The sequence below is a fragment of the Girardinichthys multiradiatus genome, chromosome X (assembly GCF_021462225.1).
Source record: "Girardinichthys multiradiatus isolate DD_20200921_A chromosome X, DD_fGirMul_XY1, whole genome shotgun sequence".
Taxonomy (NCBI): domain Eukaryota; kingdom Metazoa; phylum Chordata; class Actinopteri; order Cyprinodontiformes; family Goodeidae; genus Girardinichthys; species Girardinichthys multiradiatus.
This window is the reverse complement of record NC_061817.1, coordinates 37135338-37370171: the sequence shown is the minus strand read 5'-3', so window position 1 is coordinate 37370171 and position 234834 is coordinate 37135338. Positions and strand designations below refer to the sequence as shown.

At 40.2% G+C, this 234834-nt stretch overlaps 2 protein-coding genes and 1 long non-coding RNA gene across 15 annotated transcripts in view; 1 reads left to right on the top strand and 2 right to left on the bottom strand.

The window, feature by feature from the left end:
- Positions 1 to 25559: 25559 nt before the first annotated feature.
- LOC124862796 lies at positions 25560 to 165444 on the bottom strand. 13 transcript variants are annotated; one of them, XR_007037006.1, is made up of 7 exons: positions 165312 to 165444; positions 157638 to 157754; positions 157315 to 157478; positions 156206 to 156268; positions 155776 to 155833; positions 26206 to 26242; positions 25560 to 26117 (listed from the first exon to the last, which is right to left on the bottom strand). It is a non-coding gene; the product is annotated as an uncharacterized LOC124862796 (long non-coding RNA). The 13 variants fall into 13 exon arrangements; XR_007037014.1 differs by lacking the exons at positions 25560 to 26117; positions 26206 to 26242 and adding exons at positions 41893 to 42039; positions 44380 to 44485; XR_007037011.1 differs by lacking the exons at positions 25560 to 26117; positions 26206 to 26242 and adding exons at positions 57641 to 58759; positions 74412 to 74559.
- LOC124862795 (glutamate receptor ionotropic, NMDA 2C-like) lies at positions 51996 to 154900 on the top strand. Its single transcript, XM_047356923.1, has 13 exons — positions 51996 to 52793; positions 80804 to 81257; positions 97632 to 98233; positions 103606 to 103720; positions 118602 to 118813; positions 141385 to 141553; positions 145098 to 145251; positions 145647 to 145772; positions 147464 to 147693; positions 149175 to 149335; positions 149423 to 149610; positions 150744 to 150976; positions 152624 to 154900. The coding sequence occupies exons 2-13, from the start codon at positions 80820 to 80822 to the stop codon at positions 154244 to 154246; spliced, it is 4251 nt and encodes a 1416-aa protein (XP_047212879.1). The 5' UTR covers positions 51996 to 52793; positions 80804 to 80819; the 3' UTR covers positions 154247 to 154900.
- Positions 165445 to 214426: 48982 nt separating the features above from the next.
- The window catches only part of LOC124863464 (transmembrane protein 104-like), a 70443-nt gene continuing 50035 nt past the window's right edge, over positions 214427 to 234834 (bottom strand). Inside the window, exons 9-10 of the mRNA XM_047357842.1 lie at positions 229670 to 229763; positions 214427 to 217339 (exon numbers count right to left, since the gene is read on the bottom strand). Coding sequence (XP_047213798.1) covers positions 216576 to 217339; positions 229670 to 229763 — 858 coding nt within the window. The 3' untranslated portion in view covers positions 214427 to 216575. The remainder of the gene's footprint in view (positions 217340 to 229669; positions 229764 to 234834) is intronic.

The following is a 234834-nucleotide window of genomic DNA, read 5'->3' as shown; positions in this document are numbered from 1 at the left end:
ATAACTGTTCTGCTGCTCTCGTCAATGATAGATCAATGACCGTCTTCTCTGTGCCTCTTGTCATGCAGCTATGGCAGAGTCTATGCAACAGCAGACCCCTACCACCACACGATTGGCCCTGCTGCCACATACAGTGTGGGGACCATGGTAAGTCTCTGAGAGTGCCGTCTCTTCCTGTCTGCGCCCTGACTCTAACATCATGACAATAGCTAGCACATGCTGTAAAATAAAGACCAGAGGCTACAGCGGTCACTGGTTTTTATTCACCTATTTTTTCATTAATTGATTTAGTTTTTGTCATGCTCTCTGGCACACCCTAGTGGAACTGAGCACTACTGTGAAGCCCCCGGCATGTGGAAGTTGGCTCAGATATTTAGTGCAATAAACGTATGTTATGCCACACAAGCTCACCTCATGCATCTTTGATTTGACACGAGTTCCTCCTGTAATGATCACTGCTTTGTTTTGCTTTCATTTGACAAACTCTGCATTTTCAAGCTTTTTTATTTTTATTTTACCTCATTCAACTCACCGTCGAGTGAGTTGGCTCATCTTTTTGTTTTCATTCAGCCAAACCTACCTAAAGGGATGAAGTTCAATTGTTAATGTCTGTTTTTAGCTAGCTTTTGCAGCTACTGTAACATCAAAGATGAAAATAAAAAAAAATAAAAGCTCACCTTTTTTTTGAAACTGACAGTTTCTTTTTGGTTTGTTTTATGGCGAGGAGGGGATGGGACCGGGCTCGCAGACCAAACCCAGAGATTAAGGGCCATCAGACGCATGCAGCAGCGTGCCGTGGGACATAAACAAGAGAGCAAGATAGAAGGGGGTGGGGAGTTGCCTCGCCCTCCTCTTCTGCCCAGTAGCCTGATTGGAGGCGTGCTCTCTCCTTGAGAAATAACTCAAATTTCCGGCATGCATGCGAATTTTCAACAGCATAAAAAGATATATATATATATATATAAAGCTTTAAGTTCCCCGGTGCAGCTGCTAGCTAAAAGCTTTCATTAATTAAGACATTTTTCTCCCTCTTCATTTACTTAAAAAAAAAAATGTGCTTGAATGTTTTTTTTATTCTTTCTTCTTTTCCAAATTTCCTTCCTTTTTTCCTCTCGATTGAAAGTAGACGATGGGATCTGGCCACTAAAATTATCGGAGCTGATGTCTGGTGTGTGTTGGGAGCTTGGGAAGCTTAACACAGACCCAAGAGAGCATGTGTGTCCGTGTGTGTGGTGTAAATAGGAGAGCTGCTCTGCACAGAGGCCAACATCTAATGCAATCCTGAGTTAAAGAGGAGAGACCCGTTTGGTTCCTAATTCTTTAATCATATTTGATTAATGTTCCTCCAGCAGAGTTTTTGCATTTAAAAGCTATACAATAATGACTTCCTCTGAGGTTGGAAACTCTTTTCTCATTTCCAGCTTGCAGACGCATCTAATATGGATAAAAGTTTTGCACAAGCAAGAGAACTCCCTGAAATTAGGCAAAATTAGCCTTTGAAGACACACACTAGCCTTTGGAGTTTGTCTGAATTCCTAATTGCAACAGAACCACATAGAGATGAGAGGAGGGACTGTGTGCGTGCGTGCATGTGCAGGTGTGCATGCACAGGCCCACTTGCATGCTTTATGTGTGTCTGCCCTAGATATCCTGAGCATGGTGCTAAATCTAAGGGCTAATATCCTGTAGTGGTTTGCCCCTCCAGAAAGGTGCAGGCACCTCTGCCAGACATGAAAAGGAGCTGTGATTAAAGCTCTCTGAACTTATTCTGCATTCGGGTGAATGTCTAATTTAAAGCCCTGCAAGGAGTGATTTTTCCAGCAGAAAAATACTTATTTATTTTATTCTAATTAGAGTAACTATTAAGTCCGGGATTAGTGTTTCTATGATTTTCATTTAGGAAAGTGCTCTTTTCTTTCTTGCTCCTACAGTTAATAAATTACATCGGCTCCTGGTGACCCTGTTCCTAACACACACTCAGAGTATCCAGCCAGGCAATCAATTCAGCAAAAACAATTATCGGCTTAAATATATCAACTATCAATCTGCCTCCTGACCATTCCTTTCCGGAAAGTTGTTCCAACATGGAAAGTCAATAAGTTTCAAGGAAGGAAATTTGCAGAGAAAGAGAATCCAACTAAAGCTGTCACCTGAATACTGATTGGTACTTTTTCATCTTTGATGTTGCAGGCTAGCCTGTACAGAGGAGGGTACAGTCGCTTCACTCCCTACTAAAAGAAGAAAAAAAGCGAGAAAAGACAGAGAGACATTGCCCCAAACAAAAAACTATCTTTAGAAGAAAAAAAAAAAAGTCAAACACGTAACAAGCGAACAGCCGGTCCTTGGTGGAGAGCTAAATCAAACAAAAAGCTTCCAGGTCCACATGCTGAGCCCCTCCCCTGACACCCTCTCAAGCAGATATTTCTACAACAACCTCTTTGATGTCATCATTGGTCTGCTCTTGTTTTGTATTCATTTTGTGCTTCTGGTTTTCTTTTGGAAACTTTTATGCACATGTGCATTATCTTGATTGCAGTATATGGGTGCTGTGTCACCATAACCAATGTGAGCCTACTGCAGCAAGCATGGTGCATGCTCAGAGGTGTGTATGCAGCTGCTGTCATCTGACTAAGAATATACTGGGTTGTTTCTTTGTCACACTCACCCAAAACATGCACGAATCAGGGCAACACATGCTGTTAAAACCCTTTATCAACAGACATAAAGCTAAGTGAACGCATGCCTGGTAATTCTTAGTTCAAAGACAGCACTGCTCTGACTGCTTTGTTTTTCCTTTTTTAACATTTAGTGTCCTACTGTTGTGCACTTGCAGTGGAGGCCTTACAAGCTGTACAATGTGGTATGACAGCATGCAGAGTTCAGGGTCATGAAGGTCAGATTTCTGTTTTTGGACTCGCAGCGCTCACATGGTGGCTCTGTCTTCTGCAAATCACCGTATATCCAACTGTTCTGCAGCAGTGCATGTGTTTTTAGGGGGATGTAACGCTGGCAGGTTGGTTTCAGGGACAATATGGTTACAGCCAAAGGTAAATATGAAGGATGAGCATTTGCTTTGCCCACCAGCAGCCGCTATTCACATCTTGTCTCATGCTCAGTGGTATTTTTAATATTTTTTTTAGATGCACTTTAAGCAGCCTAAAACAGCTTTAAGGGCTGCTTCTCTTTTTACTTGACCTTGTTTGGTAAATGTCTCCAAGCTCAGGCGATAACCATCAGAAAACAGCTCTTACACGTCATAAACCTCCACCAGATCCTTGCCATCTTGTCAAAGCTTCCTTGATGTCAAGTAAACTGAACTTTAAGATCAAGATAGATGGAGTTCTCTTGAATGTTTTAAAGACACAGAAACCGTAGAAACAAGCTTGTGAGGAATGGTTCTGCCTGCACTTGGTTTTGTGTTGACGTGTTGTAGTGGAAGGCACCAAGGTGTGGAGGAGCAGAATCTAAGTTTTATTAAATAAAAACCATGGAAAATCAGTAGAGACTGTAGCCTGTAAATAAGATTTATTACATGACTGTTGTAATGGATTACTGTAGAGAAATTAGATTAGTGGATCGACACAAGTTGCTTTAAAAACTTTGCTTCGTGTTGTAATTGCATATTGAGCTTCTCTGGCTTTTGATTTTCATTAGAATGAAACTGGCTGTTGGAAGACGTCACCTTTGACTCTGGAAACTCAAGATAAGACTTCTCTACTATTTCTTCACACTTCACTGACTAAATGAGTAAACTGGTTAATGGCATTAGCATTACAGGGTGCAGGGGTTTGATTGTCTGCAGCGTACCTTCCCTTAAATCAGCGTCTGAGAGCAAAATAGTTGCATGGGGAGTGAATTTGCAGCAGACTTGGCCACATGTCCTCACCAATACACATTGGAAGTTAATTTGAACATGGACATTAACATCAAGTCACACACACAAGGTAAAGACACGGCACGGACGAGGGAGAACCCTTCTACAAGTCACTGGTATCTTTTCTTTAAGCATTGCACAAAATGTTTTACCTCAGGATAAGCTAACCAAACTTTACAAACTAGGATCCAGAGCTGCTCACCCCTCAGCATTCAGGACAGTTCTGTTGTTACGCAACCAGCACGTTCGACCTCTTTGCAACACAAGAGGAGCTGAGATATTATTTTCTGTTAGAGACCCCAGGAGAGAATGATAAAATAAGACTGTGCTGAACTACAACTTCTGTATTATATAGATAGACATATACTGTATAACACATTTTACACTGTATACACAAACACATGAGTACAGGAAGATATTATCCAAAAGCACCCAGGCGTTGGGAGACGTAGATGTGTGTAGAGAGCCGAAGTGCTCGCCTCTTAGTCGACATCCAGTCATTGCATTGGCTTCTATTTGTGCTACGTGAGTTGGATTTAAAGAACATCTGTGTAGCTACTGTTAGCTGATTTCAGTGCAGCTATGGAAAAAATCTAAGCTATTCCCAATAATATTTACTTTACATGTACTCACAGAAGTGTTTGTGGTCTCAAAAAATGTCTGTTGCACTTTGTTTTTTATTTGTTTCAATACTTTGAGATGTAACATATTTATGAATCTCTCATATACAGCTAGTCATGTTTAGTCAAAATGTTAAAATGACAGAGTAATGTTGTATATCAGAAAAAAAGAAAGTTAGCTCATTATCTAATGAGTCAAAGAAAATCTTTATGTGGATATAAAAAAAAACATTGTTCTTCCTTTTCTATGCTAGTATGAATGCCCCCCATCATTCAGGGGTTTTATAAGAAGCAAAACAAATTTTGAGAGTTATTTTTAACATTTGCAAACAGGAGAGTTTCTCAGACAAACTCTGCAGCAGAGTACATGACTGGGTGACCACTATTAGTAAGCTAGACTGGAATGAAACCGACTTCTTTGTTTTTCTGATCTGAATGTGTGTGCCTACGATGTGCTATATACATACATAGATATAAAAATATATATAAATATGCATCAGAATGTTTGACTGTGATGGAAGCTGGAAAGAAGGAAATGCAAACAAACTGTTTTCTGCAGGAAGGGAACATGACTTCACTCAGAGTCCCCGTAATAACATCACTGCATCGCTGCCACTGAGCTCAAACAAAACCCCCATCGACTGTTTCATAATGCACAACTAAGAGTCACATTTGAGTTTCCGGATTCAGACGCAAATGTCAAAATTTCTCTAGTGATTCGCCATTTTTTTGATGCTTAAATATAAATGCGGGTTTTAGAATAAAATGGCCCCCACTGCTCTGATTATGTCATTTTAGGGATAAATGTTGGCCAGATAGTTCCAGACCGGGAAAACAAACCTTATCTGTGAAATAAACCATATACAGGTCCTTCTCAAAATATTAGCATATTGTGATAAAGTTCATTATTTTCCATAATGTAATGATGAAAATTTAACATTCATATATTTTAGATTCATTGCACACTAACTGAAATATTTCAGGTATTTTATTGTCTTAATACGGATGATTTTGGCATACAGCTCATGAAAACCCAAAATCCCTATCTCACAAAATTAGCATATTTCATCCGACCAATAAAAGAAAGTGTTTTTAATACAAAAACGTCAACCTTCAAATAATCATGTACAGTTATGCATCAATACTTGGTCGGGAATCCTTTGGCAGAAATGACTGCTTCAATGCGGCGTGGCATGGAGGCAATCAGCCTGTGGCACTGCTGAGGTCTTATGGAGGCCCAGGATGCTGTCGATAGCGCGCCTTTAGCTCATCCAGAGTGTTGGGTCTTGAGTCTCTCAACGTTCTCTTCAACAATATCCCACAATTCTCTATGGGGTTCAGGTCAGGAGAGTTGGCAGGCCAATTGAGCACAGTGATACCTGGTCAGTAAACCATTTACCAGTGGTTTTGGCACTGTGAGGCAGGTGCCAGGTCGTGCTGAAAATGAAATCTTCATCTCCATAAAGCTTTTCAGCGATGGAAGCATGAAGTGCTCCAAAATCTCCTGATAGCTAGCTGCATTGACCCTGCCCTTGATAAACACAGTGGACCAACACCAGCAGCTGACACGGCACCCCAGACCATCACTTGACTGTGGGTACTTGACACTGGACTTCTGGCATTTTGGCATTTCCTTCTCCCCAGTCTTCCTCCAGACTCTGGCACCTTGATTTCCGAATGACATGCAGAATTTGCTTTCATCTGAAAAAGTACTTTGGACCACTGAGGCACAGTCCAGTGCTGCTTCTCTGTAGCCCAGGTCAGGCGCTTCTGTTTCTGGTTCAAAAGTGGCTTGACCTGGGGAATGCGGCACCTGTAGCCCATTTCCTGCACACGCCTGAGCACGGTGGTTCTGGATGTTTCTACTCCAGACTCAGTCCACTGCTTCCGCAGGTCCCCAAGGTCTGGAATCGGCCCTTCTCCACAATCTTCCTCAGGGTCCGGTACCTATTCTCGTTGTGCAGCGTTTTCTGCCACACTTTTTCCTTCCCACAGACTTCCCACTGAGGTGCCTTGATACAGCACTCTGGGAACAGCCTATTCGTTCAGAAATGTCTTTCTGTGTCTTACCCCTCTTGCTTGAGGGTGTCAATAGTGCCTTCTGGACAGCAGTCAGGTCGGCAGTCTTACCCATGATTGGGGTTTGAGTGATGAACCAGGCTGGGAGTTTTAAAGGCCTCAGGAATCTTTTGCAGGTGTTTAGAGTTAACTCGTTGATTCAGATGATTAGGTTCATAGCTCGTTTAGAGACCCTTTTAATGATATGCTAATTTTGTGAGATAGGAATTTTGGGTTTTCATGAGCTGTATGCCAAAATAATCCGTATTAAGACAATAAAAGACCTGAAATATTTCAGTTAGTGTGCAATGAATCTAAAATATATGAATGTTAAATTTTCATCATGACATTATGGAAAATAATGAACTTTATCACAATATGCTAATATTTTGAGAAGGACCTGTAGGTTACAGTTTCCTTATTGTTTTTTTCTTCTTCTTATAAATAACAAAATACTTCATCTTTATTCCTTCAATGAAAAAGCTTCTGCTGATCAGAAACCCTAAAAACTTTATGTCTGTTTAGGAAATATTAAAAGTTGCAAAATATTTTTTATTTATTCATTTGTAGTTTATTTCTTATCAAATGAGTTTTTTTTCCATACAGAATAAAAACATAATTTCCATTGTTAACATGGGGGGAGGATTAAGTTCTCTTAGTCTTGAGTAAATCTGTATTTGAAGAGTATCTGGACTTTCTCAGCAGCTTCAGAGCAAAGAGCTTCCACTGTAAGATGTCTCCATTAGAAATATTTCCTAGCGCTGATTTGTTGCTTTCTAAACATCTTTTTTTATACAACCCAATTCGACTACGTTGAAGCTAAATGTAGCTTGTGTTTCTCAGCTTGGTGCCTTAATAAATTTGATCTAGATTTATTTTCTATAAATGAAACAGAGTTAAACAGTTTTAACTTTGAAACATTCTGTTCATGTGGAACCGCTCAGATGTAGTTTTACTTAAGTAATTATCAGGTTTTTTAAACTAACTGTTTCAATAAGTAGTCTATACTCACCAGACCAGGGATGAGGATCTCCCTTATTTGCAAAGAGCTGGTATGTCTAGAATGGCCACAAGAGGGTGCGAACCGTGACATCCCAAGTGGGCGGGTCAATGCTGGATAGTAACAAGTATGGCAGCAAATTATTCTTTTCTGTATTAACTTTGATGTTCGGCTGCTCTGTTTTTGCATTAAAAGGAACATCTGTAAACACAGAAGAAACCCTTGCGGGTCATCAAGCCCCGCCATCTTGCTACTACGTTTTCCATCCGTGTTGATAACGCCCACTGCTAATGACGTATGCTTGGTTCCCTAAGAAAGAAATCTTCAGTTCAAAGGCACCTGAACCAAACCGGATTAAGAACGGGAGTTCTGTTGGGGGGCGTGGGGGGTACTTTCTACATAAATTCTTTCTACCTCCAATAGGTGCCCACAAGTACCATTTTAGACATCCCAGCTCTTTGTATTTCAAATCATCACCATACGTATAGCTTGTCTGAAATTGGACCTTCTAGACACAGAACGTTTTTTAGCGAAGAATAATGTCGGTAGTAATTGTTTCACAACAAGCTAGTCTTCTCTATTGATATATGAACATCAACCACCGGTTTCATGCAAACTTTAAGAAAGATTATGGTAGAACACTTAAATCCATCTGAGCTCATTCATCTAATTACCAGAGCACCTGTCAGACTGATACAAAGACTAAGAAAGGGAGTGTGTGTAGAGTGTACGGAGAGACTGAATACATTTTAAACCTAATTTAATATCAAAGCAAACTCTAATCTCCAACATGGAGGTAGAATTTATCACAGGACTGGCTGTAAATCATTGAAGTTGTCTATCAAGCATTCATGAGCTAATTTGAATGACTACTTTTTATACATCAGAAGTACAAATTTAGTATTAAGTATTAATTTTCACTCAAATATTAAAAGAATGTAAAATCAGAATAAGGATTGAGGTTACTCCTTCTGCAGTGACTCATTCACATTTTAATTCTGGACACAAATCTGTGTTCAAACGCTCAGATACGGTGACTGCGCCATACTGAAGAGCGCACGTTGAATTTTATGGAAACTGTTGGATTTGTTGCTTTGATAATTTAAAAGGAGCGTAATTAGTTTGGAGATGTTTTATTTTGTAAATAGATTATGGCTTTAATAGTTTCTCCAAATGATTTGTGATTCATACTGCCGAAATGGACTTTTTAATCCATTATGGTCATCAGAGTGTGGTGATACACTAATTTGCTTTTGGTAATTACACTGAATGTTAAAGCATTAGCATTTGCGATGCAATTAAGAGGAAATGGAGATCTGTTTGTGAATGTAAGTTATCCCGACAAACATCTTGCCACAAGCAAAACTGGTGACTTGAATTTTTTCCTTGATGTGATGTTATTTCTGGGACGAGCCTGAGTGTTGTTGTCAGGAACTGCTCCTAACAGTCTGCACGGGTTTGTCAACAGTTTACAGAAATACTTCAAATTAGCTGTTACAGTGTCAGCTTATCAAGGCTTAAATGTTATAGTTATAATATTAATTAGCATTCTGTAGTGTATAGATCTAATGCATTTTATCATGCTTACAGTAAGTCAAATGTGAATTTTTAGTACAAAGACTAACGTTTAGGTTTGTTTGCTTTTGTTGTATTTCATAACCAGCTTAATATGCAACCAGTCTTCTATTTGATCCACTTGTTTACACGTATTAATAGTAGTACTGAGCTATGTTTACATATGAGAAGAAAATACTCTTTATGCATCATTTATATTTACGAGTATTCACTAAGCCCTGATAAGCTGGCAGGTGAGTTTATTAATCCACCTAAAATATTTGTACAAAAGAAAACCAAGCAAAAAAGTTGCAGCACCTGTAAATACATTTAAATGTATATACACACACAAACTATATCATGATTCTCTGAGTAACTGTTTTATATGTATTCCTATATGAAGTGGGGTTATATGTGTATTTTCAATTTAGCTCAACTTGTTCTTGAACTCTATGTAATTTCTATAATGAGAATATATTGTCTGAAAGGTGTAAAGTAATTTTCTTTGGAATTCATTTCATAAGTAAAAGGTTTACTATTATGACATTTTTAGTTACTTGAGATCTTTCTGTTGTCAGTATGTGACATATAAGTAACCACTGATTGTTTTCTGGGTGTCAGAATAAAGCAGTTATAAGAACATTATGTCTGCATTCACACATGGATGTTTGGTATCTATTGTTGCAAGAAAACCTGATTTGGTTTAGTATTTTTCTGTTATTTGTTTTAGTTTTTTTCTCAGAAAAAAGGGAAATATTAATGCCTGGATGTGTCTGACGATGCAGATAGTGATAAATCATCAAACAGTTTAGCATTTACACTTATGGAGATGTTTCATGACTAAACTGTCATTATGAACAGCATCAGTAAAAAGATTTAAAATTCACAATGAATTAAAGTTAACACGAAGTAATCTGACTTTACAACATTCATATTAAATTTTTTTATCCACATTTAATGGAGGCAGTTTTTGGTGCTTTATTCAAAAAACAGAGGAAATAAGCTTTTTTTAATCACCAAGTTTAGTTCTTCACAGAATTACATCATATTAGATGCAAACCCAGCACCAACAGCATCTGAATAATATGCAACAAACTCAACTGAGTGGAAAAAAAGCTTGTCATCCTCCAGCAAATCAACAACAATCCTCTGATCACCAGAGAAATAAACAGGATGCTGGAAATGTCCCAGCCCTGACTGCACGACTCCAGATAGGCGGACATTTTCCTCTAATTGAAAAATAAAGTCTTCCCGATTAGAGGAAATCCTCACAGAAACATAATAATACTCCAATATGACTAGCAGTAGAACATCAGAGCCTGGAGATCCTACTACAACCGTAGCTTGTGTTTTCTTTGACATTTACCACCATCTCCTCTCAGTCCAAAAGTTTTTTCAGCACATATCTGACGTGTCCTGGTGGCGGAGTAAAAATGGAAACATAGTCCACATGAACAGTTTCTATGGTTACGAGTGGGCTGTTTGCCATAGTATGTTTTGTACGGACCCACGTTAACAACCCATGATTTACATTTCTGTAATATATTCAGTTTACTGTTTTGGGATGTGGCTAGAGGAGTTGGAAGTCGCTCAGCTATTTGGGTTAGGGTTAAAGGTCAAGTCAGCTCAACCAAACGTGGATCAGAGCCACAATTAATAACAATAATAAAATCAGTTCAAATCAAGAGATTTAAGCATTTAATGACATTTTTCCCCGGCATTCATTAAAAAAACAAAGCGCTAGGTTGGGATGAAATGGCAACAAGTGATGAGGGAATCGACCAAGAACCTTTACCGTGCCGTACACACATCCTGGGGAAGATGTTTCAATTTCTATGGGTTGGTCATTTTAGTGAATAAACCAAAAAAAGAGACATGCAGATGTAAAGGTTTACGTATTAAAAATGTATAGCTTTACATTGTGAGGTTTTAGCATACAGGAATGAATGGAAGTCTGGGCTAAAACAGGTAGGAAATGTACACCAGGAGGCTCTAAACATCTTCAAGATAGATTAGAATATGTTGGTGCCCAGAGTTTGGTCTGGCACCAAAATGAGCAGAACACGTACAAGAAAGCAAATGGGCCTGCTTGAACTAGGCCACTACATCATTTCTCTACAGCTTAGGTTTTCGAGCCATTAGCAGGTGAGCCAAATTCAAACGCATCCAAGAGTTTGTTTTAAAAAAAAAAACCTCAGTCTGGACAGGACCATAATCCTATTGTTGAATGAATTCTCTATTCCTAACCCTCCACCATAATCAGGCTTATTAATTACAATAAAAATTATACTTAAAACACAAATTTAAGAAAATGTAACAAACTTCAATAAACTTTGCAGTGTAAGGCCTTTATGCTTCAATAATATTAAACAAGTGTGATAGCTACCGAACAACTCGGTAATCATAAATATTTACCACTTTAATGGTGTAATTGACTATAAATTACATAAATATAACATCAAACAAATAAAAACCACTGAGGTTACGTGGCTGCAGAAACAGATCTGGACGGCTCAGACCTACCAGGTTTTAGCAGACTTCATAAAGAAGCACAGACTCTAACACCTGAACTAACCCTCTCCTGAATCCTTCAAGTCTGCGAGTGATTAATATATTTGTGTCTGCAGCCCTTCCAGGACTAGGCTGCCTGTCAGCGAGGACTATATGTAGCTCCAGCGCTATTGTGCTCCCTCCCTGCTGAGTTGTAAGACTGCGTGTGGATATTTTTGTATGGCAGATCCCAAGTGAGCACACAGTAAATCTAAGGTATAGAACGGAGAAAGGTGGAGAAAAGCTCAGGTCAGTTCTCCTCTATGAGAAGAGATGGATGGCTGGATGGAGTGGCAGATGGATGATGACTGAGCACGCCACTTCTCTGACTGTTTTTCTCCAGGCTGGAAGTTGAACTACAAAGCCATTTCGAAATCTTCTTTCATTTGCCTATTTTTTTATCAGAAGCTCCAAAGAGCTGCTGAAGATCACTGCAAATTAGAGAGCATCTGTCATGACAAGGGTCCTGGGACGCTCGCTTGGCCCCCAAACCCTCGCACCACGCCCTCTCTCCTCCTCTTCCATCCAGCCCCATTACGCTGAGACTTTTCACTGTGCTCTGCCAAAGGGCCGATCTCCACATGTATGATTACAGCTCGCTCTGATCTTTATTCTGGCGAGAGCAGGAGCAGTGTTGTTTTGGCAGGCAGAAGGCCTCTGCTCAGGCTTCTTTTATGCTACATTACAAGAGTGGGATGAAAACTGAATGAAGCTGTTGTCTCTTAGCTTTCAAACTTTTTGCATCAGAGCTCCTCACCGGTGTTACGATTCTGTGCTCAAGCCTCATCTTGAACATCCCTCCTTGTAAAATTGTACATTATATAAATGGGAGAAGAAGCAGGGATGGAGGACTTCACAGAAGACGTGTTGTTTGTTGCATGCTTTGCTCCATATGTCTTTTCCGTGACAATCTCCACAACCATGAATGCTTAGTCCAAAAGTCTTTCCACAGAACCTCTCAATATACACATCTATCAAAATAAAACATCATATCCTGCATATTTACCAGTTTTCCTACTTCTCTCCCCTGTTTCTAGTAAATACAAAACGAAGATCTGTACTCAGTATTGATGGACATCACAGATGAAAACAACGAAGAGAGGAGAACTAGCTTTAAGAAAATAACACAAGAAGAAGAAGACGAGAAGGAGTCCCTCTACTGAGGCTGGCGAGGGAAGACGGGAGGCGTACAAAGTGGCGCCGCAGCAGTGGTGTCAAACCAGCCACAAACTTGACAGATGGAGTGAGCCAGTTTCCACCAGGGACCACATTTTTGCCGGGTAGAAAAAGACAGAGAGAGAAGGAAGTGTCCCGTTATTATAAAACATTTTATTTTTCTATCCTTTTGTGATTTACAATGGTAAAAAAAAACAAAAGTGGGACAAAGCAGTATATGTACAAATCTGTTTTTATGTTTTTTGGTAAGGGAGATGAACAGTTGGCCCTTGATGCTGATTCTGTGGTATGCAGGAAGGAGGAGGGAGGATGTCCTCCCCCAACCCCCGCCTCCTCTCTCTATGGCACACTGCTCTGTCACCGAGGTCGTGTAAAAAAAATAACTAAATAAAAACCAGAAAAGAAAGAAAAAAAAGGTGGCAGGGAGAGCTCGGCATCCAGGCAGATGCACTTTCTACGCTGTACTTCCTGTGGTCGGAGTTTCACAGCTCCGCCTTTTTCCTTCCAACCTCCTTCCTTTCTTCCTTCCTTCCTTCCTTTTTGGGCCAATGAAGATGACGCCACCGTTTCCTCCTTGTTGTGGCATCATCGGCCCGCAGCGCCTACTGTTAGCAGCGTCCCCCGTGGATACTGTCGTGATGTCACTTCCTTTTTGGCAGCACCATTGGGAATCCCCGCCCTCCCCAACGGGCAGCATCACTGGTTTACAGCTTTGGGGAGTGGGGGGGTGAGCCACGGCGGGACGGTGAGACGGTATACAGCCGAGCCTCCCCGTCTGCCCCTCTCCACGCCCCAGCAGAGGTCACTGACTTAAGGAACTACTTAGAGAAAAATGGCGCTGAAGCCACTGACTTTATTCACCTGCCAGACTCCGAGCCCAAGCCTTTGTGTCGCTCTGCACCGACGGACGAACTATCAGACCAACACGAAAACTAGGTGCGTACAACTACCAAGGATGCACGTTTTCATCCGACGAGAATAACTCATCAACATTCATGTAACAAATTGAATTATAATCGAGTAATCCCATTGTACTACATCAGCAGGTGCATAACCAAAACACAAGCCTGAGGCATATAGATAAAACATTATAGAAATACAGTAGTGCCCATCTAACGGTATCAAGGAATGAGGGCTGAATATGTGATTTCTTTTGTCAATGTATTCTGAGAATTTTGTTTTTTTTTCAGCACTGAAAACTTTTGAACAGTAAAAATGTTTTATTTTGTGGAAGCAGAACCTTAATTCTTTGTATCAGAGTCACTGTAAACGTGTTTAATCAAGAATGTTGGTTCAGTTTTTGAATGTATTTAATGTCTAGGGTGTCCAATAAGTATGTATTCTTTTTTCTGTATATAAATATATATACATATCTATTATATGGGCTGTGGTGATGTCAGGGAATAGAGGGGGCGGCAGGAAAGCCTCCGGCCCCCCGAGCATAGATATCAGAACCCCTTCCAACTAAATATGTCCCTGATATTTACTGTAACATGTGATCATGTGTTATATGATTGAAAGTGTGACAGTGCTAGTGTGAACTGATCTCTCCTGAATCCCACTTCTACCACAAACACACGCACTGTGTAGATTCTCACAGATGAACACATGCTGGATTTCAGACACAGCCCTGAACATTGTTGCCCCATTCAGAGCAAAGCATCATATTCCACTTTCTAACTGATCCTTCAGAGACAAAGGTTTACATCTGCAGTAACTCTGACCCTTCACTGGCACTGCAAAGACTTCCTAATTAGCGTAAGGTGTTGTGGGTGTCGGATAAAAAGTTTATGAATATTGATTTCTCTTTCTTACTTGAACCAAAGTATGATTTGAACACACAGGCTCAGTGCTCTTTGATCAGGAGACAGCGGGACTCTGAGATGATGGCGGAGCCGGATGCATATTGACGTGACCCAGATTTCATTCACTCATCGCTGCAGAGGAAGAGCTCACTCTTCAGCTGATTTAACGAGCTGTGCTGAAGAAGCCTGGCTCACAGCTTCCTGTGGCGGCCTCGGTTTACGAACCACTAGTCTCATGCTGACCCTGGTGGGCAGGCGGGCGGTTGGTTTTACTGCATATTGGATATAACCTGCTGGCCCTGAGGAGAAACTTTTTACTCTTTTTAATCAGAGGTGTGAGCAGGTTTGGGTGAAGCACAACTTAGTTTGAAAGTTCAGGGTACACTACTTGGTTAGTGGTGGTTTGTGAAGAGGGAATGAATAGATTAAACTCCTGACTTCCTGTACAAAACTACACAGTGTACTGTTAATATTCTGTACAGTAAATCTCAACTCACACTTCTTGATTAACTTCATCTTCTTTCAGGTTAAAAATAACAAAATATAGACTTGTTCTGAATCAGGGCTCCTACCCACGCGACCTCTGCTCATCTGTAGACAGCTTCCCCATATATTACAGAGAATCTATATCATGGCAACTAACTGTTGTGAAGTCTAATTGGGGTAAAGTCGGTCATTTGCTCTCCCATATAGCTTTCATCTGCAGATTTAGCATCTTCATACCTGTTGGTTTGTTTCTGAGAGTCAACTGATTGTTCTGGCCTACTTACAGCTCCACAGACTGGAGGAGGGCCAGAAAACTCAGGAGCGGGTTGGAGTTTTAGTTTGCTGAGAACTTCCAGGGAGCCAGAGATAAAGAGCCACAGTTTGTTTCCTCCTCCTCCTCCTCCTTTGGTTTTGTCACATAGTTGAAACTTGTCCACTGAATTATCTATGCATTCTGCAACAAAAACACTTGATGTCATGTGTGATGGGCACATTTTCTGAAAGAACACTGTTGTGTACTTATTCTAGTTAGCTACTAGCAGATCAAATCTGACGGGATGAAGCTGGTATTATTACGTGTTTTAGTTTTGTCAACAAATCGAAGAAAAAGTGAAAAAATTGTGTGTTTGTCTCAGTACTCTGACTTAGTTACACTGTTTTTACAAACTAAAAAAAAGCAAAAAAAAATGTGTAGTCTTTAGCGAATGTTACTCAAATAGTAAATAAGCTCAAGTGCATTTCTTGGGGACTATTTTCAGCAGCGGATGAATTCACAAAAGGTGCTGTTGTGAGTATTTGTGGCAGCAGATGTGATAAAGGAACATTTCACCACCTGCAGCAGTGTTGATGTATTTTCTTTAGGGAACGATGGAGCTCTGTGTATCTGTTTGGGTTCAACCTTTTTAAAACAGTTTTTCTTTATTCATTTTGTTTGAATTTAAAGGACGTAGCATTACTTTGGAAGAGTGATGCAAAAAAAAAAAAAAAGCATGTCAGATATGAAGCTGCCTCTGCTTTAGTTTATGCAAACCAAAAAAAGGTTAACTAATTTTAAAGGTTTGAGGTCTGAGAATAGCAACATTTGCAGTAAATTGTGCAAAATAAATGCCACAACCTTCATTTGTTTCTCGTATTAACTGTTGTAGATGTAGGATTAGGAAATAGGGGCTGTGTGCAATGTTGCCATTCTAAGTATTCTCCTGATGTTTACCTACAGCTCATTTTGATCCACAGTTTACAGGTAAAGCAAAGAAAAAACACTGAACCAATGACACTTATGTCACTTCTTCTACAGTACTTGTTTCAAACGTATATGCAGCTTTGCAGCTAACTTTAAAGTGCAGGTTTTGTAAAAAATGAAAATAATAAAATAAAAAGCAAAAACAACTGAAGAGACGTGGTCATGCAGAGTCCCATCCTGCTTACAGGCTAGCTCCTGTACTACAGCTCTTAATGCATGAAGGTATTTTGTTATATTTTTTCCATTTACTCACTACAGCTCCCATGAACCGTCGCTGACAGTCTGTAGCTGCCACAGCCTCATGTGAGCTGTAGTTGAAAACCAAGAAAACAAATGTATAAAAGATGAATTTTATTGCCTTAGAATTTTTATCCAGTTGATATGAGAAATACTAAATAGATTTTAAATGTTTTAATGGAAGTAGTTAGATGTTAGTAGTCTTGACAGCTGTACGTGCAGCATTGGTGGGGTATACATTGAGAAAATCCTGTTTTTAACTTTTAGGGCCGTTTTGTTTCCACTGTGGTTGTTTGTCTCTGCTCGCTGGCAAAGACTCTGAACCCAAACTGCAGTCCTGCCTTTGAGAAAAAGAAAAGGCTGATCTAAAACTCCAGCCTGCGCCGTAGCGGTGGGATGGAGCGGGGGGTGGGGTTACAGCAACCCTCCCTTCCTTCCTTCAGATGCCTTTAAGTTTGAAAAACTGGTCCTGATCTTCCTGAGCACAACTGCTTGAGCTGTGACACTCGCAGGATGCCCCTCGCTTCCATCACACCCCACACAGCACCCTCCCATCCCCAGCCTTCAAGTATGTGAGTCGACCGGCCCCTTTTGTATTCCTGGTGTTCTGTACATAATAACCTTCACCCAACTGATCTCTTACTTCCTTCAGCTGTTCTTTCAGGGGGGAAATGAAGAAAAAAATACATTAAAAAGAAAAAAAAAGACCATCCTCTGACTCCCGAAATCTTGTATTTTGTTCTAATGATGACAAAATTTATTTATAAGGGATTTTTTTAAATCTATCTCTTTCTCCTTTTTGTAAATGTTCCAGTTAAATAATGTTTAATAATGTTAAAAAATTAAATGGATATATTGAAAGGTTAAAAAATGTCTCTAGAAGTCCCTGCCCACTCCTCTGGCTCTGTACTCTGAACTTTGTGTTTTTGTTTTTTCTCTTTCTGTATGCTTCTCTTTACGTGCTTCAGATGAAGAGTTCTATTTATTATGACATTAACGTTATTATAATTATGACTAATTATTAATATTATCATCCTCATCATCCTCATTATTATCATTAATAAACTTGTCTACTTCAGCCGCAGTGTCTCTGGGTTGTTTGTGGTGAGTGATTGCTGTGTGCTCGGGGTGGACTGGGACTCGGGGTAACGCTATGAGTCCCACCGCACAGCTGACCCTAGGCGCCGCATGAGACAAGGCAGGTGGAAATGGGCGGGGCCTGTTCCTACACTCATTTGTCTTATACCAAACCATTGTGGGGCTACAAGATGGAAAACAGCGGTCGGTTGCAGAGGCCGGCATTTACCTAACCAACTCTCCCACTGAAACCTGTGAGCGGAGAAATACAGACGCCGGTCTTTGAAGGTTCAGACACAGAAGCAAAGAAGAAAAACAACAAGCAAATGTAAATATTATAGAAGATCAGTCCCTGTCCATCATGGTTGGCTTTTATAATCCTCTGAGCCTCTGCAAACAACAAGAAATGAGACATTTTCTATCCCAGTATTGGAGATCCAGGGATATTTGTGATTCTCCAACACCACATCAACATTTACACAATGAGACCTCTGAAAGCTTCATTCCAGCAGGCATGTTATGTGTGTCTATTTTAAATGTCAGATTTTCTTCTAAAGGCCAGAAGTTGCATCTTTGCCAGCAACAGTAACTGCTAGTACTAAATGAGTACTTTTGTCAACAACCGATCCAAAATCAAACACATTCAGTAATCCATTTCTTTAGGGCTGAATCAGGGCTTCTGAGCACAACCAATTTGGTTGAACATGCAAGTTTTTCCTTTGAACATTGTGGTCAGAGCCAATCAAAAGGCAGAAAATTCACTCATTTGCCATCAACCCTCACAGATTCACGTTTAAAACAACCATCCTATAGAAACTCAGTGGGCAGCAGAAACTCTCTGGAGGAAGGTTAAGTGAATAACTGATATTTTTTATCTTTTTACCCCACTCTACTCATGTAGGACTCATGAAATCTGTTTGTATAGTATTGAATTCCTCTCTACTGGCAGCTATGGGCGAATTCTGTGAAGTTCCACATTTGGTTGTGGATTTCATTGTATTTCTTAAATTTTAAAATCCCCTCAGTGTTTTCCGCATTGTGAATCATTCGGTCCAACATTTCTCTGTTGAGCCCCAGCTTTAGGGAAGACAGTTTTGGGGAAACAATTTGCTCCTCTCTACAGGTCCTTTTCAAAAAATTAGCATATTGTGATAAAGTTAATTATTTTCCATAATGTCATGATGAAAATTTAACATTCATATATTTTAGATTCATTGCACACTAACTGAAATATTTCAGGTCTTTTATTGTCTTAATACAGATGATTTTGGCATACAGCTCATGAAACCTAAAATTCTATCTCACAAAATTAGCATATCATTAAAAGGGTCTCTAAACGAGCTATGAACCTAATCATCTGAATCAACGAGTTAACTCTAAACACCTGCAAAAGATTCCTGAGGCCTTTAAAACTCCCAGCCTGGTTCATCACTCAAAACCCCAATCATGGGTAAGACTGCCGACCTGACTGCTGTCCAGAAGGCCACTATGACACCCTCAAGCAAGAGGGTAAGACACAGAAAGACATTTCTGAACGAATAGGCTGTTCCCAGAGTGCTGTATCAAGGCACCTCAGTGGGAAGTCTGTGGGAAGGAAAAAGTGTGGCAGAAAACGCTGCACAACGAGAAGAGGTGACCGGACCCTGAGGAAGATTGTGGAGAAGGGCCGATTCCAGACCTTGGGGGACCTGCGGAAGCAGTGGACTGAGTCTGGAGTAGAAACATCCAGAGCCACCGTGCACAGGCGTGTGCAGGAAATGGGCTACAGGTGCCGCATTCCCCAGGTCAAGCCACTTTTGAACCAGAAACAGCAGCAGAAGCGCCTGACCTGGGCTACAGAGAAGCAGCACTGGACTGTTGCTCAGTGGTCCAAAGTACTTTTTTCAGATGAAAGCAAATTCTGCATGTCATTCGGAAATCAAGGTGCCAGAGTCTGGAGGAAGACTGGGGAGAAGGAAATGCCAAAATGCCAGAAGTCCAGTGTCAAGTACCCACAGTCAGTGATGGTCTGGGGTGCCGTGTCAGCTGCTGGTGTTGGTCCACTGTGTTTTATCAAGGGCAGGGTCAATGCAGCTAGCTATCAGGAGATTTTGGAGCACTTCATGCTTCCATCTGCTGAAAAGCTTTATGGAGATGAAGATTTCATTTTTCAGCACCACCTGGCATCTGCTCACAGTGCCAAAACCACTGGTAAATGGTTTACTGACCATGGTATCACTGTGCTCAATTGGCCTGCCAACTCTCCTGATCTGAACCCCATAGAGAATCTGTGGGATATTGTGAAGAGAACGTTGAGAGACTCAAGACCCAACACTCTGGATGAGCTAAAGGCCGCTATCGAAGCATCCTGGGCCTCCATAAGACCTCAGCAGTGCCACAGGCTGATTGCCTCCATGCCACACCGCATTGAAGCAGTCATTTCTGCAAAAGGATTCCCGACCAAGTATTGAGTGCATAACTGTACATGATTATTTGAAGGTTGACGTTTTTTGTATTAAAAACACTTTTCTTTTATTGGTCGGATGAAATATGCTAATTTTGTGAGATAGGAATTTTGGGTTTTCATGAGCTGTATGCCAAAATCATCCGTATTAAGACAATAAAATACCTGAAATATTTCAGTTAGTGTGCAATGAATCTAAAATATATGAATGTTAAATTTTCATCATGACATTATAGAAAATAATGAACTTTATCACAATATGCTAATATTTTGAGAAGGACCTGTAGACCTTTTCTGGTTTTGCATTTTTGCCATCACAGAAATGTTTTAGATCAATCAAATCTAACCACATTAGATACAAAAAGCAGTATTTAAAATGATTATTTCATTGATTAGGAGAAAGAAGCTATCCAAACCAACATGGCCCTTGTGTGAAAAAGCTCCTGTAAACCTAATAACTGTTCGAGCCGCTCTCTGCAGCTACGGCTGCCGTCAAGCGTTTGTGATCACTGTGAAGCATAATTCTCAGCTCCTGGAAACAAACTGTTCTGATCTCTGATCTCCCAGCAGCCGTTACTTCTGTATATGCTGCCAGATGGCAAACACTGAGAACAGGTTGTGGTTCGGGCAGACTATGGGAATTTCCAGGTTTGTCTTAATAATTGGTTTGTTTTTGCTACACCTGAATAACCCAAAGAAATTCTCAAAATCAGACAAATGACAGGCCCACCTTTAATGTCTCCTCCAGTTGATTAATAAATTACAAAAGGACAAATGAGCTACTGCTTCAACCAGCTTATTCAGCCTATTGCTGCACAGGTTTAATGTAACAGAAAATTTTAAAACTCTGATCAAGAAGCAAAAGAATTAAGAGACAAAAACCAACATTTAGGCAAATTAAAGTAAATTTGATCTGCCTAAAATATTGGCATCAACACAGTATCGTTTACATTCAAGGTAACACTTGACATCTCAAACCATGCTGCAATCGACTCCAAATACCAACAAGCTAGAGAAGAAACAATGATGAGTATCATCATAAAACATCCTAATGTAAGTAATACATCTTTGCCAATTATGTCAATAAGCGTGACACTTTATGTTACGATTTAAACCACTCTAAACATATCCTAGAAAACAATCTGATATACACTGTGCCATTTTGGGCTGTCACAGACAAAGGACGAGGATTGTAAGAAAATTGTGGAGAAATCTTTGGTCATATGTCGCACCGAGAGAATTAAGGACAGCTGTTGTTGGTGTGTTGCGACCAAAGATACCCTGTGATAAATATATGACAGTGTCACAGCTGCTACGACCTACGTCTACTAATCCACCAATAGAGTTGCAGCATAAAACCGGTGTTGTGTGAAATTCGGTTCCCCTGTAATAATGTGTTCCACCTGGTCACACAGCCTCACACCATGGGGGCGCTACATGTTTTTCACCATCTAGTTCTTTAGGTTTAGGAGTCCTGTGAGGTTAGTGGATTGCAGACTGGTGAGGAGAATCCATTTGTGTAAAGGGCAAGGATATGGTGGTCACAGAGGGGGAACAGATTATTTCAGGGGAACCGAATTTCACACAACACCGACATCCCAATTTGGCCTCTTTCCTCCAACCACGACCGTGTCCACATCGTCCTTGTCCTTTTCTTTATATTTATTTCGAGGATCATAAATGCCGTGCCAATAAGGGCTGTGTTCTTCATTGTGTGTTTGTTGAGGTTGTCTCTGGTGGCACAGATGTTTGCGTACGCTGATGACGTTGCCGATTGCCGCAGTAAACGATTGATCATTTAACGGTCATCGTACAATGTGCACACATCAAACTTGACGTTGTACCGAAGTTTATTAGATCCACATCATGTAGTGCGACATGGAATAAAATGACAGTGTAAGAAGGCCTTTAGTCTGGGGGGAAGAAGGCTCTGTTATGGTTTATATTTTGTTTGTACAAATCTCTGGCAAACATTTCTGCCACAGAGTTTCAGAACTGGATCACCAACTATTCATTGACATGGCAACAGATACAATGCAATATATTTTAATAGATGGTGCTTATGTTTTAACACATGTTCTTTATAGATTGGTGCTTTACAGATCTACAGAATTCAAGTCTTTAAACAAGTTCAATCCATATTAAAGGACTTTATAAGTTGGGGTAACACTATTAAAACCTAAAATTCGTTCATTTTAACATTAGGATATCTAAACCTTGTGTTTACTTAAAAATCTTGCTTGATTTAATGTAGGTTTATTCTAGTTTAAATGTCACAGGATGTTCTTTTTCCTTCACAAGTTATAATCTGTAACTGCAATGTATTCTACCTCCCACATGGTGGCATAATTCATCAGTCGTATTTTCCACTCGGCAGCTTCAGCTGTCTCTGTTGTTTGTGTTAAGTCGGGTGTTTGATCTTTCCTCAGAGCCTCGGTGTCTCCCTGCAGCCTCTCTCAGACACCTGATCCGCCTCATCACTAAAATATTATCTCCCTGTTTTATTCATACATGCAACGCTTGATTAAGGTCAAATGGGGATCTAAAATATGATAAAAGCATCTGTTGTGCTCAAATAGAATCTGTCACCCCAACTACAGCAATTGACCATAATCACACAATTATGAAGTGATGAGACACTTTGGCTTTATGGGGAGGGTGCTTTGCTAAAATGGCCCACGTAAAATCCCATCTGTACAAATGGGCCTTGGATTTGAGCCAAAGCAGGGGCTAAAAGAGCCAATATATCAAGTCACGGCACATCTAACAGAGGGGAACATAGAGCGGCTGACAAAACCAAGAGTCTGTTGGTGTCAAAGAAAAACACGGCAGAGATATTTGTAAGTGCCATCAGTTCTGTAGAGGGATCTTTTGAGCATCTTTGATGCATTTAGATTCATGAGCCAAATGATGGCTGTGCCCTGGTAACAGCTTAGTCCACTAAATCACTTGTATTACTCTCAGGTAACAAGTTATGTCTGTGCATATAAACACACATACACAAGTACATCGGGTTCAAAAATATCTTTCCATGAATTCAATGTCATACGAATATCAGACGTCGAAATAAAAGCAGCTAATCCAGAAAGCCAAAACAACCTATTAGCTCTAGTCACAAGGCATAACAGGAAATAATAAAAATGATGTATTTACCGGGTTAAGAAATTATTTAAAAAGTTTAGAAAAACCAATAACCGATTCCATCCCATCGTCATGTATTAAATGCAAGAAGCTTGAAGGAAAAGGCTGTCTGTGAAAACTAAGTACATCCTTGCTGCTCCAGTAAGATTAACCAGGTGCAGCTATTTAAAGGTAGTTTACAAACTGATCATCATCAATGTGACCCCCAACAATCTGATTAATCCCTGCAGTCATTTAAATTTACAAAGTCTCTGCTGCCCCAGTAACCCGGTCCCGGAGAAAGCGGACGACGACGAGTACGAGTCTCTGTTCATTTTTAATAAGAAAAAATAAATATTGGAAATTGTTGGAGTATTTTAATCTCACCCTCCTTCACGTCTGAGTTAGAGGTGAGCTACAGGCTGGTTTGGAAAGAAAAGTGGCTTCATCTCAGCGTGATCTTTTCAGTCACGGAGCAGGAAGCTATAATTAATGGTTCATTTTCTTTTAAGTATTATAGCAGTGCAGCATCTCTCACTCATAACTTATAAAAATATACTGAACAAATAAAGTAGAAAGCTTTGCCTGACATTGCACTATTCAAGCTGGAGGCTACTGGTGATTTCTAAGTATCCTGCCATGAACTTTAACATGGTGACTGACTGAAGCTCCTTCCACAAAACACTTCAAGGCGGGATTAAGGCGTCCTTTTGCCCTCTCCATGGATTTTTAAAAGGAGTGATCAGTGGGGGGGGGGGTAGAAGTCAGCTGTTTTAAACACAGATCGGCCATAACATGCCGTCAATGCTCATATGCATTTTATTACTTGTGTTAATGGTATTTTAAGGTTCATGTTTGACTTTAAAGAAAAGTTGTAAGCTTTCCCGTGTTAGCTCCAACGCCTGATGCTAGCGCCAGTGAAGTCAGAGGTTTACACACGACTCATCGCCATCTTATGAGTCCACAGACGTTCCTCGTCGCCATTTTAGTAGTCCATTACCCAATGTGGTGGCTAGTTAATACATTAAGCATCAACTGTCTGGAAAGGTTATTGGTTTCCAATCTAGAAAATAATATTTCCTTAAATGTTATTTTACTAAATAAAGACAGCTAATTAAACAACATTGAGAATGAATTACACAAAAGGTCATTTTTATTCAGAAAATCATTCTTTAAAATGTTATTTTATTAAAGTAATGTTTTAACTGCTCTTCTGATTTTGCAATTGTGATTAGTTGTTTGAAGGTTTACCAATTATTGTTATTAGGTAGTTCTAAGACTAATTTAACCTAATTTCCAGGTTCCTCAAGATAATCCTTGGTTCTCAAACATAAATAACATTAAATGGTAATATTGCATCATTTCATTGGTCATGGTTTTAACCATTTTTATCGATTCCCTTGTTCCTTTATGTGTAAATATAGTTATAATTAGTTTTCTTATTCCTTCAGTTTGCTTGGTTCTAGTATAGTAAAGAGTTTGTTTATTGAAATATGTTTAACTTTGAGTTGAATTATACTTGTTAATTATATTCAAAAATATATAAATTTTAAGAAATTGTATGAATTTATTCCATGTGCGCGCAGAGTTTTGCTGTTCAGTAATGCCAGAGCACGGTTCACCCTTTTCTCTATTGTCCTTATACCACCACCATATTGGGCGGGTATTCACAGGACAACACTTAACGGACCAAATTATTATTTAATTAAATATAAAATAATATAATCATAATAATAATTACAACAGGTGTCTTAGTGTTAGCTTGTAGCTTTAGCACAGCTAGCATATAGCATCCATCAGCATTTCGTTTTGTCCCTGTGTGTCTGTGCCATAGAGAAAGTACCTCCAGAACAACACTCTGTGTTTGTCCTGGAGGCTGAAGAGTTTAGCATATGTTTGTTTTGTGGTTGTTCTCACCAAGTTAGCCGAGTTTTAACTTCCAACAGCAGCTTAGGGAGTCGAGGGACTGAGTGTCTCTGTTGTTGCAGCACCGCTGCTGGAAGAAATGCCACAATTTGGGCAAATCTGAATGGGTCAGTTTATATTGCTTTGACACAAATGATTATATTTGAGTAATTGATTTTTCTAGTATTAATTTTGATAACCCTAATTTCTATAAACCTAGACTTGAGTCAGTGTACTTTCTTTTAATGGACTGTTTATTAAATTGTATGAAGGAACAAATATATGTCTAAACCTGCCTATGAGAACATTTTCTTTGTTTCTGCTCTTTTATCAAACTAAACAAGACTCAACAAAAGGTTACAGTATTAAAATTCAACTTCACCATCCATTTAACTCTCAGTTACTGCACAATTGTTATGATCAATATCAAGAATTTATTATTGACATCGCTACCGTATTTCTGGTTTTATTGTTTTCTGTCACTGACACTCCCATATAAGGAATCTCCCGTTTAAAATCATAAAAAATGACAACCCTAAATCAGAGAATGATTGGTGCTGTCTGTTAAAAAACAAATATAAAATTGCTCGATTTTTCTGTCTATCATCTGAACGGGCTTATAACCAGAGCTCCATTTTCTAGTCCTCAACAGACTCTTTCCCATCAAACAATAACAAGTCCAGCGGGGCAGAATACAAACAACATTATGGTTCTAATAAATCAGGCACCAAACATTTATCAGCACTCTCTGTGTGTCTGGATGTTTGAGAGCTACCAAGCCTCGGCCTGTTCAGCCACTGAGTTTTTCAGATGATAGGGGAGCAGCAGGTTTCTTGTCTGGAGTTTTAGACAGAGCATCCATCAGCTCAGCACTCCACCATCTGCTGCAAACACTGCGGCACTCGGCCTGACTAGAAGCCATCTGCAGCCAGTTTCACCAACATCTCTGTGAGAAGTTATTGTTCTGACTAGCTGTAGAAAAGATTGAGCAAAACAAGGTCCAGATTAAACATCTACAATCACACAAACTGACAGGCTGAAAGGAAAGATTTCTACTCACTGAACATGATGTTAGGAACTTCTGTTAGATGTGAATCCTGCAAAGATATAGTTGTGTAACAAAACTAACTGTAGTTACATTGTTTAACCACATGGTGGAGACAAACCACTAAAAATGACAGGTCTGGCTATCTAGGGAGAGCATAGTGTGTCCAACACAAACATACAGAAAAAATACACCCTCTGTCACTCCAGGGTATAACATATAAATGCTCTGGCCTCTATCAAGTTTTAAAATTATTTACCTCATGTGTACAAAACCACACTGCACAGACACCTGTATTTATTAAAGAAAGATGAAGCCAAAATGAAAAAAACGAAAGCCTTAGACACAAAATACAGAAAACCCTAGAAATAAAAGGGGTTGTAGGTCATTTTATCATAACTGTAGCACTATTCCAACTACAGGAATTTTTTTTTTTTATCAATTAAAAATAATTTGTGGAAGTTCATGGATCTTCTAACCTAAATGTGTTCAGTGAGGGACGGCCAGATGTCACCAAAATTATAACATATTTCAAGAAAAATGGTTGATATTCCTAATGATGTAAAAAAGGACAAATACTAAAAAGAAAGAAAGAATGAATCAGTGAGAAAGTCCTGCTGGTAGCTGAAGGAACATTTTAAGAATTCAGCCAGTCATTGATATTTAACTTTACACCATGATAACAAAGATAACTGCAAACAGAAGGTCAAGGTAAAATCAAAGTACACCCCGTTTAACTTCTAGGCTTTTGCATGGGTGTACATACTTTTCATAAAGAAATTCTGTTTGGTTTAATCTGTTAAAAAAAAAATAAGTGTGGAATTTGTGTTGTGTGTTTGTTTACATTTGAGGTAAGATTTAAAAAGGATGACATTAGAAATGAATAAATACATTGTAAATATATGTATTTATATACAGTACTATGCAAAAGCTTTAGTCAGGTGTGAGAAAATACTGTAAATAAAGATTGCTTTCAGAAATATAAATGATGATTGTTTACTTTTATCAATTTACAAAAATGCTAATAAGTAAGTGAACCCAAACATACAGCCAAAATCATGAAGAACTATCTTCAGTGTAAAGAAGAACAAGACATACTGGAAGTGATGGTCTGGGCCCCCAGAGAGCCCTAATCTCAACATCATGGAGCGTGTCTGGGATGACATGATGAGACAGAAGGATGTGAGAAAGCCTCCATCCACAGAAGATCTGTGGTTAGTTCTCCAAGATGTTTGGAACAACCTACCAGCCCTTTAAACACTACAGCGTACCCGACTGTTGTTACTGACCCATCTGCTGATGGCTACTTCCAGCAGGATGATGCACCATGTCCCAAAGGTCAGATCATCTCAAACTGTTCTTTGAACATGCAGTCCAGTTGCATCCAAAGCTACCACATTTCAATCCAACAGGGGACCTTTGGGATGAACAGAAGATGCACCTCAAGGATATAAGCTTGAGATGACAAAATAACAAGAAAAAACTAATTATGGAGCCAACAGGATTTCCATTCTGGATCAGGTTACGTATTTTCTGGAAACACCACCACTGAGCCATGGAAATCAGTGCTTTACTTGCATCAATCCTTATAGTTTGGTGCAAACATTATTAAAGGCATAACCAACAATGAATATTTTAAATAAACCGTGTTTGGACACAGCTCTTTTCCCAAAGGTTTCTGTGTATAGGAAAATCTTCTCAAATCAAAATTATTGACAAATATAGTCAGTTTTATTTTTATTTATAAAACTGACAACAATGTTTACTGTCAGGAAAATATTCATTGATCACGTAATGTGTAAATGACTGGAATATGTTTAATAGAAGCCCACAAAAATCAGACTGAGTTAGAAAGTTTTTATCTTGTTTATAACACTCAGACGTTTCTCTCTCCTCAGTGATATGGCGCTTTTCTTTATCCCCTTCATCAGGAACTAAAACTGAGAAGAACGTTTCCACCGTCGCCTCCAGCCTCCAAGTTACTTCAACCCCCTCCGAAAATAATTCAAACTGTTTTGGCTCAAACATTTCGAATCCCTGAGGATATCTGGCAGCTTTGTAAAGTTTTAAAACGGCTCTAAAATAAGTCCAAAAGAAAAGAAGGAAAAACCTTAAAGCCGGACCAGTTATTTAAAAGAAGGAAAAGAAAAACATGACTATGGATACGTCTAAACTAGGATGTTTTCGGATAAACTCTGGGAGAAGAGAGGAATGAAGGAAAGATTCAAATTAAATATGTATCTGGTCCTCTGGTTCTACGGCGTTTGGCACACATATTTATACCAATTAAACTTTTTCACATTTTGTACATCGCAACCACAACTTTAAATGTATTTTATTCAGACTTATGTGATGGACTCAAAGTAGTGTAAATGATGCATTTTGTTTTTACAAAAAAAAAAAAAAAAAAGATTTTCAATCTGATTTCCCTTCATAAAATCCAGAGCAACCAATTATCTGAAAAGTCCTTGAATTAGTAAACAGAGTCCATACATCTGTCATTTAATATAATTTTATATATATTAGAAGGTCTCAGAGGTTTGTTAGAGAACATTAAAGCATCATGAAGACCAAGGACCACAGTAGACAGGTCAGGTCAACGTAGTGGAGAAGTTTAAAGCAGGGTTAGGTTCTAAAAGAACATCCCGGGCTTTGAATGAGTGTTGTCCCATAATGCAACATGATGATGGCAGCATCATACTGTGGTGGTGCTTTTCTTCTGCAGGGACAGAGGAGCTAAACAGAGTGGATGAGAAGAAGGATGGAGCTAAATCCAGGACAATCTTGAAAGAAAAGCTGTTAAGAGGCTGCAAAAGACTTGAGACTGAGGTGGAGGTTCACCTTCCAGCAAAACAACAAAGGTACAGCTAGAGACACAATGGTTTAGATCAAAGCCTATTCATCTACTAAAATGGCCTAGCCAAAGTGCAGATCTAAATCCAGCTGTTTCCCATCTCTACATGTGTTCAGCTGGTAGAGACAAGGCCCAAAGGAGCTGCAGCAAAACATGGCTCAACTATGTAGAGGCTCAGGAGGCCTGAATACACATGCATGCCACTGTCAGATTTTTATTTGTAAAAAGTTAAACACTATATTCCAAGTCATAAAATTAAAATAAAATGCATTGATGTCTGTAGTAGTGATGAGATGTGAAGTTGAAGGAGTATCTTCGCACAGCAGTGTATCTGTCTTCATTTACAATCCAAAAGAAACTCCTGTCCAAATATGACAAGAGAACACGACAGCTTTTTCACCCAAAAACATCCGACTGTTGTTACCTGAGCTACACTGCTCCGTCTGGCCCACATGTGATCCACAGTGACGCCACCACACTGACCTAATAACGTTACTGTCTCTCTGTGTCTGCCTGGTGCCAAGGCGCTCAGGATTTAGAACAACTACTGGTGTCCATCTGCACACCGGATTTAAACTGTGGCTTCGCTGCGACCCGTCTGTCATGTGAGGCCTCTGGAGATGGAGGGAGGCGAGAGCGTTGTGCCAGGAAACACTCCCTCCCTAACACTCTCTGGAACCATGTAAAATTATGTTGCTGCTCTTTACGGAGAAACCTTTACCACAGAGAATAATCTTTTACTTTCGGGGTTTGGTTGAGACGAAGATGCTTAGGTCAACATCCGAGCTGTTTGTACTTCTGGCTTCAGTCTATTTGAGGGAAATATTTATATGTAATTGTAAAGTTGGTTTTATAAACAGTACTAAAAATGAGGATGTACATGAGAGAATCTGGGTTGAGTACAGTTCTGCTGGTTTGCTTTAAGGCAGCTTACTGTGAGTCTGCTCCAGCCAAATCCATTTTTATTCACCCTGTGGATTATACGATGAGTTGGCAGAGCTGCTCGTGGAACTAAAGCCAAATAAACACACGTAGGTGAAGGCAGAGCGTCAAAAGGAGAGGAAGACTCTTTACATGTTATACATGAAATTCCTCTTTTTTTTAATTATTATTTTACATGAGAGGATTTGAAGGCAAAACAAAACGATTGGTTGTTCTCTGGCCGGCCTTCAGAGGGCGCTGTAACACTGGTTATGAGAGTAGCTGCGTGCTGAGGATGTGCTTCTCTGCCCCTGCATGTGTGTGAAATCTCAGGGTTGGTGCTAACTAGTGAAGCTGGCCTGCAGACAATCCAAAATCAGTGATTCAAAGAGAAGAGAAGGAAAAAAGCTTCAAATTCACCAAGCCTTTGCTTCCATGTGCATTTATGAATATTAACAGGAGCTACTGAACCCATCTTTCAATGGCCGTACATGGCTCCAAAAAGACTCAAACACAGAGACTGTGTGGCAACATGTTTTGGGTGGGAGGTTTTCAGGCTGCAACGCAACAAACCTCCCAAGCATTGTTAAACGCAACCCTGAGTGAATGCAGATTGTCTCAACCCAGAGCTGGACCGTCAGGTGGACGCGGACTGTTGAAGAAAAATCACGTGGTCTAGACTTTCTGTATGGTTCAGTAATATTTTATGATCAATTTTTGAAGCCTAATGGTTAGAAATGATTTTCATTTTTTTTTTGTGCCTAAAATTATTTGTGCCTTATATTTTTATTGGTTTAATTTTTGCAGACTTTTCAAATGCAGCCTAATTGAAGGCTTCACAGTGTTTAATTGTGAATGATTGAAATAAGAAAACAACACATATTTTCTTTCACATCAAACCACTATTAGTTACCTGCAGTATTACATTAGGCTGCTGGTTTTCATTCAGTATTACTGGCTTGATCCTGGCTCAGTGGCAAAATGTTTAGTAATTTCTCAGTAAATTGATCTCAATATTTTTCTGATTGTTCTACTTTTGATCACACAAACATTTGCTTGGAAAATGTTTAGGTTTGTTTACACTGTGTAACACTTTTTATGGATAGAAGTATTTATCAAATTAATATTTTAGGATTATTTTGGGGAATTTTTGGTGTTTTCTCAAATCCAGACAAGGTTTATTAAATCTTAAGCAGTATTTTTATTAGATGGAAAATCCTCCAGTTCAGGTTTGATCAGTCCAAGTATTTAGAAGGTGATCTAGAAATGATAAAATGCGATCCGGATTCCATAATAACTGAGAACAAGTCCTCTATTTTAGGACCGATAAGAAGCAGCAAAGCACATCCAAACTTCAGTATTTTAAACCAGTTGTGGTGGACGATATATAATCGTTCACATCTTGTCTGTAGCTAAAATGCTGCCACACAAATGATGCCGAGTCGACTCTGTCAACGCAAAAGGACAACTCAAGAGAAGGAGTCCAAACACAAAGATGGAAAAGGGCTAATTTTAGTCCTTATATCACTGCAGAGGCTCCTTGTTTGTAAAAGGATAGAATCTCAAACACTATTAATGCTCTACTAGTAATGGTCTCGGATCTAATCACATCTCAGAGTCGCTGGTCAGGTATGAATTATGCAAAGACCAAAGATTATTTATGACAGAAAACAAATGATTCTCTGAAACAAAACAAAAAAAAGACTAAAAAAACTATTATTTTTCTGTTCCGTTTAATTTCACATTTTGTTAAATGACAGGTGAAACTTCTTTGCATGTTTATACTGGTTTTTTGACTTTTTCTCTTTGGTGATGAGGTTCAAATATTTGAGGTTGGATGGCCTCCTTTCCACCACCCTAATGTTTTGCTCCCTCCACAACTTTACTATTAGATTAAAGTCAGAACTCTGGCTGAACCGCTCCAAAACAAAGAACAAGCATGTTGGTAAAAATAAAGTATTACTTTAAATATAAATCTGGCAGGGGTATGAATAATTCTGGGCTTAACTGCATCTGCTGACTTCAGGAAAATTTGAGGGTAAAGTTGTTTCAGGATGTTTCTACTCCTGTTGAACCAGAGTTACATTGATAAAGAAAGGCAGTATAATGTAAAAATACGTCTAGCTTATCAAATACCTGATTGAAAACTTAAAGCTTACATCCCAGGTCTTCAGTGTTTACATCCAAGGCATATTGCTGAATAGCCAAGTTAGAAAATTTACTCCTCGCTTTTATGAGCAGAAATAATTCAGCACTTAAAATGTTTCAGTGGAGTTCCAGTTAATCATGTGTGGACCAAAACTTAGAGAAAAAGCTGCTTTTAGAAACTAAGCACTTTTCTTTTAAAACCGTAAAAATTAATGACCCCTGTGAATTTTCCCATCAAGTTGCTCTGTGTGCATCTCTCTGCTACAACTGGGCCGTCTGTGAACAGCTGAGGTCAGAGAAGTGGAGACAACGAGACAAAGAAGTGGTAGGAGTCTCTCTATGAAAGTCACTTTCAGAAGTAAAAAGAAAAAAAGCTCAGATCTGACCTACAAATCCAGATTTAATCAATTAAAGAACCATAAAACTCCAGGATCTGCAAAAGTAAAGTTAACCTTGCAAAACAGGGCTGCATGTCTTGCTGGGGGTGCAGCATACTGCAGGCAACAGGAGCTTGGTCAATGACTACTGATACCGGTCACAACATAAATATACCTGGGATCGCAAATCCCTAATTTCAAGATCAAACCGCTAATATACAGGTCCTTCTCAAAATATTAGCATATTGTGATAAAGTTCATTATTTTCCATAACGTCATAATGAAAATTTAACATTCATATATTTTAGATTCATTGCACACTAACTGAAATATTTCAGGTCTTTTATTGTCTTAATACGGATGATTTTGGCATACAGCTCATGAAAACCCAACATTCCTATCTCACAAAATTAGCATATCATTAAAAGGGTCTCTAAACGAGCTATGAACCTAATCATCTGAATCAACGAGTTAACTCTAAACACCTGCAAAAGATTCCTGAGGCCTTTAAAACTCCCAGCCTGGTTCATCACTCAAAACCCCAATCATGGGTAAGACTGCCGACCTGACTGCTGTCCAGAAGGCCACTATTGACACCCTCAAGCAAGAGGGTAAGACACAGAAAGACATTTCTGAACGAATAGGCTGTTCCCAGAGTGCTGTATCAAGGCACCTCAGTGGGAAGTCTGTGGGAAGGAAAAAGTGTGGCAGAAAACGCTGCACAACGAGAAGAGGTGACCAGACCCTGAGGAAGATTGTGGAGAAGGGCCGATTCCAGACCTTGGGGGACCTGCCGAAGCAGTGGACTGAGTCTGGAGTAGAAACATCCAGAGCCACCGTGCACAGGCGTGTGCAGGAAATGGGCTACAGGTGCCGCATTCCCCAGACCTGGTCTACAGAGAAGCAGCACTGGACTGTTGCTCAGTGGTCCAAAGTACTTTTTTTGGATGAAAGCAAATTCTGCATGTCATTCGGAAATCAAGGTGCCAGAGTCTGGAGGAAGACTGGGGAGAAGGAAATGCCAAAATGCCAGAAGTCCAGTGTCAAGTACCCACAGTCAGTGATGGTCTGGGGTGCCGTGTCAGCTGCTGGTGTTGGTCCACTGTGTTTTATCAAGGGCAGGGTCAATGCAGCTAGCTATCAGGAGATTTTGGAGCACTTCATGCTTCCATTTGCTGAAAAGCTTTATGGAGATGAAGATTTCATTTTTCAACATGACCTGGCACCTGCTCACAGTGCCAAAACCACTGGTAAATGGTTTACTGACCATGGTATCACTGTGCTCAATTGGCCTGCCAACTCTCCTGACCTGAACCCCATAGAGAATCTGTGGGATATTGTGAAGAGAACGTTGAGAGACTCAAGACCCAACACTCTGGATGAGCTAAAGGCCGCTATCGAAGCATCCTGGGCCTCCATAAGACCTCAGCAGTGCCACAGGCTGATTGCCTCCATGCCACGCCGCATTGAAGCAGTCATTTCTGCAAAAGGATTCCCGACCAAGTATTGAGTGCATAACTGTACATGATTATTTGAAGGTTGACGTTTTTTGTATTAAAAACACTTTTCTTTTATTGGTCGGATGAAATATGCTAATTTTGTGAGATAGGAATTTTGGGTTTTCATGAGCTGTATGCCACAATCATCCGTATTAAGACAATAAAAGACCTGAAATATTTCAGTTAGTGTGCAATGAATCTAAAATATATGAATGTTAAATTTTCATCATGACATTATGGAAAATAATGAACTTTATCACAATATGCTAATTTTTTGAGAAGGACCTGTAAAGTGGGAAAAATAAGTACTGAACACATTCTTACCAGAGGTCCATCAAAGTTCATGAATTATGTTCTGTGTCATGGAATGAAATGACACTGGGAAAAAGTGTTGAACATGTTTATTGAAATATGTTTCATACTTTGTACAAAAAGCCTTTGTTGGTGATGACAACTTAAGGAAGGCTGACATATTGTGTCAAGTGTGATTTTGGCCCATTTGTCCACACAAACCATCTTCAAATCCTGAAAGTTCCGTGAGCCCTTTCTATGAATTCATTTTTTTCCATAGATTTTTAGAAAATAATGTTATTATTATTATTATTATTTATTTTGTATGGACCACAAGATGTGGTCCATACAAAAGACCAAAAGACTGAGACTACAAAAACACAGCAAATGAAAAAGCTTTTCTAAAAAGGCTCAAACGCCAATGAGTCCATAAAATAGAAAAGTATCACAGTGAGTTCAGTCCAGGGTTGGTCAGTGTGGCAATGATGCAGTTTACAGATTCAGACAGCCTACACTTGTACAGAAGAACTGAACAAGAACAAGAAATCTCCTTTATTACCATTCAGTGGAAGATTTCAGGAGTTTTAGCAGCAAAGTAACAGACAAATAAATGGAGGCATGCAGACTCACGTGAAATTAAAATAAAATTTTAAAAAATGAAATGTGAAATAGGAGACTGCAGTAAGCGCAAATTTACAACATAAGAAAATAAATGCTGTACAGTTATTAAAAATAGCAAACTTAGATTCAAAGAAATATGCAACTGAGTGGGAGAAATAAAAAAATGTACAAACTGGATATGCAGAAAAGAACAGACTAGAAACAGGGGCCAGAACGGGCGACATCAAATCCTACCTGAAACTGCTGGCTAAGGATCAGCGTAAATACAGTAAGATTGTTAATTACGCTGGCGGTAATGACACCCGGTTACGTCAATCGGACGTCACCAAAGTTAGTGTTGCTTCGGTGTGTAAGTTTGCCAAAACAATGTCGGACTCCGTAATTTTCTCTGGTCCCCTCCCTGATCTGACCAGTGATGACATGTTATTCTCTGGACCTTGTGATGACATATGGCATTGAGTGTAAAGTAAAATATTTTCTCATAACCCTGTCCTGTCTGACCATTTCTTAATAACCTTTGAGTTTAATTTAACTGAGTACTCCACACCTGAAAGAAAATTTCATTATAGTAGATCATTATCAGGCGATGCTGTAACAACCTTTAAAGAATCTGTTCCACTTTTAATTTCCTCATTAACACTGAAAAGCACAGTGGAGGGCAATAATTGTGTTTCTGCCCCTTCACAAATTGATTCTTTTGTTCATAGTGTTACTTCATCATTGCGTGATGCATTAGACAATGAAGCCCCCTTGAAAAAGAAGGTAATTATTCATAGGAGGCTAGCTCCCTGGTTTAATTCAGAGCTGCATACTTTAAAGCACAATGTTAGAAAATTGGAGAGAAAATGGCGCTCTACACACCTAGAGGATTCCTACTTAATCTGGAAAAATAGCCTAATGTTGTATAAAAAGACACTTCGCCAAGCTAGAACAGCTTATTTCTCATCATTAATAGAAGAGAACAAGAATAATCCTAGGTTTCTCTTTAGTACAGTTGCTAAACTTACACAGAGTCATACAAGGGTTGGACAATGAAATGATATTCTTATGGCCTCAGATAATGGACTTGTGTCTGTTCTGGTTCTGTTAGATCTCAGTGCTGCATTTGATCCAGTCGACCATAATATTCTCTTTAAAAAGCTGGAATATGCTGTAGGGATCAGGGGAACAGCACTAGGCTGGTTTAAATCTTATTTGTCTGACAGATTCCAGTTTGTTCATGTAAATGATAAATCATCTTTAAACTCCAGGGTTAATTGTGGAGTACCACAGGGTTCAGTACTTGGGCCAATTCTCTTTACTATATATATGCTTCCAATAGGTCAAATTATCAGGCAGCATAGAATAAATTTTCACTGTTACGCTGATGATACTCAGCTTTAATTATCCATAAATCCTGATGAACCCAACCAGTTAGATAGACTACAAGCATGTCTTGAAGATATAAAAACTTAGATGACTTTAAATTTTCTGCTTCTAAATTCAGACAAGACAGAAGTTGTCGTCTTTGGACCGGAGTCTTTAAAAAATAAACTGCTTCGTCAATCACTTAACCTGGATAGCATTAAATTGACCTCTGATAATAAAGTAAAAAACCTTGGTGTTATTTTTGACCAGGACATGTCATTTAAATCCCATATTAAACAGGTTTCTAGGATTTCCTTCTTTCATCTCCAGAACATTGCCAAAATTAAAAATATCCTATCTAGGAGTGACGCTGAAAAACTAGTCCAGGCATTTGTTACTTCAAGGCTGGACTATTGTAATTCTTTACTATCAGGATGTCCACAAAATGCAGTTAAAAGCCTTCAGCTGATTCAAAATGCTGCAACAAGAGTTCTAATGAAAATTAAAAAGAGAGATCATATTTCTCCTATTTTAGCTTCCCTTCATTGGCTCCCTGTTAAATCCAGAATATAATTTAAAATTCTCCTCCTCACATATAAAGTCCTTAATGATCTAGCTCCATCATACATCAGAGATCTGATTGGTCCATATGTTCCTAACAGAGCACTTTGTTCTCAGACTGCAGGTTTACTGGTGGTTCCTAGAGTCTCTAGAAGTAGAATGGGAGGCAGATCCTTTAGTTATCAGGCTCCTCTCCTGTGGAACCAGCTCCCAGTTTTAGTCCATGAGGCAGACACCCTGTCTACTTTTAAGGCTAGGCTTAAAACTTTCCTTTTTGATAAAGCTTATAGTTAGAGTGGCTTAGGTTATCCTGAGTTATCTGTGTAGTTATGCTGCTATAGGCTTAGACTGCTGGAGGACATAATGACCACTTTCACCCTCATTGCTACATTCTCATACTACTCTCCAATTTTGCATTATTTGCTGTTATTTCAGCTTTTAACTTTGTTTTCTTTCTTTTCTCTTCCTAGAAGCTACAGCTGGCCTGGCTCTGTGTCTACCTGTGACACCTTTCTGGAGAGGGGAATCGTCCAAGCTTCTGCTGGCAACAACTTAATACTCACCCTCTACCGATGACCCACATGGCCCTGTCTTTTAGTGTTTAACCCTTTCTCTCTCCTAGACATGGCTACTGACTGAGCTTCTACTGTGACTAACTCTATGTTCTCTCTTTCAGACTCTAACCTTGAAAACTGGCTCAGAGTTGATCTGTTCTTTCTTTCTAGATGAAACGACTAAAGGAGCTACATCCATTAACATTTACTTTTCCTTCCCATAGAAAGTACTCCTGGATCAGTGCTTCCTTGTTCTCTTTGTGTCTCTGCTCTGTTCTCTAAAACCCCCAGTCGGTCGTGGCAGATGGCCGCTCACACTGAGCCTGGTTCTGGTTCTGCTGGAGGTTTCTTCCTGTTAAAAGGGAGTTTTTCCTCTCCACTGTCGCTACATGCATGCTCAGTATGAGGGATTGCTGCAAAGTCAACGCCAGTGACTGTCCACTGTCTCTACATGCTCATCTGGGAGGAGGGAATGCTGCAAGTCACTGACTGGATGCAATCTGCTGGGTTTCCTTGGACAGAAAATTATTTTATCCAATTGAATAAATAACTGAATCTGACTGAACTGTTCAATGGTTACGATTAATTGGAATGTATGAACCTGACTGTTGTGAAGTGCCTTGAGACGACATGTGTTGTGAATTGGCGCTATACAAATAAACTGAATTGAATTGAAACAAGAAGTGGAAAAACTGCAAATAACCGCAGGGATGTAAACACTTATTGAATTTGTTGGAAGCAGTGGCCAGTCAAGCAGCTCTCTATGTTATTCTAACTTAAACCTACTTTGGCTGCTTTTGGGATCATTGTCTTGCTGAAAGATCCACCCTCATTTAATCATCATTATTATGATCACTATTATTAATCAGAATAATTATCATTATTCTGACGGCAGCAGATTTTCATGAAGAATGTCTCAGTACATGCGTCCATTCATCCCTCCTACAATTATGAGTTCTCCCAGTGGCATTTGCTGAAAATGATGTTCCCTCCACCAAACTTTCCTGTTGGTATGTGTGTTTGAGGTAATATGCAGTAGGACAGCACTCCATGGTTATTGCAACATTACTTTAAGTTACAGGCATATTGCAAAGAACTGTCTGGTTAAATGTTTATCAACTATTTAAGTACCATCCATCCTCTATGGTTGTAATATATGAGGTGACACTGCTTTAATACAGCATGGCAATATTTTAAATGTGATGGTAAGGTGGTAGTGTCATTAATTCTCAATGGTGTTTAATTAGCTGCCTTTATTTATTAAAATAATAGTCAAAGAAATATTATTAGTTATCAAGTTTAGTAAAAATAATAAAATAAGTAAAACTAACAGCCTTTTTGGGTAAATGATCTTTAGTAGGCAAGCACGTGTTCTTAGCTGTTAGCGGTTGGCGCTAACAAAAGAAGCTTATAGCTTACCATCAGAATCAAACACATACCTTTAAAATACCATTAATAAAAGGGTTAAAATGCATAAGCGTGGATGGCGCGTTATGGCCGATCTTCTGTGTTTAAATAAAGTTTGTCTTAACTTAAAAAAAAACACAAACACAGAACATAAACTGAGCACTTGTGCTGAGCAGATAATCTGCTAGCACTAAGATAGCTGAGTTTTCAACATAAACAAAACCAAACATCATAAAATGAAAAATGTTCAGATTATTTCATTCTAAACTATTTCTCTCTGTCCAAAACACAACCTCTTACGTGAACCGTCCTGAGGAAAAGTTGTTCGAGCGACGAAGAAGCATCCACAGTGAACAAAGGGTTAACTTGCAGCTAACCTCATTCCTACTTAACTTAGTGCACATGATCGCATGTCACTCTTAGATCCAGTCTGAAGAGTTAAGTCGGTTTGTCCCTCCATCCAGTTCCTCTGGGGAGCAGTGGAAGAGGTCAGTTTGTTGCAAAAGCGGGGTTTTTATTCGGACAGTGACGTCACGGGAAGTCTGCTGTTATTCCGTTTCTGGCTGTGCTGGAAGTACAGAAAAGTTATTACTGGCCTTCTTTTGTAACCCATGGCTGTGGTCCCAACACAAGTTATGCTGACCTGCATGTTCTACACAGTTTCTGATAGGATGAAGTCACTGTGCAACATACTTGCCATTTTAAATTCCCAAAGCCTCATTTTGTCTTAATTTTAGGTCTATTTTGCACCTTTTTTGTGACACGTGGAAAATGTATTGAGGCCTAAGCAGTAAAAGAGAGCACCTCATTCATCAGGCAACAGGTCTCAGTTTGGCACGAGTTCTCAGAGAGCACAGCTGCTTAATGACTGAACAGGTTGGGTCCAGGCTTTCAGGCTGGAGCTGAACTGCTGCAGGCTGCTGGATCGAGACATACACCTGCCTCAGGACACCCAGCGGACACTCAGAGATTGAGATGATAGTGTCTGGTTAAAACAGATCTAATTACAGCACAGAGCTCAGCTTCAAGAACAAATTATTTCAGTTTTATTTTGTATGAATTCAACATCAACGTAGTTCCTAAGACGCATGAAGTTGCAAACCAATGGTTTAAGCAATGTGTTATCATTCTTACTACATATACATGCATGAACACATAAAATTATAAAATCAATCTTTGTTACAATAAAGATTGTACCTATGTATGGAAAAATATCAAACAATATATATAATTTTTTTTTTAAAACAGTGGTTGGTTTCCCCTCTTGGTGCGGTCCGTTTGTTTAGATGTGAACACAGCAATCGCTCTAAGGTGCTGACCAAAACAACTGTACCGAGACTGCTTGGAGGAGCTGGTCTCAGTACGTCTCCAAACGAACTCTGAGTGTATCCTTTATGGTGTGAACGTGATCCGACACAGGTGAACCTGTTAGATGGAGTCACGTGTCCTTCTGCAGCCAGGTATGCATTGCATTGTGGGATGCAAACAATGCAATGCATAGAACAATAGAAGCGTGACTGTTTTGTAAAGCATAAAGCTTAAAGCAACTTTCAAGTCCTCATCTCAATATCATTCGATATACTTTCACAGAATTCTGCATGAAATAGTACCTAGAAAGACACTAATGAAATTCTTAGAACACAGCATCTGCTTCCTGTATTTACATCTGCAGCTGTTATTCCTCTGACCTTCATCTCATTACAGCGTTTGGGCTCGTCGGATGCTACAGGTAGCCTTTCAGACCTCAGCAGATTTGTCTCCAGTATTCATGATGTTTACATTAACCTTGATGTTGTTTCAGCTGAGTAATTCAGATCAGTGCAGACTAAGCTACATACCTTATCACTGTTGAAAGATGCGTATGCTGACAAAGTTCTGGTTTGGTCCACCGTTTTTGTCACCACTGTAGCTGCATGAGAAACCTTAATGTTCCCAAATAGCAGAGTCCAGTGAAAGCTGGGAGTCCTCTTCTTTTGTTTTGGTGTTACTTTTAAAGTTGCCCTACAGAGCATTGCACTGAGCACTTAGTTCCTAACAAACATTCTGCATGTGAGGAAGCTGCCTCTCAAGTCACTTGTGTCCTGATGCTATAAAATAGATGTTAGTCTAACTACTTCAGGCAAAAGCCTTTTGCAGCCCTGTTGAATAGAAGGTTCTGCAGACCTCATGCCTCCAGCCAAAAGCTAAGATATCAGTAACTGCAAGGCTACTTGTGACATTTCTGTCAGAAACATCCCAAAAATGCAACTACGACTACAACGTAGTATCTGGATCAACTTTAACTGAATCTGTAACAAAGAAGATTTCTCCACATCTTTACATGAAGACAGGCACTAAGAAGCCCAGTTTGGAATAGAGAAGACTGGATTCAGACTGCAAGCTGAAACAACACTGGTTGATACTTTGAGACAACTGAGATATATTCAGCCACCCCACTGGGATAAACTACAGCCCAGTTTAGCCTTTTAACTGGCTGTTTTTTCATGGCCCAGACACAGAAGCTCTCCTGAAAATAGCTCAGAGCAATCTGAGATACACAAGAGGAAAGGGAGATGATAAAGGCCACAGGAACGACCAAGATGACGATAGATTAGCCGTCTGTGAGGATATTTTTTTGAGTCAAATGCATGTTTCTGCCATATTGTGCAATGAAGCAGGAAGGCCAGGCCACAGAGCGAGGGAGCATATGTCAGCCTTTCTCTCTGCTGTCACCCTTGCATGTGGTTCTTCCTGCCGCCTCAGCCCACCTGCCTAGTCAAAGCCTTTCAGTTAGATCATAGTATCTCATAATGAGTGTAGATCAGGGACTCCCAGTGGCCAGTTACTAAGATTTAACATTTTAGTAAATTTAAAAGACAAATTTGAGACTGAAAATGTTTGGTTATACATCTATGCAGATCTTTCAGCCCTTTTTCTTTTTTCTTCTTTTGGAAAAAAGATGCTACCCAAATTTAGTCAAAACTAAACCGTTGACAGTCCAGCTTGAAGACAACTTTTTAAACTACATTTAGACATCAATAGACATCTTTATGGATATGGATTTTTCACCCACACTTAACTGTTTTCTTAAAACAAAGCAACATCAACTTTCAGGTCTTTTTAATAAGTTATGCATGTTATTTGAAGCAGATGACCAGAGGTGTATTTCCTTCTCTGTAACGGCACTATTATAATAAATATCTAGGGGGCACCTCCGTCTTTGTGTCATAATTACTTTGCTGTTGTGCTGGACCAGTTGATGGTGGTGATGGTGCCAGTTTTGCTGGTCTCTGCGGGATATATAACCGTGTTCAGTAAATTAGAAAATCCCATCTGATGAGGCTCATTTGTCAGATTAAAATTACGTTTTGAAAAAAACCTTTAAGCAGTAATCAAACACACTTTTCATTAAGCCAACATTTCTGTATTAAAAATGTTTTTAATGCTCTGATGTAATAATCAAATTTTCATCGTGTTTTAATTAAGCAGAAAATCACAATGAACAGAAATAAAGGTTTACAACATCAGTCTGAGTGGATTTTCATCTATAAAATGTTTCATTTAGTGAACTGAGCTACTGAAATAGATTAACATTTCAATATTAATCTAATTTATTGAGTATGACTGTATGGTTGGTATAGTGCTTCCATGAGATATTTGCTAGGGTATTATTCAGACCCTATTCAGGGTTCTCATACACAGCCACATTTAATACAAGCAAACACCACAAATAGTTTTGCTCTGAGCTCATTAACAGTTTACAGCAAATCATGATGTAAACAAAGGCCCTCCATGATGTCTGTAAAGGCAACACTGAATGTACACCAAGATTGTTTTCTTCTATCCTTAGAAACGGCTGCAAAACATGACGCTGTGAATAATCACGTCTATTTCAATGCGTTACTAACTTGACTTTACATTAAGGCTCAACTGTTCCTAAACACTAAAAGAAGCCAACAGCTTTAACCCAGAATAAGACTCTGAAGTTAGGTTCAAGATGGAGATTGTTAGGTTTTCATCAACTATTTCCTAAATAAGTAGTCAGGTCAGCAATTTGTGGACTCTGATCCAATCAGAAAGTGCAGCTGACCTACATTTGGTGAGCATTAAAAGGCAATCTGTTGAATTTGACATTCAGCTTAGTTTTAGATTAGTTTAACTAAATACTGTTTTAAATCTTAATATGTGGGATAACTAAAACAGTTAAAAATAATTGAAAGTGGTATTTTTAATGCTACTGTATCGAACACTACCTTCCCCTATTTTTATACCTAACAGTTGTCTGCTTGCAGTTTTATGTATGGCATCTTATTGCAGAGTCTCTTAAAAACAAAGATCTTTATTTAGCCCAAACGTCCCAAACAGAACTAAAAGTGAAACCTTCATTTGACTCTGGACTTCAACACAAACTGATAAAAACAGGATTACTGGAGTTTTTTTCCATACAAAAACTGCAGGACTTTGTGGTTCTAATTAATCGTGTATTGACCAAATTTATTGTGTATTTAATCAAATATTAGCATCATCTTTGAGTATTTAATTGTGTATTAGCATAGGATGATGTTGCTTCTTGAGGAGATTAAGGACTGGATGAACAGCAAGTTTCTTCACCTCAACAGCAGTAAGACTGAGGCACTACTTGTTGGCACAACTCACCAGATCACCAACTCTTCAATATCCCAGCTCTCCTTTGACAGCCAGGTCATTACTCTCTCCCCCTCAATAACTAACCTAGGTGTCAGGTTTGACCAACAACTCACCTTTGACAACCACATAAAGAATGTATCAAAGACCTCGTTCCACCTCCTTCACAACATCTCCAAGTTCCGCCCACTTCTTTCCCGCTCTGACGCAGAAAAACGTATCAATACGTTTGATTCCTCCAGACTGGATTACAGCAATGGACTTTTTATGGGGATCTCTTCTTAAAACATTCAAAACTTGCAGTATATTCAGAACAATCCCTCAAGAGTCCTCATGCAAGTACGCAAGTACGAGCATATCACACTCATCCTTTACTCCCGCTACTGGCTCCAAGTCTCATTTTGCATCCAACTTAAACTTCTCTGGTAGAGCCTTCCTCCAGCGCTGAGAGAAGTGCAGAGTCTGGACTTACGACACTCTTAATTAGGAAAGCTTTTAACTGCTAAATACTTATTGCACTCTAGTGTTGTTTTGTTCTTGTGTTTTAATTGTAGCACTCTGAGATTCTTTGGAATGAAAAGTGCATTATAAATAATTTTTTTAATTATTATAATTACCTAAACAGTTATTCAGATTTATATAATAAGCCCTTCCATTTGAATGTAATACTTAATGTCAGCTGTCAGATGGGTCTCAGCTGAGTGTAATCGGACAGCAAGGTGTGGTCTTAGATTGATTTGTTTGGATCCAGATTGGATCTGGACTTTAAGAATAGCTGTTACAACAGGTTCAAAATATAGATATATTGTTATATTGAGAGTTTATGGATGTCAGAGTTGGAATGACTTATTATCTAAAATTCATTCATTCATTTATTATGTAAAATTTAAATCTTATTTCTAGACTTTATGAACACGTTTTAGATGCATCTCTCTACTGTTCTTTAAAAGATACATTGGGGCAATTAAATACTTGATTATATTTACCTTATTGACTACTATAAAGCTAACTTTATAAGCAGTTGATCACAAGAGGTGGAATCGTTATTGCATGGCGATTGATGAGGTCATGAAGCACCGCCTCCGGCGCCGGCTGCAGAGAAACAAATATGGTCTCAATGTCACATCTTTCAGTGCAGCCCTGACATGCTCATAAAATCCCCACAAGTCCTCCAGCCTGAGAGAAAGGATTTATTTTTCAAGGGATTCATCCATATGGAAAAAATAAAATGTTGACAAGAGCACCTCAATACAGTTAGAAGAGAGGAAGGTAAAGAGAGAAAAATACTGTTTACAAGCTGCCTGGTTCATACCTGCAAATGTGGCTTGAAAACTGCACCAATTTATTCTCTGGTCTAAACTAAAGTGAACAAGAAGGCAGAATGAAAAGGTAGAAATGTGAGATGGTAGAAAAACAGATATGGTTTTTCTTTCCTGACCTTATATGGAGGCTTGAATGCCTTCAGGTTAAAAATTTGTCATGAGTCAATAGAAAAGCAGACAAGCTGTTAAAGTCAGGTGTGTCCTCAATAGCAGCCCGACCTTTTTAAAGATATCTGGGTTACAAACATCAGCACTGAGGTGCAAATAAACAGTGAGGTGAATGTTTTCCGAATGTTGGTAACAGTGGTAACAGTCAACCAAAAACTGATTACTCCCTTTAGGTAAATGCTTGCAGTAGAGCTACCCAAAAAGATGGTAGGTAAAGGTTTATAGCACTCCTGGCTGCAAATGGAAACTACATAGGAAGTCCAAAGTAGTGGACAGTACAGGTCCTTCTCAAAATATTAGCATATTGTGATAAAGTTAATTATTTTCTATAATGTAATGATGAAAATTTAACATTCATATATTTTAGATTCATTGCACACTAACTGAAATATTTCAGGTCTTTTATCGTCTTAATACGGATGATTTTGGCATACAACTCATGAAAACCCAAAATTCCTATCTCACAAAATTAGCATATTTCATCCGACCAATAAAAGAAAAGTGTTTTTAATACAAAAAACGTCAACCTTCAAACAATCATGTACAGTTATGCACTCAATACTTGGTCGGGAATCCTGTTGCAGAAATGACTGCTTCAATGCGGCGTGGCATGGAGGCAATCAGCCTGTGGCACTGCTGAGGTCTTATGGAGGCCCAGGATGCTTCGATAGCGGCCTTTAGCTCATCCAGAGTGTTGGGTTTTGAGTCTCTCAACGTTCTCTTCACAATATCCCACAGATTCTCTATGGGGTTCAGGTCAGGAGAGTTGGCAGGCCAATTGAGCACAGTGATACCATGGTCAGTAAACCATTTACCAGTGGTTTTGGCACTGTGAGCAGGTGCCAGGTCGTGCTGAAAAATGAAATCTTCATCTCCATAAAGCTTTTCAGCAGATGGAAGCATGAAGTGCTCCAAAATCTCCTGATAGCTAGCTGCATTGACCCTGCCCTTGATAAAACACAGTGGACCAACACCAGCAGCTGACACGGCACCCCAGACCATCACTGACTGTGGGTACTTGACACTGGACTTCTGGCATTTTGGCATTTCCTTCTCCCCAGTCTTCCTCCAGACTCTGGCACCTTGATTTCCGAATGACATGCAGAATTTGCTTTCATCCAAAAAAAGTACTTTGGACCACTGAGCAACAGTCCAGTGCTGCTTCTCTGTAGCCCAGGTCAGGCGCTTCTGCCGCTGTTTCTGGTTCAAAAGTGGCTTGACCTGGGGAATGCGGCACCTGTAGCCCATTTCCTGCACACGCCTGTGCACGGTGGTTCTGGATGTTTCTACTCCAGACTCAGTCCACTGCTTCCGCAGGTCCCCCAAGGTCTGGAATCGGCCCTTCTCCACAATCTTCCTCAGGGTCCGGTCACCTCTTCTCGTTGTGCAGCGTCTTCTGCCACACTTTTTCCTTCCCACAGACTTCCCACTGAGGTGCCTTGATACAGCACTCTGGGAACAGCCTATTCGTTCAGAAATGTCTTTCTGTGTCTTACCCTCTTGCTTGAGGGTGTCAGTAGTGGCCTTCTGGACAGCAGTCAGGTCGGCAGTCTTACCCATGATTGGGGTTTTGAGTGATGAACCAGGCTGGGAGTTTTAAAGGCCTCAGGAATCTTTTGCAGGTGTTTAGAGTTAACTCGTTGATTCAGATGATTAGGTTCATAGCTCGTTTAGAGACCCTTTTAATGATATGCTAATTTTGTGAGATAGGAATTTTGGGTTTTCATGAGCTGTATGCCAAAATCATCCGTATTAAAACAATAAAAGCCTGAAATATTTCTGTTAGTGTGCAATGAATCTAAAATATATGAATGTTAAATTTTCATCATGACATTATGGAAAATAATGAACTTTATCACAATATGCTAATATTTTGAGAAGGACCTGTATTTTGAGAAACCAAGAACAGTGAGCTGAGGATGACCAGTCTTTGAGTACTTAAGTAGCATGAGTCAAATCTACATAACACCTGCTTTCAACAAGGGGTGAAAACTCTGAGAAATGATGAAACCAAACAAGTGTTTTCTCACACACGTCGACATAGGGCAAAGAAAGTTGAGATGAAGTGTGTGGTTAAGCAACATTTTTAGCAAGAAACTCATGAAACCATCTCAACTTTAAAGACTCCTTTCAACGAAACCCAGATCTTTGGTCTTTGTTTTGAGGAAATGCTAATAAATGGTTAGAACTAGCATGTCCAAATATCCAGTGGAACAGTCAGAGGGCTTTAGCCACTAATATAAGGCATGACTGACAGGACATTAAGTCCTATGGAGACGCGTTCTTATAAACGCAACCCTAAATTCTGTTTCCAATATGGCAGACACAAAATACCTCGGCTATGGAGAGACGCTAGCCTGACTTTAAACTGATTGAGTGCCTCAAAAAAATTGACAGAGGAAAACAGACAAAGTTTTAGATTGCCATGGGACGTGTTGCACTTAGGTGAGCTAAAGGTGTAGATTCAGGTTATTCTTTTATTCAGCTCCAATTACCCTTCAGAGACCTTAGTACCTTGTTGTAATAACCTGTAAGCGGCTGCCACAGCCATTCTGACATCGTAACGATGGACAAAGGTCACAGTTAGCTTTTTATGGAAAGAAAATGTTGTGGAAAATGTTAAAATCAAGAAAAAGTATAAATGACTGAATTGTACTTCTCTTATTTGCCAGCATAACAGCAGCAAAGGATCTCACAGTGGAAACACTTTCACCTTGTACTTTTGGAAAATTAACTTTGCCTTGTAAACATTGGGTGACGGTCATTGCTCCCATTGGAAATGACAGAGCACAGACTGGGAAATGGAGGAAAACAATTGTGGAAGTCCAGCAAGCAGCTCCTCCGTTCTGCATATTTGTGTCGTTTACAGCTGTAATATCAATGTGAGGGTCAAGAGCAGCTTATTTAACACAGATTTTGCAACGTTCTATATATAATTTTAGAACCCCGTCAGAGAATATGTGCTACAAGTGAAGGAGACTGCGTGCTCTGCACCAAGCTAAAACACGCAGACAACAGCATTGCTAAGCAGAGAGCGGTCCTGGTAAGATTTCAGTATAGAGTTCACTGCTATGGTGGCTTTTTAAGTACAAAGAGACGTATGTTTTCTGTAGTTGAGTCGGATCGAAGCGAACCGCACCAGAGTTCGTTTGGAAGCAGACCATAACCACCTTAAAAAGTGGGTCTCGGTCTGGTTGTTTGGTCTGCACTTGAGTTCGCTTAAGTGTATTCACACCTGCACAAAGGGTCAGGACTAATGGCTAAGATGCAGTTCTCCAGTCGCTCTAGGAATATACCATGATCAACAGTGTTGAATGCTGCACTGAGGTACAATAATACCTCAATGCTACCAGCACTGTGGTTCTTCCACAGTCTGCATTTATGTGGATGTCCCCGAAACACTGAAAACATGTTTCTGTTAAAACATATCAGGATTATGCTCAGTAATAAATTCATTGATTAAATAAATCATGATAAAGATCCAATGCTTAATGGCGTCACACTTTAAGTGAGTTAGTGGCTGGTAAGATTTCTGTGTTAAGTTATGCATAACAAGGAACAGATTTTAAGTTTAATTTCTGTCTATTGTTTCTAATCGTATTGTTTGTCATGTACGTATTACGTTAGGTATTAGCACAAAAATATTACAATATTCTACCATCGGGTGCCCAAGATTTTCCTGGACATAATCACTGCTGGTAGTCTTATCATATGCGCCCTTTACATATCACACATATGTTTCTGGAACATCCTGACCACAAACAGGCTCGTCATGAGCTGGACATTGATGGGCGTTTTGTGGAGAAAATGTGGGATTTTGGCAGAGTAAGTTGTATTCCAATCTTGACAAGGTTTTTTATGTTGTCAGTAAAATCCAGGAGAGGGGAGTCTGGGCTTAATGGAGATAAGGAAGAGGTGGGTGGGGTTTGGGGGGAAGAAGGTTTTGGGTCCTTTGTTGGGGCTATGGGGGGGTTCCACTTGTCCTGCTGCAGTCTGGAAATATTTCATTTGTTATTGTGATGAAGAAGTCTGTCATTCATTTCTCCATGGTTCATCCTTATCTCAGCAGGCAGCAGTTGTCCTATCAGTTGTTTTGTTCTCTCTTGTCTCCTGTTTGTGACCGAGGCAGTTGATGTCTGATTCAAAGAATAGAAAATAAAGAGTTGTACTCCAGACCTATTAAGACAAAATCTATCTTTCTTTAAAAGATGCCTTCTTTCTGTGAAAATATTAAAGTTGTTGATACAATTCACAGATGTTGCAGCAGATACTTTCTTTAGCCATTTGTTGAGCATCAGCAGTCTACCGAATCTCTCATGTCAACCCTGAACTGACAGTAGAGGTCTGCTGAGAAACACCTTGATATTGAGATCTTGATCTTTGTTCAGCAACTGAATAAAATCCTCTTTCAGAATTTCTGATTTTTGCATCACAACATCAAGTGCTCCTGTGTAAATGATGAGGTTTTTCACATTTGGATGCTCTTCCATGTTCTTCAGTCCTTTTTTGAGAAATCAAACAATGAAATCGCGCCATGCTATTGACACAACAAAGTACTTTGGTGCTTTTCTTGCTGCAAAAGTGCTTCATCTTATTCCATCACTCACTATTAGGGTTTTTTGCCTGGTGGCTGGCACTTTCTGAAGTCGTTTAGGAGGAAACTGTTTATAATGCAATCTGTTCTCTTACCTCTTGCTGGTAAAAGATACGCTTTTCTTCGGGGGGTCAGAGTCTTGCAGAAGTGGAGCAAACCTGTTTTCCTGTGGAATTCCTGTGTTTTCAGTGTGTTTGCTCCTATCATTTGTTTTGAAAACAGTCTGTTTTCTGTTTTTTGCTGGGGTTGAAGAGACATTTCTGTTTCGGTGACCAATCTGTTTCATCTAGGTGCAGGGTTCTTCCTGTTAGCAGCTTTCCCAGATCTGAAGGATCTTCTAGCTGCTGATCCTCACGTTGCCACCAGCGTTGTAGAGCACCTGTAGGCTACTGTTTCATCAGGTCAGTGGGGCCGACTGCTCGACTCCACATTGGGCTGCTGCTTCATGAATCCGTACCCGCTGATCCACCCGTTGAGTCGTTTGGCCGAGAGAGTTCCAGTGAGGACTCTTGGTCAGTTTACTCTCATTTACTGCAATATTCTGTTTCTTGGTGGTGCTAGTTGTCTGTCTTATAATTGTTATGAATCATCGGCAGTGTCGTTTCATTACCATGCCCAGCATTTACATCCACATTCAGTTCAAGCTGAAAAATATTCATTTTCATCACTGTTATGAGAAGTTTGTCTGTAGAAAAGGGATGCATCTTTTTCAGATTAGCTTGAGCTGAAAGGTGCAGCTGCTCCTAGCATCATCTGGTCCTTCTCTTAAAAGCAATTAAAACGAAACATCCTTGAAATCCTTGAGTATCACTGATTTAAAGTAGTGTGGTCCAACTTTTCTGTATGTTTTGGCTGAGAGATAAGAAGTTTGGAGTAAAAGAATGCAAGGAAACAAAAAGCAAGGGGAGAAAGTGTTTGGTAAAGCAGACGTGGAAGCATAATGTGGCAAAAATCTGCTAAAATATAACAAATGTGAAAAATATTTTCGTTGCAAGCTCCAATTACAGCAATTATCTTGTTTAACCTGAATTACAATGACTGAAAGCACCAAAAACCATAACAGTCCCTCTTACAGGGTTAGACAAGATAGATATTCAGATATCTGAAGTAATATTTAATATATTATATTGATCAAACTGATTTTCTGCTTAATGAACAATCATTTAAGATTAGAATATTATATCAGACCCTTAAAAAACATTTTTAATATAGAAATGTGGGTTTAAAGAAAAATATGTTTAATACCTGCTTCAAGATTGTTGTTTTCAAACTTTTAATCTGACAAATGAGCCACATTTGAACAGATTCTCTCTCACTAACTTTTAATTTATTCAAAAAGGCTTTCCTTCATTTAATATTGGCAGAACAATTGCAACAAGAAAGGTTAGGATTTCAGATCTGACAACATCAATGTGCCAGTGTGCCTCTTTTCTTATTCCCGAGAGGACCTTCACGTGGTTTTACAAAGCCAAGACCTTACACTTAATATGGATCTTTGTAAAAGGTCATTCGAAGCCAGACTTTTAATCCAAGTTTAATGTTGGGCCTCAGTAAGTCCCTTGTTGCCAAAGTAAAGCAAACAGGCATTGCCAAGTTCCAAAATCCGTCATAAAGCCCAGATCCTGAAAGATTTGGTTCTCCAGTGAAACTACGGCGTGTCTTCAGACACACCGAGAAGGACAATCATTATGCTGCACTCTGGTGGATAAAATATGACACAGCTACACTGAGTTTTAATTATTTTCTTTATTTACTTGGTGAAAATACACTAAGAAGCTAGTATATGCTTGCTTACTGTACTTCACAGACAACAGAATGAAAAAACCCAGACTTTATAAAGGGTACAAGGACAGAAAGCATAAAAAAATCGATGATGATCCCAGGGATTTTTTGAAGGACAAACCTGTTGAGACAGACACAACAAGGCAGAAGAGGAAGAAATGTTGCATAAAAAAGGAGAAGTGATGCATGATCACACTGTAATGGTTGACAAGGAAGCAACTACAGAAAACATACGTCTCTTTGTACTTAAAATGCTGAGAGTTGTAGGGTGGCCGGTGCACCAACAGTAGAGAGAGGAAAATAAACGGGATGGGTGGAGGGAGGGAAAGAGAGGAGGCAGGGAGAGTTGAGGATAAATCCTTACTACATAATGATTAGAGCTCACAAGCCCTTCCTGTGACATGGAATGAAGGAGTCAGGATTACAGATGGCTAGTAAAGTCAGAGCAGGAGCTCTGCTGATAGTGGGAGGAGGGATCCAGGTGGCAAAATGAGACGAAAGACAAAAAAACACAACTGAACAACAAATGCAGCTTAAAGAAGACGAGACCAAGTTGTGTTTTGAAGGAGTTTAAGAAGAGCATCCTATAATTTCCCAACTCCAGCAGCTGACTCGCATCTGGACCCCTGCTCCGACCATCTGTCACTGGCCGCTGACAGTCTCATCCCGGACAGCTGGATCATTTCTCAGACTCTTAATTTGATGGAGTGGCTGGTTTCACCAGAGGACAGGAAACCCTGGAGGCTGGGAAACACAAGCCAGGGTCACCCTGCAGAATCCATGAAAGATGGAGCACCAAGTGTGGAGGATTGTCTCACCCAAAGACGAAGTACATCTGCGTCTTTTTGAACTGGGCAGCGATAAACGAAACTATGGGTCAGCATCATGAGGATTCTTCTCAAACTTAATGTGGCTGATGTATTACAGCAGTCTGAAGTCTCAAGAGTGAAAAGACATCTCCCCAGATGTAACTAACTGCTGAGGACATTAGAAAACTACTCCTTTAATCTTAAAAATTAACAAAATTCGCCTCAGAGCATTCTGGGACAACTAACCCGAAAACATTCCTCTTAGGTGGCTGTCTCAACTTTATCCTGGAACAATTACCAGCCAAAAAGCAACCGGGGACAACCACAATTTGATAATTCTCCTTACTCCTTCCTTTTCGTCCTCCACTGACACCTGCTCACCTCCATCACTTCTTCCTTTCTCTTTCTCTTCCTGCTCCTCTTCTTCCCTCCTCCCCTTTAACCAGCGAGTGATAATGTGACCTTCTGCCAAAGTGCTGGAAACCATGCCACCGTCGCAGCAGGCTCGACTGTTGCTCTTACTAAAATAGACTCAAACAAGTGCAGGGGGAGGAGGAGGAAGGAGGGAGTGAGAGGAAGAGAAGAGGGGGGGATCCAGACGGGAGGAAAAAGAACGAAGAACAAGGATAGGAGGGGAAAAAAGAAAAACTGGGAAAGGACAGCTGAAGCCGAGGACACGGGATGAGTGGTGATGAGCCAGAGCTGGATGTGAATTGCCGCCGCAGGTAAAGATCACCTTCATCAAACACTTTGTGCTGCTTACATGTGTCACTATCACCTCATTGAGATGTGAGTTGTTGGAGATTGTAGAACGTATGATCAAATGTCTTACTGTCCAAACTGAGAGCTGGATAGAAATGCTTCTGCTGCTCTCCTAACTGTGTGCGTTAGTTTTGTCCCCCTTCCTGAGAATGATCAGAGCGCAGAGAATCTCATCATACATCAGGACCATCAGCCAGAATGTTGTCTTTGGCTTTTACACAAGTTGGAAATGTGTTTGCTGACTGTAACTGTTGCTTTAAGCCCCTCCACTCTGGGAAGATTAAGCATAGTGGTTTGAGGCATCTCTGTAAACAGTTTATTTTACATCTGACCGCTGGACATGAGATGCTGCTGCAGGGCAAATATAACTGCCAATAAGGCACGACTCTTCAGGATGGCAGATAAATCGGGGATTTGTTCTCACAGCCAAAACAACTGGGAAACAGAAAGATTTTCGAAACATAGAACTAAAAACAATTGAAAGAAAAAGAAAATTAAAATGAAAGATTTTTGCAAAATTAGATAAATGATTCTGTTTATGTTAATGTACTAAGAGACAGCAAGCAGTGGTGATAGTAATGCCACAGGAACCTCAGAATATTTTCCATGTACCAGCGATGAGAAGCTGGTACAATCCAGCTGTAACAAACACTGAATAGTCCACAACTGAGGGCATCATGTTCTATTATTACTTCCATTAATGACATTAAGGTCACAGGTCAGCAAAGGTTAGAAGTTCATATGTTTGAGTTGTTGAAAGAAAGGAAAGGTATGCAGCAGAATGAGGAATCACTGGTGAAGTCCTGTAGATCTGATCTGGCTCTTTAAGATCTGGGTGCCCCTCTTCCTCATCTTGGGTCACCACAGTGTTTGAAAATGTAAACCAGCAGTTTAAATGTGAAGATGTGAAGCAAGTTATTTACCTGAACCTCTGAAGAAAAATATACAGGTTCCATTTCCCAGGGTTGACCATAGATACATTTCATCTTTGGCTTGCTGCTATATTTTACAAATGGTGGCAATGTTCTCTTTTACCTCTAAGGTATTTATCCACATTATTTCAACTCCACAATCATATATATTGTTTTGTTTTCCATTGTTAATGATATTTCCAACCCCTATAGAAGTAACTCAACTACTGTCCACATTTAGTAATGGAGAAGAATTTATTCCACAGGTGGAAACATGTTTTCCCTCCAATCATTCAAAGGAACAATAAAGGAGAATGAGAGAGAGACATGCAACACCCGTTAGGCTGCTGAAAAATGGCTCTTCATTATGTTATGCCAACCATATCCTGGTTTCAATAATTGGGTGTATGCATGCGAGTGTAATTCAAACACTCATATATATATATGTGTGTGTGTGTGTGTGTAAGAGAGCAAAGAAACTCATGCGATAGAACACAATAAAATCTTACAGACACACCGAACCGGTCACTGCAAAGAGCCACACATCAACAAGCATGATGGAGGAATCTGCCGCTGGATGTCAGACAGAAGCAGAAACTGATCAATAACAGCTGATAGATTCTGTGATTAAATTGTTTTTGATTTTTTTTTTAAACAGCTGATTCTGTACGATCTTGTGCTCACTCCTCTGACACAAAAACTCGTTGTACTTTAACAAAAATAAGAATCCAGATTGATTTAATACACACAAAAGACGTGAGGACAGAACAAACTGTCCTCATTGTAAAAGCTGCATGTTTTACTCACAAAGCAATTAACTCTCTTATTTAATGTGCACATCAGCAACCAGTTATCAGGTTCAACAGATGGCTTTGTTAACAGAAAATGCAGAAAAACCCATCATAAAGCTCTGAAGCTGCTCCATTCTGTCAGTCACTCCTTCCATGAGTCTGTCCACATGTTCTGGTAGTTTTTTATCATGGCGCTGTCAGTCTGCTTGTGCTGACATGTTTTGTTGATCATTTTCAGATCATTAAATGTTTCCATTTGTTGCTAAGACAGGAGGAACTAAAACAAATGTCCTGCAGTTTTATCCATCTTAGTTCTTCATCAGCCACCTTCTGATGTTTCACAGGAAACACTGGATGAACCAGTTTGGATGATCTACTGATAACTGATTGAGCTGCAGTCTACAGCCAACTTATCATAGATCAGATCATACCTGCTCACAGGAGCAACCGGCAGCTTTAAGAGCTGACCGATCAGCTGGCACAAAAACCCAAACACAATAAGTCTGAGGTGCAGTGTTGGTTAATTATCTGCATGACTGTGATTTCATTCCGCTGTCGGTTAAAATGTTTCCTGGTTACCAACTCTGGCTGATCAGTTCCCAACATCAGTAACTTGAAGACTGTCTTCTTGCATAGTTTAACAAAAACTCGATAACATGTTAATGTGCTTCTGTTTGCTTCAGTGTTTTAAATGGAGGAAATACTGCACATGTTGCTAATTCAAATGTTTAATTTAACTCATTGCTGACCTAAAACTAAGGACATTAACGACTTCAATAGAGGCCTAAAGCAACGGCTGGACAGAGCTCTTCACATGGAAAAATGTAATGAATGAATGAAAATTAGCATGTCTGCTATAACACCTAAAAATGTATCAGTCAGTCATTTTCTACCGCTTATTCCATAGTGGGTCGTGGGGGAGCTGGTGCATATCTCCAGCAGTCTATGGGCGGGAGGTGGGGTACACCCTGGACAGATCGCCAGTCCATCGCAGGGCAACACACAAACAACCATGCACACACTCATTCATACACCTAAGGGCAATTTAGAGAGACCAATTAACCTAACAGGCATGTCTTTGGACTGTGGGAGGAAGCCAGAGTACCCGGTGAGAACCCACGCATGCACGGGGAGAACATGCAAACTCCATGCAGAAAGACCCCTGGCTGGGAATCGAACCCAGGACCTTCTTGCTGCAAGGCAACAGTGCTACCAACTGCACCACCGTGCAGCCCTTAAAATGTATCTGGTTTATGCTAATGCATTTGTATTGTCAACATTAAATAAATAACTGTTGCTAAAATATCCAACCAGAAGGAGGATTATAATAACCAGAGATTAACCAAAGTGTCACAACACTTTAGTTGGTACATCTCCTATCCAACATGTTCTTTGGTTAGTCGGGTACTTTACACCAAGCCAGTCACAGGTATGTCACATTTAGCATGTCAACAAGGCTGCCATATTAGGAAGGTCAAAATGTCAGAACTATCATAAAACTACACAGGAAAAACAAACTTTTCAGCACAGAATACAGAAGCTACACAGACATTCCTACAGGCAGGGTTAGAACTTCTCAAGATTCAAAGGTAAGAAGGAAAAAGTTACATTTCATAAAACATTATATCTGAATAGACCAACAGTCAGGAAAATGACTGACCATATGTGCATGATTATGGATTTTTGTTCCTGATGGGATTTTTTAACAGATACCTTAGTGCTGCATTAGGGTTATGACCGTAACTGTCTTTAGATGGTTAATTGAACATTCTAAGAAATATTTGTCTCCTGCTGAAATGGTATTCTCATTTCATGTGAATACCAGCAATCATGAATTTTATTACACCAAAAATATCAACTAGTCACACAATCTTATTGTTTCTGTGTACCTTTATTAATGGTTCTTTCTAAAACTCAACTGTACAACATCACCATTTTAGCTTATTATTGACTATTGGACCTATTATTACCTTCATTGACATCATTTCTTTCTTTACATATCTTGATATTTTTATCTTATTATTTATTCCTAAAATTTCTATAAAGAACGAGGGGAAAGTAAATCATCTGTTTAAAACATTTCCAGACATGAATAAAAACAGATCTATGCTCAGTTTTCTGTTAAAAATAGACTGTAATTTAGGTGGTTAAATGAGGTTTTCACTGCTACACAATCAAGTTCCTTACACCATAAAGATAATTCGTTTTTGAACAAAATATATATATTTTTTTTAGCAAAATAGAAAAGCTTAAGCTATACGATTTAATCAGATTAAAGCTGTAACTTCAACATTCAGTATCATTGAGCATCGTGGCCGACATATTCCTGAGACATTCAACGCAGCATCTGGTCCTGGGCTCTATTTTCCAGTTGGAAATTGGATGTGGGAATGTCATCACAGCAGATCTGTAAACGTAGTTGCTAGTCAGAAAACCAGGTAGACCTGCTAACTACTATTAGCAATACAATCATGAGTTTCTGCCTATTTCATGCATTAAATGCCAAAGAACATTATCACTAATATATTTTTTTATATATATATATAAATATTTTTATCACTGGTTTAATGAGACACAAACGGTCAGAATTACAAATAAACTGTTCATTTCTGTAACCTTCAGGACTTTATATATGTGGCAGCCATCTTGAATCTGAACTTTGAGCAACTAGAGGAACTTGAAATTCAGTTCACAATAACATTTTTTATTTTTGTATCCAATTTAAGACTGTTTAAAAACTACAACAGTGTTAAAAAAATATTTCCTAACCTTTTTGCTATGAGCGGTTTTCATCAGAGTTATATTAGGAGCAGAGCTGCTGAAAAACAGGGCTTACCACCTTAAAACAAAGACAAAACATTAATGGATTTGATATTTTAAACCGTTTTTAGGATAACATTTTCAAATCCAGCATGTTCTAAGGCACAGAGAGGCTGAAAGGTCAAAAGAATAAAACAGGGCAATGTTTTCTGTAACACCTTCCGGCATTTTGGTCAGCTCCATGTCAATTTGCACTTTTGTCAATTTCATGAAAAATTCTTTGGAGGAGGAAGAAATTTACATTAAAAAAAAAAATTCATGGTAGAAAAACAAAAAAACCTACAAAAGTACAACTTGTTGAAGGAGTGAAATGACAAACACCCACCTAAGCTTCACTTTCTGTGAAGACAGCCAGAACAAACATGCAATATGCTCAGACAAATCAGTTTCATTTTAAATATCTCATTACAGCTCATTTAATTTCTCTGACTTGATTTTAAAACACCTCTAAAGTAGTCAGCTTTGAGTTGTTTTCAATTTGTAAGGACTTCACAGTGAAGATGGTTTGGGTTAGTGGGACCTGGGGTTTCTTGGAGCGAGTTCACTGATCAGGAAAACATGAGCCAACGATTACATGTCAGAGCCAGTCAAATTGAAAATCATCTGTCACCAACCAATTCATCGATACATTTCTATATTTATCATCTGAAAGAGAAAACTTTCCAATGGTTCATCTTTGTAATGTCTTTTTAGAAACTGTATGCTTGGTTGACTTGTTGACTCTGTAGTTCATCACTGCCAACGGCCCTGCAACCAGCTATCCACCACTTTAATTACTGGAATGAATTATCTTTTTAATGGTATTGTAATTCATGAGGCTGCACCAGTAATATGCCTGGTGTCTTCATACCTCACACCATCTTCCCTGTCTGGAAACTAAGAAGAATTGGATAGGACCGACAGGGCATGTGTGGAAAAAGAATATCTGACAAAGTAGCCAAAAAGAATAATTCAAGCATAAACAAACGAGCACATGAGCCTGCACAGATATCTGCTTCTTAAGCTGATTGACAGCCAGCAGCCAGCATCCAGGACAGTAAACCTGTTACTGCAGGTGAGGGATGGCTGCAGGATATCAGGGCGATCCTCCCAAGGTCATAATAGAGGAGTTGTAAATCCCACTCCAAATCAGGTGCATCATCACATGATCTATCTGTGTCCAAACTGTAGAGATCCAGAGGTATGCTCCAGCACTGATCTGTCATATTATTGCTGTTACAGTGGTACTGAGAGCACTTTTCCACTTTGCAAGCTGTGTGATAAGACCTTAAATATGTGGCAGACAAATTGTAGCAGGCTGTGTTGCTCTTCCCTAAGTTTACGGCTGCTCTCACGGGCACAACAGAGACTCCAGGTCCATTTATATTCATGGCGCAGCACCGCTTGCACCCGTCTACCGTCCTGTCCCTGTTGAGAAGGAAAATTGACATGTTGTAGGCTGAGAAAAGAAGGATGGGGGTGGGGCGGGCATTGCATCCCTTTACTTGTCATCCCTCTACCTCTCACAGATCCAACCTGAGTGAACATGTGTGGTCCATGTGTGCACATGCGATTTGTAACACAGAAAATTGATTAGTCTTGTCGCTTTCTGCTCCCTCTTGCATGTGTGCTGCTTCATTTGTCACATTTAGCCCTGAGCTATGATACGGTGAGGAAGAATGATGACAATGATAACCTTAGAGGCAAAGTGAGGGGGGCTCACAGGACGCCGTCATTAAATGTTCAAACAGAACGAGGCGTTCGACTTTGCAGGATGCATCTGAAGAAATCAGGCCAACAAAAAGTGACACAAAATGTTCTGGTGTCTCAGCTGGCAGAGGTGACTTGTGATCGTGACGTACATTGGGCTTTATTTGGCTTTCTTTGTTACACACTTCTTCAGTATCGCCACATGCACCATTGTCACTCCAGAATTACACCCAAGATGACTATCAAAGCCTGAAAGATGGTTTTAAACTTTTAGCACAGGTCTGGGTCTAGAACCTCATCTAAACAATCCCCCAGAAGATGAAGAACTGTTTCAACTTTTCTACATGCTGTTCATTTCAACAAAATCAATACATAATTTCCACAGAAAGCTATAGGCTTAAAATGATTAAGATGAGCCGCTCTGATTGATGATATTAAAGAGTTTAGCAGGAATTAAACAGATAGTGGTAGTGTTATATTTTCTATTTATAGATTCTGTAAACCTAAATCCTAATTCTGGTAGAAATGATCAAAAATTTGAACTAACAAATATTTTCTTGTTGCTTTCCAAGATAAACTTTATTAAAAGGGCTTTATGTCAGTTTAAAGATGGCATTAATGAATATGTCCAAAAAAACATGACCCCTGTTAGAAACTGTAGCTTTAAACAATGACAAACTATAAATTGTTTTCTTCTGAAAAACAAGATGACAGGCAGGGAAACTGATGTTACATGTGGACATGTGGAGTATTATCATGTAAAACTAAGGGTGCACCGATTGAAGTTTTCTGGCCGATCACCAATCTTTGAAAATCCTCATCTGACCGATTTTGGCCAATAACTGACAGTGTCAGGTGTTACAAGGTCACAATACACCTTCAAAGTTACAATCTTTTTTATTAAAAAACATTGAACAATATCCGTGAAACAATACAAACTTGTTTTAACTGCACGAGGCAGTGGTCTCATATTAAAATAAAACATTTAGAGCATTGCAGTTGCATTAGTCTTTCATTTTTCATATAAAAAAAGCCAAACTTGCATAATATGTTAGACAGGTAAATAAGATCGGTGGATAAGATCAGTTTCACATGTAAGTATCGGCCTATCAAGATCTCTCAAAATTAAGGAAATCTGGGCCAATCGATTGGTGCACCCTTATGTAAAACCCTAAACATTTTCTTATGATCTGCTGTTTATGGAAGTAACATAAGCATAAAAACTGTTTTCTATTGTTTATTATTGTTGAACTGAGGAACATATAGCTGGAGTGAATCTCGTGGGTTTTATTTCTGTAATTTCTATGTTACTTTAGAGTATACTATTTAATATAGGAAAATATCACTAAATATATGTGGACAGCCCAAACAATAACACAGTGAGGGGAAACAATTTTACAGAATCCAAATCACTTCCAGTAAACTGGTGACCCAACCAGTCTGGGAAGTTACCAGAGTTCATTCTTTCTCACAGGAGGTGGAATTATTTAGTGATAGATGGTGAAGGGTTACAATGTGTTAGCAATCTGCCAGAGTACAGAGATGGTGTCATCAACTGTAAAAACACATTCTGTCTGTTACAGTTCTATACTCTTTCATGATTGCATCAGTTTTATTTCTCTCCTTTTTGTATGTGTATTTATTTTGATCTCCATTAGATGTAACAAGTACAGCTACTCTTCCTGGAGTCAAACAAGCAGTGTGTTCACAAAACAGTTTCTTCACCAGCTTTCACAATTCTACAGAAATTGACATAATTTTAACAGAAAAAGAAATAATAAAAGAAAACGCTGCACAACGAGAAGAGGTGACCGGACCCTGAGGAAGATTGTGGAGAAGGGCCGATTCCAGACCTTGGGGGACCTGCGGAAGCAGTGGACTGAGTCTGGAGTAGAAACATTCAGAGCCACCGTGCACAGGCGTGTGCAGGAAATGGGCTACAGGTGCCGCATTCCCCAGGTCAAGCCACTTTTGAACCAGAAACAGTGGCAGAAGCGCCTGACCTGGGCTACAGAGAAGCAGCACTGGACTGTTGCTCAGTGGTCCAAAGTACTTTTTTCGGATGAAAGCAAATTCTGCATGTCATTCGGAAATCAAGGTGCCAGAGTCTGGAGGAAGACTGGGGAGAAGGAAATGCCAAAATGCCAGAAGTCCAGTGTCAAGTACCCACAGTCAGAGATGGTCTGGGGTGCCGTGTCAGCTGCTGGTGTTGGTCCACTGTGTTTTATCAAGGGCAGGGTCAATGCAGCTAGCTATCAGGAGATTTTGGAGCACTTCATGCTTCCATCTGCTGAAAAGCTTTATGGAGATGAAGATTTCATTTTTCAGCACGACCTGGCACCTGCTCACAGTGCCAAAACCACTGGTAAATGGTTTACTGACCATGGTATCACTGTGCTCAATTGGCCTGCCAACTCTCCTGACCTGAACCCCATAGAGAATCTGTGGGATATTGTGAAGAGAACGTTGAGAGACTCAAGACCCAACACTCTGGATGAGCTAAAGGCCGCTATCGAAGCATCCTGGGCCTCCATAAGACCTCAGCAGTGCCACAGGCTGATTGCCTCCATGCCACGCCGCATTGAAGCAGTCATTTCTGCAAAAGGATTCCCGACCAAGTATTGAGTGCATAACTGTACATGATTATTTGAAGGTTGACGTTTTTTGTATTAAAAACACTTTTCTTTTATTGGTCAGATGAAATATGCTAATTTTGTGAGATAGGAATTTTGGGTTTTCATGAGCATTATGCCAAAATCATCCGTATTAAGACAATAAAAGACCTGAAATATTTCAGTTAGTGTGCAATAAATCTAAAATATATGAATGTTAAATTTTCATCATGACATTATGGAAAATAATGAACTTTATCACAATATGCTAATATTTTGAGAAGGACCTGTACAGGTGTTTGTATCACATCCACAGTAGTGCTCAGAGGTAACATATAAGAGCATCTTCTAACCATTGAGAGACCTCTGGCCATTCTGTGCACTACTGTACTAATAGGCTTAGACCATGATAATTCTTCATTAACCTCAATACCAAGCAATCTGGCCTCTTTCACCTGCTGAACATTTATATCTTTTTACTGTAAGACTCAGCTTGAGTTCATTCCTCAACATATGTCTGGTTCCAAAAACAATACTTTTTGTCTTGCAAACATTTACTGGTAATTTATCATTTGTGATCCATTCGAATACACGTCTTAATTCTTCATTTAACACATTTTCAAGCTGTTGAACCATTCCATGTGATGAATAGTTTAGTCATCAGCATACATTGCTATTTTAGCCTTTTTCAAAACCAATGGCAAGTCATTTGTATATACAGAAAACAGGAAAGGTCCTAAACAGCTTCCCTGTGGTACACCACAGCAAACAGTTTTCACCTCTGATAGACTTTCATTAAAAAAAGACAGTTTGTCTCCTGTTTTCAAGATAAGTCTTTAACCAAAGTGATGCTGCTGGAGTGAACCCGAAACGCTACTTTTCTGAGCAGAAGGTTGTGATCAATGAGATCTGCGCTAAAATCTAGCAGTGTGGCTCCTGCTAGCCTTTTGTTATCTAATGCCTTCAGCCAATCATTTGTCACCCTGGCCATAGCCGTTGAATGACCTGCTCTATACGCATGTTGAAAATTTGTGTAAAAGTTATTATCTAAAAAATGTTTTTGAATTTGTTCAGATACAACCTTCTCAATAATTTTGCTTAGGGCAGGCAGGAGACTAATTGGTCTACTGTTAAGACCACAGAATGGTGCAGATGCACTTTTTAGTAATGGCACAATATTAGCCCCTTTCCAAACCTGTGGAAAGATACCGTGCTGAAAACTTACATTTACAATGTGAGCTATAGGAACCGCAATTATACTTGCAGCAGTTTTCAATAATTTTAAATCAGCATTATCAGCACACCTTATGGTGTCTCTTTGCATTCTGATAATTTCTCTACTTCGTCCACAGCAACATTAAAAATATCAAAAGTCCTCTCATAATACTATTCCTTATTAAAACTTCTGTATTTATGATTTTAGTTTGTTCCAGCTCTCAGCTTATTAATTTTATCGCAAAAGTATTTATTTATATTTATATTTTGTATAGTGGCTGTTTTTTGATTGAAAACCTCTGTTAATTTCATGTTTTACAACAATACATATTCTAAACAGCTAAAGAGATCTATGAAAAGGTTTCATGTATAAAATAAAAACAGCTTAATAAAAATAACAGTAAACTTATGAATTTCGTTTTCATAGATATTTAATGTATATTTAATAGAGAACAGAAACAGTCCTTTGTGTTAAACTAATATACTTCACATAATACTTAGATTCATACTAGATGAACTTCCACAGCGAGTTAAACTTTTACACGGATGTTTGCGGTCCTCAGAATCTTCTGGTTTCTGTTTAATTTGTTACCAACTCTTAGAGCAGCAAGGTTTCAGGAAAATATTTAATTGGAAATATATTGCTAAGAATTATTTGTCTATAAAACAAAAAGTTAAAATGTCCAATAAATAGCATAATTAGCATAGTAGAGATGAAAAACACAACCTCTGCATTCAATCATCTTCACACACGTTCTACTGAGTCACAACTAGGGGTGCACCGATTGATCGATACTTACATGTGAAACTGATCTTATCCATCGATCTTATCTACTTGTCTAACCTATTATGCAAGTTTTTTTGTTTTGTTTTTAAAATGTGAAAAATGAAAGACTAAAGGAACTGCTCTAAATGTTTTATTTAAATATGAGACCACTGCCTCGTGCAGTTAAAACACGTCTGTACTGTTTCACGGTTATTCAATGTTTTTCAATAAAATAAGATTGCAATATTAAAGATGTATTGTGACCTTATATCACCCATCGCATCCATTTGTGATATTGCACACGCTGATACTGTGGTGACAAATGCAATTCGATATAATGTGCAGCTCTAGAAACTCGTCAGTTTTCTTGGACAACCAGGATAGTACCTGAGGGTCTGCTTAAGGCTCGACATACCTTTATGCATCTGTAGGTAGTGTTTTACGATATGAAAAGCACTACAGGTCTGTTATCTCGGCAGATCAACTTGTAGAACATGAAAACCCAAGGAGATTTTGTAATTGGGGGTTAAGGGTTGTATGTTCATTGTGGAAATTGGATCTAGCCAGGTCAGTTTTAAAAATCTGGGCTGCACTAGGAAATAAGGGGGGAGTCCAAATGGATCCTACCAGGCAGGCAGGTGTAGTTGACGAACTTTATGTCTGACAGTAAGCAGAGTGGGAGCTATGAGTAATCTGAAGCCTTATACTGGGGAGGACAGCCAACTTATTCATAAGAGGAATAATGAGACACTTTGCCTTAAGCAATAAGGAAAGGTGTCTATTTTATGGGGTCAATGTAGTGAATGAACTGGGACAACTTCCACCGAGCTGTCATAACAGCACTAAGCACATATTCAGCTCTCTGAACTTCACCATATTCTGAAAGTAACTGAAAGCAGATTCCTCTCGCCACACGAAAACACAACAGTGTTAATGATGCGTTCACATTCTGATCAGGCAGCGTGACAGATACCATGTGATACAGACAGGACCGTGCATGTTAGGAAGGGTGATGAAGTGATGACACAAATAACGTTGATAGATTTTATGCTGATGACCGTGATTAATCTGCACTCAATAATCATTCATAGAAATGTTCATAATGTTAAATCCCTGCAGTATGTTATGATGCAGTAAGCCTGCACTGACATGGTGTTGTCGTTTACAATTTAAATTTAAATAATGTTTGATGAAACAAAACAGAGTCTACTTCATGTCGTAAGTATGTTAACGTATTTATTTAACGTGAGTAGGCTGAAAACATCTCAACCACGTTGTAATAATATCACGTCCTACATTCAGGTCAGACAAAACCTCGCACCATAAATGTATGTTGAGATTAAAAGTATGGTTACTTGTCCCCACGCGTCCCCTGTTACCTATTCACCATCAGTAGTACATAAGAAAGTGCGTTAATTTCAGAAAGTGATGTGGACGTAATGATAAAATACAGAACAAGGAGAAAACCAGAGCACTTGAAAGCACAAGACCATACACATACACAGGGCAGATTATAAAGAAAGTGGTATGCTTACATGTAGATTACAGCATGCGTGTGTGCATGTCAGAGGTCAGCTGCATGCATGGACAGACATCGAGTGTTCTGTGAGAGCAGGCTGGTGACAGCTGGATCAGTGGCAGAGGTGGCGGGGGTTGTTCAGGTTCTGCACCGGTAGGCACTGTTTCAGCTTAACCAGGGTTTTACACTGATCCCTGCTTTACATATGGCTGTACAGCAGAGGACCCGCCAAACAGCATCAGAGGACCCCTGCTCCAACCTCCTTGTCACCTGGCATGACAGGTTTACTCTCAGGTCAGGCCAGAGGGTCGAAGTAGGAATATTAATATCAGAAGATCATGTTGAGGACCTAAAGCCTCAGGTAAACAAACATGTTCTACAGCAAAATGCAATTCCAAGGAACATCTGATGGAATATAACGTGTTAAATCATACATGCATGTAAATATATACACACACACACACACACAGATTACACATCAGTAACAGCACTGCAGAGGACATGAAGCTTGTAGTTTTTGAGAAATAAACTTATCCCACTGCAAAACATTTCTGTTATATTAATTTAAAACAACTTCATAGGCTGGGTGGCAGATCAAGGGTATGTTGCATATGTGGATTTGGGAGATTTGCATAAGATCTCAAAGTTAAAATGGTCATATAACACAACTGGACAGCTTTCCATCTGTTGTGGCATTTAAAACCTGCTGATAACACCCCGTCCCCGATGCACAGAGATACCATCCAAAGCCTCAAGGCGTTTGATTGATTCCTCTAGTCATATGCAAAGATTTATGAGAAGTTTTAGGTCCCGCATCTCCCACCCCCACCCCATCCATCCAGACCATGGAGACATTTGTACCGCTTATCTGGGATTTACTGAGGTTTCACCTGGCCAGAATCTCATCGAAAGGCAGATCAATCATAAGTCATGTATAGTGCATGTAGAGGAGTACATGTCTTAAATATTTCTGTAGTGCTGTCGGCAACAGTGAAGGTAAAGAATGAGACAGAAAGTAATATCTGATGGAGACTGATCAATGTCCCTCCATCTCTGGGAGTCGGCAGGGAGATATAAATCATCAGGGGTTCAGATTCTACTGTCTCCATTGTAGATTCCCGTAGGGAGCAACTCACCAACAGACAATCCCAGACACAGACTTGGTCTTAAGCCGTTTCTTTAGACGGACTGCCGTTTGTCAGATGGCCATCTCAAAGAAGACTGTTTCATGAAGAATGGAGCAGTAAATTAACAGTTTATAGGTTGACCATCAGGAGAAGAATCAGTTGCTGAAGGAATCCTGAAACATGATCAATAACAGACACTTTGGTCTGATATGGTTTAGATAAGATTTTGATGTTCAAGCGTTATTATTGTCATTTAACGTGCAAATTTAAACGTTCAGCTCCCAGACAGGGGAGGCGGGGTTGAAATGAAACTGCTTGTTTTTAAAGGTAATGTGACCGTGTTGATATACACATAATATAAAATCCAACAGATTGTGTGCATACTGTTGGTCCCATGTCAATACACTGTAGCACTCCCTCGTGTCTGGATACAAGGAGTGATGTGATGCAGAATATTCAAAGTGCTGGAGCATCCTCTGTCGTAGCAACTCAGCCCTTAACTGGTAGAAGGTTTCTTGCCGTTAATGGGGGAGTTTTTCCTCTCCACTGTCGCTACATGCATGCTCAGTATGAGGGATTGCTGCAAAGTCATTGACACAATGCAAGTGATTGTCCACTGTCTCTACACGCTCAATCAGGAGGAGGGAATGCTACAAGTCACTTATGTAGAAAAAACTTTTAACCAATTTGAATAATATTAATATTCCTACTTCGACCCTTAGCACTGTTTGCTAATTAGCTACATACATTACAATTGATCTTGACTTGAAATCGATGATTTCTACTGAATCGATTTTGTAAAGTGCCTTGAGACGACATGTTGTGAATTGGCACTATATAAATAAACTCTAAATAAACTGAGCTTTAAGATCCATCACACTGGCACTGGGTCCGAGTTGCAGTCCAAGTTGATCCCAAACATACTTGAGAGAGAAGAAATCCAGGACCAGGCTGGGAACAGCAAGATATCTTCAGAAGTCCGATCCATAAAAATGGCTGCAGTAATATTCTGATCTAAACTTTATGCTAAGCTTTGAGTTTTTTTATTTCTGTGTTTCAGTGAGCCTTTTTGTCATGGTCAGCCGTTATTTTTTCTGTGTGTGTGGAGAGGAAAGCCAAGCTGAGACCTCCCTAACCAGGTATGGGGAGGTACAGGGAGCTGCAGAGGGCATAATACTTCAGAAACTACAATATACTACTACTACTATATATCTTTACAAACCTGCCCAAATGAGTCACTTCTGTGAGGTCCCACATTTTGCAGTGGACTCCATTTTGTTTCCCTAATTCTGAAACTTTTCCGTATTATGAAAATCAGGGCCCTAAGAATGCACTCTATGAAGTTAAGACACACTGACTGACTCACTTAATTAATTTGATGATTGTGTCAGTATGTGATATTGTGCAGATCTTGTACAGCAATGACATCATTTGTACTTCGCCCCGTTTTAATCACATAGATAACATTAATATCTAAATGAATCAAATTTAAACCACTCAGTCATAAATAACTATAGATACTGTTAATAAATACAAGTAATTTGTTAATTACAGTCACCATAATGTTTTAAATAAAGTTTTTAATAGACGCAGATTCTTTATCATTTGAAGTTAAACTTATGACAGAACTGAGACCTATCAGATTAATTTCCAGTTCAGTCTCATCTTATTTTTTATTTGTAAATATATAAATTCAATGGGATTCATTTTATTAATGATATTGTCCTCAGCACGGTTTACGTAAGAGGTAGTGTTTGGGCAGAGAAGATTAGTTTGAGCTAAATAATGTTCGTTTAATGACGTTTGTTTTGTTTGTGATTAGAAACTCAGCTACATTAAGTGCTAGCAGACTAGCACTCAGCTAAGGATGTGTTGTGTTTTTAAAGTTAAGTCAAACTTTATTTAAAAGGTGATTTTTAAACACAGAAGATCGGCCATAACATTTTATAAGTGGTATTTTAAAGGTGTTTGATTCTGATAATAGGCTGTAAGCTTCTTTTGTTAGCTCCAACTGCTAACGGCTAAGAACACGTGAAAGGTTGTTAGTTTATAGAAGTAATATTTCCTTAAATATTATATTACTAAATGTGATAACTAATTAAACACCATTAAGACCCATATATCCAGAAAGGTTTGATTCTTATTCAAAATATTTCCTTAAATATTATTTTAATAAATAAAGGCAGCTAATTAAACGCCGTTAAGAATTAGTCATCCAGTAGGTTGGTTTTATTCAGCAGATCATTCTTTAAAACATTATTTTATTAAAATAATGTTTTATCTGATCTTGCATTGTGAAGGGTTGTCTAAACATTTGCTGATTATTGTCTAAGTTAGTTCCAAGACTAACTTAACTTCATTTCCAGATTCTTCAAGATAATCCTTGGTTCTCAAACATAAACATTGCATAGTAATGTTGCATCACTCTTTAGGTCATGGTTTCAATCATCTTTAATCAACTTGTTTATATTGTACATAGTCCATTAGTCTTCATTATTCTTTAATTCTGCTTGGTAGTTTAGTTGGATTGTTTTAGCAAAGTAAAGAGTTTGTTGATTGAAGTATGTTTGACTTTGAGTTGACCAGGCTGGGAACAGCAGGACTTCTACAGACGTCTTTCCGATTCATAAAATGGCTGCAGTATTGTTGTGATCTAACCTTTGTGCTAAGCTTTGAGGGTTTTTTTTTTTATTTCTTAGAGGATGTCTGTGTTTCAGTGAGTTATTATTATTAATAAATTCTTGTATTTTGAGAAATTGTGTGAATTCATTGTGTGTGTGTGCAGAGTTTTGCTGTTCAATAATGCCAGAACTTGGCTCACTCCTTTCAATTTTGTCCTAATATCACCGTCTTACTGGGCTGGTATTCACAGGACAACTGTTAACAGACTGAAATATTATTTAATAAAATATTAAATTATTAATATTAAATATTAAATAACATATTCCTTTTCATAATCACAACACATCACATTAGATTACTAACAAGGACGTCTTCACAATAACAGCAACACTATAAAATATATGTAATGGCAATGTTGGTCAAAATGATGAGTAGCAATTAGTCTACATTTTTCACTCCTCTCTTTGTCCAATTTGTCATTTTTCCATGGGTTTATGCATTTTCATAACGGAAATCTATATCAGATTTGGGCTTCATCGCAATGAAAACCTGATAAAATGTTTCAGTATAATATTTGCATGCAGAGAATATGCCAAATATTGCATCCCTTTGAAATTAAAATATAGCACACATTAATACTAGATTGGCCACTAGTGATTCCATATATTGTGCAGCTCTACTGAGAATGGGACCTAGATTGGCTTTTTGCTGTTTGATTTCAGGCTACTTTGCTGCTTGTCCAGCATTTGTCTCGGCCTACAGGTCCTTCTCAAAATATTAGCATATTGTGATAAAGTTCATTATTTTCCATAATGTCATGATGAAAATCTAACATTCATATATTTTAGATTCATTGCACACTAACTGAAATATTTCAGGTCTTTTATTGTCTTAATACGGATGATTTTGGCATACAGCTCATGAAAACCCAAAATTCCTATCTCACAAAATTAGCATATTTCATCCGACCAATAAAAGAAAAGTGTTTTTAATACAAAAAACGTCAACCTTCAAATAATCATGTACAGTTATGCACTCAATACTTGGTCGGGAATCCTTTTGCAGAAATGACTGCTTCAAGGCGGCGTGGCATGGAGGCAATCAGCCTGTGGCACTGCTGAGGTCTTATGGAGGCCCAGGATGCTTCGATAGCAGCCTTTAGCTCATCCAGAGTGTTGGGTCTTGAGTCTCTCAACGTTCTCTTCACAATATCCCACAGATTCTCTATGGGGTTCAGGTCAGGAGAGTTGGCAGGCCAATTGAGCACAGTGATACCATGGTCAGTAAACCATTTACCAGTGGTTTTGGCACTGTGAGCAGGTGCCAGGTCGTGCTGAAAAATGAAATCTTCATCTCCATAAAGCTTTTCAGCAGATGGAAGCATGAAGTGCTCCAAAATCTCCTGATAGCTAGCTGCATTGACCCTGCCCTTGATAAAACACAGTGGACCAACACCAGCAGCTGACACGGCACCCCAGACCATCACTGACTGTGGGTACTTGACACTGGACTTCTGGCATTTGGCATTTCCTTCTCCCCAGTCTTCCTCCAGACTCTGGCACCTTGATTTCCGAATGACATGCAGAATTTGCTTTCATCCGAAAAAAGTACTTTGGACCACTGAGCAACAGTCCAGTGCTGCTTCTCTGTAGCCCAGGTCAGGCGCTTCTGCTGCTGTTTCTGGTTCAAAAGTGGCTTGACCTGGGGAATGCGGCACCTGTAGCCCATTTCCTGCACACGCCTGTGCACGGTGGCTCTGGATGTTTCTACTCCAGACTCAGTCCACTGCTTCCGCAGGTCCCCCAAGGTCTGGAATTGGCCCTTCTCCACAATCTTCCTCAGGGTCCGGTCACCTCTTCTCGTTGTGCAGCGTTTTCTGCCACACTTTTTCCTTCCTTCAGACTTCCCACTGAGGTGCCTTGATACAGCACTCTGGGAACAACCTATTCGTTCAGAAATTTCTTTCTGTGTCTTACCCTCTTGCTTGAGGGTGTCAATAGTGGCCTTCTGGACAGCAGTCAGGTCGGCAGTCTTACCCATGATTGGGGTTTTGAGTGATGAACCAGGCTGGGAGTTTTAAAGGCCTCAGGAATCTTTTGCAGGTGTTTAGAGTTAACTCGTTGATTCAGATGATTAGGTTCATAGCTCGTTTAGAGACCCTTTTAATGATATGCTAATTTTGTGAGATAGGAATTTTGGGTTTTCATGAGCTGTATGCCAAAATCATCTGTATTAAGACAATAAAAGACCTGAAATATTTCAGTTAGTGTGCAATGAATCTAAAATATATGAATGTTAAATTTTCATCATGACATTATGGAAAATAATGAACTTTATCACAATATGCTAACATTTTGAGAAGGACCTGTATTTGTACCTGTGGTGTCAGCACGTCTGCCAGCAAGTGAAAGCCTTAACTGTTAGTTTGTGTTTATGTGTGTTTGGGTCAATGTCAAGGTCCTTTTCTGAAAAACAAGATGCAAATGAAGCTAAATGAATTTTAGCTTTTTTATGATTTCAATGAAGAAGCTACCAAACGGGTTAAGCAGATTTAATGAACCGTTACTGATCAACTATACATTGATTGTTCCACTGATTAAAGAAATTCAACTATAACACAATCAGATGTTTACAAGAGATTTTCACAACAAAGAAGGATTAACTGAACATAAATTAGGAATAACTAAATAACATGATCACAGAAAATGGTTTCAGTAACAGAAGAAAATGAGAAGCACTCCATGCAACAGAGAGGCGACATTAGTCTGTTTGGCAGGTGATCTGTGGAGAATGTTGTACAGAACAATGCCAGCAGAGTGGCACAGATTTAGTCTTGTTTGTCCATTCTGCTGCCCCTCTGAGGTGTGCTAAATTAAGCGTTGGACTAGGTAGTTGTTTCCTAGGAGTCTTGGCTCTGTGTAGATGTCTCATTTAATTTGAAGATAAACAGTGAACACCAGAAACATCACAGAGGACCATGTTCCATTGAGAAGAGGATACAACTTTCTGCAAATGTCTCGGAAACAAAGAAACTATTGTGGTCACACTGAAGATTAGTCAAGACTTAAAAACATACATATCTAACATTTTAGTGCTGTTTACATCAAATGTTTTCTTGGTTTTGTTTTTCTGCTCTTCATCAGCCTTAGCTCCATAGTCAGCTTAGCTTAAACCTTCGCTCACCAGGTCTTTCAGGTGAATTTCTATCAGCTTTTCTTCACCTAATACAGCATCTATCTAAATCTGATGGAAAACTGAGTATTTTGAGCAGTAAGCTAAGCTGTGCTCAGCTCAAGCGCTCCATAAGTGGAAAGAATGCAGTTTAATTTTTGGCTTCTGGTCTTCTGCACTTCAGAACTGGTTTGGTCTTGTTAATCATCTTCAGCGCCAGGCAGTTTAGCATTGTGCCAGACACAGCCTCATGAAGAAGAACAGAACAGTTGTTTTCTTAATCCCAACACAGCTAAAAATATATATGCTTATATGAACCACCATGCTGTAGCTCCACAGTTAGGAGGCATTTTAAAGGGTCTGAAGCTCAACCTGACATGGCGTGGCCAGGACTTGGATCAGGACAAAATTCCCAAGATCAGATGAGGACAATTGAAATAACAGAGATGCATTTCTTTATGATGATGCCGATGATCTGGCTTAAGTCCAGCGGGTATAATCTGATTCGGCATTCACAAACTGACCGGTCAGTATCTGCAGGGAGGATTTATGACAACCAGTGCTGGTTTAGGAATGCTGTATATGTACATATTTGGTTTCGGGAGTTTATCAGAAAAGGGTCACCAGATACCTTAGATAGATTTCATGAGATCTTGGGTGTAACTCAGCATCTTGAGAAACTGAGTACATGAAATGATTTCACATCGCCTAAAACCTCTGACAGTCTGGATATTTTGGGATGCTGATTTTTTCCCAACTAACATTCAACCATCCTTTTACTCTTATAATTACGATCCAACTATTAGTTATACCACACACTTTCAATGATTTAGGGGACGAAGAATGATATGTTCAAATAATTCAAAACAGATGACAAAGAAAATCCTGATGTTGAGTTAATTCTGCTAACAGATAAAACCATCGCAGTAGATTATTATTTACTTTTCAGGGCTTTGCTTCCTCTTCACAGTGCCTTTAGTACAGTGGTACAGCTTACAGACTCCAACAACCCTGAACAAGTCAGTATATGTTAGAACTGTCGGTGACTGAGACATTTCATTACTGGCAGGTAAACAATGATCAATGGTTAATCTTCCTTGGTCAAATGCACTGAAACCTTTTCAAAGACCTGACTTGAACAGGCGCAGCTCAGTAAATTTAATCATCAGCTAAAAAATCCAGATTGAAATGTTTTAGATTCCTTAGAGAGTGAAACATGGCAGGCAGTTTAATCTGATGTAAGTGTTTCCTAGAAAATTAAGATTATTACAAATTAAAAAATAAATTCAGACATGTGAGCCTAATAAAAACTATGTCCACGTACTGTACAGCCTGCACATACATGGTCAGACCTTCTTTTACATGAATAACTGCCCCAATAAGGACATGGAGGCCATTAGTCTGGCTCTGTCGAGGTGCTAAGGAAGCTCGGGTTGCTTTGATAGCAGGGGTGGAGGTATCAGGATGGGGATAGGGACAATTCCTAATAGATTAGCAAATGTCAAAACTCGATTATCTGGATGTTAATTTATGACCTGGTTTTGAAGAACACGAAATGTTGGACAAACTAACACTATTTTCCATAAAGCCACCTGGATAAGGACAGCACCCTCGGCACTAAAGGGAATCCAGAACCACACCATATGTAGGTTATGTAAAACACAACAAGCATGAGGAGCCATATTACACGGTTCCACCCTGACAGGAAGAAAAATGGTTGTATGATTAACCATCGAGCAAATCTGGTCCAAGAAGCCCCCTTACTCAAAAAAGGTGACGCAGATTACAAAGTTTATGCCACTTTTACAACAAAGGATTTACAACTGCCTTTTGTAGGATTTCTTCTCAAAGATATTTAACAGTTTCTAGTTACAGCTGAAGTGAGAGATGTTCGACTCATATTTAATTGTGAATAAGGTCAGCTGTTTGTTCAGAATGTGCAGAGGTCCGCATTACCATTACCAGAGCTAATGGTATAGCCTTGTTACGCATTTTGTACTTTTAATATTATAGTACTTTTTTTCTTCCCTTTTTGGTGAACAGAAGAGGTGGGGGGTATGGTAGTGAGGGTGATGAGAGGAGCATTACATCCTTTTTGTGTCAATAATTGATTTTAATCACATTGTAATCTTCTGAATTGTAAACAAATCAAATTGTGAAGTGCTTAAAGATCCCCATTGGTATTTATTGGCCCTTAGATCGTGTCCATTGTTGGCTCTGGCTGCACTTAATTACCTCTTGACAATACTCCATAGATTTTCTATCAGGTTTAGGTCAGGCCAGTCAGCTAGCCAATCAAACACAGGGATATAATAGCCAACAAAGCAGGTATTGGTACCTTTGGCAGTGTGAGTAGGTGCCAAGTTCTGCTGGAAAATAACATCAGCATCTCCATAAAGCTTCTCAGCAGAGGGAAACATCAAGCTCTCTAAAGGTTCCTGGTAGATGCCTGTGCTGAGGAAGATGCAGCACAATTTTACCAACATCTGCAAGTAGTAAAACCATAACTATGTTTAGGAACAGATCATTTTAACATAAGAGCATTATTTCAGAAACAAACTCAAAGTTGATCCAGGCGATTTCTGCATTTAAATAGGAAATAATTAACTCACTGTTCTCATTACTTTACTATTTTAACTCAAGAACAATGAAACAGTGTAAGAGGCAAGGCTGTAGCTGATTAATTTATAGAAAACCAAAAACCATTTCTCAATAAGATTTTTAAAGGTCATCATATGACAACAGCAGATTGGTTGTGGAATGACCTCAGACTCTGTGGATTGTTTGACCGCTTCACATTGTTACTGCAAACGACACTGAGGATGACTTTGTCAGCATGTGAACCACAGATATAACAGGCTGCAGAATAAATGAATCTGATCACATGACAGAGAGATGGGACAGGTGCATGCAGAGGCGTCATGCCCAGAATATAAAGCCAGGCATTAGGTACTGCGCAGATGATACCCCACCTCTTAGCCAGATGTATTTACTGCTGCAGGATCTTGCTAATAAGCTGCAGGCGTCACGTGGAGAAAATGACACGAGTCACTAATATATGACAAGTCAATTCTCATCTGGTAAAAGTCACACCATTAGAAGAGATGCAGCTTGATTTACAGGAGATATTTAGAAGCAATTTAAACATTTAGGTCAAATAAGACAGAAAACCAACATTAAAATAAAATACAGCAAAATAAAGAAATACAGGACAGGGTTCCTTGTTTTAAATCAAACAATGGATATGGTGATATGAGAAAAGAAAATATGGATTTTATGATGAGCAGCAAATGTGACTGGTTATTAAAAATGCAATATTCAATAAATAGGTTTGAGAATATGCTAATATCAGACATGTCCAAGTGTACAAAATGATGTTCATCAAAATCTTTCAATTTATAAGCGCAGAAAATGTATATGAACTAAATTTGCACATCTGTAACCATTCACCTGCTGGAATTATCAAGCTGTCCAGATGTCAGTGGGAAGGATATTGGTAAATAATTCATGAGAAAACACCAGCAGCTCCTCAGAGTCAATCCTGGGAGCTCATTCTGTAAAGAAAATGCTTCCTCTGTATGTCACCCACTAGAGGGGGTTAAGCACATCTTTAATGTTTGTTAGTCCAAGACTGACTAGCTGAACAGAGAGGACAGATTGTTAGTAAGATGCAGCTGCTGCTTCTTTTTATTTTCCATCTCTAGATGATTTTCACTGACTAATGTTCATGTCACTAGCTGCTATCTTTTAAAATTACTCAACAAGGAGATAACTGTACTTTTTATATAAAACATGTTGCTGTGACCTCAAACTTTCCAACAAATTGCAATTAGGCATTACATTATGACCACACCCCTCCTGGTGGTCCATGGATTGGACCCAATTGCAAAGCAGATCCCACAGATGCTCAATAAGATTGAGACCTGGAGAATTTAGAGTCAACAGCTGAAAATCTTTATGGTTCCAAAACCATTTCTCAGTCATTTTTGCTTGGGTTCCAGGTGGATTATCCTGCTGAAAGCGTCCAAAGCTATCAGGAAATATAGTTTTTACAATGACTGATCTACAGCTTTGCAACCCCATACTTAAACTGTGATGCACTGTTTGTGGGTAATACAAATAATAGGAACTTTGATATAATCTATGCCAAAAAAATCAATTTTGTGAGGATTATCATTTGTGTCAAAATCAATAAAGGCAGAGACATTTTCATGAGGACAAGTTGGCACACAACTTCACATAGTAGCAACACAGACACACAAATACCAACCCTTTCCCTTCCTTTACAGTGGTTCACCTGAACACCCAGAGCTGAGAATCAATTTATAACAGAGAAGTGGTATACATGCCGGATGGCATAAGATGACACCATGTGTTTAAATATTAGCAACTTGCTGCAAGCCACATTAAAGCACTCCTTTCCTCAGTGGGTTCTGAACCGAAACATGCCTGACGGTAGACAACTTCATCAGGTATGAGATGATCAGAACTAGAGATCAGAGACTAGAACATTCAAAATGTTGTGGAGGAATACATTTCTATGGAGCAGACCGCGGTGTAGACTGTAAACCACACCAGGGTCTGAACTAGCAGTTTTCCTATTACTAGTTCAACTGTAAATTGCCCTTAGGTGTGAATGAGTGTGTGCATGGTTGTTTGCCCTGTATGTCTCTGTGTTGCCCTGCGATGGATTGGCGACCTGTACACCGCCTCCCACCCATAGACTGCTGGAGATAGGCACCAGCTCCCCTGTGACCCACTATGGAACAAGCGGTATAGAAGATAGATGAATGAATGAATATTACAAGGTCAGTCAAAGCTTATGATACAGGCAAGTCTTTACTTCAGTGGTAAAGCAGGGTTTGGGGGGTAATATGTTCCACAGCCTGCGTCAGCAGGAACACACTGAGTCATAGTGAACCCAGGTTGAAGCAGTGTTGTGACGACAGCAACAACCTGTCTCTTATTTGTGATTCTAACAACAGGACAAAGCGTCGTGAAAATACAGACGGACGTACCCATAAATCTCTACAATAAAGGCGTCTTTTTACAATGCATGAAAAAAGTATTCTAACCCCTAAACTTTTACAGTTGGAACATTACATCCGCAACCTCAAATTTATTAGGATTTAATGTGATAAGCCAGCATAAAGTAGAAGTAATAAAAATATGATATTCTAAATGATTTTTTATGAATTTCTTTTTACAAAGAATAAAAGGTAGAAAACCAACTAATACAAACACAGAGACTAAAAACATATGTACAGTCTGGTAGAAGAGTGTGTAGGAAAGAGAAAAACAATCATTTCAAACTTTGCTTACACAACAGATAGAGAAACAAGAAGAAGAAAAAAAGCACAGTAGTATTCATACAATCACCTTAATACAAAACCTAAATTATACATAGTTAAAGTTCATTATAATCCTGTGTATGAAAATAATTAATCAATTTCTTCCAGTGGTTTAAAATCTGTCTATACATAAATTAATTAAAAAAGTTTCCTTCTACATATCATTGATTTCTTTTATGACTCCATTAAATTCCTGTTGGAGGATCCAGATGGCTTTTAACAGACAAATCTGAAAAGTGTTTTGGATATTCTTCTTAGCAAAACAGCTCAGGTTCAGTCAGGTAGGATGAAGAGTGTCTGTCTACACTCAGTGATGCTTTTGATTAAAAAGAAAGGTGAATCTATGAACGTGTTAATTTGTAATGCCGAAGTATAGCTATAGCTGTTAGAAACATTTTCAAATGACAGAAAATAATCTGTACTTGGTCTCTCCACCGTCTTGCGACTACTTTGAGATGAAACAGCAGATGCATGTTGTTGTTTTCATTCAATGTTGCTTACAGAGATAACTTGTCTCTCATAGACTTGGCATGACTGATACAGACAAAGCAAACACGCAACTAAATAAGCTGTTTTGTTTGACACTGCTGTTCTCTAACTGGCAGGTTTTCTTAGGTTTGTAGAGTAGAAAGAAAAACAACTTCTAAACAGACAAACTGTAGTTCATTTTTGGGGGGATGTCATTTGCACAAATACGTCTCAGCAGTAATCTGGTGTGCTTTCTTTTGAGATTTGCTATGACAGAGACAACGCTATGTGACTGAGGGCAGTCAGGAGACTATTTAAAAGGTTTTTTATAGTTAATGTTTGGTTTTTATAAAGACAATAACATTTGTATTTAAAGCGTGTGAGACAATGTAGAGAAAATAGTGTTTTATAATGAGACAACATTAGGTTATTGGTAATGCTTTTCAGATTGTATCAGGCTGATTAAGTCGCAGACTGAGTGTGGCTGTTAAGGTCTGGTCCAAAAGAACACGAAGGTTTCTTGCATGCTCTGTGGTCTTTAATCTCATTGAGTCTAGCTGAGGGCTGATCTCCTACCCTGCAGTTTTTGGACCAAAAACTGTATCCAAGTTTCTGCATTAAGTTGGAGAAAATTCTGACCCATCCACTCATCATCCAACACCAACTCAGACTTATGGATGGAGGTCATGTGAAGGTATAAGAAAAAAGCTAATGTCTGTCAGAGCACACATATGGTCAGAGATGATGTAGCCCTCCATCATCTGAGTTAGAAAGTGGTATGAGAATGGCACCTTGAGGAACCTCTACATGTGAGCTTCATTCGCTGTAATCTGTAACTGCCACGTGACGGAGTAGTCCTGCTCTGCCAAAGATCTGAGCCAATCCAGTGCAGCATCAGACAATCCCAGCTACTTGTCCAGTTTATCAGTGAGCATTGTTGTCATCATGGCCCATCGTGCATTACACATGCTGGGGAACTGCACACGTTGACCACCTGAATCTGCTCACCTTCACTTTTTAACTGACCATCTGGTACTCTGGAAACTGCCTGTATTGGTGTTGGGTTTTGATAATATGGTTAACATTACATGCAAATAGACAATCACTTGTACAAGATCTATGCCATATGCAGGATATTTTAGATTGAAAGGAAATATTTTTCAATACAAGAAACAAAAGGAACTATATTATAGTTCCTCTTGGCAGAACAAGGTGACGGGATGACGAGCTGGCGATTCTTTCTTTCTTTCCTCTATCATGTATGTATTTAATTACCAAGCTCAGTCTTATAGATCCAGAAGGATAATTTCACCTCTGACAGCCAAGCTGGGTCAGAACCTTTTAATGGGTGGTGACTGGACTTAGTAATAGCCTGAATATGGTGAAACTTATGTCCAAGACATCTACACTTTAGTAAAGAGGATTCAGTTGCTCATTTCCTAAGGACTCTGTGTTCAGCATAAACTGTCTAGGTCCTACACTTGTGTGCTTCATAAAATAAGTTTGTCAATTGTAAATCAATTCAATCCCATTTATTTCACCACCTTTAAACAATTTATTAATATTTTATCCCTCACCCTAAATGGTCTTATTTAATTCTCACTGCCACCATCGCACCACTAATGCCCTCTAGACATACCAGTTCCTTGTGTATTAAATCGTTCACATAGTCCTCAATAATCTGTCTTTGGATCAAATTACATCCAAATCACAACATTCCTTTTGGGCATGCTTTGACTGGTCTAGGTTCTAGGTGTTTGTGAGTTTTTGTACATGTTCAATCTGATGGAAAACATTCGGCCAATTTATTGTTGTCCCAGGTATATAAAACATCTCTCATTGTGCATACTAAGAAAAGTTAAAACATTTATAAGGGTCTGCATAGAAAATCTCATGCAGTGCATAACAGTTATAGCCTTAGGCCGTGTTGTTTATCTGTATTTCAGGATGCGAGATAAATGAAAGACAATGTAGGAATAGGTATAACCCCAGACATGCAGCAGAACTAAACTGAAACCGTTTACCTTGTGCAGTGGCCAAATCTCCTGATAAGTTTATACACTACAATCAAGCTGCAAGCCATGATGCCTGCCAGGGATTACCAAGGGATTACAATATATTCTCCCCAATGGGATTCCATCACATGGTGGATCAGAGTCCTGTGACAGGGGACCATTGTAGAGTTCTCCCTAAGAGCCACAAATGTTACTGTGACAGATGTGACAGAGAGCTCAGCCCTGTCTGAAAGCTCAACACAAACTGCTACAATAGGTTACGACATGAACCTCACACACACTGCAAGCTTTTCTATAGTATTTAAATGGTTAAAGAGCAAATCAAAAAAGCAGGTAAAACCAGATGGTCATCTTGTACTGATTTAAGTCCAAACAGAAGAAGAAAAGTGTTCTAAAAAGCTGATAAAATGCCATCATAACAGAAGACATTGCGATAAATCAGGATATTGAACAGCATGCATAAGAACCGTTCTGTAATTAAGCCTGGAATCGCTGAAAAATGAAGTAACAGCATCAAAAGTAATGTCACGAGACAAAAATTATAAATCCTCTTGTTCTCCATTTGTTGCATTAAACACTGGACACCATCTGTTGGGTTGGCATGCTGAATACAACAACAGCAGGGTGGCAGCTGCCGGCCTGAGACTCCACAGCCTGGCCATAGCCCTCTCCTGTATGTGAATGTAGTCTAAAAGTATCACTCTAGACCCTTGTTAATGGATGTTTTAGCCAGGTTTCTACAACAATGTCCAAAATTAAAGCCAAAATGTCCCTTGCCAAAACAAAAGGCAGTATGTTTGTTGTTTTTTCCTTTGTGTGAAGGCATTCAGTTGTTAAGTGATCTAAACTGTTAACCTTCTGTTGATCCCCCTCCCTCTACTAAATCCTTTCTACAGGCAGTAGGTGACTGAGATGGGCCTTCGTCTGGGCTGTTGGAGTGACTCCCTGTGGTGGCCACCACCGCTGCCGCTGTTGCTGCTGCTGCTGTTCTGCATAATCCCCTCCTGTTCGGGTCGGCCATTTGGGTTTCCCGTGCCCTCCGTAAACGTAGCAGTGGTATTCAGTGGCCCGGCCTACCAGACGGAGATAAAGGGGCGTTTGAGCCGGGAAAACTTCATGGACCTGCCTCTGGAAGTGAACCCCATCACTGTGCTAGTCAACAACACCAACCCACGAGCTCTGCTCACCCGGATCTGTGACACCTTGTCAACTAACCGGGTCCATGGTGTGGTATTTGAGGACAATGTTGGCTCCGAGGCTGTGGCACAAATTCTGGATTTCATCTCCACACAGACAGCCGTGCCAATCGTGGGCATCAGTGGAGGCTCTGCAGTGGTCCTGCCATACAAGGTCAGTTGGGGGCAAAGTTAATGAAGGGACTGGATCAATAAGGACCTGTTTGATGTTTATACTGTAAATTGCAGATCTACTCAAAAGGAGAACTATTATTTATGGGAACATTATATTTAGAACTTGTTGATCAGATCCAGTTTGTTGTAACATATTAATCGATCACTTTAAATAAAAGTGTACTGCCCAGTCGCGGCACTGGTGCAGTGGTAGAGCACATGTATAAAGAGCCTTCGGCCCTTGATGTGGCTTTCCCCTGGTTCAAGTCCGAGTCACGGTGAGCTGTGCTACATGTTGCCCCCCCCCTCTCGTCACCCCATTTCCTGTGCCTACCCTCAAAGAAAAATGACAAAATAAAGGCCACCAGTCCTGCAAAACAAATCTTAAAAAGAAAAAAAATTATTCTTCCGCCTACGTTATTGTAATTATGCTCCCCATACAAAAAATAAACACCATTTAAGTCACATTTTGTTCTAAACTAAATTAAAAAAGATCAAATATCAGTCTGCAGATGAATGCATTATTGGAAATCAAGAAATGAAAACAACAAACTTAAATCCGTTAAATTGAATCTAGTGTTTTACTGTATGATCCCTCAGCACTTTGGCATGTTATGAGAAGTGAGCCGTGGTAGAGACTTCAAGAGATGCTTGCGACACATGTGAGTGTTTAAACTTTGTTGGGGTTGAAGCTAGGAGGTTTAGCAGCAAACATCCCCCAAGACGACACAAATACTCTCCACAAAGGGATCAGCCGCTGGATAGACCGTGATCCTTTCAAAATGGCTGTCTCCTGGTGACATTTTACCTGTTTCCTGCTACAGATACCATTACAGAAAAATGTGGTGCAAAGGGAAATGCTTTTACAAACTGATGATCGTAAAAGATTTAGGGCAGAGTGTGTCATGCTGTTTGAGTATAGGGTAGGGAGATATATCAATATTGAGAAAAAAAGAATCCACATTTATGCCCCGTAAGGTATGCAAATGACTCCATCTCTGTGATCGCTATAAACTTCCAATGAAATCTTTAGCCTTCTGCATATAATTAACTGGAAGTTTAGTCTTCCCTAATGCTGCTGAACGCATGAAAAAACATCTGAATGAAGGTGTTTAAAACTGAGCTTTTTCTCTTCAGCTCCCCGGCATCAAATTTTCTTTGGTTTTTAGTAAGGTAAGGTAAGGTAAGGTAAGTTTATTTATTTAGTGCTTTTCAGTAACAAGACACTCAAAGCGCTGTACATACAATTACAATACAATCACAAAGAACACAGAAAAACAAATCAAATGCTAAGAAATCTAAACATTTATGAATCCTTCTGAGAAATCTAAAAATCTCTGGTCAATATTACAATGATACAGATAACATTAATAATCCTTTGGGTTTTACTGGTAAGAGCTGGTTCTAAACCAATCTTTTTAAAGAGGTAATTATATCATTAAGTCCTCTATGTAGGGGAAAGCATCTTGTGCTAAGAAGTCTCATCATTCCACTGAATTCTAACTAGTGAAGCTGAGTCACTGGTACAAAACAGCTTTAATCCACATTTTCAGGTGCTAATAATATATTGATATAATATAATAATAATAATATATTATAGTAACAGTTTTTCTGATAATCTTGAGGTGAAAACAAGTTTGAAAACTCGGTGGGGTGTTGGAGGCTGCATGACTGAAACATACTGGGACATCAAGGCACCAAACAGAGCAGCTGAGCTGATGAACATGGAGCAGAGTTGCTCTTTAGTTGTATAAAGACACATTAATGGACAACTGGGTCCAGTGACGAACTTTGTCATTGTTTATCCTGTCCATAAAAAGGTGAGGAATTAGTAGAGATGCACAATAACTGTTTTTTAAACCAATACCGATAACTGATCTTTCTCCTTCCAAAAGCCGATTGACAATAATAAATCGATAACATACCTGGAGATAAGACCAGTAAGCAAGAGTGGAAAAATCATGAAATCGATATGCAAATAATTACCAAAAACAGTTGACTCAATGAATTAATATAATGTTAGAAATGAAAAACTATTAGCAAGCCAACATTTACTAAAATAAATAAGAACAAAACCATCTCTCAAATGAACATCTATTTAAATAAGGCGCATTACATATTAACATAAAAAACATGAAGACCTCTAGAACTGATTAAATACAAAGTAAAAAGGGCACTCCATAATTTAGATTCCAAGTACATTCATTTAATTATATTATTAATATATACTTTTAAACAATTATTCAAACTGAAAAATTACATTCCTCACAAATATTGAAACTAAAATAATTTACCAATGACAACTTTGGACCTGTCTTTGTAAAAACAAACTGAAAAAGTGTGTACTTGTACTCGTCGTCTTCCGCTTCTTCCCGGACCGGGTTGCCCGGGCAGCAGACTCACCAGAGACACCCAGACGTCCCACTCCCCGGACACCTCCTCCATCTCCTCTGGGGCAAGGGATTCCCAGGCCAGCCGAGAGACATAGTCCCTCCAGCGTGTCCTGGGCCGTCCCCTAGGCCTCCTACCGGTGGGACGTGCCTGGAACACCTCCCAAGGGAGGCATCCAGGAGGCATCCGGTATAGATGCCCGACCCACCTCAACTGGCTCCTCTCGATGTGGAGGAGCAGCGGCTCTACTTGTATCTCTTTCTTTCGGTCATGACCCAAAGTTCATGGCCATAGGTGAGGGTAGGAACGTAGACCGACCGGTAAATCGAGAGCTTAGTTTTTCGGCTCGGCTCTCTCTTCAACACAAGAAACCAGCACAGCGTTCCCATTACTGCGGCAGCCGCACCGATCAGTCAAACAGGTCCAACTTAGTGCCGGCAATGCACCTCTCCATGGCAACACTGAACTCCTCCCAGGCCCAAGTTTTTGCCTCTGCTACAGCCCGGGCAGCGGCACGCTTGGCGTCACGTTACCCATCAGCCGCTTCAGAAGTCCCGCAAGCCAACCACACCAATAGGACTCCTCCCTCAGCATGAAAGCATCCCTTACTGCCAGTGTCCACCACCGGGTTTGGGGATTGCCGCTGCAACAGGCATCGCAGACCTAACGGCTGCAGCTACGGGCAGCAGCATCGACAATAGATGCAGAGAACATGGTCCACTCGGAGTTTATGTCTCCAATCTCCCCTGGAATCTGGTCAAAGCTCTCCCGGAGGTGGGAGTTGAATACATCCCTGGCCGAGGGCTCCACCAGACGTTCCCAGCAGACCCTCACTATACGCTTGAGCCTGTCAAGTCTGTCTGGCTTTCTCCTCTTCCAGCGGATCCAACTCACCACCAGGTGGTGATCAGCGGACAGCTCAGCCCCTCTCTTCACCTGAGTGTCCAAAACATGCGGGCGAAGGTCAGAAGACACGACAACGAAGTAGATCATCAACCTCCAATGAACACCCTTATGCTTGAACATGGTGTTCATAATGGACAATCCGTGACAATCCGTGACTAGCAAAACGCCACTCAGATTCAGATCGGGAAGGCCATTCCTCCCACCTCTCCAGGTGTCACTGTCATTTCCCGCATGGGCGTTGAGGTCTCCCACCAGAATAACGGAGTCCCTGGGAGGGGCACTATGCAGCACCCTCGACAGGGACGCCAAGCCGGCCAGGTACTCCACACTACCGCTCGGCCTGTAGGCCGAAACGACAGTCAGAGACCTGTTCCCCACCCAAAGGCGCAGGGATGTGACCCTCTCATCCACTGGGGTAAACCCCAACACAAGACAGCTGAGCTGAGGGGCAACAAGATAGCCCACACCAGCTCGCCGACTCGCATTGCGGGCCACTCGACAGTAGAAGAGAGTTCAGCCTCTCTCGAAGAGCTGGGTTCCAGAGCCCACGATGTGCATGGAGGTAAGGCGACTATTTCTAGTCAATATCTCTCACCCCCTCGTACAAGCTCAGGTTCCACCAACCACAGTGAGGTGACATTCCACTTCCCTAGAGCCAGCATAAGCATTCGGAGATCGGGCTATTGAGGTCTCCACCTTCGTCCGCTCCTCAATCCTCCTTCCACCGGCCTCTCATGGTTCCCCCTGCAGGTGGTGGGCCCACTCGGGAATGGCCTCGCGTCTCTCGTTCAGGCTTGGCCCAGCCGGGTCCTGTGAGGAGCAACCCTGCCACCAGGCACTTCCACCGGTGTAGCATCTTGTTGAATCAATGTCCCTGTGTGTAAGTCGGCTAGCTCCTGGGAATGCAACACTGCCCTATATAGTTTAATGTCTGTACCCAACCACTGCACAATTAGACTCATCATGCTTACAGGGCTGACATCACATGTCCATATATCGATGGTGAAACCTCATCATTTACATTGCTGTCAATCAATGTGAATGTATTTGGCAATCACATTATACTTAGCTGGAAGACACACATCAGGTTGGTAGCGGGGGCTCTGCAAGGTAAACCGCGGCTCCAGGTAGGTAATGAGCCTAGAAAATTCTCTTTCTTCAACAATGGTGAAGGGTTGGTCATCAAGGACCATCATTTCCATAATTAAATCTTTAATCACTTCTGCCCTTGTGTCACTTTCGGCAAATGTTCTTGATTTATCAAAAAGCCTCAACATTTAAGTCCCGATGGCTTCTTGAAGGATGGCTGGTTTGCTAACGTCTTCAGTGTCTTTAGCCGCGCAGGCGTCTTCATATGTTTATAATACTCTGTCAAATTGATGGTTGTTTGAGGTGACTGATCAAGTTCGACGTGTTAAGGATCGTGCTTTGTTTCCCTCCTCGTAAAATGTTCTTTAAACATTTGTTACACAAGGCCACCGCATTATGTTCCAAACTACAGCTACCATGTTTTTTATTTACAAATATAAGATGTGCTCTCATTCAAGTGGTGTCAAAGTACCTGGTCCCAGTTTGGGAGTTATTCTTCCGACCTTATGTTTATATTTCTACAGTTTATACGCAGTTTGGTAAATATATATATATTTTTTGTCCAACATTTTGCCAAATTGGGGGGGGGAGCTGCTCCTCCTCCTCCTCCCCGACCCATTTTCTCTACCTCACCATCTTTCTCGCTTCTTATTATAGACTGGATGGGTTGGAGTCATGTGGCTACAGACTGTACACGTAGCACAGCGTCTTAAAAGGACATGAGTATAGCCTACCTATACATGGCTAAAACAGAAAAATAGTACTTCATTTTTTTAAAACACCGAAAATACCGACATGGCCAATATGACGTCCGTCACTGTCGTAAATTTAGGTGTCGGTAAATTTTCGGTTTATCACCCGCAATAGTTTTCAACCAAAAACACCAGAGGGGAAAAAATTCTTGCTCCAACATATTACAAGTCAGTTCAAAGGGCTGCTCCCCTGGTCCCTAAACATTAGGTCTGATGTCTCTCATATTCTGTTTAGTTGTTTTTTACTGTTTTGTGGTTGATAATTTTGTGCTCTGCTCAGTTGTCTGTAGACTCACTCTCTGTGGTCAGATTATTGATTACAGGGATAGGTATTTTTCAAGATTTTGCTTATTGGTTGTTTTTTTGCAAGTTTTTTCTTCAAGGCTAATTTGTTGTTTATAAAATGGAGCAGCCAAACTGCAGGATAAGCTCTGCTTTGGAGTTATGCTGGTAAAACATCATTTCGACTTTTGGATTATGTAGCAGGATAGCTTTAAGAGTTGTTTTCATCCTGCTGTTTTTGAAGAAGGGTCAAAGTCTGAGTCATGGTTCACCACTGCATTACAGGGTTGAATAATAATACACTGGTTAGGAACCTACTTTAAAAGATTGTGTGTAAAGATAAAGGACAAATATATAAAAATATGACGTTCATAAAAAAAGACCCTGATGTAATTCGGAGACACTTTACTGTTCACATACATATCTTAACAGAAGACGTCCCCTTTATGAGGTGCTGGTTGCTTCATCACTTTATAAATTTGGGAAAAAAAGTATACTGGTACCGAACAAAGCGATGAAGAGATGCAGATCTATTTCAAAAGCCATCTGAAAGTGATTTAATCTAATACAACATGGAAAACCAGCACCAAAACCATTAATCCACTAGAGACTAAGGGTATTGTTGATATTTTTACATACCTTCATTCATTTGTCTTTTTTTAACCAATATTTATACAGGATAGAACTCATTGAGTGTTTACAATAATAAATGATCACAAACACATTATTAAGATCAAAAGCAGGAGCCTACAGCCATGTTCTCAATAATTTTGACCTGCATGTTAAATTCTCCCAGAGAAATCAGATTTGAAAGTTTTAGTTTCTTTTGGAGAAGATTCCACAATAACAGCAAAGAGTAAGAGAAGGCTGTCTTCCCTAATTCTCTACAGACTGAAGGACACAAAGAGTAATGATATCCTGGGATCAGATGTTGTAACTGGCGTGTTTGGGTGACATAAAAGAAGATAAATATGAAGGAAACAAGCCAAGAATTGATTTATACATATAATGATACCAATAGAAAACTCGGCGTATGGAAAGAGACGGCCATTTAACTACAGAATACATAATGCAATGGGTGAGATGTTTATATCCAGTAATAAGCCTTAGCGCTCTGTGATGAGCAGACACTAATAACTGAAGAGAATGTCCAGAGGCATTAATATATACAATGTCCCCATAGTTTAAAAGAGGCAGGAAGGTGGCAGCAACAAGTGTTTTCCTTGCATTAAAAGAAAAACACGACCTGGGGAGTGTTTCTAAAGAACAAACCTAATTTCTAAAGCACTTCTTTTTAGTCATAGTACGCATGTGTTATATATCCAAATTTACACTCTAAGCTTTATTGTAATGGAAGTTATTCTTCAGGTAAGTGCAAAAGATATAAAATGATGTGGCCCAAATACTGAATATTGTGTTTTATGAAATATTGCATGTTTACTCATACTCGTTGTCTTCCGCTTTATCCGGGACCGGGTCGCAGGGGCAGCAGACTCAACAGACTCAGCAGAGATGCCCAGACGTCCCTCTCCCCAGACACCTCCTCCAATTTCTCCGGGGGGAGTCCATGGCGTTCCCATGCCAGCCGAGAGACATAGTCCCTCCAGCGTGTCCTGGGCCGTCCCCTGGGCCTCCTCCCGGTGGGACGTGCCTGGAACACCTCCCGAAGAAGGCGTCCAGGAGGCATCCAGTATAGATGACCAAGCCACCTCAACTGGCTCCTCTCGATGTGGAGGAGCAGCGGCTCTACTCCGAGCCCCTCCCGGATGGCCGAGCTCCTCACCCTATCTCTAAGGGAGTGCCTGGCCGCTTGTATACGGGATCTCATTCTTTCGGTTATGACCCAAAGTTCATGGCCATAGGTGAGGGTAGGAACGTAGACTGACCGGTAAATCGAGAGCTTTGCTTTTCGGCTCAGCTCTCTCTTCACCACAACGGACCTTTCTCCAGGTCCACAAAACAAATGTGGACCGGTTGGGCAAACTCCCATGAACCCTCGAGTACCCTGTAGAAGGTATAGAGCTGGTCCAGTGTTCCACGGCCGGGAAGAAAACCACACTGCTCCTCCTGAAGCTGAGGTTGGACAATTGGCCAGACTCTCCTCTCCAATACCCTAGCGTAGGCCTTACCAAGGAGGCTGAGGAGTGTGATCCCCTGTAGTTGGAACACCCTCCGGTCACCCTTCTTATGAAGGGGGACCACCACCCCAGTATGCCGGTCCAGAGGCACTGTCCCCGACCGCCACGCAATGTTCAAGAGGCGTGTCAACCATAACAGCCCTACAACATCCAGAGACATGAGGTACTCAGGGCGGATCTTATCCACCCCCGAAGCCCTGCCACCACAGAGCTTTTTAACCACCTCTGTCCGCCATCTTAACATGGTGGAGGGGTTTGAGTGCCTGAATGTTCCTAGAGGGAACCATGAGGGACTGGTGCAAAGAGGATTGGGCGGCAGACAAAGGTGGAGACCTCAGCCGGTTGTAATCCACACCCATTTAAATCCTTATTTTTTCTGGTTTCTCCCCATAATCTGCCCTCCAGAGCACATGCCAGAGCAAGAGTTGAGAAAGAGAGAGAGAAGCTTGTTTTAAGCGGAGAGATATGTTGTCCTGTAAAAAGCATCCAGATGATTTTTGTAGTGAATCAGCACTACTTGGGAGGAGGGTTGCCTTAGGTCAACGAATTGTCAATGGTCAAGGTCAAGGGTTAAGGTGGAAGCACACTGCTCTCACAATGAACAATTTTTCAACATTCTTCAGTGAAAAAATATATAAGTAAGTTTTCTTTTTTAGTCAAAAGGTATATTTAGGTTCAACATAACATGATGACAAATTACCCTTTTTAATAAACCATCATAAAAAAATGTCAAAAATCATTTGCTTAAGGTAGAATAATTAGATTGTCATAAAGAGTGTGTAAAATGACCTTTTTACCCATTACTTGTTCAATTAGAAAGAAGTAAACACCAGTAAAATCTTAGACATTTCCACAATTCATGTTTTTAGATGTTTTCCCCGTCAGCTAAATCCATTTTAGCAAACCTGCTGTGTGATCTAGCCGTCAGCATGGCTCTCTCAGGTAATGAAAGAGGTTTCACTCGTCAGTTAATGTCTCCTGCTGCTCATTTACACTGAAGCAATTCTAACTAAAAGGCAGGTAGAGCAAATAAATCATAATCACTTACAGAATAAACACATGTAATAAGAAATAAGATGGTAAGTGTTGAAATAAATCACTGCTCTTTACTGGTAATTAGACAGTAAAAGGATTTGAAATTGCTAATATATGTTGTCTAGTGAAGCCATTAAGCTGCCTTTCAGAGACGTGTTGCATCTTTCATTAATGTGGACGATCCCTGTTGGAAACCGAACGTAATCTTCTGGTGGTTCGCAACAAATTCAGAGGTGCATAACGCCACCTACTGTACATCATTGTATAACTCCACCCACAATATTCTATGTTTTAGTTTGTATTTCATAAAAATAAGAACAATGCTTAATTTATAATACTTTTGATTCCTCCCTATCTCCCCTCTGTTCCTAATATTCCTTTTAGACTGAATTATCTCCCATTCTGGCACTACATTAACTGGCGGTGTTGAGTGTGACAGCGCATGCGCAACGCGAATCGACTAACTCTGTGCTCCATTAACCAGCCTGAGATCACGTGACACCAAGTCGCTGATGTAAATTCGTATTCTCAAAGAAAATAAATCGTATTCACAAACTTATAGCATATTGTATTCATAAAGAATAAACCACAACTGTAAACTTGAACTTTGTGTTTGTAATTTCTTGAAGCTGTAACATTTTATTTTGTATTCTTATAGAGAAAATATACAATACCTCTTTTGGATTTTACTTATGCACAGCTATTGACTAATATGCGCACATTTCCGTCTTTACATACACATTGTTTGACAGCATTCTTACCCCATAACTTTTCACCTCTTCACTGCCTGTTTATTATATTGTCAACATATGCAACAGAACATTCTTGTAACAATGAGCCAAACGGAACCACAATTTCATTTCTACAACTACAATCTAAAACAGAAATGTTTAACATGAACTAGCAGCTCTTAGGGTTGTCAAAATTACTAATATTCCGATATAATCAATACTAAAAGAAGACATTCTTTAGAGATATTAATTTGTGTTAAAATTGATATAAACTTGCCTATTCATATTTGTCCAAACTGTCGGACTCTAACAGAGTAACAATCTAATAAGATAATGTTAGCCAGCCAAATCAACATTCAATCAAATAATGCACCTATCTCAAAATCCCGTTATAAATAGCAATAATACCATTATTCCAACTCAAAATAACACTCATACTTAGTCTATGTGTAGTTAGTGTGTAGTTAGTTTGGACATAGCTGAGGTTGTATGTTTGACCACTTCCATGTAGAGAAACTCTTTAAATTGTTTAAATTTCTTGGCTCCAGCCATGCACCTCTAAAATTCTTTCCAATTCTTCTTGTTCCAACCTTGGGGGGTTGAGTTGACGAGCTTGATACTGGTCCCATTTGACCACAGAACGTTCTCTGAAACCGTCGCTGAATCATTGAGCTGTTATATATACCATCAATAGCTGAAGTCTGTAAGATTTCAGTCTATTACAACTTATCACGTTACCAGTGGTGTTCTTGGTGAATGTGATCCCAACTACATCCCCCTATGTATTTTTGGACTTTTCTTAAGTTCATTCTCACCCGATGAGGGAAGATCCTTCGTGGAGCTCCAAACAGAGTGACTGATAGTAATTTTAAAACCAGTTGTTGCCTTCTCACCAAGCTTTTTGCTGTAGTCCATTGCAGTACTGCCCTACCATCTTGTTCCTGACATTCTTGAACAGCTATCTGGAATTGCCCATTGTTGTGAAGAGACAGACTCCCACTGTACTCACAGACTCCCAATGTACTCACAGACTCCCAATGTACTCACAGACTCCCACTCTACTTAGACTCCCACTCTACTTAGACTCCCACTCTACTTAGACTCCCACTCTACTTAGACTCCCACTCTACTTAGACTCCCACTCTACTTAGACTCCCACTCTACTTAGACTCCCACTCTACTTAGACTCCCACTCTACTTAGACTCCCACTCTACTTAGACTCCCACTCTACTTAGACTCCCACTCTACTTAGACTCCCACTCTACTTAGACTCCCACTCTACTTAGACTCCCACTCTACTTAGACTCCCACTCTACTTAGACTCCCACTCTACTTAGACTCCCACTCTACTCAGACTCCCACTGTACTAACAGACTCCCACTGTACTAACAGACTCCCAATGTACTAACAGACTCCCAATGTACTAACAGACTCCCACTGTACTCACAGACTCCCAATGTACTCACAGACTCCCAATGTACTCACAGACTCCCACTGTACTCACAGACTCCCACTGTACTCACAGACTCCCACTGTACTCACAGACTCCCAACTGTACTCACAGACTCCCAATGTACTCACAGACTCCCAATGTACTCACAGACTCCCACTGTACTCACAGACTCCCAATGTACTCACAGGCTCCCACTCTACTCACAAACTCCCAATGTACTCACAGACTCCCAATGTACTCACAGACTCCCAATGTACTAACAGACTCCCACTCTACTCACAGACTCCCACTCTACTCACAGACCCCCACTCTACTTAGACTCCCACTCTACTCACAGACTTGCACTCTACTCACAGACTCCCAATGTACTAACAGACTCCCAATGTACTCACAGACTCCCAATGTACTAACAGACTCCCAATGTACTCACAGACTCCCAATGTACTAACAGACTCCCAATGTACTCACAGACTCCCATGTACTCACAGACTCCCAATGTACTAACAGACTCCCACTCTACTCACAGACTCCCACTCTACTTAGACTCCCACTCTACTCACAGACTTGCTCTCTACTCACAGACTCCCAATGTACTAACAGACTCCCACTGTACTCACAGACTCCCAATGTACTAACAGACTCAGTTACCCCAGAAGAGCGTCTGGAGAAGACTCGACATTTCATACATGCACTCTGGGTTTTTATTCTCTATAGATAAACTCTTGTAATGTAAATATTTTTCACAAGTTAAAATATTTACATTCTTAACCTAGGAGGAATGAAGAAGGTTCAGGTTCCACCGCAATTGAGAGGTGTACATGTTAAACAGCTTTTTATAACAGGAACAAAAAAAACAGATGTTTAGAATTACTGCAAATATTATACAATTGCAGCACGTTATAAGCATGAAGCATAAATATCTAAATGTAAAGAACTGCATTCAACATCAGAAGGTAGCTAATAGTCGTGGGTTTTAGCGTGCTTCACTAGAAATAAACTCCAGTGTACCTCTTCATCTTAATACATTTATCTGACAGCTTTTATCTATCAGTGTCTTCATAATCACAGGACCCTCGTTGATTGATTTATGTGACGCTCCGAGGAGCGGTTAAAGCAATGGAGCTCTTTTTTTTTCATGCATCACTAAAAGCAAGGTTTGATCCCTAAAAGTGATGGCTTGATATATCGGGCTAAATGGATTCATCTTCTTGGGCCATTTTATTTTGTTCTGTAGCAACATTAGATTATAGGTTGTTGGGCATAGTGAGTTAAACACTCAGACATTTAGCTTTTGCAGGTAAAGCTCATCAATGCTGGCAGCTGCATGTCAATTTAGGATGGATGAGAAAGCTTTCATTTTGTCAGAATCATAGTGAATGTTACAGGGCTAATGTGACTGGGAAGATCTTTGCCAATTTTAAGAACAAACACAAACATTTGGTGGGCTTCATAAGTAATTTACCAGTCAAAGGTGTAGTTATATATATCAACTTTCCTTGAATCATAAAATTGCTTATTATGACCTCCTCTTCAAAGCGCTCTTTTAGGTATCCGTTCTGTAGGCCGACAGATCCCATCCTGCGAACCAGAGTTTTAACAGAACAAAACTGTGATCGTCTCTCCAAGAACAAGAGCCTGAGGCGGTTCTCTAAACTAGAGCAGTTCTGTTTTTTATCTATCTGTCTTCTCTACTTTTTAAACACGTCTCACCACTGCCTCATCCTGCCTTTTAAATCTGACTGAACAGTTACAGCGCACCTTATCTCAACTAAAGGCAACACTGCTGCGAACACAGGAGAATGCACACGTATGTAGTCTAACTTCATTTTGAAGACATTTAAATGTGAAAGGATGGGATGTGATTAGGAGAAACCTGAGCAGAGGGTAACAGCATTTGCATGCTTCATTTTAGAGAGCATTGAAAAAGATGTTGCCTCTTTTTGGTTAAAGACACAAATACTAAAAATAAAATTCTCACTGTGAAGGTCGGTGCAGTTTTTTTTAGCATAGCAGCTTTCTGTCTGTGACTTTAACCAAAACAAGAACTTTTAAGAATATTGTAGGAACACAAACAGAATAAGCTGTTATTACAGTAGAGCTCCAAAACTGAGAAAATTAAAGTATCTATATGATTTCTAAACTCAGATTACATTAACTTTGTTTTAAAGTGATTATTAATTAGTGTAGAAAAAACCTACTCTTCTGTAAAATGACCTATTTATTCACCATGTAGGTAACGTTTTGTTAGAAATGCCGGGCGGGTTATGTGTCTGTCCGGGTCTGTCATCGTGCAGGACCTATGTGACGTCAGCAGCACAGGAAGCTGCTGCCAGGGCACTTCCTGCTGTGTGGCGGAGGCACACATATGTCACAACCAAGAGACATGACCAGAAGTCACTCTCTCCATAAGGGACAGGTGTGTGGGGTGACTGTGGGATTGGCTGTAGTTGAATCATGTGATCAAAGATCTCAAACACTGTTTTCAGTTCCAAATCTCTGCTGCTAATCATATATAAAAGCTAACATCAGGTTGAAATGCCTGTGTGTAACCAGACAGATGACGAATTGTTAAAGGGTTTAAAAGGTTAAAGACAACCATTTCTGTAACTGTAAACAGATATAAGCTCTGTACTTTTATAGTTAATCCCAGCCTTTTGAAGCCAAGCTCTTTATTCAGTGGGTATAATCTTCTTTGGGACTATGGATGATGACTGAGACCACAGGGGATGTACATTGCCTCTGCTGTGAATACAGTGCAGGACCCATGACAATGAGTAATTTAATAAACTGGCTAAGATTTCAGTTTACTAATTCATGCATGAAGGTTTTGCAGCGAACACTTTCAGACTGGACGTCTTCCTCGGGAGGTGTTCCAGGCACATCCCACCAGGAGGAGGCCCAGGGGATGGCCCAGGGAATGCCTTGGACTCCCCCCCGGAAGAACTGGAGAAGGTGTCTGGGGGAGAGGGACGTGTGGGTGTCTCTGCTGAGTCTGCTGCCCCCGCGACCCGGTTCCGGATAAAGCGGAAGACGACGAGTATGAGCACTTTCAGACTGCAGGGCAAAGGCTTGCACTCTGCATCTTTTAGGAGTAAAAATGTCCCTGAAGAATTTTAAGACCAGTTTACATACTTTCTAGCTTGAGACCAAAACCTTCAGTTATGATCTGAATTATTAATTTTACCGACTATACAGCACTAGCAAGAAATTGCTGCTTCACAGAATTATTCAATTTGTCAATCAGACTTAAAAAACTGGAAATAATGTAATTTATTTTTCAATCTCTACAACTCGTACTGTGAAATTTAAGTTCAGTTCCTTCTGAGGTTAGAAAGTTTAAATCTGTTGCACTTTATCCAGCACCATGGTATAAGATAGTCAAGAGTTGGAGAAATTGACAGCAAAACTTCTGAATGCAAACACAGAAGAAAATTATTTTTTTTCCAGAAGATAAAGTTCATTAATGTCCTGAACCTGAATATTCATGGACCAGCCTGCTGCAAGCCTGGCAGGAAGCTGGCTTTGTTCAGTCGTCATCTTCCAAATGTGTTGCTGCTCTACGTGTGCTACTTGCTACGTTACAACATGAGGAAAATGTTTTTATGAGCATCAACCCCCAAACAAAGTGTTGTTTATTTGATTTGTAATGGAGAATAATAGTTTCCACATCCAGATAACCAAGATTAATTTCAGTTTGAATGTCTTGCATTTGTATTCAGAGGATCTACTGTATGTTATTTTCAACAGCAGGTTTTTTTTTTTTTACTGTTTCTTATCCAATACTGTCATCTATTCAACTCTAACATCTGTTTTCACATCACAGCAACATTCCTGATTGAGAATTAAATTTCAGGTTTCTGTAAATGATTCCTGGTATCATTTGATTCTCTACAAGTGCAAACCGTGGACATTGCTCTGCACACTGACAAGACAGTCGTGACTTGAGGCTTTGAGCTGCAGTGGTGCCGGCGGTAATGCCCCAGGCTCGTTTGGACTGAGCCGCCTGTCTGCTCTCTGCTAATTGAGCTGTTCAGGTCTGAGGAGCTAAAAGTAGTTTGTTTTCCATGTGCAAGGAAGCATGAAGAAATCACTGAGGAAAACAAAACCACACTATAAAGTATGTAAACAGACATCTTCATGAACACTATCTGACAGCCTAGCACCTGCCAGTGAACCAAGTGGTGCTGCAGATGAAGAAACGGGCTGTTTGAGGCAACACCACTGACAGATCTGCAGCAGGACCGTGAAGAGAGGAGGAGAAGATTGCTCACGCTGTACAAAGCTCCTCTGTGACTGACCTGCATGAAATCTCTGCACCAAACGTAAATGTTCGCTGCCAGCCAGCCTCCAGTGCACACTAATCCATCTTTGTTCAGAGCACGTTCACCAAGCAGAACCAATTCGCCAAAGATGCTGATAACTGAATGTCCTATAGGCAAATACATAGAGTCCTGACATTTTAAGGAAAATATATGAGCCTTGGGTTAATTTAATGAAATGAAAAATGAAAAAGAATAGCTGCCAAAACTGTTTTAATCCTCATTTTGCTTTTATTAGGGAAGTAGGTTTGTGTAAGTTCTTTATTAAAGAAAACGCATTGTGCATGAAAGGTGCATTTGTTCCCAACTGTTTAGGGACAGGTTAGAGGAAATAGAGACAAGTGAAGGTATGAGAAAACAAAGCTTTCATGGATAAGAGCAGGGCACAGTCAGAGGCACATAGGCAGTGGATTTAGCCACGATGTCTGAAACAGTGAGATTCTAATACATCACAAGGCAGATTAATGCCTCTCCAGGACAACAGGGAGTTAGAAAGAATACGATCACAGGCTGGCGAGAAGTCTCAGGACACCTGACCCCTCCATTTTCTGAGCTCCGAGGGCTTGGTGCTGTGGACAGGGTTCTCCCCAGAGTGGGAAATGGGTCAGCAGGGGGCTATCAGCAGGGTTTTGACACCAACATCAAAACCTCATTTTCTGAGGCAAAAAGATAGTTTGGTTTGAATTTTAACTCTGAAACTGACATCAATTTACTGATAAAACATAAATGGATCAATCTGAATGATGACTGTTCGAACCACAGAAAGAGACTCATAAAATGGATTAAAGAGAGAAGAAATCCCAAAACATCTTGAGCTGAAATCTTTATGTCTCATCTCTACTTCATTTGATAAAGCATGAACAGAACAACAGCACTCATTCATCTACCAAGGTGAAAACATTTTCAGAACACAGATGAAACAACATGAGCTGGTCAGTTTGATTGTGTTTCTCCTTTGCATTTTAAATATGGGTACAGTTTGTTTGCACAGCAAAAATTAGTCATGTAGTTTTAAGCAGCGACTGATTCTGCAGCTCCTGAAAGAGAGAAAGAAAGCCTACCTGCTGTTCAAGAAGCTCTACAAAGCCTATTGGTTGGACAACACACAGCATAATGTGTGATCTGTCTAGGTATAAATCATGTGTGTAGTGTTGTACACCTATAGGTCCTCCAGATGTTTTATTCCACAGTATTTCTGTAGCTTCTTGAAAACAACAAAATGATTTGCAACAGCTAAAGTAAAGAAAATGATGCCATGTTTTTCTCCTTTACCTCAAGGGTGAGGGTTCCAACTTCCTCCAGCTGGGGTCCTCCATTGAGCAGCAGATCAACGGCATGTTCAAGGTGATGGAGGAGTACAACTGGGACAGCTTTGTGGTCATGACGAGCTTGTACCCGGGTTATGAAGCCTACGTGGATTATATCAAGTCCTTTACGGACACCAGTTACTTTATGTGGGACCTGCAGGACGTGTTGTCCTTCGACATGTCAGCCGACACCATGAACGACATACGAGCACGGAGGCTGCTGCAACAGATCGATGCCCAGGTCCTGCTAGTCTACTGCTCCCATGAAGAGGCACAGTACCTTTTTTCATTAGCAACTGAGGTTGGCCTTACAGGACCAGGCTACATCTGGATTATCCCCAGCATGGCTGTGGGAAACCCAGACATCCTGCCACCGGACAGCTTCCCTGTGGGGTTGATCAGCATCATCACAGACCGTTGGAGGATGAGTCTGAGGAAGAGAGTGCGAGATGGGGTGGCCATTGTGGTGAAAGGTGTCCAGAGCTTTAGGAAACAAAGAGGCTTCATTCCTGAGGGTCACAGTGACTGTCAAAACCCGGTCAAACAATCCGCCACAAACGACAGTCTGTTCAGGTAAGAGACCGTGTTAAACATTTCATTCTCATATCATCATTAAAGGAGGACACTTTTCAAAGCATAATGTTTAAATGCTGTGTTAAGATTTATATACAGTCCAGAGCTTTAACACATTTACATAAAAAGTGTAAATAACTAGTGAGGAAAAAGCCCCACTTGTGTATAACAAGAAATGTGGAGTATTTCTTTAGGTGTGATGCTTGATGGCTGTACTTTTTAAATACATATAAAACTAAAATGATAAAAGTTTCCTTCTGGCTGAACACAAGAGGCCTCTGAAACCAGGTCTCATTACAGACTCTGCATTCCCTGATCTTTATAGGTTAAAGGAAAATATCATGTACATTTTTGGTGTAATTTACAGTGTTTGGCTTGCTGACTAGCAGGGTCTCCACAAGTTGCAAGAGTCTATGATCTTTCTAAGATCATCACTAATTACATTTAAAATTTGAAATGCATAATATAATGTCAGGTAATTACATTAATTACTAACATCATCCCAAGACATTAAAAAGTACATCTCTGATAGCTTCAGCAGGTTAACTTAAATTGATCTCTGGTTGTGAAGTGAGCTTTTAAACACAGGTTGCTTGACTTTTTATGGCATATAAGAAATTTCTTTGTTTTCAAGCTTAACCTCATTAAATACACACTCTTCCATGGCGCATGAGTTGGTAAAGTATAACTTAAGAACATTTTGATTTCAGTGACCAAAGGATGAATCTCCAGGGATAAATCTTTTCCGATGGGGCTGCTTCCCACCCTGCACCAGTGGGCTTGTTTAATCACAGCAAACAAAACCCCAGCTCCTCAGCCAACGCTGGGAATCAGAACAATCAATCATGCCATCGAAAATCTTCAAAAATACAGGTCCTTCTCAAAATATTAGCATATTGTGATGAAGTTCATTATTTTCCATAATGTCATGAAGAAAATTTAACATTCATATATTTTAGATTCATTGCACACTAACTGAAATATTTCAGGTCCTTTATTGTCTTAATACGGTTGATTTTGGCATACAGCTCATGAAAACCCAAAATTCCTATCTCACAAAATTAGCATATTTCATCCGACCAATAAAAGAAAAGTGTTTTTAATACAAAAAACATCAACCTTCAAATAATCATGTACAGTTATGCACTCAATACTTGGTCAGGAATCCTTTTGCAGAAATGACTGCTTCAATGCGGCGTGGCATGGAGGCAATCAGCCTGTGGCACTGCTGAGGTCTTATGGAGGCCCAGGATGCTTCGATAGCGGCCTTTAGCTCATCCAGAGTGTTGGGTCTTGAGTCTCTCAACGTTCTATTCACAATATCCCACAGATTCTCTATGGGGTTCAGGTCAGGAGAGTTGGCAGGCCAATTGAGCACAGTGATACCATGGTCAGTAAACCATTTACCAGTGGTTTTGGCACTGTGAGCAGGTGCCAGGTCGTGCTGAAAAATGAAATCTTCATCTCCATAAAGCTTTTCAGCAGATGGAAGCATGAAGTGCTCCAAAATCTCCTGATAGCTAGCTGCATTGACCCTGCCCTTGATAAAACACAGTGGACCAACACCAGCAGCTGACACGGTACCCCAGACCATCACTGACTGTGGGTACTTGACACTGGACTTCTGGCATTTTGGCATTTCCTTCTCCCCAATCTTCCTCCAGACTCTGGCACCTTGATTTCCGAATGACATGCAGAATTTGCTTTCATCCGAAAAAAGTACTTTGGACCACTGAGCAACAGTCCAGTGCTGCTTCTCTGTAGCCCAGGTCTGGGGAATGCGGCACCTGTAGCCCATTTCCTGCACACGCCTGTGCACGGTGGCTCTGGATGTTTCTACTCCAGACTCAGTCCACTGCTTCCGCAGGTCCCCCAAGGTCTGGAATCGGCCCTTCTCCACAATCTTCCTCAGGGTTCGGTCACCTCTTCTTGTTGTGCAGCGTTTTCTGCCACACTTTTTCCTTCCCACAGACTTCCCACTGAGGTGCCTTGATACAGCACTCTGGGAACAGCCTATTTGTTCAGAAATGTCTTTCTGTGTCTTACCCTCTTGCTTGAGGGTGTCAATAGTGGCCTTCTGGACAGCAGTCAGGTCGGCAGTCTTACCCATGATTGGGGTTTTGAGTGATGAACCAGGCTGGGAGTTTTAAAGGCCTCAGGAATCTTTTGCAGGTGTTTAGAGTTAACTTGTTGATTCAGATGATTAGGTTCATAGCTCGTTTAGAGACCCTTTTAATGATATGCTAATTTTGGGAGATAGGAATTTTGGGTTTTCATGAGCTGTATGCCAAAATCATCCGTATTAAGACAATAAAAGACCTGAAATATTTCAGTTAGTGTGCAATGAATCTAAAATATATGAATGTTAAATTTTCATCATGACATTATGGAAAATAATGAACTTTATCACAATATGCTGATATTTTGAGAAGGACCTGTAAAACTTAAGTCAATAGAAGAAGACAGAATGTACAAATTTCAGACAGTAGTGAATGTTAAGACCTAGTATAGAAAAACTGGGCAAATTGAAGGTTCTTTAAAGAAATTTTGAAGGAGCCTTTTTTATATTAGCAAACCTAAAGTTAATAACTGAAGCACCAGCTCTAAATCAAACTGAGTTAACAAGTCACATCTGATCAAACTCACACTGCACTGAAACCTGAGCTGCCAAAATATATTTTGAACATATCACAATATCAGGATGCCCAAAACAGATACAAAAATGGGAATGATTGGAATGAAACAAATATCAAAATAGATATGCCAAGTTTCAGGATTTCACACTCAGCATACCAATGTAATATTCAGCCACCTGGACCCTCCGGAGCCTTCCTGCAGCAGATGTTACAGTGGTTACAGTGGCCAAGATGCTAAATATCACAACTAGCGTTGGAAGCACAATAATACCAAATAAGACAAGGTTGACAGTTGAAAACTGAACCTTGCAAACGAAACTTTCCATGATTATTGAATAATAACACTTATGTCAGGATAGTTTGAAGCTGAGTATTTACATGAAGTTATGTCAGTTGATCTTTTTACAGCCAACATTATTTTAAGTGACATGTTTTAATGTATAGATATCTAAATCAAGGGACAGGAGTCATCTACATCAGGTTTAAGTGATTTCACTGCCATTTAAAAAAAAAAAAAAAAACCTTTATTGTTTTAGGAGTTCCCATCTGCTTGTTGTGGTGGAGCATATTTCATGGCGTCTTCTGCCCCGCTGCCATTTATCTCCTCTGTACTAATGACTCTCTCCTGGAGACTGTGAGGTGGTTCAGTAAGGAGGAGGGGCATTGAAAGTGGATAAGGGTGTGGTTTAGCGTCAGTTAAACCATGCTCAAAAGAGCAATATGACGCCATCTGTGCCATGAAGCACAGAGCAAATCCTATTTCACTGGAAAAAATATTTTAATCAGCAAAGAGATAAGTTGGAAGCAACAGCTTTTGACTCATGTAAGCTCAGGTTAGTCAGGGAGAATAGTGGGTGCTGTCTGTTAGTGTTTATGTGACCTGACGATCATCGAGGGCCACCTATCAAGCATAATCAGAAATATGCCTCTTGTTTAGAAACATCAGATTCTCTGCTTGACATTAAAGAAATTTTCACTTCAGAGTTGAGAGTCTGGAGATAAAACTCCTTCTGTAAACTTAGATCGTTTATAAAAAACTGAACATAATCACTGTCTTTGATACAGTACAAACCGTATCATTCATACCCAGCAGGAACACGTTCAGTAACATGAGGAACTTGGGTCAGCGAAACAGAACAAAGAACTTTCAATTAGCTTTATCGTCAGATCTGGTCTCTTTGCAGCCAGATCAAACGTGAACAGCCTCCTCGGTTGCTGGATTGGTGCTCGCTGGATGAGAGAATCTTTTCAAACAGGCTTTTGATAATGAGTCAGCTCACCTGGTAATAAGATTATTGCACACTAGCAGATTAAACACGCTTTTCACACACACCGGGCTGTTGGCTGTTCTCCTCCCACCAGGCTTTCATCACCTCTGCTGGAGTGGTGTGTGAGGTGAGAGCTCTGAGCCAAACGTCTAACGCAACAGAGGATGAGCGATGTAAGAGGAGCATCAAAAGCAGCTGCCAAATGCATCAAGGAACTGAGATGATTTTCCTACACAGAAATGGGTGAAGAACCCCAAATGAACTCCAAAACTTGCAGACTGGCGAAAGTCTGCAAAGCACCCGACAACCCACCCACTCCAGTCCCCAGTGAAGCCAGAATTAGTAAACCAGTAAAAACCATTATTTTACCCTAGGACCTAGAGGCTACTAGACATGATTCTTCTTCTGAAAATGGGGGAGAATTTAACCATCTTGGTCACAAGGCAACAACTGAACCTTTTATGACAATCACAGAGTTATTTCTCCTAAAACAAATATGCCATCATTAAGTGTAAAATTATAATGGGTATCATATACTGATGAGCAAACTTTCTGTTTGTTGGTTCTTGTAGCTGATGTTTCACCAGGAGTTTCTTCAAATATTATTCATCAGTAGATTCAGGTATGTTGCTCTACATAAAGCTAGAGTTTGAAATCAAAAGTGTGAAATTCACAAAAACTCAGCAGAATAAAAACTGGAGAGCAATAAAAACGTCAACCAAACCAAGACAGCTCCATCTACAATGACTCAACTAATTAGGGATGTAACAACATTTTCCTATCATGATTATTTTCTGAGCATTTAATCATGATTTTCAGTATCATGATTTGAAAATCTGCTGAAAGTATTACAAGCTGAAGTTACTGTAGTGGATCTGTGTAGGAATGTGTGAGCGTTGGTGAACCTGTTGTGAAGCTGGTCGGTATGACTAGAAAGGAGCTATATAAATTTAGTCCATCTACCTCTTCTCACGTGTCCAACTCTCCGCTCCACTTTAATTCACCTTTTATCTTTTTAACCTGCAGTCCGAGTTAAACTAAAAACATCAGATAAGGTTATAGCTGCACTATATATTAATTCGCAATTGTCAATGCATTATAAGTGTTTGCTATACAGCATTTGCAGAGGAAAGCTTGGGCACAGTATTTGGAAGAATATAGTTCAAGTGCCATGCATGCATGTTCTTTATGTCAATGATATAAGTTGTCCTGTTGGACAGACTTTTACTGCCCTCAATGATTGACGTATATTTGTAGTGGCCAAGATGGGGTGGAAACATTTTGTTAAACAAAACTGGGAAAAGAGTAAGAATCTGTGGTTTAATCTTCTTCGATATCATGACAAAATTCAGCAGTAGCGTTACGATTACAAGATTCCTGCCAGTGTTAGCTCCACTACAGCTGAAGTTTTAAGATTTTGCCTGTAATAACAAACATGCTTGCTCTTTTGTTTGTTTTGGTCTTTCAGACACATGCTGAATGTGACATGGGAGCACAATGACTTCTCCTTCAACAGTAATGGCTATCTGGTGAACCCAGCCATGATAGTCATCACTCTGGACAGAGAGAGACAGTGGGACAAGGTAAGTTTCTTAGATGGCTGATGGTGGCTCATTTCCCACAGTTTTCTGTACAGAATAACTTCTTTAATGTGTTTCAGTCATCACTGCTGATCACGAACAGGTTTCAGCTCATAAAACAGGAAACCAGGGAGGTACTCTGCAGCTGCAGTACATTGGGTTTGAAGCAGAAACATTTTTGAGAAGCTAGACCTTTACTGATACCAATGACCCAATTAATGAAGTCTCATCTCCCGCTCATACACAGTGCCCCACATTTCACACACAGGAAGACAAGACTCCAGCCTCCGCTCTGAAAACATAATAACGGAAAGACAACTGTTCAGTGACGACAATTCATTGATTTATTCAAAGACGGATGCGAAAATATGAGCAAATTGGTGAACGAGATGTGAATCACTTCTTCCTCTAGTCTGCAACAACATTCTCATAGGAACAGCCACAGGCATTTTAAAACTAATTATGTTCATTTAAGGTGCAATACTTATTAAACATCAATGAGTTATTAGGACTCGGAGCTAATGGAGCTGTAATGGAAAACAAAACTACTTCCACACAATGAGAACATTTTCACCAAAGACTAGGTACATTGTCTGAAAATCGATGCTCCAAAGAAAAGCAAACAATATTTTTGTTATGGGGTTATATTCATGACAGCAATTTAAATAGATATTATAGTTTTGTAAATTTAAATACACACTGGGGTGCAAAATTGATAAATTAACCATAAAATTATGTAAAAACACAATTACTATAAATACACCATTTTATGATATTGAATGCAACTGAACCATTTCTGCGATATTTTGGCTAAATGCTAAAACCAAATCTCAAATCCAGAACATGTTGCAAGATTAGGATGCATAGTAAGACACTAAACATTGTGCATGTTTGAATAGATGTAGTTGGAATTTAAACATTCATTTTTTATCTGCGTAAAAAAGGTCTTCTTTCTACACTAAACAAAACCACAGTGCATGAAAAAATCCCTAATGGTGATGATCAAACATCACAGACGATCAGTCATATAAGAAGCAGAGTAAAGTTCAACTAATGAGTTTAGTTTATCATGCTGCCCTGCATTATTGTTAAAACTGGTAGTGTTGACTTCCGGTCGGAACATCATGGCGATGGCTGCGTGGTGAGAGAGCTCCCGAAAGAACCAGAGTAATTTCATGTGAATCCCCCCGAAAACGGCACAATTTATTTAAGCTGTAAGCGACAAAGACGTGGGGTGAGACGTTTGGTTGGATATCCGTGTGTTTTTGCCATTGGACAACGAGGCAGGAGGGAACTGTCGTGAAAGTGAGGCTAAACCTAACAACTAGCAGGCGAGCTAACACCAAGAGAGCAGCAGCAATGGGCGACCTGGAATTGATCCTGAAGGAGCTAAAAGGATTTCGAATGATAAAAGAAGAAATCGCCAAGGTAAACAATAGCCTGAGTGAGGCGGAAGAGCGTATTGGAAAACTAGAGGACAGAACTCTGAACACAGAAGAGGTTCTGACTGACATGTTAAAGCTAAACATACAGCTAGAAGACAAGCTAATGGAGTTAGAGAGCCGATCGAGGCGGGAAAACGTAAGGATTTTCTGTGTTTCAGAGGGAGCCGAGAATGAATGCGCTACGGTGGCGGCGTTCATAGAAAGCCTCCTCCACGATGGGCTGAAACTCACCGGCGATATGACTGACCTCCACATTGAACAAGCGCATCGCTCACTGGAGCCTCGCCCACCCAAAAACACGCCACCTCGCTCCATTATAGTAAAGTTTCTGAGTTTTAAAACGAAAGAAACAATCCTCCGTAAAGCTTGGCAGAGAAAAGGATTTAGATGGAATGAAAACCTAATTAAGATGGACCATGACTACCTTCACCTGATCCTTCAGAAGAGGAGAGAATATGCAGAGGTCCGCAAAGTGCTGAAAGAGAACAAAGTCCTATTCCACACGCTCTATCCAGCCAGACTAACATCAATGACTCCATTGAGGAAGCTACGGAGGACATGGCGACCAGAGGCTACGAGGTGAGGATCGTCAGGCCCCCAGAACAGCAGGTGGAACAGATCCGAAGGCTAACCTGGAGGAAAGCGGATAGGCGCACAAAGAGGAAAACAACAACCTCCAGTCGAGATGACAGCTATAAGGAGAGGTTGAGAGCTTTCAGGCAACCACCATCCGCTCCATCTGCAAATCAGTATGCGGAAAGCTGTAGCTGTGCAATCCATCCAATCTGCGGTTATTCCACTTTGTGGGTTTTGTTTTAACTCCCTCCCCCTCAGACTGGTTATGGTCATATCTGAGAGGTGAGTTTTATTTTAGGCCTCGGATGTCCCACTGAAATACAGATCTACTGAGCAGTCAGGTTTGGGTTCACCTTCATCACGCATCCAATAAGGGCCCCTCACACCAAGGACATGAAGAGGGATCTTCCCTTAGAGCGTCTTCCGGGATGCTCAATAGGGTCTAGGTTTACAGACCCCTACATTGGGAGTTGAACTGAATATACTTTGTTCGAAGTTGGTTCATGTGTTACTTGTTAAATTATTTTTTTTAGCATGAGGCTTACTCAAATCTGGGGTGAAGTGGTGGGTAGGTTTACAAAGCTGAATAGAACAATTAAAGTGGCTTCCTTTAACATCAATGGGGTACTCAACCCAATTAAGAGAGGAAAAATACTATCAAAATTAAAAAGAGACCAAATCAAAAAGCTTTCTTGCAAAAAACGCACCTTGATGATGCTGAGCATGCAAAACTAAATAAATATGTCTACTTTTCCTCACATGGTTCTGGGAGGTGAAGGGGGGTGGTGATTCTTATTTCTAGAACAGTAAACTTTGAATATATTTCTAAACATTAGGACAAAGAGGGTACATTTGTTTTGGTTAAAGGCAAAATTGATGATATTGAGGTTAATTTGCTAAATGTTTACGTTCCTCTGGGTAGCAACTGGATTTTTTATAGATCCATCTGTGAACTGATGATAACAAATTGCCATGGGTTCCTAATAAGTGGGGTTGATTTTAATATCAGACTGAACCCAAAAAACAATTCATCCAATGGTAAACTTGATACAAGTAACAACAGCAAAAAAAATTAAAACTCTAATGAATGAAGCGGAAATAGTAGATGTGTAGAGGGAGTTAAATCCCAGTTCACAGGTCTTTACTCATTATTCACCAAGCCACAATGTTTATTCTCGGATAGACTATTTCTTTATCTTTGGGAAAGTTTTACATAGACTTGTAAAATGCGAAGTAGGTTCTAATACATTGTCAGACCATTTCCTTTTGATTCTGACAGTTAACCTAGAGAGCAAAAGGAAATTCACTTCCTGGAAGATTAACTCAAATATTCTAAATAACGGTACAATTAAAGAAAAACTGCAATTTGAAATTGGATCCTACTTAGATCTTAATGATAATGGGGAAGTGACACCACCAATACTGTGGGATGCGTTAAAAGCTGTGACAAGAGGCAGGATGATATCAATTTGTTCTTATGAGAAAAAATCTAGACAGAAGAGGTTCAAAGAACTGGAAGAAGAATTGAAAAAACTACAAAACAAACACTCATTAACTTTGAAAAAAGAAATTAAGACAAACATTTTAGATGTAAAGAGAAATAGATGAAATAAATAATGTTGAAATACAGAAAAAAGCTTCTATTGACTAAGCAACGTTACTACGAGACAGGTGGGAAATCACTAAGGCTCCTAGCATACAAATTAAGAAAGCAACAGGCAGACAGAAATGTTCATAAAATACGAAACCCCTCAACAAAACAGTTAGAAACAAGTCCTGAAGGAATTAAACAATGTTTCCAACAGTTTTATGAACACCTATACATTCAAACTCAAGCAGCAGATGATCGACAAGTCGATAAAACACCTGCCTAAGGTTACAGATAACCAGAATAATCAATTAACAGGCAAGATAACCTATGAGGAGGTAAAAGAAGCAATCAAGAGATTGGGGGGGGGGATCTCCAGGACCAGACGGCTTCACCCCTGAGTGGTACAAATCCATGCAAGACCTCTTAATCCCAACTCTGGTCAGGGTGTTCAATTGGGTGATGGAAAAGAATGAAATTCCCCCCTCATGGAGAGAGGCAATCATTTCTGTTATTCCTAAAGAGGGAAAGGATGAATCAAAATGTGGAAACTACAGACCTGTAAGTGTTCTAAACATTAATTACAAATTATTCACATCTATTTTATCAAAGAGACCAGAGTACATATTACCGAAGTTAATACACAACAATCAAACAGGTTTCGTTAAACAAAGACAAGCCTAATATTATCTTAGGAAAACAATGCTCATCATGAAGGAGATAAAAACGCAAAAAAAACTATTCTTTGATAATCAGTTTGGACGCAGAAAAGGCGTTTGACTCGGTGAGATGGTTTTTTCTGTATAAAGTTCTCAAAAAATGTAACTTCCATAATACCATTATCAATACGCTAAAAGCACTATATGATAAACCAAAAGCCCGTATCAAAATCAATTGGGACTTGACAGACTCCTTTTGTCTGCATAGAGGAACAAGACATGGATGCTGCCACTCCTCTTCGCCCTATTCATTGAAGCTTTGGCCCAGTGGATTCGACAGGGACCTGACATAAAGGGAGTAATGACTTTAAATGGAGAGCAAAAATTAGCCTTGTTTGCAGATGATCTTTTAATAGCCTTAACACAACCTGCTCAAACACTCCCAAAACTAATGAATATGTTGGTAGAGTATGGTCAGTACTCTGGGCATAAGATTAATATAAATAAAACTCAGGCGCTAACATTTAATTTTAACCCAACAAAAGAACTGAAAAATGAATATAAATGGAAATGGAGTAGTGACTATATTAGGTATTTCGGGATTAAACTACACAAAGACAATTCTCAGATGTTTGAGGTTAACCATCGGCCACTAATGTCAAGCATAAAATCCGACCTCCAAAGGTGAAGTATAATTCCCTTTCTGAACTTGAGCTCTAGGATAGAGTCAATTCAAATGAATGTTCTCCGACGCATACTCTATTATTTTCAATGCCTTCCACTGAAGCCTTCCACTGAAATACCTCCCAAACAATTTCAGGATTGGGATAGGTTAATTTCTAGATATCTATGGCAAGGGAAAAGAGCTAGGATCAAATACAAAACACTACAGTTGAGGAAAGAAAATCCCGTAGACATGGGAGGCCCATGTCTACGGGATTACTATTACGCCGCCCAGATGAGGCCACTAGTTTGTATTGGTTCAGCATCCTATACATCAGGTTGGAAGGAATTGGAAGGTACCACTGTGAGGGGTATTCCAATAATGGCCCTCCTGACAGATGATAAACTCCAGAGTGAACTGAGGGCTTCAGAAGACCCCCTATTGGACTGTCTATTTTACCCCCTAAAAAGCTTAATTAAAATATGTTAACTAGAAGTCGCATCCAGAATGTTGAGATGGTGCGGCTACGATTCTGATTTTAAACCCAACAAAAGTGATGACGGATTTAAGAGGTGGTCTTTTAGGGGCATCACGTGCTACAATTCATTTCTTCACAAAGGGTCATTTAAAAGTTTTGAAGCTTTACAAATAGAGTATGGTTTAGAAAAAGCTGACTTCTATAGATACCTTCAAGTCAGACATTATTTTAACCAAATTCTGAAACAACCCTTGAGTGATAGCAATGCTGGATTTCTGGAGGTCTTCCGATCATTTATGAGTCTGGGACAGTGTAAAAAAGTGATTTCCAGATTGTACAATGGAATTCAGCTTTCAAAACAAGGGAGTACTGATTACATCAAGAAGAGGTGGGAGGCTGAATTAAAGGAACTGATCTCAACTGACACTTGGGAAAACATATGCTAACTTCAGCGGACCTTCACGGCATCAAATGTATGGCGGGAGTTTTGCTGGAAGAACATTATGAGGTTTTTCATCACACCAATCCAGAAAAGACATCTGGGCAGTTGAGATTTATGTTGGAGACTGTGTGGGACTGGGGGAGCCACACATTAACATCTGTTTTGGGGCTGCCAGGTTATTAGACACTTCTGGAAGGAGGTACGCTGTCATGTACAGCATGTTTTTGGAGTTAAGATTCCTTTTAATGTATCACTGTGTATATTATGGAAGCAAATCCTTACCATATTTCAAATGAAAAAGCATTTTCAGAAATGCTTTTTCATTTTAAGAATGTGGCTGCATTGTTTGACTCATAAATGAAATTAGTTATCAATCATCCTATTTACATTGTAATTTTCTTCTTCAAGACTGCTCATTCTTTCACTTAATTAAAATGAAAAAGAAAAAGACATTTGAGATTTATTTTTCAAAATGTACCCCAGCAAATAGATACCAAATTTCAATTTGAAATGTAAAAATTGAAAATGAAAAAGCATTTCCAGAAATGCTTTTTCATTTTAAGAATGTGGCTGCATTATTTGACCCATAAATAAAATTAGTAATCAATCATCCTATTTGCATTTGCATTTTCTTCTTCATGACTTCACATTTTATGCCATAATCAAAAAGAAAACAAAGCAGACATTGCTTTTTCGTTTTCGTGGTCCGCCTGCAAAGTCCTGCCCAGAACTCGAAAACAAAAAAGCATTCCGAGCGGCGGGCGCAGCAGAGTGACGTCAGCAGCCGCTCTTCCTCAGCTCCCTGCTGACCGAGCTACCCATCTTGTTCGGTAGGGGGCGCTGTGCACGTCTGCAGTGCATTACATTGATTGAATTGCAGCAGGGCCGAGCTCATTTGTGGCAGTGGCAGGCTGAACTGGCAGTTCCGGTAGCAGCTTTATGGCCTGGGACATCCAGCGTGTTTTTAAGCATTTATTCATATTTTTCTGTGAGTGACAATTCAGAATAGCCGCTCGTGTTCTATAATATACCGGCTGTTTGTGCAATAAATCTTCGTCATCCTTTCAACACGTCACACATACACATAGTGCTATTTATTTTCCATGTCAAGTAAATACAATCACCTTATGTTATGGGTCTAAAGCTGTTTATTAAATAATAATGAATAATGAAATCATTATGTAAAGGTAACAAGCTATAACAATAATGACATCCCATTTGCCGATAATCAGCATTAGCTTCCACAAAAACAGCGGCAACCGCATTGGCAAGCTTTTATTGCCGGTCTGGCACCTTCTGGCATCCTTGTGGAGTCCCCTGCCAGCCTGCGGCAGGCTGTGGTAGTTCCGGTGGCAGCTTCGGTGGCAGGTTGTGGCAGTTCCGCCACAGCCTGCCACCGGAACTACCAGTTCTGCCTGCCACTGCCAAAAATTGAGCTCAGCTCTGCTGCAATTTTGAGTTCTGGGCAGTACTTTGCAGGCAGACCACGAAAATGAAAAGGCAATGTCTGCTTTGTTTTCTTTTTGATTATGGCATAAAATGTGCCGTCGTGAAGAAGAAAATGCAAATGCAAATAGGATGATTGATTACTAATTTTATTTATGGGTCAAATAATGCAGCCACATTCTTAAAATGAAAAAGCATTTCTGAAAATGCTTTTTCATTTGAAATATGGTAACGATTTGCTTCCATAGTATATGGGTGATGTACAACAAAAGTTGGATAGAGATGATAAAAAATTATTTGGTTTACTTATTGCAGCCAGTAAAAAGGCCATCACACGAAGATGGCTGAAAACGGAACCACCTACCATTGAGGAATGAATTGCTACTGTACATGAAATTTATATCAAGGAAAATATTACATTTTCTCTCGGGATACAAAAAGATACATTTTATAGGATTTGGTCAAAATGGTCAGAATATGTAAAGCCTGTAAGGTCGGACTTCATGTAAAACCACATCCACCCACCTAATACCCTTATTTTAGGACACAGTAAAGTGTTCGTACCAAGGTATCTGGTTGTTAACTAAGCCTCTATTGTTTCTGATCCATTTTTATATATATATATATATATATATATATATATATATTTATTTATATGGTTTTTTTTTTTGTTTTTTGTTTTTTCCAATTCAGTTTATTTATATAGCGCCAATTCACAACACATGTTGCACATACATTCCAATTAATCCTAACCATTGAACAGTTCAGTCAGATTCAGTTATTTATTCAAACTGGATAAAAAGTTTTTCTATCTAAGGAAACCCAGCAGATTGCATCCAGTCAGTGACTTGCAGCATTCCCTCCTCCTGGATGAGCATGTAGAGACAGTGGACAGTCACTGGTGTTGACTTTGCAGCAATCCTTCATACTGAGCATGCATGTAGCGACAGTGGAGAGGAAAAACTCCCTTTTAACAGGAAGAAACCTCCAGCAGAACCAGAACCAGGCTCAGTGTGAGCAGCCATCTGCCACGACCGACTGGAGGTTTGAGAGAACAGAGCAGAGACACAAAGAACAAAGAAGCACTGATCCAGGAGTACTTTCTATGGGAAGGAAAAGTAAATGTTAATGGATGTAGCTCCTTTAGTCATTTTACCTAGAAAGAAAGAACAGATAAACTCTGAGCCAGTTTTCAAGGTTAGAGTCTGAAAGAGAGCACATAGTTAGTTACAGTAAAAGCTCAGTCAGTAGCCATGTCTAGGAGAGAGAAAGGGTTAAACACTAAAAGACAGGGCTATGTGGATCATCTGTAGAGGGTGAGCATTAAGTTGTTGCCAGCAGAACGGACGATGCCCCTCTCCAGAAAGGTGTCACAGGTAGACACAGAGTCAGGCCAGGTGTAGCTTCTAGGAAGAGAAAAGAGAGAACATAAAGTAACAGCAAATAATGCGAAATTGGAGAGTAGTGTGAGAATGTAGCGAAGAGGGTGAAAGTGGTCGTTATGTCCTCCAGCAGCCTGAGCCTAGAGCAGCATAACTACAAAGATAGTTTCCGTTTCAGTTTATTTATTTTATAGCGCTTATTTACAACAATGTCGTCTCAAGGCACCCCACAAAGGGTCTGGAATGGCACGGGGCCGCCGGGGAGGCCAGACCAAACCACCGAGTGCCAGAGCCCAGCCACCCCAGAACAGGCCACGTGTTGAAGCACTAAATAAAATAAGAAACTGATAAAGTTTGTCCATCTACAGCCCACTGATGGCCATTGTTATACTAAAAACCACAAGGATTGGGATACCTCCCTCTGTCAGACTGATTATAACCATTGGAAAAGCGAAGGGGTCACACAGGTAGCAGAAATGGAGGGTGTGTTTGCACCTCAACCATAACTGAGCCGGTTTAGGCTAAACCTGACTCCCCCTTACTCCAACCAACAGGGAGGGAAGAAGATGGAGGTAAAAAATAAGGAAGATAGCTCAGGATAACCTAAGCCACTCTAACTATAAGCTTTATCAAAAAGGAAAGTTTTAAGCCTAGCCTTAAAAGTAGACAGGGTGTCTGCCTCACGGACTAAAACTGGGAGCTGGTTCCACAGGAGAGGAGCCTGATAACTAAAGGATCTGCCTCCCATTCTACTTCTAGAGACTCTAGGAACCACCAGTAAACCTGCAGTCTGAGAACAAAGTGCTCTGTTAGGAACATATGGACCAATCAGATCTCTGATGTATGATGGAGATAGATCATTAAGGGCTTTATATGTGAGGAGGAGAATTTTAAATTCTATTCTGGATTTAACAGGGAGCCAATGAAGGGAAGCTAAAATAGGAGAAATATTATCTCTCTTTTTAATTTTCATCAGAACTCTTGCTGCAGCATTTTGAATCAGCTGAAGGCTTTTAACTGCATTTTGTGGACATCCTGATAGTAAAGAATTACAATAGTCCCGCCTTGAAGTAACAAATGCATGGACTAGTTTTTCAGCGTCACTCCTAGATAGGATATTTCTAATTTTGGCAATGTTCTGGAGATGAAAGAAGGAAATCCTAGAAACTTGTTTAATATAGGATTTAAATGACATGTCCTGGTCAAAAATAACACCAAGGTTTTTTACTTTATTATCAGAGGTCAATTTAATGCCATCCAGGTTAAGTGATTGACTAAGCAGTTTCTTTTTTAAAGACTCCGGTCCAAAGACGACAACTTCTGTCTTGTCTGAATTTAGAAGCAGAAAATTTAAAGTCATCCAAGTTTTTATATCTTCAAGACATGCTTGTAGTCTATCTAACTGGTTGGGTTAATCAGGATTTATGGATAAGTAAAGCTGAGTATCATCAGCGTAAAAGTGAAAATGTATTCTATGCTGCCTGATAATTTGACCTATTGGAAGCATATATATATAGTAAAGAGAATTGGCCCAAGTACTGAACCCTGTGGTACTCCACAATTAACCCTGGAGTTTAAAGATGATTTATCATTTACATGAACAAACTGGAATCTGTCTGACAGATGAGATTTAAACCAGCCTAGTGCTGTTCCCCTGATCCCTACAGCATATTCCAGCCTTTTTAAGAGAATATTATGGTTGACTGGATCAAATGCAGCACTGAGATCTAAGAGGACAAGTACAGACACAAGTCCATTATCTGAGGCCTTAAGAATATCATTAGTGACTTTCAGCAGAGCTGTTTCAGTGCTATGATGAGCTCTGAAACCTGACTGAAACTCTTCAAACAGGTCATTGTTGTGTAAATGCTCACACATTTGATTAGCAACAATTTTCTCAAGAATTTTAGATAAGAATGGAAGATTGGATATAGGTCTGTCATTTTTCAAGTCATCTCGATCAAGCGAAGGTTTCTTAACTAAAGGTTTAATTACAGCTACATTAAAAGCCTGTGGTTCTGATCCATTTACTAAAGATAGATTAATCATATCTAAAATGGGGCTGGTAATCAGAGGGAACACTTCCTTAAATAATTTGGTTGGGATTGGGTCTAACATACAAGTTGAAGGTTTAGATGAAGCTAATATTTCTGATAACTCAGGAAGCTTCACAGGATCAAAACAGTCCAAACACAGATCAGGTTCTGCAGTTATTTCCAATGTTGTCTCACTAGATGAGGATGAAGTAATCGTCTTCGGGAGTATGTCAAAGATTTTATTTTTAATAGAATCAATTTTATTTAAGAAGAATCCAATAAAGTCATGGCTGCTAAGAGCTAAGGGAATGGATGGCTCAACAGAGCTATGACTCTGTGTAAGTTTAGCAACTGTACTAAAGAGAAACCTAGGATTATTTTTGTTCTCTTCTATTAATGATGAGAAATAAGCTGTTCTAGCTTGGCGAAGTGTCTTTTTATACAACAGTAGGCTATTTTTCCAGATTAAGTAGGAATCCTCTAGGTGTGTAGAGCATCATTTACTCTCCAATTTTCTAACATTGTGCTTTAAAGTATGCAGCTTTGAATTAAACCAAGGAGCTGGCCTCCTATGAATAATTACCTTCTTTTTCAAGGGGGCTGCATTGTCTAATGCATCAGGCAATGATGAAGAAACACTATGAACAAAAGAATCAATTTGTGAAGGGGCAGAAACAAAATTATTGCCCTCTACTGTGTTTAACTGTGATAATGAGGAAATTAAAAGTGGAACAGATTCTTTAAAGGTTGTTACAGCATTGCCTGATATTGATCTACTATAATGAAATTTTCTTTCAGGTGTGGAGTACTCGGTTAAATTAAACTCAATGGTTATTAAGAAATGGTCAGACAGGACAGGGTTATGAGAGAATATTGTTATGTCTTTACACTCAATGCCATATGTCAGCACAAGGTCCAGAGAATGAAGACAAAGGTGGGTAGGTTTGTTAATGTTTTGAGCGAAGCCAATTGAGTCTAAGATAGCATTAAACGCTATATTTAGGCTATCACTTTCAGTGTCAACATGATTGTTAAAATCCCCCACTATAATAACTTTATCTGTATTTAACACTAAATCAGATAAAAGGTCTGAAAACTGATCTAAAAATTGAGAGTAAGGGCCTGGTGGACGGTACAAAACAACAAACAGAAGTGGTTTTAATACTTTGCAATTTGGATGAGGAAAACTAAGGAATAAATATTCAAAAGAGTTGTAGCAATTGATTGGTCTGGGACTAATCAATAAATCAGACTGAAAGATGGTTGCTACTCCTCCTCGCCCAGTATTTCGAGGAATGTGAAAATTTTAATAATTAGTAGGAGTTGACTCATTTATAGTAACATAATCCTCTTGCTGCAGCCAGGTTTCTGTGAGGCAAAATAAATCAATCTGATTGTCACAAATCAGGTCACTAACTAGCAAAGTCTTTGAAGAGAGAGATCTTCAGATGTTCAGTAGACCACATTTAATTGTTTTATTTTTAGTCTGGGTTTTGTTTATTTCTATGAGATTTTCCTGATTTCCTCCTTTTAGATTATTTTTTAATCTATTCAATTTTGGCTGTGGGCGAGACACTGTCTTAATAGGGTAATGGGTGGGTAGCAGTACAGAAGCTGCAGAGAGGAGTGTTAAACGTATTTTTTATTTACTCACTCTTCTTTTTGGTGTGGTTTTTGTTTCTTTTCTCATTGGTGTTTTCAAGTTTTTCCGTTTGTTGGAATGGGCTATTTGCTTTGATATGTTAAACTATCAGCAAGGAAAATAAAAAGAAAATTACAAAAAAAAAAAAACAGGTAGTGTTTGTTTGGTATACCATATAGATTAATTAAGTACAACCTAAAATTCTGGCAAGATTTAAACAAGTTGGACCGTCATTCCCTGATTCTCCACTTGTTTTTTCCAACTCGCTGACCTTTACATAAACATTTCAAGCTAGAAAAAGAAAATCTCTACTTTAGAGAACAACATTTTGCTCATTTCACTAAATTCCACCCAAGATGTGTAAGGCACTCTATTTTCTGTGCTTAACTTTCTGTTGCCTTGAGCCTATTTTCACTGCAAGCTGAAAATCAATTCAACCTTTGGATTGCTTTTTTCTCCAGCCGTCTCACTGAACATGCTGCTGTGCAGCCAGCTCCTTCTATTCATACATCACCTGTTTTAATCCAGCTCTTGCCAAACAAAACGTATACACCAGACATTGCATGCATCACTGTTTCACTCAATACACCTGCATTAATGCAATGTTCTTATCACTAGCAGTTGCTGTTAAAAAGTACGTTTTCACTATAAATCATTCAGGTGCTTTAAGTGTTCAAAAGGTCAAATTGACTTGTGAAGATCCATTGGGAAGATGAACAGAAAGAAAATGTAACAGACTGAAAAGGCCCCAAAGAGGGAGGAGAATTAGTCCTGACGCAGCTGTTATCTGGCAACTGGTTAAACTGCAAGGCAATAAGAAGCTGCTTCTATTCTGCTGGTTATCTGTAATGAATACAGACCCTGAAATTATCGTCTCTCTGCTGAAAATGGATTTTTTTGTGGGAAAAGATCAACTTTTTATGCAACTTATCTCTCTTGTTCGCCATTTTAATTTAATGGTAGAAATGCTAGAAATGTCTGTATGATTGTATTTGTTTTTTGTTCTTTGGAAGTAACCAACAGTATTTTAAGCTGTGTGCTGTATGAAATTAAAGATATTTTTACTGCTTTAATGAACAATGAATACGTCTGAGGATCAGAGGAAATCTGTTTCTTCACCCTAAAGTATTTCAGTCATTTGAAATTCAGATTTACTTGACAAAATGCCCGGAAGTGGAGCAACAGCTAAGCCGCAAGAATGGTCGATATGATTGGCAGCAGAGAAAAACAACTGTAGAGTCCAAGGAGAAATTAGATATTTGCACTTCTCTCCCCATGTTCCATTTTTCATTTCATTGTGACAAGCTACACTCACTGCAGTGTTCAGATAGGATTGCTTTTTTTCCCTGTATAAACAGCAGAGATTATGATTATGCTGGCAGAAAAACAATTTGTTCAGACACTTTGTTTATCTGCAGGAAGTTACTGACATATAAAGAAGCAGTCACTTAGTTTTAAATGTTAAATAACAGAATCAGCTCACATTTGCACTGATTATCTCACATCTCAAGGTGAAACATAAGATTAGTAGTTCAAATGCCTTCTAGGAAAGAAGCTGCTGCTATCATCTACTGCTCTTATATAAACATAAACAGTGGGGAGTAGATATAGGGTTAGAGCTCTTTAAAAGAAACAAACATAGAAAACAGGCATCAGTTTTTATGACTGATCATTTCCCAGGTTCTTTCCCACCACTACATACAAAGATGAGTGTGTAAAAGCTGGTTATTATGACAGAATGTGTTTGACAATCTACGTATGAAGTAGGTCTGTTTCTTCAGTTGACTTTATTACTATTTTTATATTTAACTGTTTATATTTAAACACTCACTGCATATCTTTTAATGGACCAGCTACTTTAAAAGAATGTGTAGCAATCAGTATTAAATACATTTCTGAATTGAAACAGTGGGAAAAAGGACTTAAAACTGCAGTAGGAGTTCTGAGAAAACTGTGGACTTGGCCCATCAGCCCCCCCAGAGATTGCTAACAACGTTGTTTCTCCGCCATTAGCATAGAGGCAGCACACCAGCAATCTGTAGACGGTACTCACTGTGCGGGGGAGGAGTGTGAGCAACGCGTCCTTCTGTCAGGACATAGTGACAGTTTTAACAAATACGTAAGAAAATACATTTTAACAGAAGTTACCCACTGCAGCTTTAAAAGAAAAGCTCCTAACAAGGTCACGGCTCTTTAAAATGAGTAAACCTTAGTGACTTTGTTCCAGATCTTGATTACATATCAGACTTTTACATAAATCCTCGATTCCTTTCAACATCCAATTAAAGTCCTCTTACTGTTAAATCAGAAGAAGTTGAGTTTCATTAAGATGTTTAATTATACTGTATATGTGACCTAAAATCAATATCTTAAAGACTCTGGAAAGTAAAGCTCAACTCACAGCTCAGCTATGGATGGATAAAAATCTTAAAACAGAAAAAGAACATTGTAGAGGATTGTGCAGTTTTACTATTACTAGTTTGATGGAACATGATTTCTTCCTCATTCTTCTCTTTACTCCTGCAGGTGGGGACGTATGAGATGGGAATCCTGCAGATGAGATATCCCGTGTGGCCGCGGTTTGGGTCCTACCTGGAGCCGGTGTCGGATTACAGACATCTAACTGTGGCTACACTGGAAGAGCGGCCATTTGTCATCGTAGAAGCAGTGGACCCTGTGACTGGTACTTGTGTTAGCAACACTGTACCTTGCCGACGACAGTCCAACAAGACAGAAGCGTAAGCTTACTGAGAAAAAAAACTCTACAAATATTATATGAAATCCGTACTTCAGAAGAGCAGCAGTTTTGTCGCCACTGCATTATAGAGTTCACCATTAGAAAAGATATTAAATATCGTAAAATACTTTGTGTATCTTCATAAAACCTAAGTGTATTATGGTATTATTTTCAGGTCATTCACTCAGACCTAGTCACAGGGTAACAACACCCAGATTCATCAGCCAGAACTAAGACATATGAATGAATGAATGAATTTTTTAGTTTGTTCTAAAAAAAAAAAAAAACATACACCTGTGCGAATTGAACATTTGTAAGGCCTACAATTTAGATTATTTCAAATTTAAAACTTGACTTTTGAAGACCCTGTAATGTATGGTATAGCATCTTTAATTTCCACGTGACTTTTCAGCATATAAGTGAATGGAACAATTCAAAAACATAAGAACCTAAACAATCAAACATTGATGCCAATCACAGAGACAAAGCCACCTAACCTTCTTCACCAACCCCCAACATGTAAACACTGTCAGCACATGCAAAGTATGAGATTATGAAGACTTTGTAACATTATATGTGGATCAGATACTTCTGCAGAGGAAAAACAACATCTATATATATATAGATGTTTCCTTAGGTAAACTAACCCTCTAAAACTGAATACTGTAATACTTCTTTTAACTGCTCCAGCACTTGAAGATGTTATGCAGACACTGTGTTGTACTCTGCCACTGTTATTTCTGTCTGCAGACTCTGAGTGAATCATTCAATCATCTTGAGTAAAACAAACTCCTTTAACAAACCAACATCTGATCAGTGTTGAGTCCCTCAAACACCCTTATGTGCTTGCACAGCCATCTTAATTGATTTTGTATCTAACTTGAGAGTGCCATTAGCCATGAGATTAAGAGGCTCTTCCCCTGCCATTAGTGCATGCATGGCTTCTTATCACTCATTGAGGTGAAATACTCATTAGGCTGCTTGGCCAGAGTGCAATATCCCAGGGATCACCCTGTGACCCAATCAGGGAAATATATGTGCTGCATGGTGGGGTATCAATTAGATGGGACGATTAGGCCATGTCATCAATCCTGAACACCTAAAGACTGATATTGGTGTTCATTAGCAGGCAATAGGAGTGCTGGCCATTATCCATTACTGACAATGGTGTTAACGAGGTGAAGGGAACAGAAGATGAAAATCGCACCCCTTCAATGTTATGAAGCACAGTCGTGCTTTAGCACTCATGCTGACTGACTCTTCCAGCCTCTACAGAAATGAAAATTCCCATCAGAAAAAGTTACCCTTTCATTAAGATCATGAAAATTCTTAAAAAGCAGCAGTCAATGGAAGGTCAACGAACTAGTCAGCCTTCAACCAATAATGTCAAGAAGAGTGGAGAATCAGGAGGGTGTATATTTTTGTGTACGAGGTTTTCACTGTTGGATTGTGGGTACTGCATAGAAAATAGAAATCAGTACATTTATTAAACTTTTTGGGAAATTCATGTACACAGTCACAACAATATAATTTCATAATAATTAGTCAAACATAGCTTTACTGAACTGGATTTTTAGTAGGAACTAAACAGTAACTTTGATGGGATCCAGTTAATGGACCTTAAAACAATAGATGTCCTAAAACCCCATAAAACTTTAAATAAACGGAAGCTAGAATGTACACTTGTCAACATAATATGACAGATCAGAGTATCACTTATAACTTTTTCTGATTTTTGGTTTAAAGATCACTTGTGAAGGAGGTTTTTTATCCAGAATTGAATCATAAATCAAAGCAAGAGAGCCTGTAAATTTAATATGCTCTTTTTCACTTTAAAGTCTGACAGGTTAACAACATACTGAGAGTCCTTAGTGGAAATGTACAGGACCTTCTCAAAATATTAGCATATTGTGATAAAGTTCATTATTTTCCATAATGTCATGATGAAAATTTAACATTCATATATTTTAGATTCATTGCACACTAACTGAAATATTTCAGGCTTTTATTGTCTTAATACGGATGATTTTGGCATACAGCTCATGAAAACCCAAAATTTCTATCTCACAAAATTAGCATATCATTAAAAGGGTCTCTAAACAAGCTATGAACCTAATCATCTGAATCAACGCGTTAACTCTAAAAACCTGCAAAAGATTCCTGAGGCCTTTAAAACTCCCAGCCTGGTTCATCACTCAAAACCCCAATCATGGGTAAGACTGCCGACCTGACTGCTGTCCAGAAGGCCACTATTGACACCCTCAAGCAAGAGGGTAAGACACACAAAGAAATTTCTGAACGAATAGGCTGTTCCCAGAGTGCTGTATCAAGGCACCTCAGTGGGAAGTCTGTGGGAAGGAAAAAGTGTGGCAGAAAATGCTGCACAACGAGAAGAGGTGACCGGACCCTGAGGAAGATTGTGGAGAAGGGCCGATTCCAGACCTTGGGGGACCTGCGGAAGCAGTGGACTGAGTCTGGAGTAGAAACATCCAGAGCCACCGTGCACAGGTGTGTGCAGGAAATGGGCTACAGGTGCTGCATTCCCCAGGTCAAGCCACTTTTGAACCAGAAACAGCGGCAGAAGCGCCTGACCTGGGCTACAGAGAAGCAGCACTGGACTGTTGCTCAGTGGTCCAAAGTATTTTTTTCAGATGAAAGCAAATTCTGCATGTCATTCAGAAATCAAGGTGCCAGAGTCTGGAGGAAGACTGGGGAGAAGGAAATGCCAAAATGCCAGAAGTCCAGTGTCAAGTACCCACAGTCAGTGATGGTCTGGGGTGCCGTGTCAGCTGCTGGTGTTGGTCCACTGTGTTTTATCAAGGGCAGGGTCAATGCAGCTAGCTATCAGGAGATTTTGGAGCACTTCATGCTTCCATCTGCTGAAAAGCTTTATGGAGATGAAGATTTCATTTTTCAGCACGACCTGGCACCTGCTCACAGTGCCAAAACCACTGGTAAATGGTTTACTGACCATGGTATCACTGTGCTCAATTGGCCTGCCAACTCTCCTGACCTGAACCCCATAGAGAATCTGTGGGATATTGTGAAGAGAACGTTGAGAGACTCAAGACCCAACACTCTGGATGAGCTAAAGGCCGCTATCGAAGCATCCTGGGCCTCCATAAGACCTCAGCAGTGCCACAGGCTGATTGCCTCCATGCCACGCCGCATTGAAGCAGTCATTTCTGCAAAAGGATTCCTGACCAAGTATTGAGTGCATAACTGTACATGATTATTTGAAGGTTGACGTTTTTTGTATTAAAAACACTTTTCTTTTATTGGTCGGATTAAATTTGCTAATTTTGTGAGATAGGAATTTTGGGTTTTCATGAGCTGTATGCCAAAATCATCCGTATTAAGACAATAAAAGACCTGAAATATTTCAGTTAGTGTGCAATGAATCTAAAATATATGAATGTTAAATTTTCATCATGACATTATGGAAAATAATGAACTTTATCACAATATGCTAATATTTTGAGAAGGACCTGTACATCGGCAGCTACAGACATGTGTCAAAGATACATCCCTATTGTTTTCTATGAAACAACACACACAAATGCTCCAAGGCTGTGATCCTAAAAGAAGGAATACTAAACTAATATTTTGAAGTTGTGTAAAAGATTTACACAGTGAACATTTGATAGTATACAAAATTAATTTTGATGTAGTAAGTAATTTAATTTGTTTCTTAAGATAGGCTATGTCACCAGCTGGCAAAAATGGATAACTGAATTTAGCAAAAATACACAGATCTGACAATGTCCAACACGTTCTAAAGGTGTCATTTTCATCATCACATGTTCTCTAGTGCTGCCTAAACACAGTTTACATGCAAATATTCTTGCACATGTGAAAACACCCATGACTGCTACAAGTGGAATGGGAGAATTTATGATGTTTAAGAAAATGACACCACTCAATCTAGGGCAAAAAGAAAGCAACACATACATTTATGATAAGACAGACAAGCAGCTGCAAAACAATCAGGTTATTGGTAAAGTAGCTGGACTTCATTAGCATGGATAAAGGTTTTGGCCATCTGAGGTCTTAATGTAGACATTAGTCTGCTTGTAAAGCCTGACACACTGTGCAAGATGGATAACATAAAAATATCTTGATATAAAACCCGGTTAAGCAAGTTTTGAGTGTTCCTTCGCTTATGAGTTAGATGCCGAAAAGAGGGAGGAGGATGAGGATGTGGTAGCAGTACTCATGACTGGGATAAAGAGGAAATAATCAGATGTCTGTTGCAACAGCAGTTACAGAAATAGCTGTTCCCAGAACAGTACGTGTCATAGGTCATCTTTGGTGAGAAAACATTAAATCGGCTGACGGTGTCCGTTACACTGAACGACTTCAACCCATAAGCTTATTTAAGATTAAGACCAGAGAGTTTCTCTCATAACAAAAGATTTGGCCTAAGACAGCCAACAATCAGCTGTTCGAACCCAACATTTAATATTTATTCATTAACAGTTGATTTTTATTTTCTGGTGGAAAAACCCCAAAAGTTCTTCTGTAAATAAATAAAAACAAAGCTCCTAAAGACAAAAAAGCTCGTCATATCCAGGGGTGTTAAAGTTTTACAGAGAAGGCCAAAATGTGTCATATCCCTAGCACAATTAGACTATTATTTAATCAGCCAAGAAGCTTTTTTCTTCAGGGATATTGTACAAAAAAATTACTTGCTGAAGCTGAAGAATTTCTGTTTCAGCTGAGCACAAAACAAAACCGGAGGTTTTCTGTGCTCAAATCAAGTTTTCCAAAGCACCAGCAGGCTTTGATTTGCTTTAGTCTGAGAAGTGTCATCCTTCCTGGTTTGCATTCATGGAATCCAGCAGTATTCTATTAATCCACAATGTAGGTCTTTCCTGAGTGTGCAGCCATGGGCCCTCACTGATCCCTCCTATTGCAGAGAACTACTGTTTTTCACCAGTTGGCTGATAAAAACAGCTGTTCCCAGTTTTTCAGGGGATTAGGATGTCTATCAGGATGAACTAGTTGGAATTTAAAACCTTGAATTTTCCTACAGACTTGTAGGATCTGGAATGGGTATGACATACTTCAGAGATGCTCCTTTACATAAAATATAAGTCAAACATAGAAATATTTCCCTTTTTTATGATGTAAACTGTTGCCCAAGTTAAAATATTACTTTAAATCTGCCAGGGGTGTGAAAAAATTTGGGTTTAACTGTTTTAAAGCCTCTAAAACCGCATTTAGTATTTTACTTAATCTTTGATAACAGGTCACCTTCATTTATCACCATCTATTATTTACCAGAAATATAAGCCCCTTGTTCAGAGGCAACCTGTAATAAAGAGGACTGTGAGAAAATGGTCACAAGAAGCTGAAGAAGTTCTGCAAGGTTGCTTTGAGGCTACAGACTGGGATGCACTGTGCCAGCCACATGGAGAGGACACCAATGCCATGACTGAGTGTGTAACCAACTATATAAACTTCTGTGTGGATAACATCATCCCCACCAGAACCATGAGATGCTTCCCCAATAACAAGCCCTGGATCACCAGTGACCTGAAGGACCTGCTTAACAAGAAAAAAGAGCCTTCAGAGAGGGAGACAGAGAATTATTGAGGAGTTTACAGAAGCAACATAAAGTCAAGATAAGAGACAGCAAGGAGGTGTACAAGAAGAAGCTGGAGAGCAAGCTCCAGCAAAACAATATCAGAGATGTGTGGACAGGGATGAAGAAGATCACAGGCTTCAAGCAGAAGGATGATCAGACTGATGAAGGTCTGGACAGAGCCAATGAACTGAACTTATTCTTCAATAGGTTCAGTTCAGAAACAAGCTCAGCATCCTCCTCTCCTGCTCACAGCCAAAAAGACATTCCACCTTCCTTTGACCCACAGGACCCACAGCTGTCCAGTAACACCTCACATTTTTTATCTTCCACATCAGCCCTAGACCCTTCTGCTTCTACATGTTTGCCTTCAACCATATCAGAAGATGCTGATGCTTCCTTTGCTTCCCCCTTCCACCTGTGTGTCTCAAGAAGTCAGGTGAAGAGACAACTGGAAAGACTGAATAGGAATAAGGCTGCAGGTCCAGATCATGTCAGCCCTAGAGTCCTGAAGGCCTGTGCAGAGCAGCTCTGTGGGATTCTGCAGCACCTCTTCAACCTTAGCCTGGCCCAGAAGAAGGTTCCAATGTTGTGGAAGACCCTCCTGTCTTGTTCCGGTACCAAAGAAAACTCACCCATCAGTCCTCAATGACTATAGACCTGTTGCCCTGACATCTCACATCATGAAGGTCCTAGAGAGACTCCTGTTGGCCCACCTGAGTAAGCAAACAGTAAACCATCAGGACCCCCTTCAGTTTGCTTATCGCTGTGGAGTTGGAGTTGAAGATGCCATTTTGGATACAAGATGGCGGATGGTGCCGACTCCGGCACAGGAGTTCCCTTCTCTAGTCGACCCCGAACTAAACCACAGATCTACAAGACTACTGATGGAAAGCTTATAGTAGAGGAGGAATTTAAAAATTTTCTTGTGGTCAAAATCAAGACTATGTGCCAGGAAGAGCTTGTGCTGCTTGCATCAAACGCATTCAACTTTAAGTGGATTGAGTCCTCTAGAAAAGTCCTGTTTGAACTGTGTTCCAATTCCAAGCAGTGGTACACGGCCTTCAAAGGAAATCAGAAAGCTGCAAATGCCATTAAAAGCTATTTAAAACCGGATGGACCGCAGCCTCCTGCCAGAGGGGAGAGTCTCAAAGAGTCTGTGACCGGGGTGGGAGGGATCAGCCAGAATCTTCCCTGCCCGCTTCAGGGTCCTGGAGGTGTACAGTTCCTGGAGCAACAGTAGACTGCAGCCAATCACCTTCTCAGCAGACCGAATGACACGCTGCAGCCTGCCCTTATCCTTGGCTGTAGCAGCGGCGTACCAGATGGTGATGGAGGAGGTGAGCATGGACTCAATGATGGCTGTGTAGAAGTGCACCATCATAGTCTTTGGCAGGTTGAATTTCTTCAGCTGCCGCAGGAAGAACATCCTCTGCTGGGCTTTCTTGATGAGGGAGCTGATGTTTGGCTCCCACTTGAGATCCTGGGAGATGATGGTTCCCAGGAAGCGGAAAGATTCCACAGTGTCAATTGTGGAGTCACAGAGGGTGATGGGGGCAGGTGGGGCTGGGTTCTGCCTGAAGTTCACAACCATCTCCACTGTCTTTAGAGTTCTGAATGAGTGCGGGGAAGCTATACCACACTTTGTCTCCCACTTCCTGGATGAGCTGCCGCCTGTGACGTTCAATAGTCTGGATGTCTCCAACTTACTTAGCAAGATGGAGCGTTTACAGAGCGAGGTCTGTGCTCTAAAGCATATAGTGTCACGCAAAGTGGATGTTGAGGAGAAGTTACGTGAGGTTACCACTACCATTGACCGCAGAGTTGCGGCAATGGAACGACATTTCGTGACAGGTGGTGGCAGATCCAGCAATGTGGATACGCCTGCTCCAGGAATACCCAACGCCAGTGACATGTCATTGGCTGTGAACGTCTCTGAGGAGGTGGCGGCATGCATGGATTCTGCTCCAACAAACTGTGTTATCGCTGATAATACGGCTTCGCCCGTGAATGGGACCTATATTGACTACTCCAGGACTATTGGCGAGTCTGTCGTGGTGAGTGATAACAGAAACTGTACTGTAAATGCGCCCACGAGTTCACCCACATGGAACTTGGTGGTGAAACAAGGGCAGCGTAAGAGAACCGAGAGCCATCCAGCTCCGTTAAAACGCCAAGCTAAACTTGAGTGGAAAAGACCAGCACCTATTATTGGTACTGGCGCCCAAAGCTCCATAAAAGTGGTAAGAACCAAGCTTGTAACTGTCTTTGCAACTAGATTTCTTCCAGATCTCGATGATGACACACTAACGAACTATCTTAAAGGAAAACGTGGGCGTGATGTTGAGTGCCGGCGTATTGTCACTGCGAACACCAGATATTGTCCTTTTAAAGTCAGTGTGGAGTGTGAGAACGTTGAAGAAGTGTATAACCCAGAGGTGTGGCCAGAGGGTTCGGTGGTGCGCCGTTACTACGAACCACGGAATAAATCTACAACGTCTAAAGGGCCTGGGGTGACCACCTCCAGTGATTCTAGAGGGTTCGATGGAACGGATGCAGTGAATTTCTCATAGACCAATTAATGCGTGTTATTTCTTACAATTGCCGGGGACTGCGTGTCGGTAAAACAGCTGGAGATAAAGCACGACGTCTGGTTGTGGATAGATTGCTGCAAAAATGTGATATTCTTTGTTTACAAGAAACCTTTTTATCGAAACAGGATTTGGGAAGTCTGAACTGCATTAATGACTATTTCTGTGGAGCTGGTGAGTCTACTGTGGATCTTTCTATGTGTATAGTGAGGGGGCGAATCGCAGGAGGAGTAGCCATTCTATGGCACAAAAAGCTGGGTCCAGTTTTAAATGTCATCAGAACTGGTGTTGACTGGTGTATTCCTGTGAAGAATTTGTCATTATTAATGTCTACACACCAATCACCATATGTCCTCAGAATGAAGACATTTATTTGAATAGACTTGCTTTTTTGAACTCTTTTATTGATGACCATTATTTTACCTCTGTGTACGTAGTAGGTGATATGAATGCAGATATATCTGATGAATATTCTTCATTCGCTAAACATATGCATCAGTTTTGTGATAACAGTTTCGTATTGTCCAGTCAGCTCTTGCTACCTGCAGAAAGCTATACCTATATAAGTGAAGCTTGGCACACAACGTCATGGCTTGACCATTGCATTAGCTCTGCTGATGCCCATGCTGTTGTAAAATCAATAGAAATCTTATATGAGGATTCTATGTCAGATCATGTTCCATTTTCAATGATGCTGGATATTAAACTGTTCCAGAGTTTATATGGGGGGCAAATGATGCCCCCACAGTTAAGTTCAAATGGTCCAGACTATCTAAAGATGACTTATTAGCATATCATATGAAAACTGATCTTCTTTTGAGTAAAATAAGTCTTCCTCTTCAATCTATTATGTGCTCAGATGTTAATTGCAGTGATATTTCTCACTGTACTGACCTTCATACTATGTATGATGGCATTGTAGATGCTTTGTATGAGAGTACAAGACCATACCTTACATGCAGAAGGGCAAATAACATAAGGCCAGGTTGGAATAAACATGTGGCAGGATATCATGCAGAAGCTAAACAGTCATATAAGATGTGGGTACAAGCAGGTAGACCAAGAGAAGGGACTCTCCTAGATTATAAAAAATTCACCAGTGTAAAATTTAAATATGCCATTCGATACATTTCTAAATGTGAGCAGAACATTTTTCCATGAGAGTGATGCGGTTATAATAAACCCTAGTGAAGTCCAGCAGGCTATAGTGTATTTGTGTGAGAATAAGGCAACAGGTTCTGATAGCATTACAGCAGAACATCTGAAATATGCTAGCCAAAAAGTGGCTGTGCTGCTTGCAATGTGTTTTTCTGGGTTTATGACCCATGGGCAGTTGCCTGATTCCTTATTATCTGTTACCCTTGTGCCGGTAATTAAGGACAAAGCTAGTAAGGTTGGTAGCCTTAATAAATATAGACCAATAGCTTTAGCTAGCGTGATATCTAAAGTTAGATATCTGCTTGGTCGGCTCAATCAGTTTATTAGTACAACAGATAATCAATTTGGTTTTAAAGCCAAGTTGGGAACTGATTTCTGTATTTATGGCCTGAAAGAAGCAGCAAGAGCATATCTAAGGAAAAATTCATCTGTGTTAATTGGGTTTATTGATGCCTCTAAGGCCTTTGATCGTGTCAACCACTTTAAGTTATTTGACAAATTAAAACAGAGAGGTGTTCCAGATATTACACGAATTTTAGTTTACTGGTACTCTAACCAGAAAATGCACGTAAAATGGGGCAATGACATCTCTGCTTCCTTTGGTGTGAGTAATGGTGTGCGTCAGGGTGGACCTCTTTCGCCTGCCTTGTTTAACTTGTATATGGATGACCTGTCACAAGAAATGAACCTCTGTAAAACTGGATGTATAATTGGTGATACGTTGGTCAATCAGTTCATGTAAGCTGATGACCTGGCTGTCCTCTCACCCAGCAGTGCAAGTTTTCAGCAGTTACTGATCATCTGCTCTGATTATGGGTTGAATTTTGATGTGCAGTATAATGCTAAGAAAACTGTTGTACTAGTTTGTAGGACTAAAGCTGACAAACAACTTTGCTTCCCTGATTTTATTCTGTCAGGGCAAAAGTTAAATGTTTGTTCCAAAACTAAATATCTGGGTCACTACAGACCAGCTTTGTGATGATGATGACATTTATCGGCAGTGTCGCATGTTGTACGCCCAGGCAAATATTCTGGGGAGGAAATTCCATATGTGCACTGATGAGGTAAAAATAAGCCAATTTAAAGCTTACTGTACATCCTTGTATACAGCTCCTTTGTGGTGTAAATTTAAAAAAGCTAGTATGCAGAAGCTTAAGGTTGCCTATAATGACTCTTTGAGAATTCTGCTCAAGAAACCCAGGTTCAGCATTGCAAGTGAGATGTTTTGTAATGCACATGTCAGAACATTCCAGGCACTTGTGAGAAATCTAATATATAAGTTTATGTGTCGTTTGTGCAGCTCTTTGAACAGTCTTATTGTAATGTTTTCACATCCATCTCTTAGTGCGCTAAGATACCAGTCGGCTCTGTGGAAACATTGGTATGCAAGTCTTTTATAATTTTTTTTTTCTCTCTTCTTTTTTTTTATATGTCGTGTTGTTGTTTTCTTGTGGACCATGAGTCTGTTGAATAAAGTAATCAATCAATCAATCAATCAATCAACCATCATACACCTGCTTCAACTAACCCACTGTCATCTGGACAAAGCCACCAGCACTGTGAGGATCATGTTCTTTGATTTCTCCAGAACATTTAATACAATCCAACCTGATTTGCTTTGTCAGAAACTCCAGAAGACTCAGGTGGAGGCCTCAACAATCTCCTGGATTAAAGACTACCTGACAAACAGACCACAGCTTGTGAGACTGAAGCGTTGTGAGTCTAACCAGGTAGTCAGCAGCACAGGAGCACCACAGGGGACGGTACTCTCACCATTCCTTTTCACTCTGTACACCTCAGACTTCCAGTACAAGACAGACTCCTGCCATCTGCAGAAATACTCGGATGATTCTGCAGTTGTGGGTTGGATCAGAGATGGACAAGAAGCTGAGTACAGGAAGGTGGTGGACCGCTTTGTGGCATGGTGTGGAAACAATCATCTCATTTTGAACGTGACTAAAACAAAGGAGATGATTGTAGATTTTAAGAGAAACAAGGATAAGTCAAAAACTATTTCTATCATGGGAGAAGAAGTGGAGGTGGTGGAGGAGTATAAATACCTCGGTGTTCACCTGGACAACAGACTAGAGTGGAGATGCAACTGTGAAGCCATCTACAAGAAGTGACAGAGCAGACTGTACGTCTTGAGGAAGCTTAGGTTCTTTGGTGTTTGCAGCAAGATGCTGCATATCTTCTATAAGTCTGTTGTGGAGAGTGTGATCTCTTCTGCCATCATCTGCTGGGGAAGCAGCATCAGAGCCAGAGACTTAAAAAAGCTCAACAAGCTGATAAAAAAAGGCTGGCTCTGTTCTGGGGACTCCTCTGGAACCTCTGGAGATCATTGTGGAAAGACGGATTCTTCATAAAATGAAGAACATTATGGAGAACCCTGAGCATCCTCTTCATGAGACTGTCCTACAACAACAGAGTGTCTTCAGTCAGAGGCTTCTTCAGATCTGCTGTAAGACGGAGCGCTACAGGAGATCCTCCCTGCCCACAACCATCAGCATCTACAACGGCTCTTTGAAGAAACCTTCATAATATGAGCTATAACAACATTTCATTTCCCTTTGGGATTAATAAAGTATTTTTGAATTGAATTGAATCTGCATATGGCCTAACATTCCCCTCCAGCCCTAAAAGTGTCCCCTGCTCAGACCAACATCAGTGATTTTCCAACAGGGAGCCTCTGGCCATGCAGGTTATCCATTTCAACCCCTCAGCCCCTGGGCTATGCATTCAGCTTGCCAGGCAGGCCATCTGTATGCCTCATTCATGCCTTCTCAGACAAACAGGGCTGGCTTTGACTTGCAGCAGCTAACACAATTTCAGCTCTTTTAGTCAAAACGGTTCTTCAGAAATACATAGCAATCTCTGGCTGTCTTATTCTTGTTATCTACAGGGACTCTAGAGCACTCTGCAGAGGATTAATTCAGAGGTAATGTGCATATGACGGATGACAGCTGAAAAGACAATCATATATTAACAGTGTTCAATAGGAGTGAGATCATAAGTTGATTTAAAGATTTAACTGAGTGTAACAGTAGATGAGCAACAAGATCACAAAGAGCCAGAGCCAGAAAGCTGTCCTGGGCAGCTTCACATATTGACAGCTTTGTAAAGTAATGTTTGATAAATACTGTAATTTTAAATTCAGTCAGGAGATTAAACCAGGCTTCTATTCATCACTGTAAATCAATACAGAGATCTGTATAGTCATATCCCCCAGAAAACAAGTTGTTTCAAGTGTACAGTTAAATCCTGGCTTTGCTAAACCTCAATAATGAGCAAGAATCACAAGAATAGTAAAATTTTGAAATAATTTAAAGATTCCACAGCAAGAAATACTTGCACATGTGATCTTACGCTTTATCCGGGACCGGATCGCGGGGGCAGCAGACTCAGCAGAGACCCCCAGACTTCCCTCTCCTCAAACACTTCATCCAGCTCCTCTTCACCACAGCGCCCCCATTACAGCAGCAGTCGCACCGATCCGTCTGTCGATCTCCTGCTCCATTCTTCCCTCACTCGTGAACAAGACCCTGAGATACTTGAACTCCTCCACTTGAGGCAGGAACTCCCCTCCAACCCGAGGAGGACAAGCCACCCTTTTCCGGTCGAGAACCATGGCCTCAGACTTTGAGGAGCTGATCTTCAGTCAAGCCAATAACTGATGTGTGCTGCCGATTTCTTTGGGCTGATTCTTGAGGCCGATATTCCTTTTTCTACCTCCATTTACATTATAGAAATGACACAATGACAACAAATGTTACACAAGTCCCAATTTAAACAAAAAGAAACATTAACAAAATATATTAACAATATATAGCAAACAATGTAGAACATTTAAATATATATGACTATAAAAACAATCTTAACAATTGAATGTTTGTGCACTTGTAGCAGCATGAGGCCTTTGTATTGCATATTACTTTCCTCAGAACATTTGTACACAGCATTATAACAAAAATTAACAGTTTTGTTTTTGTTTTTTTTTACACCAGGCCTTGCGCGACTGACCTGAGAAAGTTTGTAAATAGCAATAAAACAAAAAAGAAAAAAAAACCAAAAGAAATGTGTACATCTGAACCTGAGAGATGTTTTACCCCACCAAACCCTCACTAAAGGTTTTTAGTAGTCCAAGTTTAACAACAGCAGGTTATAATGCAGGAAACCAAGATCCTCAGCATTTACTCCTGTGATACTGTTCCTCTTTTTATCATAAATCTGGCCAATCTCACTGAATACTCTCTCACTGGGAACAGAGGAGGGAGGTGGAAAGAGGAACTTTCTTGCCAGTGGTGCCCAAAGGTGCAGGCAGGATGTGTTTTGTTTCCACCAATGCAGTGGCTGACCAGTCTGTCTGTCAATCAATGGCTCCCGTAGGTACTGGTCCAGTTGCTGAAAGATTTGCTGCTCATCTATCGCTTCAGAGGTTTCACCATGAGCCCCCAAAAGGCTTGCACACATTTGTTCAAGCAGGCCAGATGGACCAGGTTCCTCCCTTTCTTCCTCCACCCTTACATGTTTTGAATCTGGGCCTTCCAAGGAGGTCCTTTTCTTAACCTCAGCCAGTTTCTCAGCCTCTTCTTTTATCCATTCTTCTGCATTGCTCAGTGTGCCCAGTGCTAAGGCTCGACCCTCATACTGAGGATCCAGCAGCGTCGCCATAACCAAACATTTGGTCTTCTCAGCATTTTTAAGTGGGCTCAGTGTAGCAATCAAATTGGAAACAAGAGTCCACTGATCAGCTGATAACTCTTTCCATCGTCACCTACATACACATTCAAAGCACATTCCTGCTCCAGTATCCTCTCCAACATATGTAGAGTTGAGTTCACGTGTTGGTACGGCTTGGATGATTCTGTGCTGGGGGAGGTCAAGATCTTTCTGAATCGTCATCAGGTGTTGTTTGGCCAGGACATAGTGGCTGAAATGGGAAGCAGATTACTTTAACTTTGCTACAATGTCCACCACCGCTCGCTAGCTGTTGATTCCTTAATTTATAACAACCTGTAAAGTATGGGCAGTGTAGCTGAGATCAGGTATTTCAATGAGCCTAAACCCTTTCACCAATGTTGCCACCGCTGTCATGAAGCACAAGCATGACACTCTCTGTCTCAATGTGACAATGCTTCAGCAAACTAAGGAACAGCCTTAGTATGGCTTTTACATTGAGAATGATTTGTTTCCTTTAACAGTCACTGTCAATGAAATTACATGTCAGGCTCATTAGGGATTCTGTCTCCCCAGACCAACAATCAGTCGTAAATGAGAAATAGGGGTCTTCATTGTCTATTTTGACCAGCTCCTTGATTTTGTTCTCTACTTTTGTGTGAACATCATCAATGATGTCTGTACAATAGTACTTTTCCGTTTTGAGTGTGTATCTGGGCTCTAGCAATGCCACCAACTGTTGAAAACCAACATGAGAAACAAATGTAAATGGTTGATTGTCTGTGCCAATCATCACAGTTATGGTAGCATCAATTTTTGTTGACCTAGGATCAGAATTTGCCCATTTTCTTTGGGCATTGGACGTCTTCATTACTGTGGGCTGGGTTGAACTGCCTTTAGAAGAAGCAGCTGCTTGATCTTCCTTTCTTTTTTGTAGTTCGTTATATGCCTCAAGGTGGAGGCGCTTCAGATGAGTCCATATATTTGAAGTGTTGTTCTTTATTCCTGCATCTGCACCCATGCTTTCCAGCAAATGGCAGGTGTTGCACCGAGCAATGCCTGAAGTGCTGCCACGCAGGATTTAATTTTTCAACAACTTATTTAAAAAGAAACAAAAACATCAGTATATTTTTTGTCTAGTTCTACATCTTCTATTTAATTTTTATATTAAACAGATGGTTGACAATGTTTTATTATCCCATCTATTATGCGAAGACAGCACACTAATAGGCCTAAGGAAAATGTCAAAGACTAATACACACAGAGAGAGAGAGATATTACGGTAAGAATATGTAATATTGCAATGTACTGCTCAGATCAGACCCACCACGCATGCACGTATCGGCATCGGCCGATACAACAAAAACCCGCAAATGTATGTAACCGATGTATCCGTCGACCTCTACACTTAACCTCTTCAGCCCACAGGGTTTAAGAAGCAATTTCCACCTGAAATTACATACCTGAAATAAATCAAGTATAACTCTACAATTATAAAGTCTAAATGCAAAGTTTTGGTACCTGTATAAAGTTAAGAAATAAAATAATATTTTTTCACTGGAACCACTACTGTAACTGTTACTATGTCTGATTTATTTGTGATTAAACTGAAAAAAAAAAATGAAATAAAATCTAATATTTTGAGCCTCGCCAAAATTTTTCTGAATGAACATTGCAAAACACCATGAAAATCATTTTGAAGTCATAGGTGAAGCCTCGGGTTGTATTCATCAACATCTTGACTATAACTGCAGCAAACTTGGACTGAATCAGATAAAGCATATTCATTCCACAAATGTTGGCAATGTGCCAGACAGAGCTGGGATTTCGGCACAATTTAGCCGAATGTGCCAAAACTGTTCCGAATGTGTTTTTCCTCTCATAAAAGGTAATCTGGACAAATAAAAGTGCTGATTTCCATTGTAGAACTCCTTCTACATATGACTTTGGTCAAGACGTTTGCCCTGTGTATCATCAAAATGTGCCATTGTGTACGGCAGAAAATCAATATAATTAAAAGAAACTGAACTTAATTGTATCATTTTGTCTCCAACCGGAGTAAAAGCAGGACTGGCTCCTGAGCCGCATGCGGCTCTTTTGGCTGCTCCATTGCGGCTCTTTTTTCTTTTTAAAAAATTGGTGTATAAAAAAAAATTATTCTGTGACGATACTGAAATTTCCCACACTACTTAAAGGTAGCACTGGCAAAAGCAGCGTAACGTGCATAATGCGCAGGTAGAATTCAGTTAAGCTAGCGCTACCACTGAATGGATCATCATGGCTGAGTCGGGAAAACAAAAAGCAAAGAGTAAATATGAAGAGGAGAACAGAACATTTCTACCAGAATGGGTAGAGTTATATTTTTTTATGGAAGAAAATGGGAGACCGTTTTGCTTACTTTGTCAGACTTCAATATCTCACTTTAAAGCATCAAACCTGGAGCGTCATTTCACCTCTATTCGTTCGAACACGGCCAAAGAGTTCCCCAAAGGTTCAACAATTCGTAAACACAAGGTAAACTGCTTGAAAAATCAAGTAGAGAAGCAGACAAAATGTTTCCAGAAACGTATGAAACACTCGGAGGTTACATTAGCATCATATCAGGTGGGGTGGAACATTGCTTTCTCTAAGAAGCCATACAGCGAAGGGGAGTTTGTGAAGACGTGCCTCAATGATGTTACTGCTATCCTAGCTCCTGAAAATGAGAATCTGAAACGTTCTGTTTCAGGCCTGCAGCTTTCAAGACATACAGTGGAGCAAAGGATATCGGACATTAACACGTCATTAGATCTCGAAAAATTTCCATATTTTAGCATCGCTTTAGATGAGTCGACTGACGTTCAAGACAAGCCACAGTTGGCAGTATTTGTAAGGACTGTTTTAGAGGATTGGACAATTAGAGAAGAGTTGCTTGACATTGTGCCGTTAAAAGAAAGGATCCGGGGCATCGACCTGAAAGACACACTCGTGACTGTTGTTGAAAAAGCTAATTTACAGTTATCAAAATTAACTGCAATAGCCACAGATGTTCAAATGGCCTTGTAGGGCTGTGCGAAGCTGATGATCGATTCCCAGATTTTTGGACATTCCACTGCATCATCCACCAAGAGCACCTGGTATCTAAGAAGCTGAATATGGAACATATCATGAAACCTGTGCTGGAAATTGTGAATTTTATTCGCACTCATGCTCTGAACCACAGACAGTTCCAAAACTTAATCGCTGATCTTGATGAAGACCTTCCCAGTGATCTGCATCTCCACTGCTCCGTCAGATGGCTATCAAGAGGCAACATGCTTTCTCGTTTTTTTGAACTGTTGAAACCAATAACATTGTTCCTTGAGAAGAAAGAGAAGAACTATGCTGAGCTTCGTGACGCTCAATGGAATTCAGATTTGGGGTTTCTAGTCGACATGTTGAATCGTCTGAACAAGCTGAACTTATATCTTTAAGGAAAGCTTAGAAATGCTGCCTGACCTGGTGCATTCACATTTATCAGCAAACTCAAGCTCTTCTCTACCCATCTTCAGAAGGGAGACCTGACCCATGTTCCATCCAACTGCATCATCAGAGGTGAAAAAAGCCTGCTACGCAACACTGACTGAAAATCTGAGGAAAGGTTTTGACCTAAAACAAAAACGACCTCAGATGACATTTCTCTTCAACCCATTTACTGCAGACTCAGACTGTTTAAAGCCCCCCTTGGTGACAGATGAAGCAGCCTCCCAGTTAGAGATGATTGAACTTTGTGAGAGTGACAGACTGAAATGTGCTTTGAGAGAAGGAATTACAGAATTTCGGAACATTACGCCCACAGACAAATACCCCAACATAAAACAGGCTGCACTCAAGCTATTGTCAATGTTTGCATCAACATATGTCTGTGAATCAGTTTTTTCTACACTTAAGCAAGTGAAGCCTAAACATCGTTCTGTTCTTACATGTGACAGAGTTGCTTCGAGTAGCCACAACACAGTACAAGCCAAACTTAAAGACACTTGTTAAAAATAAAGACTGTCAGGTGTCCCACTAATGCCTAAGGGACTAAGAAAAAGACCTAAGGACAAAGAAAAAAAACAGCTTGAGCAAGCAATGTGTTATGTAACTAATATTAAAATTGCTGTTTGGCTCTTTAAGGTCAGGATAGGCTTTATATGGCTCTTAATGCTGAACTGGTTCCCCACCCCTGCTCTAAAGTGTTTCAAATGTTGTGGTTGTGGAAACCTAAGTCAGATTCCTTGCTCGTGACAGAAACTTAGCCAATAAAGTTGATATTGACTCTGATTCTGAATCAAACTCAAAACAAACAAGCCTTTAACTTTTATGCTAGCTGTGCAATTTTTGCCAACAATTTCCATGATTTCAGCCTAACATTGACACATATTGATAGTTATTATACATTACATAGAACATTCTCTTTAGCGCCCCCCCCCCCCCAAGAAAAAAATTGTTAGTCTTTATATTTAAAATATTTACAAGATGGTTTAAATGATGCAAAAAGCTTTAGTTTTCTTAAGCCACTACAAAGACATTTAGGCTCACACATCTGCAATTATGCCCAAACAGTTAATGTATTGCTAATGGGTAAGTTACAGCCCAGTCATGAACCCTGGCAGCTGGTGAGACAGCATGTTGGCACCACTCTGTTTACTTATGGTCTGCTGTGGCAGGTTGATTTTCCTCTGAAGGATTTATTTGTTTCTCTTTGTTCTTTTCTGCCATCTTGATGCCTCGCCTGTTCATGCCATTGCCTCCTGGCTCATGATGTGTGGTTCCAAAGGCCATTAGACTGAGGGGTCTAGGGGAGATTAGGGGGGGATGTGCCATTCGAGCTCTCTGCACTGCACACATGGCTTACTAGTTACCTAACTCACCGCACTGTGCATCACAAGCAGGATGTGCATTAGGGTTCACAAAAGAAAAGTAAAACATTTAATGTTGAGCCATAATCCAAAATGAGATAAAATAGAAAGAGGGTCTTTTAAAACTTTGCGCTTTACTAACATTCACTGCCAACTACATTAAGCAGTAATCTTTGGGAAAACACTGTGAAAACTGATAAATCTCCTTATGAGTGTTATTCATTAAATAGTTCCTAAAATTCCTAAAATGTTTATAAATCATTAACTTATCAGAAAATGCAATGCTAAGAAAAAGTATTTCCCCACGTACAGATTTTTACTGTTTTGCCTTTTTCCCCACCAGACCATCAAAGAAATTTTAATACCAGACAAAAATACCAAAATGCATTTTTTAAATTATGATTTCATTTCTGTGGAGGGATTTTGGCCCACTCCTCTTTGTAGAATTGTTTTAATTTAGCTGCACTGGAGGGTTTTCAAGCCGCTGTTCCTTCTTCCTTCCACAGCATCTTAACTTAAAGTACACATTTTAACATGGCCATTAAAAAACCTTTTTTGAGCCATTCAGATGCGGACTTGCTGCTATGGTTTGAATCACTGTTCTGCTGCAATTCGACTTAAGGTCAAAAATATCCTCTAGTAGGAAGCCGAATCCCTTAATAATGGCAGGCCATGCAGGTTCCGAAGAAGCAAAGCCGCCACAGACTACAACACTATCATCACCATGTTTGGTGTTGGTGGTATATTTTCTTGAACATAAAATTACTCCTTGATCAGCACTTTTATGTTGTTGTGTCTCTGCTCTCGTCTAGTTAATATGCTGTCATTTCTTTTCTACTGTCGCCACATTCTTACTCGGTATGAGGGATACTTGAAATTTTTTTTATTTCTTTTAACGTGTCCTGTCTGGCACTCGGAATTGTTGTCTACATGCCAAGAAGAAGCCCAACAGATTTACTTTCACAAGTGGAGAATTACAGCTAATGCTAGAATGCTCCGCATTATAGGTGGGGCAAAAAGGAAAAGGGGAGAGAAGGAGAAAATAATAGAGAGAAAGAAATAAGGATAATACAAGATAACATCCTAGAAGTCTGCTTCTACACCTGGAGAAACAAATATAACAACAACAACGTTACTGAAAAGTGCACAGTACAAATAAATACAAGATGTATTTAGTGGCAACTGCAGCTCAATATATAACATCTGTGTGTCTGTAAACACCTGAATCAAATGACCTGTTCGCTCAAAAGACCGGTTTCTCCATAAAAATATGCAATAGCGGGTTTGGGGAGCCACAGACCTGCCCATTAGGACCCAAGACATACATCCAAAGGCCCGCCAGAGCACGGGAACCCCAGGAGGAGTCTTCTAAAGGACCTTGGGAGTGCAGAAGCCCCAGGGGGCTGCCACAACCAGCCCACAGGCCTCGCCAGCAGCCATCTACGCCGGAGCAGATCCAGCCAGAGACCCGATACCCCTGGGCACACCACCCCCTAACAGAGACCAGACAGAGCCAGGGGGCCCAGGCCCTGCCAAGCATCTACCGAAAGTGAGCTGGCACACACCAAAGCAGCCAGCCCTGGACACAAAGAACCACCAACACACCACCAAGATACCAGCCACAGGCAAGGAGTGTGGCATGGAGGAAACAGGCCTCATATTTGATGGGGGGCCTATGCTGATCCAGGAGAGGGAGCAGCCCAAGACCAAACCTGACACAAAAACAGGCGCACAGAGTCACAATCACACATTGCCACCCTCATGCGTACACATAAAAACACTCGCACACACACAACCTAAAGACACACATCAATGGATGTTGTACACTCACCTGCACTCCCCATACATACTCTATGCTCCCAGGTCTAAGTACTGATACCCGAGAGGGGCAGCCCCCCCCCGGACCCAGGCCCAGGAGGTGGTCCCCTTTATTATGGGTTGGAGACAGGGAGGCCGCCCGAGCTCCAGCCCAGACTACTGCTGGCATCGCACGAACACAAATGACCGTGGCCCAGACCCGAACGCAAACGAGCCCAGTACTCATTACTCACATTATGTATGCACCAAAAAATAACGCACAAATTTATAATAAACTGAATTAAGTGTAAATGTACTGAAGACATAGTGGACTATATCATATATCCCAATTGTTCGCTAATTAAGTATCATGCATTCAGGCTCTGTATGCTGGTAAAAGATTAGATGGCATCAGGAACAAATAATATCATATAATATTTTGATGCGGTTGGAAACAAGAAATACTTCAAAATCTCTTTTACTGCTTTTTGAACTGGATGGTGAAAACATTAATCCCTACCATATTTTGTTGCTGTGGGATGACAAAATCTAGTTTAATGGGTTACTGTTTTTACTTTAAAACCCATCAAAACAATTTTTTTTTTGGTAAAGGATGATGCAAGTTAGGGCCTCACAACATCTCACAAATATGTCTTTATCGCAAAAATAGTGTAAGCAATTAGCATATCACAATGAACTGATTAAACTTCAAAACATTTTAGCTAATTATTCGAGTACTATGCATTCAGGCCCCTATACCTGTAATATTTGGTGACACAGTTCTTTAATGTAATGTAAGAGTTTTAGAAGGCGGTGAGGTGGTCCGGTCATTGAGATATACAACTTTTTTTGTTTTTGTAAAACAGAAACAAAAAAAGAGAGGCCCTTTATTCAACTCCTGTAAACTAAATATAGACAGTCTTCTAAATGAAAAGTCTTATTATTTAAAATTATTAAGTCTGTGTTTTAATCTTCATGTGGATCTCCTTACTCTCATTTACAAATCACAGTACAGTTATTGATTTTAGTTTGTGCCTTGAGTTAATTCCTGCTCTTTGTTCAGTTTCTGTTTAACATCTCACACATTAAAGTATTTCTGCACTTTACTTTCACTATGCCCATAAGGCTAGCGCTTAGGCATTCATTATTATGTTATATAATGATGTTCCCATTGAAAACATTTCCTCCTGTATAAATAATGAAGTCTTTATGCCTTAGTAACCCAGCTGATATTCCACATTGTACCATTATCTCTCAGTGAACGTTCAAGGTAGTTTATTTATTTATTTGTGTCCTTTATTATTTATTTATGTCCTCGGCAGGACATCAGAGGAAAGACAAAAATAAAGCATAAACATATAGTATTGCATCAAAGAATCAAAATGTCAAAATACAGATTTTCGAAGCAAATTGAAATCCGACAAGTTTCATTTTAAATATATTTCCTCTTAAAATTTACTTGAGTTTCACACTTGAAACAGGCAAACAGCTCAGTTGTTTTTATATGTGCTATATAATTAAATTCAATATGATTTGATAAGCTGTTGTAATAAAAAGTTTTCAGTCCTGATTTAGAGGAACCAGTTTCGACACATCTTGCTTGCTCTGTAGTTGAACCTTGAAGAAAACATAAGTTGAACAAAGCCTTCATGTCCATGTAACCCAAACTAATATGCATACATTACCAAGAGATGCTGCATCAGCAGTAGGGGCTTAAAGCCTAATATAAAAATAATATTGGATGTGATCTCTTTAGAGCAAAATGTGTAAATCCATTGAAGAAAATTACGCTGTGCTGTACTGATTTGAATTGAGCAATCCATAAAAACCACAAACTACTAAAAATGTATAAAAATCTTGCCTTAAAAACAATATTGTGTTTTGTTCTTTTGCTTTTCAGTATTGTGGGTCACACTGAGCCATACACAAAACTGTGCTGTAAAGGCTTCTGCATAGATATTCTGAAGAAACTCTCACGCACCATCAAGTTCTCCTATGACCTTTACCTGGTGACCAACGGCAAGCACGGCAAGCTGGTCAGGGGCATTTGGAACGGAATGATCGGAGAGGTAAGAATGACAAAAGACCTTATTTCACATATTATTTAAATGAGTTGAGTTCTTTATTAAATCTGTTTTTCTAACTGCCAAGTTACAAAACAACACGTTGATTAAAAATAGTTACAAATGCTGGTCCAGTTTAACTCCCAAACAATGATTTTAAACAAGTGTTTGCCCCCTTCCTGATTTTTTTTTTTTTTTTTTTTTTTTTGCATGCTTGGCAACACAAGTAAAAACAAAACGCAGTTTCTTAAATAAAGGTTTTTACCATTAAGGCAGAAAAATAACCTGTACATTGCAAAATGTTTGAATCAATAAGCTCTGCTTTTTATTTTTATGTCATTAGGGGTTATTTTTGAGGTGGGGGAAAAAAACATACAGAACCTCAAGTGCCAACCCAACCCAATCCAGCTTAACCCGAACTTGACGGTTAGTAAGGTGTAGCTTAGTGAGCAGTAGTTCCCACCAGAATTAAGTCTCTGAGATAAATCACTGAAGATCTAAGAGTTTATAAGGGCTGACTTTAATAACTGTGTTTTCATACTGAAGAAACCACCAACATTGTCATGTTTACAAGTTGCTTTGAAGCACCTGGCACAGCAGGCTGTGAATAATCCAAAGTGGTGTTTATAAGTTAGTGCACAGAAGGAGGGAACTGTAGGGGAGCTTCCTCACAGCCACTGAGGCAGAAAAGTTCTACAGAGCAGAAAATGGCTCTCCTATGAGGCGAGGCGGACGCTAAAACTGCATCAGCAACCGATAAACCCTATTTGTGGGCCTCCAATTCTAACATGACACACAATAATATTAACTTTTTCACAAATCCAAAGCTATCTTTAGTCAAAAGTAGGAATGGGCAATGATTGTATTGTTTATCATTAATAGGGAGAAAAATATGGTGACCAGAACTGTGATTTATCAGCGAAGCGCTAAACTCTACTTGACGTTTTTTTTTTTTTTTTTTCAGAAAATGGCAATATGGCTGGGATGTTATTTTTTGCTGTTTGAGGGTTTCTTCCTACGGTTGGCTCCACAGGATCATCATTAAGTTCCAATATATCTGTAATGGGATGCTGTTTAACTGTAAAACTGTTCTACCTAAATGGGCATGTTGTATTTTTAAAGTAGCATTTCTGTTTGTGTGGCTCTAAAACTGATAAATCTTTAAATACTTTTCCTGGTCGCTTTTATTGTTATTGTAAGAAATTAGACAAAATGTCTTATCATTTTACATTCAAGTCACCCAACCCTGGTAAGAACAAGTTTGTTCGAGTTCCACCTCTTACCATATTTATTTTTGTGGTGGGGGGCTTGATATTTATAAAGTACGTCTTATGCTTAAAGCAACTGTCTTTTTGGCCATAAGGATCTACAATGGCTCTTTAAAGAAAATTTTATAAGATGAGCTACAACATTTAAGTGAATTGAATAATAGCTGGATTACCTGGGAATGCACATTATTCATACATCCACATTACACTGGTTGCCTACTAAGTGCCATATTCAGAAAGTGTATCCCATAAAACTTTACAACAAAGTTGCTGCAACATGTAAAGAAAAACCCTAATGGCTCCTTTATCATGAGCCTGGTTCTGCTGGAAGTTCTTTCTTTTCACTGCCACCATATTAGAGCTCAAGATGAGGAACTGCTGCAAAGTCTCCTGCGAAGTGGATATCTATAGATATTATAAACTGAAACTGACTGCACTGTACTATAACTGATTTGATTCTATTATACAGTATGTTTCCATATAACTTGATCGGACCCGTTTTGTAAACATCGTGAGAAGACATTCTTTGTGAATAGGTGCTCTATAAAAGCAATGAACTGAATTAATAAAATGGAAATTAATGCCTTTGAAATATTTTCAAGATGATCTTGATCTCCAATTTTACTCAACCACGGAATCCAGATGGACAAACATAAAAGATATAGTGAAATATTGTCCTGACTAACCTCATGGCCCAAATTTCCAACAACGGATCCTAGACCTTTAATTTAAAAATGTCATTAAACTTATCCAGGAGTCCAGGTGAACATTTGTACCCAGAAAAATTAAGTTCCTCTTAGATGGAAAAACAGCAGGAGAACAATCGTACAAACCGAGGCAGCCACGAGAACCCAATGCCCCTAGTTGAGCCCGTCATCAATGCTGAGGAATGAACAAGTAAGATACGATTCAGGGTTTCCTCTCAGGCTTGAAGGCTATTAGCCACTGTGGCTAATTGTCAGCATTTCAATTAGGCACAACCCGATTAAAGAGTTGGTCAAAAAAGGAACATACATGGTATAAACTGAACTTAAATGTAATTTATCACATGCTGAGACAAAGACCTATAAGGAAGACGTAGAGCAAATGTTGTATTTAAATGATTTGTTTTTCCTTCCATAAACCGAAACATTGGGCTTTTTATTCAGCTTCTAAAGGGGCTATTTTTGCTGATAAGACTGATGAGGAAAAAAGATGAAGCAACATGGCTTGTGAATAAGTTTTATAGAAACAACCACATAGAAAGGGAAAGGTCAATTCTAACCAAATTATTCCTACTAAAACTAAAGAATAACAAATTTTAAAAAATGGTATGGAGAACGTTTTCTCCATTCCTTACCAAACAAAAGTGATATCTTTCTGATCACTGCTGTTGTGCGGATACACTTTCACAGCATGGACTGAACAACAGTAAAAAGGTGAGATTTTCAGCAGCTGCAATTTCTTAGGTGTCCACTGACGGCCCATAGGTCTGAATTGTTTATATGCAGCAGTTGGAGGGAAAGAGAGAGCTGACGTAGCCACACATCAGATGGACAACAGTTACCTGCTTAAACACAGTGCAAACTACTGCAAACAATACAACATTCACTGTGCCTTACCTGCAGCTGAGGTGACTTGTGTGAGATAAAATAGCACATGGATACACACCCTAAAGTTAACAAACTCAAATGTAAGCATGTTAAACCTAGTTACATAAAAAGAGTTGCAACATCGAATTTTATCGAAGAATAACTAAATCACAGGTAAAGCTGTAGTTTTCTGTAGCCCTTTCTGTGGATGACAGACTTGCATAGGTGACAGGTGTAGCTTGTGGAGAAGCGTCACGGTAGGAAAAAATGATGAGGTAGCTCCGTTAGTCAGAACTTTGACCCACACAGCTAACAGTTTCTGTAATTCATGCTCCGGTCTGGTAACGGTTCATTACACATGAAAGTAGCCAGACTTTTAAAATTAAGTTATATCACAAGCATTCATTCACTATTGTGGTGAATTGCAGACAAACACAGAGCACTTTTATTAACCATGGATGACGCAACACCGTCCAGCAAGATCCCTGGCAATTAGTGCAATTAGTGTGTTAAGTTTTTCCTTCCGGCCGCTTCCTGGTTGCTGTAGAGCGCAGAGTAAATCAATCCCAAAGGAAAAAGGTTGTGTGTGATCATTTTACTGATAAATGCTATGTATATCAAAAGGTCAGCAGAGCATGTCTGATGCTATGCCCTCTGCCTACTTCACACAAAAAGAAAATGTATCTATAAAGTTTTTGTTTGTGTCGACAGGTGTTCTACAAACGGGCAGACATGGCTATTGGCTCACTGACCATAAACGAAGAGCGTTCAGAGATTATTGATTTTTCGGTGCCATTTGTTGAGACGGGAATAAGTGTGATGGTGGCTAGAAGTAACGGGACTGTCTCTCCATCAGCTTTTTTAGGTGAGAAACTAACTGATACCTTTGTTTTACAAAAACAACTACCGGGCGTGGCGCTGGGGGTGTTAAACGCGTGACCCATGCATAGAGGCTACAGTCCTCAAAGCGGCCGTCACGGGTTCGAGTTCCGGACCCGGAGACCTTTGCTGAATGTCTTCCCCCTCTCTATCCCCCTATTTCCTGTCTGCCTACTGTTGGAAAAATTGAAAAATAAAGGCCTCTAGTGCCGCAAAAACATATATATATGTAAAAAAAAACTCTTGTCACCTGCATTAGAAGTGCTTCAGTTCAGCTTTTTAAAATTGTCTTTACTTAATATCTCCCCTTCTTGCTCTGCTTTACAAATAAGGCAAGTATGAGTGCTTTCCCTGCCCAAATGATGCCGTTTGTCTTTGCAGAACCATACAGTCCAGCAGTCTGGGTCATGATGTTCGTCATGTGTCTGACAGTTGTGGCCATCACAGTGTTTGTCTTTGAATACTGCAGTCCAGTGGGGTATAACCGCAGCTTGGTCAGTGCCAAAGGTAAATCTTATGTTACCCCTTTACAACCAGAGGAGTGAAGAACAAGGCAATCATTGCCTTAACGGGAGGAAGAGAGAGCTTAGCTATAAACACGGCACCATAATAGCTTTCTGCAAGAAGTCAGCAATAAGGTGAACTTTAGCCAGGATACTGCTATATCATTTACAGAGACAAACCAGTAACAATTAAGAGGATGTTAATGCAGTTCCCTGGACAAAGAGGGGTGTATGAGCCACAAAACCAGTAAGATTGAGCTGACTGAGCAGCATTCTCCTGGCGATTGGTATATTGGCATTAGTTGTCATTTAAGTTCTGTGAGATGAATGTAAAACACTCCTATCAAAGTCGTTTTTAGGGATTAAAGCTGTTGCCTGTTATACAGCATTTATGTTTCAAGATACAAATTACAATAATCACAATGCCCAGTCAGCAATTAACAGTTTTATTGCAGAAAATGTCAGCTTTTTATTTTCTTGACGAGAGCTCTCTGTCTCCCGCACCCTTAGCAGCTAAGCAAGACTTTGGTTGTTATGTTTGCAAAGCAGCAACATTCCTACAAACCCAGTGAGCTACTTTAGACAGAATTCACACAGAAAGCGTTTTGTTTGCATCCCTGTCCAGGTGAAATGCAAAACGCCCAAGTAAAATACAAGGTTTTGGAAAATTAAATTCCAGATAAACATTCCAGGTTGCATAATTATGACACAACTTCAAATACACAGTTATCATGTAAAATATAAATAAATGGGTGTTATTCTAGTAATAGAGTAATGATAATTATTAGACTAACGAGAGCTTGTATGTGATGCAAAGCAGACAAAAGCTACTAAAAGCATCAATTTCAGATGCTGTTAGACCAGAACCTATAGAAAGCTATAATTCTGTACTCCTTACACCGGATTCTGAGTGGTACCAGAGCTTTATAAGAGAAAATGTAATATGAAAGCCTATTTACAGCATTCACACTTTGAATCAATTCTAGTTGAATCGAGAAACTGAAGTTTCAGCGCCATGTGGTCCTTTAATACCCAGAAATGGATGAAAGAAGCAAAAAGTGCAAAACCAGGACTGACCAACAGATCTTCATAGGTTAGGTCTTTCGTTTCACACAATATTTTATGTAACACACCAGCTTTGGTCTTAAAACATGCTAGTGCAGACGATATCCATATTTTAGGTTGCTGTATTATAAAATAAATAAATTAAATGTAATAAAACACTACAATAGCATCAGTCACCAAAGACTTAAAACAGATTTGTGTTTTACAATTTTGTTTGGTAACTTAATCTTGTCTGACATTGTCTCTACTAGTTGATATGTGGTGCAAAAGTTAAGGATACAGGAGAAATGAATTTGATCATTTATCTCTACGGGTTCTTTACTTCTTTAGTGTTTCATTCAGAAGAAATATTGAGTGAATCATTGTTTTAGTAATTTCTCTAACAATTATCTATTTTATCTTAGTTATAAAAAAAAAAACATCAGATTTTATTGTCCAGAATTTAAATGCACTTTTTAATTCCAGTTTCAGAATTATCATTATCTTTTATCACCTTTTAGAAATACGAAGCAGAAATTAGCCTTACTTTTTGCCATATAAAGACAATAGAAAAATTGCTCATATTATCATTTGATTTGGGAGACAACCCATTAAAACTGCCACTAAACGTTTGTCTTCTTTGGTCTTTAGATCCCGGAGGCCCCACATTCACTATTGGCAAATCAGTTTGGCTACTGTGGGGAATTGTCTTCAACAATTCAGTTCCTATTGAGAATCCAAAAGGCACCACTAGTAAGATCATGGTGTTGGTCTGGGCTTTCTTTGCCGTCATCTTCCTGGCTTCCTACACAGCTAATTTAGCTGCCTTTATGATCCAGGAGCAATACATCGACACCGTTTCCGGACTGAGTGACAAAAAGGTACAGACTTTTGTCTTAGACAATAGATAGTCTTAGCAATAGATTGCTGCTTGTTGTTGTTTGTTGATGTGCAAACTAAAAAATAAGGATGTCTATTTTTAAGTGTGTAAACAATATATGCTGCTGTTATAAATTGTAAATAATGTGCTGGAGCCAACAGTGAAAACATAAAATTACATTATTATTTATAATCAGATGTTAACAGAAATTAGTAGATATACAATTTTATTGGTAAACAGGTTGTAATTCCCTGGTATTATCCATATTTGTTTCGCCCTGGGGACATATTATAAAGAGCTATTGATGAGGAAATCTGTGTTAAACTGTCAGCACAAAAAGTGATTTGTAGTCCCTTTGCTTTCAGTCAGTTAAGGAAATTAAACAGACTTTTGGGGGAAAAGACCAAGCTGTCCAACTGCTCATTAAGATTCTAGGAAAGTCACTAGTAATTCTCTTTTCATTATTCACCAATTCTGCAATGCAGTGCAAGAAACAAAGCTCTTGTGACAGTGACTCCATAGATTATCCAACATCATTCTGTATGTGGTAACGCTGTAGGAATGTAGCACTGAACTGCTGTTTGACCAGCTGCGCTAAACTCCTCAGGGCAGAAATATGGAAATAAGGTACAGCACAAAGGCACGTAAAGTGACCTTGGCTAGTAAACACTGCAGTGTTAGACATGTGCAGTTTCTGGATTAACACTTCTTAACTGACAAGAAATGTCCTCACAAGTGAGTGACTGAGATCAACCACATTTGTCAAGTGTGGTTGATGTACCAGAATTTTTGCAACATGTCAAAAACAGCTCCATGCAAGCAAATTAATTTCCAAAAGCCACCTGCAATGTGGCCTAACTCTAGTATTCAGATTTACCTGAAAGGATAATTCCATGATACGGCAAACCACACGCCTAAGTAATTGCTACAAGTACATTACCAGAACATATTTATAGAACTGCACAGCCGTAGATGTATTTTTGGGTTTTTTATATAGGTACTAATTATTTAACATATGGACTCTGAAAGCATTTGCTTAAGCTTAATGAAAAGTCAATTCCTGTATTCCCACCCGTCCTACTTTCTGTGATAATTAAATGCATATAGTACTGCCGAAAGGGAAAGTTCTTTTTTAGAAAAGACAACGGAAGGATGAAGGAAGTCCGGATCCCTGTGGACACAACATCCTGGACTTTTAAGTTCATTTCTATTATACTGATGTTAGATGTGCCAATTAACAAAACACAGAAGCCTGCAGGATAACCATACAAAACACTGAAACAGTCTGTCATAAATAACAACTGCCAATGCAGTTAATGTTAGTGTGTCTCTGAAATGGGTCAAACTATTTCATCACCTGCATATATGTCAAACAATGTGCATGGAATAATATGTAAATGGATGAAGCCATTTTTTGTTTTGTTACATGGGCACAAGAAACACGTTTGTAAATATAAAATGTTATTCCACATCCTTCAACAGTTTCAAAAGCCACAGGAGCAGTATCCTCCATTCCGCTTTGGTACAGTCCCAAATGGCAGCACAGAGCGCAACATAAGGAGTAACTACCCAGAGATGCACTCCCACATGGTCAAATACAACCAAAAAGGAGTAGAGGACGCTCTTAACAGCCTTAAAACAGGGTAGGTGTCTGCCAAGAGTTATATGCACACATAATGTGGAAATGTAAGCAGAGCCAAACAGCTAAATTATTTCTTTTACAATGCTAGGAAACTGGATGCCTTCATCTATGACGCTGCTGTGCTGAATTACATGGCTGGCAAAGATGAAGGATGCAAACTGGTAACCATTGGCAGTGGAAAAGTGTTTGCTACTACTGGGTATGGCATTGCTCTGCAGAAGGATTCACGCTGGAAACGGCCCATCGACCTGGCCCTGCTGCAGTTCCTGGCTGATGGTATAACCACCAAAAAACATTATGTATTATAATGATGCAGTAAAATCAATCGTGCTCATAGAAAAGTAATTCACCACTCAAAAGATGAATGCAACACTTTGAAAACACATCACAACGCTCAATTGGATAAAAAGTCATGCTGGATATCCATACTGATATGGAATGGGTAATGTGTTGGCAAAAAAAGGATGCCACATCATTTGATGAAAATGGAAAATTATCAACCCAAAGAGGCTTCATACAAAGTCATTGAGAAATTTAAGCTGAAAACTGATGTGGCCGGCTAGACCAATTTGCTGAAATGTCATTGCAACAACTCAACAAGGTCCTCAGCGGTTTGTATTGCCACCATGTGTTCATATGCATTGCTGACAAACCCAGGGCACGCCGGTGACCAGGACATACCGGTCTTACGGATAGGTTAAGGACCTCCGACGGCCCTGTCCAGCTCTTCTAGAGAAACGGCCTTTCTCCTGGAATCTCCTCCCTGCTCTAGAGACCTTCAAAAAACGTCTGTGGCCTCCACCTGCAAATCCATTCCTGTTTTTGGAGATCATCTTCTTGTTGCCCCTTCAGTGCACCTGTTGTTAATTTCATTAACACAAATAAAGCCGACACTGATTACAAAGACCCCTCTACTACTGAACTGACCAGATCAATGTTCCAGATGTTTAACTTACTTTGAATTGTGCTCTGATTAAAACGTGTTCTTCTAATCTTTTTGAGGAGAGTAGCTACCATGTGGAGGGATGAATATATATAACAACACAACCATTACCATGATAAAGTTCATCTGAATGCAAGACTGGCAACAAATGCATGCCAATAAGACCAAAGCTGATGTTTATTTATTCGGTTAAATTATAATTGAAGCCTATTCGCCTTTAGTTGAATGTATAACACACTGCAAGAGAAATAATAACACACAATGCCAAGCTTCGAGGCCACAGGCACTTGTTCCTTGACTTCTCACATCAGCAGAAATGTTATGTCTCCTGAGGAATCCTCTGTTTTGTGAGAAAGACATACAGTCTCACAGTAAAAGTACTTTTTCACAATAAAAAAAGTTGCATATGTTGGCTAGTTGAGATTTCCTGTAACCTCAATCTTTACCCTGTTATTTTTACCCACAGGTGACACACAAAAGCTGCAAACCGTCTGGCTCACAGGCATCTGTCGTAATGAAAAGAAAGAGGTCATGAGCAGTAAGCTAGACATTGACAACATGGCTGGTGTCTTTTACATGCTGCTTGTTGCTATGGGCCTAAGCCTACTGGTGTTTGCCTGGGAACATCTGCTCTACTGGAAACTTCGGCATTCAGTTCACAAATCGGAGCGGCTGGACTTTCTCCTAGCTATCAGTAGAGTAAGTGATTGCCATAAAAATAAAATGGATCATGTTGTTTTAACATACGGTAGAGAAGCACCAATCAGGCTTTTCTAGCTAATATCGTCTTCCAGTTTTCTTTTAAGTCTGACCTGCTGAATTGACGGTCTCAAAGTTTTTACGCTAAGGACACGTTAAAGAAAAAACGTCATCTGCAGGTTTCTGGATGAAGATCAATACTTTTGTATCCAACGGAAAATGAAAAGATTACCGGACTGTCATTATTAAAGAACTGAAGCGCAAAGTACAGTTTGTTGATGTCCTTGCAGACAAAAATATATGACTTTTTAGTTTTGATGCATTTAATAAATTATAGTATTTGACCTGCAGATCACTCATTAGGGATGGGTACCGACTTCGGTACCCTCAACAAAGCATGGCTGATAGAAAGTGCTCGAAAGTATGGCTCCACTTTTCAAAATGTGATGCAGATTACGCTCACTGCAATATTTGTGATGCGAATTGCGAGACCAGCGGCAGGAATACTTCTAATCTGAGGAAGCACTTGGTGAAGAAGCAGATCTTTGAAGAGTTCACAATTTTCCTCAGCCTCAGATCTACAGCTACAACTCCTGCTTTCAGCACCGTTAGCATGCGTCCATCCGTTAGCGACGCGCTGTCTGCAGGCAACAATATGGGAGAAGAAATGTTTGAAACAACTGAGATGTTGCAATACAAACAGCTGCATGTTGTTTTGATTTATTCATTAAAGTTTATATATTGAGAAATAAATATTTTAAATTGAAAAATGTTGAGATTTTACTATTGAAGAGATTGGCATTCATTACTACATAAACACACACAAAAGTACCAAAAACTGGTACTGTTAGGTACCGGTATCAGTACCGTATCGGTTCAAATATAAACGGTACCCATCCCTATCATTAATACAACCAATTAAGGGATAATTCTCAGATTCTAATTTCTAGCCAGCAGTTTGGTGGGTCTCTATTATAATTTCTTGCCTTCATGCAGATTTTAAATAGTAAGTACAGCAACACTGACAGGTAGAAAGGTCCACCTAAAGGCATTTTCCACAATACAATTTCAAATAAAACAATACCGCATCAACTAACCAACTTATTCCAAAATTACAATAATTCAATGGCGGGTTAGGGTTAGTAAGTAAGTAAAATAAAGTAATCTTCCAGTGGAATGAGGAGATCATGGGTATTTGCTAAAAGAAAAGCGATGGTCATGCACCTGAGAAACTGAACTTAAATCACCCCATTAAAAACCTTCATCTCTGTGTCAGCTGTGGTCAAGGGTGAGAATTTGCATTCCAAAGTAACAGTTTGAAAGAAAATATCTGCTGGGATAAAAAAATCTAAAATGCTAAGTGACTGAGCCTTTCTATCACTGAAACAGAATCATAAAAGTACAAAAATAAATAAAGAGTCCAGTTTAGAGGTGAATAACAATAGGTGCCTCCCATACATTGCTTTGGCAGGCCCCAATAAATGAGAATAAATATTCTACAACAAGGATTTCCTTTATAAGGATTTCACCTCATTGGCTTAGCATGTTAGGGGATGTTTTTAAATGGGCAAATAATCTGTGACAACATAATTAAGAGCAGATTTATTCTGATGAAAGTTGTAATTTTACCTTTCCATCTGTCTACAGGGTATCTACAGCTGCTTCAATGGAGTAGAGCAAACTGACCGCAATGGGAGCCTGCAGAGTCCAGACGTCACCAGCAACTACACACAAGCCAACATGCTGAAGATGCTGAGGACAGCCAAGGACATGGTGTCCTCTGCCAGAGTTGAGAACTCTCTTGATAGCGCCACCAAAACAATAGAACACTGGAGCAGACGTGGAGCCGACAATGTGCGAGCTGGCCTGCCTCCTAGAGTTACAACCACAGATATGACCCATAGCCGTCTACCCTACATTTCAAGTATAACAGACAATCATTCCCCATATCCCCAGAGGGTCATTACACCAACATTCCCAGTTCATTACGGGGACACCACCAGCCAACCCCTCCTTGAAAAGCCCAGGGTGGTAACCCGACCCACACCTCTTCAGTACACACTGCCGACCCGCAGCAGTCAGCATCTGTTAGAAAGAACATTGCCAATCTCCAGCCTCAGCAGCCCACACATCGCCATCAGAGATCCCACTCCTTCTGGAAGTTCTAATCCCCACCACAGCAGCAGGCTGTATGTGGAAAACCAGGGCCGGCACCCAACATCACCTTTTGTTTCTTACAGGGAGTTCCAGGTACCTGACATTTATGTGGAACACAAGGGACCGCTGAGAAGGAAGTTTAGCTATCCCCCAGATTGCGTAAGCCGGAGAAGGAGGTCTTTCAGCTATCTGTTTGATAAACCAGAACCAAGAGTGAGAGTCGACTATGATGAACCTCGATCTTGCTTTGCTGAGTTGAGAGCCAACCACCTCCTAAAAAACCAGGTCCCTGATGGTATGGCCATGGCATGCACTGCAGGACACTACCCCGGTGGCAGCGCGAGCTGCAACTCCTGTATGAAGTCTTACCTGGAGCCAGAAATGGATGACATCCCGCTCTTAGGAAAGGACAAATTAAATCGACGAGCCTCATTCCTTAAAGCCACATGGGGCAATGAGAGAATCCATCAGGTAGATGAAACAAAGCCTTCCACATCCACAGCTCCCTCCACCCAAACAGACATGCCTGATTTGTTTCCGCAGGTGGTGGGGCTTAATCCGAAGCCTCACAAGCTATACGGCAGTTTGGGCCACAACCTTTCCTGTTACCCCCTGGCCGCTGAGCCAGCCTACTTAGACCCAGCCCATATGGGCTCCTACCCCTACAAGGAAAAAATAAAGTATGCTGACTCTACGCGACTGCCGTCTTACAGGGAAGCTATTCTGCAGAATGCTGCTGCCCTGCGCCGCTCCTCCTCTACTGTGGTGCACAGACATTATTCCACCTACCTGAACTCATACACAGACTTGCCAGTGTATGTTGGGCCACTCACACAGGGACCATCCCAGTACTACAACAGTTCAAAGGACATGTGCCACTTGTTTCCGTGTACCAGCCACTGCCCAGACAACACAGCAATGCTCCCCAGAATGAGTGACAGACAGGTGGTTTACCACAATAACATGTTTGGGCCTTATGATGGCCCAGGAAAGAGGGAGGACTTGGGCTCAGGGAGCCGAGAGCGGAGACAGGTGCTGGTGGCACGAAGAGTCAATAGCCCCTATGTGCCAAAGCCCTGGGGCAGGGTATCCAGTCTGGAATCAGAGGTCTGAATCACTCTCCTTATCAGACCTGTTTTAGGCCCACTGACTTGCATCGCTCTGAGGAGGGAAATGTCTGGAAGTTCTTTTTTGAGCTTCCAGTCAAAGCAAAAATGAAACCCTACACCAACAGTGTACTTTAGAGAGGTTCCTCTCAATTATTAGTGCAATAAGATCTTGGGCAGCAAAAAGTAAAAATATACCCTTGAAAGCCAGTTACTGCTGGGACTTTGTAAAGCAGACATCCTGAATTACTAAAAAAAATGGAAATATTGAAAAGTATTTAATGCATAAGAATTTAAGCTGTGGATGGTTGTTTAAAAAGATTTAATTTATGTTACTAGGTGAAATACTTTGGGTGAAGATATACTATAGCCTCTCAAATTCTCAATCTGATTATGACATGAGATATTTCTTTATTTTTCTTCCAAACATCATGTCAGTACCCATCATCTCTAATGGCAAAATATAAAGATCATTTTGTTTTTTAAGCACCGATATGTCTTCCGTAAATTTTCTAAGTCTACAACACTGGGTGCACCAAGACTTTCTGATAATTAATGTAATGTTGCTGCACTTTTAAAGCGAGGAAAAGCATATTAAGTATCATGTGTATTTTCATTGTTACCATACCCTTTAATAAACAACAAGGCAATTAAAGAGTCATTTGGACTTTTCTTCACCTTCTTAAGCAGAATATCCACACAGAATAAATAACCAGGAGAAATAAAAATGTAGACAAACGCCTTTACCAACAAAAAAAGTACCTAAAATGTTCTGAAGAGTATTTTCTGTCCAATTCCACAGTCCAACAACTGCACAGAGAAGTTAGGTTTTACAAACCCAAAACTACAGCGCTCAACAGCAAGAATATACTCAGCATTTCAAGTACAAAAACAACTAAATGAAATCAACCCAGTGCATTAGCCATGTCAAAGAAGCATGACAGAAGGGCTCGGCAACCTAAAGATAAGTGACTCAACAATTATGTCAAATAACATTAACAGATACTTGAGCAGATTCAAGACAGATAAACATAAGCAATAAAACTGTTCCAAGTTAAGCTGATAAACAGTTTCAGGCTTGGAAAAATGCAAACTAATCCAAACATTACACATCATTTATTTTTTTGAAAGTGATCAAAAGCACAAACCAACAGCATGAACAAAGTCTGTATATCCTACATGATTATCCACAAGCAAAGAAAATCTCAGCAAAAATAACAGCAGAGGGAGAAAATAGCAAAATCCAAGTAACTTCAGCAGCCATTTTGAAAAGCATATAAACAATGACTACAGCCAAGAATTGTACCAATTCTATATGAAAAGTATCTTTTTTTTTGGACAAATGCTTCGTTAGAAGTTAGTTGTCACCCAATACTCAGACGTACTTATGTTAGTTTTATGTTAAATGTGCAACTCAGTAAGTTTTACAGGAGCTTTAAAGGCTCCTTGAAACCACTATAGCATTGGCACAAAACTACAAGCCCACAACAGTCACATTAATTTATAACCATAGAATAAAAGAAGCAATACACTTACCTTGTGAAGTTAATGTATTGATGATCAGGTCCTCAGTTTTGAAAAAGATGGCCACAATCTTAGCAAAGACAGAGAAAATCCTTACAGTGTGCTAGACACTGATGTTTACATCAAAACCCAAGTAACAATGTTTACATACAAAGTAATGCCCAATATTATCAAGAACTTTACAGAAACATATTTGGATAAAACGAACAAGCCACCTAAAACAAAACACAGTTCTAAAAATATATTATAAAATATAAATGTTCTTAACAAGAATCGAAAAACAAGAATAAAGTGAGTAGATATGTCCCCTGAAATACTCTTCTAAGATCTAGGTTGTGACAATTCCTTACATGAGGCTGATGTTTCAAGAGATTCAAGTGTATTGGTGGACTTGTGAAGGCTCCTAATACAACAGCATGGTTTAAAAATCATCAAAACTCACCTTATAAAGTGGAGACAACACTGAGCTGTGGCAAAGTGTGATGGCTTACATCCAGATTAACTTCTGCAACACACAAAAAATAAGCCTGCATGATGTCGAAAGTTATAAATCCTGTTGTTTCACAGTAGTTTATGTTTTAACCAAGACATTTTAAGTTAGCCAGCAAGCACCCAACAAATTGATCTTGTGAATTTGAGTTACTATTGCTATGAGAAAAATCAATATGCTCAGTGAACATAAAAAGAATGAGAGCAACAGGGAACAGAAACAAGAACACTGGGTCTACACACATAAAATTTGTCATTTAATCTAACCAAATTAAATGCATTTGTACAGTGAAGAAACAGGAGCACCTGAAGACTGCTCTCGAAACATGAGAATTTAATTCAGTAGGTACAGTGCCTTGTGAAAGTATCCGGCCCCCTTTGAACTTTTCAACCTTTTGCCACATTTCAGGCTTCAAACATAAAGATATAAAATTCCAATACTATGAGGTGAAGCATAATAGTGAGGGGAAAAAAACATGACAAATTAAATTACCTGTATGCACACCTTTGCATACTATGGTATTTTTCAATCAAAAATACTACTTTTGCTTGTGTTAATGGCAAGAATTTGGCATTTCTGTCAAATTTTAAAATGTCAACCTTGAAAATAATAACTGGATTGCAAAAGAGGTAGAAAATAAACATTCCACCTTGTACTCCTTAGGACAAGGGCGTCCAAAGCAGGTCCTCGAGGGCCGGTGTCCTGCATGGTTTAGATGTTTTCCTGCTTTAACACACCTGATTCAGGTGATTGGAGCTCAGAAAAAGCCTGTTAATCAGCTATCAACAGAAATCAGGTCTGCAGAAGCAGGGAAACATCTAAAACATGCAGGACACCCACCCTGCAGGACTGACGCACTGACATTAGACACCCCTGCCTTAGGGTAAAACAACACTTTCAATAGAAATACATTTTTATCAATCTAAACTGTTGGATTAAAAATAAATTTTATTTAATTATCCATCATTTGTTTTGTACCTGTTACCATGTTTTTTAGATATAATGAGCCCTCAGACACACATTAGAAAGTGAAATCAGTGATGTGTTTGTGATATATTCACCCATCTAAAATGGCTGCTGATTCATTTAGCTGTTTGGCATGTTCCTCTGCTTCGTGGACATGTTCAGCTAGCATGCCATCACTCAAGCCGTCGGTAAGGCCCTGAACCTTGTCATTCAGCAGAGCATGAAGACGACCGAGCTCTCTCTTCATCTCCTCCACGTCCTACGAATAGAGATCAGAAGCTTACATTTATATTTACTTAGCAAGATAAAATAAGTTTCTTTTTTATAAATGTTCTCAACCCACCCACCGACCCCACTCAGAATGCACAACAGTAAAAAGTTTTAAAAAGTCGTGTTGCTTTTCCTGATAATTCAGTACCTCCAGCTCCTTGTTGATGTTGTCAGAGAGCTCGTTATCCTCATTTAGTAGATTATTTCCATCTCCAAGGATCTTCTGTGCATCTTGCTTCACAGAATCGACTGCATCTCGCCTCCTCTGCAAAAACAAAACAAAAAACGGATCATTAAGCATGTCTGCAGTAATACACTTAATGTACAGTACCTTGCGAAAGTACTCGGCCCCCTTGAACTTTTCAACCTCTTGCCACATTTCAGGCTTCAAACAAAGATATAAAATTCAAATTTTTTGTGAAGAATCAACAACAAGTGGGACACAATCGTGAAGTGGAATGAAATTTGTTGGATGTGTCAAACTTTTTTAACAAATAAAAAAATGAAAAGTGGGGCGTGTAATATTATTCAGCCCCTTTACTTTCAGTGCAGCAAACTCTCTCCAGAAGTTCAGTGAGGATCTCTGAATGATCCAATGTTGTCCCAAATGACTGATGATGATAAATAGAATCCACCTGTGTGTAATCAAGTCTCCGTATAAATGCACCTGATCTGTGATAGTCTCAGGGTTCTGTTCAAAGCACAGAGAGCATCATGAAGACCAAGGAACACACCAGGCAGGTCCGAGATACTGTTGTGGAGAAGTTTAAAGCTGGATTTGGATACAAAACGATTTCCCAAGCTTTAAACATCCCAAGGAGCACTGTGCAAGCAATCATATTGAAATGGAAGGAATATCAGACCACTACAAATCTACCAAGACCCGGCCGTCCCTCTAAACTTTCATCTCAAACAAGGAGAAGACTGATCAGAGATGCAGCCAAGAGGCCCATGATCACTCTGGATGAACTGCAGAGATCTACAGCTGAGGTGGGAGAGTCTGTCCATAGGACAACAATCAGTCGTACACTGCACAAATCTGGCCTTTATGAAAGAGTAGCAAGAAGGAAGCCATTTCTCAAAGATATCCATAAAAAGTCTCATTTAACGTTTGCCACAAGCCACCTGGGAGATACACCAAACATGTGGAAGAAGATGCTCTGGTCAGATGAAACCAAAATCAAACTGTTTGGCCACAATGCAAAAAGATATGTTTGGTGTAAAAGCAACACAGCTCATCACCCTGAACACACCATCCTCACTGTCAAACATGGTGGTGGCAGCATCATGGTTTGGGCCTGCTTTTCATCAGCAGGGACAGAGAAGATGGTCAAAATTGATGGGAAGATGGATGGGGCCAAATACAGGAGCATTCTGGAAGAAAACCTGTTGGAGTCTCCTAGAGACCTGAGACTGGGACGGAGATTTATCTTCCAACAAGACAATGATCCAAAATATAAAGCCAAATCTATAATGGAATGGTTCACAAATAAACGTATCCAGGTGTTGGAATGGCCTAGTCAAAGTCCAGACCTGAATCCAATCGAGAATCTGTGGAAAGAGCTGAAGACTGTTGTTTAGGAACGCTCGAGTTGTTTTTCAAGGAAGAATGAGAAAGAATTTCAGTCTCTCGATGTGAAAACTGATAGAAACAAACCCCAAGAGACTTGCAGCTGTAATTGCAGCAAAGGGTGGCGCTACAAAGTATTAATGCAAGGGGGCCGAATAATATTACACACCCCACTTTTCAGTTTTTTGTTAAAAAAGTTTGACACAATAAATTTCATTCCACTTCACGATTGTGTCCCAGTTGTTGATTCTTCACAAAAAATGAGAATTTTATATCTTTATGTTTGAAGCCTTAAATGTAGCAAGAGGTTGAAAAGTTCAAGGGGGCCGAATACTTTCACAAGGTTCTGTAACATCTTGCTTGGAAGGCTGCACAACTATCATAGCTAGTAATTTAGAATCATGATGATATCCAAAGTTTCACTTTATACCTTCAGACCACATGGCCTTGATATATGATCATATCTATAATCTAATCATCGACATTTCAGAAAAATTAATGGTCTTGCAGAAAACCAAAACCTAAAGTGAATATCTGTGCTTATATCATCTACAAAAAAGTACGCAAAAACTCATCTAACATGCATTTGTTTAAAATCTGAGTCTTGAACAGGGATCAACCTTACGTATGATACTCTTGAAAGTCCTTCACACCAGTTTATTACACACTACATCACAATGTCCAGTGATAAGCAGTGGTTTCTACTCGTTGTACTGGGAGAAATGTGCCCATAACTTATATAACTTATTACAACTTGCCACAGCTTGATACAAACTTCTTAAACAATGCAGGTAATTTTGTATGAATACCTCTTTTTTCTTATTTAGGCTCTCCCTGTAGTTTTAATTAAAACAATGTAGAACATTTTTCACACCAACACATCTGTAACAAGATGCAGAAATGGCACATGAAAGCTACATTAAAAGCAGTTTTTCTTTTTACTTGCTTTCCTTCCTGTGTATCCAATGTCTCTCATGTAGGATATATTTAAGACCATAATAAACCTGAAACAAAGGACTGTATTTTTTAAATGTCTGTTTTCTTTTTTCTTAAAAAATAATAAAACGACAGCCATTTAAAAAACAAAAAAATAATCAAATAAAATGTCATTTAAAGAAGTAATCCACTTCTCATTTCCTTGTTCGCTGAAAAAAAATGCATACAAAGCCATGTTCCAGAAGATATAATCACCAGGAGATCTAAAACAAAACAATAGATCCTGAACAGTGGACAGGATACAATACATGCTCCCTTGGTTCAGGCCTTTCAGAGTAACAAAGGTTACTTTAAACCTGACAGAGCAAGTAACAACTGGTTCCCCATTAAAACAATAAAGGTTCTACAAACAAAAGCAGAGAAATATAACAAATCATCAGTAATTGTATTTTAACATGCTTAAACTAAGCTCCAAACGTTATTTTTTATATATTAGTATTGTGTGTGAGTTTATGTTGCATACATTTACATCTTTGAAATCTGATGGACTATGCATGGAAATGTTGGTCAAATTCTTCTTTCCAGGTTTTTGTTTATTTAAGAGAGTTAAGAAAATAAAAACACCAACATGTATTCAAATAGATCTTAAAGTGTATTTTTTTCCATTGTTTCACAACCCTCCAGCCTGGATGATATATTTGTTCATTTTGATAGCATGACCAACACGTAATTGTAGAATTGAACCAGCTGCCCCGATGTTTGTAGATCAAAGTGGAGAAAATTAGCAATGAGCGAAAACATTCACCAATGTTGCAAATATCTCAGCTTTGTTTAATTGACTAATTTCTGCTAACAAGATGCAACTGCTTCATTATAGCAATTATTATAATGTATAATTGTATGTATGTAAAAAAAGACACATTTTGATTTGGCTTATTTCACCAAGTTGAGTGTTTCATTATGAAAACTCTAGTGTGCTACTAGGAAAAGAAAAATGAATGGGAAACAGCAGGTCATCATGAAACGTAACATATACCACCAATGAAGTATAATGGTGCAAACATTTTCCAAACATTTCAAGGTCTGAAGCTTGTATGCAGCGCAGGAAAAACAAATGTGTATGTTACATTCAAAGTGTGTGGCTGCCATTTCAGCTTTAATCACTGAATTTGTAACTCCTACAATAGCAGCTTTTTATTTTCTATTCCAGGTTCTTACTGTGTTTAGTCCAAGTATATTTATTCAGCTGAACCTCTCCATAACTTCCTTAAAAAACATAAATTTATTGGAAAAGGGAATTGGTTTGTTACCATCAGTGAATCTGCAGCTTCAATTTTTGCTCCAAACAACAAAGTACTAAACATTCCCAAAATATCATTTGTTGTGTTTTTCCACAAGTGAAAGATAAAATCAGGGCAAAATATTTAAATTGCGTTGCGACCAAACAGTGTTTGATTTGACCAAATGTACCAAAAAGTACTTCTTTTTTTAAATGAGGTAGTGTTTTTAACAATTTATTGACCAAATATCAATTAATACATGAGCAATATCCAGTGCCAATAGAAAGATTTAAATAATTTTATCTTAACACGAATTTAATTTGAAAAATAATGTAAGCTGAATATCTACTTTCAAAGCAGGACAATGTTACTCTTTTTGATGGGGTAAAGATTATATTCGACAGTAACAAATATGAGCTTTTTGCTAAATAAAAGGAAATTAATTATTTTTATTCATTACCTGCCATTTATTCTAACCACTGACAAAAATAGAACATTCATTAAAGACTGTTTGTTGGACATTTGATTGTAATATATGAAAAAAACATTTTTATTATTTTGGGTAAAAACCCTTCACAGCTTTCAAAGTTAATTGAGGGACATAAACTACCACATGATTTAAAAATATTACACACTGCAGCTTACTTAAAGAGGAACAAAACCCCAAATCCAGTTTTTTGCAAATAAATTGTATAAACTGAACCTTAAGGGTGCCATCTTTACCTTACTATGCATTTTCTATGTCATGTAAACTTAGTGCTGCCCTCTTTGGTGTTGAACGGTGTTTACTGCAGTTGAATCTTCCTATTCAAACAGTAGAGTTTGGTACATGCTTACGTCACAGCCCCTGCGTTCCAGTATAAAACCGTCTCACTCAGACATGCCCCTGTAGTGGTCCTCCGCTGCCTCGGCAGTGCCAGCTTCAGGCATCGCTGAGTCAGCACCTTGAGCCCGCGGCTCAAACTGCTCAGGCCCGCTGGGCTTCGTGAAACCTCTCTTAATCTCCGGTGACCTCGTCTTAACACTTGGTGCTGTCAAGTTTGGGGGCAGCGCCAAGTGGAACTAAACCCCAGACAAATATTGAAAAATGCCACCAAAGTAGGCAGTGCCAAGAGAAACTGAGACACACAGCCAGGTGTTGGGTTGAGCGGAGGAGGATAAGCAGGGGTCAGGAAGACAAGAGTGAGTTGAGCGATGCTGGTAGTTTTGCCATGGATACATCTTTTCAGGTGGAGCATCCCCCCTCCCCCAATTCCAGAGGTTAAGGGAGGCATAAGGAAGAACAGCTTTGAGTCGAAAAGTTATGTTAGCAGCATCAATGCTAGCAAGGACTAACATTCAAAGCAGTAACAAACTTTCAGAAAGTTTACCTATACAGGGGTTGGACAATGAAACTGAAACACCTGTCATTTTAATGTGGGAGGTTTCATGGCTAAATTGGACCAGCCTGGTAGCCAGTCTTCATTGATTGCACATTGCACCAGTAAGAGCAGAGTGTGAAGGTTCAATTAGCAGGGTAAGAGCACAGTTTTGTTCAAAATATTGAAATGCACACAACATTATGGGTGACATACCAGAGTTCAAAAGAGGACAAATTGTTGGTGCACGTCTTGCTGGCTCATCTGTGACCAAGACAGCAAGTCTTTGTGATGTATCAAGAGCCACGGTATCCAGGGTAATGTCAGCATACCACCAAGAAGGACGAACCACATCCAACAGGATTAACTGTGGACGCAAGAGGAAGCTGTCTGAAAGGGATGTTCGGGTGCTAACCCGGATTGTATCCAAAAAACATAAAACCACTGCTGCCCAAATCACGGCAGAATTAAATGTGCACCTCAACTCTCCTGTTTCCACCAGAACTGTCCGTCAGGAGCTCCACAGGGTCAATATACACGGCCGGGCTGCTATAGCCAAACCTTTGGTCACTCATGCCAATGCCAAACGTCGGTTTCAATGGTGCAAGGAGAGCAAATCTTGGGCTGTGGACAATGTGAAACATGTATTGTTCTCTGATGAGTCCACCTTTACTGTTCTCCCCACATCCAGGAGAGTTATGGTGTGGAGAAGCCCCAAAGAAGCGTACCACCCAGACTGTTGCATGCCCAGAGTGAAGCATGGGGATGGATCAGTGATGGTTTGGGCTGTCATATCATGGCATTCCCTTGGCCCAATACTTGTGCTAGATGGGCGTCACTGCCAAGGACTACCGAACCATTCTTGAGGACCATGTGCATCCAATGGTTCAAACATTGTATCCTGAAGGCGGTGCCGTGTATCAGGATGACAATGCACCAATACACACAGCAAGACTGGTGAAAGATTGGTTTGATGAACATGAAAGTGAAGTTGAACATCTCCCATGGCCTGCACAGTCACCAGATCTAAATATTATTGAGCCACTTTGGGGTGTTTTGGAGGAGCGAGTCAGGAAACGTTTTCCTCCACTAGTATCACGTAGTGACCTGGCCACTATCCTGCAAGAAGAATGGCTTAAAATCCCTCTGACCACTGTGCAGGACTTGTATATGTCATTCCCAAGACGAATTGACGTTGTATTGGCCGCAAAAGGAGGCCCTACACCATACTAATAAATTATTGTGGTCTAAAACCAGGTGTTTCAGTTTCATTGTCCAACCCCTGTACATGTAGATTCATATTATCTCAAGTAGAGGATATGATTGAAGGTATAAAATATAAAACACTAAGATCAGTGCTCGCATGTCCAACTCCTGTCTTGTTACGGGTAGTGTGTTTTGAGATAGATGGTTTTATACCCGAACCAGGGCTGTGACATGGACATGCACCAAGCTGTACCGTTTGAACCAATAGGAAAATTTAACTGCAGTAACCACCATTTAACCCAAAGAAGGCAGCACTGAGACAGTTTTAGGACACAGAATTAAACAACTTGCACACAAAAAATGCACAATAAGACAAAGATAGCACCATTAAGGTCCAATTTACGCAGTTTATCTGCAAAACAAGTTGATTTGGGGTTAAGTTCCACTTTAAAATTGAACCTACATATACATTGTTGGCATTGTTTCAGAAGCCTTTTAATGCCCTACCTGGTAAAATTCTAGTACTTTAGGCAAGATTGCCAGGTGTCGTGCTGGAAAACAAAATCAGCACCTCATCAGCAGACACTTCTGATGTCATCTATAGTTCAGGAGTGGCTTGACACAAGGAATGTGGAAGTGCCTTGTGAATCTCCCCCAAAAGTCTGGGCTTTGCTTCACAATCCTCTCAAGGTTTCAGTTATCCCTGTCTTTTTTTCCAACCACACTTTTCCCTTGCATTGAACTTTCTCTCCAAACAGCCAGTTTCTCTGACAATCACCTTTTATGGCTTTAGCCTCCCTACCTTTAGCGTTAAAGCCTCGAGTGTCTGCTGCTCATCTCTTCCCCATTATTTTGAAGGCCTCAAAACGTCTGTAATAAAAATCTTTTTTATAAATTGTTGTCATGAGATTATTGACTCTTTAGTAAGACTGATTTTTCTGTTTTCATTTACTATAAGCAATTACCATAAAATTAACGTCGAATATGTCACTCTGTGTAATTAATCTTTAAACGACCTTCAATTTTTAAACTGAATTGTCGCAATAAGTTAAGATTTCTTTGATTTACTAATTAACAGAGAGGCAGCCAAAATGAAAAGCCATTAATAGCTACTGGTACCTGAGCAGCTGGCGCCTGTACTGAACATTCAAAGCGCCGACAAATGAAATATTTTCCGACAGAAGTAGCTGGAAAGCGTAAGTCCTTAACGGCAGTTGAGAAAACGAGTTTGATATATTCAAAAGAAAAATCTCGTCAAACAAAAATACTAAGCAGACAAGTAAGGCCGTTGTTAACGAGCAATTAAAGACCAACGTTTCAGAAGTAAAGGCTAGCTAGCTAACTGTTGGTCAGCTGCTAAAGTCACGAACATCGCGGCAAACAAACTTTAGAATTTTGTTATGTGTCTGTACTTATTTTGTTACAATTAAATAACAAAAATAAATAGATTCATAAACTCCTGAAAAACTTACATTTGACCACAAAAATAACAGATTAACTTCCGTTAGTTTTCTATCCGGTGACGAAGTTCAAACCGTCCATCAACTGACACGTCGAACGGATGCAGAAATTCGGGGTCCACCACCCAGGTTTGCAGGGGCCCCAACAATACAGTCATGAGTCAATTTCCAAGAAATAAATAGTATAAAACGGCCCAGAAAAATTCAAATTAAAAACCTGAATCATCTTTAAAGTTGGCTTCGAATTAGATTGTAGATGTTTTGCTTCCTTCTTTTTTATTTACTTATTTTAGTTTTCAAACATATTTTATTATATTATTTGTATTAGTTGTAGCACTTATCAGGATTTTAGAAAATATTCAGTTTATACCTTCTACTTTTGGTGCCTCTTTGTCATCATCACCACAATTGTTTCCTCAGTCATTCAAACCCAGATAACCTAACACCTCTGTTTTCTGCTTATGTTTAGCCTTTTATCCTCATTATTTCCAGTTGTGTTGTTTATTGCTTACTGTTTAATCCAGTGTAAAGCACTTTGAGTTTCCCTTTAGACTTAATGATATGATGTAATTAGACACCTAAATATAAATGTTTCTAATCTGGATATTGCAAAGTGTTTCTTATGAGGTTCAAGTTATACTCTGGGATGGAGACTTTAAACAGGTACATTTCAGGATAACTACAGAGAAATGTAAATAGAACAACATATTACTACTCCTACAAATAAATTAAAAACAAATGAGTCATTTTTTACCTTGACAAATGTTTTATACCTCTCAATCTTAACACTAACAATTTACCAGTGGCAGTAACACTATTTATTGTATTGTCACCTATAATTTCTAATCAGCAGACTGATCAAAAAACAGAATCACAGGTATGTAAAAGGGGAAAAATGGGGCAAATGCAAAAGGAAAAATTTTACAAATGCAACTGACACCTATAAATAACAAATGTAGGCTATATACTGTAAAGTATGTAATGTATACATTTAAAATAGGCTAAAAGGTTTTACAGAAAAAATAATGCATTGAATAATAATGAAAAAAGTTTAGAAAATAAACAGAAAAAAATATAACAATACTAAATTAATCAATTAGCATGACTGAAAAATTAAAGATTAAAAAACAATCTGTTTTTTTCACTGTAATGGTCTACAGAACAGTTGACAGTGTTATGTTAATCTTTTCCAGAGGTGGTGTCCACGTCTTTGGACTCAGAGGCATCTGATGTGCACCATCACACAATGGAAATGTGAACACTGGTTTGATAGATCCAGACCAGTGTTTCAGATGGAAGAAATGGATGCAGACAGCTTTAAAACTCATCACTTTATTGAGACTTTTATAATCATTGAAGTCCTTCCACCAACTAACCAGCAAAAAATCGAACTCTTTAATTATTGAAATCTCACATAATGGAAAAAAATGACCACAAACCATGACAAGGACAAAAAATCCATTGCACCCAACAATTATTAATTATTTCTTATATCCCTCAACATAGCATAACTGCCATGTAAACACATTTATGGTGAAGGTTTAGTTGCTGTAAGTTGTGGTTTATGTTGCTGTAAAATCTCTGTTGCTGGTGTGAATATGCAGGTTGGCTCAGACCCAAACAGCAGACACAGTGGTCTAGCAATGAGACACTTATGTGTTCTGTGCTGCTCTCTGAGACCTGCAGAACTGACGGGAAGGCTGGCTGATTGCAGCAAGGATGATAAATGAGTTTGCACATGCTGGTAAAATGTGAGCAACAAATTGCTGTCCAACATTCAAAATATCAACACTCAAAGGCTGTCCTGCTACTGTCCCACGCACTGGTGGGAAATTTAACACAATTATAAATAACAGCTCTATTTGGATCTGTCTGGAAATATGGAAACACACTGGAAAATACAATCTTTGTGTGTGACGAGTTAGTGACCTATATATTTTCTATAGACATACATTTCACATACTGTTTGATTAGTCAGAAATATCTAGTCACATTTTTCAAAATGTAGAAAACCTCACTAAAGGTTTTTGGACCTCAACATGTTTCTGACCTTTGTGGGTGTGTGGCATTTATAGTACATGATGGTAACTCCTGAGGTTCCCTTCATAGGGCTGCTTCTTGCAGCAGGAATGTCCTGAGTTCCCAGCCTGGAGACTTTCTGTATGGAGTTTGGATGTTCTACCCCTGGATGGGTGGGTTCTCTAGCTTCTTTCCACAGTCCAAAAACACTGTTAGGTTAACTGGTTATTTCAAATTGCCCATAGGTATGAGTGTTTAATGCATGGCTGTTTGTCCTGTGTGTCTCTGTATTGCCCTGTAATGGACAAATGACCTTTTTAGTGTATAACCTGCCTCTTGCCTAATAACTGCTGGAGATAGGCACCAACCACCCCCCTTGCATGGATGCAGACAAGGACCTGGCAAGGTATATCTCTTGTACTAGGTCATGGCCGATTTCAATCCTTGTCACAAATAGGATCACAGTGAGAAGGTGCTGTTAACCTACTTGTATAGAAGGTGGTAAAGGTACAATAAAGCATGTCAGGAAACTAGTACTTCTTGAACTTTTCTGCATTTTGGTCACACTTTTCAGATTGTTAGCAAAACACTTTGAGAACTATGTATCATTTGCCTGTACTTCCCAATTATGCATTATTTTGTGTTTGCGTATCACATAAAATCCTAATAAAATACGCTAAAAGTTTGAGTTGTAACCTGGCAAAATGTGAAAACGTTCAAGGGAAAAAAAATATATTTCTGTAACTCACTGTATTTAGTGAGGCTGCGAGGTGCCGCAGTTGGTAGCACTGTTGCCTTGTAGCAATAAGGTTCTGAGTTCAAATCCTGGTCTGGGGTCTCTGTGAATTTCCATGCATGGGATCTACTCCACCCATCCTTGAACCGTCACCTTAACGTGGTGGAGGGGTTTGAGTGCTCAAATGATCCTAGAGGCTATGTTGTCTGGGGCCTAAATGCCCCTGGTAGGGTCTCCCATGGCAAACAGGTTCTAGGTGATGGGTCAGACAAAGAATGGTTCAAGAACCCTTCATGAAGAACACAATATCGAGGCACGTGACGTCGCCCGGTACGGCGGAGCCGGGGTCCCACCCTGGAGCCAGGCCTGGGGTCGGGACTCGTCGGAGAGCGCCTGGTGGCCGGGTTGCTCCTCGCGGGACCCGGCCGGGCCAAGCCCGAACGAGAGACGCGAGGCCATCCCCCAGTGGGCCCACCACCTGCAGGGGGAACCGTGAGGGACCGGTGCAAAGAGGATTGGGTGGCGGACGAAGGTGGAGACCTCAACGGCCCGATCCCCGGATGCTTAGGCTGGCTCTAGGGACGTGGAATGTCACCTCGCTGGGGGGGAAAGAGCCTGAGCTTGTGCGGGAGGTCGAGAGATATCGACTAGAAATAGTCGGGCTCGCCTCCACGCACAGCCTGGGCTCTGGAACCCATCTCCTTGAGAGGGGTTGGACTCTCTTCTACTCTGGAGTGGCCCACGGGGAGAGGCGGCGGGCTGGTGTGGGTTTGCTTGTTGCCCCCCAGCTCAGCCGTCTCGTGTTGGGGTTTACCCCAGTGGATGAGAGGGTTGTATCCCTGCGCCTTCGGGTTGGGGAGAGGTCTCTGACTATCATTTCAGCCTACGGGCCGAGTGGTAGTGCAGAGTACCCTGCCTTCTTGGCGTCCCTGTCGGGGGTGCTGGATAGTGGACACCGGCAGTAAGGGATGCTGTTAAGCTGAAGAAGGAGTCCTATCAGCTGTGGTTGGCTTGTGGGACTCCTGAGGCGGCTGACGGGTACCGTGAGGCCAAGCGTGCTGCGGCCCGGGCTGTGGCAGAGGCAAAAATTCGGGCCTGGGAAGAGTTCGGTGAGGCCATGGAGAAGGACTACCGGTTGGCCTCGAAGCGATTCTGGCAAACCGTCCGGCGCCTCAGGAGGGGGAAGCAGTGCTTTGCCAACACTGTTTATAGTGGGGGCGGGAGACTGCTGACCTCGACTGAGGACATTATCGGGCGGTGGAAGGAGTACTTCGAGGATCTCCTCAATCCTGCCATCACGCATTCCGTGGTGGAAACAGAGGCTGGGGACTCGGGGTTGGACTCTTTCATCACCCAGGCTGAAGTCACCGAGGTGGTTAAAAAGCTCCGCGGTGGCAAGGCTTCGGGGGTGGATGAGATCCGCCCTGAGTACCTCAAGTGTCTGGATGTTGTGGGGCTGTCATGGTTGACATGCCTCTTCAACATTGCGTGGCGGTCGGGGACAGTGCCTCTGGACTGGCAGACTAGGGTGGTGGTCCCCCTTTGTAAGAAGGGGGACCGGAGGGTGTGTTCCAACTACAGGGGGATCACACTCCTCAGCCTCCCTGGTAAGGCCTACGCCAGGGTATTGGAGAGGAGAGTCCGACCGATAGTCGAACCTCGGCTTCAGGAGGAACAGTGTGGTTTTCGTCCCAGCTGTGGAACACTGGACCAGCTCTATACCCTCTACAGGGTGCTCGAGGGTTCATGGGAGTTTGCCCAACCGGTTCACATGTGTTTTGTGGACCTGGAGAAGGCATTTGACTGTGTCCCTCGTGATGCCCTGTGGGGGGTGCTCCAGGAGTATGGAATCGGGGGCCCTTTATTGGGGGCCATCCGGTCCCTGTACGAGCGGAGCAGGAGTTTGGTCCGCATTGCCGGCACTAAGTCGGACCTGTTCCCAGTGCATGTTGGACTCCGGCAGGGCTGCCCTTTGTCGCCGGTCCTGTTCATAACTTTTATGGACAGGATTTCTAGACGCAGCCAAGGGCCGGAGGGGGTCTGGTTTGGGGACCAGTGGATTTCGTCTCTTCTTTTTGCGGATGACGTGGTCCTGCTGGCCCCCTCTAGCCAAGACCTACAGCATGTGCTGTGGCGGTTCGCAGCCGAGTGTGAAGCGGCTGGGATGAGGATCAGCTCCTCCAAGTCCGAGGCCATGGTACTCGACCGGAAAAGGGTGGCTTGTCCTCTTCAGGTTGGAGGGGAGTTCCTGCCTCAAGTGGAGGAGTTTAAGTATCTCGGGGTCTTGTTCACGAGTGAGGGAAGAATGGAGCGGGAGATCGACAGACGGATCGGTGCAGCTGCCACAGTAATGGGGGCGCTGTGCCGGTCCATTGTGGTGAAGAGAGAGCTGAGCCGAAAAGCAAAGCTCTCAATTTACTGGTCGGTCTACGTTCCTACCCTCACCTATGGCCATGAACTTTGGGTCATGACCGAAAGAACGAGATCACGGATACAAGCGGCTGAAATGAGCTTCCTCCGTAGGGTGGCCGGGCACTCCCTTAGAGATAGGGTGAGGAGCTCGGCCATCCGGGAGGAGCTCGGAGTAGAGCCGCTGCTCCTCCACATTGAGAGGAGCCAGTTGAGGTGGCTCGGGCATCTATACCGGATGCCTCCTGGACGCCTTCCTCGGGAGGTGTTCCAGGCCCAGGGGACGGCCCAGGACACGCTGGAGGGACTATGTCTCTCGGCTGGCCTGGGAACGCCTTGGGCTCCCCCTGGAGGAGCTGGAGGAGGTGTCTGGAGAGAGGGACGTCTGGGCGTCTCTGCTGAGTCTGCTGCCCCCGGGACCCGGTCCTGGATAAGCGGAAGACGACGAACGAACGAACAATCTACTCCAGCTTCCTCCCACAGTTTAACAACATGACTGTTAGGTTAATTGGTCTCTCTAAATTGCCCTTGGGTATGAATGGTTGTGTGCATGGTTGTTTGTCCTGTGTTGCCCTGCGATGGACCGACGACCTGTCCACTGTGTACCCCGCCTCTCGCCTGTAGACTGCTGGAGATAAGCACCAGCTCCCCCGTGACCCTGTACGGAAGGCAGGATGGATGGATTTAGCGAGTAATAAAAGAGCAGCTTTAGGATTGCCTTCAAACTAATAGAATTTCTCAAATTTGCTTCAATCCAGCCACATTCTGATTGTTCATGGGGAGTGTAGTGAAATATTAATCCAGTGTGATAGGGGTATAAGTACATTAAAAACAGCAGTGTAGATATTTTAGATCATACTCGTGTCTTTTTCTTACATTCTGCTCAGCTTGTTTTTGTTAAGTTTGTATGGAAACAAAAATAAATAATTTATTTCACCAATGTCAGCTTGTGCCTGCTGTGAGGGCACTTATGTTTCTCTTCTGTTAAAATGATAAATATCTATTGCCTCAGAACACCACAAAATGTAGTGAACCTACTTTTACGTACATAGTTGCAAAACTTGCAGCTTAAGACAAAATCAGAAGTAACCCGCAGTTTCTTTCACCGTCGTTGTCCTGCAATGTAGCTAGTTTAAAAAAAAAAACAGTCAGTTTCAGCAAAGAGTTCTTTATTTCATGCAAAAAAAACTCAATTATAATTTTTACAAGGCCTCTCTGGATTAACTGCTGTGTGCAGCTCCATCTGAGCATGATAGACTCTATGTTCTCACTTAAATCAGTGACTGATGAGCACCGTTCGCTGCAGCTGTCATCCAGAAACGTGACTTCTAATTTAACAGATAGAGATTACTGCCACAAGCATTTAAAGAATGTGAGAACTGACTCTCTCATTTCTGAAAACATGAGGTAACTCTCAGCGGGCAAAGTGAACTTTTTTCTTTGACCAAACCAATCTTTATTAAATTCACTCAGTAATTAATGACATTCTCTGATGTGCGTACTCTGTAATGTGTCACATTACTCCTCAGTCCTTGTTGAAATGGATGAATTCACAGATGATGTGCATTCAGAGATGAGCCTTGCAAGATGAATGATTTTCCAATTTCACCACATAAATAATAGACGGGATTATATTTAATGACAAGAAATGTGCTAGTTTATGAATATAATTTCACTCTTCATTTGCTCTGAACATTGAAAACATTGAAATCAGATGGTTGCAGGTGTATAAGCTGCTGATGGCCGTCGAAAAGCTCTAATGAGCAATATGAGACTGGTGTTTTTTTCATTATTCAAGACTACAAAGGGAAAACAGTATTGCCTTGGACCACACACATCCATCAAATTATTAAGATACATGCATGGAATAACTGGTATTTTGTTAAAAAAATCTTTTCATATTTCTGCTTGGCTTCTAAAGACGTTTCCAATTACTGCATAGAACATGTAAAATCGACATAAAGCCGAGAGACAGAGGGTACCTTGAGTTACTGGTTGCTATGGTAAATCCCGCCTTTTCTGGGAATATGGAAGTATAGCCCACAGCACTACTACTAATGTTGTTTTTAATCAGATCGGCACACAAAAACTCAAACAAGAAATTAAGCCTCAAATAATCAATTACTGTATGAAAACTTAACGTTCTATTGTTAAACCATAAGCGGCAAATTCTTCATGAAGAAATAATTAGAAAAATGTGATTGTTATAAGATCTTTGTAATTATCCAGCATTAAGGTCGCATTAAAAGAAAGTGAAAGTGAAATAATGTGAGAGAGTTAGTTTTCAGTTTTTTCCAAAATCTTTTTAACATGTTTGTGATGAGCTTATGAAACAATGAGCAGAGAGCCACAAGTTGGTATAGTCGCTCACATTATCTTAGTTGTGATGAGAAGAACCGAAGCAAGGCCAGGGCCTCCTGGCTGTTTGATGAATCCTTGAACTCTCCTTTCACTGCAGGAATGACAGCTCTCCATATGAAAGTGCACAAATGCGGAAATAGCTGAATGAAATAAGCAAAACTGCACTTGAAAGGACTATTTCAAAGTCTCAACACATCAGATCAGAGTCAAAAACATACACAAGTCACTTTAAAATGATTTCTAAGAACTCTCTATGCAAAATGATGCAGCTGAGCCATATATAGGGTTGGTTTAGTCTGGAGAGATGAATTGGACCCATTTAATTAGATAAGCAGTGCAGATCTTATTAACAGTAAGAAGCCCTGGAAAAAATGCTGCCAAGTTTAAAACTGAACCCAGATCAATACTCTAAATTAAAACTGTCCAGCACAGAGTGAGTGTCTCTGTTTAAATAGACCAGCTGACAGATGGTTTTACTGTCAAACAGAAGATGCTTCATATTCACATGCTTTATTTGCAAATTATTTGTCCTTTTTTGTAAATTATAAAAAATATCACATTCACAAAATAACATCTATTTTTAGCTTATCCAGCTAAAAATAGCATTTGAAATAAAGAGATTTCATGAAGAATATCTGCTGTCGTGTTCAACAGACATTAATTGGTTCCATTTAAAACAGCTGTAAACAGCTTTAATTAAAGAGCATCGCATTTAATTAATAAAATGGCAGATCTTCCATTTAATGTCACGTTACTTAGTGTTAAATTAATGAATGTATGAATGTCCCTACAAGTGATTAACTTGCTACTCAATAAAAACGGAATGATTTTCTTAAAAATGTTCAGTGTTTGATCCAAGTTATGCAACATATTGAACCTTGGATTGTGGTGTGTATCATAATAAAAAGGATCAATTTGGGCGCAGCACTGGCACAGCTGTAGAGCAGGCCTCCCAAATATCGAGAGGCTTTGACCCTCATGCTGTCCCCTGGTTCGAGCCCCGGCGACAACGACCTGTGCTCCTTGCCTTCCCCTCTCTTAACCACATTTCTTTTCTGCCTACTTTCAAAGAAAATTGACAAAATAAAGGCCACTAGTGGTGCAAAACAAATCTTAAAAACAAAGGATTCAATTTAATAAATGGTTCTTTGCCAATTTGAAAGAATGAAATGAATGGATGATCTAATTTCCATCTATCATCGTGACAACAGAAACTCCAAGGTCCACAAATGTATTAAAAATACAGCAATATATCACTCAATAAACATCATGACTGATGTTTTCACATTTAATCATCATCCCGTAACTCCAAGCATGTAATCACATACTTGGAGGTACACTTACAAATTTCACAGAATCAATATTCAGTATTTAAATTGTATTCTCGATTATTTAAAAGCTCACTGGATTTCTAAATGAATAAAATAAGAGTTAACCTTAATAAAGCAATTTATGAGTCACATACTGTATAAGAGAAACTTTCACATTTGCTCTCAGGTCTTCAGATAACACTGGACACTAAATCCTCAGCCACCTATGGCCCAACAAGGTCATTTAGATTGTCCTGCAAAACAAAAACTGTTCATAAAGGACAACGTTTACATCCAAGGTATGTGCGCTTTCTTACATTCCTTAAATAAAAATATAATCCTCTGAAACATCGCAGGAAATAAAATGAAAAACATTGATCTTCATGTTGTCTGGAGAACAGTTGTTCAAGAACGTGGTCAAGCTGTCTAGATAGAAAATGTAATGATACAGATTAGTTGTTACTGTGATTTCTGTACAAAGACAACACCAAACCCAGTCTTAGTTGTTACATTTACATGCTGTTTAGAAATACAAACTCCAGGTTTTTCTGGCTATGGGACAAATCTGTTGGCAGATGGTCCAAAAGCTGAGTTCAGTTCTGCTGCAGACCAAACAACAGGATGCAGGGTCAGGAGCTCTAAGTTGAACAGATTGGGGACTTTGATCCAGCTGGATTTCGGACATTTATCCTCATCTGGGTCCCAAAGGGGGTGGTAAGGGGTTCCTATGAGCTCCACTGTCACGAAATGCTGATTGGAGAACATGTGAGCGGCCATGATGCCAGGATAGAGAGGGAATAATGGTGCAACCAGATCAGAACCAGTGGTAGGACGCTTATACAGGTCCTTCTCAAAATATTAGCGTATTGTGATAAAGTTAATTATTTTCCATAATGTAATGATGAAAATGTAACATTCATATATTTTAGATTCATTGCACACTAACTGAAATATTTCAGGTCTTTTATTGTCTTAATACGGATGATTTTGGCATACAGCTCATGAAAACCCAAAATTCCTATCTCACAAAATTAGCATATCATTAAAAGGGTCTCTAAACGAGCTATGAACCTAATCATCTGAATCAACGAGTTAACTCTAAACACCTGCAAAAGATTCCTGAGGCCTTTAAAACTCCCAGCCTGGTTCATCACTCAAAACCCCAATCATGGGTAAGACTGCCGACCTGACTGCTGTCCAGAAGGCCACTATTGACACCCTCAAGCAAGAGGGTAAGACACAGAAAGACATTTCTGAACGAATAGGCTGTTCCCAGAGTGCTGTATCAAGGCACCTCAGTGGGAAGTCTGTGGGAAGGAAAAAGTGTGGCAGAAAACGCTGCACAACGAGAAGAGGTGACCGGACCCTGAGGAAGATTGTGGAGAAGGGCCGATTCCAGACCTTGGGGGACCTGCGGAAGCAGTGGACTGAGTCTGGAGTAGAAACATCCAGAGCCACCGTGCACAGGCGTGTGCAGGAAATGGGCTACAGGTGCCGCATTCCCCAGGTCAAGCCACTTTGAACCAGAAACAGCGGCAGAAGCGCCTGACCTGGGCTACAGAGAAGCAGCACTGGACTGTTGCTCAGTGGTCCAAAGTACTTTTTTCGGATGAAAGCAAATTCTGCATGTCATTCGGAAATCAAGGTGCCAGAGTCTGGAGGAAGACTGGGGAGAAGGAAATGCCAAAATGCCAGAAGTCCAGTGTCAAGTACCCACAGTCAGTGATGGTCTGGGGTGCCGTGTCAGCTGCTGGTGTTGGTCCACTGTGTTTTATCAAGGGCAGGGTCAATGCAGCTAGCTATCAGGAGATTTTGGAGCACTTCATGCTTCCATCTGCTGAAAAGCTTTATGGAGATGAAGATTTCATTTTTCAGCATGACCTGGCACCTGCTCACAGTGCCAAAACCACTGGTAAATGGTTTACTGACCATGGTATCACTGTGCTTAATTGGCCTGCCAACTCTCCTGACCTGAACCCCATAGAGAATCTGTGGGATATTGTGAAGAGAACGTTGAGAGACTCAAGACCCAACACTCTGGATGAGCTAAAGGCCGCTATCGAAGCATCCTGGGCCTCCATAAGACCTCAGCAGTGCCACAGGCTGATTGCCTCCATGTCACGCCGCATTGAAGCAGTCATTTCTGCAAAAGGATTCCCGACCAAGTATTGAGTGCATAACTGTACATGATTATTTGAAGGTTGACATTTTTTTTATTAAAAACACTTTTCTTTTATTGGTCGGATGAAATATGCTAATTTTGTGAGATAGGAATTTTGGGTTTTCATGAGCTGTATGCCACAATCATCCGTATTAAGACAATAAAAGACCTGAAATATTTCAGTTAGTGTGCAATAAATCTAAAATATATGAATGTTAAATTTTCTTCATGACATTATGGAAAATAATGAACTTTATCACAATATGTTAATATTTTGAGAAGGTCCAGTAGGTTAATTAAGGTTTATTCTCTAAAACTGTTTTGTTTCTCAAGAATCCTCCAGATGATTACATGTTGGGTTAGAAAGAAAACATTCAGTTAAAGCATAAATATTCTTATTGCAGACTAGTTTTATAATTATTCAGAGCAGCTTATTTGGTGACAGCAAATGTGGAGGTGAGATAAATATGAAGATCCAGTTTAAGGTTCTGCAAATGGAAAACCTCCGCTTAAGATCTTTTTTAAACACCTGTGCTGACAGCTAATCAAGATGTCTGGGATGCCCAGTGGGGTAGGATTCACCATCCAGATAAGAGCCTGGTGAAATATAAAAATTTGATTTGTTGCTTGCTTAAGAAAACGAAGGATCTTAGGTTAGGGATGATCTCATTTATTAGGTCAGTGAAAATTTGTAAGACTGATTTGTAGAGACAGAAGAGCAAAAATGGGAAAAACAGAAAATATGTAATCAGTGAGGAATTAAGCATTCCTGCCCTGCTCAGGGGATATGTGGAGAATGTTTGTGCAAATAAAGTTGGCAGATAAGGTGGTTGGACTTGATAATGATCTAAATCCACCTATCCATTTTCTATACTTTCTTATGCCAGCATGGTCGTATGGCTGGTCCCCATCTCCAGTGGTCATTGGACCAGAAGTGAGGTGCACCCTGGACAGGAAGTCAGTACATCTATGAATCAGAAAAAGGCGGACCCAAGATTCAGCCAGACACAGTACTGAAAGTTTAAAAGGTTTATTCAGCCACAGGAAAACGTCACACAGGTAACACTCCTCACAGCTTCAAGGAATCACTGAGGCAGAAAGAGAGATTAGTGACTTGTAGTCTCTCCAGATTTTGCAGGGATCAGAAAAGCCACTAACCTGCTTTTCTCTTGAGTGGAACTTGAAACCCAGAGGGGAAACCTCAGTGGGTGGCAGACTGTGATCTCCACAGCACAGGTAAGAAGTGACTCCAGGCTGAATAATCCGAGGGCTAGGCTGGCTCAATAATCCAAGGACAGAAACAGGGTCAACGATCGGAACAAGAGACGTCAGGCAAGGGGCAGGCAGAGGCATAAACCAGATGCAGGAAACAAGGTCAACAACCAAAATCCAAACAGTCCGACAGGGAGCAGGCAGAGGCATAAATCCACAAGGCAAGGTAAGGTCAAGAACAATGATCAGACAAGAAGGAATGCTGGATATCTACTCACACGAATGGCTTTCAAAAATCTGGCACCATCTGCTTGTCAGAGTCGGTATATATCAGGGAAGACACAGGTGCTTGGCATGCCATAGATTGCACTACACAGCAGCAGCCACCAGGTGCATTTCATCTGCTGATTGCAGCCAGGGTAGATCAGACGTGCCAGAATCATAACAACATCACAGAATTAGAATTAATTTTTTGTAGATTTTTGTTCTATGCAATCACTTTTTACCGTAATGAATTATGAACAGCATTGTTCAAAATTCCCAAGACACACCAGGTACCTTTTTGCGCACACCCAGAATTGGTTGAGGCTTCACTATGTTCATAAGGATATCAACTGACAGCTGAGGTTCCAACCTTTAAATCTATCAGGTCACACTTGTTTTTTTTTTTTGGCTGCCCAATTAATATTTATTTTGTTTGACGGGAGATGAAACAAATATGCACATACAAGCTTACAGCTTCAAACTCCTCTCTCTGTCCGTCCTGTGTGTAGGTAACTGAAAGAACAATGGAGATGTATTCATTTGACATGATTGAAGATTTTGAGAGCTAATATGCTTAAACAGAGTCAGGATTTTGTTACAGAGGAATATCAAGGTGGGTTAAAATAAACGCAGTTGCAAACGTAGTCTAAACACACCTGTTCAGTCAACAATTTTGCTGTTGATGAAACTATAAGAATATGTGAATGAGAGCAGGTGTTGTGGAAACTCAGCCATTGAATCAGCCATTGGTACTGATTCAAGGTAACTGGATAATTCATATGCTAATTTGTGAAATATATCATAACCTCTTTATCTAACCTTTATTTTAGACCAATTAAGAAAAATGAACCAGAACTAGTTCAAGTTGAAGCTGTGAACTTGTTTCCCAATATTTGGATGCTGAACTATGAACATGAATCAATTTATTTTAACCTGGATGAACTTTGTTAAGAACTAGTTCTTATTAAGGATAAACTGGCATAACACTGCTACCGCTCCAGTATAAGGCTTTTCAGCCACAGCAGATTCTGCAACCCCACAGGGAACCGACCTTTGGATCAAAACATTATTGTCATGTTGTGAGAAAGAAAATGACCACTGACAACAGAAACATAAACCTGTTGATGTTGTGTTTGTTTGTCAGAGTCAAGTCTTAAGTCTCTAAAAATAAAAAAATGTTTCATCAAATCCATGACGTCTAAGTTATCTCCAACTCTGCATCGCTGTATGTTGAAAATACAAACATGTACCTCTTGTCCTTAGACCAACATTTTTACATGAACATTTAATAATTATTTTTTGAATATTTAGTAAACATTATCCTTTAATAATTTTACATTTAATTTACCATTCAAAAATCTGTTAAAGGGTGATTTATATTATTTTGAAAATCAATCAAATGTAATATATACATTATTAGAAATATAAAAAACCATTTATGCTCTAAGACAAATAGTAGAAAGAGATCAAAACCTGTTAATATTGAATTTTTGTTTTTTTGTCTCTGTAATAACTCAGTTAACAGCTGTTTGTCCCTGTTTTCATATTGTCCTCTCCTTCATTAGATGTTACACTAAATCTGGTTTGTAGGGTTTTCTTCTCCTTGCTTTGAGCTGGAGAACTTTTAATAATATTGGAAAACCATTTTCTAAATCCCCATTTCAAACCTTTGTTCAAATTTCAGATATTTAAGGGAGATCTTTCTGAACGAGACAAAGTGTAGTAAATCAATGAATGAGTGTTAAACTTCTGAAAGAACGGAACAGGAAGTGTTTTTACTTCGATATTTGTACCTGGAAGTATGTTTGAAATGCTGCTGCTAGCTTAGCAGCAAGAGAATGTCGGAGGTCAGTTATGTTTATTTTGTTCCTAAATGATCCAAAGTCATTTAATACAGCATTCAGTTGGAGAGGCATTCATGTGGTCATTATTGTGAAGCCACAGCTAACATGAACAGATTGTTATGAGCCATTAACATCCCATAATAATCCACCAACATCACTGGCCAATAATCAAGCTTATCCTTTCACAGTAAAAAATGCAGCAGCTGCATTCTGGAGATCATATTCCTTTCACACATCATTACATGAGATAAAACTAGGAACTAAGACTCAAGTCTCAGATCACGAGTCCAAGTCAAGTCTTTAGGGCACAAGTCTGAGTTGAGTCTGAAGTCTTTTTTTGCTATGTAAGTGTGAGCTGAGTCAGAGTGTTAGGGCTTGCGTGTTAGAGGACCCCGGAATGCAGACTAGCAGGCAGCATGACGGTAAGTGAAAAAAAAAAGGATTTAATAACAAAAACTCACTCACAGGAGGAGGCCGGAACCAAAACAACCTGACCAGGGCGGGCAGTGGGGGGCTCGGTAGGAGGCCCAAAAACAAAAACAAAGTTCAGGTGGGCGACCAGGAGGTTGTCCCGAGCAGGCACAGAGTTCAGGCAGTCGACGGAAAAGGTGTGGAGACCTAGGCGACCAACGGCGAAGACCTGGCAGAACCTTCTGCCTCTGAGCCTTGCGAACCCTCAGAGGCAGAAGCATCGCCTGGCGAACCCTCAGAGGCAGAAGCAGAGCCTGGCGAACCCTCAGAGGGAGAAGCAGAGTCTGACGAACCCTCAGAGGCAGAAGCAGAGCCTGGCGAACCCCCAGAGGGAGAAGCAGAGTCTGACGAACCCTCAGAGGCAGAAGCAGAGCCTGGCGAACCCTCAGAGGCTGAAGCAGAGCCAGGCGAACCCTCGGCTCTGGGTTCAGAGGCCAGAACAAGGACAAACTGTTCCTTGAACCCCTCAGGAACAAGGTCCAGCGGCGCTTCCTCCTCGAACCCCTCGTCTCTGGGTTCAGAAGCCAGAACGAGGACAAAACCCTCAGTGGCGTGAACAGGAGCTGAGGCGTCGCCGAGACCCTCAGTGGAGTGAACAGGAGCTCAGGCGTCGCCCGGACCCTCAGTGGCGTGAGCAGGAGCTGAGCCGTCGCCGAGACCCTCAGTGGCGTGAGCAGGAGCTGAGGCATTGCCGAGACCCTCAGAGGTGTGAGCAGGAGTTGAGGCGTTGCCGGGACCTCCGATGCCTTGAGCTGAGGCGTCCCTCTTACGACGTCCTCTGCGACGTGTGGAGGAGGTTGAGGCAGACTTAGGGTCAGGCCCTGAGTCAGGCTGTGGAGTGTCGGGCTGTGGACCTGATGTGGGCTGCTCTGCAGCAGTGCTCTGGAGTCCTGGCATGGGCTGCTCTGCAGTAGCAGTACCACCGTTCTGGAGACATGACGTGGACTGAGCTGCAGCACCGCTCATGTGGCTTGGTGTGGGTGAAGGAGGACGGCAGTAAAACTGCCTTACTGTTGTTTCATAATCCCTCTCCATCTGCCTGATCCTCTCAATCAGCTCAGGAGAGGAAAACATGAGGCTGGTCGTCCTGAAGCTTTTGATATGGCGTGCATAGAACCTTAAACGCTGCTCCAGCCTACTGTCCGCGAGGTCCATGTGTGGCGGAAACATTCTGTTAGAGCTTGCGAGATAGAGGACCCCGGAATGCAGACTAGCAGGCAGCATGACAGTAAATGAAAAAAAAAGGATTTAATAACAAAATCTCACTCACAGGAGGAGGCAGGAACCAAAACAATAAACGGGCAGGCAAGACAGGCAAAAACAGACATGGGCAGGCTGGCAAGACAGGGTTGGCATAAAAAACAGGACATGAGCATGATCCAGAAAACTAGACATGAGCACGATTTGAAAAATGTTTCTGCGATGTGTGACTGAACAGCTGTGTATTTATGGAGTGTGAACCAGGTGAAGCAAGACAGATTAACTAGGTGCAGGTGAACCGAACAAACTTAATTGACAGGAGAGAACAAACATGACTGGAGCAAAACAGGAATTCAAGCATACAAACTAATAGAAACAGAACTAGAAAAACATGAAACAAAAGAGTAACCAGATCCAAAAACCAAACTTGACAAAACATGACCAAAAAAATAAACAGAAACATGATTCAAAACCTTAACTGTGAAACAGACCAACAAAACCCCAAAACACCCACAAATCATAACACAGAGTTTCAAACTCGAGTCCTATCTCTGTTCAGGATGAATTTTATTGGCAGGTGTGGAAGGTCACAGTTGGATCATGTTGTTGCATCATGATCAACTAGGACACATATTAATAACAGGTCTGGACAGGGATCAAGATGTCCTCCACGGGGCAACTTCTTGCACAAATACAGGAAAACTTTGGAGATGATCAGTAGATTTTTCAGCATGATGGAGAACTGTACCACAGGGCTAAAGTGGTAAAGTGCTCCAAGACCAAAAAGCTGGACCTTTGGTGAGGAAACTTCTGAGATCTGAAGCCAACTGAAAATCTATGGTCAGTTCTGAAATACCAGATGGAGAACCAAAAGCCAACAGATTATTTACCCCATGGTCTACAAAGACAATAATTTGTCAGGATTTCATCCAGAAGTTGATATCAACCATGTGAGAGAGAAAAATTAACACTGGAAATATTTGTGTTATGTACTACATTTCCATAATTTGTATCAGCAGGATTGTGAGAGTAAAGAAGCAGGTATAAAGCGTGTGTTGGGATATACCAGTATAAAACTGAATTTTCGATCTGCTGCATGTTTCTGTGTGAAAAGTCCAGACAAATATGGCTTTACTTCTGCCACCGACCTTTAAACACCGACCATCTCCAATTACTTTTAGCCATCTGGATCGGGCACTCAGACAAGACACCTGCTGTTCACAAAACACCTCTGCACACTGTGATGATGTTGATGATGTTTGCCATTAGCTCAATGAATCAAATTAGAAACCATCTGTACATTTTATTTTTTCATGTTAGAAGAAGCAGAAATCTAGGGAAAAATATGAACCTGCTTCCTTAAAAGATTTGATAAATTAAGTCCACTCTGCTGGATCAGTTTGGATGTTTCATGGAAAATGACATGCACATATCAGAGGAAGTTTAAAAAAAAGCACAGTAGTAGTAGTAGTCTTTAATTATGGAACAATTTGATCAGCTGGCACAAAAACAATGAATGAATGAATGCCATTAAGCACACAGTTGATTCTATGACCTCTACTTATTCATGCAATGCTGCTTACCTACTGTGCAGAACACCATCAACAGCACTTTCACATCCCTGCTTTTTCTTTTTTATTGGAGCTCCAACACTTTTTAAGCATCCATCTATAAAACAAAGAGAGCAGGCCTTTAATTAGACACACACTCACTGTCAACAGAATGGCTCTATAACTGAATTCATAATGTTGATTAAACTGAATTACAACCCGTACATGTTTCGGATAAACAAATGAGTCACTTTTTGAGAAGTTGTGATGGGGATATTATACTTTAGAGTCAGAAAACCTAAAAATCTAGAAAATATGAAACAAATAAATCATGATCTGCCTTTCCAAAGGTTTTCAGAGCAAATAAGTAATTTTAAACAGGGCATTTCTAGAAACATGGGCAGGCTCTCTGGAAGTAAAAAACTGAAAAAGCTAGATGATTTCTATTCACCTAGCACAAACAGTTTATCTGTTAAAAACATGCTTTGCACCACTGTTATGAACCAATTCGTACCTTGGATTTAAAGGAAGGAACAACTCACAGCTGAGAGGAACAGACTCAACTCATTTTATTCCACAGGTAGGAAGATAGCGCATGCAGGGAATAAACCACCAGACCACAGAAGCGACTATAGGTGCTTTCATGACTATGAAGTTTACAAGGTAAGAAAATCCTTTTTTTACTCATAATTAGCTATATATGCAAGTTTTTTTTCCTCTGTGTCTGAGCCAAATGAAAGAGAGAAAGTTTGACTGCAGCGGTCATATTTTAACTTTCCTTCCATCCGACGTGATATTAGCTTGATGTGACTCTTTAGGGCCTAACAGCATATTGCTGTATAAGAAAACTAACTGAAGATGGACCAATGGAGTTTGAAGGCGTGACACATTGAATGACTATTTTGACTGTTGAATCACTTTAGTGCAAAGATGGAGTGATTATGTGGAAAACAGCAGAAATTGGGAAATCACTGCATGATTGGATGGCATATGGTAATATCACAGTTGTTGGAAGGTATGGGAGGGCGGATGACCGTGGGCATTGGAGTAACAGGCTGATCAGAACTAGACCACAAACTGCAATATCTACCTTTAATGCCTCCAGAATTTTTGTTTTTCACAAGCATTTATTCACTACTGTTGTGAACTATATAGAGACGGGGCCAACCACAGAGATTTAATTTCCTCCATAGGTGTAGGTTTTGTAAGCCTCCAAGTTCTTCTGGCTTTCTCCTCCACACTAGATCAATCACCGTATAAATCTTCATTTCATGAAATTAAATTAGGAGAAATTAGGGGACTGTGCTATCACTACTTTTGTCTTGATAGATATTGTGCACTGATACTCAAGTTAGGAGTTTCTGCAGAGTCAAGAAATATATTTTTTTTAAAAGCAAAGTTTAATTTTAGCAGTCACACCCAGGCTTGATTACTGCATGACCTGTAGAATCAAGAAATCACTTAAACAGAACTTCTCTGGCAACATGAAGTAGGTTAAAAGATCTCAAAAAGCAACACACCGTGCCCTGATCTAAAGAACAGATGAGAAACAAAGTAACTGTTATCTGCCAGTCTGGAAAGGGTTAGGGACTCCAGCAAATTTTCAGTGAGTACCATTATCCACAAATGGAGAAAACATGGAACAGTTGGGGGCCTTCACATGAGGCCTACCAAACTTACTGCAAGAGGACATTGCCAATTCATCCAGGTCACAAAAGAACCCAGAACAACATCTAAAGATCTACAAGCCTCATTTGCCTCAGTTAAGGTCAGAGTTCACAATTCAACAATGGAATGAGAGACTGGCCCCATGGGAGAGTACCAAAGCCAAAACCACTGCTGAGGACAAGGAACACAATAGCTGGTCTCACGTCTACCAAAAAACATCCTAAAGATCCTCAGGAGTTTTGGGATAATATTCTGTGGACAAACGAAACAGAAGTCGACCTTTTTGGAAGATGTGCTTTATGTTGCATTTGGCACAGATTTTTGAAACGAAAAGAAAATCTTACTGAGTGAAGCAAGGTGGTGGTAGTATGATGATCTGGGGCAGGAATTCTGTTCTTTACCAGAAAATGTCTGACCATTTCTTGACTTGATGGTAACAGTAAGACAATGATCTGAAACACACCAACAAGTCAACCTCTGAATGCTCCAATAAGGAAAATAAAAAAATCTGAACTAAGGTTGTGCAGTAGCCTAGTCAAAGTCTGGAATTCAACTGGTTGAGATTTTGTGGCTTGTCCTTAAACAGGCTGTTCATGTTTGAAAATTCACTAACGTGCCTTTCAGCAAAATTCAGCAAAACAAAAATGAAGAAGCAGTTATTTTACAACCTTAAACATATTTAGCACCTAATTTAAGGTGATTACAGTGATTTAGAAAAAGACGGTATTAGCTTTTCCTGAAAAACCCAAGTCTGAGCAGCGGGATGGAGCTCTGAATTCATCTGGTTTTCACCTTCTTATAATCCAGTATCAATCACATGCCTCCTCATCTTCAATCCTTATTTGTATCTCTGGTGACAGCTGGTGCAAGGGCAATGAGAGTGCTTTAATAAGCTCCTCCTCCATTTCATTTCCCCATACCTTCAAGAGAACCAGCTGAAAGAGGGACAAGCCGGATCATTGCGGAAAGCATTTTCCTATTGTAAAAGCACACAGTCAAGGTCAAGTTACAAAAAGGGATAGGATTAATTTTGCCATTCATTCATTTTCCTTCTCTTCAGTCAGTTCCTAAGAACATTGTGGAAGCTATATTTGTATGCAAGGTGAGGAGCCTGTAAGTAATCAAAGGAAAATCAATACAAGCTGGAAGAAACTCCAATGTCAACATGTTTGTCCATTGTAACCCATCCCCCTCAACACAAACATGCACATCCTTCATCCCAGCCTCCTCTTTCAGGTAAAAGAAAAGCTCTACACAACCTATCAATCAGTGAACCAGAGAGTCTTAACATTTGTCTCTGTGCAAAAATAATGACGACTGCAATTCAGACGCATCCCAATGTGGAAATAAATCGTGGAAATGAGAACTACTTCCACCTCTGAGTTTCCACCTCTGTCAATACGTTGTACAGTTGCGTTCATCAGGGCATAAGAAGACTTTAGGAAGTCCATCCTTGCTGATTCCATATGATTTAAAGAGAATGTAGCAACGAGGTGTTGCTGATCGAAGGCATTACTCAACAGATCATCATCAAGGAGAGCTCCTCTATAAGTGTTGGGGTTTATGGAGTTTGGTGCTCTTGTGCATACTGTTCGTGTTGTTAGCACAGTGCCAAGGAGAAAAAACATCAAAAAAGATTTTAGTATAAACTGTTGCTGCTGAACAATCTGAGAAGGGTTATAAAATCATTGCCAAACTATCTGAAGTCCATCATTTCACAGAGGTAAGGATCATTCACAGGTGGAAAGCATTTCAGACAGCTACCAGTCTTCCCAGGAGTGGACATCCCAGCATACAATGCTCAGAGAAATTACAACTAAAGAGCTCCTTCTCAAACTCCACAGGCCTCAGGATATTAAATGTTGAAGTTCATGACAGGACAATTAATAAAATGCTGAACAAGTACACCCTGCTGTGACAGATTGACCACCTGTTAAAGGCTTCTCACGAACTGCTGAAGATAAGCACCAGCCCTCCACCGGGCCTGTAAGAGTTCAGCAGGTTCAGAAAATGATAGATGAAGTGTGCTAATAGAAAAGACTCTTCTCTATTCAAAGAGTACAGCCACCATGATCGTTGAGAATTGGGGGCTTTGTGTTTATTTTGTGGTTTTGTTTTCCATTTCATCTTTTCAACATATAGTTAAGACTTTTATTCTTAGCTGCCGTTTCTTTTTAGATCCTATTTCGTGTTTTTATTTTGGTAATTTGTCTATTTCCTGTTTTCATTGTTTCATCTTTTCCTGAAGTTTTTGTCTTGATTTTTCTTGCTATGCAATATTATTGTGCTTGGAAATGCTCCATTTATTGTTCCCTGTGTTTACCAGTCATTCCTCTCATAGTTTTGCCTTAGTTGTCTCCAGCTTCCTGCCTTCCCCAACAGCTGCAGCCCAGACATTATTAGACTCACCTGGTTTGCATCCAGTAATCACTACCACACCATATAGGCACCCGGTTTTCATTGTCCTATCAGTTTGTCCCATTATTCTTCATGTGAGAACCAGTTTATTTTCTCTGTTGATTTCTATGTCAGCAAATTATGTAAATGTGAACACGGGAGGAAATGCATCTGGTTGTAAGAACATTTACTAACATGTTTGCGTTTCTACCTTCAAGTGGGTCATGGTGTCTGATGGTGTCTCCATGGGCTGGCGAAGTGACGTCCCAATGTGCTGGTGAATTGGGCTTTGGGAGCTGCTAGAATTGACCATGAAATAGCACTTGGATCAACTCCTTATTATGCTGCTTCAGTTTTAGCCATTACCTTTGACACCACTCTCTGTAAGCTCAATGTACCTCTCACCTCTACTCAGCATGCAGGTTCCTCCCAAACTCTGGTCACCTAACCTACAATTGGTTTCCTCCAAGGCTTTTGTTTCCATCTCTCCACCTTAATCTAATGATCTGGCCATGGCTTTCTCATCATCTTCTCCAGGGCCACCGTTAGTATCAATATTTGCAAAATCCTCCTCAGTTGGATCAGTAACTGCTGCAGCATAAATGGCATTACACCATCCATAGAGTCTGCTTCACCTCCATCTCCATAATCAGCATCTACACAATCCTCCTCACTTTTGCATTCTTTGTTCCGGTCTCCACAAGCATTATGGTTTCCAGCACAGTCACCTTCATCCGCATGTGCTTCGATAATCATCATCCTCTCTATCAGAGTCAACTATGTGAGAGCAACCGCGGTCATTATCGGCTTCATTCTCCGCACCACAATCTTCTTCAGAGTCTCCATAGCCCTGGCCCCTCCACAAGTCTGCACCCATCTCACCTATAATCCCAGAGCTCCAAGTGGGTGTTGAAGATTAGCCACCACTCCAAGCTCCTGCTTCAGAGCTCTACAAGGGGGTCAAAGACAACCTGCCTTTCTCTTACTTTTATAATACCTACAATAGAAAAAATGTTTAATTAAAATATCTAAAGAGCAACAGCTTTATTTTTCTTGTAATACATTTTCTTTATTAGTACATTCATTCTTTATAGAGAATGACTCAGTAAAAGCAAAAAAACCCAACTTATTAATCATATTCTTTACACCGTTAGTGTCATTTTTTTGTGGAAATGTTATACATCTATTGCACAAAAATGGAACAAAAAAACTGCAAAAGCTAGCTTTTTAAAAAAAAATTACCTTTACATTTAATCCTAAATTCTTTAACATTTTCATTAAAGAGCCACATGCAGCTCCAGAGCCACTGGCCTACACAAAGTCCAGACCTAATTAAACCTGATTAAAATGGTGTGGTTGGACTTGCAAACTTTCCTGGTGTTTAACTGTTCTGGTCAGTGAGTGTAGTTTAAAACTGGCACATGGCAGGTCATCAGCGTGGCTGGGATAAATTCATAGTTTCCTGCTAAGCAAAACTTTCCTGAATGAATAAAGCTCAAAGAAAATCAACACCAACCGTTTAAGCACATATTAATCAGATGTCCTGCATCAACAACATAAACTACGTAGAACATCTCAAGGCCAGGAGACGCAGTCACAATATTAGTGTCATAAAGCATATTCTCTGCTCCCGCTCCCTGAAGACGAAGACACCTATCAGTGTGGTTTGATCCGTGAATTGTTTTCTTCTTCGTAGTTAATGAGCCTCGAGTCTGGAAACAAGTAATCGACTCATCCTGAAACCCTGCTATAGATTTCACCACCACAAACATTACAGATGGTTGACTCCTGATCATTTCTGGCATTGATTTTTCTTCACAAGGCCAAAAGTAGCGCATCGCGGGACACGGGGAAATTGTCACATAAATCTGCTGTGGTGCAAACAATCGGCTGGAGGTTGCAACCAGGAAAATATGTGAACTTCCTCTTAACACTTTCAGATAGTGATAAGAGTGTTATATTTATAGGACATTACAAGTTGTTGCATTTGCACCTATCATTTACATGACCGCAACATTTTTCAAGTGTTTTAAAACCTGTTTTTAGTGCTCTTCTGTGAACATGCCAGGGCTTTGGGGAAATTATCACATCACAGCCTAATATTGCTCTATTATGCATGTGGTAAAAGGAACAAAAACAGCAATGCTTTTACAATCATTTCGAAGAAGCTGTATCCTGCATGTTTGCATCAAACCTCCACCGTTTCCCGAAACTGTGAATTATTGTGGGAGAAAATAGTGAACAGTAAATTAAACTTGCTTGATGGACCAAGCCCATTGTTGTTTTTTTGTATTTTAACGTTTAATAAAAAGGCCATAACAGCCACCTCCTGGTCCAGTTGGGATATTTCCTGTTTTTTTCACATCTGTATGGATAAGTTCATTTTTTTTCCAAATATCAGGAAATATGTCTACTTAGAAAGTAGCTCTGCTACAGCTAAAAACCTTTGTACATCCATCTCTAAGCTAGCTACTTAAACACCTACAAACATATAGGACTGAGAACTGAGATCTTCACATTCAGGTCAGTTTCTGTCCTGTAAGATTAGATTTCTAATACATTCTAACTGCTTGTATTTGTATTATTGTAATTAAAAACGCATGTGCAGCCCTGATAAGGAAACACATCATTGCTGATTTTATTTCTTTAGTTTCTCTTCTACCTCAGGTGTGAAAAAAAATGTAAAATATCATAGAAATACGTTTTGTTCTGTGACTGGTTTAGACCACTTTGATGTTAAAAGGCTGCTGTTCATTTCTACTTGACTGTACAATTTAAAAGCAATAAACAATCATTTTGAAGTTTTCATTTCATTTTGCAAGGATAACCATGAAAACAGGCAGGGCTGCTCCCACAAGGACAAACATTAATCTCCTCCCCTGCAAATTGAAGAGTCTGCACTGATAGGACATATATTTAAGAAACAAAGCAACAGTCAAAAAGCAACAGTCATAAAATACAAAAAAGCAGCTTCAGCACAAAGAAAACTACAACAAGAGACACCCACGCAACACAACAGACGGAAGACAGCTACAGAACGAGAGCCGGAGGGAGTGAGGCGTTCTCCTTTACAGACACTCTTTTCTGAAGTGGAAATTTCCCCAGAGGAAATCAGCAAGAAAGTAGAAACCATTTATGTGCTCAGTCCTCCCTATTGGAAAGAAGTTATCCTGTACAAACCCCCACATCTCAGGGAGCCGAGCCACTGTGACCTTCATCACGCCTCCACCTGTAAAGACTTTCAATTTCCCACATTTTGACAGAGATATAAAAAGTAGAGCGAGCATGTGAGCGTGAAAATTAGACGCACACGCCTATCCATGATATGATGTCCTTCAGAATGATCACAGACAGAACAAACTGATTGAAAACACAGAATAAAAGAAATTACTAGGAATGAATCCAAAGTTCATGGATTCTGTTTTTGCAAATTTAAAAAAGAAAGAGAAAATGTAACAAATAACTGTGATTTATGAAGTGAGAGAAGATGTGAATTCATCAGGTTCTCAACTTTAGAGAAGTTAGAACATAAATTCCCATAAAGTCCACGTAACTGCAGTGTTTCTATCAGCAGATCTGGTTGCATTGATGTCTGGCTTGGAAAGCTCTGGGTCTCAGCTTTGCATTTTGCAGATGAGGTTCTGTTGGCATCTTTAACCACAAGCTTGAGGGCATTCTGGACTTTAGTACCAACTGTCTACCTGAGTATTGTAGTTGAATATGTCCATCCCTTTGTGACCACACTGCACCCTTCTGACAGCTGCTAATGCACCACGTTTTAAACAAAAAACACGAAAACAGACTTCAATCTCCATGTGGTGAGGTCGACATTTCAGAGATTTAACGCGTGTGTGCATGCTCTTCAACAACAGCAGCTGAATGTTCCAACTCTTTGCCCTCAGCTGCACCCTCAGTCCCACAGGTCCTGCTCCACACAAATTTGTTCCCTCATTGCTTGGCCTCTTGACTCTTTTCCTTCATTTATTATTTATTTCTTGCAAAATACAAGTACAAACATCTCAAAGTCGCTGTGAAACAAGGTCAAAAGTTTCTTTAAATCACATCTCTGCCCCTGGAAATACTTGGGAAAGAAAAACAGTCTTCCTAGAGAGGTCACACTAAACAACAGTTATTGTACAGACAGAAATCCTTCTGAAGTGGTACCAGTCCTGGATCCTTTAAGTATGATCTGTATAATATTTGATAGAATACTTCAAAAGCTTTTATCTGCTTTATCCTGTATTTATCGGCACAGTTCAAATTAACTCTGCCATGTGCAACATCTAGAAAAGCCACTTCAAATATTACTGTATAAACATGAGGCCTGTTAATGGTGACAGTAAAAGCACTGATTGGGGTCAGTATTAGGGTTATCATAACATTTAAAACTACTACTGATGAGAAAAAAAAACTTTTTAGCATTTTTAATGCTGCAAAAAACAAGAAATAGCATTCTTCCTAATAAAGTTCAGAAAAATATGACAGCATGACAGTTTGTATTGTCCTAACTAGTGCAAAACCAGTTATTTAACCTGGAAAAATGGTTAGGGACTAGAACACAATTTACTAATGCTTAAATATGTAGCATGCATTCTTTAACGTTGCTCATTTTGTTCATAGATATGGCTTCAAATTTCTTCACAACTGAAAAGATGAGCAACAGGACGGTGCTGGTCGTCACCAGGTCGTTTTGGACTGGGCCACTGCACCTTTTATACGGACATTATTATTCATAAGTATCAGTGTTGGTTTCTTGAAGCATCTTAAAGAAAGCTTGCATCATGACTTTTAGGAATCCTTCAGCCTTTCCTCTACTATTTCTGTCTCATAGACCAAATAGACTTTTGCCTGTTTGACCAAGAAGGGGCGAAAAGGCTCTTCTCCAGACATACTTGTTTCAAACTTCCAGGTGCAGATTGTTGCTATGATTTTCCGCCATCATTGTTGTGATTAGATACTTTAAGGGAAGGGAGGGGTGGAGTGTCTGTCTGCTGCTGTGCAAGACTGTGTGCCAACCTGGGAAAGATGAAAATGGCTCAGTTTACTTAGATTTTTATTCAAATGAGTATCTTAAAACAGTCAGTCTGTCAGTGATTTTCTTACCGCTTATTCCATAGTGGGTCGCGGGGGAGCTGGTGCTTATCTCCAGCAATCTACGGGCGAGAGGCCGTATAGATATTCCAGATTTTTGTGGAAGGAAACCGAGCAACGTGTCATCTTCAAAGCTAGAGCAAAATGGGCTAAAACTCTTGAGTTATTCGAATAAACTTGCAAAGCAGAATGTACCAAACAATGCTGTAAATGGCTTTTTGTTGATTACGTTGTTTTTTGTGATCAATTGGAGCCAAAATTAATTGTGAACAAGAAATGTAATTGCAGGGCCCTACTGTTAATTGCCCTCAGGAGCAAATGTGTGCATGCTTGTATGTAAAGCTCTGTGATGGACTCTGTCCAAGGTGTACCCTTCTTCTCACTCAGTGACCTTCCCCTATGACCCTGCAAGAATAAGACATTATAGAAAATGGATGGATTCATCCAGGATACCTTTTCCTATATTTGTTTTTAACCTGGGTGTAATAAAACACTGGAAAATGTTTCTTTAGTCTCATAAATGTGGACCTGAGGATATTTCTCAAATGCTGGATTGGTGCACTCTCCAATACAGGTGATCCTCTGTGTGCCGATAAATGTTTCTGCACATTTAATCTGCTTATTTACTCAAACAACCTGACTCCTTGTTCCTCTGCGACTCTTTGAAGAGATGATGTTTTTTTTCTGTACTTCTGCAGATGCTTTATTTTCTATTCATCATCATCCAGTATTGAGGAAAGTTTTTTTGAATAGGCGCCAGCAACACCATCTGTCTGCGCCTGTCCAACAACCAGAGAAGGTCCTGCATGAGGACGGGATGTCGGAAACAAGAACGGGTGCAAGCTCAGAGCTGCAAATTATAATAAGTAAACAAATGAACCAAGCAGCCGTCCATTGGTTTAATAAATGTCATCTTGATCTTCGAGCACATATGATTTGAAATTAGCCACCGGTATCCTCAAATCTGTGCCGGATGAATGAGAATTTACCTGGATCCATGTTTCACTGAGCAGCTGCTGTAAGCCACAGACATTTGTACCCTGCTGAGCATCTGCCTCTGCAAATTTATTACCCAAAGGGGAGGCCAGACCCTGACCCCCCCCCTCCCACATGCAAACCACAGCTGTCGCTTTGATTAAAAGCTGAATGCAAGTTTGCTGTTTTATCCTCTCACAAAAGTCCACCTGTGAAGTAACAGTTGTGTCATCTGTAGAGGACAGACACCGGCGAAGGAAATTTTCCCATTTCTGAGTCAAATTAAGAATGTATTATTGATCTAAAGTTTCATACGAGGTGATTCTAAAGACATGATTAAATTTAAAGAAAGCGTACTTAGTGGAATAAACACTTTGATATCATGTAAAAGCCTGAATTTCAAACCCAAAAGACCTTTGGGACAGTTTGAGCTTACAGTGCAGCTCAGGTGCACCACATCGATCAGGCGTTCCATTATGACTACTAAGGGATAAAGTGAGTAACACTGATTATCTCTTCATCATGGTACCTGTAAGTGGATGGGATATACTAAGCAGCAAGTGACCATTTTGTCCTCCATGTTCACAAGCTAGCAGTAAGTGGGACAAATGGACGGTGTAAATATTTGAGAGTTTGACAAAAAGCAAATTGTGACGGCTAGACGTCTGGGCTGGGGTTGCCCAAGTCCAGGCCTGGAGTGCTATCATCCTGCAGCTTTTAGATGGATCCCTGCTCCAAGACATCTGAATCAAATGGCTGAATTCCCTCATCAGCAGTCCTTCAGATCTGCAGAGGCCTGCCAACGAGTCATTCATTTGATTGAACTAAATGCTGCAGCATAGTAGCTCTGAAGGACTTGGACATCCCTGGATTAGAGCATCCCTAAAACTCAGAACCTCTAATTGAGTGTTTTGGGTCTGCAGTGGTGAGTACTTGGTTCAAGTAAAAAACAGTAGGGAAAAGCAACACGGATGCACATGGGGAGCAAAGGCTAGAGCACGTGGTCCGATCCAACTGGCAAGCTACTGAAGCTCACATTGCTGAAAGGTTACATTGGACCTGATAGCATGCAAGACATCAGAACTGGACCAGAGCTCTGGAAGGTGGTGGTGTTGTCCAACAAACTATATTTGTCACTAGCATGAGTGTCAATTACCTGGGGAACACATGGTACCAGGATGCATTATGGGAAGAAGTCAAGAAGGCATGGAATGGGCAAAGTGTTGCTGGGAATCCTGACTTTTACACGTACTTTTAGGGAGACTGTATTTCCTGATGGCTGTAGCCACTTTCAGCAGGATAATATTCACTGCCACAAAGCAAAAATGGTTCAGGAGTGGTTCTGAGAGTTACGACTATGAGTTTGAGGTATTGACTCGGTCTCTGACTTCCCCGGATTCTAGTCTTGTCAAGCACTTTTGGGGTGCTGGCTGATATATTGGCAGGGAGCCACAATGTTGTTCCTCGGTTAAATTCAATTAAGTTTATTTATTTAGTGCCAGTTCTCAGTCACTTCAAGGCACTTCAGAAGACAAACAGGTCCAATTCATCTCAAGAATAAGATGTTCAATCAAAACATGGTCAGAATCAGTGAAATATGGCTTCTAGCTTTGAGTCATTGAGTGTGCAGTAATCTTGTCTCCTCAGCAAGCACATGGTGACAGTGGAAAGGAACCTTTCCCAACAAAAGAGAAATCTATTCACAAGTACATTTCCTTCTGCTCCACCTACTCCTTGATGACGGAGCTCCTCCCCTGATCAACAACCAAGCCACCCAATGGAGAAGCTCATTTCAGCTGCTGGTATCCAGGATGTTGACCCATTTCTCATTACCATAGCTGAGGATGGAAATGTAGATAGATCCTGTAAATCAAGAGCTCATCCTTTCAGCTCAGCTCCTTTTTCACCACATCAAACTGCCTCATTACTGCAGACCAAACAAATATCTCGCCAAACCCTGCCACTCCTGAACGAGATGACAATACTTAAACTCCTCAACAAAGAGCAGGAGACCACCTGCTGACCAAGAGGAAACATCTCAGCCTTTTCTGGTTGCGAACTATGACTACAGAATGAAAGGAATCAACTCTTTTCCAGCTGCAAGACACTATAGTTTATATCGAGCACCATGGTTTGAAGATGCCAACCCCAACATCTACAAAAAGTGAGACCCAGAGTTTCCCAAACCAGACACCATCCTCTCCAGGACCGGTCCATTAAAACCACAAACAGGTGCCCTGGTGGCATCCAACATCCTCTGGGAAGGACTGTTGCTTTCATAAAATGAATATTTGGTGTGATATTATATTTCATGTGTCCTGCATTTGCATTCTGCATATCGATGGTATATTTGGCCAGTTATATGGACTAACTGCCCTCCTTGCTCTCCCCTGATGTGAACATTGTGTTGACTGAGATGATAAAAAGTGGTGGAAATGTTGTGAAATGGGACAGAAAGAAGGATGTGGTTCAACTATAATTGCCATCATCTGTGGCAATTTTCAGCAATAACATTATTAAATATGTTCCTGATTGCATGCAGACGTAGTACAAAGTGTTTTATTTCAAACACAAAGTCACCACAATTTAGAACACATATCAATGTTTTTTCTGAGAAAGCAGGAAGAAAAGTCTAATTAGAAAAGCAGCCTTCAGTAAATGACATCTTCATGGACCAAAGAGAAGAACCACAGCCTCCGTCTCTGCCTCCAATACCTAATTACTTCAGCCGGGTCCAGCGGAAACAAGGTTTGACCTTTGGCTTTGTGACATTTCTGGAATCCAGCATCAATCTTATCGACTTGAGAGCTTCACTTTTCAGAGTTTCTAAAGCATTTGCGTTCAACTTGATCCAACTGCTTAGTTTTATCTTTTATACTTTATTCAAACCAAATTCTTTAACTTCTGACCTGAACTAATCAACACACAAGAGAAGCAGGACATTAGTAGATTATAGTCCTGACTGGATGGAGATGGGTCTCCGTGTGAATTCGGTCCTCCAAGATGAGAGAGTGGACGGCTGCGCAGAAAGTCGACTCAGTTCCACTCCTTAGAAATTGGAGATGGATAAACAACAAAATCAATCCTGTGTAATTTCTGGAGTGAGAAATATTTAAAGAGAAAGTTTGTGCAGCCCTGAAGGGACAGAAAAAAACTGAGCAAGTGTAAAAGAGAAAAAAAAACTAATTGCTAAAATAGCAGGCAATAAAAGTGACTCAGTGCACTTGTGAAAAACACATTTTTCAGTCGCTTTATGCTTTGCAGTAAATAAGAGAAGCAAAGGGGGAGAGGAGAAATGGCCATTTTATCAGCTGAAAACAAGTCGGTCTCCCTCAGCCCCAAAGACCCATTTCAGTTTAATTTCTTCACATTGTAAACTTTCCCAGTAGCATCTCCTCAACTGAGGATTTCTCGTTGGTTTACTCATAGCTCCCCCACAGATCAAAGGTCAGAGAGGCCATTAGTGTTCAATGACAAATCACTGATAAAAAGGATGAACAAAGCAGCTGGTGAAACTTTCACGCTCAGGTATAGTTTTGTTACGATTCCTTCAAAATCTAAATATGTAACGCAACCATAATTTGCAATAGTAAAAGCACGTCATGGGATGGATTTTTAAATGTCGGAAACATCTGTGTGTGAGGGATCAAAGCTTTAACATCAGCTGCAGTCCACTTCTTCTGAACCTCCCTGTTGCTTGTGCAATGTTTTCCTTCCACACATTTTCCTTCCACTAAGTTTCTCCAATAATAGTACGGCCCTCTAAACAGCCTGCTTCTTTAACAATGACCTTGTGTGGCTTCTCCTTGTGGGGGGTGTCAGTGACTGACTGCTGGACGCTGTCAAGGCAGCAGCCGTCCCCATCACTGTGTAAGCTAAAACAAAACATTTCTGTATTATAATAATTTATCCACATATTGTGCTCTCAGGATCTAACACCACATGGCTGAAACATCATTCTGCAGGTCAGATCTTTAGAAGCTTAAAGTCTGAAACTCCCACTTTCACCAATACACTTGATAAATTTAAGATCAGATGTGAAAAAACTGAGAATGACTTTTTAGGCCCCCATCATCAATAATTTAAAGACTTTTTCTGCAAGCAGTGAACAGACAAATTCCCAATTTGCAGTCCGGCCTCAGGGTTAACAAAGAGCCCCTTCCTTATGGTTTCAACAATCTTCTTCTTCCTACACAATTAGCGCCAGAATTCCCAGTAGAGATTAGACAGGACGAAGCTGCCGTCTGTCTGCTCTTCGCTCCGTCCGACTCGGTTTGTTTTCCTCCCAAAACACAAGGCAGAGTTTGCCTCCAACGCTGGCTGAAGGGAAGCTAAGCAACTGCAGAGTCTGTCTGGCCAGAAATAAGTCCCAAAACACATACAGGAGGGGAAAAAAGTGATTCAAGTGGCTGGATTGTTATTTTTGACTGACTCTTACATCACTTTATGTTTGATCTAAAGGGAGTTTCATCCAATCAAAAATTACATTTCCTGCACAAACAGCAGTTATCTCTTCTATTGTAGCTTTAGGCTGAGGAAAATGCTTTCATTGTTTAGATTTTCTCTAAAAACATGTTTTCTCTGAGTTGATTTATCTGTTATGGTTGTAAGACTGTGGATGATGAAGAGGAGGGTAGGTTGTTACTGTGACTGAAGCCGCTGGTCAGCCGATCAGGGACATCTTGTCAGTGCTCTGCAGTAACTAATGCTTCCTCTGAAGCCATCTTAACAGCATGTGCTTGACAGACCTGGAGCACAGAAGTTGAAGGGCTCAGGATTCATTGCCGGGTTCATTTCTGTGCTAAAAGGGATGGTTTTATTCTATGAGTGCCTTTGATGAACAGAAGAGCGACAACACCAGCTGTAATCTGCTCATTCCTATCAACCAATGCAAATATCCCATTATTACTCCACTGACTGGGCTCCAAACATAGATTTATGTCGATTATTATGGCACAAACCCCTCTGATTGATCCAGCTAATAATAACCTACACTAACATAATGAATCCCGCTTAGCACCAGTGGCTAATCTCTGCATCAGAGGCTGTATCCATTTTACAAACGCTCTGGAGTCTGTTCGGAGTTTTTCTTATACAGACCTTGCTGCGGTTTGTCGGTTACAGTAGTTCTGTTTTCTGCTAAAATTAAAACTTCATGTTTCTCTTTACTCTGCTGGTTTCACCTCAGCACCCTTAAGCTAGGAGCAAATGGAAAAGTAGTCAGCATCATTTCTAAATGACTTTGGTCACTTAGCGGCGCAATGAGCCGTAACGAGCAGCACTAACGACCTTTGTCCTCCAGCGATTGGGCAGTACCAGTTGGTGGATTTACAGTGTGGGACGTCAGATTTGCAGCCTGATGATCCGGATTAATATTCTGTTCACAAGCAGAGCAGTGAGGAAGGAGACAAACAGGCTTTAATACTTGTGGGGAGTGAAATTACACTGAGTTCTACAGCAGAGACTCAGGGACACCACAGTCTTCAACAGTATCACATTTGTTTTTAGCATTTTATGTCTCCTTTTCCAGAACATTTTTATGCTAAATATACAGATTAGATTTAAATAAAACAAACCTGCTCTGATTCTGTAAATCTGAATGGGATTCTCCTTTGGGTCAGGAGTTGACCAGCACGTTATGTCAACAAAGTAATTATTTGAGATAACAGACTGATTATGGTTCAAATACTAGTTCCTGTAATGCTTTGACCAAAAACAGAACCAGCTGTCAGCTTCACTGTCATGATTTATATATCAAAATAAATCTTAAAGGCAATAGAAAAATCTAACATTTTTCAAATGAAAACAAACCATATTAAAATAATGACAAATAGTTATCACCACCCTGAAGTCTTGTTATCTCAAGATGAATCAATTATACTAAAAACACTGAAAGCAAAGTGACATAATCCACCTGTTTTCACTACAAAATGGACCAAAACATCTTATCTTTAGATGAGATTGACATGTTTATCTCTCCAAAATGATCTTGAGATCTTTGTAGTGACATGTTAACATCTCGTTATCTCCTCCTACTAGATCTTGATCTTACAGGATCGCTCAGTTTAAACAGAATCCTGTCATTGTACTGGCCCTCTGTTTTTATTTAATTCATCTCTAAAATGTAAAGTCGAAGCAAAATTGTGTCTGAAGTCAAGTTCTGGTGATTCTCAGCCACTGATGAGTCCCGTTTCTACATGTCTCTGCCAACCGTCTGACCCACAGGGCCACCTCTCTCCTTCATACAGCCACTGCAGAGACAAAGACAGCATCCAGCACCATGTAGGAAACAACATGGGAGTAAAGAAAGCTTCGGGTGGTTCCAGTGGACGTCGAGCATCCAGCCGATCCACAGCGTTCTCACGGCCCAGAAACAAAGAAAAAAAGTCTCAGACATGCCAGGACGCATTAGCAGAGATTTGAGCACGCTGTGTCCAAATTCTCTCACGGGGATGACAGTAGTGCTGCTCGTGTACGATAGAAATGAGACAGCCAGAGGAGGAGGAGGACAGAGTGTAAATTTTAGGACAGTTCAAGAGGCAGGACAAACACTCAAGAGGACGGATGTTGTGTCGTGTCTCCGTTAATACCAGCAATAAACACATCTACTGGTCCTTGGAAAGCTTGCAGACGATTACTGGGACGGCCTGGGCATCACTGTTTATCAAAGGGACAAACGAGAGGCTGGGGTTGGAGTGGCGAGCTGTATGGACGGGATATTAAAGCGATATTTCACTTTTTCCTGTTTATTTTTAAAGCACTTTCTGGCAGCATTTTCCTGTAGGTGATGGAGTTTGTATCATGTTCTCATTGATTAAAACAAAGACGAAGCCTGGATGGAAAAAATAATTTCTTGGTTTGATTCCAGAGGCCAGCAGCTCTGGCCTTATTTTTGAAGGAGCAGCTTATAAAAATAAAAACCAACTCTTAAATAACATTTATGGTAACATGTTGCCTCTAGACAGGTGGAAAGTGAGTGAATACATCAACACTTAATAAAAGGAGTCATAAAAACCATCAAGTTCATCAAAACCCCCCTGGACCTGTCAGTCACATCCAGTCCGCCCGACGACGGTCGGCCCGTTCTGGCGAGAACGAAAGCAGAGGCCAAGGCTGGCAGTAAAGGAGCGAAGCCATGGAAAGATGACACTGGGCTGGGATAAAAAACAAGGCATCTGGAGACCAATTAAAAATGACATCTAAAGCCTATTATCAATTTGGACACTGAACAAGCTCAGGCAGTACTGACCTCGACCAAGGACAAGGCAGCGAGGAGGAAATTAATGACGGAGCTGTGATACGAGGACTTAACTGTGGAGACCAGAGAAACAGGCGTTCAACAGGGACTGGCTTCAGCTGCTGAAAGGATAAACCGCTTCTTTAGAGAGATACTTTAAAAGCTTTTCTATTATTCCAGCTTCACTGTTTTATCCAAATTTATCCAAAGGCAACAGTAAACCCTCATATTTCACCTAACAACTTCTTTCCTCATTTCTCCTACATGACACCACCAGGAGCTTTAATGACGGCGTTATAGGGTCACTTGGAGGAAAACAAAATGGTGGACATTCACGTTACAGTTTAAAGGTAAAATGGAGTATACAGTCAAAACATTGAGAACAGGGAAATGAGCAGAATGAGGTTAAAATGTTGATAATGTCTAAATAAAGAGATAAAAAGGGAGAAGTCTAAATGATACATTGAAGAAAAGGTGAAATGCTGGAACTGTGACATTCTTCCCAAACAGGCTTGATGCATAGCAAGCATCCATTCACAGATGTGATGAAGGATGAAACTTTATGACCTGGTCTCACTGGAGGCTTTAAAGAACATGCTGGATGACCTGGCATCAGACACATCTGTTTGCAGATGTTTGCCTGATTTTGAGAGCCTCTTTTCATGTGTTGATATTTCTGTCTGTAAAATGTTGAACTTTGTGCTGCTGTCTTGGCCAGGACACTCTCATATTTTGGTATTTAAGCTTAAATCGCGTGACTGAGCCAAGTCACCTGTGTGATGAGCCCACCACCCCCCCATGTAATCACCATTGCAACTGGTGGTCTTTGGTTTGTACGTCATAATTATATTCAGCATCTTGTTTTTAGTCCATCCAGCTTACTCCTACATTCCCAACCCAGCTAAAAGAAAGAAAATATTGATGTTAAAGTTTATTTCTCCACACTGTGGAATTATTATCCTCAGTAAAATTAGCTTTGAACTCTTTTTCCATCTAATTTCACCAACCAGAGAAAGAAGTATAGTTCAACAACCCTGGAAATCAAGTCCTTTTTGTGACCCTGTATATAAAATGTAAAATAGTAAAAACAATATGCTGGTCTTTTTTACTGTCTGGTTTTATGTTTTATTCTTGAAATGTCAACGCTGCGTTTAAAATTAGTTTTCCTCAGCAAACATTTGCAGACTTTACATTTTTAGCCTTGTTCCATCAAGTTTGAGCGATATGGAGGGATTTGCTCTGCAGTAACTGGTTAAACTGGCTTTTCACTTATAAAATGTGTTAATCATATGCAACAGAGTAATAATCATTTTGAATAGTCAGCCTAACTTTTGTTCTAAACTTTAAATTAGAATAACAGACTAGAAGCTGTGGGCTGCCATGCAGGAACGGGTGTCAGAGGACTGAGACCAGAGGGACAGATGGTTTCAGAAGATGTAGCAGGAAGGATCTGAATCCCTAATGATGCTTCTGAAAAATTTCAAAGCTGCAGCAACAGACTGAATGTCATCCTGGTGAAAAATCGGATTCAACATGGCTTTAATTGGGGGAACACATGCAAATCCACAGCAGCATCAAATGCAACTTCAATTGCTACAAACTTGTCTTTTCTTAGGCTGCTGTCAGATATAATCTGTGATTTCTGTACATATATAAAACTCAAGCAGTTCGATAAGGGAAGAATGTAGTTATGTCTTATGATGACTAAATAAAGCAGCAGCTACTCTCTGCTGTCCAGTCAGTCCTATATTTAAAACTGAATCCATCCATGTCATGTTTGTAAATCCATCTTCTTAGATCCAATTTGATTTCCTGAGCGGAGAAGACTGGTCACCAGCAGGCTGCTGGAAAGTCAAAATATGTTGGACTCATACAGTCAAAGAGCATCTTTATCTGCTCTAGGAACAACCAGACGCTGGGATAAGCTGCAGGATCTCTGGGATGTTCTCAGGTCGGTCAGGCATACGGATGGGCTTAAGCATGACTCCAGGTCTTAAATTATGCAAACAGAGAGAAAGCGGGAAAATATGAAGGACAAATTGATGCTGCTGCTGGGAAACTGAGAAAATCATGGTGCAAAACCACCAAACCAAAAGGGAGAATGTTCCATAATAATGCAGAAATTTATAATATACCAGTAGATAAAAAGTGGCTTTTCGTACATTGCCACAAACGTTCTTCATCTTCATTTATTGTTCATGAGATCAAAGCTTATTAATAACCTGCTACAACCTTCACAATTTGTTTTGCACCCCCCACAGAGAAAGTCAAGTCTGTCTGCATCTCGTTAACTTTAGGTTTGAATTGTACATTTAAAGAGTAATGAGTTACCAAGTTAAAAACTAAGCAAATTAGGTTATTGCCCTTTACATTCACTTCAAAATATAAACCATGGGAAGGAAGGCGTACGAGGACACAGGAAGGAAGGACGTAAAGGGAGCCACACCATAGCACTAACCCTGCATTAGTAACGGTTCTAAATGACACGTAACATCGAAGCATCTGTAACCATTTTCACTGGACCCGAATGTCATGTTTGGAGGCTGTTCTACTCAGACCTAAATCTCAACAGCCACTTAGTCTTTTACTAAATTAGTCTACCACCACCTCAAAAACATGACCAGAACAAAGGCTTTCCTGTCAAAACAGGGCACAGAAAGACTCTTGCATGCTTTTATTCTATTTGCAGGAGGATATTGTGATGGTGAAGAAGAGCCCTGTCCAATGGATCACATCACAGTCCTTGAACTGCTGCATAGGCTCCTGGTGTATAAAGCACTGGTCAGGTCTGAACATGTAGACCCCCTTGGTTAGTCTGGGATCTGCTCACTCAGTGTTTCCAGGAGCAGAACTATAGAAGGAGATGACCTGTCCAGGTAGCCTTCACCCCTCGCCCAGCGACAGAATAACCACACCAAGAGTCTAAATTCATGTTTCTGCTCCTGAACATCAGTAGACATGGCTCTGGTTGTCACCGAATTCAAGGAAAATATGATGTGCATACTGTAATAAATCCAGACGCCACTTAATATTGTACGGCAAACAGCTCGGTTAAACAACCCCACAGTCAATGTCAGTGTGGGATGTTGAGGTTTCTCATCAACCACAACGGCCTCGTGTCAAACCCACCCGCCGTCTCACCGCGGCCGTTTCAGCTTCATCGCTCTGTTGAGCTTAAGCTGCTGTCGTTTCCACTGTTCTGTATTCAGGTGGTGAATCCTAATGAGGTGACTCGGCAACCGCCTCCGCTCTGCTGTCTGACCGCATCAATCCTCACTTTGTCACCTGATCCTCGGAGGGCTGGCCTCTTCTGGAAGGAGGGCAGTCGTTTCCAAGGAATAGAAACCTCAGACCTTCAATTTAATGTTGTGGCAAAAAGGTGCAAAAAGATGGAAAAAAAATAAATCACATTTCTCCATTAAAAAAACCCAAACTGTTTAACAAAAACTCTAGCCATAAAGGAACTCTCTCAACACAAACATCCAGACTGTAAATGTTTGGGTGTTCCTCTTTTTTCCTCCATTTCCAGTTGATCTACAAATAAGATTTTCTTTTAATCTTTACAATTAAGGTTAAAAAAATTCCATCCATGAAATACATTTGATCTAGTTTACCGAGCTGCACCTGTAAGTGACAAGATCTTAACCTAGCAAAGGTAGTAAATGTTGGATTTTCAGACTGCAGGGGTACTGGCATCTTACAAAATATTTGATGAACATTTGTGTGATAAGAACAAAAATAGCATCTTTGTTTTTCCCCCTCAAAAAAACAAGACAAAAACAATAGCAGCAACTTAAAATTACAAAGATATCAAATTATATGTATATAAAAACTGACATTTCCTAAAATGACCAAATTACAGGCAGGTAAGAATCACTGAGTAGATGGTACAGTTTCTTTTGGACTCGCTCATTAGGAACAGAACATTAGGAATTATGACCTGTGGTCCCCTCCATCACCCCGCTGGAGGGCAGTTAAATATTTCACCTCGTTAACCGACCTGCAGCTTTTCCCAAAGGTGTGCTGCTGATTTCACTCCAATGAGCTGTGGAGGAGCATTTTAAATGAGCTGATTTATAATGTGAATAATGCCAGAGACTAACCCAAACTAAATCAGTGAGGCTGATTAAATAATTACCTTGAAAAGCCACGTTTTGAATCCTGTCAGGGTTTTAAGCATGAACCAATCTCACGTAGGCCGGGGGTCTGTGAGAAAAATAAGAATTTTATGTGAGAAAAGAAGTTAAAAACTATGAAGGTGTTAACCAGCACACCGGCTGTTTGGCAGAGATGCTCCCGTTTAGACTGTAATGTCACAAAAATCTGTTTCTGGACTCATTTAATTGGTAGTATTTATGTTGAATACGCATAACAGCTACAAGTTTTACTACAAAAGCTATTAAAGACAACGTGTACTTTCCAGAACCTTCAGGTTACTGTGATACAATTAACAAGAGCCTTTCGGGGAACCGGACTAACCCAGCAAACTCCTGGATGATCACCTGCAGGTTCTGAAAGATAGTCAACAAGTTTGATTAAGCTATGGAGCTGTAGTTTTTCAAAAATAACAACTTCACAACCCAACCCAAATTAGCCTGTAGGTTCTGGAAAGTAAACTAAAAGAAAACAAGTAGTAAAGTAAATCTAGAAATACTGGTAATTCATGGAAGCTAACCAATAGGCTCAAGGAAAGCTTCCTGAAGATTCAGGCAAAGTAACCCACAGGTTCCATTTTGCACCCTGTAAGTTAACTAGTAGGTTCTGGGAAAATAACCGGCAAGTCTTAGATGAGGAACCGGTTCCTGTTCTCAGAAAAGTAGCCTGTAAATTCTGCAAAGTCTGGGGACAGGAACCTGCAAATTGTGGAGATTAATGTACAAGTTCTGGAAAGAATCTTGTACATTCTGGAAAACCCCAAAAACTACATTGAGTGCTTTACAACTTTCATGAAAGTAACCTGCAAGTTCAAGACACTAACATGTAAGTTCTGGGAAAGTTAACAAAATTGTTCTGGAGATTATTTTATATGTTTTACAAAATAATTAACAAGCTGAAGAAATTAAGCACTTATTTTGAGAGAGTAACCTGTCGGTTCCAGGAAAGTTTGGACTGCATCATGTCTGAGCATGCACAGGATTAGGGAGAATCCACAGAGAGTTTAAAGAGCAGAAGTTGTCCACTCTAATAGTCCTCAGTAAAATGTGGCTCCATGAAAACAGCAAAAAACATTTGAATTCAGTTTAAATCACGTTTTATTCCTGGCTCATCCTTTAAAACATCGTTGTTTGTGATTGTGACTGCCTGGTCGGTGCTTTAACAAATGGCAGCTCTGGCTGATGGACGAGAAGGCCTCAGGCCGGCTCAGGAGGATGAAAGAGAGTCTTATCCCTCAGATCGGATTCGCTGCATGGCTTACAGCTCATCTCTGATACGCCGGGACAATGGCACCTGCTTTGATACCAGAGGCAAACAAGACAAACACCACAGCTTCTGTACGGCTGCTTCAGGGAGACAACAGGTTTGATCGGGGCAAAGCTTCTGTTCAGCTCTTTGGGACAAATCCAGGTTAAAGATCAACAGATACACAACACATCTACAAGAGAACAAAAAGACTCGGCTCTTCTGTTTGACAGATAACTGGATTAAGTTAATTTGAATGAAAACAAAATCCAAACCTGAAAAGAACCTCCATTATCCATGTGGCCAAAACAAAGAAGATTTTGGAAATCTGGGAAAGTCTCAAACTCCAAGGATGGAAACCACTGTTGGACGACCTTCAAACCCTCAGGAGGCGCTGGATGATAAACTGTCACGTCACTGTGATCGGTCTAACCACATGGGCTCAGGTGGACCAAGTAAAACCCATCATCCTTCAACTCAGCTGGACAGTCGCTTAAAAACTGTTAACAAGGAGGCAATATGATGCCTGCACAGAAACAAGGCCTATAGATGCCTTCAACCAGCAATGCTACGCACATTCCCATAAACAAAAACAAAAAAACTGCAGAAAAATCTCACCCTGGAAAAATAACAACCATTACACATTTTTTAAAACAGTCAATTATTACCAGTACATTCATACTGCAGATACTGTGCAGCTCCCGACATTTTGCAAGTAAGAAAGTTCTCCGTCTTCTATAACATTGGACAGGGTCTGAGCAAACAAAGATACAGAGAGATTGATCTTGCAATGTTAATCTTGACAGTCTAGATCAGGGGTCTCCATCTCCAGGCCTCCAGAGCCTCAGCTCCAGGTAAAGCCCCAGTACAGTTTAACAAACACCACCTGTTTAAGTTTGTGACGGTAGAGCAGAAAAGACTTTCCTCAGACGCTTCCCAAATAAGTTGGTGGGGGTGTAGTTAATGTATAACGGTTTTTAATGGAGAGCTGGTGAAGATACCACTCCTAGTGCATTTTATAGTACTAAAACTTGTCTCAATTACCTAAAAGCATTTAAGTCTCCCTGTGACCCATCAAAAGGTCAGTGGATGACAGAATCTGGGTTTCCAATCATTTATGTGACCTTAATTTCCATCCTGGGTCTGAAGTTGGGTTCACTGTGTCTCATCATTGACTTTTACAGACAAAATTGTTTGCTGACAGAAAATAGTGATACCTGTAAGAAAAAACAAAGAAAAATGGTTGCTTTTATAGTGAAATTACCACATAACAGTTTTGCTTGCTTTAAACATTAGTCTCCCTGCTTTGGCTCGATGAGACCGAAATAATGCAAAAGACCAGATGGTGAAGAAAACTATCACTGCACATCACCCTGAACGCACCATCCTCACAGTTGTGGTGGTGGCAGCATCATGCTGTGGGGAGGCTTTTCGTCACCAGGGACAGGGAAGCTGGTCAGACTTGATGGGAAGATGGATGGAGCTAAATCAGGACAATCCTGGAAGAAACACTGTTGGAGGCTGCAGAAGACCCGAGACTGGGGTGGATGTCCACCTTCCAGCAGGACAACCACCCTGAACATACAGCCAGAAATTTAACGGGATGGTTTAAATCAAAGCACATTCATGTGTCACAATGAACCCCGAGGGGTTTCCAGGGTGACAAGTCCCACCCAGAGAAGATCACTAGGAAAACAACATTCCTGTCACTACACAAAGACGACTGTCCACACAGCGACGGTCAGCATAAGGAGGGAATGCAGACAACAGCAGAGGTGTTTGCTCACCGTGATCGTTTAAACCTCAGCAGCTCTGATGATTCCTGGGTCAATTACAGGCGGGGAGCAGGCACATCAATGTGGACCTCTGCAATCAGAGCACAGAGAGGAAGCTGACCCAAACCCTGCAGTTACACTGATGTTTCTTGAACCATTAAAGCTCTGCTCTGGTGTTCATTCTAACTGGAAATAATCAGAGGCAGGTCAGAGCAGCTCCATGAGATAAAAGCTGGTGAAACTCTACAAAGAGTGATTTCAGTGTTAATGATGCCAACCTTTCTTGGAGCATCTCCTGAAATCACAATTCATTAAAATCAGGCATAAAATGAGCTGGAAAAAGAAACCCATATTTTTCTGACTTACTTTTCCTATTGGCTCACCATTAAACATCCCCTCAAAGCAACTGCTCCATCCAATAGTTATAATGTAACCCAACACCATCTTGCATTTTAGATCTATTCTTCCTGTTTAACCTGCTGCTTGACTCAGTAACGTGAAAACTAGAGAACTTTTGGAAAAGCAGGACAGGGAGTCAGGCATGGTGGGAATAAAAAACTGCATGTACTGAAAGGCCAAGTGACCGGTTTTCACTGACATCAGATCAAACGTACAGGCACACTGCTCATCCCATCAGTACATAGCAGCACCCTCTCAGCCCTCGATGTAAGAGGTGATTTGATGTCACAGTCTGTCGGAGCTAGACCTCAACATACAGCAGAACTGCACTGGGTCACAGATCCACATATGTGGTTGGTCTTGTGAAATCTGTGCGCCCCACACTGCACGATCCAACCGCCTGGTTTTATGCAAAACCAGAAGACAACACCTATCAAAACCCATCTAGTGCTGGTAATGCATCTATGAGGCATCCTCTGTGACCGCTGACCTTTACATACGATGTTGGATGCTTCGGTAACTGCCTGGGAACACCATCGCCACTTAGGTGCTGGTTCCTTGCAAATCAGATCAGTTACAGAAAATAAATAAAATAAAAAATAACTCATCTGAATGTGGACCAAAGTAGAAAGCAGTGATCTGGATGAATGCATCCATTCAACACACCTGAGTTTTAATAGTGGTTTGTTCAGGCTGAAGCAGTGCCTGGGCAGATATAAGTGACAAAGCTGCAAGGAATCACTGTTTATCTATGACATCTGTCTAGTTAAAGGACGTCCATCCAGCAGAGAGTCCACCTCCAGCAAAAACATGTAAAGCCTTCTGGTGGCAGCGGTCAGACACTTGTTGACCCAACAGCACAGTTAAGCTGCATAAAGTGGCGTCCTGCAGAGACTGAAAATCGATTTGATGCCTTTTGGATTTTCAGTGAAGCTAAAACTCTTCTCTGCCAGAGAGAAAATGAATCATCTTTCCATGTTTGCCACACAATATTGGTCATTTCTTTCCATCATTAAGCACGTGAACTTGCCTGACTCCTGAGGTTCGATTCATGCAACACTGAGTGGATTAGGATTAGACCAACATGGGATTTTGGAGGCTGATACAGAGACTAGAGTTTTTACCAAATGCTGTGAACGTAGCACGGATTAGTGTTCCCCACAGGGAGGAAATGCTTCTAAAGCAGCTTTCAGAGAGATAATCACGTGACACCCAAACAAATGTCTAATTTTTCCCTTTAAGAAAAAGGAAATTAAATTTAAACTAAGTTCATCTCTTAGATGCAGATTGCTGAATGACCGCTAGGATGATTGGGTCGAACATGGATGGGTGTCCCTACTGATCGTAAACACGACGCCTGTGTTCATCAGCATGCTGGCAGTAATGGTTATAAATCATGCTCTGACACTCGTCTCAGGCAGAATATTCAAACCGTCCTGCTGATGCTTCTCTGGAGAAGATTGCAATACAGAGAAAACCCAATCTGGAACATAATGCGACTGTAGGAAAACAACAAACTGCAACAAATCCAGATCTTAATTAGCGGTGCAGTAAAATAACTTTCTCTAAATTGTCTTCCTGTCAGAGCAGCACTGCCTGGATTTGGTCTTCGTCTGCACACTTCTGTGACCCTGATCTCTCCCCAAGATGTCTAATAAGCCCTGCTGGTGCTAATGAACCTGACAGCAGATACACATGAGAGAGAGTGGGAGGGGGGCATTAAGGCGAGAGGCATTGGTCTGAAATTAAAAGAAAGCCATCTGTCATGAGAAGATGAGGCGACACCTGGCTGGAGACGACCTCCAAATGTGCAGAAAACCTCCGGCAGCTACATCTTACATGTGAATGATGTGAAGACAAAGGAAGCTGGCACATGTGCAGGATTCCTACTTTTAACACCTCTTTTCACTCCAAACAGTCCGGAAAAAATCTCCGGCTCTGCTTTAATGCATTCCCGTCTTATCATGTCGCAACTCTGTTTACTGCCTCTCTGTGAGATGCCATTAGCAAGCCAAGGTGAACCAAACCTTTCAGCCACAGCGGCTGCAGAGCATGACAGACAGAAACATGTGACCTGTTAATGAGGGGTCAGAGGCCTTAAACAGGACTCTGTTTGTGCCGCAGCATCTCATCTGATGCAGCTGACACTTTATAAAGCTGCTTTATGGAGTCATCATCACCTCCAGCACTGTGGATCACCTGTGGGGCAGAGCAGGTCTCAAACTACCAGTTGGAGTAAATAAATCCAGTGATAAAGCTGTAGGCCAGTGTTGTTTATACCATGTTTATGTTTGCAGTTCTACTCTAGTTAAGATGATTCCTGTGATTGGTCTTAGTGTGTAAAAGGGTGGATCAACGCATTTCAACAGATAGTGTGAACGAACGCACAGGTAAGACAGAACCAACTAAGTGTATAAAGAAAAATACGCAAACCGGTATGCTTGGCGTTTAACTGCAGTTTTTAATAACTAAAAATAAAGAGTTTTGAGTTTAGAGGTACTCGTAATTTCCCCTAAGGAGATTCAAACGCAACCAACTCCACGGAAAAATCCTGAGTTTAAAAAAAAAAAAGTGCATGAAAAACGGAAAACCGGCGTGGCGCTGATGGTGTATGGGCGAAAGCGCGCGACCATATGCATATCCCGGGTTCGAGTCCTTTTGCCGAATGTCTCCCCCTCTCTCTACCCCTCTTTCCTGTCTGCCTACTGTCAAAAAATAAAAAAATAAAGGCCACTAGTGCCAAAAAAATATCTAAAAACCCCCCCCAAAAAACGGAAAACCTAGTCTAGGCGATTTAGGCCTAAAAGTAATTGTTTGTGTGTCTGCAGAATCATACAGCACTCTCAGTGAGACAACCCGAAACCTTGCTGGTGTTAACATAAAGTTGTTGACAGCTGAGGTGTCGTAGGGAATTCTGATTTGGATATTAGGTGCCACCAGATCTCAGTCTAAAACCCCTGCACTCTCTGAGAGTAGGACTCAAAGCAGAAAACCGGATCAAAACTAGATGTTTGATCTAGAAGTATGTTTTCCGGGAGATGTTGGGAGCCCGTTGAGAAATTTTGTTTGATTTGATGGTACAAGATATGTATAATAAACGCACCTCTGTTTATATATATATATATATATATATATATATATATAAAAATAAAAAAAGAGCAGAGTCTGAATAATAATAAACTAGAGTAAATAGGATAAAAGTATATATAATAAAGCACAGAGAATAAAATAGCGCAAATATAAATAGAAGTAGAACTCAGTTCTAAAAGTTTTTAATAGATAAAAAAAAAAAAAAATAAATAAACTCTTAAAATGGCGAACTGCACTCAAAAGATCCAGATACAGTAAAAACTCTTGCTAAATGGCGGAAAGATTATGATTTTAAAGGACATCTTTCGGTTCCTGCTTGTACCCATTTGGTACAGAGATTACAACAGAAAGACAAACTTAGAAAAAGGAAAAAAAACCAACCAAGAATTAATAAGGGCAAAACATTTGCTTGCTGAAGCTTATAAAAGAAAGGCAGGGAACGATGAAAAGAGCAAGGAGGTTTATATAGCAGTTACCAGAGAAGAAGATAATGACACTTTTGTAGTAAGGGGGAGGGGCAGGCAACCACAGTCTCCTGCTGCAGCCGTGAGAGGGCCTGATCCCTCAGCACCAGTGGGACAAATTACTGAAGAGGAACCTCCATATTCACCATCAGTTTTTCACAAACTATGAGAGAGAGATCCCCAAATTTAATAACCAGCTCCCCAGTAGCAAAAATACTAGGTGGAGAAAACAGGCAGTTAAACTAGATGGCCTCAATGACACTGCTGATGACAGTCCCTATAAACAACAGTTCAAAAAAGGCAAATGCTTTACCCGAGATTCAAAACTGGGTCACCAAACATAATATTGATGTACCTACCTGCTCGGTTACCAGTTGGCAGAACTGGGCAATGCATGCTGAAAAGGTGCTCAGTGGAAAGAAAAAGGCGTCAACACATAAGAAGAATTGTATGGTGATTTATTGAGTCAGGAGGAGGAACTCAGCAGCTCTAGCTTAAAGACCAAACAAACCGGCACCCTATGGAGGCTTTTAAAGGTGCTCTGTGGCCAGCCCACTAGAAATCTGTCCTCTTGACCCATTTACTTCCACAGCGCTCACCCACATTCCCTACATAGATGAACTTTGTAGTGAAAGTGCTCACACTATCTTTTTCTGTTGCCAGCGAGCATCCTCACATCTCTTCAAGATGGTCCTTCTAAAAGGGGATTTTATAAATCAATAAAACCGTCAGTGTCCTGATGGTAGTCCATCATCATCCATGGATGCAGATAACACATCATGTGTGGTGGTTCCTGTTTTTATAAGAGCTGTGGCTTCAAAGGCTTTTTTGGAAAATTGTTTCTTATCTGCTTTGAGAAAATGTGAGGTGCTCAGACTGAAAATAAAAAATTGGGGTTGCTGTTGTAAACAGGACACCCAAATTTCTTTTATTGATGTTATAGCTAAATATTTACCTTTAAAGAAAAACTGTGGCTTATAAGTTACTGAAAGGAAGAAATGTTTTTCTTCCTCTAAGCTTTTTAAACTTTGTGGGCTCTTAGATGTGCTTGAAATCGTTTCAAATTCTTTAAAAAAAAAAAAAAAACCTGCAGCCGTCATCATTTTGCATCAAAAACGCAAAAGAAATTTGCGGCTGAAAAAAAGGTCTTTGAATAATCAAGGGGAAAGGCTGAGCTGCAGAGGAGGTGCCAGCAAGCTGGAGGACAGCTATGCTACCACCAGTGCAGAGCTTGCTCAACTTTAGCACCATGTGGGTAAATATTCATCTGCTGGCACAGTAAGGTGACTTCTGGACAAGGGCACCAAAGCCTACCAAAGGGACAGACTGATATTTATCTTCTGGATGTACAAGGATGGACAGCCTAAGACTGGCGCTGTTCTAAAGAATCCTTTTGGACATCTGGAGAAGAAGACTCGAGAGCGTCCAACAGTCCTGTGTGTTTCTAACTGTAAGCATCCCAATCCAACCCATGTGTGGGGTTGCTCCCAGCTTCTGCAGAGTTCTGGCCAGGAACACTGGGATCAAACTGTTCTCCAAGAGCAACTTCTTCAAACAACCCAGGAGCAGCTTGGTCATGATTGTGGATTTTCCAGCATCATGAAGGAAGGCTAACGTGATGACGAAGTGGGTCAAAGATCAGAACATCAAAGTTCTGGGCCTGGACCCCACTCAGAATCTATAATCAGTTCTCAAAAAACAATTTGAAACTGAACTAAATTAGCTTCACTAATGACTTTGCACCTGCTATGAATCTGGGTTAGTTTCAGCTCCTGTTCTCTGCAACCAGAACCACAGTTTAAGTTCTGATTAGTTCTGATGAAGCCACCTGATTAAAAAAAAGGATCCTAAATTTCCCTCCAGGTGATTAAATATTTGCAGTCGTGAAGCGGTGCTCCTAAATCCCATAAACAATCCAGCTATGAATAAATTAAGCTTTTCCAATTAAAGCTCTGCCCCAAAACATCCAGACACCACCTACATACATAAAAAGGCCAGAAGGTAAATTAAATTATGCTGGAGCGTCTCTGCTGGGATTGAAATTCAGAGGGGGAGCTTTGGTTGGATAATAAAAACAGCAATCGCACCTATAAATAAAAAAGAAACACCAACTAGGTGCTTCTAGGAAGATTGAGGTGAACAAGAGATTTAGAAAAAAAAAAGGATGCCAATTACTGGCAGAGAGGTCGCTGGCAGGCAGGAATCTGAAAATGTGTTGAAGCATTGCTGAACACCAGAATGTTCTGGGACTGAATCAGCAGCAGAGACTGATCCATTCACTCAGTCAGTGGCCACGACTCAGACATTCATGGCTGTAAAAGCATGTGGGGAATTTGTTTGGTTTGGAAAACAGCCAGAGTGGGAATTTTTGTTAGGAGAATAAAGAAATTCCCAATGCTGCGTTTAAGGGCTTCGTACCTCATGTAATCACAAAACGAGCCTCGTCACCACATCTAAAGGGACGTCTGGATCTCAGAGGAGGATCGGAGCTCCTGCAGCAGGTTGCTGTTGTGTCTGCCTCTCAGGTGATGTTTGTTTCTGAATATAAGGAGACAGCTGCCATCTGTTTCCTCCACTTTAATTCACTCAGACATGATTTACTGAGTTGTTACAGAACTTCTAACAAGACGATAAAAAGCAAATGTTTGTCAGGGTAAAGCTGAGGCTTTTTCACTAAATTCAAGCTTGTGTTGAACTTTTGCCTGAAGCTCTTACAGGTGACCACAGGGACGGTTACTGAGATGATTTCCAGCCATGAAAAGGAAAAGCAGATGGTCTGAGCTCCATTAAACCCTATTTTCCACATGACGGAGTCCAAGATGAATTGCATGATGAGGCAGGAGGCGAGGCTGGTGTCCATGCGGGCTCCCTGGATGTTCAGAACAAGTTGGTTTCATCCTTTCCTTTGTTGCATCCAGAAATCAATGTTTTCTGAAGCTTAAAATTCAGCCGCACCTTACAGTAGGAACACCTTTTAAAGTTCAAACAGGCCACAGAAAGCTGAACTTTATCTGATAAAATATGAATTCACCTTCTACAGCCTTCACAGGGTGCCTCAACAAACAGATGTCTCCTCCAGTGTTCAAGCTTCACATTATGATTTCAGACAAATTTTATTTTTGTTCGCTTGAGAAACGGGATAACAAAAAGCTGTAAACATCCATAGAGAAGAAAGAACCAAATTTCAGATACACAAATAAAAATGACACAAAAGTAAAAAAAATAAAAACAGAAACCACATTTAAACTATAAAACGAAGAGAAATAGAAAAAAAAAAAAGGATCATAAACGTTTCTGGCACCACACAGATCGTCAACATTTGATTTCTAAAGAAATGATCAAAATCAAAGAAAAATATACAGCAAACAAAATGAAAATAATTCACACTGATTCCTATAGTTTTAGATGTTTCTGAGCAGAGAAAAGCCCACAAATATCCAACTCAGGTTCAAGTGTTTGTTTTCCTCATTCAGACACGTTGCTGCAGATGGAAATAAGCTGAGAAGCTGCAGGTCCACCGCAGAGCTCTGATGACTGATCACCTGTAGTAGAGGTCTAAACAAAGCAAGAGTAGATTGACCTCCAACAGCGCCCCCCAGGTGTCACCAACGCTTCCACACGGGAGCAGAAATCAGCTGCAGAGCCTTAAAACACTCCAGTTGCAGCACATTACCTTCCAAAGGAAAGTTTTAATCACCTGCGTTGCTACCTATACAGCCAAATGCTGCCGTAAAATAACACAGTGCAAAGAAAATCTCTGCAGCTGGAGCCACGTTCAGGAAGACGATGATCTAAAAAGGACAAATCATTACATTATTGTTTAGCAGGAACATAGAAATCTATTACAATTAGCAGAACTTTGTGTTTGCTGTGAACATTCTGAGCAGGAGACCTGCTGCTTGTCAAAAAGGAAAAGATAGCCAACTAAAAATAAATAAAATAGTGTGTAAACTGTGCTGGTTATCATCTGATTGGAGCTAGCATCTTTTTTCCTCTTATTAACAATTAATAACATGCCATGTAAAGAGGAAGCAGACTCAAAAAGGTTTCTGGTTCGGTAACTTCTCCTCTGCTGGTCCGTTTCCTTTCATAGTTATAATCAAAACCACAACAACCAACAAAGTCCTTCACCACACTGTACCTGGAGGTTATTTCCTTATTTATCTACCCTGACATTAGATGTTTTTAAAGAAAACTGCTATAATCCTGCTCTACTGGAATAAACTCTTATTTTTAAGTTATTTATAACAGGCTTCCTGCACATTTTCGTGTCAACATGTCAGACTTTTCCAGACAGGGATGGGAGCATCTCCGTCAGCTTCACTGTTCACATGGAGGACGGGAACATTGCCCTCACACCACCTGCTGAGGGAGGGAAATACATCGGAGAATGATCATTCTTCTTCCCATCCTCCAATCTCATTACGGAGTCGTGCAGCGGTTCTGTGACAGGCAGTTTTTCTTTGCTCCTTCTGTTGCTTTGATATAGTTTTATTGGACTATTCTGCAGGAAAGCTCCGGCAGATTCCCTTTTCTGAGTTGGGATTTTAGTGAAGGTTATTAAAAGTAAGAAATATGTTTCTGTAGCTTCATCCCACAGATCTGTTGAATCTCCAACGTGTTTGTTTGACAGCTTTTCTAGAGAGGGAGTGGGACATTTGTGCCTCTTCCTATTACCTGTAATAGCAACAACAGAAGTTAGAGGTAAGAGGTTGAAACTTCACCATTAAACACACGTTCCTCTATGATCTGAAGTGTTTGGACAGCTCAACCGTTGCTTTAGATCAAGTCCAGACCTCGAGAGCTACGGTCCTGCAACTTTTAGATGCATCCCTGCTCTAACAAACCTGACATACCTCATCAGCATCATTCACCTCTGTAGAGGCCTGGTAACAAGCCATCTATCTGATTCTGGGATGTCAGAGAAGGTATGCATCCAAGAGTTGCAGAAAGGAAGGAAGATATTTCTGGGAAACGGTGTGAAAAGCTTAAACGTTTAGCTGTTTGATGTTTAAAGATACCTTTAATAATGTCCCTTTGATCACTGTCATGCACACATCCAGAACTTATCAGGAAAAAAACATTTGGTCCCTTTTAGCAAATTTCATAAGTTAATATTGATTGCGTTTATTTTAGGCAACTAAAGTCAGGTAAAAAAAGGCACACAGTCCATCCAGCAGCAGGTAAGGCCTCGAGAACGAAGAAACTGGCCAAACAGTCGCAGATTTCCATAAACACAGTTTTCATTTCTTAGTCTCAGTCAGGATAATGTTGGCTGTGACAAATATGAGGCAGGAGGCCGCCCACACCAAGACAAACCACACCCAGAAGGCGTGGCGGAAAGGAGACTGGTGCTTGTTGACGGCGTCTCTGCCTATCACCGGCTCCAGGTGGCGCCTGGAGAAAAACACCAGGCATGCCGGGATGATGTACTGGATCCCTGTCCCTGCGTAGGACCCGGTGATGCCTACCAGGGACTCCAAGTTGTGCGTGCAGAAGGCCACCACGATCGGCGGCACCAGGGTTATGAGGGGAAACACGACCCGGTCCACCACCCATGGGTAGGTGCCGCCATCCCGGTGGAAGAGTGTCTTCCAGTTGTTCCGGAGAGTAACGGCAATGATAGGGAAGTTGGTGCTGATGGTAAAAACTGGGAACAAGCCCAGGAAGTAACGCAGCACCGAAATGCCCAACACGTTGCAGTTGTCGGTGAAGTTCAGGGTGTACATGTCGTGCAGCAGCGAGCTGTCGAAGCAGAAGATGGCTGTAAACGAGAGGAGGGCGTAGAAGCCCAGGATCAGAACGTAGTCCGCCAGAACCAGAGCTCCGACTCGTTTCTTATCCGAGATGGGCGTCACCAGGGAGGGCAGGGAATGTTGGCACATGAAGGAATATACGCACACTCCGAACAGGTTGGGCACCCCGGAGAGGTTGGCGACAGGAGGGTGTCCCTCTCCGGTTCCTTTGGCAATTCGGATCAGAGCCAATATGATCATCATGGTGAAAGCTGCAAAAACAAACAAAGAAATTAAACAGAGTAGATCCTGCTTGAAGGTTAATCACACAGCTGTGAAGCTTCAAACAACCGAGACTGAAAACACGTGCTGAACAGCGCCGTCTGTGGCTACTACTGGTAAATGCAGGATGAAACTATAAACTCCTTATTCCACAAAATCCTCGTATTCATCCTGACACAAGGTGGTCAATGACTCCAGGCTGCAGGACACCGAGTGGCACACGAGCTGGATGTGAAACACAAACACTGCCACCTTCTGGATGATTAGAAAAACTGCAGCTGCGTATCATCACCTAAAAACCGACAGTCCGTAGTGCTCTATGGACTGTCAATTTTTATAGTATAGTTCTATACTTATACTGGTATACTATACTTCGGCTTCTGTTTTGTTCTCCTTTAGTTTTTGAATAAGCCGTCAAAAATTTAAATGGAAAAAAAAGCACTGCAAAAAAGTATGTTTTTTACGTTTTTTTTACATTTTAACGAGCAATTCTGAGAATGTTCTTCATTCAAAATAAAATATATATATATATATTTTATTTTTTTATTTGGTTGGGTTTTATGGTTGTAGCCTGTTTAACTTGTGGGAGTTGCAACTGACATACAAATACAAAGGGAAGAAGAGGAACAAATCAATCCAACCACTAAAGACCCCAAAATAAAGATTTTTTTCTCATAACTCAGCCAAATCAAACCAACAAACAACTACAAGCACATATAGGAACCCCATCTGCTATAAATAAAACCAGCCAGGACGCTCCGATGCTTTTAACACTGAACAGATAAACAAGTCGGAAATAAGCTGACGGCATCATTTAACCTGAGTGGAGCCGGCCTAAACCGAGCCGACGGAAAAGGGGCAATATTTAACCAGAACAACACGACGTCTATAAGCCGAATTCACAACTTCCATATTTTATTGCTCTTCCATCACTTCTTCTAATGCTTGTTTGCATACATATACAGGGGTTGGAGAATGAAACTGAAACATCTGTCATTTTAATGTGGGAGGTTTCATGGCTAAATTGGACCAGCCTGGTAACCAGTCTTCATTGATTGCACATTGCACCAGTAAGAGCAGAGTGTGAAGGTTCAATTAGCAGGGTAAGAGCACAGTTTTGCTCAAAATATTGAAATGCACACAACATTATGGGTGACATACCAGAGTTCAAAAGAGGACAAATTGTTGGTGCACGTCTTGCTGGCGCATCTGTGACCAAGACAGCAAGTCTTTGTGATGTATCAAGAGCCACGGTATCCATGGTAATGTCAGCATACCACCAAGAAGGACGAACTACATCCAACAGGATTAACTGTAGACGCAAGAGGAAGCTGTCTGAAAGGGATGTTCAGGTGCTAACCTGGATTGTATCCAAAAAACATAAAACCACGGCTGCCCAAATCACGGCAGAATTAAATGTGCACCTCAACTCTCCTGTTTCCACCAGAACTGTCCGTCAGGAGCTCCACAGGGTCAATATACACGGCCGGGCTGCTATAGCCAAACCTTTGATCACTCATGCCAATGCCAAACTTCGGTTTCAATGGTGCAAGGAGCGCAAATCTTGGGCTGTGGACAATGTGAAACATGTATTGTTCTCTGATGAGTCCACCTTTACTGTTTTCCCCCACATCCGGGAGAGTTACGGTGTGGAGAAGCCCCAAAGAAGCGTACCACCCAGACTGTTGCATGCCCAGAGTGAAGCATGGGGGTGGATCAGTGATGGTTTGGGCTGCCATATCATGGCATTCCCTTGGCCCAATACTTGTGCTAGATGGGCGCGTCACTGCCAAGGACTACCGAACCATTCTTGAGGACCATGTGCATCCAATGGTTCAAACATTGTATCCTGAAGGTAGTGCCGTGTATCAGGATGACAATGCACCAATACACACAGCAAGACTGGTGAAAGATTGGTTTGATGAACATGAAAGTGAAGTTGAACATCTCCCATGGCCTGCACAGTCACCAGATCTAAATATTATTGAGCCACTTTGGGGTGTTTTGGAGGAGTGAGTCAGGAAACGTTTTCCTCCACCAGTATCACGTAGTGACCTGGCCACTATCCTGCAAGAAGAATGGCTTAAAATCCCTCTGACCACTGTGCAGGACTTGTATATGTCATTCCCAAGATGAATTGATGCTGTATTGGCCGCAAAAGGAGGCCCTACACCATACTAATAAATTATTGTGGTCTAAAACCAGGTGTTTCAGTTTCATTGTATATATATATATATATATATATATGATGAAAAGCCGTTTCAAAATCAGAAGGTCAATATTTTTACCTAATCTGACACTAAAGAAGCTTCACTTTCAAAGTTTTTTAATAAATAAGAATGAACAATGATTTGGAGGCTTTAGAAAACATGTTTCATTTTTCATAAATAAATATTGAAATAAAGGAGGTAACGCCAATCTTCAGCCTTGCTGCCAACTTTTCTTGAATTCAGCACTTTCACAGTATGGAAAACCTGCTGTGTTATTGTTCAATATTTAATGCATCTCTGGCTTCCATCCAATGTAATCTCAGGGTGTAGGGAAAGCTTTGCTACTCCCAATTTAAACGTTAACTCTCTTATTAGACTGAGGTCAGGATGGTGGGCAACAGACCAGCTTTCAAGGACAAAAAGTCTCTTTGTTATATTGTCTGCAGGCATAAAACCACTTCTTGTCTTGATAAACCAAAAGACGTTGCAGTCTTTTGTTGAAGCCACTTTCAACCGTTTTTTTACAACTCTTGTCATCCGTTTGTTCCTCTAATCCAGTTTTTAATCTAGAAACCCAATTCCATTGAAGTTGGGACGTTGTGTAAAACCTAAATAAAAACAGAATACAATGATCTGCTAATCCTGTTCAACCTCTATCCAACTGAATCCACAACAAAAACAAGATATTTAATGTTCAAACCGCTAAATGTTATGATAAATCTTATTCTTGCAACATGTTTCAACACAGCTGGGACAGGGTCATGTTCACCACTGGGTTACATCACCTTTCCTTTTAACACTCCTGTTTGATGAACAGTTGCTCAACAGTCCTGGGTCTCTTAGCTCTTCATAATGCGCCACACATTTTCAATGGGAGACAGGTCTGGACTGCAGGAAGATCTAGAACCAGAACTCTTTATTACGAAGCCACGCTGTTGGAACACGTGCAGAATGTGGCTTGGCATTGTCTTGCTGAAATAAGCAGGGCGTCCCTGAAGAAGTCATTGTTTGGACAGCAGCAGATGTTGCTTCAAAACCTTGATGTACCTTTCAGCATTAATGGTGCCTTCACAGATGTGCCAGTTACCCATGATGCCATGGGCACCAACACACACCCATACTATCAAAGCTGCTGGCTTTTGAACTTTGCTCTGATAACAATCCAGACGGTCCTTTTCCTCTTTGGCCCGAAGGACACGACGTCTATGATTTCTAGAAACAATCTGAAATGTGGACTTGTCAGACCACAGCTCAGTTTCCCACTTTGCTTCGGTCCACCTCAGATGAGCTCTGGTCCAGAAAATCTGGCGCCGTTCCTGGTTGTTGTTGATATGTAGCTTTGGTTTTGCATGGTAGAGTTTTAACTTGTAGACGTAGTGAAGAACTGTTAACTCACAATGGTTCTGAAGTGTTCCTGAGTAAACGTGGTGATATCTGTTACAGAATGGTGTCTGTTATTAATACAGTCCTTCCCAAGGGGTCGAAGGTCACGGGAATTCAATGTTGGCTTTCAGCTTTGCTGCTTATGTGCAGAGATTTCTCCAGATTCTCTTAATCTTTTGAGGATATTATGGACTGTAGATGATGAAATCCCTAAATTCTTGAAGTTGTTCATTGAGGAATGTTGTTCTTATTCCCTTGAACCATTTGCTCACTCAGTTGTTCACAAAGTGGTTAACCTCGCTCCATCTTTGCTTGTGAACCACTTAGCTTTCTGGGTTGCTCTTTTTCTACCCAATCATGACCTGTTTTCAGTTCACCTGATCCAAACAGGCGTTTTTAGAGCTTTCCTTAACTTCCCCAGACTTTTGTTGCCCCTGGCCCAGCTTTGCTGGAACGTGTTGCAAATATCAAATTAAAAATGAGTGAATATTTGCAAAAAACTATAAAGTTTATCAGCATGAACGTTAAATATCTTGTCTTTGTAACGGACTCAATTGCATGTAGGTTGAACATGATTTGTAAATCACTGTATTCTGTTTTTATTTACATTTTACATAACAACCCGACTTCGTTGGAATTGGGGTTGTGTGTACAACAGAGAGCAAGATAACGATACAGGACAGGAGGAAGGAAGCTTTTCTTCTTCATCTTTAACACTGAGGTATTCACAGGAAGCGTAAGGGAACTGAGCTTTTAATTAGGAGTGCCTCGGGGGAGCTGGGTGTTATTGCATTTCTTAAATCCCCATCTTTAGGTTGGCCAAGATTAAGATTCTAATATTGAGGCTATGAGAAAGAAATGTGATGTGAAAGAAAGTTGATATTCAGAATATTCAGAATGTGATCAAACAGAAAAATCTAAATTACACCGACCGTTCAAACATTTTGATTCTAGGTGGAGGCTGATATGTACACTATCGGTCAACAGTTTTAGAACGACTTTCTCATTTAATGGTTTTCTTTATGTTTATGACTATTTCCATTGTACGTAGATTCTCACTGAAGGCATCAAAGCTGTGAATGAACACGTATGGATTTATGTAACAAAGAAACATTTTAAAATAACTTTGAATATGTTTTATATTTTAGATTCCTTGAAGTAGCCACCCCGGGGGACGGTGCTGATGGTGTAGGGGTTAAGCGCGCGACCTTGTACGGAGGCTACAGTCCTTGAGGCGGTTGTCACGGGTTCGAGTCCCGGACCCAGCGACATTTACTAAATGTCTCCCCCTCTCTCTACCCCCTTTCCTGTCTACCTGTCAAAATAAAGGCCACTAGTGCCGAAAAAATATCTTAAAAAACAAATAAATAAATAAATAAAAAAGTAGACGCCCTTTGCTGTGATGACTGAAATATTAACCTGTGTCTGTCTCTCAATGAACCTCTGGGAGGTTCTTTCAAGACTCTCTGGAAACCATCTCAGGCGACCACCTCATGAAGCTCATGGAGAGAACGTTAAGAGAGCAAAGCAGTCATCAGAGCAAAGGGAGGCTGTTTGGAAGAATCTAAAATATAAAAATGTTCAGAGTTATTTTACACTTTTTGTTTACTACATAATTCCATGTGTTCATTCATATTTCTGTTGCCTTTGGTGAGAATCTACAATGTAAATAGTCGTGAAAATAAAGAGACTCATTAAGTGAGAAAGTGTAACTAAAACCTTTCACTGGTGGTGTAGATTTTATTTAAAATTGTTTAAAGAAACTGAAAGTTGCTTAAAGGGGCGAGAAAATCTAAGTTCACAGCTTGTCATGGGTTTTGATAACGTGCTCATTTGTCAGACTCGCAGCTCCATAACGCTACGATGAGAGTAAATCACATCTTCCTGAGATGATTTTATCACGCTCACTGCACCTAAGGCCATAAATCTGGAATCTAGATGCTCAGGCACCATGCAGTCATGAAATAAAAAATATTAGGATTGATCACCTTTACAGCTCCAAATGATCAACAGACAGCATCAACATATAAATCTGTTGTATCCTCAGAGATTAATAACACATCAGCCTATGTAGCATTTAAACCCATTTTTCAGTAATTAGAGCAAATTATTTTAAAACCAGCAACTAATCAACCTCAGATTTCAATGGCAAGTTTTCTGGTGTAAATACATCGGAATGCAATGTTCTGCAAACCACAGAAAAGTTCGTTAAAACCGGGCAGAGTAGCCCATTCTTCCTCGGACTCATTCATTCAGACTGAATCAGCTTTTACATCTGCAGAAATCTGTCAGGATATGGTGATGAGGTGCACTTTCACAGTCCCCCGACAGTACTTTCTTCTTTGTTTGGCATGCAGTGAAAATAGGCAGGTAAATTGAAGAGCTGTAAGACGTCCACAAATCATGTCCCTGTAACTTGACCCCGTCCATCTCACAAAACGTGATTTAGATCACCTGAATAGAACCGTCAATGACCTTGTGAGGAATGCTTCAACTTAACGACACCCTGGAGGAGACTCGTACAGCTCTATTTTCTCTGCCACAAAACACAAAGAGTCACTGACTATCTCCAAAGACAAAAAAGATGGCCAGCTTCTTTCTCAGAATGGATGGGAATCCTGGACTTCTTTCATGCTTATAAAGCAGCTGAGTGAGAGACCATCCATCTCATGAGCAACAAACTGGAGAGGCTGCAAGACAGAAGGTCTCACAAAATCCAGAGCTTAGACTCTTAAACCAGACATCAGTTAGAAAAACAAGCATGTTCATAAAACAAGATTTTAAACACCGTCTTATGCATCTGCTAAGTTCTGATACTGCTGCTCTGTTTCCCCACCACGTCTGATAGCTTATACACCCTTCCCTCCAGTGGTTTTAGGGTATGACCATCATCTCATCATTAATTAAAGACTGACACTCCTTCAGCATCTCCTTGAGCACTCTTGGATAATCTCACTGGCGGCTAGAAGTGCAGCTCTTTGCCCAGTTCTAACCAAGATTTCTCCATTTCTCACCGCAGTAGAACATTATCAAATAAAACCAGTCAGCTCTGAAGCTCACAGGTTTCTGAAGCTGATTCTGGTGATAGACTGGGTCATAAGTGTCTACACTGCCTCGTAACACCTTCAGTGATCTCTGACAGCGCAATCAGCAAATTCTTCAAAAAATGTAATTATTGGCAAACAAACACCTAGAAGAAATAGTCCAGTTTGGACACATTAAACACCTTCTTCATGTGCCCGCTGCCCATTCTCTGTACTCCACTGACCACCAGAGTTCAACCCACCAGAGCTCCTTTGGGATGTGGTGGAGTGGGAGATTCACATCATGGATGGACAACCAACAAATCTGCAGCAACCACCCGATGCCATCATGTTAATATGGACCAAAAAACCTGAGAGATGCTTTACACATAATTTGTTGGATTAAGTCTGAATGTTCTGAATGAAAAAGGCGGTCTAGCCCGGTTTAGGCAAGGTTTACCTAATAAAGCTGGCATTGAAAAGAAATAAACATCAAACACCGGCTATATGACACATTGTTCATTAAGTGTCTCACTCTCCACTGCTGTTGTGTCACTGGAAACCTAAACTCTGCATGCTTCAAAACAAGCAGGTGGGGCTTAAACCTCATATCATTAATACCTAATCATTTATGGAATAGTTTGGTGTGAGAGAGAAGCCTTATCTGCCCATTTCCTTTCAGTCCTCTGAACAAAAAAAACCAAAAAGAAAAAGCATTTTAGTGTCCTTATGTGGATCAGAGTGGTGATTGCCTATGGATGACATTCGATTTGGTTGTTTGAGTTTAGCTAGGAGGTGTGTACTGTGATGGTTTGGTACAAATATGCGGAGTGTTGCACACCTAGCAGGTGTTATTAATGATGGATGCCTTAATTGGTTTATAAAAATAATTAATTCTACCACTGCACTATTGGTTTACTGTATAATTTCACCATCCAACAAGAGGTAATCTGCCTGAATTTACTAAAATGAACCAAAAACAGTGAAAAAATGCTGCTTTACAAGCAGGTCCAGTGTCCTGGCACGCAGAGTCTGACACTAAAGTCCTGTTTCTCAATATATGTGTTTTAAACGTAATTTTCAGCACCTCTGAACTGTGATTCTGCAGCACAGTTTATTAAGAATGCCTCATATTTCACTGTCGCCCTGTGAGCTGCCTGCTAAAATCCCAATTGAACAAACCACCAGAGTCCCCCTGACCTTCATAAACAACGTCTCCCTTCCTTATTCTTCTAAAATGCCACCATGTAGCTGTTAACATGCCTGCGGGCAGTTTCCAATCTCTCCATCCTATATTGTAGTAAACTAAGCACATTAGATGGATGGTATGAATGAGCTTTTGCTCCTAGAGAGTTTGGTTTATATTTAAAGATACAGAAACTAAAAAGTCTTGTTTTAACTCTGATGTAATCTTAAAAACGTGTCTTTAATATTTCTAACTTATCAAACATATTTTCTTAATCAACATTTATAGTCAACACTGAAAACCTTCAGTTTAGCCTTAGCAACATCAATAACAGCTGCAAGCTTTACACTGATTAAAGCCGGAGCAGATGCACTGAGATGAGAGAAAAGAATCAGTTTCTTGCATTTTAACTTCTACACAACTGAGAGCAAATTTAAAAAAAGCTTTAAAGGACGTCAGAGACAAGGTAGTAGAGTTATACAAGACTGGAATGGTCTACAAGACCACAAGCAAGAAGCTTGATGAGAAGGTGACAACTGCTGGTGGGTTACTGGGGAATGAAAGAATTGAAAAAACGACCATCAATCAAACTCGATGAAATACAGTGCCACGTTGCTTTCTATAGAGGCCGCATGTTCCTCCCTGTTTTAAGTTTTCCAGTGAACATCGAAATAATACAGAGAAGGTCTGGGTGAAAGTGCTGTGGTTAGAAGAGACCAAAATCAAGTACTTTGACAGTAATTTAATCCACTGTTTGGATGAGGAAGAGGAGGACACAGAGTCAAGCACGGAGGTGGAAATGTTATGCTGTGGGCCTTTTTTCTGTAAAGAATACAGTACAAATTCAATTGGCCAATATCCACAGCCATGTACACTGCAGACAAGTTCTGGATGGGTCTTCCATTGTGACAGAGACAAGGCATACAACTGAGGCAACCAAAGACTGGCTTCAACATTAAGATTGTGGAGTTCCTGAGCCAGGCTGCAGACCTCGATCCTACAGAAAATCCTCAAACGAAGCTGAAGCTTTAAGTTGCCAAGTTGCAGCAAAGAAACCTAAAGAATTTGGAAAGTTGCTGTTCAGAGGAGAGGACCAAAACCCTTCCTGAGATGTCTAGAAATCTGGTGACCATGCATGTCAACCAATGTTTTTTCCCCAAGGTCAAACTCATGTTCTGCTTGGAGATCAAATACTTATTTTACCCAAAGACATGCAAACAATGTTTAAACTTTTATGCAATTAATTTATTTCTGTTCGTTTGTAAAACAGCAAACCTACAAAAAGGGGATGAAGTAACACCACTGATACAGGATGAAGATGGAGCCAGAAGACAGTTTGTCAGAGTTGATCCCAAACAACTAACATAAGTAATGACGGATGAACGACAGAGACTAATGTAACAACCACAACAATATATGTATAACACATTCTTTGCTTTTCTGTTCCTCTGAGAACAGAAGAGTAACTGCAGTTACCTGAAAATGGGACTAAATAATGTTTCCTCATCCTGGAGGAGTTGGTGCTGCAGAAATATGCCAGCAGTCTATAACTCGCTGTGTCTGTTCACTCCTCCTCTGCACTAAAAACAAACACTCACAACCTGAGACAGAAGAGGACCGAGGCCACTGGTCAAGATTAAAGATTTAATTTACAAAGTAGGCCATCAGTTCGTTTACCTTCTCAGAGCACAGCCAACACATCTAAACACTGATCACAAGGACTCAGATTCCCAGCTTTACCAAAGTCGAAACATCTCCACTTCTTCCAAGCAGAAGGGGCCATTCCCCTGTGTTTATGGAAGACAGTAAGGAAGGATGTAACCAGAAGGAAGGAAGGACAGGAGGGAGGAACAAAGGAAGGAAACGAGAGAGGAATTAAGGAAGGAAGGTAGGACGGAAGGAAGGAAGCCAGGAAGGAAGGGAGGGATGGAGGGAGGGAACGAGAAAGGAAGGACGGAAGGAAGGGAGGGATGGAAGGAAGGAAGGAAGGGAGGGAACGAGAAAGGAAGGACGGAAGGAAGGGAGGGATGGAAGGAAAGAAGGAAGGAAGGACGGAAGGAAGGGAGGGATGGAAGGAAGGAAGGAAGGGAGGGATGGAAGGGAAGGAAGGAAGGAAGGAAGGATACAATCTCTATTATAATTAAATTTGAATCTTGGCATCCAAACGACTCCGCTCTGTTTATATCAACCATATGGTTGAGGTGTGTTAGCTGCTCTCGCTGCATCCGGCGCCTGCTTACCGAGCTTGAAATGTTGTGGAAACACCTCCTACTCTGCTTGTTCTCTGGTGGAAATGCTGGAATCAGTCAGTGAAGGATGAGTGGAATGATACTAATAATCACCTTGCAGAGAGCTGCAGTTTGTCTTCCACCTCAGGTCACCTAAAAACTGCCAACATTACCTAGATCACGTTCATTTATAATATCTTTAAGCAACAGTCTTAAAAATGATATCATTAGTTGAAATATTAACTGGCTGACTGCATAGAGTTTTCACTCTGCTCTAAGAAGCTTATTTACCTTATGTACCTGTTTGATGAGGGAAAATTGATAGTCGTAATAATCTTGGTGACAACGTCGTGATAACTTGTTTCAAAAACAAAGAATTGGAAACTATGAAAATGTTCCGACAAACTACATCATTTTACTGTCAAGTTGTCACTACATCTTCTCTAAAACAGGCATTATACTACAGTCATCAATATAAGTAAACATGCTGTAGCAGGCACCACATTTGAGCCATTCTAGCTTATATTTTATCTCAGCTTTCCCTCCTCTGATGTTGTTGCAACGCATGAAGAAAACAAAGCTTTCCAGCCGAGTCATTTTGAATCGTTAGCCTGAGCTGCAAAGACCATGCTGTAAAGTGACACCACAATCAATTACTCAGAGCATGCAGAGTGAAAGGTGCAGCTAAAACCCTGCCGCTATCCAGCCAGACAAACAGTGGACAGTGAATGGATGCTACTCTGTTGTTTATGTGCGGCAGAGCAGGGACTCTGCGGTGTTGTGATTTTAACAGCAGGTCCTGGATGGACGGTTTATTTTCACCCGTCGCCCCGAGAGTGACGGTCCAATCAAGCTTCTGATGGCCTGTCGAGCCTGTCAGGCAGAGGAATGAGAGGAGATGGGAATCAAAGACACAGAGCAGAACCGAACCATGATGGACGGACCTGACCACAGCGGCCACAAAGGCAAAGGCAGAGAGAGATGATAAAATGGAAAACAGGTGTGATGAGCCAGAAGGGGGGGGTAGAGCCAAGCAGGAAAGCAAAGATTATTTTTGGTTCAAAAGTTTTAAATATTTGTTGAAAATGAAAAAAAACCTCTGGTCCCAGACGTATTTTCAAATGAGAACCTGAGATGTTACAAGTCTATACTAGAACCACCTCTAGCAACAGTAACTCTTCTGTCCGACTCCCTCAGCCTGAACAAATCCTGGCCCAGCTTTTTCCTGAAGATTCTACAACAGCGTTTCAATCAGGCTGAAGTGGACCGGGCCGTTGTAACACCTTGATTCATTTACTACAGCCATTAAGTTGTAAAACTGCTGCTGTGTTTGGTATTATTCTGCTGCTGACCCGTCTTTGCCCAAACCTGAGCTGTGGGACACATGTAAGACCCTAGAAGGTCTGTTGTATATTTTTCCCACTTATTTCATGAATGTTTTCACATTTTTAATAACTAAAACGTATCTAATCATTAGATTTATGTGAAAATTTTGACAAAGTGATCCTAAAAGCAACTTGTATTGCATTCAAATCAAATTTAAGAAATGAATGTGGTTCAATGCTCTGAACTCTGTCAGGTTTCTTCCACAGAAAATAAAGGTGAACAAGTTTTTAAAATGATGGTAAAGAAACCCTGCTTTATAAAAACAAATTCTCTTCAAATATGAACAAAGATTCCTGCTTAATTTCATCAATATAATATGATCTATTATAGGAATGTGCCTGTCATTCGTTTCAGTCAACCATGAAGAATAATGCTCAGGATGCTGAGTCTGTTCTGGTACGAGACGGGTTAAATGGGTTCCCGAAAGCTGCCGTTATGTTCTGACGCCATTTTGCTAAAACACATGAAGGTTGAGCCTTTATTTCTAAAGGCTGGATGACTCTGCAGGAACACTATTCAAATGTTTTCAGTCTCTTTGTCCTGCTGATGATCTTTGCACATCTTTGGGGTTTTGATATGACTTGTTGATAATTGGCCATGTTTCATGACATTTCTAGTAGTTTGATTTAAATGTGTGAAGAACAAACGAACAGAAAATATTGTTCTGCTGCTTCAGAAGTGTGAATGAATGCACTGCGCTGTGAACCTCAGTGTAAAGGGTAAATTCACATATTCCAGGGTAGACCGCGCCTTCATCTTAGTTCATACGTAAGCCATAGAGATAGACTTGGTCCTTCACAGACCGCTTCTGAAGAAACTGCTCTTTTAATGCCTTTATACCTCTCATCATGACTATACATGTTGTATGTAAAAGAAAAACCTCTGACATGTGGCTTCCTCTTACCAATCCAACGCATGAGTGAGGTGAGAATCTGAAGATATTTGGTCTTCTGGGCGCTGAAGAAGGTGAAAGGCCCCAACAGAAGAGTGAACACGCTCTGCAGGAACAGAAAAGGACAAAATAAGTTAGTTTTTTTCCATGCATGCGACACACACAGAACCAAACAAAAAGAAATGAGTTTTTAACTCCTTCAGAGATCAAAGTCAGAGCCACATAAAAGCAGCGTTAAAGTATGAAACTTGCCTCACTGAGGGCTGAAGAAGAAGAAGCAGTAAAATGTCAGCCACTATGAATAATGCCATAAATGTCAGAGCTAATCAGTGGGAGAGTTTGATTTACAAGGCATGAATATGAACTGTTCTGCATAAAGCTGCAGCCGAGATCCCTCTAATCTTTGTTTAACTGTTTCTGAGGTGGCAGAACGAACATTAATTGAAGTTTCTAGTAATGTGTGAGGTTGTACTTAAGCGTTACATACAGCTCAACAGAAACAGAATTTTTGCACATCAAACAGCAACAAAAGTCAATGCTGAGACAGACAAATATCTATAAATTTATGGACATGGTAACATTTTATGGACAAAACTATTGGCACCGCCAGTAAAGATGTGCAAAAGCATACAAATGAAATAAATCTTTTATTAAAGCAGCATAATCTCAAAGTGTGGAAAAATAACTTATTTTGTGTACATTAATTACTGGGATTGATCAAAAAATCTTTAGAAAATGTTTCAAAAGAAAATCATCTGTTTCCTGCGCCCCCAGAAATCCATTTAAAATGATTGTAGTTGAAGTTGAGTTTTTAATTATACTCTAAGTTGGCGAGAGTTTCCAGGAACTTATATTCTGTGACCCATGACTTCCTGTTTTCCTGGGGAATAAATATGAAGGGACACAGAGATTATGCCACCACCCGCTATGAGAAGAATGTTAAGGATGTTTTTTTTTTTATAGAGTGCATTGATTCCTAAACTCTTATTTACGGCAAAACTGAAAATGAGCAAGTCAAAACAAAATGTTTCAGCAGACACAAAACCAATGAGCTTCCATTAGCATCTCAGTCTTCAGACCTGAAGCCTACAGAGAACCTGTGGGCTGCTGAACAGAGGAGATGCATCAGAGAGGACCCAGGACTCTGGGATGGTCAAAGATCTGTCTACAGGCTTCAACCAGTGAATGCTTGAAGAGAAGACCAAGTGCTGTCCTGCTGGTTGTATAAAGTATTAACAGCAGGGGTGCGAACAGCTGCAACACCATAGATTTTTTGTTAAAAACAATGATTTCTTTTTTACCATCCTCCAATAAATGACTTTAAATTAAAAACAGATTTTTATCAGACGGAGATTTTGCTGCAGGCATTTTTTTCACCTGTATACGAAGGAAGCCAGACACTGCGTCCATGTCTGTAAATAGCCTGTCAATGACTTTAGAAGGCACTTTGGAGACCTCCCGGATTGGTTTGCACAAAAATAAATACGAGATTCAGGAAACAAAAAGAATAGAGAAGGAACGGAAGAGAGAAGGACACGGTGATGGAAGGAAGCACCGAAAGAAGGAAATACAAAACGACACAAAGAAGAAGAGAAGACGAAAAAGAGGTCAGACATGCGGTAGGAAGGAAAGAAGGAAAAACAAGGAAGGACAAAGAGAAGGGAGGATGGACACAAGGAAGGAAAGAAGTAGGAGTAAATGGAAGAAGGAAAGGTTGAACACAAAGATGTATACAAGAAAAAAAGGACACAAGGAAGGATGGAAGGAATGACAACATTTAGACAATGAGATGGGGAATACTGTCTGGAAATCCTAATAATTTTCTTTACTCTTTTTCTTCCCAAACCTCTTCAGACCTGGAAAATCCCTAAAAATCTAATTTCACAGTTTTCCAGCCTGCGAAGGGATGCTGGACTATAACTCAATGAACATTCAGTCTGCGATCCTGCCTCAAACTCTCCATGATAAAGTCTCTCTGGTGCAAGCAGGTCCAGCATCATGGATACAAACAAACAGTATCTGGTCCAAACATCGATAAACTCTCAGCAAAGCAGTGATCAGAGCATTGTTTTAAAATACAGCCCATAAAACTTCACCAAAACCCTATAAAGACCATTCGTATTCTAGCTGATCTTTCTTCGTTACGCCACAGTCTTGACTTAGTGTTAATATGTGATTTTATGTATTTTTAAGGCGTCCCAGAAGCTCAGTTTTTTAACTTCAGCCCCATCAGTTCCCTTCACTTCCACTCATCCACTTCTTCCCTGCATCCCTCCATCCATCCATTCATGTCTCCAGGTCCGCCTGGGCAGCGTGAGCAGCATGTGATCTCAGAGGCACCATTGTGGACCATTTCATCTGAAAAGCAGCCTGCCGGGTTTCATGGAGGACACAGACACACACAAACATACACACAGGTCTCTCTGAGGACACAGAAAGACTCCAGTTCAGTGGCTGACATGTAAGAGACAGCAGAGCACAGACATAAAGACAGCAATTTAACACTGAATCTAGTAGGTTTCCAGGGTCACGTCCTTTGAAAGACAGATAATAATAAACAAGACACTTCAAACCAGTATGGACTATTTTAGCCTGTAGATCATGGCTGACTTGGGCTAAAACGATCAGAAACATGTAGATATCTGCACAGTTATAAGGTAGAAAAAGAAAAAAGACTAAGTTAAATCACCTAAAAATAGTAAAGTGTGTCTAAATCTTGAAATATAACCTGCTGCCGTCCTGGCAGAGTGCTGTCGCAGCTCAATCTGAGACAAAGCATAAATCTGTAGAACCTATTGAAGGTAATGAATGAACCATTATGAAGAGAGATGTGTCTGAAGGCAGACAAGAAACTGATCTGAACACCAGGCCGGTTGACAGAAGTGTTTTAGTCATAAATACGTCTCTGTGTAGTCAACTGCAGCTACGCACCTTTACTTTCCATCCAAAGAAGACTGTAATCTGCAATGTGGTCTAATTTTAAATATATGTCAGATTTTACACGTTTTTTCATATTTAATAAGAAACATGACAGACACGGTATTTAACTTACAAAATGCATGGTTTTATGTTGTGGGTTTATAAAGTGTTCCTTTGTGTTTATTGTGTCAAAAATCCATATCTTCCAGATTTCTGTAATTTCTGACTGGGATGGATGGATGGATGGATGGATGGATGGATGGATGGATGGATGGAGGGATGGATGGATGGATGGAGGGATGGATGGATGGAGGGATGGATGGATGGAGGGATGGATGGATGGATGGATGGATGGAGGGATGGATGGATGGATGGAGGGATGGATGGATGGAGGGAAATTAAATATGGAAATCCAAACATGTCTCTACAATCTACTTTATTTTTCTATATTCTTCCAGACTTGTAGTCAAATTACAGACTTTTCCAGGCTGAGTAGAAACTGTTGATCCTAAAAGGGCACATAAACTGAAGACCAATTTTAATAACAGGCTTTTTTATTGAATTTCTTAACAGATGGATTATTTTTAAGGACTTGTAAATATAACTATGAAACAATATAATCTAGGGACACTTAACTAAACTGGGTTTATAATGAATTAAACAACTGAATTACAATTTCTTCTCAGTGAGCTTTGCAATCTCCAGTCCAAACAACACTTTCTCCACCTAATATTTGCTCAAATAAACTCTGAATTAATGGAAATAAAAACAATAGAATGTAAATAATCATTGGTGGCAGGAATTGAGATGTGATTAAGACACAAGATTCTAACCTCTGTTTTTATGTCTTTACAATCAGACTCTCAGCAGAGTTGGTTCATGCATTTGAATTGTTTAAGCTAAAATTACAAAAGATAAAAAGAGATAAAATCAACATGAACTTTAAATTAACAGATGTTTATTATCATATACAAGAAAGGCACAACTTAATTGTAAAATAAAACATAAATAAAATGAAATTGTTTGTTTTTGGAGTAAAAGTTTGGCTTTATTAGAAAACAACAGCTGTTAACAGCAGATTTAATTAGAATCACATTCCTGCTGATATTTTGCTTTAAAATTAGCCTACAAATTTACCTGTAAATGGCTGCAAGCATATTCAGTTAATACAAATAAACTTTAATAGGGATACAGTAACTGGGTAATTTAACTGTTGCAACCTCTCTGATTGTTGTTAAAACTAGAAATACTATGTTACAGAACCAACAGGTCCAGTTCTGTCCTGGTTTCTATTAAAGTAAAGGCAACCAGGATGTGTCTGATTTAAATGCAGCATCAGATCATTTTGTTTTCAAGTCTTATGTTGTAAAAGAAAAAGGATGAAAGTATGTCTGCATGTGATACCTGTCTCTATGCCTGCAGCCAGCTTTACATGAACGTTTTAGTTGGGTTAGCTGGTGTGGAAAACGACTCAACGCATCCATGACGTACCAGATTCAGAGGAGATGCTGTGTTATATCAACTGTGTGCTACATAAACCTTTTAAAAACACAAATTAGCCTTCATTTCAGATTACTGTACCTGCCTGAGTTCTAAACAAGTCTGTCAATGAAAAAAGAAATCTTCTCGAAACAAGATGCGTATCAAGAAATTCATAATGTAGACAAATCGAAGGACGGCTGAATATAATGCATTTATTCATTTAATACTTTGCTTAGACTGCTTTAGTGATTTAATCTAACTCGTTTGTTTGCAGACGTCCAGATTTTCTCTTCGCTTTCTGCCTCCTAAGCACAGAAGCTGCTTACATTTCATGCTTAGTTTAATAAATTTTGCAATAAACAAAGACATTTTCTGTGAGGAGAAAAGTGGCCTGAATTAATTATGCCCCCACCCCCTGCTCTCAGCCAACAACGCGAGCTTTTATCCTCTGCAGCAGCTCACTCTTCAACTATGGGCATTTCAATTTTTACAACAGATACGTTCTTTGAAAAAACGATATCACCCATTTCTCCCTTTCAGAAGACAACAGGCTGGCTGTAATCACACACTTCAGTGAACTGCAGACACAGCTGAGTCTGAGAGACTCAAATGAAGCCCACAGAGGGGGATTTGTAGGACTAATCATGTATTAACAAACACACAGACTGTAAATGCTCATGTTCACAGTATGCGATAAAGCAGCTATTTAGAGCTCTTCACCATATATTAGTGGCAATATATTAAGCACACTACAGTCATTAAATTATCCAACGTAA

Coding starts and splice junctions, on each gene's coding strand:
- LOC124862795 (XM_047356923.1), top strand. CDS start 80,820: ATGGGCCTTCGTCTGGGCTGTTGGAGTGACTCCCTGTGGTGGCCACCA. Junction 149,336..149,422: donor CTTAACAGCCTTAAAACAGG/GTAGGTGTCTGC, acceptor TTACAATGCTAG/GAAACTGGATGCCTTCATCT. Junction 150,977..152,623: donor TTCTCCTAGCTATCAGTAGA/GTAAGTGATTGC, acceptor ATCTGTCTACAG/GGTATCTACAGCTGCTTCAA.